The sequence below is a fragment of the Ischnura elegans genome, chromosome X, assembly GCF_921293095.1.
Source record: "Ischnura elegans chromosome X, ioIscEleg1.1, whole genome shotgun sequence".
NCBI lineage: Eukaryota > Metazoa > Arthropoda > Insecta > Odonata > Coenagrionidae > Ischnura > Ischnura elegans.
The window spans coordinates 118,336,780-118,625,137 of NC_060259.1; the positions used below are offsets into that span (position 1 = coordinate 118,336,780).

At 38.9% G+C, this 288,358-nt stretch overlaps 4 protein-coding genes and 8 long non-coding RNA genes across 28 annotated transcripts; 6 read left to right on the plus strand and 6 right to left on the minus strand.

Annotated features, from left to right (window-relative positions):
* Window positions 1-16,689: 16,689 nt before the first annotated feature.
* LOC124171288 lies at window positions 16,690-20,094 on the minus strand. Its single transcript, XM_046550433.1, has one exon. The coding sequence runs from the start codon at window positions 20,092-20,094 to the stop codon at window positions 16,690-16,692; it is 3,405 nt and encodes a 1,134-aa protein (XP_046406389.1).
* A 27,939-nt stretch (window positions 20,095-48,033) lies between these two features.
* LOC124171289 (jerky protein homolog-like) lies at window positions 48,034-48,774 on the plus strand. Its single transcript, XM_046550434.1, has one exon. It carries the CDS (start codon window positions 48,034-48,036, stop codon window positions 48,772-48,774), a length of 741 nt encoding a protein of 246 aa, XP_046406390.1.
* A 1,797-nt stretch (window positions 48,775-50,571) lies between these two features.
* LOC124170550 lies at window positions 50,572-123,033 on the minus strand. 3 transcript variants are annotated; one of them, XR_006867501.1, is made up of 8 exons: window positions 122,393-123,033; window positions 109,506-109,588; window positions 77,793-77,882; window positions 60,627-61,588; window positions 57,188-57,473; window positions 56,895-57,029; window positions 55,595-55,785; window positions 50,572-51,381 (listed from the first exon to the last, which is right to left on the minus strand). It is a non-coding gene; the product is annotated as an uncharacterized LOC124170550 (long non-coding RNA). The 3 variants fall into 3 exon arrangements; XR_006867502.1 differs by having other exon boundaries at window positions 61,290-61,588; window positions 122,393-123,017; XR_006867503.1 differs by lacking the exon at window positions 56,895-57,029 and having other exon boundaries at window positions 122,393-123,029.
* LOC124170553 lies at window positions 111,410-116,032 on the minus strand. Its single transcript, XR_006867506.1, has 3 exons — window positions 115,992-116,032; window positions 115,247-115,393; window positions 111,410-111,714 (listed from the first exon to the last, which is right to left on the minus strand). It is a non-coding gene; the product is annotated as an uncharacterized LOC124170553 (long non-coding RNA).
* Window positions 118,341-135,644, plus strand: LOC124170554. Its single transcript, XR_006867507.1, has 3 exons — window positions 118,341-118,505; window positions 119,085-119,222; window positions 135,445-135,644. It is a non-coding gene; the product is annotated as an uncharacterized LOC124170554 (long non-coding RNA).
* On the minus strand, window positions 134,849-224,238 carry LOC124170548 (Golgi reassembly-stacking protein 1-like). 15 transcript variants are annotated; one of them, XR_006867490.1, is made up of 8 exons: window positions 219,377-219,471; window positions 219,103-219,196; window positions 204,884-204,974; window positions 192,196-192,322; window positions 169,342-169,485; window positions 162,675-162,888; window positions 135,789-135,893; window positions 134,849-135,649 (listed from the first exon to the last, which is right to left on the minus strand). XR_006867490.1 is itself a non-coding variant. In XM_046549346.1 (7 exons), the coding sequence occupies exons 2-5, from the start codon at window positions 219,103-219,105 to the stop codon at window positions 169,344-169,346; spliced, it is 363 nt and encodes a 120-aa protein (XP_046405302.1). In that variant the 5' UTR covers window positions 219,106-219,196; window positions 219,377-219,471; the 3' UTR covers window positions 159,299-160,384; window positions 162,675-162,888; window positions 169,342-169,343. The 15 variants fall into 15 exon arrangements, 3 of the variants coding, with proteins under 3 accessions (XP_046405302.1, XP_046405303.1, XP_046405301.1); XR_006867493.1 differs by lacking the exons at window positions 134,849-135,649; window positions 135,789-135,893 and adding exons at window positions 159,299-159,877; window positions 160,004-160,384 and having other exon boundaries at window positions 219,377-219,472; XR_006867489.1 differs by lacking the exon at window positions 134,849-135,649 and having other exon boundaries at window positions 135,743-135,893.
* Window positions 153,325-154,165, plus strand: LOC124170547. The gene is made up of 3 exons (XM_046549344.1): window positions 153,325-153,465; window positions 153,668-153,793; window positions 153,927-154,165. Exons 1-3 carry the CDS (start codon window positions 153,420-153,422, stop codon window positions 154,160-154,162), a joined length of 408 nt encoding a protein of 135 aa, XP_046405300.1. The 5' UTR covers window positions 153,325-153,419; the 3' UTR covers window positions 154,163-154,165.
* Window positions 180,512-182,460, plus strand: LOC124170555. Its single transcript, XR_006867508.1, has 4 exons — window positions 180,512-181,144; window positions 181,357-181,537; window positions 181,790-182,126; window positions 182,412-182,460. It is a non-coding gene; the product is annotated as an uncharacterized LOC124170555 (long non-coding RNA).
* Window positions 182,458-183,220, plus strand: LOC124170552. Its single transcript, XR_006867505.1, has 2 exons — window positions 182,458-182,926; window positions 183,168-183,220. It is a non-coding gene; the product is annotated as an uncharacterized LOC124170552 (long non-coding RNA).
* On the plus strand, window positions 213,375-214,764 carry LOC124170551. The gene is made up of 2 exons (XR_006867504.1): window positions 213,375-214,219; window positions 214,531-214,764. It is a non-coding gene; the product is annotated as an uncharacterized LOC124170551 (long non-coding RNA).
* Window positions 224,239-237,022: 12,784 nt separating the features above from the next.
* LOC124171015 lies at window positions 237,023-238,936 on the minus strand. Its single transcript, XR_006867625.1, has 3 exons — window positions 238,754-238,936; window positions 238,574-238,649; window positions 237,023-237,059 (listed from the first exon to the last, which is right to left on the minus strand). It is a non-coding gene; the product is annotated as an uncharacterized LOC124171015 (long non-coding RNA).
* A 963-nt stretch (window positions 238,937-239,899) lies between these two features.
* Window positions 239,900-240,795, minus strand: LOC124171747. Its single transcript, XR_006867946.1, has 2 exons — window positions 240,440-240,795; window positions 239,900-240,008 (listed from the first exon to the last, which is right to left on the minus strand). It is a non-coding gene; the product is annotated as an uncharacterized LOC124171747 (long non-coding RNA).
* Between the last annotated feature and the right edge of the window lie 47,563 nt (window positions 240,796-288,358).

Here is a 288,358-nt window from a genome sequence, read left to right on the forward strand (position 1 = left end):
CATATTCCTTATTTGATCTTATCCTCACTTAATCAAAGGACTTTTGTTTCAAATTAGTAAAACCGGCACCATTATTGCACATAGCTTCATCAAAATTTTAAAAAGTCCTTATTTAATATGCAGAGGTGGAAATAGAATATTTTTTGGGTCGACCAAAGGCTGACAAAGGACGTTTTTGGATCCAAGGACGAGTTCTTTATGTTCCGAACAATTTTTTCTGTATAGCCAAGCTGTAATCCAAGTAACATAGAAATTACTTTAAGTGGTCAAAAGTTTCCATTTATATTTTTGGTAGTGATATTTTCTAAAAGTAACTGCATATTCTCGTAAGATTCTTTCATTTCAGTTTCACGAGTAAACATAGTATTGATGGGAGCTCATTTCCATTCTTTATGAGATTAGCCTTTAACATAACCTAGGAGGAATGGATGAACAAACGCTAATTATCTTTATTTAATTCAAAATGAAGAGTATCCATAACACAGAGAACATCATTGCAAATAGCAAATCGTTTTTTGGAGAATAAACCAAATTAAATTCGTCATGGCGAGAGCGGGACATCTAAAGTTTCGTGTTTGGATGCAACAATTTTCAACCCTTTAATCGTGTTCCTAAGATTTCACCCTGCTTTTTGGATAACATATAAATCGTGCACTAGATAATTTAAATCCTCTTACGTTATGAAATGAGGTCCAGCAGATTTACTCGGTCCAAAATTTGGGTCCTTCGAGTCTCCGAATCCTTCATTATCACGTTCTTGATTACTTTCTGAATCTTTGCTAAGATTAACATACTCCATTGGTTACGGCACTTTTAAATATTCGGAGTGAGGGAACGGTAGTATCGCTGATTCAAAGTTGTCTGGATATTTTACTGAGTGTTTTGACTTCGTTGTAATTCCTTTCATTTTTGAAATTGCAATATGATCTGCCAAATCATGGGGACGGCAAACTCCTTGTGACATTTTTTTGTCCAACCAGTAAGAAGCCCTACACTGGTGACACACAACACATGGGGAGCCCATCCTTTATCTTGGCCACCCTACAGGCAGTCAAAATAAAGCCTATAACACTGTCTGGAAAAGGGAATAATTTTCCACCTTTGAGTCATCGTATACATAACGAAAGTCATCAGGATGGTTCACGCATTATCTAAATAGCCTAGCCTGATTAAAGCTAGCCACTTATCAGCGATTAAATTGTAATACCCTGTAATTTCCTGCGATCATCAAAATTCTCCATCTTCTACTATCTTCAGAGAAAGCAAACGTCTTCACGCTCCTACACCTGGTCAAATGATGTTGTGAAGTGGCACCTAAGGCAGTATTGCTTTGAACAAAACGGTAGGATAGTACGATTTTAAACACATTTTGACAGAATAGGAAGGCATAACATCGTAGGACAACATGTTTTTTCAGGAAAGTTTTATTTTCACTTTCTAATGCTATCACGATACATAAATGAATTAATTTACTACTTTCGTAAATGAAATAAACAAACACTAAGCTGTCCTAAAGAAAGTAGATGTGATATAAAGAATCCAATCATAGATTCGGAATTAGCGTGAAAAATACGTCTAAGATCACTAAACAGCGTCTCTAGAACAAAATCTATGTTGACCGGTCATGCCTAAACAATTATCACTTTAAAAAGTTTTAGTGCGTCAATTGCGACTGAAAATTTCTTCAATGATATGCACATGATTGCTACAAATTTAATTGACGACACATATTTTTTCGAGGCAAATTACATAAATCGTAAAACAAAACTAACATTTTATTTTTTCCTATCCAGCGGCAAAAAAAATATTTTCTGCAGTTTGATACCTCACTTTTTTCAACTTATTTGAAAACAATTTTTTTAAATTAAAACAATGCATGAAATTTTGCTGCCAAATTACCTACTTTTGAAAATATTTAAGAGTTAAATAAAATATCTAAATTAATGTAGCAAAAATGAAAGACAAAAAAATATAGTCCAATGAATTCACACTTCACTTGGGACAATATCTCTCCTTTTATTACATTCGAAATCTCAGCAGCACTTCAATGTATTATAATATGTCAGCATCAACATATCCGGTTGTACACTTAGGTCCTATTCGGTCACTTCTCCGATTGTACAGTGCCTCATTACCCTCCCTGTTGCGTTTCTCCGAGTAGTGTACGGTACTTCAATTTTTATTCACCCTTCGCTATGTTTCCGCTACTATTTAGCCTGCCCCCAACAAGCTGACTAATTTTCCCTCTTTCGCCTGCTGACAAAGGTATTTTCAATCAAGATAGGAAAATATCCTTCTCGATCGAAAGGAAAACGCGTTCTGGCAATGTACACGGTAGTCCTTCCGGAAAAGCTAAAACTTTTCAAACCAACTGCATTCAAATGCGTGGCCCGTTGAATATTCTCGTTGACTGTCTTGTTTACGTTAAGAGAAAGCTTGCTATGGCCTTAGTGATTTAAGTCGTTTCGTTGAGATAGGCGAAGGAAAATTCAGAGGAGCGTTCCCAATGTGCGCACATAATGCCGTCGAATGCGTCTCTATTCTAAGGAGTTCATCGCTAGGCATGCTCTGGGTTGCGGGAGACTCAGTAGTCGGTCGCGTATTTGGACGACGAATATAGGAAATGGTTTGCCTTGTTTGAATTTCCCTCACTGACCAAAGAATAGCAACCCACTGTAAAGGAAACCCACGAACCCGCGGAGCGATAGTGGCGGCGCAAACTTTGTCGGGATACTTTTTTCCCCCATAGTACATCCAAACTTGATATTTCAGCATTAAATTACAGTTGTGTTATCCAAGACCGTCTCTGCGTGAAGTATTATCCATCAGGGGTAATAAAAATACATGTACCTTAGTGGTTTTAATACCATTTACATACTGGGTATGTTTGAAACCCTACCTTCAAATTATCTGAAAATAAAATGTTTGTAAATATTTTTCATGAAATAGTAAATACTTCCAACATTAATACCACCTCGAAATTCACTACTAAAAATTAGATTCATATGCATAAAGTTACCATATTTACCATTCAACGACTTCAATTTTTCATTCAATTATGTTTCCAAGCTTTATTTATTAATAACTATCTCTTGCTCTGCGTCGTGCTAAAGTGCTACCCCAATCATTATATGAAAAAGTCGACATTAAAGTGGATTAAAAATCAACCTCAGTGCGTTTACGCCAAGTTACGTTTTTAAGCTGTTTAATATTAGGTTATAAAGGTGAAGATAGGAATTGTATCGGGCAAAGAGAACGAGCTCCAATAAATTCATTTGTTCAGCGAGAAAAAGAAACCCGGGGAGACTAGACACCGCAACGGGGATGAAGGACGGTCGCCGACGGCGGCGGAAGCTGACGAGACGGCAGATCCAGTTGGGAAACGGTCTGCATGAACACCCTCCGTTGGGGTGGGACTGCAATAGTTATTCCCAGTCAAATAAACCCTTGATGAAGTGCCTACTCGTTTTCCACCAGCGCGGCTGTTTCCTAAGGGCAAGGCAAGATCCTTGGAAAAGATAACTCAGACGTGATATGGCACTACACCGAAGATGGGAAAAACCACCTGAAAAAAATGCACAGATATGCTGGCTCCAAGCACCCTGCCAAACCTAACTGAACAAAATATGCATCTGCGAATGCGTTCTTGCATGCAAGCAGAAATTCACACATAGAGGCGTAGACCTCAAGAAAACACCAGGAGAAAAATGTCTCCCCAAGAGTAGAGGTATAAGATATCTGGGCTAGGTGTGAGAAAATATAAGAATTTGCAACAATTAAAGCTTTGAGAAACAAGCAAAAAGAAAACTTTGAAGCTCATAAAGGGCCTTGCGAGAATGGATTACGGGAAAACCTAGATTCGAGTGTGCCCACCGACGACCCTAGAAGCATGCAAGGAGAAATGAAATGACTGATTCCCTACCAGCACACCAGGATGTCCAACGGTGGATGTAGCTCTGCTTCCCATCCCACGTCGCACTCCGTTTCACCACTGCACTAACACTTCCACTACACGGAATCAAGGGGGCGACATACCCATAAGGATAATGCGTATAGGTTTTGATACATCAGTGCCATCTATGCCAGTGGTCCAATGCTGCCGCGAAGTTTGAATGCACATCTCGGCGCGTGTTTCAATTTTTTTTTACGCGTCACGATAGAGCGTGCTATTCAGGCCTAATAATGATACTGCAATTGCGAGAAACTTAAAAGCAGTGAATATAGGAAAATCTTCCTGAAGAACTTCCCCAGGTTACTAAAGCAGTAACCATAATACAAGATTAATGTACAAAGTCAACTGGCGATCTGGTGGTTGGTAAGAATAATGATCTCGGAAACTTACTTCAGTGGACATTAGTATTTATTGATACAATAACTGGCAAAAGAAATACAACAATAACAATTTCAATATGACATACTAGAGATGAAATCTGACGAAGTTAACCATTCTACAAGCACATGAGATGCACAAGCAACAAATATCAATGACAACATGAGATGAGCAGCCTTTGCGTAATAGGAGAAAGATTCCATTGCTTAAGTAAACACTCCACAGACAAAGAGGGTGACCCAATTTTCCTTGAGGTAGATGTATCTTGCAATAGCTCTGGTACAGGGAAAATAATGCTAATCCTGAAACCATAGACCATAACAATACTTCACTAGAAATAAGCATGCAAGTTTGGATATCATTTCATGGAAGATAATTATTTAATTATGAAAGGAGGACATTACTTCGTAGGAAGTTGTTCATGATGAGTACCCATTAAGATATACAACATATCTTGGCAGAGGAGTCTTAAAATGAAAGGTTCTTATGAGTTAATATCCATCACTTAGACGAAAGAAAGTATTCCAAAAGTAGAAAACGAGAAAAGTGAAGAATATTTTATACCAATGTAGTAGAAATTTAGATCTTACTTCAAAATAAAAGAGATTAAAGTTTTAAGAAATGTAAACATCGTAGAACACTTAATGAATAATGCTCAATTAATGACAATTAAACAGTTGAAAGGACAGAGTTGAAATAGCAAATTACATACATAACCAACAAAATGATTAGCATTAAACAAACGAAAGCATAGCACTAGCGATAAATGAGTAGTTTGAACACTAGAAAAACTGCAAGTACAATGAGAAACATATTGAAATATAAGGAATACAAGACGCCATAAAATTTTGAAAACATGAGAAAAGGTTAGCTAATCACAGGTTGAAATCAAAATGGAATAATGAAGGAAACAGAATTACTCACATTTTCATCACCAAATACATTTCATACCCACGCAATTTAGCAATAACCAAGATCATTGAGACTCGTATCCTTCATCGAGCACATTCCAAAATCGTAAGGGACACGGTAAGCAATAAAAAAAAGCCTGCAGTTAACACTAATGACTATCAATAAGCCTCAATATCACGTTTGTTTACATCGAGATTCAATATGGCAGCCCCCACTTCATTTGCTCAGAAAAACAGGCTACACCAGCGCCTCTATGTTGGGTAGGCCGTTGGACCACTGGGGCTCCGGAAAAATCGAATCGAAAGAGGTTTTCTATACGATATATCGCAGTTCTGTCGCCCCCTTGACGGAATGACCACGAATAAAACAAAACACAAGCACTTATCACTTCCATCGCAGAGAACCGACCCAAGATGGTAAGTGCCATTAAAGATTCAAATGAGGATACAGGAGACGATTGTAGAAAATGTTTGTTGTTGGAGAAAGAATCACAATAGGAATTCCCAGCAATTCCAACAGTGGGAACCAATTACACTCGCTAAGCAAGAGTTCTGTCTACTTCCGATCAAAATAGGCCAACGGGTCTGCTTTCAATCTCGACAGGAACCAACTTCGAATTCCCGGAGTTGCTGAAAATATTTAGATGAAACTCCCTCTAATCTCTCTGGCGCCCACACAATTTACTTAAACGGAATTTCATTAAATAATTAAAAAAATTGATTACAATTAGACGTAAAAAGAGACAATTTTTCTGTTATCAAACTAGTCGTCAATGGCTAAGTCATAGGGTAATTCTGAGCAGCAATAATCACATTTGTGGTGGCGCTTTTAACACGCTTGCATCGTTAGACAAAGCGTTAAAACAAAAGAATAAAACTTTTTGGAAAATTGAACGTTCATCCTTACTCTTCACCAGCACATAAACACCAAAAACGAAGATTTTGACCTTACGACACTATTGTTCCAGAGCCAATGGAAATTTACCGGGAATGGCAAATGTAATATAAAGTAGCGATCGCAATCGACAATTGGGAGACCTCCAAGATCCTCTGCTTCGTACGCGCGCCTGAAGGTGACGCTGACCAGTGCGTGAGCAGTAATCCAATACGAATGAGCGCAACGTGGTGAATGCTGGCATCTACATTCCTTTTCGGTCGACTCATCAGCACGGGTGGGAGTGGTGGCGTTTGAGTCAAGCTGTCTGTGGTCTTCAGAGGCGCAGCGACCAGTGGTGGTTCCGGGGATCGAACATCACCACCACCACTAAAGGCCTTCCGCGCGTGGGCAATACTTATGTATCTCCATTTGAAAATCCTCGACCCGCTCGCTGCGCTCCATATTGTGCTCCATATATTCAAAGACCGATGACGACATATCTAGTGAGGAAGGCATAAGAGATATACTAAGGTCGTTTTGCGCCAAAGGTGGGGTATGTAAGAAGGGAAGGTGAAAAACCTGTCGTAATCTTTTTGATCTAAATATCTTAAGCAGAAATATAATCTTAGAACTTCACTGAGATAGCAACTATGAAAAACAAAAGACACGGAGACTTGTTATTTCCACAAACTTTTGAATAATAAATAATGTTCGAAAAAAATTGGCACATAAAGAATATTCATTCATGAAAATACTCGATCGCATTATAAGAACACCATTAAATGTCAAAATAACCCTATTTTTCGGAAATATCCTTTGTAATGACTGTGTGTCATATTGTGTATTTATTTTTTGTAATGGGTATCACGAAGGGTCAGATATTTTCAATGTGCATTGTATGTTTTTGTCCCAAGGTTGCGAGACAATCCTTTGAGTCGTCTCGTCACCATTTTTGTCGAAGACCAGGGTTCCCGCTCATGAATTTGGATCATCGGTCGTCGAGGCCTTTGGGGCCAGCGTCTCCTCGACCAGTCATTAACGTCTAAACTTTTTCTGGACATACGGTCATTGTCTTGCTGACGAAGATGAGTTGCTCATTTCCTAGGGTGGGTCGAGTGAAGCCACCCTTCCCCTGGTCTTGGAGGTGTTGACCTGTGCCCTGACGACACGAGCGCGGGAATTCGGGGCAGTCTGTGGGTAGACACGAGAGCGACGGGGTGTGCTGCCCGTCGCAGACATTTGTAAACTCATCACCAAACTCAGTCATTAAACTTCTCTGTGATCTGATTCGCGTGGATTTCAATTCTTTGTTGCCCTAAACCCGATTCCGGGAGACGCAGCCACTCGAGTCTCCCTCCGTGATCGTGTCGATCACGACACCTTCGTATGCATGGAATGGTTGTTCATCTCGCGTTGTGTTTACGGAACACTCTATAGTGTAAAACATCTGCCGAACTTAAAGCCTGACCCTTAGTAATGTAGATGCATATTCTTGTTTTTTTTAATCAAAATTATCAAGTTACCGCGTTAGTACCAATTGCTGCAACTTTGTCCTCATAATTCTGCATGTTCTGTATTTAGTCAAGGTCTACATACCATTGTAATGATTTCGTGGTATCACACAACTTACTTATAACAAGAGGTCATTGTGAAACTCATTCTCAACCGTTATACTCTTTCCTTTGATTAGAAATAATGATGAAGATAAACGGATCAACCTAGAAAGTAGAATAAGTACCAAGAAGATTAGGATAAAATAAAAGTCTTCTAAAACGCAAGGGAAGAGCGGGGAAAATAAGTCGGATCTATAATGATGCGTGATGAAAACAATCGCAGAAGGGCAAATGGAATGGAAGCAGGGCGAGGGACGACGGCTCCAGGAGTGTTGCTTAGGACAGGTTTTAATGCATTATAAATGCAAATATAATAAATGAGAATATAATAAATGTAAAATAGAATAAACACATTATTATGAAAAAGCTAGCGGATATGATAGCAGCGTCAGAGTTTGTGCTACCATCTCCGCTACCATCGCTTCGGAGGAGAATGTATTCCCTTTCTAACGGCATGTAATCCTTGGAATGAGACGAGGGATATTCAAATACGGTCTTTTGTCAGCCACCAAGGTCGTGACGGTGAATTTACCGGCCTCGAATCGAAGCTCGAACGTACTTCGTACTCCTCACTAGAATGTTGGCGCATTCGTTATCCTTATGAATTGTGCCTTCCTTATACCCTCTCCCTCCTACACTCTTTTCCGTTCCTTCTTCGCACCAACTCTGGCAATCGTAATAAAATTCAATAAAAGCCCATCTCCACTGCCTCATTTTCTCGTCTCTGACAAACTCCGGGATAAAAATTCCCTAGACGTAATAATCAAGGCAGCATTGGTGAGGAACGATTTTGAGCAGCAGGAATTACTGTAAATACACAGGTCAACAAAAAAAAACTTTTTTCTATCCTAGAGATGTTATTGGGTGATCCTTGATGTGCTTTTTGCCCTGGTTCCAAATCTAGGCTCAGATATTATTTATCACGTCTACTTTCTTTAGGACAACCGAACTAAATAAGGGTTCAAGGATATTTAAGCAAATAAATCGTGATTTTAAAAATGAGAAAAAAGAGGTACTTTCATAGGATATTCTCCTATATTTAGCATCTGGCAGGTCCCTATTCAGTGTCAACCAGTAATTTGTGAGTATGTTGGTGAAATTTCCTTGGTTATATTTTTCCAAATGTAAAATATCTTGGTCGAAACGCTCACTGTGTTCATCTCCAACAGCGCTGAGGTTTGGTGGAAAAAGGCAGGGTTTGAGTCGAGAAAATAGATTTTTAAATTCATGTTGCAGCCCATATTTTGGTGCGATTTGATTATATTAATGTAGCCGCAAGATCATGATAATTTTCAGCCATGATTTTTCCTTAAAAAAATGTTCAGATACATGTCTAAATGCGTTCCACGCGCTTTTCTCCGTTGACCTCACTTTCTGTTGAAATTCTGAATCCTTCAGTCCCCAATCTGTGACCCAATACATATTCCTTATTTGATATTTACCTCACTTAATGGAAGGACTTTTTGTTCCGAATAAGTAAAACCAGCACCATTTTTTCCTTGGCTTCATCAGATTTAAAAAAAGTCCTTATTAATACGAAGAGGTGAAAAAAGAATATTTTTTTGGATCGACCAAGGGCTGACAAAAGACATTTTTGGATCCAGGGACAAATTTTTTCAAGTAAAATTTTTTTCTGTCTCTGATATCCCATTCGCAGATAGAGCAACAACATTTCGTATAGCCAAGCTGTAGTCCTAGTAGCATTGCAATTACTTCAAATGGCCCAAAATTTATATTCATATTTTTGGTAGTGATTTTTTTCTAAAAGTAACTGCATATTCTCGTAAGATTCTTTCATTTCAGTTTCATGAGTTAACAGTATTGATGGGAGCTCATTTCCATTATGTAAGAAATAACCACTTAAATAACAGAGTTAGAACGCGTGCAAAGAAGAGCTGCCAGGTATATGAAAGGTCGTTACGATAGTCTTGTTAGTGTAACTGACCTCTTAGATAAACTCGGATAGGAATCTCTGTCGGACCGTAAATTGAAAAGTTGACTAAACCTTTTAAATAAACTCAAGAACAGTGTCTTTTCTAACGAAGTAAAGCATATCTTACGGATGCCAACATACTACGGAAGATCAGATAATATAAATAAAATAAGAGAGATAGACTGTAGAACAGACAGATTAAGAATGTCTTTTTTTCCAAGATCAATGAGAGATTATAACGGCAGCGATAGAACTCATAAATAAATTGCATATTGTAGAGTAGCCTACTAACCTATGTAAAACCTAATGCATGTTTCTTAATTTTATTATTATTTCTAACAGCATATGGTAGTATAATTCTTTAGTATATATGACGCTTTTTGGACCGTGTGGTGTGCATGTGGGAATCCAAATGCATGCCGGTGGTTGATCACCCCCTGCCAAACACCCTAGAGGCGGCTCGCACGGTATTATGTAGATGTATACCCCGTGAGCGGACGCTCTATCATGTCTTCGCCGTGGACACTGACGCATCCTCACTCCTGCGCCGCCGGCTGCTGACGTCGTCGACATGCTTGGGGTGCCGGGGAGGGCGGGGGGAGGGGAAAGAGGGGAGGGACCACTGGAGGGTGGGGCGGAACATTCCTCGCATTCCGACCAAGGTCGCGGCAAGAGACACACCCATTTTCGCCGCACTCATTTGCCCTGGCATTCGGCCGTTCCCTCCCCTCCGTCACTAGCACTGGGGGATGGGGAGTGGAGGGGAACAACTCCCCAGCGTTGGAAGCGAAGCCGCCGCCGGCGCGCCACCTGTGCCGGCGGGCGAACTAAAAACTTTCGAGGGGGCGACACCGCACGATGAATTAGGCCATTTTTCGCCCTGGGCGCGCGCGAACGCCGCAATCTCTATTTACGCTATGCCCAGGGGACATAATAGAAATATTTACGCATGGCCCCTGGCGTGTCGGGCGTTGAGTGGACGTCCTCAGGAGCACATGACACGGGGGCAGGGATGAGAGGGGGGTGCGGGATAAGAGGGGTGATTCATTTCCGGGAATTCACTATCCACTACAACCTCGAATCGTAGACGCCCGGAACATGGCCACCTTTAATACAGGCCGGAACATGCAATTTGGCGACAGCGCTTTACGTCCCACTCTGCACATCGCCTGGGGTCCGGTGGATCGGCCTCTCAGCTGTTCACGTTGTGTGATGTTAAGACGGATGGACCTGCGTTCACCTCAAGACGAAGTCTCCGTTCACCTTCCCTTAAGTTAAACTACGGTAGGGTTGAGTTATTCGAGGGTGTCCTGGGGTCGGGGCATCGGCGATCGCCGACCGCAGTTGACATCACCAGACCTCCCTTGGTTGTTGAATTCTACCGGGATAAATGAGAAGCTGTGTGGAAATTACAAAGTAGTTTCTTTTAGCTTATGTAGCAAAAATAGATGCATTGAAATGTCCGGTCGCAGTCCGAACTCACTAAGTTATTTACATCTACATAATGCCCTGCGAGCCACCTCTAGGGTGTTTGGCAGGGGGTGATCAATCATCAGCATGCAATTGGACTCCAACATGCACACCACAGAGTACAAAAAACGTCACGCATACTAGCAAATTATACTACTATGTATATGCTGTTAGAAATAATAACAAAATTAAGAAACATGCATCAAGTTTTACAGAGGTTAGTTGGCTACACCACGAGTCATGCAAACTATTTATCAGTTCTATCGCTGCCGTTATAATCTCTTATTGATCGTGGAAAAAATGACATTCGGAATCTATCTGTTCTTATCTTGAGTTAGAGAAGGAGATAAGAGCAAGGGCGTATGAAACAAAAAGTTGGCTGACAGATGATGATTCAGACAATGAGATCTTCCAAAAATCGTTCACTGTTTGTTGGAAAGGTAGAATTAAATGGATGGGGGCGGAGTTTTTATAGTTGTAAAGAATTCAATCGTAAGCCAAGCGATAACTGTAAGTGAGACCAGCTTTGAATCAGTGTGGTGTTTAATTAAATGTTCAAATTCAAAACTATTTTATTATGTTCGTGTTACATACCACCTAACACAGATATAACGTCAATGTTGGATTTTCAAACTCAAATAAAGAGGATAGTATCCGGGTATCCTGAAAGAAACTTAATTGTAAGTGGAGATTTCAACGTACCTTCTATACATAGATTGGGAGACTTATAGCATCATTCCTGGTGGGAGGGATAAAATGATTTGCTAGGATTTATTACACTCTTTTACATCTAACTCATTGCTTCAAATAGCACCCGCACCAAACAGAGAATAAAGCATTCTTGATTTATTAGCGACAAATATACCTCATCAGGTAATAAACGTTAGCGCCGTCGAAGGAATAAGTGACCATAGCGTAATAACTGCAAAGTTATCTCTAAATACCGCTGTAAACTTTAAAAAAGGGCGTAAAGTTTTCATTTTTAAAAGAGCTGATTTTTATGGGTTTAAGTGTCATCTGAAAAATGCTTTCCCCGTGATTCAAGAATCAATATTAAAGTTACATGTACAGTGGGCCGGCCCTCATTTTGCAGAATTGAGAAAAGTTATGTTTTCCTCGTCTCAAAATGATTCAAATGAGGTTTATATTCACGTGTTAAAATTTGTTTACTTTAAAATTACGGCAACCCGTGCCCCAAGGGCCCTAAGTACTGGGGACCCTAAATTGAGATTTTTGGGGCCGAAAAAGTGCCAGTACTATGTAGAACGTAATACATAGTAATGAAATTTAGGGCCTATTTTCTGTTTGTTTTGACCTATCTCTAAGCGTTTACGAGATATCGTCCGTCGTAATGCAATCCACCCCACAGGGCGCTACCCCGCACCGCGGCGCCGCTGAGGTACGGCCCGCACCAGTTACTAGAGATTTCCCCTCCACCCCCTCCCCTCCCTCGGCAAAGACTTTGATCCTGCTGGCAAGAAGTAGTCTTTAAAGAAATGTGCTAACGCTAGAAAGAATTTAATTGTCATGACAATACTTCCAATCAAAGTAATCAATTTACTCGTATTTTCACTTGTCCATGAATTTCAGTGCAAATTAACCAAAATAAAATGCATTTTCGTATTTCTAATCTTTCACTGGCAACCCGTATTTGGCATTTGAAGTGTATTTGCGGACGTTAGGGGTTGTGATACGATGAAAATTCACACTTATTGTTAGTAATTAATTTTGGAAGTTTGCTTCCTTCTACATGACTGTCTTAAAATCTTGAATTAGTTTCACCCCTCTCTCTGCACAATCACATACCTCTTAAAGACTCTGAATAATTTGCAAAATGTTCTTGTAATCAGGATGTTCATACCATTATTGCATGGGCACATCAAAGATAGATTCCACTCTCTCTTAATGTCGTCGCTCGTTCATCCATTTGTTGAGTAAATTTTCTAACTTTTCAGTCGCCTTATTTTCCGTAATAACAGGAATTCTCGTTTAGTTCCATGGCTGAAACGCATTTCCTTCTGTTTTTCACGCACTAAGTCGGATACATTTAAACCCATCAGGTTATAGGAAAAACACACAGTACTTCTCTCACTTTAAGTAACTTTGAGCCAAGTATTTCTTCACTTTCTTTTCCAACCAGTTCAATTTCTGAATTAAGCCTTGATTTAATACTTTTTCTTGTTGGCCTATTCTTAAAATGAACGTCACGTGTATTCATGACAAACTAGTTTATTCACCACTTTTCTCCTTAAATCCTAAAAAAAAAACTTAGCACTTCCTATCCTTTGCGCACTATACATAAGAACTAACTATCTCTCCACATTGATTTAAAAATGTAAACTGACTGCCTCGTTTCTTCTTCCATGAATATTTATATCAACTGCTATGGCCCTCGAAGCCCTGCTCATTTCCTTCATTTCTTTATAATTTGCTAACAAAATTTTATCACGTAATAAATAGTAATAACATTTTGTATGTAAAGAGCAGTTTTGAACAAAGCATGCGGTGATGATGCACGGTCGTATGGTGGCAATAAACTAAGATTTAACGGGGCTGGCGCACAGTACATAGGACGGCGTTGTAGGGTTAAAATTGACATTGTACGCTTAAAAACATTAATCATGACACAAGAGGAACAGCCTTTTCAATTCTGTACCACTAGGAGCAAAGTCATTGCCGAGGGAGGGGAAGGAGTGGAGGGGAAGTCTCTATGTAAGTGGTGCGGGCCGTAACTCAGCGGCGCCGCGGTGCGGGATAGTGCCCTGGGGGGTGGATTGCATTACGACGGACGATATCTCGTAAACGCTTAGAGATTGGTCAAAATAAACAGAATATCGGCTCTAAAGTTCTTTAAGAATACATTGTACATAGAAATAGCACTTTTTCGGCCCCACAAATCTCAATTGAGGGTCCGCAGTACTTTGGACCCTTGGGCCACTGGTTGCCGTTATTTTAAAGTAACCAAATTTTAACACGTGAATAGAAACCTCGTTTGGATCATTGTGAGACTAGGAAAACATAACTTTTCTCGATTCTGCAAAATAAGGATCGGCCTAATGTACAGGGTACTTGGAAAGGTTTTCTTTCACTCGTAACTTCGGGAATAAATAGCTACATCCATAGTAAAACAGTAAAAGAAGGCAGGGAGCCGAGATGGTATGACGCAAAAGTGTGAAAATCATTGACGCAGAGAGCGTGTCATGCTAAAATGAAAAAAAGTCAGCACGGATTTATCCGTTAATGAACGCGAGTTAATAACTAAAAAATATAGGATGACTAAAGCCGCCACGAAGGAAGCGTTCAGGAATGCGTTTACGAATTTTAAAAGAAAAACACTAGTAGAGCAGTTACAGGATAACCCAAAAGCATTTTGGTCATATGTTAGGGAAGTTCAAGGTAAACGATCTACCGTGCGTTCGCTGAGACACGACAATGGAGATGTGTTGACAAACAGTTGCGATAAAGCCAATTTATTAAATTCCTACTTCAAGAGCGTGTTCACGGAGCCTTCCGAGAACTCACCCGAGACCATTGACAATCCCTGTATACATAAGATGCCAGCTATTGACATTAGTACGCTCGGAATAGAAAATATATTGAAATCGTTCAGTCCAAATAAATCACTTAGTCCAGACGAAATCCCTTTTCGCGTATATAGAGAACTAGCCTCAGAAATTGCCCCCTACTTGCAGTTAATATTCAATAAATCCATCAAAATCAAATAATCATCCACGAAGTACCTAATGACTAGAAAATCGCTAATGTAACGCCAATATTTAAAAGTGGAGACAAGGAACAGCCATCTAATTACAGGCCGATATCCTTAACGTCCATCTCATGCAAGGTCCTTGAACACATCGTAGTCAGCTCGGTAATGAAATACCTAGACGCGCAAAACTTATTGGTCAAAACTTATTGAACGCGAGTAAAGAAGAGCCGCCAGGTATGTGAAAGGTCGTTACGATAGTCTTGTTAGTGCAGCTGACCTCTTAGATAAACTCGAAGAGGAATCTCTATTGGACCGTAGATTGAAAAATAGACTAAACTAAGACAGGTTCAGAATGTCTTTTTTCCACGATCAATAAGAGATTATAACGGCAGCCATAGAACTCATAAATAGATTTCATGACTTGTAGTGTAGCCTACCAACCCATGTAAAACTTAGTGCATGTCCTTAATTTTATTGTTATTTCTAGCGGCATATGGTAGCATAATTTGTTACTATACATGACATTTTTTGGATCGTGTGCTGTGCATGTGGGAGTCCAATTGCATGATGCATGTCGATGATTGATCACCCCCTGCCAAACACCCTAGAGGTGGCTCGCAGGGTATTGTGTAGATGTATCCAGGACCAAAACTGGGGGGAGCAAGGCGTGGTCGTGCAAGTTGTAGCATCGTAGCATTGTAAAGGTTAATGAAACCAAAATTTTAAGAAAATTACGAAAGCAAATTATTTGTTTTTCTTATCATATTCTTGGAGGTGTGATTTTTTATTTTTGTTATCTGTCACGTACTTTTACAGAAACTTTGTTCAAACATTTCGTTTTGGATTTATTTACTTCCGCCCTAATGGGGGGCAGTTGCACCCTCCTGTCCCCCGCTGGGTTCGCCCATGGATTAGAGGATATAAACTTTGCAATGGTTCAAGGCTTCTCGTAACTATGAAGGCACCAAGGGACTATATGTGTTCGCGCAATCCGGCCCGAAGGTGGCACAGAAGAAATGCGCGCGGGGACGTGTGCCCCGGGTTATGATGAAATGAAAGGCGAGGACACCTTCAATCAAATTTAGTTTATTCGCGCGCAACTCGCGGGGAAGCGCACGCTGAACACTCCGCGTCCACACGCTCCCGGCTTTGGTAAAACACTGACAAACACCCACGCCGTCGGCGAGGGCATCGATGCTAGGGTAAAAGGGTTACTGACCCTGAGTAACGGCACTCTCTCACTCCAAAAGGGTGTGAGTCGAGTCCCCTTGGCGGAGACCAAGAGAAAGGGGGCCGAAAGGGACTTCGCCCGGCCTTGGAAAATCCCGAGTGCGACGATACTCGCCGCAGGGGAGGGGGGGAAATACCCAACATTCCGCCCGCCTTGAAAAGCTGTGATTTTCAATAAAGAGCGTGGAGCGTGTGGGGGAGTGCAAAACAAACAAACACATACATCATATACACATACATGGAAGAAACACGTAAATAGACAACTGCCAAACATAGTGAGAGCCTTTTGAAATGAAGTCTCTTTGTCCGTGATGAAGGCTCACTTTCATTGCATGTGGCATGTTCCACATAAATACAAGTAATGAAAAAGGAAACTGAAATATCACTCGATATTTACACAAACGACACTTGATGAAATCACTGACACTCTCACTAATAAATTATCACTCACAATAATTCACTAGTTTACTTGATAAAAAATGTCACCTATTTACAATGATAACTGAAAATAAGTCCATTAAATCATGAAAGTTTATGATTAAACACGATTCTCTCAGTCTGCAAATAAAACTTATACAAATGGAAATTTTCAAAAATGAAATTCAACGTTCAAATTTTAGCTTTCCTCTTTAGGCAAGGGACAGAGTTTGTTGACCGCCCGCCGTATTAGCCCGGCAGTCGTTCTCACTGTCGCCACTCTCGAAACCCCATCCTCACCGGGGTGGAGCTGCACGATGCGACCGAGGCTCCACCGGAGAGGGGGTAGATTGTCCTCCTTGATAAGGACCAAGTCGCCTTGCTGCATGCTGGGTGCCTCTCTGGTCCACTTGGGTCTAACCTGGAGGCTGGACAGGTACTCCTTGTGCCAACGAGACCAGAAATGCTGTTGCATCCTGGTCACGTGCTGCCATCTGGATAGACGATTGACGGGGATATCAATCATATTTGGGTCAGGGATGGCAGTGAGTGCGTCACCAATTAAGAAATGGCCAGGAGTCAATGGATTGAGGTCATTAGGATCTGATGACATTTGGGTAATTGGTCGGGAGATAAGGCACGCCTCTATCATAGTTAAATAAGTGTATGTCTCCTCATACGTGAGGGATGCGTTCCCAACAATTCTCCTGAGATGATATTTGAGTGAACGGACAGCCGCTTCCCAAAGGCCTCCAAAGTGGGGTGAACGAGGGGGAATTAAGTGCCAATTGATGCCTTGTGAGGATGAGTAGTGATGAAGTCTTTCCTGGTGTGACTTCGATGAGAATACTTTCTTGAGATCCTTCAATTCCCGATTCGCTCCCACAAAATTTGTGCCATTGTCTGAATAAATGTCGCTGCACTTTCCTCGTCGAGATGTGAAGCGCTTTAAAGCTCCCAAAAATGCTTCTGTCGTCAAATCCCCCACTAATTCAAGATGCACTGTCTTGGTGGAGAAGCAAACAAATACAGATATATAAGCCTTGATTGGCTGAGATCCTCGACGACGACTAGTTTTTACATAAATGGGGCCGCAATAATCAACCCCGCACCTTAAAAAGGGGCGAGTTGGTTCAAGTCTCTGTCTTGGTAAATTACCCATTAACTGTGGTACAGCCTTAGGGTTACTGCGAAAGCATCTTGTGCATTGATGTACGATCTGACGGCAGAGATTTCTTCCACTTAAAGGCCAGAAACGTTGCCGTATTGACGAAAGAAGCAGTTGCGGTCCAGCGTGAAGTTGCCTGATGTGTTCTTGCATCACGCTCAATTTTGTAAGATGATGTTTCGGAGGCAAGACAATTGGATGCTTCTGACTATAGGAAATATTAGAGGAACTTATTCTTCCTCCCACCCGGATCACGTTGTTTTCATCCAGAAATGCATGCAGATTTTTCAAGCTTGTTTTCCTGCTAACTTGATTTTTCCGCTGAAGGTCATGAAGCTCATTAAAAAACACTTCTCTTTGAGCTGCTTTAATCAACTGCGTAAGAGCCGCCTCTATTTCTCGAGCCGTGAGCTCTCCCGTTTTCCTCTCAGTGCGTGACTTTGAGGCGTTGTGTCTGAATCGCAGGCAATAAGCCGTTACCCTCTGCAATTTGGATAATGACGAATAGCGCTGGATTAATTGGTTCACCTCCACTGCAATTAAAGCGGTGGCCATTGGTCGTTTCTCGGGGAGCTCTAGCATCTCAATGAATGATTCTGGCGGCCATTCATTTTCATGTCCATTCATCCAAGGCGGTCCTTGCCACCATGATGCCATCTCGTGCAATTGTTGTGGGGTAATCCCCCTGGAAATGTGATCCGCTGGATTGTCCACTCCTCTGATATGCCTCCATTTGCATTTACTTGTGAGCTCGTGGATCTCGGCAACCCTGTTGGCGACGAAAGTCTTCCAATCGGATGATGGTGCCTTCAGCCATGAGAGGACCACTGTAGAGTCTGACCACAGAGTAGGGCTTCCCGAAAATGAGAGTGATGATGAGACCTTTTGAATGAGGTTTGCGAGGAGTACTGCTGCGCAGAGTTCTAGCCTGGGAAGAGTGGTTTTCTTCAGCGGCGCCACTCGCGACTTGGAGCATAGAAGACGCATCATGAATTTTCCATCTGATTCGATGGACCTGACGTATACACATGCACCATAAGCGGATTCTGAGGCATCACAAAAGCCGTGAATCTCATAAACACTGCAATTCTTCGCAATAACGCGCCGGGGAAGTCGCAAATCATTTAGGCATCTGAATGATTCACGGAAATCAAGCCATTTTGAATGTAGCTCCGCAGGAAGTGATTCATCCCATTCCAATCTGAGTTCCCACAGTCGCTGAAGGAATATTTTTGCCTTTAGAATGATTGGTCCTATAAGACCCAGAGGATCAAATATCCTTGCAAGATCGGAAAGAACTGATCGTTTAGATACTCGGGCTTTACAATCGAAGTTCTTCGTGTCGAAATGGAAGACATCCGCGTTTGGATTCCAAAGAATTCCCAGGCTCCTGATGGTGTTGTTTCCTTCCGGACGAATCTGATAAGATGCCTCCCTGTGGTTCAATGGGATTTTCTTCAGCAATGCGGGATGATTAGAGCACCATTTTCGAAGCTTAAAACCTCCTCTTTCTAGCAATGTGATAATTCCTTCTTGAATTTTCTCAGCCTCCTCGATCGAGCTGCTGCCTGTGAGGAGATCATCTACGTAGAAATCTTTCATCACCACTGCTGCAGCGCGAGGATCACGATGCGATTCTTTCCTTGGTGGATGGTCCTCTTCCTCTACGACTAACTTTATGTGCCCAAGATCTCGATATTCCTTCATGAATAAAGAATATGCTAATTTCCTCTCCTCGTCCCTTTGAAGTCGCTTCTCAATCATCATAAAGGTGCGATTGGCGATTTGCTCAGAATCTCCAAGGTGACTGATGTCTCCTTTGATGGGTAGTCTAACGATGAAGCGCCCATCTGCCCCTCTTGTGGTGTTTTTCTTGAAATGTTCTTCACATTTCACCTTTTCTGCTGAGAGTTTTGAAGCCGGTTTGCACTCCTCTAATTTCCAGAAGTTTTTTACCTGGTCTTCCAAGTTTGTCTCCACGCTAAAATGGCATGATGATGACGATGACGCTGTTGACGCCTCCCCCTGGCATGGAAGACTTGCTGTAGTGGACTGTATTTTTGTTGAAGACGGAATGAATGGTGTTGAATTTGCTGATAGATTTATTTGCGGGAGCTTCACGGGAGCAACATCGTGGCCCTTTTCCTTTGATTTGCTTGCGGTGGGTGATTGTATTATTTGTTCGGCCTTTGAGACGGCATCAAAATACGCGTCTTCGAATTCCTCCCACTCTCCTTCGCTTCCCGCATTCAATAATTCGATCTCAGATTGCACATCTTCGAATTTCTGCCAAATATCCTTAAATTTCTCCAGGCGGAGACGCAATTCATGGATTCCATCAGGAATCTCAACTCTTTCCACAAAATTCTTAAATCTAGTGACTCTAGCCTTGATATGCCCGCGTTTTATAATTAATTCTTTAATTTTCTCTGCCATCGCTCTGAGAAACGTGCCTTAATGGGTCAATTAGCAGTGGGGAAATGACAGGAAAGGGTATGCACTCACTGCCTACCTTGTGCTGCGATGGCTGCGTAATGCTGCGCTGCTGGTGCGCCGATGCCGCTGCGGTGACTGATGTGTCCTCCGCTGGTTGGATGGCACCTCTCTGGAGATGCTGATTGATGAATGATAGTGCTGATGGTCCTCTGCTTGAAGACCCCGATTTGAGTGTTTGCCGGGAGATGCCTCGCGATGAAATAATCTTGCGCCGATGCACAAAGATTCCAATTATGATTGCCGATCACTGGTGTGATCCGGCCCGAAGGACCAAAAATGTTCGCGCAATCCGGCCCGAAGGTGGCACAGAAGAAATGCGCGCGGGGACGTGTGCCCCGGGTTATGATGAAATGAAAGGCGAGGACACCTTCAATCAAATTTAGTTTATTCGCGCGCAACTCGCGGGGAAGCGCACGCTGAAAACTCCGCGTCCACACGCTCCCGGCTTTGGTAAAACACTGACAAACACCCACGCCGTCGGCGAGGGCATCGATGCTAGGGTAAAAGGGTTACTGACCCTGAGTAACGGCACTCTCTCACTCCAAAAGGGTGTGAGTCGAGTCCCCTTGGCGGAGACCAAGAGAAAGGGGGCCGAAAGGGACTTCGCCCGGCCTTGGAAAATCCCGAGTGCGACGACACTCGCCGCAGGGGAGGGGGGGAAATACCCAACAATATGGTTTCATCGAATCCAGTCGGGTAAATGCAGTGTTCATTGCATCACGTTAGTATATATACCCTTAGTTATAATATATATGGTTAGTACCCTTACATACTTCCGCGTCGGCGGCAGTGCTTCCTGCACAAACTATTGACCTGAGCGGAGAAAAACTCGCGAGTCCTGCTCCCACCAGTTTTCAAATGCGCCCACAATCAACCGATAACGGCCTAGGCGCTCCAAGTTACCTCTCGCTTCTCTATTACATTCCGTACCATTCAGCACTGGCCGTCGTTTCTAGGAATCATCTTTCATTTTTATCTCACCACTTTTCCTTCTTTTTTGTATTTTTTCGTAATGTTTATGGTACTTTCATTTTTCTGAACTTAATTGTCTCGAAATCGAAGATTAATGTGTCACGTATGCATTCAAAACTCCTCTGAATAATAATTCTATCACATAAGTTTTTACATTTCTTTTATTCGTACATTAGCACTGTAAATGTGCAGATGCATCTCAAGGAAGCAAAAAAAATGTGAATAAATTAGTTTGGACAATTTTCATAGTTGCTTATTTTAAAAATAATAGATTTTATGTTTAGCGATGATAAGTCCCCTGAAAATGTAATTCACGCAATTGACCAAGGTTCGATGCCGCAGTTTATCTCGAGTATGATATCGAACACCATTTTGAGATGAAATATTGCACACAGGATCTTTAGTATTGACCTTGGCAGTGGAATTCAATGCCGACATTGACGGAAATGTAATACCGGGATTTCCAAGACGATCGCAATAACTTAGATGTGAAGATAATGACGGATTATGACTTGATGGATGTCACCATTCAGCCTGATAAAGAGATGGAAAGCGAGGAAGATAATGCAGGAATTCAAGAACTCGTCCGAAGAGAGTCAGGAAGTGGATGAAGAAAACGCCAATGCACCTCACCTAAATTCTTCCGAAGGCACTTAAATGACTTACGATTTATGGTACGCAGCTAAACTCGAAGTAACGGATACGCCTTTTTCTGGCCCCTCAGGACTAAAAGTAAATCTTTCCGACGAGAATCCTTACGACTATACTATACTCATTTCCAATGATGATTTATTTAGTTACTTGTGAAAAAAACGAATGCCAATAGTGATTATATGGTTCGAAATAATACTCCTCCAAATGCCGGAATAGCGTAGTGGAAAATCTTTAGTCGATGAGAATTGGAAACATTTTTTGGCTGTCTATTTCTAATGGAAATATATCTCTTAGAAGATTACAAATATTATTGAAAAAAACTGAAATGTATAATTTCCCTGTTTTTTTCCAATTACATGTCACGCGATAGGTTTTTGCAAATATTGCGCGCTATGCACTATGGTAGAAATGTGACAGAAGGCGAACACGAACCCAGTGATCCATTGCACCAAATACGCGCAGCTACGAGTGAAGGGTAATACCCAGTAAGGGCAGTGAGTCTAGACGAATTTCCATGAAACGAAGAGATTCCCAGACGAAAGTCCATAGTTCTTTGTAGAAATCGGTTACTGGTTAAAATTCATTCCTAAGAAACGTCACAAATATGGAATAAAATTGTACATGATCACTGAACCATGCGGTTTAGTTTTTGATTGCTTGATATATTGTGGCGGTGAGGATGAAGGAGTAGAGAGTTCAGGTCACGTCGAGAAAGTGACTCATGAATTGTTGGAAAATTTTTAAAATACGGTGCAATCAGTGCACATGGGCAACTATTACAACAGCCTGAACACATGCAATTGTCTGCTTAGAGAGGAAACATACGTTACAGGTGCACTGCAAATGAAGAGGAAAAATAACCCCGATATATTGAAATAAAAATTGGAGAAGGGTGATCTTGTGGCTCGCTTCGATAGAAAGGGAATGGGCGTTTTAAAATGGAGGGATAAACGAATGCAAAGATGATTTCGTCCAAGTATGGACTTTTCAGGCAAGAGGGGAGGGAAGTCCACTAAACCCGCTATGATGGACACTCACAATAAACATATGGGAGGCATAGACAAGGTTGATGAATTGTTGCTTATTATATTTGCGAAACGAAGAAGAAGTTGGTGCCTAACATTGAGAATATACTTTATTCAGATAATAATGAACAAATATTTCACATTACACCCAAGATTTAAAGGAACACCCATACATTTGTTAGAACACTGCAATGAAATGATAAAATCATTGCTAAATGTCCTACCTGAGGGGAAGCCTTCAATGAGTTCCTTTAAAAATATTCACTTCTTAAGAAATGTAAAGAAAAGGAAGAAAGAAGTGCAGCGTATGTGCCAAAAATAGAGTGAGGAAAGGTGGTAGCACTTGCCATTCAGATAGCCGGTGGAAACCGGGGTTGTGTTGCACGGGTTGCATAGCTTAGTCAATGCTGTTTGTGGCAGGCGCAACGGTTCGAACTTTTTTTTTTAAAACAAGCATAGGATTATTATTTTTCACGGTATGTATAGAGACAAATCTACTCGGCTCTGCTAAAAAACCACTGTCGATCATGGGGACATTTTTCATCAAAATGGCAAAAAGGGAGAGTATTAAATAATTAATGCATGATAAGGGTGGTAGGTGTAACCCCACGGTTTCATATGTTGGCAGAAAATGAAGTAAGCAGGTGCTGGGAGAAATAAGATGTAGAGATTACCGAGCTTAGATTTGGAGTGGTGTCAGAGGATACTCGCGAATTTTTCAAGATAGCAGAATTATCATCCAATGGTACACATATCCTTTTTCTTTGTGCATTCTCCTCAATATAGTAATCAAGCCGTTGTGTTCACCTTGGGTGGCGTAGCATACAGCAGAGTGAGACCAACCGTGGGAGTTGCATTGCGAGAAGCCAAGGAGATAACGTCAACAATCAACAAGCCCGAAAACTGCAAAAGTCGACAAAAACATGTAAACAAAATCTAATGAAACAATTTACGAGAATACCTCCTCTAGAACATACGACACTGATAATCGACTGTGAAAATTTCCTTTCATAGCAAATTTAACGTCATAGAGGCAAAAATCTGCTATATTTGCGGCTTGTATCTCCTCGGCAACAATGATATGTAAAAATGTATCCCTGTAAGTTTCACCACTTAATTTGAGCTGTTCCTGTTGGCGGAGGACTACTCACCCTTCCTCACAATGCTCTCTTTATAATTAGCTGGCATGGAATCAGCGAAAAGAGGATAAGCGCAGGGGTGCATTAGGACTAAACAACCGTTAAGGGGAGACGCGATAAGCCAGCCGCAATCGACAGCCAACAATCCCGAAAGCTGCGGAAATCGACGCAAAAACGTAAACAAAGTCTAATGATACTATCTACGAGAATACGTCATGAAATACCGTACGACACTAATAGCCGACTGTGAAAATTCCTTTTTAGAGCAACTTTGACGTCACAGACGTAAACATCTGCTAGATTTGAGTCTCCTATCTCCAGGGTGAGCATACATTATAAGAAAGTGATCTTGTTAGTTGCCCCACTTAACTTGAGGCATTTATTTTGCGGAGGAATACGCATCCTATTCCCAATGCTATGTTTGTAATTAGCTGGCGTGGTCCTCAGTGAAAATAGGGAGAGCGAAGGGAGTGCATTTAGACTAGCCAGCCGTTTAGGCGAGGACGACAAACCTGCCGTTCAATGGACAGTCAATAGGCCCAGAAGGTGACGAAAATACAAAAAAATTCTAAGGGTACCATTTTCGAGCAATCCACATCCCTTAACAAGCACCACGTAAAGATGGCGACGAAAAAGTAATTTTGAAAGCATATCTGACGTACTAGATGCAAAATCTGCGAGTTTTAAGTGTTGTGTCTCCACTTCGAGAATGGCATATAAGAAGGTAGCTGAGTGTTTCAATGGACAGTGAAGACGCCCAAAAGCAATAGAAGGCTAGAAAAAGATAAAAAATCAAATGATACCGATTACAAGAACACCTCCTGGGATGACTTACGGCACTAATACCTTGGTTCGAAAAAAATCCTTTTTAGAGCAAATCTGACGTCCACGAGACAAATATCTGAGAGATATTAGGATTGTACCTGCACGGCGAGAATAACATTAAAGAAGGTATCCCTGTAAGCTGCCCCACTTGACTTGAGCTATTGCTCTTGACGGAGGGCTACTCAACCTCCCTCTCAATGCTCTGTTTGTAAATGGCTGGCGTGGTCTTCGGAGAAGTGAGGATTTAGTGGCTTTACTGTAAGTAAAAAACAGTTAAATTATAGGAGCCACTTTTGAAACAAGTTAACTATGCAAAGGAAAAACCGTCGCCTGTATCTTAAAAATTGCATCAGAAAACCTAAACGCAGAAATTACTGCGAATCATTTCCGGTATTTTCCATGGAACTTTTAAAGTAAAAAAAAACTCCATTCAAGGCGGAACAAGCCAAATATAAAAATTGTTTATTCCCAGATTTAAGTATATGACCCCGTGAAAAAATTCTTATAATCCAAGTGAAGACTAAGGATTAGAAATGGAAACAATTTGGCATATAACATAATAAAATGTCGTGTAATATTGAAAATTGAAATTTACTTACCATTCATTCCTCAGGATCACTCTCCAGTGTTAAAGAATTCCGAGACATATCACTCGTATAACAGAAACACCACAACTTTCACATGGAATCGATACACTGAAAATAATGAAAAAGAGACACACATTAACATATAATTTTTATCATGCACCAACCGACTATTACGTTGACGGGAAATTTCAGGTAAGAAACGAAGTTGATGATAATGATAGTTAATACACTAATTTATTTGATAATCCTTCCTTTTGTGAATGCTGAGGCCATGCAAGTTAACGGCCGCGAAGAGAAAAAAGAAGAAAAAAACTTATGCATTAGCTGGTTAAATTCCGAGGAAATTCCGATATATTTGCGATAAATTTAAGCAATTACAACCTCCTGACGACTTCAACAAAGGAGAGGCGTCCTTTTTCAACTCTAAAAACGAAATATTTAGGAATATATCTTGAAGGATCCCCGAACAATATCATGCCACTGATAAACTGCAAGGTTATGCAATCAGCGGTGAAATGGCACAGCCTTACAAATATTCAAATATCTTGGTGACAAAGTCCCGAAAATTCGAGTACAAATACCTTGCGGCAAGACGTCATGAAAATACTATTATAATCCCCTCTAAACCACGATGGGAGACAAATCACTATATTATAGCTGTTCCCAGAAGCCTTAAGAAATCACTCGAGAACCACGTACGGGTTACCTTCAAGCACTTCGTTAACGTCACACAAACACTCAAAACAGATAAAATTAAACAGAGTACACCTTAGGGACTAAATTATCACAATATGGCCACTGGATCGCTGCAATGGACAATTTCAAATTTTCTCATACGTAAGAAATGTAGACAACATTACTGAAACTTGATTACTAGGCATCGTACTCAATGAATAATAATTCAGATGTATCCCGTATCACAATAGCAATCGATCGTGAAAGAGAATAACGAATAGCCCACTATCCACGAATCTTTGGCAGGAACAATGAAAGCATTCAAATTACTGGCGAAGATATCGAAAAACATTTCCCTCAAATTCCTCCTGAATTCGCGTATGCCATCCGTCAGTCTTCTATAACACCCATCTTTCCAGTAATATGTAGACACGCACGAGCCCCACTTTACTCACGGGGCCGGGTCGGTGATAACTTGCAAGGTTGGCACATGAAGCAACCTGCATCCATTGCCTTCACGACACCAACAGCTGACGAGGGCGGACGCGACTGAGCTACCGAAGCTGTAGTCAAACTCCACGAGCTAGAGGCCTATCGGATTTCATGTTAGCGGATGGAATGCACTGAGGCGACTCCCCTCCACGCAAGCGTTGGGCCGTAGGTTTGTTTACTTTCTGGCTCCGTGGCGAGGTTTTTCCTCTCTTTAGATTCATATTAGGGCTCACCATTTATGTCTCACTGACACGATGCGTGGCAGCCGATTAGTTCTATTCTGTGCGCGGTAGATGTTGTAAAGTACTGGGAGAGTTCAAGTCGGAAGTAATCATCACTTATCCATTTTTTCAAACAATAATTCTTAACATCTACACACTCCTTGCAGATGACTAAAGAAATATTTAATTCCGAATTTTCTAAACGGCTTAGTTATAAAAATGATAATTCTCTCTATGTTACCAGATTCATTTCTATACAGATTCATTTAGGGAGTGGAAATGAGCAGAAATAAATTGGTAAATAACCTCTTTACACTACTATATCCAATGACTATTAATACTAATTCATTTAATACCGAAATAATTATCACCTTTGTCTTCCAACCTTTTATTCAAACTAATCCGTGATTTAACTGTGATGTATTTTTTCTGGGTAGAATGGAAATATGACCACCTGGATCTTATGGCTATTAGCGTAACAGATTGTGAAATATTAAAACTAACGCTCAAACAGAAGATAAATCAATCAATGGCTCCTGATAATGTGTCCATGGATGAATCGAAACTAGGGAATGAAGCTATTTTTCTTTACTTCGGAATACTTTTTTCGTAACACTAATATTGGGGACTAATGATAGGATTAAACTATGGATAAGAGAATTTTTGAAAGATAGATCCCAGAGGATAAGAGTAGGTAGTTGAAGGATATGTCTAGGAGATAGCGGTAACAATAGGGGTCGCCCAAGGAAGCGTATTGGGTCCAATATTGTTTTTCATATACATTAATGACATGCATGTGGGAGTTGACTCCAAAATACTCTTTTTTTACGGATGGTTGCACAATCTACCGAAGGATTAAAATCAGAGAAGACCGGTGTAGGACCTACATTTCGAAATGACTTAGATAAAATATCTTCATGTATGATACCCTTCAAAATGGATTTTAATACCAGAGTGCAAAAAATACATTCACGAGAAGGAGAAATGAGGATAATCGGTCATATTTTTTTCGGGGGAAATATTTCCAACTTTAAGGTATTTAAAAAATTGGGGGTTAATTTCACATCCAAACTTGGTTGGGGAATGCATATTGATCAGGTGGTGGGAAAATCATTAAAAACTCTGCATTGGGTCATAAGAAAAATAAAAGAGAGTACAAAAGAAACCAAATAATTTGCCTATATTACTACGGATCGACCTGTATTAGAATATGCTGCTTCGGTGTGGCATCCGTTTTGAGAAAATGATACTTTAAAGCTTAAAAAAGTTCAAATAAAAGCAGCCAAGTATACTCTAGGAAAGTATATAAGGGGGGACAGTGTCACAGTTATGATAGGGTTTATGGAATGGAAACCTCTAAAGGTGAGAAGAACTATAATATATTATGTGGGGTCTTCAAAGCATTTACAAAAGAGTGGGGCTGGAAGATAATAGGTGTAAAACTGGACTCACCCTACGGAATAGAAAGGAAAGATCATAAATTCAAAATTAAGTTCAAGAAGCAGAAAACAGAAATGTTGTTAACATCTTTCCTACATAGAGGAATAAAGGAGTGGATCGACCAATCTGAAGATATTTTTAAGATCTTCCTCTTTAATACTGCAATTTTAAGAAGCAGTAATCATCAATTCTTGGCTGTTAACATTGCAGTTTATTAAGGAGAGTTTGAAATGGGAATATTTTTGGTCATTCGCCATATTTTATAATTAACGTATTTTTATAATATAATTGTATTTTCTGTTAATATACTAAGTTATTACGTGAGTAGACTAGTCATTCATTTTCTTAAATCTAATGCTTTATATACCACCAAAAAATAGACTACTTGCAATAGTTTGTAATAAATAAATTGTGGTTCGCACACATACCGTTAGGAATGCGTTTGTCCTCTCATTCACGTAAATTCCGATATTTTTTCGTCCTATAAATTTGAAAATTATAATTATTGGTCGAATTTTAAATAATTTCTCTTACCTTAGGGTATTCATATAATGATTCTAACCACGAATGTCTTTGGTTATTTAGTGAGAAATGTAGTTGATATGAGAAAGAATTTTTCTCAACTGAGATTGGACATTATTCAGCCGAAAGGACACGGACCCCTGCCACTTCCTCTGCTTATTTCCTCTCAATGAATAAATCTGCTTGAAAATAAATGTGTTAATAACGTAGATAGTCATTATTTTTTTAAAATTAGACGTTTGAAAAAAATCAGTATTAACCGTTTATTTAGTTAACTGTGTCTATTATGTTGTTGTGAAGAATGATTAGTTTACAAAATGAAGTAAATATAATATTACTTCGGATTCGAACCATCCCAAAAAGCTAAGCGCAACTAATTCACGCAGGGATGCCAACTTACAAAAAATATTGGGGGGGCCGAACCGGGGCTCTTGCCCCGGGAAATTTTATTAGTAGTAAGTTTTACGTTTTTTACGCATTTTAGAGGAATCACATGATCGATATTAGAACCCTGATAACTCTAATATCGATATCTGGACACTCCGGGGAAAATCGACTAGCCTGACTCATTTTTTCCTCACATCCATTAGGAATTTTTGAGGGGGCTCGGGCACCCTCATGCCCCGTAGAGTCGGCGCCACTGAATCCGCGTGAAATAAACCTACTCTACAATGGAGCCACATTTACCCAACATGTAAATGTTGAGTCCAAATAGGAATTTGAAGAGAGGAACGACCTCGCCAAGGAGCCCGAATGAAAACATTCCGACCGCCAAAACATGAGCGTGAGTTTCATCAGTGCCTGTCATCCGCTTGGGCTATTGCGCTTGGAGTTTGACTCCTGTCTCGCTAGCCCGATCGCCCCCGCGTCCGTCCTCGTCGGCTCTTGGTGGCGTGCGGTTGAGGCATGTTGTTACCCCATGTGCCAACCTTCCAAACTCTTACCGACCCGACCGCAACAGTGAAGTGGGGATCGTGGGTGTCTACGCATTATTGGAAATGATAGTACATAACGTTTTAGACTTAAAGAATTAAACACTTTAACGCATTACCTCATGCATGGGAAAAAAGCCGCTATTGTATTCGGTTTGTCGGTATAAATTAGGGATGGTTGGATCGGATACCTCGGGTCCAAATACCCTCGGGTATTGCCCTTCATCGGATACATCGGATCCAAAGTCGCGGAAGACATCGGATCTGGATCCGAAGTTACGTAGCAGAATTTCAGCCGAGGAAAGAAAAAAAGGCAAAATACGACTGGCACAAAGACTGACTCTCCCAATAGATTGAACAATCGTCGGGGGAATCTCAGCGTCGTAGGATAATAACTACGTCAAAAGTAACTACGTCGCAGATTTCGGAAAACCACCCTCGGCCGTCCATCAGCCCGTGCCTCTGTTGTTTTTTTTCGAAATCTCACGGACCATAAATCATTGTCTTCGTTACGGGGGTGGGTGCAAAACCAGGGGGGAGAATTTTTAAATAACAGGGTACAAAGTAGAGGGTTTCAAACTAATTTTAACACCCTTCATAATCTAAAAAAAACTTCATTTTTCCATGAATTCTATTGTAAATTCATGATTTTTCGATATTTTTCTTTCCTTTTATGAAGGAAAATACTTGAATAACTACTTCGTTTAATAGCAGAAATATGAAAATGCATTTGGATCCGAAAATAACCGATCCGAGAGATCCAGCTCCGAAAATCTAGGATTGGATCCGAAAAAAATCCTGGATCCGTCCATCCCAAGTATAAATATATATATGTATATAGAACACCACGCAATATTACATGATGTCGGTGGCGGTTGTAGGTTTGGGATGGAACCTCACAAAATGGATTTTTGCGCCCCCCCTTGAGTTTTCTCGCATCCACCACTGACCACAGCTCACCCAGCCAAACGGAAGTAAGGACGGGGTTATATGGGACTTTGGCACGATAGTACTCGCTGAGGGTTAATCTAAGAGAGTGAATTTATCCTTAATTAAATTTTATTTTTGAGTATTTCCCCAGTAAAATTTTCCCATTTCCAATCGTAATAATGAGGTTTCAGATCCGATGCTGATCTCTGCTTTTGGTAATCGACCTGTACCGACTAATGATTATCATAAATCGAGTTGAGTAATTTTTTTCGTTGCTGTTAACCACCCTCGAGTAGAGTTTTCAGTTCGTAGTCATGCCACGTAAAGTCAAGTTAATCACTTCTCCTGCTTGCTGTTATAACATTAGTCCACTGTCGCCAACGTTATTCGCTCATTAAAGATAATTATTAGGTATTGAGAACATTTTTCTCGGATGGACACCCGAAATTCTCAGCTACGTCAAAAAGGTTGCAAAACTCCCATCGTTATGCTAAACGACCACTGCAATTTTAACCCTTTATTGGCCCAATAGTTCAAGAGAAATGCACTCTTAACCCAGGCTCGCTTATTGGTTTTAGCTCACGTATATATTATCCGTATGAATAAGTGACGATGCTTTGGGTAATTGGACAGACTTAGTACATAAACTGAATACATTGTAAAAATATTTGTATCATATCATCTTAATCATCAATTTCATGTTTCCGAGAGAGCAAGGAGAAGTGATATTTTTCTAGAATTTCAATCTTGCTTCGAGTAAGTGGAGGCTTTAAAGTCTGACTGCCTTCACACTGCTATGTGATTGATTGTGCTTACTCATTAGTGGACTCCGAGAAATACATTTTCAGTGTAGTGATGGGCCAATTATTGCATAGTCATCGTGAATAGACATTGTGTACAGCTAAAGGGAAATACTACCGTCGAATATTCCTTAAGCTTCGCCAATGGTAAGATTAGCTAAGTTTACTACGAAAATGCGTTTCATCCCATACGCTTTATTATTTGGAAGTAAATTTTCTGGGAGAATTACCGTGACAGCATTCAAATATAATTTTATCAACTTTATTGATTTTTTAATTACTACCCCGAAATTTTTAACTATGTTTTTAACTAGGTTTTAACTAGGTTTTGTTGGAACTGATCATTTTTTACTTCTAATACTCCAGCCAAAGTAATCTATTTTCGACTGGTTTGACATAACTAGAAGTTTTGCAATACCAACCCATGATCGACTAAAGTTATTGTTTAATTCCTCTGATAAAATGTCTATCTTCCACGTTATGGATTGAGTGCCGTATCAATGGCCTACGATAAAACCTTACACACAATTCAAATGTCATTCACCATATGTATTAATTTCAATAAAGTACACCGAAAAAAGTTCAGTTAGAAATATTACATTCTAATGAAATTCAGCGAACATTTCGGTCTATGTGGAACATTAACTGTTTCGGTAACAATGGCCAAACCTAATTGATAAATTTGATTTTCATTCTATCAAAATGGTCGCAGCAGTTCTATAATAGTACCCAGTTCAAAAGGATAGTAAAACCGACGAACAGTGCATATTGGACAGATTTTCCACTCGAAAAAATTTGGGCTGATTGAAAAACCACGAAGTTAGGCGTTTAACGTAAGTTTCCACAAAATCATCATCATCACTGGTCAACAATCCCAGGATTGGTTTGACGCAGCTCTCCACTCAGTTCTCCTATCAGCTTATCTTTTCATTCCATCTACGTATTTCTTCTCTTGCGTATTTCACTCTTACGTATTTCTTCTCCTACGTATCTCTTCTCTTCCACAAAATAAAGGCGAAAAAGTGAAGAGAAAAAGACATCTTCGGGAAGCATTGAACGTTGATTTTTAATGTTAACGTTGCAATCGGTTGCTGTTACAACTAAAAGCACAGACGCTTCAGTGTATTTCTATTGTTATCACTCAACCTAAGTTTTGAAATATGAAGGAGGTGTGACTGCAGTTTCCTTTCGAAATCTTAAGACAGTGCCGGATGCAGAAAAAATTCGAGGGATGGGGCGCATAAGGTATCTCGAGCTACCTTTCATTTCATTGTAACGAAATAATCAAGTAATACGCTTTTGGTAATCGACCTTTACCGACAAATGATTATCATTGATCGGGATAAGAAAGTTATATTTAAACTGATTATACACACTCAAGACAATGGCATCTTATGTTATACGGTCCCGCAAAGAGGGGGGGGGGGTTTACGCGCCCCCCGTATGTATCCGCCACTGTCTTAGGTGAATACATGATAGTATACGAAGGTACCGAATAGCTATATCTTGTGTAGATACGAAAGAAAACTTTTTGCAGGTTCTTTTATTGATGTCATTTTGTAATAACGTGGTAGGTGAGACCCTTGGCATGAATGGTGTACTATGACGAATTTTATCACATGATTAGTCATCATGATCGAGAATAATAACACTTCAGAAATACCTCCAATTAAATTTTTAATGTGTGGAAATACATAAAAATCTCATGACAGCTTTAATGTCCATGATAATACTCAAATCATCTCTTGAGTAGCAGAGGAAAACCAATTATTACTCAAGTTATGATTCTGAAGATGCTGACAGCTAAATAACTTGGTCGGTCAATCAAACGTGATCCTCGTATGCGGAAGAAAGGATTGCCTCCGAAAATTTCATTGCTGAATGCACGATTCCTTCCTGCACGTTGACACATGAGCGCCTCCGTATAAATATCGCTTGTCATATCGCCTTCCTCCGAGGGTTTCCGCGAACTCTTTTCGACCGGTAGGGGGTACACCCACTTTCCACGCTCAGAGTGTTCGTTAGTCTTTGCATCGGGGGTGAGGTTAAGAGGCATTTCAAATTCGACTTCAGATCGAGACTTGAAAAACTTCGGCTTCTTGGTGGTAAGATATTTACGTGCGGTGCATGATATCAAAGCAATCTTTTAGTCATGGCTGTCCGCAGGAGATATACGACGGTGACTTTTGGGGGAGGAATTAATATTTTGAGGGATTTCAAATATACCCTATAATCGCGATGACTTCGAGAACCTTTGGCTGTGGATACGAGTGCCTTAGTTTAAAGTAACCTAGTGTTGCCTTTACTGCATTGGCTTTTTTCTAACATATTGTGAGATCAACCCTCGATATAGAGCACATTGTTTATATTTTTACAAATCTTTTTATCCTATTATTTTTCATCACTGAATTTTTATGGCTGGATATTTTACGATATGCATAAGTTTACTAAACATAATAATTTCTAACGGTCGCCATGCATTAAAAAAATAACCGATCAGTTTAAATGTTTCCGGAAGGGTTTTTTCCAGATGGTTTAACTAAAAGGCTATTTAGGGGGAGACTGTCATTATAGAGAAGAAAAATGTTTACCTCGAATTACGCGAGATGATTCAGGAATACGAATCTAAAAATAAACCTCTAAAATAAGCTTTTCGAGTGACCCTTTCAAAAAAGAATCAGGTTGCCTTTATTCTTCTGACTCCTTTATTTTATTTATTTTTATACGACCTATTTTCGGTGGATAAGTCATAAATAAAGCAAATTAATGAATACTTGGAATTTTACAATTACAAAATAACTTTTTATTAATTACACCTTTCATATAAGCTTCACGATAGACGCGGGCGTTGTGGGGGCCCCTGAAGCTCGGGGCCTTCGGCGATCGCCCACCAGCCGATCTGGCCTTACCGCCCCCGGTTACAATCATTTCAATCGACAATGTCAACCGATGCGATAGCTATCGAAGAGAATGGTGGGAGGAGCGTCCCCCCGTCTTTCCGCCCCCCCCCCACCTAACAATCGTCCTGGCTACGCCCCTGAATCCGAGCGTCGAGTGAGGGCCTACTCCCTATCGGTCAAAAAGAGTCTTGGAAGCCCACGGCGGCGGAAGACGTTTTGATCGGCGATTTTCATGACTGTGTGCCCCAGGATGAGATTGTGACCGGCCCCTTCGCTTATCAGTCGAAAGACAACTATTCCATCCTGTGCTGCCAGGGCCGGCCTCAGGGCGGGACGACCGGGGCGAGAGCCCCCGGCCCCGCGCTTTGGGGGGCCACGCGTTCGTGAAAAAAAATTAAAATATACGATAGTTTTGAAAATGCAATTTCAACTATTACTGTATTGTTAAGTCCGTGCTTGACAAAAAAATTAATAAATAAATGAAAATGAAAACTCATAATCTAACTTATAAAAATATGTACCTATTGAAAAAGCGCGTTTTTTGTTTATTTTACGTTATAAATTTATGAATAAATATAATTATAAATTCTATTTGTATCTCATACTATTTTGAACTCAACTGCGTGATGGTATCATAACGGCGTTATTACGAAGTCCGAATTTGGGAGGGGAACGCATACTTAGCCAGAGAGTGGTAGGGATTCAAAATGCTCGAGTTTGTAGATGGGGTATAGAGTTTAATATTTTAAGTGACGGACCCCGCACTGAAGGTTCGCCCCTAGCCCCGCACCTGCTAGGGCCGGCCCTGTGTGCTGCAAAGGAAAAGAAGTGGCTTCTGGAAGTGGGGAGGAGAGTAAGACGTTTTGACTCGCGATAATGAGGTGATCATGCGTATAGGCCCCCGTGACACAGGGAATCTGTTGAGTTGAATAGTTGAGTCACGGAATTTTCCGTGGCCATCCTTTCGTCCGCATAAGTCATTTTTCCCCAGAATACGTCAGAATACAAGAGCCATTTGTGCCTAGCTATTAGATGCGTCGTGCCAAATATTTTCAAATCCCTCAACGATCGTGGATAGCTGGGATCAGGGACGCAGCTAGGAATTAAGGATAGGGGGGGTTTCAGGCGTAGCTAATACTGGGTTGCCTGAGTGTGTGCTATACCCGCTAGGGTAAGTGGTAGGTGCGGGGGCCTTCCGCCAGAAAAAAAATTAAGGTAAATGGTTCAAAAGTTTGAGTTTTTCTGCCCTCTGAGGGATATTTTGTTAATCATCACACTATTCTGTAAGCAATATTAATCCAATTAAGTAACATAGATTTAACCCTTAACGAGTGACGTGCAATTCTTGTTACACTACCAGTGACCGCAATAAATCAAAAAGAGGGGCAGGAGGGGGCAGCGGCCCCCCCTAGAAGCAAAAATCCCCGATTTCTTTAAAGAAAATAATATTTTTTCAAGCAAATAATTAAAAAAAACTAATAAGGAACTGTTGCTTGGGCAGCGGTTTTGTTGTTTTTAAAATGCTGGCCAGATTTGGTGGTCTTTTAAAGACGAGGGAAGGGCATCGCGGGAAAAATCTGGAAGTGGTTGTATTGTCTGAGAGGATGGGGGTCCTGCATTAGATCTAATCTTGCATATTTGTCTACCTAAGCTTCCCATAAACAAACACCAATTCGAAATCGTCGGCGTACTGCCGCCTTCACGCAGACAAAATACGGCAGGTTCAGTTTTTCCGCGAGGACGCAGCGAACTGGAGACATGACGTCATCAATTCTCAAAGACAGGCTCTGATTGACTCGCTAACCGCGGCGTCAACGCAACGCGTAAGTAAGTAAGGCAGTAAAGTAAGTCAGGCAGGGCACCAGCTGTTGTTTCCGCACGCGCAAATGCTAGCGATTACTCATGAAGCTTTACCCGTTGCACTGTGCCCCTAAATAACTTACTTCTTCTTGACCTAGGATGGGCACTCAAAAAAAACTTAGTGAGGTAGTAAAAAACTAAACATAGAATGAAAATATGTATTTTACGGGGTTGCTCTAATATTCGATGAGACGTAACCCATATTTCTCAAGAGAGGAGAGGAGCCGCTAGAGAAACTTTTCATCTAGCATCTACTCGTCCGTAATATCACCACTAGTCCATAGGCAACCGCCCTCTGATCCTCCTTCTTACGGTATACAGATATATTCCATAATGTCGGCCAATTGCCAACGATGAATTTAACTTTTGGTTTTATTCAAGCGAAACATACTGCCAATTTAATGGCATTTTTTTGTTTCCCAAAGGAACCGGATTGACATGTAAAAAACAGTATATGCAAAGCGCATACCACACCGGCATCCCAAACATATTTTTGGAAAAATTTATCCGCGTTCCAGTTCGATTTGAATTTAGAGCATATTATGTTTCAACATAGTATTTTAGATGATTGAGCAATAGTCCATGCTTTTATTTTTTAAAGTATTAAGAATAGAGTTCATTATGATTCTGGAATGAAGTGATCAAGATGAGCCTCTTTTTTACTATTATCATATTTCTCCCTACATTATCAGTGCTAAATCATAATTTGTGACATAATGGATTACTCTTTCTACTCCCCTTCGTATATTTCTATTGATACTAATTTAAATTTGGATTGAGAGTTGTTAATCATCGAATTACAAGTAAATATGTATCGAATCTGTATTTTTTCATCATTGCAATCTATGGAGGAACCATGTAAAATATTAAATATTGAGGCTTTATGAAAGAGGTTCAGATCAGGGGAAAGTCCAGGATTTTTTTCTGGAGGACAGCAAGGGTATCTAATAGGTCTCCTCATATTTGAGATTAAAAAACAAAATACAACAATTACTGCAGAGAGTATTAATTCTCTTAATTTTGATATGAATGTTATTAACATTAAATTAAATGATTGAGTCTCCGCAATACACAAAAGAAAACGAACGTAATGATGACCGTATTAAAAATCTTGTATATATATTTTTTTAAGAGTTTGGGGGCGGGGTGGCATGTCCCCCTATGCCCCCTCCTAAATCCGCCTATGCCATCCGTCAGTCCTCTTCTCTAACATCCGTGTTTCCAAAAATATGTAGACGACCACGAGCCCCACTTAACTGATGGGGACGGGTAGGAATAGACTTGGAAGGTTGGCATATGAAGAACTTTTTCCTTTGCCTTCACGAAACCAACAGCCGACGAGGACGGACGCGACTGAGCTACCGAAGCCGTAGTCAAACTCCACGAGCTAAAGGCCTATCGGATTTCATATAAGCGGATGGAATGCACTGAGGCGACTCCCCTCCACGCACGCGTTGGGCCGTAGGTTTGTATACTTTCGGGCTCCGTGGCGAAGTTTTTCCTCTCTTTAGATTCATATTTGGGCTCACCAGTTATGTCTCACTGATACGAAGCAATGCAGCCGATTAGTTCTATTCTGTGCGCGGTAGATGTTGTAAAGTACTGGGAGGGTTCGAGTCCAAAGTAATCATAATTTATGCATTTTTAAATAGAAGACACCTTAACACCAACATACTCTATGCAGATGGCTAAACGAAAAGATAATATCGAATTTTCTAAAAGGCTTAATTATTAAACTGATGAATCTATCTACGTTACCATATTCATTTCTACACAGATTCATTCAAGCAGTGGAAATAAGGAGAAATAAATTGGTAAATGAACTCTTTACTCTACTTAATCCAACGACTATTCATAATAATTCATTAATTACCGAAATAATGATCACCTTTGTCTCCCAACCGTTTATTCAAGCTAGTCCGTGATTTTACTGTGATATATTTTTTCGGTGTAGAAGGCTCTTATAGCTATTAGCGTAACAGATCGTGAAATATTAAAACTAATGCGGAAAAAGTTGAGAAATTAATCAATGGGCCCTGATAATATGTCCATCTATACATTGAAACTAGGGGATGAGGTAATATATTAGAATAATTTTTTCGTCGCCCTAATAATGGGTACTTGCCCTGCGATAGGAAAATGGCTACCGTCACACCCATTTTCAAGGGGGCGATAAAACTAAATTAGAATGTTATAAACCAATCAAGACTAATGTCAGTAGTGTGGAATTCAATTGAAAAGGTTATCGCTAGGTACTAGTGCGAATTCTAGGATTAAAATGTCAGGCTATTTTTGTATCACTATTGTTTCAGGAAGGGCTTTTTTAAGTTACCCAGTTACTGGGGTTATCGCAAGACATTGCTAAAGTCCTGTATCAAGACAGTGAAATTGATGCAGTGATCATTGATTTCAAAAAAGCTTATGATAAGGTGTCAGATGGTCAATTGATATATAAAATAAATTGGATCGACAGATACACATACAGATAGACAGATAGATTAACCATGGATAAGAGAATTTTTGAAAGATAGATACCGGAGGGTAGGAGTAATTGTTGAACATTCCTTGGAGATAGCGATAATATCAGGGGTCCCGTAAGGAAGCATAGAAGTGGGAACAGAGTCACAGTTATGCCAGGGTTTTTGGGATAGAAACCTCAATGGTGAGAGCCATTAATAGGTTATGTGGTGTCTTCAAAGCCTTTATAAAAGAGCGGAGTTGGCCGGAAATAGGAAGGAACGATCATAAATTCAAAATTAAGTTCAAGAAGCGGAAAACAGATATTTTGTAAAAAAAAAACCCTAAAAAGAGGAATAAAGGAGTGGATTAACGTCCCTGAAGATATTTTAAAGATATTCCCCGTAAATACAACAATTTTAAGAATAAGTGCTCATCGATTCTTGTTTGATGACATTGCGGTTTATTATGGCGAGTTTGGAATAGGTTTATTTTTGGTCAATGTTCACATTTTAGTTATTTGATAGTAGAATTAATGTCTTTTTAAATAATATTTGTGTATTTTCTGACAATTTAATTCGTTATTTCATAGGTAAACGTTCATTCATTTGTTTAAATCTAATGCTGCCACCAGAGAAAAGCCTAATAGCAGTTATTTGTAATAAGTAAGTAAAATGTGGTCTCACACAGTTAGGAAAGCGTTTGTTCTTTAATTCACGTAAATTCACACATTTTGTTTTCGTAATTAAGTACTAGACATTTGAAAACTATAATTATCGATTGAATTACAATTAATTTTCTTAGGATACGGAATTCAAAATGATTTTACATATGAATGTCTCTGGTTATTTACTAAGAAATGTAGTTAATATGAGTAAGAATTATTCTCAACTTAGATTGGACAGTAGTTAGCCGAAAGGACACGAAGATGCAACCTCTGCCACTTCCTCTGCTTATTTATTCTCAGTGAATTAATCTGCCTCGAAGTAAATGTATTTTAACCGAGATAGTCATTATTTTAATAAATTTGGTCGTTAAAAAAAATTCGGTATTATTTACGCATTGAGTTTACTGTGTCTAATATGCTGATTTTAAGAATGATTCTTTTACAAAATGAAGAAAATATAATTACTTCGAATTCGAACCCGCCAAAAACTCAAGCGCTACTAATCCGCTTGAAATTATCCTACTCAGCTACGGAGCCACATCTATCTCACATTTAAACGTTGAGTCCAAATATGAATCTGAAATGAGGACATAGTATATCCATTTTATGAAAAGAAGGTATGGTTACCTCGAAAATTAATTTGATGCATGCGTATTTAAGCCATTCTTTAGAACCTGTTTTCATGATAAGAATAAAAATAACCTATAATAAGCTGATGTATAACTCTGAACAGATTAAATGAAAGGAAACTTTTCCAAATTAGAGAAACAAATTTGAAGAGATTAAGTATTCTGATAATGCATTCGTGAAACATGGCTTCGTTAAGAGGTAAATTTTCACGTACATTTTTGGCTCATTCATTAAACTATAATAAAATGGCAAATTCTTATATAAAATTGCACGTTGTATCAAATAAGATAGTGGGAACCGAGGGTGGAACGGGATAGCGATTTTAAAATGTGTAAAAGGTGCTCCGCAAGCGGTAATAAACTACAGCTAGTCCAGATTGGTGTTGCTCATAAGTTCATCAACAATAATCTGGACTAGATATAGTTGTTGCCGCTTGCGGAGCACATTCTTCGGCACTTATAAATCGCTGACCTCGTTCCGCACAGGGTTCCCATAATTAAAATAATATAATAATAATAAAATGTGTTTTTATGGCGTAACCAGTCCTTCCGGTAGGATCTAGAGAGTCAAGCCCCAAAAACGCAAGTTGCATAAACGACAATAATTTTTACTTTACCTTATTGCCAAAGAGTATATCTTTACTTTGCACCTAACGATCAAAACATATTGATTTAATAAGCAGAAAAAGCATGGAATAATAGTTACAAGTAAAGACCTACCTCTATTCTTCAGCAACAGACCATCCGCCTCTCACCACCAATAAAACAGCTGTGAGACTCCGACTTCACGATAACAGAATGAGGACTAAGTGGAAACACCGAAAGCGGTTGCACTGCTTCTTACTTACACCTCTTGGGGGATGAGAAATTGCTAAGAAATGTATGGGGTTCTCCTCGGCAAGAATAGTCCAATGCAGAGTAAAATGCACTGAACTGATTTTGAGTCACAGTGCACCACGAAGTCAGACGGGTGAGTTTCGGTTTACGCGTCATTGGGCTAGCAAGGCAGGGAGGGAGTCGGTGGCTAAGGGGAGGTAGTAATAGAGCGATGGCGAGACGAGGGGGGGGAGGGGAAGTGTCTCAGGGCGCCACCCTCTATGCACTAACACCATTAATTAAATTTTAACGGTGAGCTATCGCTACATTAATTTGCTGCCATGTGTTCTATTGCATGCACTCTGGCTATTTTAAAATTTCTAGGCGAATTTTATGATCAAGCTGACAAAAAAATCATACGTAAATTTACAACTTGAAATTATTTCATGTCCCTCGTTTTAAATTCAAACAAATTATATCGTATTTTTCCTTTGCGTTGTTTAGGGATCGCGATGCTAAGGTTGGTTACCTTTATAGATATTGAATCTCCCTTTTTTGCACGGAGTGCTAGCTTTACGGCACGGAGGTATCGTTTAGATTGCAACAGGTGTTCGTTGCGAAGGAAAATCAAGTTTTCATTGTTACTTATACTAAAAAAATAACAATGTTGATGCGAGTAAACGGAGAGGTGGTGAGAACTGAATCTCAGAACATTCGCAGCACTAAATTTTTGGCGCAGGGCGTATCACTATTCGAATGTATTCGTATCGACCGGCTTAACATTATGGTGTTAAACGAAGTCAAGTTAGGATGACGTTTACCGTCGTACTATGGTAGACGTGATCACGAGGAGAGAGTAAAGGAACAGACTGCAACGGAGAGACTTGAAATGCCATTTTACTCGTACTATTACGTATAGCAACGGTGTCTATGAATTAATAGAATTAATGGCGTTATTCGCTATGACAACTTATTGCATGTTTTCTCCATAGTTCTAACCTTGCAATGGATTTGCTACAGGAACTAAAAACCACTGGAAAGTTTTGTCTTTGCATGAGTGATCACCTATATTTTGCTATAATTCGTAATATTTCTATAACCGTGTGGTGTGCATGCTGGAGTCCAATTGCATGCTGCATGCTGAAAAATGATCATCCCCTGCCAAACACCCTAGTGGTGGCTTACAGGGTATCATGTAGGATAAATTTGAGCCAATTAGGGTTACATGCACGATAAAAGCTTGTGGAATCAGGATTTCCCATGCTCGGAATGACTCATTTTAGTCAGTTAGCACCTCACACTTCATTATTCCTCCCTTATCCTGGCCCAGAAAAGAAGTCGCTGGTCACCGAGTAGGGACTACTTTGGCTCAGTTTCCTCATGTACCCCAAGGAGAGGACACCGGTGGCAGAAAGGCCTGCTGAGCGCGGCTCGCGACTATCTTGGGAATTAGGAACGAATTGGCGGAAATGCGATGCAAACAATGATTTTTAAGTCGACGTTCTAGAACCAACAGAGAATTGAGAAAACTAACGTATGAGCTAAATATTCTTATATCTAACGTTCAATCTCAAGTGTCTCAGATGTCTCAAGTAAGTGTCTAAAATTCTCGATGTAAGTGAATTGAATAGTAAGTGCTTAATCATTTGACATTAGTAAATTGATAATATCGTTAGTCATTACAACCCAAGATTTATGGTAAAATAACTACTGCTTAACTCGGGGATTGTCTGAACATGCATATATCATTGTTCTATTTTATTGTACTCTTTTCAGGGGCCGTATTCTGTATTTCGTCGGTACCTCACCGGTCGGTTTCCCTTCCCAGCCCACCTACAGCAGATCATTCCGTACCGACGACGGTTTCCATACCGACGACGGCAAATTCAGCGATTCAGTATGGTCGTCGGTATCAAACCAGACGGTACGGTTCCCCCTCCTTTTAAAACAGGGAAAATCCGAATATATCCGAAATTGAGTGAAATAATAGTTGCCTATTCAGAGTGAGATAAAGTGATAACATTGCGGCATAACTCATATTTAATCAAAAATATATTTTTTATGTCAAAGGAGCAAATAAATGATGATAGAGAGAAATAAAGCCTATTACAAGCGAGTGAAAGTGGTAACATAAATGAGAGAAAGTCATTATATGTTAGCAAACCTCATTTTTATTAACCATTATCTTATATTTCTGTCAAGGTAATTAATATAGATGATGACACAGTGAATTATAGAGGCGTATTCGAAGGGGCAGAAAAAGATAACATTGCAGAAAACCTCATTATTTACTCGGTGATGAGGTAAAAACAGAATAAAACGTACAATGCGCACCCACCCGGAGTTCATGAAACCCACTGGTCGGTGGCCGTACCGACACCTTTTTGCTGTCGGTACGGCTACCGACGATCTCCCGTCCTCTCGTCGGTGCAGCACCGATCGGGTTCGTACAGAATCGCACGACTTCTTACCAGGAGTCGGTGTGACGTCGCACCCGACGAATCGGTGCCGCACCGATCGGTTTGGAGTTACAGAATACGGCCCCAGGTCAATTCGTGAAAAAATTGACGTCAGCCATGCAACTGCCTTGCTGACTGTGCGGATAGTGACAAAGGCGTTGATATCGCTAGCACCTGTCGTAATTCGATGGCCTAGGCGCCATGGAGCGCAGGTCGTTTGGGGAGGTTTTGAGGCCATCAGTGCCTTTCCTAAAGTTTTGGAAGCTATCAATGGGACACACAATCATATTCCTGCTCCAAAACATAATCCGGAAGCCTATATTAATCGGAAAAAAATATCATTCCATTCAGTTGCAGGTAATTACTAACTGAGTAATGTGACCCTGGTCAAATTTCAATTCGAATGATGCAAAGATACCAATATAACATTCATTATTTCTCACAGGGAATATGTGACCATAAAGCCCGTTTCCTAAACTGCTACGGTGGGCATGTAGGCTCACCTCATGATCAACGAGTTTTCCGTCTGTCGGAAGTGCAAGACTTTCTTGGCGATGCAACAAAATTTCCAAGTGACAGTCATTTATTACGCGATGCTGCTTACAAGCTGCACTCAAACCTCATTGTCCCCTATCGAGATAATGGACACCTGATGCGACGTCAGAATCATTTTAATTTTTGTTTATTGTCAGTTAGGATATCTATTGAGAGGGCCTTGGGCTCCTGAAAAGTCGCTTCCGCAGTTTGCTGCATTGTCTGCAAATGACTGACACTGCAGAAATACCCCAGTTTGTTCTTGCTTCTTGCGTATTACACAACATCTGCATATAGCCCGGAGATGATTGGCGCGAATCGACCACAAAATAACAATACATGCAATGGGCATGCCTCACCGGTATCCCAAAGCATATTTTTGACAAATTAATCCGCGTTCTAGTTTGATTTGAATTTAGAAGAAATTACGCTTCAATACAGTATTTTAGATAATTGCGCAATAGACCATGGTTTTATTTTTTACACAGTATGAATAATAAGCTCATTATGATTTTGGAAAAGAGTGATCAACAAGAGCCTCTATTTTATTATCATCGCATTCCTCCCTACATTATCAGTGCCAAATCATATTTTGTGACATCTGATGCTACCACATTGCAGAAAGAGATTTCAACTCATAAAAATAAAATTTTCATTGAAAATCATGGAAATAATGATGAACAGCAGCCTTTTGTAAAATGGAAGGTAGAAAAAAATTATGCCGCGGCCAAGAATCAAACATAGGATCTCCGGGTAGGAGTCAAGTACAGTAACCACCGCTCCCAGTTGTTGAGACCGTATTTCTGAGGGAATAAAACCAACCTGTAAATATCTAACCTCGTTTTTGTTAAAACTATCGGTTATATAACCCCATATGGGGGATGATTCGTGGTCAGCTCCCGATGGACTACGACACTACTAAGTTAGATCGAAATCTGAGACCCTCACTTCGCCACTTTCCTTGTTAGACAAGAGGAGGAAGTAATAGGCTTATATATTGAGGCAGGATTAACATCTGGAAAGTCGCGGTGGGTCTAACTAACCGGAGAGGTTTTTAAAATGAATAAAAGATACTGTCATACATATATTATTTAATTTTTGAGAGATTTTGCTTATTTGTAATAAACCATTGCAAGCATATTTAAACTAAGAGTGAGAAAAGTATATAAATTCTTTTCTATGTAATTTTACCAATCCATTCTTGTTTTAATCTTAACAACAAATACTTTTACGGATCATGAAAACACTTTTGATTTAAAAAAAGAAGTTCGCATCCATAAATTGACGTACAAGAACAATACTTGCAAATTAGCAGTAAATATAAGTATTAGACCACTGGATCATATGGAAAAACGATATGATAACTTCTTTTTACTATCGCCAGCTGGCTTATAACTATCACGCCTTTTTATTACTAAAACCCAGATTTTTTCCAATCATAATGCCTCTTTAGAGAGCGCTTGTCGATACCCGTAATAGATTCGAGAGCAGCGGATAAAGCTATTAATAAAGTACTCGTATTGACCATGACAAGGTGAATTATTTCAGGTAACAATGACTGGGGGGAGAGGGTGTTATATTTTATTTACGAATGAAAATCATCGCATTCTGAGAGCTGTTATTAACAGAACAACAGAAAAACTCCCTAGCGATATTTCACGTCCACAATACGATCTAAATTCTAACTGGAATTGCAGTCTTTGACTCTCAAAAAGGATAAGTTGCCATTAATCCTCTGGGCTACTAAGACTATCACTGAAAGAGAGACCGCACTCACCGGCAATCGCCTCGATGGCATGGTTCAGTTGAGTCATTCCGCGATGTAAAAGGAGTGTGTTAATCGCACAGTATGGGTGTACTCAGTTGGGGGGGTCAGGAGGGGCCAACTGCCCCCCTCCCCAGAATCGAAAATTAATGTAATTCAAAAGGAAAGTTTGGAACAAAATTTATTTTGAATAAAAATGGTTTGAGCATAAAACGTGTACTTAAAGAAATAATTTTTTCAAGCAAAATATTTAGAAAATGCACGACTACGGCTTGTCCCCTCCCCTAGTTGTGATCCAGGGTAGCCCCTAGTCTTGGTGGTCTAGGGATGACTACTTTCACTATGTCTAAACATAGGACATAATACTGAATGCGGGTGAGGTGACGTCGAGATGCTAGTAAAAGAAGAAGGTTGGGATATGGACAAGTGAACAAAAAACCAACTAACGATGTGTAATCTAGCGATTACCTTACTATTTCAAGTCGGAACATCCCGAATGAACTTTAAAATGCATATAACTTACTGCCATCTGACTCATTCACAATCCTGGATAATTAATACTCACCACTATGAATTGCAATTGCAGGCGCAATACACAGTTAAGGATTTGGCGGAAAAACGACTGATCCAGGAAAACACGCAGTTCATCCCTGTAAATTAAATTCAATTGAACTCAAAATAAGGAACAATATACGAAAGATTATGGAATTCCGTCTCCCTGAAAAAGATCGACCAATTAAAGTGACATTAATCAAGGTTATCTGTAAAATAAATCAGCATGCATGAAATTCTGCTAAAAACCCTAATCTAAATAACTCAAATCAAGTCTTTCTATCGCTTTAATAGTGTCAACTAACGTCTATGATAACATCACCCAAACCAAAACGGGTTTACTGTTAACCTTACGAAAAAATGAGCTTACCATCTTGATATTTTGAGCGTTAGCAACTACAGCAGACTCCCGATTATCCGGGTGCGGATTATCCGTGCTGTGGATTATCCGTGCATGATTTTTCACTCTTCGTTGAAATTTTTCGCGATCTTTAAAAAAAAATCGCCGGAGTTCCGTATTTAGTAGGATAAACTTAAAGCCGTTTCACATTAAATGGGTGCTCATTGTGTCATCCGTGGTAAGGAGTAGTGAATATAAATTCGTCTAAAGAGAAAAATGTCCAGTTCCGGGACGACTATTTAGCCTTAACTCTAATTTCTTCTCGCTACAGTTTTTGCGAAAATTAATTGAACGAAAGAATTCTAGCTTACGTTAAAAGTCAAATGCAAGTTTTGAAATCATCAGAAATGGATGGATTTACTAATATAATGAACAATTAGAATAACAAGAACACGCACAGTCGGAACGCGTCACAAGCGACGACATGGGGGTAGAATACGACCGGCCGCAGGGAAGGGGCTAGGCTGGGCAGCGGAAGCACGAGGAGAGGGGGGAGGAGGAGGGGGCTTGGAGGAAGAGGGGGCTTGGAGGGGAAGGAGCGCGTTTTCTTACGACTGCTACGAGGTTATACAAACGTTCGTCTCTTGACTCCTCCCTTCGAGTTAAAGAGAGGAAGGTGATCCTTGAATAAATGACTCGTGCAGGAAGTGAAAATAATTATGACGCTCATAAGAAATCAAGAAAGCAAAATATAAAGATGCATTTGTAGCGAAAACATCTTAGCGGTTTTTTCGTGCAGCCAAATACAGGAACTGGTGATTCTTGGATAAATCGATAAATGAAAGTTATGGTGCCATGCTTGACAATTTTTTAAAAAGTCAGAAATGCGTCGTGTTTGGACTCATTCTTTCTTATACTTGGTGCACGCTACTATTATCGAAGTCATATGGAGGCAAAACCGTAATTATGGAAAGTTGCTTACTGTCAGCGAAGAACACAGTGGGTGACTCATGCTGGCAGCTTGGTTCATATATTGGGGTCAAGGAAGTCAGGTTGCGTGAATAGAATTCTACTGGAGAGGAGGGGAAAGACTTCAAAAGATACATTTCCTATTGCCCTCAGGTAACTTGAAGCTTTTGCTCAAGGCTAGTGAACCTTTCTGGGAACTTAAAGTAATATGATATTTTATTTTGAGGCCAATAATGTATCACCTACGTAACATATGATCCCTGCGCGAAACATAATCTGGGGTGACTTGGGCCTGTTGGATGGTCTTAGAAAGGTGGAAGGGGTAAAAGGGGTAGGTTGAGGCCTGATGAAGAATGGAGGGATGAAGTCGTCCTAAACTTCGTAACTTAGTGATTACTTTTTGCTGACACGTGTGAGTAACTGCCGGCAGCAACATATCGATTAAGGCTTGAGTTTTGTGGGTCTCCCGCAGTCGCGGCTTATGCTTCGTGGTTCTCTGTTGCATGTGCCATCGTTAATTAGGTTGTCCGGTGAACAATTCATCCACCTGGAGGAAGTAGCATGGCTGATAAACGCAAGAAAATTGTGTTGACTGTAAAACAGAAACTGGAAGTGATTAATAAACTAGAGAAGGGGGAATCGGTGATAAAGATTTCCAGAGATTATGGCATTGGATGTCAAACAGTGCGTGATATTTAAAAAAATAAGACCAAGCTAATGGAATACGCTAGGAACTGTGACAGTGGCGCAGGACCATCAAATCGCAAGACAATGAAAAGTGCATCATACGAGGAGTTGGACGCCGCAATGCTTCAATGGTTTACCCAGAGGAGAGCGGAAGGCACACCTCTTTCTGGTCCAGTTGTCACAGATAAAGCAAAGTTTTTCTACAAGCAACTGGGCTTCGAAGGCGAGTTCAACGCATCATCTGGGTGGCTAACAAGATTTAAAAATAGACACGGCATACGTGAAATAAGTATTCAAGGAGAACGACTGAGTGCTAACAATGAGGCTGCAGTAGCGTTTCGGGAAGAATTTCAGCAGTTTGTGACTGAAGAACGGTATGACTCCAGCCAAATTTACAATGCTGACGAGACGGGGCTATACTGGAAATGTCTGCCGTCTAAAACGCTAGCGTTCGTGCAAGAGAAGCATGCACCCGGCCACAAATCCTCCAAAGAACGATTGACAGTGATGTGCTGTGGGAATGCTTCCGGGAGCCATAAACTTAGATTGTTAGTCATTGGAAAATCGAAAAGGCCTCGATCCTTTAAGGGCACTGAAGGAAGTCAGCTTCCCGTTGATTACAATCAAAAGGGAGCGTGGATGGACCGAGAGATATTTGAGTATTGGTTCCACTCAAAATTTGTTCCCCAAGTTCGTTTGTTTTTAAAAGACAAGGGATTGCCTCCGAAAGCAGTGCTACTCTTAGACAATGCCCCTTCCCATCCGAATTAGAAAATTTTAACGTCAGACGACGGATTAATAATTACTAAGTTTTTGCCCCCAAACGTCACATCAATTATACAGCCAATGGATCAAGGCGTCATTGCATCAATGAAAAGAAATTATCGCGTTGGTCTTCTGCGAACCCTATCCATTGAAGATGAAAATTTGATGAACTTCTGGAAGAAAATGACAATATTAGATGCAATTCACGGTGTATCTCAGGCTTTGCTTTCGGTGAAAGCTATCACACTAGTTCGTTCGTGGATGAAACTTTTGCTAGACCTCGAAGGTGATTTCGAGGGATTTTCAGAATCAGATGTGAGTGATCCCAACTTGGGGGAACTAGTAAAAATAATGAAAGGGTTCGAAAATGTTGATGTAGAAAACTTAAACGAGTGGTTGGAGAGAGACGAAAGTGAACCGGGATTCCGTCATATGACGGATGAGGACATTATTAACGCCGCGATCTCTACCGGAGTGGCGAGTGAGGAGGGGAGTGAGGGGAGTGAAAGTGACGAGAGCGGAGAGGAGGGGAGTAGCGACCGCATGACCAAGGCCCTTATATACTGGTTACTAATCTTTGGCTCAATGTTGTTGCCTTGACTGACGCTCCCACCCCTCAAACCCCTCCAGAGAAACTCTGGCGCGCAGTGGCGCTACCACTAGGGGAAATATGGAACTAACTGCGGTCTCGGCGGCGGTTCGAAAGCAAATCGGGACGAGATGGAGTGATAAGAGTCGGATGTGGACGAATTATAGGAGGAACGATTAGATTCATTGAATAATTTCACCATGGAAATGCGCTATGGGCTGTAAATCACTAGTTCCTTAGTTTCGGCGGGTAAATAGGACCTAGTGAAGCCAAAGTAACAATAAATTTATCTGCATTAGGGTTTTACCTAACTCTCGGAATTTTCTGATCGAAGGCGGCGGCAGTTGGAAAAAAACATATAGGTACATTAAAAGGCATTTCTCCCGTTAACAGCCATTTTACACCGTGCACATAATTGCACAAACTGATGAATTTACTAAGGCGCTGTCAAAATAACATCGTGCAAAGCGATAAAGTGCTAGAACGAATACATGCAAGATGGTGAAATAGCCCCTATTCTAATTTCATTGAAATATCCGTGCAATTGCACGCCAGATGGGGATAGAATAAGATCTCATGATGGCCACTGCTAGTCTTCTTTACAGAGTGAGTCAACACTTCCAATGGTCATTTTAACAAAACACAACAAAGAATCACTCTCTCGTCGCCTAGGGTCCGGTCTCCCAGATGCCAACGTATGGTGAGGATATGATTGATCAGTTCACCTTACACATGCTTATATAGGGTTATGTTATGCAAGCAGTTACATAACATACAGGGTGAATTCTGAAAGTGATGCAATTGAATAACCCGTGCCACCCCAATTGGTTGGAGTGGGATCAAACTACTTGGAGTAGGAGGAATGGACTCTAATCATTGTTGCAAGACCAATCTGATCGCTTTCTAAGCTATGGAAGGACGTAAGTTATTATAAACCCCCCCCTTGGCCGACCTTGTCAAGGAAAAAAAATGGAATCAACAGTCGAGCAAAGTTTAAGTTTTATGCTAAATATCTTTAGGAAACGAAATAAGTTGTGAGGCTTCTAGCGACTCTGTTCTGCCCTACTCACAAGTTTTGAGGGAGTTAAAAGCCTTTTAAATAATAATAATATGCCTTTATTCAGGCGAGGTTGAGACTATGAAGTCCCCTCTTCCACCTATTGAAGGGCTCCTTGCCACAACATGCTACGAATCCACACCCTGGTTCCCGGCCAAACACCAGATTCGTATGCTGCCTCACCTGTAGTCCGGAGGTCACCCCATCAGATATTTTTGTGCAAGTTAGGATTAAGGCAGCCCTGAAATGAACCCATTATTCATCCATAGAAGAGATACAAACAGCCATGAAAAAGACCTTACGAGAAGCCTCCGAAGAAACCTCCTTGGGCATGTACTCAGTCACAGCACAGTCGCTGGAAAAAATGTGCAGAGGCCTAAAGACAGTACTTAATCAATTTCTTATTACTCTAAATTAATGACACAATATCCAGATCACAAAGGAAATATAGTTAATTATTAACCTATGCTATTTAATGTCTCTTTAGAAGTGCACCCTATAACATTTATTGAATTAGAAATATAGAGCGGCTGTAAAATATACAAGACCATTTCAATGCACTACTCTCCAGTGTTGGGAAAAATCTGAGAGAGTAAAAAGTTCTCTCTTATCTTTTGGAAATAATCACTAGGATTACCTCTATCAGGAAAAAAAAACACCTTTTGAAGCTTACCAACATTTATTTCCGAGAAAAATTGATAAGCAAACATTTTCAGGTATACATTCTATCAAAAGGAAGTAAATTTCCACATCAATTCGTCAAACAACATCTCTCTACAATGTCATGAAACAGACAGCCATAAAAAGCATCAATTATTCTCCTGAAAACGGATTAAATAAAAGCTGACTGTAAGTTCTTCATTTGAATTCTAGTAGGAAACAGCCACCATAGGTCTTGAATATTGAAGTCCACTGATGAATCATCTTAAGGAACAGCCTTCAAGGAGTTTCACAGACATCATATTAGCTGATAGAACAAATAATAAAAAAGTATTAGTACAAGTATAAGGGCTAATAACAAAACCATGATAAGAAATTTAAAATAAAAAATGTCCAAAATTTAAGAAATTAGACCAAGGCATTTAAAACATATTAAGTCACAAATAACACAAATATTAGTAATGTGAGTGAGAGTAAATTATTGAATAAACTGAATAAGAATAGGAAAAAAATAAATATTCAGGCTTACAATTAGATAATGATCAATAAACAAAATTAGTTCACAAATTTGGCATTTAAAGTAATGATTTCTTAATGATTTTATAAATAATTAAATAGTCATCCATGAATTCCTAAAAGTCAAAATGTAAAATTCATAGCATGAGCTAAAAAAATTGAGCCATCAGCAGTAAACACTATCCCACTGAAAGCGCAAGTTTTATTAGAACACATTTCCCAAAACTACATCACATCAAATTATTTTCACAAGTTCATGGTTCACTGGTTTCATATACCAGTTTATCATGTGGAAATATGAACAATAATGAGTCCTTCTCTAGACTGTGAGAATGGAATTGAGAAGCAGGATAGATGCAGGTGAAATGTATCTCATGATCCAATATATAATAGATTTGCCAGTGATCATTTTAAAAACCTGGAATTTGCTAGAGATGAGAACATAGCCCATAAGGACATTGCCCCATCTCAATTCAATGCTAAGGTAAGCCCTCCTCTGGGGCAAATGTGCAGAAAACTCGGTTAAATAAATCAAGCCGGTGTCCCACAGTCAAATTTGCATCCAAATATTTGTCTCAATATGTTTGGAATAAAAATTTTGTTGCAAAAATTTGCATGCAATGGGACAGGGGTTCCCCACGATGGACCAAAAACAAACGAAAGACAATGTTTATGTATACAAATTTGGAAGCTTGTGGAAGTGAAGTATTCTGTCTTTTTAGCAGTTGAAATCATCTGAACAGGCCTCTTGAACATTAAAGAGAAAGAAAACAGAAGGAATGCTGAACTTGGCGTTGGCTGGAAAGCGTTGGAGTAAGCGTGCTTAACATATTGGAGAAGGAGTTGCTCACTGATGTTCCTGTATATTACTGATATTAATTGACGATAAGTGAGGATATTTTCATGTCCCTTATAAGCAAGGTTGAGGGCAGAATAAAATGCCAGGATACAAACGTGAGGCAGTTTATTCCCGCAAGGAAAATGTTATTAATAAGTGATGGACATGGTCATTGAAATGTTATGAATTAATAGTGCTTTAATACCTAAAGTAAATCTTTTATTCTTTCCAAAACACCCCCTCCTTGTATTGTGAGTCTAAAAGGAAGGTTCCTTCTCATTAAACATGAACTCATTTACACATTACAGATTTCCTAGTTGAGAGTTTCCATCGCGTATTCCATACAGTATTTATGAAAAATACTCCACCGGTTTCGACCTTTTCAGGTCTTATCAAGAGGTGAACGATAATGAACATGACCTGAAAAGGTAGAAACCGGTTGGGTTTTTGATGCATACTGTATGGAATGCAACAAATTTTATTTTTGTGTCCATTATATATATTTATTAATTAATATGCTCATGCAGACGATAAATAACCTATGTGGCCTGTGTGTCAGCGTTTGGCGCTTCTCTTTTGTCCAGTCCAGTGATTGGTTGGTTTCATCCAATTGGATGAAAATTTAGAACCTGTCCTACCCATTTGGACAAAACCGTGTTTTGTACAAACCAAAGGACCAAAAGCCAGTTGGATGAAATTTTGACCGTGTGATAGGGTGAACGTCAGTTGTATCAAATTTTGATACAAATTTGACCCTTGGACATCGGCTTCAAATAACTGTGGTGCCCTACTGTATATTCAGAGTGTATACGCTCACATTTATGAACTTTGATGGTTACTTTACTATGAACTGTGGATAGTGATGTGCTTGGTAGAGGCATCAATTCCGAATGGCTTAACAATAAATTCAAAAGGCTTCTGAGCAGGACAGTGAATAAAAAGTGATAAAAAATTGTCTTCATAGTGACAATTGGCCTAAAGAGTTAAGATTTTATGAGCTTATCCAACATGAATTGGGTGAAATTAATTAATTGCTAATAATGAGAGGGGCAAGAATAGTACATATTACCAAAAGTTCTCCAGGAGTGTAAGTCAAGTCGTCGTTCACAAAGGTCATATGGAGGTTGTTAGTATGAAGAAAATTTTAAGAACCAAGGTTTGGAGGAAAAGTATGCAAAAAGATGTTGAACAGTGGTGTAGATCCTGCCATGAATGTCAGTTAGTGGCTAGTAGTGACCCACTAGAACCAATAGTACGATCTGAATTGCCATGTCAACCATTGTAAGTTTGTATTTCCTTGGCCCCTAACCATCAGGTGGCAATTTGTTGATAGTGTTAGATTTGCACAGTCCTTATTTGTCTAAAGGCTTGTTTGCACGGTATGGTTTGCTAAAATCTATTTCATCAGATAATGGACCACCATTTAAAGATGCAGGATTTCAGAGGTTTCTGAAAGATTTAAATATTATCCATCATTTTTCTACACCATATTGGCCCCGGGCAAATGGAGCGGTAGAATGCCAAAACAGGAACATTATGAAAAGATTAAGGATTGCTGGCGCATAAAAGATAAGTTGGATAGAGGAACTTCTGATATACCTATCCTCATATTGAGTCACTCCCCACTTGGTAACAGGTTGCCCACCAGCAGCGTTGTTTTTAGGATGCAAGATTTGGTAAAAAAATTCCTGATTTACAGTTATGTATGCAGGTGAACCTGATATTAGCTGTAATAATTAGAGACAGGGAGTTAATGTTGAAAGATGATGGTAAATTGTATGCTCATTTAAACTGTCTTGCAAAGCCTAGTCTTGTGGAACCAGGGGATGTGGTGTTAATGAAACAAGCTTGGGAAAACAAACTATCCACTCCCTTTAGACAAGATCCTGTGACCATTATAGAATCTAATGGAAATTCGGAGTTCATTTATGATAATCAAGGGAAACCTCATAGAAGGAATACTTCTCATGCTAAACCATATCTTCAGAGGGAACAAGAGAATGGGAATAAGGAAGAGAACTACAATGAGCTAACACCAAGGGAGGATATAGTACAGTTGAGGACCAAAAATACGGAATCCAGAAACCCCAAAAAAAACAGAAATCTAAAATGTTTGAAAATTCTTCTGCATAGGGTTTCGACTAGACACCTCGTGGCACCGGCCTCTGAGCCTTGTTCTGGGACGAGTAGGATGTTAGCACACTCTGTAAACATACACTAACAACCTGGGCACTTAGGGATCTCAAATATCAAGCACAAGAGCCTGAACACATTTATAAATTAATTAATTAACAAAACATACCATGAAGACCAGAAATCCAGAAACCCTTTGCTCCCAAGCTTTCCGGATTTGAGGTCCTCAACTGTAGATGGAGGAAAGAATTTGCAACCTAATCCTGTGATGGCAGGAAACAATTACAGGAAAACAGGAGACTCTCCAGGAGAGATGAGGTCAATGAGAGAATGTAATAAATCTAGTTCTTTGCAGTATTATAAAATGTAGATCACTGAATAACTAGTATTTATTTATTTATTATTTATATACTGAACACTCAGTATTTAACATGCGCTGATTATTTAACATATGCCAAGCTTGTAAAAAGACTTTTGATTTATCTGGAATGAAGAATGTTATTTTGGTTTATAAGTGAATTGGTGTAGTAAGTATCAGGATTTGCATTTGTTTTTGTTCAAGACTTTACGTTTATGTAAGGGTAAGAATGTCTCTTAAAGGAGAAAAGGGATGTTGAGTCCTAAGGTTTGCCACCATGCTCAGAAGTTGGGAATGAGAGTTCCGGTGTAAGAGTGATGAACAATAAAGATGGCGAGATGTAAGGTGTGCTTACACATCGTTGATACATACTCTAATAGGTGATTGATCACCCAAGCTTGGTAGTACATATACCAACTTTTATGTTATGCTTAATGGTCTAAACTACCTAAACCTCTCACAGATGTTGGACATTGAAGATGTAAAAATCATCCATAAAATAAAACTTGGGCTCATGTCACCTTACTTAAATTAATAAACAATAATAGTGATATTCATAAATATGAGAGCAAAATTTTCATATTACTTCTATGAGTAAATCGGGACACAAATGTTCAAAAGAACAAGCTCAGATCAGACATCAATATACATTTACATATTTTCAAATTTACTCACATTGCTGGAAGGCGGCTGTATTTCTCTTGAGGACATACAGTATATTTGGATCTGAGGGTCTACATCATTCTTTGTATCTAAATGTTCGACTCCTCCAGACAGTATTATTAGGTTTCATCTCCCAAAATTACTTCACATTAAATTACTTTCACAAAGCTTCATGCTTCACTGGTTTTATATATCAGTTAATCCTGGGGAAAAATAAAGAATAATTAGTTCTCAAAGCCACTTACAGATCCAACATCAATATGCATTCATGTATTTTCAAATAGTAGCACGGTTAGACAGAAATTGTTCATGAAACATGCAGGATGTGTAAGGCTTGTCAGCAACTGGCTAGTTAGTAGGCCATTTATGACTTGGCAGGGAAAGATAGCCAATTTCTCTTGATTATCCAGATAATTTGCACTGAACCGAATCGATAAATCTCAGCAATTGTAGAAGCAGATCACATTGATAAACCTCGACATCCAATTATTTCCAGAAAATTTATTGCAAGGCATTTATTAAATAACTATTTCAATTTGTTAATTCACGCATCTAGTCTTTAAAAGCTCCCGAGTAAAACAGTCATTGGTTCCGGTCATTGATTATAATTAATTGTAATTCCCAAAATATCATATCATAGTAGAACGTAGAACACTTCGAAATGGCAGAGCAAAAATGAAGTTAATTACATTAAACGCAAAATCAACCAAAGGAAATTCTTGTGCGCGACATTGCGAGATACCTGTTACGCTTTATCTATGAATCCTACATAAAAAGTTAATGTTTGTCTGTGTCTGTCATACAAAAATCATCATATAAATGTGGTTTTTATCCGATCGAGCTAAAATAACGTAAAAGAATATTTATCGGTTGTTTAAATTGCAATGCATTTAAATTCTTCAAGACTATTAACCCTGCAAGGCACTAATATACGCTAAAAATAGAGGCCAAGATAGAGAAAAAATACACTTATTTGCGGTGTGTAGTAGGATACGATCGAGGAGTACTCCTCTCTGCTACCATGAACAAAACTTATGAACCTTGTGACGAAGAGAAATAAACAATAGCATTTTCACGCACAACGGCCGACTTCAATGCACAAAGAATTAGGCAAATTCTCTAACTCATCTCCGAGCTGCTCAAAATCAAAGGGATTCTCAGCTAGTAATGTATATAAACAGGAAACCCAAACCAAAACATCAGGTCCATTCCAGATAAAAAAACTTAAAAATAACTTTTCAAGAGTTTGATTCTACTTCCGATAGAGCAAAACAATGTTTAAAAAATATCAACTTTAAATGCGAATACTCACTGTGCCATGCGATGGACAGTAGGCGGCACACATTACTTACAAAATTAAAATTAACGTGTCCACCACATTCTGCCATCTTGGAATAAGGTCGGCTAAAAATGTTGAGCGGGATAGGAGTTTCATTTTCGACAAATGCTGTAATATGGACACGCAGTTGAAACATTTGCATTGTTATTAAACTTAATTGCTAAGATTAGTGACACTTCGGGCCTTCACCGTTATCATAACTTCGGTACCATGCACAAGAAACAACTTATTCAAAAATGCAACATGTAAACATTCAGTGTACTTACCGCCGCCTTCCACAAATGGGAGTTTATAATGCCCAGTTTGGAATTTTATTTCTTCTTAGCATTATATACCGACTTAAAACCACGCACAAAAACGATCCCTTGTCGTAAGCCATGGTGTTCACAGGTAAGTAAACGGGATCCCACTACGAGCGAGGGCACGGGATTTGTTTCAAGTCACTACTCCTGAACCATCGCTGACTTTTCTGAGCTAATAGCACTAATTTCTAGCCACTACACTCAGTTTCGTACTGTCAAAAAATGAAACCTCCAGAAGGCCTCCTTACCACTGAAAAAATGGAAAAAACACCACAAGTCAGCGTTTAGCCTATACTCGCCATGTTAATTTTCCTACAACTAGAAACCATTGGCACCCTCGCGCTGCCACTCGTTCAAAAGAGGAACTATTTGGTGTCGGAAGATTGAGGCAACAGCGCCCCCTACCGATTTCAATGAGAACCTTTTGGAAGATTAGTAACCACTATATAAGGGCCATGCGCATGACTCACAGCCAAGCGCTCACCTGCGTAGAAAATTTGCTGCGCTACATGGAACACTGTAATTACGATTATAATGACGTTATTGCAGCAAAAAAAATCCGTGTTCAGGTGAAGAAAGCTGTCAACGAGTCCTTAAAACAAACTAAATTAACGGACTATTTGCGAAAATGAATATACGTATGATAATTTTGTGCATATTACGGAAAATTTAAGAAATAAAATGGAGTTTGGATTATCCGTGTTTTTTTATTATCCGTGCACCATCTCCCCATCATTAGCCCGGATAATCGAGAGTTTGCTGTATAGTAGATCCCATTTCGACATTTTCCCGATCACTGATATGAGGAGCGAATCACACTTCGATGAATAACTGTCGGCTGACTAGTGGCTAACCCTTTAAGAGTCGCCCGAAAGTGCACCACCACAATTCTTACGACGAACCCCCTTCATTTCAATCTATATTCAATTCACGATCTATATTCAATTTCTCTACTCGAAAATGGCGTATTTTTTCCAGTCGTTACAATAAACCTTATTTACAACTCCTGATAACGTGGACTTGTGCGCCTTCTTGAAAAAAATCTGAACTCGCGTGATCGTCGCCTCAAAACCGTCATCGCCTCGCTGTTAACGAAGGAGAGGGACATAAAGAGAGAAAGAGTTTTGAATTTGATCGTTCCGCAAGCCTGAAAATATATTCTAAAGCAAAAAGGGTCGCTACGTTTAGTGTTGGCAATATTTGGTCGATTTTGTTCATAACAATTTAAATTAAGCTCAATTTAAAATTAGATATTGATAAAATAAATAAAATCTATACCCTAGTGACCACTATTAAGTTTTAATTGGGTGTCACTAAACTTGTTATTTATCTCTCATAATCCATCTCAGAAGTCGAGTTATCTTTTCATTTCAATGAATACATACCATTCCGAAAATAAACTTAAAGTAGAAACTCATTTATGCTTGTGGGAAAAAATTTAAACATTCACATTTTTCTCACGCACATCTCTTGGGCCCTCCAATATAAATACATACATGAGGGTATTAAATACAACTTTTATGCAATGAGGCTCATGAATTCAAGTTATTTATTTTCATTTTTTTGGGGGTGAAAACCTCCTCCTACTTCATGATATTTAAACCCTTAAAAATCAACCCTTATTCGGGGTTAAGGAAAATAATTATTTACCACCAAAAATATATTTTTCGTCAAAATGCCCTAATTTAAGAACGATGCCGATTTAAATATGTACAACCCTTAAAAACCACCCCTTGTAACATTTCAATTCTTACAAACTACTTAAAATAGGTAGAAATAGGAAAAAAGTAAATTTACACACTAACGTTTATTTAAACAAAATTACATTACAAATATTTACATGCTTAGAGAGATATATATATACAGATAAAAATAAATATTTTAATCATGTTCAGCATGTATAATTATCGTGGTCGTCGAAGTCATCCTTGCAGGAATAGAAGGATCAAAAACTTTGCTATTTCCAAGTAGTATTATATTAAATATACTTATCACTTATCACCCCAGCCCCATCCCACTCCATCCCCCATGCCACCCCATCCCCCATCCCACCCCATCCAACCCCATCCCACCCCATCCCCCAACCCACCCCATCCCCATCCCAACCCATCCCACCCCATCCCACCCCATCCCACCCCATCCCACCCCACCCCATCCCACCCCATCCCACCCCACCCTTTCTGCCCACACCCTCCAAGATGGCTTGCAGCTGAGTGGAGAAAGATGGTACAGAAATTGAATTTCCATCGCGGATTTATAAAAACTGTATGTGAGTGCACTGAAATTTAATAGGGTATGAGGAATCACTGCAAAAACAGCCATGGGAAAATTCAACATTAGTGGTATAAGAAGCCCGCGTCTTATCTCTGCATGAAAAGTTGAAAAGATGTTTCATTTCGATAGGGATGCATGAAAATTTCAATGAAATTTAAACAGAATTCAAGGGAATATGTTCAAAATGGTTATAAAGTTTCTAGAAAAAACTTGAAATCCTAAAGCTGAAAGTAGTTCTAATATGTGTTTAGTGCTATAATTTAGGACCTGTATAAAATTTATCAAATTTATACCAGCAAATTTTTAAGTTACTTCCTGTGATACGCTATGGACGCCAGAGAGCAAATATCTAAATGGGCAGAGTATTTTCCTAATGAATTGATAAAATGGAGGAGACTCATACAATTGGGATTCAACAAGAATTCTTTACTTAGCCAACGAGGTATTTCTTCAGAAGTGGCATTAAAAATATAATTCACTTTATAATCTATCAATAGTTAAAAATAATTCTGAAGAACATAATTTACATTCTTTCATTCTCTACTTAACATATTCACAAAAAAATGATGATTTGATTTTTTGAAAAAGAACTTTTGCAAAATGTTTTGAGAAAATATTTAGTTTATCAATTGAGAAAGAAAAAAAAACATGAATAAAAATTAAAGAAACTGATTTTCAATGCAGTGCTTGGATGAGCAATAATAAAAAAATGAAAGGTGACTGATTACATACAATGTTCATGATGCATCAGGATTATGCAAAGAGGTGAGATTAAATGAATGTATCTAAACTTGTTTGGAAGAACTGAAAGATGTTGACTTCATTTTGCATTAGTATAAATTAGGCTAAAAAAGCAAGAAATCCTTAATGGCAGAATATGCATCATGAATTAAAAAAATAAACTCATGCGGATATCGTTTTAAAAAATTGAATTGAATGTAGAAGAAATTATTTTATAAATGAAATTAATATGCAAAATTTAATTGAAAGTGGGTAATATTGATTGGTTGTCCTTAAAAGTTGATTTCATTGTAATACAAATTTTGGATTGTTATTCATATTTAAGCGGAGTTGGTTTGCGCAGAAGAAAGATAAAGGTGCTCAGGACAGTATTTGTGGAGAAATTTACCTTAGTGAATCTATCAAACGTTTCTACATCATCCTGATAATGCAATTAAATTTTAATAGGTTGACGCCTTCCTTCTTCTTTGTCTTGACATGTTTCTTCTCCTTTCAGTTGTCTGATGGTACCTCTTGCAATGCCTACATTCCTTCGGCCACCGGAATGTCTTTAGCCTAGGGAGAGAGTGGGTTAGTTCATGCAAGGTAAATAAATGATCCTTCCCCCAAGACATAGCACACTCTGCACTGCAACATATGGAAAGTCACTGTGGGAAAGGAGGAAATTAACCCTTTCTCATTCAAGTGACACAGTTTCTAACCCGAGCACTGCAATGGTATGCTGTGAATGCCAAACCTTGTTTCAACATAAAATTCTAGATAACGCTCTTTAAAATCCTAGCCTTACTCGACATAATAATTCAAAACCCAGAGGGCCCAAAAAGTAAGCTACGTGTGAAACTGGGATCCTCTTGTCTTGAGCCTATGGAGAGAGTACATGCAAGGTAAATACCTTTCCCCCAAGGAATTGCATAAGCTTCATTGCGGTATACAAGTCATTGTGGCACAAGGAGGAAGTTACTACCTTTTCATTCAAATGACAGTTTCTATTCCATAATGCTGCAATGCCCATGTCAAACCTCAGTTTGACAAAAAAGTATAATTGACTCACCTAAAATAACTTAGTCTTACTTGGCACAATGATTCATAGTCCTAAGGGCCAAATCTAAGCTAAGTCACTCGCATTCTTCTTCCTGGAGTGGTCTTCTTGTCCTGGAGTCTCTCTCTTCTCCTAAATTTGGAGGACTCGAGAATCACACCCATCCTTTTGTTTCTGAACAATCAAAAGGCTCAAAATTTTTGCTCAATCATGCAACCCATCAGATAAAGTGCATGCAAGGTTCACACACTTTTTGCTTTTTTTATTCTATCTTCAAACTCCCATCATTTTGCTTCATCCTCCACGCAATCCTGGAAGAGAGTGAATAAATGACATGAATGAAATATACCACACTGTAAGTTATCCAAATATGTATCGTAAAATCGAAGAAATTATAATACATAGTACACATAAATTTCCTCAATATGGTACCTTTATGCCAGTTCCTTATGTTAGCTTAATATATGTATACCATTTGTGAATGCATATTGTAACCGTAGAAATTTGGCAGGTTACATATATTGGTTTGAATGGATATTTTTGAGGGAAGGAGAGCTTCATTTATTTGTCTTATATAAGTTTGACCGTGTGTGTGTGTGGGTAGTTCAGTGTGAATGGACTTGTGTGTAATGCATTTCACCTCCCCCCAATTCCCCACCTCCAGATTTTGGGGTTTTCCCATCACGTGACTTTGTGTATGAGCTGGCCCCAAATAGAGAAGAGTGCACTCCTCCTCAACCACCCACACCCACCGAGGAGTGATGGTGCAAGGCTGCCTACGACCACCTGATTCTCCTTCACCTATACATTCACCCTCTCCCCCAAAATAGATTAAACATACTTTAACTCCCCCATGGTGACTTACCTCTAGAAATAGGCCTCTTTCTCATTTTCTCCCCACCCTCCTCACCCCCTGAAAACCAACCCTCTTTGAGGCATGAAACCTAAGGAGCCACCACCTGAAAGAGATACATCAACCCTGGCCTTATCATGCTGCCGGAGGCTCTGCCAGTTTGTCAGGGCAAGCGGCTCATTACATGAGTGGTCTATGGAGAGAGAGGGAGAACCTGGAGACAATGGAGTTTGGACCGGGAAGGAGGAAATGAGCGGAAACAGGAAACAGGAGAGTGAATGGTAGATTTCCATCATCAATAAGAAGAAGATCAACCCATGTCATCCTACTGAGTATTCTCTCAGCCCAGGGTGTGTAGATGGTTTAGCGATGAGATATGAAGTGAAAAACTTTGCAATTTCCACATAAAAATTTATTAAACTACAGTCGATATATTTTGTGGGAGTCTTGATAATTCTGCAGTGCAGCAAAACATGTCGACTGTAGTTTAATACATTTTTATGTGGAAAGTGCAAAGTGTTTCACTTCATATCTCATAATGGATCTCCACAAAGTATCTGCCTCATCCATTCAATTTAGGCTCGGCGATTGCCGAAAAGGAGCCATTTGAGGACGTCATCCCTCAGCCGTGAACAAGACAGGAAAACTTGATAAGCCGAACCACAATCCTGAATTGTATCCCCTAGTAAAGAAGAACCTTCACTCAAAGCCCTGATCTAGTGTTGTTAAAGAAACCCAGATTCCCCCCCCCCCCCAGAAACGAAGAAAGAAGATGCCGGAACCTTTGTTGAAGAGCCTTTGCCCATGAGTTTTTTTAATTGCATTTATGATTCTATCCTCTTTTCCCCTCCCCCCTTCCTTGAGTGATTGCGTGCACTAAAGTTTTTTAGGACAGGGTGTACTTTTCTATCTATAAGTATGCTTAAGGTTAATGTTTTCTTTTTGTTAACTAATTTTTGGGTGTTCATGTCTTGGTGAGAAACCAGGCCAAAGACTGATTGGAAGGAAACTTCCTGTTTTCTTTTTATTAAGTTTACTTTGTTTTGTTGAATTAATCATTTTGGTAATATCCACTGGCCAGTTTAATGTTCAAAGCATAGAAAGATATTGAACAATTTCACGTGTTCTATGTGTACATTTCCCTCTTTTTCTGCATTAAATATTCTGTAGAACTCAGAATCTATGTTATAAGCTCTAATTTTTTGTGTACCCCAATCATCGCAATGAGCCTCCCCACATAATAATAGGGTAGTTTTCTTCATCAAAGAAAACACAAGGCATGGATTCCAATTCGTTACCCATGATTAGTGCATTCATAATATAGAAATTATTTGGTTTTAGAAATTCCAGTTTAGACGAATGGCAATGGTTAATTTTAACCTCATTTGAAAAAGGTCAGATTGGTGCCCATGCAATGCCACTCGATGTGACGTCACCTAGTTTCTATACGAGTAGATAGGAGTTTTACATCGTCTGAAATTACCAATGCATGCATGAGGCACAGAGCTCAGGGAAACATATCTTAATAATCAACTATTTAAACTTCCTGTGGCCAGAAAGTTTCCCTTGTTTGATAGGGTATTAATAATCCTTATTTAAGCCGAGCGATACCTGCTAGCAGGATAGTCCGCTTCCTGCATCACAGCAGCGCACATACCCTCACCAAAAGGTCACCTCACACGTCGACAGCGGGAACCATAATGACGTCACACGGGGTTTTCCCAGCATTCATACTTAGCCGTCACATTTTCGCGCGCTTGAAATTTCTCACTTTTCATTTAATCGCGAAAAATATATATAGTAATTTAAAAATCTAATAGGGTATAACACATACTCCAGGAGTGATAACCTTTCGATTTAGGCAATAAAAAAATAATAGGAAACCTCCCTATTCTCCCTTCCCCTCTTTCCCTCCCTTGTCTTTCTCCCCTCTTTCCAATAAACCAACCAACCCCCACCTCCTCACGTCACAATATGTATTTAGTCCCCATATGTATGCATGCATGCTATTTTATTCCATTGATCACTGAGCAACTATGTACATAGTTCATCAGAGCTATCTTAAAAAGACCCAATTATCATTGAGTCAGTAACCCTTTCCTTTTCACCATCTCTTTAGAAGTGAGTTTACCAGGATTATCACAAAAAGACTCATTCGAGGACCATGATTTCTTATTCTTCCCTGCCAAGGAACTCATGCAGTAAGTTCATTGCTCAAGAATTATTCTCGAAGAAATTGACAATTTAACACGAAGAGATTTGCCACTTGGTGACCTTATGACACTCCTTTTTGTGTAAAAGATGACAAATAGACATATAGCATTGTTTTCCGGATAATCCTCCGATAATTTATCTTACAATATTGAATTCAAGATATATTTCCAATATGGCTAGCAGGCCACTTGGAATTGCTCGTGAAGGATAGTTACCAGAGAAGTGGGAAACTTTGAACTCGGAATTCATTGTGACAAGGAAGGAAGAAGCGATATACAAAGTGATGGTATTCATATGTAAAAGCAACCAATGGAAAGAACAATTTCCGTATACTACAGCCAGTGGCGTGCAGGGGGTCCAGACCTCCCCACTCGAAATATAAAACACTATTATTTTCCTTCATAAAAGAGAACAAAATATTGAAAAATCATGAATTTACAATAGATTTCTTTGACAAATGAAGTTTTTTCGATTATGAAAAATGTCAAAAATTAGTCAAAAACCCTCTAATTAGGACCCTGTTTTTTTTTTAATTTTCCCCTTGGTTTTGGAGCCCTTCTGAACGAAATTCCTGGCTATGCCACTGACTACAGCTTTTACCCTGCTCGACAAGATTGATCTTTATGTGTACCCTAATGTGTTTTAGACGAAAAGCATCGTGTGAATGCATACCTCAGCAAAAAGGTTTGCATGGAGAGGAGTAATAGTAAAGTGTTGAATCATATGAGCTATATTTGTCATTGAGAGTGTCAAGAGGTGTGCCTACCCGGCAGGATGTCCAACCACAGAAGTTCTATACAGTGACATAACAAAGGGTAATGAGAAAAGGATGTAAAGGACGCGTCAGGCACAAACCGAGGTGGCACTACGCACTTTGGGAGCATGAGATGCACCAACGTACAAACTTTGGTTGCAATCCGTGGAGTCGTATGGAAATGTATAGTGGATAGACAAACAGACATCCTGCCTTTTTTAAGGGGCTATTCGAAAAGGTTATTACGGAGGTATTTTTAGATTCCAGTGCAGTTTCATGGAATGGATTCACTAAATATATAATAGAGCCATAACACATTATTAAATTGCATAAGCTGTGAAATTTTCACTTTTCATAGTATTTTCTCTCACTAAATATTTATTTTGTTAACTATTATCTAGTTTTTAAGAGCCAGAAAAGCGACAAAATGCATTTCCCGGCATACAGTTTCTGAAAATTTTCCGGGGTTGGACACCCGCGTTCTCCCGTGATACGGACCCTATATCATGAGCCCCAGCCTAGCTAGGATCGAGTGCCCTAGGGCAGCCGATCACCTCAGCCCGCCCAGAACTTTTTTCTCTCCTCCTTATCACACTGCCACAAATGGGGCATCAGAATATCAAGTGAAACCTTTTAAAAATAACATAAAAAGTATTATTTATACTATAGCACCTGAAAGTATTGAATCTCCTCGTTCAAAGGGGCATATGCTTTTATCAGCATAATAATATAATATTATTTACATCAGCATAATCTATGCAGACGACTCAAGAAAAAGTTGATACTGAATTTTTTTAAACGACTAAAAGTTATTAAACCGAACGTAGTCTAGGCTACGAGTAGCTACAAGTTAAAATAATTTTGCGGAAATGCTCACATCAGAGTAAACTAAGATGCGGTGATGCTGGAAAATAAATAATGAACATTCCAAAATGCGTACTCCTCAGGGAAAAATTAAACCAAATGTAAAAAGCACTTCTAAAGTAAAAAAAATACACAAAAGCGTGTAAAAGATCAAACCGAAAGTCAATCTACAAAATATGTCACTAACTTGGTCATAGTTAATTGCAATTGCGTTAAAAATAAGAGCGCTTTAATCGAGCACATAGTTCAGGACGTAGCAGTTTTTCATTAATCGCACTCTCTTTTACTTTCTTGCCCGAAAATATTTTCGCAATGCGCTTGACGCCATAAATATTTTTATGTAACTCATGGTTACTTCTCTAGTGCCTTAGTGGTGTATTCTCTTCCCTAGTGCCTCTCTGTTTAACCCCCAAATATACCAAGAAATAATTACCCGTTTTGATTTTCCAGATGACTCTATTCCTATTTTTAAGGCTGCAAATATTACTTTGTGATCACATATACCGTCCACGATATCGATTTGATTCATCACCTTAGTACGGCTCTCTGCTTAAAAGTCTAATAGTTTATTTCCCCTCGTGAACATGTCAACTACTTGTGCAATTGAGTGATTTCCGTTTAATAAGATCTCGCAGATTTCTCTATTCCTTGAATACGGTTTTATAGAGAGCAAGAATCCAAATTTATGCGTGGGAGATAGAAATCTCGCAGAATAATTATAACACTTCTACTGTGTCTCAAATAAAATGCAGATTTTTTATTTTCTAATAGTGAAATAATATCAAATCGCTGTCTGATTGTACACCATACCCTTTCTATTTCAATGTCTGTTAATACATGGGAGGCGATGTATAAATGTGATTTGACTGCTAGAAAAACTCCGCCACCTTCCCCATCGCAATAGTAGATTTTAAATAGTGGAAAAACTTCGCTGTCTCACATATCCTTCGTAAGTCGATTCTCTGTCACTATGACCATAACCGCGTCTCGAAATTTGTACTAGATTTTAGCGCTCTTGTTTATAACGCAATAGTATGAATTGCGACAATGTTAATGTCATATTTTGATGGTTGAATTTCGGATGGTCCTTATCTACGCTAATGTGGTTAAGATGGGCAAATTACACTGGGTGTGCTCATAAAATTTCATATAATTTCCCTGGGTTAATTGTTATGGATTTTTCCTTAGTTTCCGGCATTACTACTCTTAAATTTACTTCACATGACGTGAAGAATTGCCCAATGCGGATTACCTCTGAGGATAACCTTACTCATAACTAATATTTAGTGTAGAATTTTTCTCCCCGAATATCCCGCATAGATTATGTTGATGGTAAGAGTGCGTCTTTTAAAAAATTAGAAAAAGTATGATTATTGTGGACTAGATCCCTCCCATGAATCTACCGCCACTACCGCGCACAGTATAAACCTACTCACCCATGAAGGCACGCACTAGGAAAAGGTATACGGTGAGTTCAAATATAACTCTAAAGATAGGAAAAAAACCTCGTCCCGGAGCCCGAAAGTAAACACTCCAACGGCCCGACGCCTGAGGGGACGTGAATTACCTTAGTGCATTCCACCCGCTAATATTAATTTCGATGGGATATTTGCTCCTGGAGTTAGACTCCAGCAGGATTATTCCTCTAATCGTATGGCCGGGCAATAAGTCAAAATCGACCATAACTACGGCCTCGGGACATACGTATGTCTTCGAGCGATTAGTACGTAGAATTTTCATTTTTAGAAGAGCTGATTTTGATGGGTTTAAGGGTCATCTGAAAAACGCTCCTGGAGTTTGACTCAAGGTCCGGTAACTCGGTCGCGTCCGCGTTCGTCGTCGTCGGCTCTTGGTGCCGTGAAGGAAAAGGATGCAGGCTGCTTCCTGTGCCAACCTTCAAATTTCTTCACCGACCCGAGCCCATCAATAAAGGGTGTATCGTGAGTGTCTACATATTATTTAAAACGATAGAACATTTATGTAATACGAAAAAGGACTTGATGGAGAAGAATACCTGACTGAAATATTTTCCTATTTCCCTCCGACAAAATTCCCTCCCACAGATACCATAGAAAGTGCTGAAACTAGTTTCCAAACTGCGGTGAAAGTGGCATCGCTTCATTCTTTGTAATAATTAATCCCACTGTACCTTCTATAGATTGGGAGACGCATAGATTCATTCCTGGTGGGAGGGATAAAGTGATTTCCGAGGCGTTTGTACACACTTTTACATCAGATTCATTGTTTCAAATAGCATCCGCACCAAATAGAGGAGAAAGTATTCTTGGAATAATATCGACAAATATACCTCATCAGGTAATAAACATGAGCACCGTCGAATGAATTAGTGACCATAGGTTAGTAACTGCAAAATCTTCTTTGAATACCGCTGAAATTTTTAAAGAGCCTAAACTTTTAATTTTTAAAAGAGCTGATTTTGATGGGTTTAAGAGTCATCTGAAAAATGCTTCACCTGCGTTTCAAGAATCATTATCAAAGTTAAATGTAGGTGGTACTTGGAAAGCTCTTCTTTCGCTCGTATCCTCGGAAGTGAATAGCTACATCCCTAGTGAACCAAAAAAAAGAAGATAGCGACCGAGATGGTATGACGCGGAAATGAGAAAATCATTGAGGCGAAAAAGAGCGTGACATACTAAAATGAACTGCCACCACGCTAATGAACGCGTGGTATAATTAAAAAATAGTTTTTTTTTTAATTCCGCCACGAAGGAAGCGTTCAGGAATGCATTCAGCAATTTTCAAAGGAAAAACACAAGTAGATCAGTTAAGGGATATCCCAAAAGGATTATGGTCTCATTTTAAGGAAGTTCAAGGTAAAAGATCTACCGTATGTTCGTTGAGAAACGATAATGGAGATAAGTTGACAAGTTCCGATAAAGAAAATTCATTATATTCCTACTTCAAGAGCGTGGTCACCGAAACTTCTGATAACTCATCCTAGAAAGTGGTCAATCTCTGCATAGGAAAGATGCCGCCTATTGGCATTAGTACGCACGGAATAGAAAATATATTGAAATCGCTCAGTCTAAATAAATCACCTGAACCCGACGAAATCCCTTCTCGCGTGTACAAAGAACTTTCCTCAGATGTCGTTCCATATTTGCAGTTAATATTCAGTAAATCCATCGAGCAACACAAAGTACTTAATGACTGGAAAATTTCTAATGTAACGCCAATATTCAAAAGTGGAGGCAAGGAAGAGCCATCTAAATTCGGACCGATATCTTTAACGTCCATCTCATGCCAAGTCCTTCGAAATATCGTAGACACCTCAGCAATGAAACACCTAGATGCGCAAAACTGTTAATGAGAACTCAACATGGATTCAGGAAAAGTAGACCATGCGAAACCCAGTGAGTGCTTTTCGCCCTGATACTTTAGTCTCCGAAGAGGACAACATTCAATTAGAAGCGATCGATCTCGATTTCAAAAAAGGTATTGACAATGAACCCCACGGAAAAATGATAATGAAACTGAAGCCTTACGGCCTAGATGAAGATGTCATTTCCTGGATAAGAGAACTTTTGAGCGACCGCTTGCAGAGAGTAAGTAGTATTGGACGGTGAAGTCTCCAACGAGGTTGGAGTCACTTCTGGCGTCCCTCACGGTAGTGCCATAGGCCCACTCCTATTCCTTCTCTATGTGAAAGACACTGGTGATATAGTCCACAGTAAGCTACGATTATTTGCAGAGGAGGCTGTAGTTTACAGAGAAATCCGTTCCAGCAAAGACATAGATGAACTAACGAATGACCTAGCTGCTATCCAAGCATGATACGATGCATGGCAGTTTGAATTAAATTTGAAAAATCGTAGATTCGTAGTAGTTTGGGAGGACCAAGATCCAGCCAGGTATACTGGACCCAAACAATGGTCGAGCGCGACCCTTTTGCGAACCCTTTCCTCGGTCACCCAGAGGTTATCCGGGACCTCTGGAGACTGCCATAACAGCACGAGCTCACCCCTACAGATATCACCTGTTGTAGTAAATTTTTTGCTTTTTTAATTCCAATACTTAGCGGTAAATAAAGGCGCTAATCATATTCCTCGCGGTTGAGCGATTAAATTCGTCTTTTGATCGAGATTCTACGATGAAAAATAAGTATTTCATGAAAAGTGATAAAATTAACGCCGATTGCCTCCAGAGATTTGCAACGCCGAAATTTTGTGATGGGAGGGGAAAAGTAAAATAATCCTTTCTCTTCCCCCACTCCACTTTTTAGCTTGACCACGTGTATGAGCGTATCCGAAATTCTGGTGGAGACCGCAAATGTATTTGGCAGAGTGAGAGTTTTAACCCTCGTACACTATTTTCTTTAATATTGTAAAAAACCCTAGGTTGGGAAGAATCATAGAACACACTAAAAAAAAGGATAAAAAACACTCACAGTTAGTACTAAATTTTCGGTGGCGTATTAACACCTTCCTCAGAGTTAGGTAAGAGACTGTAGGTAAAGGATAGCTGAGGGAAGGGGAAATAGTGGGGAGGTAGGGTCCAAAGAGGGGGGAAAGAGTGTGTTGAGGCAATTAAGGGATTATCGATTGATATTTAAGCCAGGAGGAAGAAATGCTTTGAATAGCCATATGTGCGTCAATTCAATGGAATTAAGTTTGAGTGGGTGGTCTGTGGGGGGAAGGGAGGCCAAAACTGATAGGTACATTGTAGCAATCATTGAATTGACGCCGATGAGTGGCCGCATGTTTCGCCACTGGGAGGGACGCAAAGTGAGAGGAAGTGCACGATGCCCTGTGGTTATTGATTTTTAGGTTAAGGGGGGTTGAGGATTTGCCTATATAAAAGGAGGGACAGTGTTGGCATTGAATGAGGTAAACTCCATTCTTGGAAGTACAGGAGGCCGCAAAGGGGTGGTGGTAGACAGGTGACAAGATGACTAGGGATAGAAGGAGGGGCAAAAATTTGGGAGGTTTTGCATCTAGGATGACCACAGGGCGAAGTAGTGGGTGACTTCTGTAAGAGGTTAGTTGAGCGGAATAAATTTGAAAGGTTAGCAGGTCGTCTGAATGTGACAGTAGGGGGTTTGGGAAAAAGATTGGCTGTCGACTTATTATTTTTTAGAATAGGGAAGAGGTCTTTGAGGATAGATTGCAGGGATTGTATTCCAGGAAAGTAAGTGGTGCAGAGGGTAAGGTCACGTGGTTTGCTTCTATTGCATGGTTCAGCGGGGCAGTTTGCTGGGGGGAGGGGGGGTGTTTGAGAATTTTTTTATACAGGAGGGACTCTGGGTAGCCTCTATGGATGAGGGAACGGTGAAGGCTGTGAAGAAAATTATTCAGGGCATCAGGATTATTACAAATACGGTGGCCTCGAATGGAAAGGGAATAGGGAAGGGAGCGTTTAGTGTGGGAAGGATGACAACTGCTAAAATGAAGGTACTGCTGCTTATTCGTGGGTTTTACATGGACAGAGGTGAGGAATTTGTTGTTGACGAGAGAGATATTGACATCAAGGAAGGTAATCTGCGAAGTAGAAATGGTTGATTTTAATTAAATAGTTTTATTTTTTATTAGATAGTTTTATTTAATATTGTACTTGCGGATCTGCATCTACATAACTCAGTGAGGGAAATTCAAACAAGGCAAACCATTTCCTTTCTCCGCCGTCCAAATACGCACCGATCACCGAGTCTCCCCAAGCCAGAGCATGACTCGCGATGAACTCCGTAGCATGGAGGCGCATTCGACGGCATCATGTGCGCACATTGGGAACGCTACTCTGAATTTTCCTTCGCCTATCTCAACGAAACGGCAAAAATCACTACGGGCTATAGCAAGGTTTCTTTTAAGGTATACAAGACAGTAAAGAGATGATTCGAAGGGCCACTTATTTGAATGCAGTTGATTTTGAAGACGTTTTTCCGGAATGACTGACGAGCACATTGCCAGAACGCGTTTTTCTTTCGATCGAGAATGATATGTTCCTATCTTGATTTAAGATGCCTTTGTCAGCAGGCGAAAGGGGGAAAAGAAGTCAGCTTGTTGGAGGCAGGCTTATTCATAGCGGAAACGTAGCTAAGGATGAATAAAAATTGAAGCACCGTGTACTACTCTGAGAAACGCAACAGAGGCATTGAAAAATCGTAGAAGACATCCACCTGAGAAGTGACCGATTAGGACCTAGGTGTAAACCTGAGATGTTTTTGCTTGCAGATAATAAATCGAAATGCTGCTGAGATTTCAAATTTAATAAAAGGAGAGATATTGTCCCAAGTGAAGTGTGAATTCAATGGAGTATATTTTTCGTTCTTCATTTTTTTCCGCATTAACTGAGATATTTTATTTGACCCTTAAATACTGTAAAAAATAATTTGACATCAATATGTCGAGCATTGATTTAATATTACGAAATTGGTTTTCAAAAAATAGAAGGAAAGTGAGTTATATAATTGCAGAAAATAAAATTTTTTTTTGCCACTAGTTAGGAATAAATAAAATGTTAATTTTGTTTTGCGAGTTATGGAATTTACCTCGAAAAATTGTGTCGTCAATCAAAGGCTATAGCGGGTTAAGATGGTAAAATCTGCACTGGGCTGAAATCTTATTTAGGATTATGCACTCGAAAGTAAATATTTAGAAACCCCTTCAGCGAAATTTTTAGATGCCTAGGTGGTCCCACGGTCCTTTTATGGTAAAAAACGTGTTTTTTCGAAAAACATTTTTCCTGAGCGATTCTTTGCTTTAAAAAATCTGAAAAAATTCATGAAAGTATATTTTTATGCCCAAATACACCCTGATTTTTTTCATACTTTTTGGGTCAAAATTGAGTTTATGAAAATTATTTTAATTTTTTCATGAATTTTTAGGTTATGTTAGTAATATTTGGCAAACTTTTAAAAAATCATTTTTTGTGTATTTTTTATTGTTCTTTTGAATGGCCGTGTTAGATTTGCCATTTTTACTCCGGAAAATCTTCAAAATTTGAAAAAACCCAATTTTTGGTGTTTTCCCCATACTTTTTAGCAGATAAACTCTACCGCATGTCAATTAATAACGATTTTTAAATTATATTTTCGTTTTTTTAAGTGGTGGGATCAGATTTGCCGTTTGAGCTTTAAAGAATCTATAGCCCAGCGTATTAGTGAGCTCCCTGAATACATTCTGCACGGTATACAACTGCTACGTAAAATCTCTAATATGATAAAAGGGAAAACAATAAAAATTAAATATAAACTACGCTTAATTACCATCATTTTATTCAATTTTGAAATTTTATCGAATTCGAATTACAATTGTGGTAGAAGCCGCATACTTTAACAGCTAGTCAATGAGTATTTTCGCATTTTAAAGGGAGACTTGGAGTCTTTGTGAAGATTATTTTGTTAAGATTATTTGAATGTGTTTGGGAGGATAATACAGAACTATTGGTGAATTGATGAGATATATTGTTGTAATGGCACGCTGGGGATATTGTTTAATTATGTGTGCGGGACTGTTGCGAGGAGTGTGCAGTTTGGCTGAGGGAAATATATTGTTGACAGTCGGTCGTCGCTCGAGAAATGAACTGATCGGTGGTATTTTCGGTGCGCGACATTTATTTGAAATAAATCAACATTCCGCCCTGATGATGAGTGCCGAGACGGTACTTGAAACGTTGGCCGTTATAAAAACATTAACCCGGTGGGAATCCCGAGAAGAGTTTACCCACATTATTCGCCGAGAAAGTGTAAAATCATATTTCACAATGAACATTTTGGTTATAGCATTTATAAATAATGAGCGGCGGAACCGATTTGAATCATTTTTGACTTATTATAATACCGTAAGGAAAACATTTAATAAAACTACAACAATTAGTATTACAATTGCTTGTCAGAAAGGCATTTTCTCTATCTACATAGGGTTGACCAGGGCATGTTACGCAGAATTTCTTTCTGTGAATTTTCTAATTTTTATGTTTTAACTTATCAAAATTTAGACATTGTGGTTTTATGAAGCAGTTAATAAAGTCCAAATTGTGGCGAGCCATTTATAACTCGGTTTGGTAAAAGTGCACTCCGTAAACGTGCCCCGTAAGTAAACGAACCCGAGTGTACACTACACATTTGGGTTTATTCTGCACTAGCACCTTCTGATATACAACAGTTTTTGCTTTGTTATTAGACGCACGAACAAATGAAGCGAATAGTTTACCAACACTGAACATGACACATATAATTGTTCATGAGAAAAACATGGATTTCCTAAATTCAGACTACAAACACTCAACGGTTGACATAGGAATTAGCTAATCATCATCGCGAATGAAACACGAAGCCGAAATTTGAATTTATTTGAACTCTTAGGGCATATCAGATGGGATCATGGGAATCCTTGGAATGAGAATATCCTCATCTTCGAATTTTCCTTTGAATATAACCGCGTGAATCACATTGATTATCGTTTTTTATCACCTAATATGTTCCATTGCATATTTTAGGTTTCAAAGGTTCATGACCACCGAGTCAACCTTCTGCTGTACATTTTGCGTTGGTCACACCTAAGAAGTTTAAAAATGCAGATGGATAGTTGGTGACTTCATCTATTTTTGTAACACAGTCAATAGATTTGAGTGAATGCAGAATACCGATTATTTGCAAATTTCGAACTTTCGAAGAAGTAATCCACATCTTTGTCCTGAGCCGCCAAAATTGCTTGCTCGCTCTAAAATTTGTGATTATTGTGCTCATCAGTCATGTTCGAGAGCACTTTGTTGAGGAGTTCATCTTTCGATGAAACGAAATTGCAAAAATGCCGAGGATATGAAATAAATCCGCTCGATTCGTCGACAAGAACACGGCCTTTACCGATAGTCAAACATTTTTATGAGGCTCACTTATTAAATTGGTAAAAACAAAACAGATCATTTAGTAAGTAGAATGACCGACTTGAACTTTCCTAAAAATGTCCCCTAGCATCCATATTAATTTCTTCCATGAACTGATATTATTTTTAAATGTTAATTCTGCTATTCGAGGTTGATACGAATCCAAAAAATTCTATTCATCTAGAAAATCGTTCAAACATATGTAGCCGTTCTCGAGTTACAAATAGTGTAACTAACACGATTTACGACTTTTTTATGAATATAAATATACTTCGATTAAATAAATAAATATCATAGAAACACTGAAAAAGGGACACTCACAAAATGTTTTTCAGACGTTTCTCTGGGGTTACCCACCATTCTCAATGCGTGAGACAGGATTGCTGATGTCTTCTGTGGAGTTTAGGGGGGGGGGGAGGTTGAAGGGGTAGATGGAGGTGGGGAGGGATAGGCTGGTGGCTACTGAGCGACGTTTAGCCCTGGCGGTTTGAACGCTGTTTCCACCCAGGTGTGCTGGGTAAATTTTCTGGTAGTATTTCGATTTAGGAAAGGGAAAAGCACTGCTCGAAGGAACTATTTTGTGTTGGAGTACTGGTTCAACGAATGAGGGGGACTTGGTGGAGAGGCGATGGTTGTTCATTCGAATCGAGAATGCCGTGGTGCATTCTCCAATGTAGTAGGCAGGGCAGAAATTGTAGGATAGTCGGCAGATGGAATTAAAGGAAGTATTTAAAGGAAAAAGGAGAAGAGGAAGATTTGTTGATGACTGGTGGGGAGGTGGAGCGAAACAAGAAGCAGCACTTGCATCTTTGGCGGTTGCATGTTGAGGAGGGAGAAGATAGGGGGGCAGTGCGGGGGAGAGAGGGGCGGATGGATCGGAATATTTGCGCACGTTGGGCGCCTTTCTGTAGGTGATAGAAGGGCGGGAAGGGAGGAGATTGGAAGTACTTTGGTTTGCGCTGATGATGGGGTAGAGGTCTCTCAAGATATTTTTTATTTCTTCGGGTTGTTTAGGCCTTCTTCTAATTCATTGGATAAAATTCTAGATTGTGCATTCGCAATAGGGTACAACATCAACAGGTTTCCACTATCAGCTCGCCGATTACTTGGATGAATCCGTTCTGACAAATTAGTTGGATCTTTGCATTGATTGAAAACTAGAAAAGACATTCAACGCAAAACCCAAATGAAGTAGTATGTGATGATTATAAAGGCTATTTGCTGTATGTAAGTCAAGTTGGACGTCATATAATGACACACATATCACCCGTCTCAAGGGACGGGTGAAAAAGTGTGGAGCTCATTGCAGAAAATCATAATAATCAACAGCTTTCTAAACTAATTAATGCAATAATCAACTGCTATGTATGACCCTTCATCGCCAATCTAAAATCACTAAGTGAATATCAACGCTGGGTTTGAATGCATCCCTTACCGTCGGGTTACGGATACCCCTTTTGCAAATCCCTAACGTTCAAAATGTGTACTAGCAATCCATAAAAAGGATACGTCAACCCTTGCCCAACTCTTAACTTGTATATTACCAGTTACCATTTAAAAAAAGTATCTAACGGTTACAGCGAATTTAAATTATTTGAAACCCATTATTTATTACAAAAGGAGTAGCCAAGGAAAAAAAAAGTTGAGATCTTAATTCCGATCAGGGGAATCGATCCAGCAACATTTACTATGACGACGTTGCATCAACTCCACTACGCCACCACGACTTTTGACGTTGAGGTCTTTATAATACATAATATCGGAACAGCAGTGAAAACCGGAGCAAGGGCACAGAGTATGCACACGAAATTAATCATTAAATCCATCAAAGATCAAAACAAAACGAAAAATTTAGTAAGTAACTTCTCCCTCTTTGTTCATATATCTTCACATGGAAGCGAAATATTTGCAGTGCGTGAGCAAGGAAAACAAATGGAGTAAGGGAAACTAAATTTTCTTGAGAAGCAGAAGTGGCGCCACAAACTTTGTCCTAAAACTTTTGAAAGTGACTGTACCTAAACAAACCCGTCTTTCGAACTGCCAAAGCATTTTCAGAGGACTAAATAACCACGTCAATAACTCTGATGGACAAGTTATCTCTTCCGCAAAATTCAGGAATCAAACGTGTGTGCTAGCAAGTTACAATTATTTAATCCTATTTTCAATAAAAAATTTCAGAAAAAAAAACAGTTTAAATATCTTTGGAAAAAAATGAAGTGCTATAATTTAAAAAGTGCGTTTAAACGCAATACGAAGTGTTTTAAACTTCAAAAACAGGCGGTTATATTATTTAGCTGTAACACGCAAATACCTATAGCAAGGATCGCTTAAATATAAAGAATTCTCAACTGATTTCAATCTAGATGCATTCGGAAGAATTGAATGATTAAGTTAGGTGCCATAGCCATAAGTTTAACCATAGTGTAGATACTAACGCGAGGAAATATCAAAAACCTGTTGGCGTTGCAAAGAATGGAGCTCATTTCAGTATATTTTCCGTCAGTTTCTACTAGACAACACTATCAATATTCTATTATTACATTTAAATGTTGTCGAAAACCAATAAGAAGTAGCATCGGGGCATAAACGTCTTAATGTTCCAAGAGAACCCATCTTCTAATTCACCCAGTGCCAACATACTCAAAGAATCACTCGTCAAGCGTATTCAGAAGGCGTTGATATCCATAACAAATATACAAGTGTAGTTAAATTTTAGTCGTCGCCTATATATTAAGAAATTAAGAACACCAAGAAACCTAAACGCACAAATTTCCACGCATCTTTTACGGTATTTTTTCTGGAATTTGAAATTTTTAAAATCTCCATGCTGGGCGGAGGAAGCCAAAAAAAATGTTTATATCTACACTTAAGTATATGACGAAGTGAAAAATCTCTTATTTCAAGTATAGGCGAAGTATTAACAATTGCAACAATTTGGCGCATAACATAATAAAATGTTGTGTTATAATGAAAATTGAAATTAGCTTACCATTTATTCCTCAGGCTCGCTCTCCGAAGAATTCCAAGAAATATCATTCGTGTAACTGACACACCACAAATTTCACATGGAATGGATGCACTGAAAATAACCAAAGAAAGACACACATTAACATAATGCTGATAGTTTACACGAACAGAGAGTACGAAAAGCATAAAATTTGAATTCTTAAATATTATCGCAGCACCATACGACTATTACGATGATGGAAAATTTTAGGTAATAAACGAAGTTGGTGAATAATGATAGTTAATACACTAATTTATTCGATAATCCTCCCTTTCCCAGTCAACACAGTATTCGTAATGAGGTCTTATATGAACTCATACGTTGGACTCCTTTAAGATTCCACATTAAGAGACATGAAAGGGCCTTTAAGACCTCACACTTCATGAGGTCACATGAATGATGTCTTAAAGACCGCATACTTCATGAAGTCTTGAAGACCTCACACTTCATGGGGTCTTCAAGATCACACACACACGAGGCCTGAAAAATCAAGTCATGTATATGTTAATGAATTATAATTTCAATCGTAATTATATATTTCTGCGTGTATAATATTTTTTCTTCCTTCAATTAACTCTTTATATTAAGAGATGGTTTCGTAAACTTCTCCCTCCGATTCTATTAAATAAGCTGACACTTCCACTTTCCGCTAGGTCCGCCATTGTGTTGTCGTGTTATTCTACTGCCTTGAGCTCAGACGTCTAGTTTATGATTAATATCGTGTGTACTCCATGGCCTAGTTCTTGCTCGTGTTTTTCCTTGTGTCTACGAACGTGAATCAGGATTCCATCGGATCTGAGATTGGCACGAACCTTGTGGACATCATGATGTGTTACGTGCACGGAGACTTGGAAGGTAAGTTTCAATGATTTTATGTGTCCGATTCTTTATCCACTTGTTAATGAGAAAATCCATTAATAATACTATTTTCAAAGCTGGTTAAGTTCATGCTTATCATTGATTATCGGTAAATATATCCATGTAAAATATTTAGGTGGAACACGTTCTGTAACGTGCCTTTGTTGTTGTTCACGTTTCATCTCAGGGAAAAATTTTTGCTTTGTAACTGCTTTGGAAGCCTTTTGAAACTGCTTTGGAACACCAAAATCTGCATTGGAACTGCTGTGAAACTCATTTTCACTCATTTGTACCAAAAATTAGAAATATGAAGACGTTTGTAACTCATTTGTGATCCCCTTTGGAACTCCTTTGTACAGAGTGTGTTCGTTTGGATTTGCTTTCTACTCATTTGGAACTACGTTTGAACGATTCGGCAGGATTTCCAGACGTCATCATTCGTATTGTAACTGCTGTGTACGGTGAAAATTCATTTGGAACTCCCTTTGAACGAGATGACAGGATTTCCGGGCGTCATCATTCGTATTGTAACTGTTGTGTACTGAGAAGATTAATGTATAACGGCTTTCCATACGTTTGTAATTCTTTGTGAACAAATCCATGCGATTTATATACGTCATCATTTGTTTTGGAACAGTCTTCTACGCGCCAACATACCATGGCCAGGTTCAGTCTGATACGTTTGGTCGAGAAAACGAAAATTCTTTAATATATGCAATAAAAATGCATACGTGGTTTAATAAGAAATAATCGCAAGTCAGTTAATAGAAACGGAACTACCAAATAATCACTCGAATTAGTTTAAAAATTATTCTATTTTCCTTGTGGCTTAATCGTATTATTGGGTCCGATTTGAAATGCGACGAGATTATCTTCACTACGTACCGAGAATTTTGGTTGCGTATAATAAAGGTATTCAATAACAAATTCATAGCGCTCGCGTTTTTTTTGCGTTTCCAACTATATTATTATCGTAAAAATTCAATGTCTATACTTTCAAAGTATACTTCGCAATTATAAATATTGAGAATTTTACGGCATATTTGCAACCTTTTCTTTCATTGCTTTCGTTCTTTGATATTACCGGAAAAGTAGTATTTTGCATAGATTAATATACATAAAACCATAGAGTAAGTATATAATATACTTACTCTATGATAAAACATACCGATGTATTGTCTTCGCGATCCCTAGGAAATGGTTTATGTCCATATTTGGATCCGTATTTTAGGGCTGAATTTATTTCAATGTCGAGGTTGACAAGTTCGATTACCCGGAAAGGCCTTTTTTCGCATTTCCCATTGCATTTTCAGATATTTAACATGACGGTTTTCAAGAAAAAATATCCAGAAACGAAGGCATTTCACTCAAAAATGGACACTGAATGATCCACATCAACCACGTAAGATCGGAATTAAGCTCTCGATAAGGACTTTCTTGACCACCAAAGTGACTTACCCCTCACTCCCCTATAAGAAAACATGAAACTGATGAAACACTTGTGAAGCTTGTCGAGCTTGAAGGTCTTTCGTTTATGACTATTGCTTTGCAAAGCAATGGAGCTATAGTGAAATGGCGGCACTGCCGCACTTCCATTCGTAATAGTCATTTTGCCTAAATATCCGAAACAGACTAAAATTAACTTCAAGAAAATTGAATACGCCATCTTGAACTGCAACAAAGCAGGTGGCATAGTGTACAAATAAGTTCCAAATGGGTGTCCAACTGGTACAAATCAGTTTCAAAACGGATGAACGAGTGGTACATACGAGTTCCAAATTCAAATCCAAATGAGTCCCATAGCAGTTTCCAATGGAAATCCAAGGCAGTTCAAAATATGTTACAAATGAGTTGATGACATGGTAGGATGCTAAGACGTCATGAACTGCTGTGTACCGTGTTTCAATTCCACAGTAGTTCAAAAGCACATACAAATCAGTAGTACAAAGCAGATAGATGACAGTTCCAAATGACTTACACAGCAGAAATTTTTCCCCGAGATTTCATTCATTCATCGTATCCTTATAAATTTGCTGTTATCGCATTTTAAATTATCTCCGCTAATATACACTATCTCGATCATGTCTAGTACGTGTTCAAGCAATGTTTTTATTATCTCGGGTTCACAAAACAGTTTTCCCTAAGATAATTGAAGTTTATAAACTTCTCAGTTCTCAAAATCATGACGTAAACAAACAAAAGTGCTAACCGATTTATAATTTGCTTGATTTTACTTCGTAATGTAACTTATGGAACGATAAAGCATAGAAATAACGTTCACCATGTATTTAAGTTAACTTCTAAGAGCATTCTAATGCAATAGGAATGTAATTAAGTGTAAGAGTTAATCAAAAGTAGTTCACTAATTCGGTTACTCCTAAAATTAACCAAGTTAAAACGGTCATCTTCGGTGCTAAAACCGGCCCTGGGAGTATTTAGGGACTGCTAATGAGATAAATAGTCTTAATCTGGTTTATTTGATGTTATCATGTTATCAATCATAACTCTCAACAAACTTAAGTTCAATGTTTTTTTGGCAGCCTCTCTTATGAAATGGAACCCGACATCAGCAAGAGGTGTCGCCTTGGAGAGAGCGGAGAGGCAGCGGCTGTATCAAGCGGAGACCGCGTAAAGTATGCAGAGAGAAAGAATTCAAAAACTCGCGATGTTTGTTTATTGACTTTATATTATGAAGAATAAATTTATAAATATCATGAAGTTGTCTATTCCATTTTGTTTTTCTGCCGTATTTCCACCTATGGTTCTCATTAAATGTATTATTTTGCTTTATTTTAATTGGATACGTCGGGTACTTATGTCATCGGAGAATTTTCTTAAATAAAGGTGCGTAAAGTATTTTGAAATCTTAATTAATGGGCTAGTAGGGGCCCCGGCGTTTTATTAGGCTATTTCAAAGCCATCTATCAGAATTATTACGAAGTGGGTAATTTTTCTGGTTCTCCAGGTAGTTCCATTATCACACACGTGGAGGCGCCACATTTGCGCCTATATCATATTGGAACTGTTATAGGAGTCCTTTAAGACCTCTTGACTGAGCTCCTTCAGAGTCGTGTGAGACCGCGAAAAGAATTCCTATACGAGTGCATATGACCTCACGGAGACATCATTATGAGGCCATTTGGGACTCTTTTGTAGGAGTCCTACAAATTCGTCAGACTTTTTTATGACCTCATGCATGAGTCATACGTGTTTACTGGGTTATGATTGCTAAGGTGGTGTAAGTCAACAGTCGGTGAGAGAGAATTTAAGAAAAAAACCGAAAGGTCTTGGCTGGTAAAATTCCGAGTGAATTCCCGAGCATTTGCGGTGAAGTTAAACAATCACCAGCACTTGCTGACTTCATCAAAGGAGAGGCGTATATTTCAACTTTAAAAACGAAATATTAAGGAATATATCTTGAAGGATCTCCGATGAATACCATGCCACTGATAACTGCAAGGTTAGGCAATCTGCGGTTAAATTGCACAGTCATACAAATATTCTACTATTCTCCCGAAAATTCTTTTACAATGTTCTTGCGGCAAGTGCTAAGACGACGTGAAAACTCGATCACTATCTCCTCTTGCCAACGATGGGAGACAAATCATATTTTTAGCTGTTCTCAAAACCCACTCACCCACCCACTCACAAACCCACTTAAAAATCACTCAAGAAACACGTACGGATGACCTTCAAGCACTTCGTCGACGATACACAAATACAGGCATCCCCCGAGTAACGTGCTCAGGACAAACTCTCCCTTTCATAGTGTATATATTATTCTCTTTTAAGTTGGATATAGCAAACTGCAGAATCGCCGTATTCTTCTCTGGCAGCGCTGAAATAGTTATCAACCCTTAGACCCTTAGCACACGCCGATTTTGGACGGCCGTCCACATTCCAATAGTGAACAATGGAAGGGCATGGAAGCTTGCACAATGACCGACCGCGCACCGGCACCGGTAAAAAGTCGGTTAGCTACTGATCATTGCCACTACGGATCTCGGGCGCCGGCTCAACAACCAAGTAACTTATCTTTTGACCTGTAAAAATCCGGCGTGTGTGCAAGCAGCGCTTCACCGGTAAAATATCGGCCGGTATACTACTGGCTATCCAAAATCGGTGCGTGTGCAAGAGGTCTTTCAGTAATCTTCGCAAGAATAAATACTGGCAACAATTCGCAATTCTATGTTACGATGAAGACGAATCTGAGGCGAACAAAATTGATTATTTTACGATATTAGTTCCCCTTAGTCACCATAGGCTAGAAATGATCAAAAGCCTTTAAAACTTGAAAAAAAACGAGCGTTGTGTGACAGGGATTGTTAATATAATATGAAATGCATACCTCTAGGACCACTTCAGCGTTTAACAGGGGATAATTCGAATAAAAACGGAAGCCAGCCAAGGCCGGGTAAATCGTAACAAAAGTAAGTATTTGATACAAAATACACTCATAAGTACGATTAACATATTTAACAGTGCTATCATAATTAATATGCATTGACTCCTAACTTGCCCGCTTGACTCCTTGAATTTCCGGAGCGCTAAAAATGTCATTGCTGCGTATTTAGATATTTTTCTTGCCTTGCCCTCTATTTATTAATGATGAAAAATGAGCACCAGAGCACTCATATTAGGCACAGAATTAGCCCTCACAAAATCACAATCCGAAGGCATTTCTCACCACGGCATCCACAAATTCAAGCACGGCTCGGAATACGGCGTTCACCGAAAGCGTGTAGTCAGCGAGGTAGCTGTGTGTGACGTCACAGCCATTCGATCCTGACTTCCCGCCGAAACAGGCCGTTTCAAAGGCGCACAAATTTCAACGGAGCACTAAAGAAAATGTAATGCACCTATTGCAGAATTTTTTTCACCAATGTGAATTATTAGCCAAAACTCACCGTTATCATCTACTTAAATGGGTATTTTCGTTTGAGGTTAACACCCCTATTGGCTTGAAAATACAAAGGTAGATCAAATTTGTTATGCTTCGGAAAAATTATTAAATTTTTTAAGTAATTTGAAACAAGATATAAAGTTATGTGGATAGTAGAAGAAACTCTTGTCTTACTGATTTGGAATTGGTTTCTCCAAGCTGCAATTTGATTTTAATTTTGATGATGGTGATAAAAATGTCTCTGATAGCTAACTTAAATATTCCAAAGAGCAAATCAATGACGTACATTGGATCTTTAGGTATTCCTAAGTACCTCTTGCGGTAACTTCATTATTAAGTCAATTATATTATTGTTTCCACCAACTCCAAAACTGCCAGCTGAGTATGTGCTCGAGAATATTTCATCAACAAAAATTATGTTTGGCGACTGTATGGCAATCTCTGGTGTACTAAATCTAAGACTAAGTTGGCATCAATTAACTTCGGTGATCATTGAATAGTAGTATAAACATTATTCTTAATCTTTCGTAAATTATTTTCCTTCAAATGATTCAATAAAAATTGTTTTCGATCGAAATCCGTTCGACTTATTTAGGAAGACCGCAAGTAAAACAGTATATCACATTAACTGACGTTCTAATATATAAAAATGGAATTTAACATACATATAAAACTAACATTAAAATGATATGCACAGCAATAATACGATGTTTTTCCGCTGATTTTTGGTCATCTCGCCTTGCTGCAGTAAACAATTTCCTTCGCACACGAGAATTAAGGGGCATTGCATTAAAACGTTCTCCCGGATTTCTCATTGTGGTCGATTTACAAAGCGGTAAAAAGCAATATATATATACGCCTTCTTCCTAATTCCCTCCATTTTCACCCTCGTTATTTTTTCGCAGACGAAGGATCACAGGTTTGTTGACGGGATTAACGGGTTCCGCGAGAAGTTCGCTGTGTGTGACGTCAGCATGCCTTCGGCAACCATCGTGCCCTCTCGGAGCGTTTGAGCCGACCCTCGTATTCCACACTTTTTGCTTAGCCTTTTAAGGGTTAAATTTTTTAATAAAAAAGCGCTGAAACTGCCGCCAGTATCCCCTCGGTGTGTACTTTCATTTACGACAGTAAAAAAAATTGGTGAACAACCCTATCATTAGCCGCGTCCGGCTTTCCATACTATCAGGGGCTGCGGCGGACTGCGCGCGCGGCAAAACATCGATTTTTATTTTGCGTGATACTAACGGTAGTTGTTGATTTTTTTGGATGGACACTCTAAAACGTTTGATGTAATTTTAACTTAAATATCTCGAGGTAACTCGGAGATCCTTTCTTTTATAATCGTACGTGAACACAAAATTTCGACGAAAAACAGAGTCCTCCAATTTGTCAATTTGTATCGAATCAACTATAAATATCGCAAGACAGCGAAGAAATTAGGTTATAAGAAATGTAAAATAAATGTGACCCTAAATAAATTATATCTTATACACAATTCACTTGCTAAAAGATTCACTTCCCAACGTCCGCCGCAGAAATATCGCCGCACGTTAGAAATATCGATCTTTATTTCGGCGTCGCAGGTGGTCGCAATTCCCCTTTGGTATCATACTCTATAGGTTTTGTTGTATATGTGGTGTAAATATCTCACGGTAACTCGGTGATCCTTTTTTTATAATTGCACATGAACACCAAATTTCGACAGAAAACAGGGTCCACCATTTTGTATCATATCGACGATAAATATCGCAAGAAAGTGAAGAAATAAGGTTGTATGAAATGGAAATTAAATGTGGTACCAATATAATATAGCTTGTATACAATTAATCTAATTTAAAAGATTAAAGGTCCAACATCTGTCGATCACGATATTCCCCGTGGCCAACAGCGAGCTGCGAACTGTGCCGAACGTTCGAAAAACCAATTTTAATTTCAGCGTCGCAGGTGGTCGCAATTCTACTTTTGTTATTATACTCTATAGGTTTTTTTGTATATGTGGTGTAAATATCTCACGGTAACTCGGTGATCCTTTTTTTTATAATCCTAAACGAACACAAAATTTCGACAAAAGACAGGGTCCAATATTTTGTATCGTATCGGCCACAAATAATACAACTGAGTCGTGAAATTTGCCAAGAATTAACAACAATAAATCGCATAATAAAATTATAAGTTTTTGTTTGTATTGAATCACTACAGAAGGTGTAGCATTAGTTTTAACATTCTGAATTTCGAAAAATATTTCAATGATGGCAATTTTTGCGAAAATTGTTCAAATTTGAGGCCAACTAATTTGTTTGAAAATTTATCCAAATGTCTAGTTTGTTTAAATTTAAATTTATCTAGCTTGCGTCAAAAAATGCACTTATGTGTTGACAACAACTGTGTAAAGTTTCAAATTCCGCACTCAAAAAAATCGATTTTAAGGTTTTGACCAGCTTTTTTTCGATTTCAGCCCACTGCGTGATCGTCTTCAAGGATTCCTGAGCTGAGATTCCCTTTCAGAATAAAATGTGCTCTGCGTTAACTTTTCCGCCTCTGTACTAAGAAGTACCCCAACAAAGTTCGCGCCACCACTATAGCTCAACGGGAGAGTCTGTTTCCTTTCCAATGGGTTGTTATTCTCTGGTCAGTGAAGGAAATTCAAACAAGGCAAATCATTTCCTTTCTTCGTCGTCCAAATACGCGACCGACCACTGAGTCTCCCGCAACCCACAGCATGACTCGCGATGAACTCCGTAGAATTGAGGCGCATTCCACGGCATCACGCGCGCACGTACGGAAAGCTACTCTGAATTTTCCTTCGCATATCTCAACGAAACGACAAAAATCACTACAGGCCATAGCAAGCTCTCACTTGAGATAAGCAAGACAGTCAACTCGCAGATTAGATGGGCCACGCATTTGAATGCAGTTGACTTTGAAGAAGTTTTAGCTTTTCTGGAAGAACTGACGAGCACATCTCCAGAACGCATTTTTCTTTGGATCAAGAAGGATATGCTTCCTATCTTCCTTTGAGATACCTTTGTAAACAGGCGAGAAGAGAAAAGTAGTCGGTATGTTGGAGGCAGTAGCGATAGCTAGCTTAACGTTAGCGGAAACATAGCGAAAGATGAATAGAAGTACTGCGTACTACTGGAAGAAACGCAGCAAGGAGTGTAATGAAGCATTACAAATCGAAGAAGAGTTGTATTATGTACACCTGGGTGTACAGCCGGAGATGTTGACGCTAATATATAATACATCGAAATGCTGTCAAGATTTCGAATTTAATTAAAGGAAGAGATATAGTCCCAAGTGAAGTGTGAATTCATTGGAGTATGTTTTTCGTGCTTCGATTTTTTTGTCCACGTTAATTTAGATATTTTCTTTGGCTCTTAAATATTGCCTAAAGTAATTTGACAGCAATAAACGTCATGAATTGTTTCAATAAAAAAATTGGTTTGCAGAGGAATTTAAAAGAAAGCGATGTATCAAACCAAAGAAAAATAAAGTCCTTTTTGTTTGTTTTGGCCACTCCCTAAGAAAAAATAAAATTTTATTTTTTACGATTTATGAAATTTACTTCGGAAAATTGTGTTTCGTCATTTAAATTTGTAGCAAATGTGAGTAGGAAACATTTTAAGTCGCAAGTAACGTAAGTTACTAAAACATTTTAAAGTGATGATTTATTTAGGTATTTAGAGAAATTCATGATGCTCAAAATCGCCCCTCACCATTGCTGCCTTGCAGATTACGTCTAGCGAATATTCATGCAGTAAATTATAAGAGACGAGGAAATGAGGAGGTGGAGGTGGGCATTCAGAGAATTCGAGGACGAAAGCCAGAGTAGCTTCGAAGAGGAAAAGGAAAGGAGGTTTAGAGGGAGATAGAGGAAAAAGGAAGGCACAACAGATAAGGATATCGAATGAGCTAACATTCTGGTGAGCCGTACGAAATACGTTCGAGCCTCGGCTCGAGGCAGGCAAATTAACCGTCACGACCTTGGTGGCTTAAATAAGACCGTAATTGAATTTCCCTCGTATCTTTCCAAAGATTATACACCGTTAGAGAGGGAAACTTCATGGATTACGTGGACATTTCATGTATTTGTAAGTGCAAGGAGCCCTTGGAAAAATTAAATCGCGTTAAGAATTCGTTTGATCGTGGAGTCACTTTGAAAAATGATGATTATTTAATCGCCTTTCGCCTCATTATTCATCCATTCTCCCACAAAGCGATGGTGGCGGCACAGACTCTGCTGGGATACTTTTTTATGCCACTGTACGTCCACAGAAAAAATTAAAATTTTCACGAGAGGATTTCCCATTCGGTCCATTAATGTGTTTTTGCCCACCGCGCATTTCATTGGGCTTACACAAGTCGCCGCTCGCGTCACTAACGGGCAAAGCGAGCCGAAAGTCACGAAGGAGTGAGGCTGCGGCTGTTGACATAAATTCATATTCGTAAAGATACCTCCGTGCAGTCCCAATGATTTCGGCACTATCGCTAAAAGTGGAATTTGCCCTCTCAACAACATTGACTGTGATGATGTCCATGTGGGCGCACAAGGAAATGAATATAAGCAATGTGATAATATATGAATATTTTAAAGCTATTTAAGAACGCTGGCCAAAAAAAGGAACAGAGTTTGCCAAACTTATAAAAAGCAATTACAATGACAGTGATTTTAGGTGAAAATGTCATGTATTTTTAAGTGCAAAGAGCTGAACCCCTTGGAAAAAGAAAATCATTTATAGAACTCGGTTTATCCTGAAGTCACTTTGACAAATGATGATATAATTGTCTTTCGCCTCTTCACAGTTGCTGGATTCCGTCGGTAGGACCAACTGAACTCAGTTTGGAGTGTATGGTGGATATGTCTTCTTTGAAATTAAACATTAAGAGGAATCCTGAAGCGCAGCATTCGATAACGGATAATTAATAGTACCATAGATAGTGAAAATTGAAAGTTAACCTCTTCCCTACGCAGGGCGTTATTTCACGGCCTGTATTTTTTGAAGCAAATGGCCAAAGACCGTGTTTTCACGGTTTCGCGGTCAAGAATGCCAAGTGGGTCCCAACCGTCATTAGGGTCCCTCGGCGCGAGTGGTCCGACCCTTTCCTATTGTCCGCGTGGGGATTACCTCGGCCCATTCCGGCTCTCAGTGTCCCACTCTAGGAAGGTGCTCATGGTCACTTATTTGTTTATAAGGTGGAATAACTAAAAACGTTCATGTTGCATTTATTGAAAATCAATGCGAGGAATTACATTCTGTATGTTCTGCTGATTGGTTCCAAATTTTAAACGGAATTCTAGCGTTCATATTAACGGAGTTGATCATCACCTAGAACAATTTTTGGAGACGCTAAGGTTAGATGTTTAATTGTTATTTTTATAACTTACTAGCAAGTTTATAGGAGCGATATTGTAATGATTTACATCTAAAAATATACGTTACTCTGTAATTACATTCTAAGTGTACATTTGCGGTGAAATTCGACAGAATATCCGATTTAACTCCTATGAAAAAAAGCCCTCGTAATGTAATAAAATTTGATTCTCTCAGTTCTTTGTCGTGAACCAAAATTACAGCGGCTATTTTTAATAACCTCTTACCAACCTTTAAATACAAAGGTATTATAAACGAATTTTGCTATTAATACTGATTAATGCATATCCTAAAAATTCGTAAATTTAATGTACCAATAGGGAATGTTTTACGTAGACACATGTTGTGAGAAGCATTCCATACCAATGCAGGAATAAGAACTGCTCTACCCAGGTAATTACTCTCATATTGTAAGTACTCTCATTGGTGTAAGTATTGTCCTACTGAAATATGTACGTGGAAGATGATAACCTCACTCTTCTCGGAAAAGCTCATTTGGCAATGATATAAGTAGTGCCGTTTTGCTGAAAACCCTAAAAATAACCGTAGAACTTCGTTTAAAAGTTCTACAGGCATTGCAAAATGAAAGGAATACATTGATGAACTGACATTTAATGCAACAGTAACAATTAAAAAAATTAAAATTGCACTGGCAATAATAAACTGACCGCAAAAGTACGCCGGGATTAGCTGCCTTCGGGGGAAAGGGTCGAGGATTATATTTGCCCAGTTGCCGAGGAAAGGGTACCTGGTCAGTCCCAAGCCGAAAAAAAAACTCCGTACAGGGCGAAAGCAACTTCCCGCGAAAGAGCTCGGCGCGAAAAGGTTAACAGGGATAGGAGACGGAATAGAATCAATAGGATTGCAATATAAACCTGAAATAAACAGATGAATGAACGCAAACAAAATTAAAACGTATTCGCCATCACACTTAATGAAAATAAAGTCATTTCTACCAACCTTTCTTTTATGCAAGGCCGGATTAAGAATCTTTCAACTGCAAATGTGTATTGGTATAAACAAAAGAGGAACGACAGACCGTTCAATAGATTACGAAACTTCTATCGAACCAAATTTGCATAACAAATTAGAGTCTGATAATTTTTACCAAACACGCAGCAAAATCCGTAAAATTAATCATAACTTCGATAAAAGTTACCTATCTCTGAATTGTATTGAATTAATTAAGTTATTTTTACCAAACTCTCTCGTGCAACTGACCAAATTATGAAATATCAAAATGTTTGATGAAATATATCAAGAGCGTTTGGTAAAATAAATCAAGAGCTTAATAATTTACACCAAAGTTTAAGTATATTTAACAAAAATACTCCCTATCAAACCTGTTTGATATTCTTAATCAATTTTTTTCCGTGTGCACAGCGCTCAATAACCAAGAAAGCAATGCGAAATGAAATTCAAAATTTCAAGAAAAAAGTACCTAGGGGAGACTGGGGCACAGTGGGACAGTTCTAGCATTTCATTTTTATATCCCACATAATTATTGGAAAATGGAAGATTTTGGTGCCATTGCTTAAAGAGTATATTCCTCGACTTATTAAAAAATTCGCAAGTAATGCAACTAACTTAAAGTAGTTGAAATAGTCAAGTTTCTTCTTAGTTGAAAAGTGTCCCACTCTGCCCCAGGCTGGGGCAGAGTGGGACAGTGTACGGGGCAGAGTAGGACAGGCTTGCATTACTCAATAAAATACAAAGTTTAAATTAATTGAGGGTACAAATGAATTAATTAACATTAATGGGTGAAATATACATGCAAGCGAACATTTTAATCAAGAAATTTTTATTCAAGATACATGTGCTGATAAAAAATATTATTGAGTCATGTAATTATAAACTTTAAAACACTGCATGCAATGTTTTTCATCAACATTTAATTACGCTAATGGCTGAAGTTCTGCCAACTGTCCTTGGTGGTAAATTTAGTCACTTTATTCTGAAACTGTAGCTATATCTTCCATTTCCAATCTTTTTTTTAGTTCTTTAATGTGAAAATCTTGATTTTCTTGACATTTTATCGCTCATTTTTCAACATTTTCTTATGACCAGGCTTTTTTTTCTCTCTTTCCTTTGATGATATTATTTTATTTATTATTGATGATATTTTCCAGTCTCTTTTTAACTGGTGTGTCCGTAGGTATCTCCTATCTTTTCTTTTGTCTAGCATGTTTAGATATTAGCCTGCTAGATTTTGGACGTTATTCCTCATGGGGGAAAACTATGCTCTCTAAAACGAAGTTTCAACCCGGGTTGTCCTGGGCTTTCGAGATTTTACTCGGTTTCTAAGTGAAATTCTAAAGGTCCAACAAACTGATCTTTGACAGTTTCTTGGGCAAGGTCTTTGTCATTAAAAATACTTGGGTTAACAGGGTTGAACCGAAAGTAAAAATAATATGTATTATTAGATGTAAATGCTTTTTTATATGCAGGGTTTTCTTTAAAAAATTTTGCGTGATCGATGAAATATTTTAAAACCAGTAAAAATAAATTGATAGCCATCCGTTCAGAAGGACATGCGGCACCTACTGATCCTATGGGACACTTCAACAGTATTTTTTGGAGGAATTTCACTCTAGACAACACAAGAAATGGAGGAATTGTATTAACCTGAACCTTTATAATATAGCACAATGACATCGAGGAGCCTCTTTCAGAGGAGGTAACTTCACCTACTTGTTTTCACCTTTGAGGGCTATCACTTTTCCCTGGAGTTGAACGGTAGTGGAACCACTTTCATCATGATTACACCTCCAGCGGAAAATACATGTTGACATAAAGAGCTGATAGATCGGAAAAAAATGCACTCACAACCGTCCTATAGAAGCCCACGTCTCTGGCCAGTGAGGTTGCTTCTGGTTTTCGAAGGCTAATCGAAGGATTCCGCTTCAAAAAAACGTAAAATAAACCAACATCAGCGATGTCTTTCTGATCGCAAGATGGCGGGTATTTCTTTCTATTTCTCTGAGCTAACTCATATACTAATTTTTTCGTGCGCAGAGGAGACAGTCTGTGGTGCAGTCGTGCTGCAGTTTTAAGTCACAGTTTACTATGGTGGTAATTTATTTTATAAGCTATGAATCTCAAAAATTCAATTTATAAATAATTTGATTTAAATAGATAATACGTAATAAACAATCTTGCCTCAAAATTCTCTTTAAAAATCAAGTTTTATTGCCTGTTTTTCTTCCTTTCACGCAAATCACTGAATGTTCCCAGAGCAGGCTTGTAGAAAGGAGGAATGTGGCAGCAACTATTGTTTATGAGACTCTCTCCTCTCACTACCTCAAGCTCGCTTCTGACCAAGACTGAACTGTTCCTTACAAAGAGCACATCTATATTGTGGCATTTTTTAAGTGTTGCCCCCCCCCAAAAATTTCTGGTACCCCTCCCCCCCCCAGAAATTCCTCGAACTTCCTCCGAACTTATCCGCAGAACTTCTCCCGCCAAGAACTTTTCGCGCTAAGGTTTTTTCGCGCAAAGGATTTTTTGCGCAAAGGGTCCCTGTAGCAAAGTGCCCTGTCTCGCAAAATCCTGTCTCTGGAAAATCCTGTCTCTGGAAACAGTCTCTGAAACAGCCTCCGAAGCAGCCTCCGAACCAGCCTCCGAACCAGCCTACCTGCAATGCAAGACTTATATAGGACTACTGCGGAGAAATACTTCTCCTTGGCAAGCAAGGGGAAATCGGTGCTAAGGCCTTAGTATTGCACTTGGAGTGAGAAGTTTTACCATTGTCCTATCACAAACTCTCTCTCCCTCCAACACCTCACCCCAGTATCTCCTTCCCCTCCATGTGTTCCAATGAACGATTCCTCTGATGTCTCCAACCCAGAAGTTGAGGGGAAAATTCTGGGTGCTGGCTGTTGTCTCAAAACCAGTGAATGGTGTTTTGTGGAGCGGCCGTTTCTGCAGGGGCAGTGACGCATCAGTGGGCGGTTGTTGAATTCGCCTGGCTACCCCTCCACTCCCTGGAAGAAGCCCTCCCCTCAAATGCTGTCTCGCCTTGCATAGGCAAGCCCTCTTTTCTGGTCGAGACCTGCTGGGAGTCACATGTCTTGTGAGCCATGAGATTTTTAGAGCAATTTTCTGCTGGTAATGTTTCCTTTGGGATCATGAATTTACTATCATTGTTTTCTGTAATACTTCTGATTTTTTGAATACTCTACTTTGAATAGATATCGTATGGTAATAACTCGTAAATTATTTTTGGCTACCTTTTTCTTGTGAGCTGTTTTTCTTGTTTGTGGAGTCTTTTCCCTGATCCAGCATGTGACCGACGGTTGGAGTATTTGCCCTGTCTGGACTTACGTGAAAAATCAAGCAGATTTTCGACGTAACGTCACATTTTGGTAGCAGAGCGTGGTTTGATTTCCTGTCCTTTCGTCGAGGTCTCCCGAGTGCTGGACAATGGTGACATTTCTCCACTATTTCTCCACTTTTTGCAGTTTCTGGTTGTTTCTCCTCTTAAAAGTGAGTTATTTTATGTTCCATTAAGTGCTTTTTGGTTCGTGTGGGATTACGTGACTAGTGTTGCCGACTTTTCCTCGTGGTCATATGCCATTTGACATTAATGTTCGTAATGCTCGTAATGTTCTTGATAGTTTGGATAGCAGCTAGTTATTCTCGCACCCCTCTTTTCCTATTGGATTCTTCCAGTAATTAGAGATAGTTTTATTTCTCGCTTTTTCTCTCTCTTTTTCTCGTTGTCGTCACTTCACTTTTCAAAATGCCTGGAGGTACTGAAAACCCGTACGAAAAAACTTATTTAACCACGGGCGAGGATCGTAAGGCCAGGGGTACGGCTAATTTGTCCGTAGGAAGTGAAGTTTCTAATAATGAACGGGAATCTTCTTTAGAAGTTGTTCCACCTCGCCCAACGCACGAGGAAAGCTGTGATGTTCACGTCTCTCACGAAATGTCTGCTTCTCAGACATTGCCAGTTTCTGAAGGGTTAGTGATTGTCAAACAATTACTCAGTGATTTTCCGCCATTTGAAGTGTCAAACAGTGAGAATTGGTTTAATTTCATGTTAAAAGTTAATGAAATCGTTTCTTTGTCCTTGGTTCCTCTGTCAACGTTATTGTACCTTGTAGTATCTAAACTACCTGCCAGCTCTCGTCATTTTTGGTTGTCTATGTTAAACTTGAATCTCGCATGGTCTCAAATCACAGAAAAAGTTTGGGCTAGAATTGTTAGTGACAGAGAGTTTGATCGTTTGATCACTACGAAAGTTAAAAGATTTCAGTTCCCTCGCGAAACGCCCCACGATTTCGTGTGTTCTGTGCGTAATGCCACTCAGGTGCTGGGTTTGCAGTATTCCGAGTCTTCTATTGTGCGACTCATTATTCAAGGGTTAAATCCTTTAACAAAATCTGCAATTATGTTCTCAAATCAGCCTAACACATTTGTAGAATTGGACTCTGTTATCACGCAGGCTTCTAAACATTTAATGGACTGTGCTGAATATTCCAACACTTTCCATCGTATATCTAGGAATCCGTCTTCTGTTGCCTCTTCCAGTGCGCCTAGGGAAGTTTCTTTTCCTATTAATTGTTCTTACTGTCATAAACCTGGCCACAAAGTGAACGAGTGTCGCAAAAGACGACGATTTACTCAGCCTGCCGTGAGTTTGATGAGTGTCCGTGACAAGTGTTCGACTCGATTGCCAATATTATCTATTAATCTTCATTCTATGCCATGCCAGGCTCTAATTGACACTGGGTGTTCAGTTTCACTGTGTGATGAAGATTTCTTTGCTTCTCTGAAATGTTGCCGGAGAAAAATTATTCGTCAAAATGTTGACGTCGATTTAATCACGGTGTCGGGGCAGCCTTTTCATATTAATTCCTCTGTCTCACTCAAGGTTCAAATAGGCAAGTTTTCTTGGAACCACGTGTTTTATCTAGCTAAAATCCCATTTCCCGTGTTACTGGGTGTGGATTTCATTTGTAATTCAAAGATGATTATTCGTCCGGCGAACGTCAGTTTTGAAATTGCCCCGAATTCTCTTTTTTCTTTTACGGACAATTGCGAAGCGTTTAAATCGGCGCCAGTTAGTAACTCGTCCGAATCACATGTTCTGTCGTCCACTGAAATCACGTTGTGTGATAAGTTGAAGGGTTTATTGTCAAAGTATCCTGATGTGATTTCTCAAGAATTGGGGGTCACATCTGTTATGACCTACGAAATTGAACTGCTAGATTCTACTCCGATTCGATCCCATCCTTATTCATTGTCACCTCCAAAGGCAAATTTAATGAAGAAGCACATCCAATCTTTACTTGATAAGAAAGTGATTGAGGTTTCCAATTCAAACTGGTGTTCGCCAGCTTTTCTAGTGCCTAAAAAGGATGGATCTGAAAGATTAGTGGTTGATTACCGTAAGTTGAACAAAGTTGTTAAATCGGACGGTTATCCTACACCTTCTGTTGAACATGCATTCCAATATCTTGCTGATGCAAAATATTTTACTGTTCTTGATCTCAATTCTGCCTTTCATCAAATACCATTATCTGAGAATTCTAAGAAATTAACTGCTTTTGTGACGCCGTTCGGAGTGTACCAGTATAATAGATTGCCATTTGGTTTTGTAAATTCTCCTCAAATATTCACTCGTCTCATTAATGAAGTATTGGGCGATTTGAAATATTCATGTGTCTATCCATATATTGATGACTTGTGTATCTATTCCAAGTCTGCTGAAGACCATGTATCTCATGTTAATGCTGTCCTCAACAAACTACGCAGTGCCGGTTTGACGGTGTGCGAGGACAAGGTTAAGCTTGGTGTGGAATCACTCACTTTTCTGGGCCATCTCATCACAAATGGAACCTTGCAAGTTGATCCTGAGAGAGTGAGACCAATTGAACAATTCCCAGTTCCCAGAAATGTGAAGGAAGTGGCCAGATTCATTGGACTTTGTGGGTTTTACTGCAAGTTTATTCCAAGGTATTCTGAAATTTCTATGCCACTGAATCGCTTGAAACGTAAAAATGTTCCTTTTCAATGGACAGCCGTTGAAAATGAGGCTTTCTGCCAGTTGAAGAAAGCTCTCACCAATCCACCAGTATTATCTTTCCCTCGATTTGACGAGGAATTTCATTTATTTGTCGATGCCAGTAATTTGGCGGTTGGTGCCGTTTTGAATCACAAAGTAAATGGTGATTTTGTCCCTGTGGCTTTCGCTAGTAAGGCACTCTTGGAACATGAACGTAAATTTTCTTCTTATGAATTGGAGTGTCACGCAATTCATTTTGGAATTCAAAAATTCAGTGTTTACTTACAAGTAAAACCATTTCACTTGTACACTGATAATGGTGCCTTGACATGGCTTTTCTCTCATCCTAAGCAGTTGGGCAAATTAGGCAGGATGGTTCTTAAATTATCCTCTTATAAATTCATTGTGCATCATGTTCGAGGATCAGCTAATTCTGTCGCAGATTGTCTTTCTCGCATTGAGCCATTCTCATCTACAAATAGTCAATCAGATGTGGAATCTAACACTCATAAGGAGTCAGCTGTTCCTTATTCTTGTGTGTTACATAAATTGCCTTTGTCATTTGTCGACATTCGAAAACACCAAGAAACTGATCTCGTTCTAAAGGATATTTTCAATCTGATTAATAATAATTCCTTGAACGACAAAAACTATTTTCTGAAGGGACAGCTATTATGTTATGGGAATTCTAAAATTAAGCGAGGAAGAGCTGTTTTGCCTACGGTCTTGAGGCCTATGATTTTTCAATATTTTCACTGCTCTAGTATGTCTGCTCACTTGGGCATGGCTAAAACTTATGATAAGATTAGCAGACACTTTTGGTGGAAGGATATGAAAAAAGAGGTTTATGACATGGTCAGAAAATGCCATCTGTGTCAAACTTGTAAACCCAGAAATGCTCCACCTCCTGGCATGCTATCGTCGCACAATCCTTCTGATGTTTGGGAAAGACTTTATATTGACTTTGTGGGTCCTTTACCTCTGACTAAAGGTGGACACCAATATGTACTTTCTCTTATTGATGGATTTTCTAAGTTTTGTTTTCTTGAGCCAGTTCGCAAGGCTACGGCCGGTTCGGTTGTTTCAATACTCACTCAAAGAGTGTTTCCAAAATTCGGTTTTCCAAAATATTTGGTTTCTGATAATGCACAAGTTTTCAAATCTCATGCCGTTAAGGAGATGTGTTTGCAACTGGGGGTTAAGCAAATTTTTGTTTCTCCATACTATCCCTGTTCTAATCAGGTAGAGAGATTGCATAGAAATCTAAAATCTGCACTTGCTATTTTGTGCAATAATGCTCACCATATGTGGGACTCTATGCTTGCTGACTTAAATTTTGCCTTGAACACTGCCTCTCATGAGAGCAGTGGTTATTCTCCTGCCAAAATAATTTTCGGCAGAGAACTAAAGCATCCTTTAATTAATCAGTGGGACATTCCAAAATCTTTATTCGAGAATGATCTCAGCGATAGTGACAGACAAGTCTTCCTGAATCATGTTATTGCTAATTTAAAAAAGGCCAGAAATAGGTATAAAGAATCCTATAATAAATCTCACTCCCAAATCACTTTCTGTGTGGGAGATCTTGTTCTCTGCAAAAACCATCCTATCAGTTCTAAAGGTGAACAGAAAATGGCAAAACTGGAACCTCTGTGGAATGGACCTTTCGTCCTTAAAAAGTATCTCTCTCCTGTAACAGTTATTCTGGAAGTTTCTCCTGGGAAAGAGAAAATTTGTCATGTTTCTCATTTAAAGGCATATCATGATGGCATTGGTAATTCCAGTAATTAAAAGGAGAGAAATATCATTGATTTTTTTTTATTATTTTTTTTTATTTTTCTCAATGAATGCTAATGTTTGCTTTCTCAAATACTATTTGATGCTTGATTTCGGTGTTGAATTTCTCTTGATTCCTAATAATATTGTTTTGAATAATGAATAATAAGTCTATTTCTATGCTTGTAATTGAAATTGTTCTGAAATATTGTATTGTACTTGCTTATTCTCATCTGCTTAATTCACTCATGTAATTTAGTGTTGGTCTACTGTGATTGTGAGATGGGGTAAGGTGGAGGAATTATGGGTGCTTGGAGGGAGAGGACGGGAGATTAACTTGGGGGGAAATCCCCGAGATGGCTCGTTTCCAGATAAGCTGTGGAGGTGGCCCCAGTTATTAAGATTCAATTGTGTTTTGTGTCACCTTTCCTCCACCAAGACTTTATGGACATTCTCACAATTCTGGACAGTGATAAGTGTCGTGATTTTGCAGTGTTCAATATTCTATCGATGGCTGAGTGATTGAATTGATCAGCTGATCTTAAGACTGCCTACTGTGTTTTAGTGTGGCTTTTGGCGTTGAGTTGCGACCTTCATCGCCCGACAAGTATGAACTTTCATCTTGTCGCAACCAGCATGTAGCTCTCATTTCTATTGTTAATTGAAGAGTGAAATTTAGAGTGATTTCTTTTGTTGATGCAATATGCAGTTCTCATTTTGTTAGCATCGCCTATGATTCTTTTTTGACTTGTTTAATTAATACTGACAGATATATATATACACATCTTGATTAAATTTAGTCAGTACTTGTTCAATAGCTGACATGAATACCATATGCCTTGTAAATATTAATAATTATTGGAAAATCGAGGAATTTAGTGCAATCTATTGTCATTTATGTAAATCTTGTTGAATTTTGGAGGATTCTTTATTGATAATTAATTATGGACTGATAATATTTACAAACATGGAGGGTTTAAACGGAGAAATACTAATGCCAATGTATATTAATTAAGTGAGACACATATTATGCTGAATATTTTTGCTGGTATTTGATAACTAATAATTATTTAGTGAATAACCGTATTTTTGAATAAACTTGTACTTAATGATTATATAATATGGGGTATATATTTTGTTGGTCGACCCTAACTTTCTCTTGGGTTGCAATATGAATTTTGGGTAGAAGTTAAAACCCATTTTTGTGAATCGTTGTTTTTTGATAAGGTGGTTGAACCCAACTAATGGGACAACCCAGGGTTCCCATGAACCCAACTGCTTCACCAACCCAATCTTGCCCATTTACTAAGTGGTTGGTTATTGTATTGCTTTACTTGGTTTAAAAAAAAAAAAACCCACAAAATATCTCTGATGAGAGAAGGAACATTTGAGTTTGGTAAAGATATCCTGGTGTTATACCAATAAAAATCTTCCCAGTTCCTTCTAGTTGCTGATGGTAATTATTTGTAATTTTGATTCACTGTTCACCGAAACAAGCATCACTTTATGACATATTGATTATTAATTTTATTTTCTTGCTATGTAATACTAAATAATTTACTCTATATCTATCAGCAATATTTCTTGTCTCACTCTTGTAATTATGCCATGTTACTCACTTATGAATTCTGTTGAATTCCAAACATCACTCTTGAAATTATTTTTTTTACTGAGTGATAAAAATGTATTTTTCTTCTCAAAATTATTTTTGAGTGATATTTCTTGAAAACTGTTACCTCAATCAATAAACTTTTCAATATTCAGTTCAATTCTAACCACTGAATAATGGTTTTTTGTAAATTCCATGGGGGGTTAAACAGTGGGGGTTCATCCAGTGAAAACCAGTGGACCTGTGATGCCTCGATAAGTTTTCTAGGCATTAATCAGTTCTTGGTGGATGTGTCTTGGTCCCCAAGTTCAAGCAATTTTTGTGGTCATTTTCCCACAGAGGATGTGGCATTTTTTAAGTGTTGCCCCCCCCCCAAAAATTTCTGGTACCCCTCCCCCCCCAGAAATTCCTCGAACTTCCTCCGAACTTATCCGCAGAACTTCTCCCGCCAAGAACTTTTCGCGCTAAGGTTTTTTCGCGCAAAGGATTTTTTGCGCAAAGGGTCCCTGTAGCAAAGTGCCCTGTCTCGCAAAATCCTGTCTCTGGAAAATCCTGTCTCTGGAAACAGTCTCTGAAACAGCCTCCGAAGCAGCCTCCGAACCAGCCTCCGAACCAGCCTACCTGCAATGCAAGACTTATATAGGACTACTGCGGAGAAATACTTCTCCTTGGCAAGCAAGGGGAAATCGGTGCTAAGGCCTTAGTATTGCACTTGGAGTGAGAAGTTTTACCATTGTCCTATCACAAACTCTCTCTCCCTCCAACACCTCACCCCAGTATCTCCTTCCCCTCCATGTGTTCCAATGAACGATTCCTCTGATGTCTCCAACCCAGAAGTTGAGGGGAAAATTCTGGGTGCTGGCTGTTGTCTCAAAACCAGTGAATGGTGTTTTGTGGAGCGGCCGTTTCTGCAGGGGCAGTGACGCATCAGTGGGCGGTTGTTGAATTCGCCTGGCTACCCCTCCACTCCCTGGAAGAAGCCCTCCCCTCAAATGCTGTCTCGCCTTGCATAGGCAAGCCCTCTTTTCTGGTCGAGACCTGCTGGGAGTCACATGTCTTGTGAGCCATGAGATTTTTAGAGCAATTTTCTGCTGGTAATGTTTCCTTTGGGATCATGAATTTACTATCATTGTTTTCTGTAATACTTCTGATTTTTTGAATACTCTACTTTGAATAGATATCGTACGGTAATAACTCGTAAATTATTTTTGGCTACCTTTTTCTTGTGAGCTGTTTTTCTTGTTTGTGGAGTCTTTTCCCTGATCCAGCATGTGACCGACGGTTGGAGTATTTGCCCTGTCTGGACTTACGTGAAAAATCAAGCAGATTTTCGACGTAACGTCACAATATAACAGATGTGGGATTCCGGAAATGTAGACAAATTGTCCATACGATCGGGGTTCACACTAATTATTTACTTCGGCATTACTTTTCTCATGTTCATTGCTGTTGCCATTCTTTAGTTTTGTCCTCACATTCACTAACTGAAATGTACTGCTTCAAATGCTAAAGCATCAATATGGAGCCAAAACATTATAAAGTAAGCATGATATGAAATTTGAGAGCGTTTAGGTAACGGATATTGATAGTACGAAGCTCCTGGGCTGTAATTCGGCATCAAACTGTGCCCCAATTCGAGTTGTCCCACTGTGCCCCAATCCATGTTGTCCCACTGTGCCCCAATTTCAGCTGTCCCAATGTGCCCCGCATGTCCTGAAGTCTTGTATTTGTCAGCAAAAATTTTAAACATGTTACTTTCGAAAAATATGTTTAGAAAAATATTACTAAGTCTCTAAATAATGTATTCACCAAGTCATTCCTTATGAAACTTGCTATAATTAAGAGAATTGCATAAATATTCATAACATGAAAGTTACGAAAATTATAGCAAAAAACATATTTTATAACATTTACGCGAAGCTACATAAGATTAGGAAATAAGATTTTTGTGCATTATTCCTCGTGATATGACTTCCTTAATTTTAATGCATTTGCCCTTTGACCGAGTAAATTGTTTAAATAAATCAATTGTCCCACTGTGCCCCGTGTCCCACTGTGCCCCAGTCTCCCCTACTCGATGAATTACTAGAAGAAAACGCGAAATCCTTTTGGTCGTATGCGAAAGAGCTTCCGTGAAAATCTTCAACCGTAGATTCGTTATTTGATAAAGATGATAAACTTGTCACCGAAAATATTGAAAATGCTAAAACGTTAAATTCCCACTTCGAAAGATATAAAGTACAGAAGATACCAAATTCAATTTATACGTCCCATGTACTGAGGAATCGATGAAAGAAATCTCTATACCACGTGATGGGTAACTAAATAACTAAGATCAATAAAGAATGGTATATCTCCGAGTACGGAGAGAATACCCGCGCGTGTCGTCAAGGAGTTTGCTCCACAAATCGCACCTTAATTAGATATAATATATTCAAGAAGTCTCTGAAGTGTGAAATCTGAAGGAAAGTTATCGCTAAACTGGAAAATTGCAAGCGTAACAACGATATCCAAAAATGGAAACAAACATGACCCAGACAACTATCAACCATTTTCATTAACAACGATTATAGGATAGATACTTGAGCATATCGTCGTTAGCAACATCATGACTTGCTTGGGCAGTCGGAACTTCCTCCACGGCTGTCAGCACGGATCCCGAAAAGGTAGATCATGTGAAACACAGCTCAGGCTCTTTATACACGAAGTTCTTAAATCTGGTGAATCGAAAACATAAGTTGATGCATTGATTTTAAGAAAGCTTTCGACATGGTCCATCACAACAAACTTTAATGCAAATCACAGTCATGCGGATTAAACAAAACAGTGGTAAACTGGATACGCATCAGCTTTCGACGCGACATCTTCCTGAATGATCGTAAACAAAAAGTAGTTTCTGACGGAATTAGCTCTGATGTAATAATAGTGATATCAGGTGTTTCACAAGGAAGAGTAATCGGCCCTCTTTTGTACATTTTATACATTAATGACCCCTGCTCCCGAATTAGCAAAAAACTACGTTTCAAAAAAGGCTATTCGGGCTTCCAATCTGGCAGAATGAAGGGAGTTGAATCTTTTTTGAATATATTCGCCGGGAAAGCATCGAATTTTATTTCAAAAACGTTTATTTGCTGACGGAGCTGTCTTCTATCGCAAAATTAGTGATTTAGCAAAAGATTTAGATATCGCAAATTACTCTATGAAATTCTATCATCGGATTTAAACAGCGTTAATTTATGGAGCCAAGAGAGGGGACTCGAACTTAATCTGAGCAAATGCATGTCGGTGCATTTTTTGCAGAGTTCATCCAACTATAACCATGCTTATGCTGTGAATGGTATTAACAAAAAGGCAACAGAGGAAGTGAAGTACCTGGGAGTTACGATAACCTCGAACCTTACATGGGGAACACATATAAAGAATATTTGCGGCATAGCCCCGAAGAAATTAGTATTCGTCCAGCGTATTGTGTAAATATTTACGGATGAGAAAGTAAAAGAAAGGTGATATTTCGCGCTCGTCCGACCGCACCTTGAATATACAGCGAGCATATGGGATCAGCTACAGAAAGACAATACGCGAACTGAATAAAATTCAAAGGAAGGCTGCGCGTTTCGTCAAAAACTGCTACGGGCGTACAGACAGCGTTACCTAGATGTTAAGCGAATTAGGGTTGAAGCCGCTGGTGACTCGGAGGCTGCGCGCTATGCTTAGATTGCTTGAACAATTCAGAATGGATATCTTTAAGAGCAACACGGAGAACATAATATTAGAGCTCCACTATATTTCCAGGTCCGACAAAAGCGATAAATTGGGAGAGATATTTTACCGAACAGAAGGATATGAGAATTCGTTTTTCCCCCAAACCATAAAGAACTTTAATAAATGATAGTCGTAATTTCGTTAGAGCATTTCGTTTTTATGCGCAAATGGCTGGTGCCCTAAACTCCTGCCACACGCCTTTTAGACGGCTTGCGTGGTAGTATGTAGATGTAGACTTAGAAATAGATGTCTTAATCTTAATATAAGTTAAAAACCATCTATCTGCGACATTTGGTTGCGGATATCTAGTGAATTGCTTGATTCTGATTCCCTTAATCTTATTTCCGCCTTTGTCCAAGACAATTTTTCACTAATTATAAAAATCCCTGGTGCATCCCCAAAGCATCGCCCATAACTCCCTTAACCAATTTCTTTTCTTCCCTCTCCTTTGACAATGAATATATATTTGAGAGAGCTACGCTGCCGAGCACCAGTACATAATATACTATTATACTGTATAATATGTACTATGAAGTCCAGCTCTTGCATAAATTTCTTCAAAATGATTTATTAATAATGGAATTAACAATAAATGGTGTCGTTGATAGTATTTAATTGAAGATTTTGGCCATATTACCGAGGTCTGAAGCAATCAATAAATTCATCCACTAGTATTTTAAAAGTCTTCTGTATGTGTTTGCAATGGAGAGAGTACAAAGCAAGAAAGATGAGAATGTTAAAATATTATCCAAAATGCATTCATGAGTTTACGTTGAAAATTTTCTTCAAGAAGGCGTGGTGGGTATTCCTTAATCATCATGAAAAGTCGAACTCCGAGATTTAGTATCCGAGATACGTTATAAGATTCGGGAAAATTAAATAAAGAAATGTGATTGGGAATGGAACCAAACACATTAAATTGATATCGAATGTCTACATAAAGGCTTAAATACAAATTCAGCTAAGAACCATCTCCCTGACCGGAATGTCCAAAATGCATATGAAAAACTTCCTGCAGAAAAAGCTAGCAATGGTCAGGATAGAGACAAAAACGTTAGATATCGTATCGGTACAAGTTAACACACCAACTTCAGTCAGTGAAAATGAAGTGGTAGAAGACGTAAGCGGGAAAATCAAGCAGTTTTGAACGTAATAAAATCTTATTGTTTCATGGATTTGGAATTGTGGAAGAATGTTAGATTAACGGGAAATTACGGATCAATAAAACGAAATTAATGACGATAAATGCTCCTAGAATTCTGAACAGAACACAAGTAAGTGGTTGCCTACCCACTGTTTAAGAATCGCATGCAAAAAATATATTCTTCGAAAATACGTAAGCAATATTTAGTTCAGAAATAATATTTCATGCATTGCGCACTTTTGCGAAGCATAAGTTCAAAAATTAGAAGGTCTACAAAAGCTGACGTAGCGCAGAAGTCGACCGTGAACATAATGGAATGAGGATGAAAATCCATCTAATTTTATGATAAAAACAAAAGGGAGAAAAAAATCGAGGCTCAGAGGGAAAGAAATGTAGTCGAGAAAATTAATGGTTCTCAGATGAAGACTTGGACTTCAAGGGAGACGGAAGATAACTCAGGAGTGTGAAAACGGAAGGGCAAAAGTACTACTCCAGGAGAATAATGAACGAGAATTGTCGAAAACCGAGGAAAGGTACATAAACATGGATGAAGAACCATTGCGATGAAAATGAAAATATCCTCTTCCACGGAAAAGTGGGAGCTGCCTACAGAATTCTGAGGAACCATTTCAAGGTAAAATGCAAGTTTGTAAGTGGCACGAAATAATGTGTGCTGATTGTAATGGAAGACCGAACTTTGAGATGGAAAGAATACCTGGAAGAGTGATACAAAGGAAGAGAAATAATGATCGAAGAGGAATGCGATACAGAAAAGAATGAAATGAGAGCTAGCATCTTATGATAGGAATTTGAAACTGTAATGTCAGACCTGAGAAAGAATAATGCTTCATAAATGGACGATATGTCTACAGAGCTAATTGAAAATCCAAAAAAATTAGACTTTAAACAAGCTCTATAAACCATATGCAAAATATATACATCAGGGGATATACAAAGTGACATCAGGGAGAACATCATTATTCCTCTTCCGAAAAACAAGGGAGTAGAGTAGTGTGAGGATCAAAGTAATGAAATATTCGTTAAAGATATCGAAGAGAATCATTTACAGGAGAATAGAACGAAGACCAGAATAATTCCTGGAAGTGGACCAAGTCAAATTCAGAAATTATAAGGTCCCAGGAAAGGGTAGCGAGTCGGTACCCGAAACGTCGGCGCTCTTAAATAATCTAACCCGCGCGCAATCCCGAGAAGATTTTTCTATAAAATCAATGTTGTTAACTAGACTGAAAATAAACAAAAGAATTAAAAGAACAGACCAAAGTTCATGGCATTTGTCAGCTTGGAGAGGCCTTTTGACTGCGTGAATTTGAATTTAATTGTCATAGTTCTCAATGTAATGTTTTTTTTCGTACAATGATCGAAGAATTCCCCACAGTCTATTTAAAAGCCGTGATGAAATGTGAACCAAACCGTGCAGAACATAAATATCGAAAGGAACGGGACAATTTGTGAACCTTTTCTCGAAATATTTCATGTGAAATCGAGAAAACAGTCAAATAAATCACAGAGAGGGCTACAGAAGACGACATCCGTGACGAGAGAATTAGCATGAATTAACGATTTGCTGGCGAAAAACGACACATAGAAGAGAAGAACCTCATAAATATGAAAAGGGTAATACGCAGCCGAACATCCACGAAAAAATCTCAAATGTTAGCATCAAAAGAGAGGAGACTCGGAAAAATGTTTAACCAAAAAAAACAAAAGCTTTAAGATGAGAAGAATTTCACTGCCCAGGAAATCAGAGAAAGCAGCGAAGGACGAAGACAAACAAGAAACAGTCAGTACAGTAACTTAAGGAAAGGAGGTATTCCGCGCAAAAAATAATCTACGCACAGTTTAGAATGCAAGCTTAATCAAGGAAATACGTTTTCACATGCTACGTATGGAGTACGTTTCTTAATGAGAGTTAAGCATGGACAACGAAAGCGGCAGAAAAGTCATGAGTCAAAGGATTCGTATAGTGGTGTTGACGAAAACTAATGAAAATAAATAGGTTCGCTTCAATAAGTCATAAATAAGGGGTAATAAGAGTAGAAGCAAAAAGAAGTTCAAAAACCATTAGAAGAAGGCGGAGCAACTTTAATTTGCCACATCTCAAGAATGATGGACCGATGAAAAAAATCGAAAATTTACTGTAGTCTTATTAACTCCGTTATTTTTACTCTTAAAGTTAAAGTAAATTATAATTTCATTTTATAAAAATGCTACACAGTTTATAGCGTTCTTCAAAGACATTTAATAAATATCAATATTCAGATATTCCTTGTATGAACAGTCAATTTTTGGGTAAGATTGAGTTCTTCGTGAAATCCCTAAGGTGAAGAAAGCGGAAAAAACTCTCACGCTTTGTAATAATGAAAAATGAAAACATCAGATTCAATAATCTGCGATAAAGGTTTACGAAGATTTTTTAAAATCGTAGGATCCTCCAATGGAAGATCATTAAGCAATGTGTAGCTCACCATATTGCTTCCAAGGCCATCGCATACCAAAGGCAACAGGCACACAGCAAGAAATATTTATTGTTATCATGCCAAGAGGGCCATTACCTCATTTGCCCTCAATCAAATATTGTTTCATAGAATGAACGAATTGTTTTTTCACTCCGTGTGGAATTTATCAGTTTTAAGTTTTGAGAAAGATAATATAAATTTAGAGCCATTTATTTCTTTATAGCATTTCCCCCCCTCGACCCTTGATAATCAAACCATAGGTTACGCGAAGGGCGTGAAGTAGCGAACGAATAAGGCTATTCGATTATTGAACGGGAGGACATTATTTATCATCAGCAATAAAATTCCATCCATTTTTTAACGCCCCGTTTAAATAAACTTTGAGAATATACCTTGAGAACTTTTGAAAATGCCAAAAAACATCACTATTCAGTATTCGATTTAAAGGGAGAGATGCACTGAGGGATGATAAAAAATTATATTCTGAGGTCAAAAAAGTATAGCGTTAGCTAATTAAATCGTTCAATTTAAGAGGGCTCGCATTAAATATCAGTTTAAGTATTGAGACTAGGCAGAAATTGCTTAAACTTTTTGAATGTAGTGCGCCGACACATGAATGTGAGATATGAACACTAAGGAAGAAGGTGACCAAACTTGAGAAAAGCTGACATGAGGTTAGGAGGAGGAGTATAAGAACTATGCGGACACAATTCTAATAGGGTAGTTTCCTTCATCAAAGAAAACGATAGGCATTGATTGCGATTCGTTACCCACCATTAGTGTATTCATAACACACAAATTATTTGGTTTTTGAAACACCGGTTTAGACGAATGGCAAGGGTCAAATTTTATCCTCATTTGAAAAAGGCCAGATTGGCGCCCATGCGATTCCTCTCCGTGTGACGTCACAGGACCTAGTTTCTACACGAGTAGATAGGAGTTATACATCGTCTGAGGTTACCAATGCAAGCATGAGGCACAGAGCTCAGGGAAACATGTCTTAATAATCACCTATTAAAACTGGCTAAGGTCGGAAAGTTTTCTTCGCTTGATAAGGTATTAATAAACCTTTTTTAAGCCATGCGCTACCAGACAGGAAGGTACTCAGCTATCCGCTAGCATCCTGCGTCCTATCAGCGCTCAGAGCCTCGATCAAGGTCACTTCACAAGGAGAGAGGGGGAACCAGAAATGCGTCGCACGGACTTTCCTACTTACGCGTCGCGTTTTTGCGCGCTTGAAATTTTTCACTTTTCATTTAATCGCGAAAAATAGATGTTGTCATTTAAAAATCTAAAAGCGCGAAATACTTACTCCAGGAGTAATAATCTTTCGATTTAGGCAATAAAAAAGTAATAGGAAACCACCCTATTGGGCACGCACCCAATGAAGTCCATCCAGAAAAAGAACAAATGGTAAAAAGAAGGAAAATAAGAAACTTGAGATCATCGGACAGTTACCCAAGCAACACAACTTCAAACGGAATCTCATAAAAGGAAATATTCTTTAGAAAATAAAGAAAGGACGACCGAGACCTTGATGCATTCAAGTTTTGGCGTTGGAAATGGGATGCAACTACAACAACGACATGTAAAGGATGGCCGAAGATAGAGATTGTTGAAGTCATCACCGCAGAAGTGAGGGCAACTTTTAAAAAAGGAAGGAACTTAAGAAAAAATGTATTCGGAACAGTCAAAGATTTGCGAAAGACTAAAATTAATTTCAACTACTCTAATGATAAACGCCTCCCATCCGCAAAATTCGGCAAGCAGAGTTCAGGAGTAAGCAAATATGTTACAATTATTCGATCGTATTTTCAACCGTATGTTTCATAAAATTTTGTTTTCTTGTTTTATTGCGGAGTCAAATACTCCAATGGAAATGTGCGACTGAAAAATATCCACATAAACAACGTTGGAAAACAATAAAAGGACTGTGATAGGTGTCCCTAAGAGTAAAAAAACAGCAGGATAGGTTATTCAAGCGTTACACGGGAGTATCTATAGCGAGGAATTCGTAATTGCACAGAATCCTTAACTGGCTTTATAACTAAATGCGTTTGGAAGAAGTGAACGATTAAGTTGGGAGCCTTTGCTAAACGCTTTACCAAATTTAGATACCAGCGCAAGAATTCATCAAAAACTGCTGCCGTTGCAAAGAAAAGAGAGTGCATTGAAGGCGAATAGATTTTCAGAAAATTTCTATGGTAGAAGATTATTTTATCTAGTTAAAATACTATCGAATAACAGCAGGAAAATCGATAGAAAATAATAATGAGACGTAAACGTGTAAATATTACATGAGAACCAATCTAGTGCCCCAAAAAAATGACAGCTGCGAAATGAATCAGGTCAACTATACACCAAGTGTCAATGTAATAAGAAGATAAATTGTCAAGTGTATTCAGAAGACGCTAATATTCATATCGAAGTGCAGGTAATATTTTAGATACCTCTGATTCTAAGAGGTCTAATTATAGGTTTAGCCAAACAGGTAAACTATGAATGGGATCATAAATACAAGAATCCGTCAACTTATGTCGAGAAAAGCTTAAAAAAAACTCGAACCCAAAAATCACCTCGTATCTTATCTGGTATTTGAAAGTTTTTAAGAAATCACGGAGGAAGAAGCCAAACAAAAATGAAATTGTTTGTAATTGCGCTTAAGTATATCACACCCGTCATAAAAAAACTCCTATTTCTAGTAAACAATGAAGATTAGCATACCAATGGCAACGTTTTGGCATATAACATAATACAATGTTGAAAGAAGAAAATTGCTTACCTTTCATTCCTCACGATGTGGAAGGATTCCAAGAAATATCACTTGTAAAATAGCACACCAATACTTTCACACGGCTCGATTTTCTGAAAATAATAAGAAAAAAGACATATATTAACAAAGCGCTGTTATCATGCACGAATCGGGAGTAGAAAATGAATAAAATCTGAATATATTGTACTATTGCAGCAAAATCAGGCTACCAAGGCGACGGAAAATTTTCAACGAGAAATTAAATTAGCGAGAAATGATAGTAAATCCACTTACTTATTCAATCGTCTTTACTTATTGATTGCTCAGGCCATGTAAGTCGACGGACAAGGAGAGAAAATAAAAGACGAGAACTGAAAGTTCTTGGTTGTATTCGTAGGAAACTCCCGAATAATTGAGATAAATTTAAGGAATGACAACCACTAGGCGAGTACACTAAAGAGAGGCGTCTATTCCAACTCAGAACACGAAATATTAAGAACTCAGTCCCGTAGGCTCCGCATAATACTACGTGACTGATAACATCAATGCAAGGCAGTCTGCTGTCAAATAGGACAGTCCTACACAACTCAATGACCTCTTGATGACAAGCCACCGGTATATCTTCCAAAATTTTCTTGCGGCGATTAGGTGAAAACTCGATCACAATAGTTTTTAGCCAACGATGGGAGACAAATCATAACATTTTGAGTGTTCTCAAGTCCTTAAGAAATCAACCAAGTAGCACACACGAATGACCTTGGGTAAAGCACTTCGTCAACGATCCAAAAAAACAAAAATCAGGTAAAATTAATCAGAGTCCACCGAAGTGACAACCCAGATAACACAAAACATGTAATACACCTGTAATACAGCTGTATTACATGCATTATACATGGTGTATAGCAGATGTATACATCTGTAATACAGCTGTATTACACGTGTAAAAGTAGCTCAAAAGTCCTGCCATACAGCTGTAATACACATGTATTACAGCTGTATTTTTCTGGAAAATACAACTGTAATACTCGTGTATTACAGCTGTATATGTACATGTACAGCAAATATACATGTGTATTACAGCTGTATATGTACATGTACAGCAAATATACATGTGTATTACAGCTGTATATGTACATATACACGTGTATTACAGCTGTACATGTACATATACACATGTATGTAGCTGTATATCCTATGTATGGATACATCTAAATTATGTTTCTTGCTCAATAGTATTCATTAGCTGACCTCATTATCTTAAACATGCTGATTCCTCTAATATTAGCTGCTCTGGGAATTAATAGAAGAATTTTCTCTGACATAAATGCAATCAATGGAAAAATTACTTATCTGCCTAAACCTTACTTATGCTCTGTATTTCTAATTTCACTTGATCACACATCATCTTACCATAGCTACTCTAAGCAGCAGCTGCACTAGTTCAAATGCAGAGGCCCTTCATCTTCCTTGAGAAAACGTGATGGCCCTCATAACCTGAAGATCGAACATCATTGACAATATAATATGAACAGACAGAAACAATACATTTTACAGAGTAGTAAAAATGGAGGACCATATAGGATACCAGAGAGGAATAAAATGGATTGGACAAACCCTGAGTGCATGAAGAGCAAGATTGAAGGGAAAATGGAACAGTTCTCGATGGAAAACATTTTATGAAGTTCACGGATAAAAGAAAGGGAAGTACGTAGGATGTGTTATCAAGCAGTGAGGACTAGCACAGGGAAGAGTGGAGGTTAGGACAATGAAGTAGTCAATCCTAGCAATTCCTGACCAATGACAAAGTGAATGTCATGCTGGGAATCCTGAATTCCATGAGAAAGGAATGCATCCAATAACCATTTGTAATGCAAATTAAGAATATAGTGAAGACAAAAAATTCCTTCAGTTAAAAATTATCATTTAATGCACAATATGTACATCATTAAATATAACAGGAACTATACAAATTCTTTCATATAAAATTATCATTTAATGTAAAATGTATACATTATTAAATATTTATCACACAAATCACATATCACACAAATTGTGCATATTCTGTCATTCAAAAATTTTCAATTAATTTAAAGTTCATTATATACTGAAGTAGGTATATCATAAGAGCCTTGGCTTCCGGGCATTCCTCCGCATTGAGTTGTCCATAGGTGTCGACAGTTTCTCCAGCCATCCTGCTGGCAGCTTCAGGTCAGAAGTAGTGATGCATAAAATTGGGAATCTGTATGCACAGCAGCAACAACATGCAAGTGATCATGCAAATCAAATTTATTAATGTATACCAATGGTAAACATAACTAATCACTAGAATATAGGATCAGTGCAAAATGAAATGGCAGAAATTCCCCCTAAAAGGAAGGATAAACACCAAATGGATTTAGGAGTACAATATCCAAGGTTTATCACAACATGTCGCTAAGAAATGCCTTAACACTAGAATGCCGAAGGGTGTCATTTTGACACCCTACGCGTACATTTTTTACGGAGCTGGCCCTTAGAGAGTGTTGTAGAAAAAAATCTTTCGTGGCTTTTATTCATTTTTAGATCTTAACAAAACGACAGTAAAAGGGATACCCCCCCTAATTTTTTTCGTCTCAAAAATTCAAATTTACCTTGAATGCCGGAGGGTGTCATTTTGACACCCAGTATATTATATCATTTCTTTCTTTGGTTTAGGTGTCTCGTGGGATGTGGCTTGATAATTATTTGTCAAATTAGTATAGTGTAGTACATTATCTTCATGTGTAGTACCTTTATGTATAGTATAGTATATTTTAGTATAGTATATTACCTTCATGAATGTTTGTTTTACATAATTTCAATGAGCATCGGCTGTACGTATGCTACTTTTTTCAAAAGTTTAGCAGCTCGTTAGGTAAGTATATTCCGCTGCCTTTTGCAAATGATTCGCCTTGAAACCAGCTAATTTTTTTTACCGAGGTGACACTTATATGCCCTGAAACATTGCAGTAAAGTGACGCGGCGACAATGCAGTTAGCTGCTGCCGAGCCTGTGTTCGGCTGCCTGGCTCGCGCGCGTGTTTGGCAGACTGGGTCGCTATGGTCGCGACCTGCTGCTTGACTTGCCTCGGCAGTTCTGTCTTGATAATGGCACTGCATAGACGTGTTACGATGGAGCAATGTATTGAAATACTGAACGATATTTCTGGAGACGTGTCGGAGAAGGCGTCTGATGCAGATGTTGAGTCGGACAACGATTGGGTTGCGCAGGAGGTGCAATTTAGATCATCCAAAAATGATGAAAATAGTGAGCACGGTCAGTTTCAGTGTTTTGTATATTTCAGTTTAGTAATTTAATCACAAAAGATACACATATTTATTTTACAATACGCATATACACATAATTGAGATACTGGATCTGCACTGGTTATCGGGCAGAAAAGAAATTGTGCGTGGTCGTGACATGGTGTGCCGACGTGTAACGCTAGGTAGACGCTGGGTAGACTTCAAGGCGACGTCAACTCCTTGTTCAAGATCGTAAGAAGGAGATGGCCATGCTGAGGAATCATAACCTGGGCCAAACATAACCATTGACGAACAGCTGTTTCCAAGCAAAGCTAGATGTCCATTCAAGCAATTCATGGCACCAAATCCTGATAAGTATGGGCATAAATACTGGTTTGCAGTATATAAAGACAGTATGTATTTGGTAAACTGATTCCATTAAATTCCAGATTGACCAGAGGCGTCAAGGACGGCTCTCGTCAAGGTGGCGATCGCGTTTCAGATCATGTTGTAATGAAACGTATGCAACCCTACATGAGCAAGGGCAGGAATGTAACCACTAGCATTTGTTTCGCATCACTTTTGCTAGCTCTACTCGAAACAAAAGGGTTCTTGCCTTTCAGGAACCGTAAATAAGGGAAGAATGGAAATACCTGGTGAAATAAAAGCTTCTCGGGAAGAGTTGTATTCAAATAAATTGAACAAAAATGGTGAATCTCGACTTACTGTTCATAAGGGCAAACAGAAAAAAATGTGTTCTTGTTCTATGATCTCTTCGCCCTCATATTGAAATTAGTAACAACTCTAACAAATCGCCCGAAACAGTAAGGTATTGTAATGAGATAAACTTTGAAGTAAATATTATTGATCATATGGGGCGGAAATACTAGGCATAGGCGCCGACTCCATGGGGCTTAAGGGGGCCCGAGCCCCCTCAAAAATCCGTAATGGGTGTGAGGAAAAAATGTGTCAGGCTTGTCGATTTTATACGGAGTGTCCAGATATCGAGAGATTCGAGTGATCAGGGTTCTAATGTTGATCATATGACTCTCCTAAAATGCTTAAAAAACTTAAAACTCACTACTTAGAAAATTTCCCGGGGCATGGTCCCCGGTTTGGGCCCCCCCAATATTTTTTGTAAGTCGGCGTCCTTGATACTAGGTCAGAACTAGAATCAGGTGATTGCCTGTTTTTTTCTTTCCAGAATACTTTTGACTTGGTGACTATATATTCCTGAATACTATATATAAGGAAATAACTTCACAAAAGATGTCCCGAATTATTTTTACAAAATTTATCGGAATAGCTTGCTTTCCGTTACATTGAGTCAACGAATATCTTGCAACTAAATCCAGAACTGACAAGGGATTGTTAAGTATAGATAAAATGCAACGAAAACAGAACTGTTGATTTTTGTAAGCTCAGTGAAAAGTCAGTAAACCTACGGCCAAAACAGACCAAAAGTGCCAGAATGTAGAGAATCTACTATTTTGATGAAGCTTTTCGTAAGTCTGTATGAAAAAGCATTCGATTTCTTTTTGGGTTCATACGAGGTTTTTGCATATTATTTTTAAAAATGTCGTAGTTTTGTGACCGCAATGGTTTTATTTTAATTTTCGTCTTTTGAAGCACACTTCTACAGTCTGTGACGAAAAATTAATGAAAAAAGTTAACAATAATAATAAGAAGAAAAACAATGTCTTATTCATTTTATTCTATCTATTCATTCCTGTCATATTCATTTTATTTTTTTATGCACATAAAATTTAACCAATTGCAGTGAAATAAAAAAGTATTCAATGATTATATATAGGTATTATTACAACCTTCATGCGTCCTCCGACGTTTCAGCGCAATCTTTTCGATGGATGCCGCATTCCAGGAGAGTATTTTTTTGTAAATTTTTTTCTTCAGTGATACTCTATTAAAACATTAAGTTTTTTAATGTTAGGGCAAAAAATCAGTATTAAACAAAAGTTGACACTATTTACTCCAAAATAAAACTAATCTGCAACGTAAAATGCATATTAAAGCATGGGTGTCAAAATGACACCCTCCCGGCATTCTAGTGTTAAGAAGTTTTAATTGCACATGAAATCTCCAAAATATCATTAAAACCATAATACTTTCACACAACAACACATCAGGTCTTGAATAAGTTATATCTAACCATTAACAATAAGCTTCCACAATCAGTATTTACATGGCATTTATAAAAGCACACTTAAACTCATAGGCTTAGTAAAAGGAAATCTATAAGTAAAACAATAAGTCCTAGAAAAATGTATATGAATAATATACACTGACAATAACGTTTTGAAATTGAAATTATGTACGAAGAAATAATGAAAAACTCCTAGTTTTCCAAAGCCATATTTTTTCAATGATTCTAAATTTTTAGGCATGAATGGCACCGTCCTCTTTGATAATCACTGAAACCATTAAAAAAAACCTAATTAATTGTAAATTTTCAAATCTTACAATTTGCTATTAAGCTCGAATACGTACCACAAGTAATTATTCGGCCAAAGATGTTGAAATTTCAAGTACACAGGAGCAGACAACAGCATCAGCCCTGGGCCACGACAAAATTTCGGTGTTGATGTATTTTTTCGTTTTAACCAGCCGAAGGAATGTAATCCTATTATTACAAAACTGGAATTAAAAAATTCGAAATGAATCAAGGAAAAGATTCGTCGCAAAAGCGACTCGTCGAGATTTTAATTGCATCTTAAAATTTAGCATTCATACTACGAAATATCACAGTCAATCTTCTCATGAACAACACACAAATAAAGCAATGAAAAGCGAAGTTTCATCCATTATTATGTATCGGAATATGCAGATTCTAGTCAAAAAACGTAATTGTCTTTATTTGTTGTAAACGACCGTAAGATTACTTCATACCGGCATTGACACAAACAAATATTTTTATTGAATACAAAAGTAGCATCATTAAAAAGTTATTGTTACACTTTCTGGTACTTAGTAAACACTACGACAATCATCTCAGTAACCCAGATTAAATATTGTATTTTAATCACAAAATTTCACACATTCCATTGATGAATAGAAAACAAAGAAGCATTAAAACACTCGTCACGAACCTCGCCGGATTATCTGAACCGGAATAAATTTTTAAAAATTACTACTTGTGCACAGTTCAAACCAAATGATTGAAATACGTGGATCAACACTATTAAAAATTTAAGGTAATTGTATTCCAGGAACCATTATGTGTAGAAAAACTTACCTCACGCAAGCGGGAAGACGTTGTCGGGTGCCACTTGTCCCTTCGGCATATTTGAAGCCATTTCGCTCTTCTCTCAGTATTTTGAGGGAAACTAAAATTTTTAAACACGTCCTTGGTGCTAATGGAGCAATTAGGAGCCGAGCTACAACATATTGTGCCGTATTTCTTCTACAATTAACGGAAAATCTTGCCGAGCAACAGCTGGCCACATTAACTTTCACAACATAAACAACGAGTGCGGAGAAAAAAAAGAGGACTGTCTAATAATATGGCGAGTGAGCGCAGGAGGCCATGGCGCAGCGTAGTACGTTAAGCATATTAATTAACAACAAAACATTACCATCAGCGTTCATATTTAAATATGGGTTCCAAAAAGGGTACCGGCATTATAAATACAATTATAGATCGAAAATAAATCCTATTATGAAATGATTACTACCTGAATATTTGTTCAAGAATATTAGAGGCGATGATGCCTTCATACTCGTGTATTTCAGCTGTATTTGTACATATGTAAAAATACACATGTAATACCACTGTAATACAGCTGTATAAATACATATGTATAATTGGTGTATACGTACAGCTGTATTACATACGCTTATTATTTCCACATGTAGAAATACACGAAAAATACAGGTGTAATACAGCTGTATAGATACATATGTATAACTGGTGTATTCTTACAGCTGTATTACATGTGCATCATTTCCACATGTAAAAATACGCGAGTAATACATGTGTAATACAGCTGTATAGATACATATGTATAACTGGTGTATTCTTACAGCTGTATTACAGAAGTGTGTGTTATCTGGGAAGATGTACACGATAGCATCAATGGAAAATCTACCGCCATCTGAAACGTGTGACACGAAATTGACATTTCCGAACCTACATTACGAGGCATCGCACTTAATGATGAACAATCCAGACGAATCGCGTCTCACCCGTGAAAAAGAACAAGCGGCAATAACAATGGACGGATTGGAAAAATATTCTCGCTGTTCTCGTATTGGCAGGAACGATGCAAGAATACAAATCACCTACTGAAACAACGATGAAAATTATATCACCTACCAAGTATTATAGCACACTCCCTTCAAGCCTTGTCGTACTTTGCAAACGGTAAAATATTATCGTAGGCGAAATATAGCAGTGTAATCGAAAATAATTATCGGCATTAATCGCACCAAATATAATGATATCATAAACTCTAACACGAAACAGTAATGGCACACATATAAAAAGGAACCGATAACTTTAAGATGGCTTGCTTACTTACCTCTTCACTCCAAGCCGGCTAACATCAAACTGATGAATCGAAGCGCTTCAGAATGAATAGCGCCAGAGGATAGTTACCTGATTGGACAACGAATGTGACGTCACGAGAAAGTCAGATATATTTTCGCAAAAAAAAATATAAAATGGATTGTTATAATATATTAATGAATAGGATTTATTTGAATTAAATATTAAAATGTAATACTTCATATCAATTCGTGTAAAATAGTTAATTTTTCCGAAATCTAGTTTTTACGGAGAGTAAATATTGGTACGTCACATGCTGTTCGCCTTTGGCGAAAATTGATTGTCTTTTGTTTTCTTGTGACGTCTTTCCCAATAATTTCGCTAGTCTCGGTGCCCGGCCGCTTTTGACTCTCCGACGGTCTCAATGCCCTATTCATTCATGTCCCACTATATTCCATTGTTGACCTCCACACCCACTAACTTTCGCGGTATATCTCCTCCCCCACCCTATATTAACGATCTTATTTTACCTTCGACAGACTATGACTCATTCTCACGTGCCATTCAAACTACTTCCGCACTCTCAGCGCAACAGTGTCCACTCCGACATACCACCGTCAGTTACACCATTTACATCGATGTGACGCCCAACGGATTCACGGATGCAGCGACGTGACTGTTTATTGCACACATACCACGCTGGAGAAATTAAAAAGGAGTGAAAATTGTGTGCAAGTGAAGCTTCAGTTAGAAGATAACCTGGCGCAAACAGCGGCTTATTTGGACGAAATTCACGTTATCGATCGTGATTAAGCGAGCGAGTACAAAATTGTTGTGTAGTTTTATTGCCATTATAATTTTCATTCCATCACTTAGTGCGCGGCTTCTCGACAAATTACCATCAAAATTCAAAGATAATGTCGATTTTTTTAATTAAATGATACTATACCAATATATAGCAAACTCTAAATAGCTCCTTAAGAGCTGATAAAAGGTAAGAACTGATATTACTTCGAACTTTGGTATTCTCCGATAATCTCTCGGGAATGCAATGAAAACTTCTTAGTGTCTGTCTTTTACGTGCGTTTTTCAGCATCCTTCTTCATCGCCGTGTGTTTTGACAACGATCCTATGGTCTAGCATTGTATCTGCTTCTCTGTTTACGGGGAATGTGATTTACTGATTGTTACGGAGTGAAAGGAGAAGGTTTGGTACGGAGGTGCTCGCGGAGTCAAAATCCAATTGAGTGATCGTGATTATTACGTGAGTGTTGAAGTCCTATCTATTAAGTGCCGTCATCTTAGATCGGAAATTCGGAAAACCGTTTCACGCAGCACTCAATACTATTCTCCTTTCAGCTATCACTTCCATGTTTGCGTGCATACAAACCAACACTTAGTTTGAGGAAATGAGTGAGCGATGAAATTGGTTAGATTTTTATGATCCCACTCAATTAAACTTCTACGCCCCAACCCAAATTTTCAGTCGTGCACTTAGTACCGTCACTTCAATTGGCACCCATGATTAATATTCCCGAAACTTATCGCGTGGATTTTAATGTATTATCGGCATTGTTTCTCAATTTTCAGTCCCATAAAAGTTAAATGTTTCAATTCCTCAAGTTACATTCCTGTTTCTTAGCAAGATTTAATTAGCATACAAATCTGTGGTTAATCATTTACATTTTCTGGTGCCATTGGTTCATTTAATCATTTTATCTATACATTCCCAAGAAGTACTGCAGATGAAGATAATACTTAGCATTTATTCAAAGCATTCATTTATGATGATTATCAACTGTCCCGACTTCCAGTTATATTTCTAGCGTGTGCAATTTTGCAGTTGCTGAACTACGAGTCGTCCTGCCAAATGATCCCGGTGTTCGTCGGGACAGTTGTCACGCCTATGAAGTGAGAAGAAAATCTGGTGGGGGACACCGTTACGTGCATGTTTGCGGAACGGAAACACACCGGAATAATCGTAAGTGAAAAAGTTAATTTTCATGTACATGCAAGTGATATTGCAATCTATACAGGGGTACCAACTCCCTCCACGGCTCACCATCACAAACCTGAAGATTAAATATTGCAAAACAGATGACTCGCCTCCTACTCCCATAACCATTAATTTGTATATTCCAATAAGCCTACTTTTTCTCACAAGCGCCCCTCATCCCCATCCTAAGTGATATTCACATTTTTTGGTGATGACCCTTAAATTGGTCTGGACCGCTGGATAGCTCAGTGAATGTTAGGACGGGGTAAAAGAGTAATTTTATACGAACATGCATTCAGAGAGTTCCCTCTTGGGGAGGGAATTTATCTTCGAAAAAATTCCACTTGTGACGACGAGTATTTTCCTTGCTATTGCGCGTCTCCAGTGTATAATGGAAGAAAAAGATCGAAATTTAAATTAAATTCATTTCGAAATATACCCTCCGCTAATGCAATCCATGGAATTAACAAGCGACTATTGGACCGATTTGCTACCTCCCACGACCTTCAGATTTTCGCACATTTTTGAGGAACCGTTTGAGCCCCCACCTCCAAACTCCTTCCTCACACTTACCCTACCCACTTCGAATAGTACCTAATTTATTATTTCTTGGAGTGTGGGTCTGACTTAGGTTACTATAAGGGTGTTTACGGATATCAGCTACTCCATACACGAAATGTCCTTGCGCGCGAACACAATAGGCATCAATTTCCAAAAATTTATCACGAAGTGTTTCCAACAGACATAACATTATGTTGATGTAAGTAAATTATATTCACCTCGACTTGTTTTGCGCTAAATATGAATCCGAATTTTCGACGCCCGTAACTGTACAGCTATGCCAAAGCCTTGTTCACAAATAAATTCATCACTTGATTAATGGTGGATCAGAACAATAAACCACTTAATCTTTCAATCACAGAACAAATCGCGAATCAATCCTGAAATGAATATCAGAAGTTTAATTTCATTACGATTGTTTTCCTTGGTAGATACAACTATCTGACTTGATACCGGATAATATCAATAGAAATTTTAGCCAGCATCAGCTGATGATCATCCTTAGCAGAGTTATAGAATTTTTGAGTGGTGTGATCCAACACAAAACCCTCTTGTAGAATTTCATTCCATGGCTTGTTCAATTTGGGAAGGGGAATACGCAAAATACACAAAACGCCGGGATGGTGCACAAAATATTCCATGTGAACCAATTTTAGCCGGTAGAGTAGCTCTACCTATAATACATCTGGGAAAAGTGTTTTTTTAACTTCCGGACGTCTTATGAACACTTTGTATGCGTGGATGTCGTAGTGATGACTGCTTATTCCATGTATTAATAAAAATTTCCGGTACATACCAATAGAGCTCATAGTAATAATTGTTAATGGACGGGTGACGTCACTACTTTGGTCCCAACATGCCTCAGAGCGTCAATGGTAATGTGGTATTTCATCACGTGACATATGTACGCACGATTAACAAATTGATGCGCATTTGAGTGACAAGAGAAATCATTCGAGGGAAGCCTAGTGGCCTTATATTGGTTATTAAGTTTTAAAGTATTTTATTTTAAAGTATTTAAGTTTTAATATATTGTATTTCATTTTGATATGTACCTAATTTTCCTCCATCCCCGGGTTCATTAATGTCTGAATTTCCCACGTCACGTGATACATATGATGGACATACGTGTTTACCGAATAGGATGTTAGGCAGTTTATTTAAATCGGCATTTCACCAATCACAAAACTCCAGAATTGTAGGATCTATGAAACAGACTGGAGTTAGTAATTGAAAAACTCTTTCCTCACACTTGCCCTACCCACTTCGAGTAGTACCTAATTTATTATTACTTGGAGGCATTGGAATTGGGGCATGGATCAACTTCAAGAAGGTACGTCAGTAGATTTTACATTAATTGTGTATATATTTGTCGCTATAAATTTGAAAAATGTTATTATATGTTCATTATAATGCGATTTAATTTATAAAATCAGCCTTCATAAGTGCAAACTTATATTACTCAGATACCAACGTGTTAATAAGAACGATATTAAGGAATATTTTCCCAAAGGAAAATATTAAATTTCTACTTTAAACGTTGAAAATTCTGAGCTGAATCTTTAACACGCATGTATGACCTCAATATAAGTCATTGCCAAGGGGGGGGGGGGTCGCTTTTGCCAAAATTTAATGTTGTGAAAGGCGTCACGTAGCAGTCAGACATCCCACATAACCACGATCACGATGGCATTTCCATTTATCAAATGCGACATATTCTATGGATGCGACATTTTGCATTTTCAATTGTATTCTCACACATCCTTCCCAGCAAAGCGCACTATAATTATTGAAATTATAGCCGCGGAGGAAATGAGAACTTTAGTCTACTTCGTAAGTCAACGCGGCGAGGAATTCGCGCTAGGTGGGAGACCATAAGATGAACCACGCCTCCTCGTGGGAGCACAACAAACCTACAAGCGCTGCAATGGGAGAGACTTTTCTTAGGTGGGGTCCAAATGGAGTGATTAGTTATTGAGGAAGGGAATTTGAGTAGCAGAGTGATTTTTGTGATTGGGTGCGCTCGAGTCCGAACAATTGACCCTCCCTTCAAACTCACGAGGGTTTTTTTGTTCTGCGAAGTCGAAAGGTTGGTTTAGCGTCGTCGCCAATTCGACGTTTATTCTCGAGAAAAATTTCGGCTCCTGGGTGGTAAGGTTTTTGTCTCCGAGACTATACTAATGCTGCGCCTTTAAGGCAAAGAATTCTAACTAAACTAAGAGTAAGTAATTATTACAAATTTCACAATTATAAATTTTCCGACATAATAATTTTCTCACATGCGTGGAATTGAATTTACGAGGAAATAATACGTGTCATTGGAAAATTTGGAATAATTACTTCACAAGGCGGAACAGGCACACCACAGAGAAATAAAATCAACACCCGTCAAACGGTTATCCAACAATTGAACTATATTCTGAGTGCCAATTTCAAATGAAAGAGGCTATAATATTATCAAATATAGGATTCTCCATTCAGCTGCCACTCGCTATGCATTTTAACTGGTTTACAAACGAGGGTGATCCGAACTTCATGGGGATATTATTAGATAAAGTTAATAATTAGTTTAAAAATGTTAAAATCATTCTTACTTGCTTGTTTCCTTGGATTTGTAGCCCCGACTCTTTCAACAGGAATGAAGTTTAATCCTAAGGTCCGAGTATCGTTTGATGTCTTATTCCTCTTCTGTAACTCTCATTGTATCACAAAATGCTAAACACAATGTAATACAATCACCACATGTGCTTACACACACACACACACACACCATCGAACACAATTATCACTATGCCATGGACTGACTCAGTGATTTCCAAATTCCGATTTTATCCCACTTCTTATAGACCAATGCACTTGTTCACAATGCGCAACGAACAGTAAACGTTTTAAGATGCATAAATCACTTCCTTAAATTTATTGAAAAATGGAACAATTACTTCACAAGACGGAAAAGGCACGCCTTTCGGAAAAACTCGACATTCTCATCACACGGCCATCCAGAAACTGGACTATGGTCTGAGTGGCTTCGCACCGATCGGAAATTTTCTCCACCCTCAAATCAATATTGAGTCATGCCGAAGGCCTAAAGCCACGATCAACTCAACCAGTCAGTACATGACCCCACAAATTGTTAGTCCCTAAAAAATTGCATAGGTACGTCCGGTTAAACGGCAGTGATGCGCCTTGTCTACCGCACGCGCAAATTTTAGTTATTACTCACTTCGGTGGATTCGAATGGGCATTCTTAGCTCCGAGTGCATTGCCTGATTCATTATGAAGCGAGGGATAAAAGACCAACTCTCACCGCGGTATACAATAGATTCGACAGTAAAGTAAAAGCGTAAGGTGAGGTGGGGAATCATAAATCCATAAGTATAATATTATAACGATCGTCATATTTCTCCATCGGCTCATTTCAGCATAGATGTCCCCCACGAGACGTACCACGGGGACTGTGCACTACACTTGGGCAGGACCTCGGCACATTTATTTTGAACAGGAAAGATTCGGCAAACGCTAATTCAAGAGACACCAATGTTACAAAATAAAGAATTTTATAATCAGCGAATTTTTCTCACCGCGAATTTAAACGGCTTTGCAAAAGAGACAAAGCGATCAGAATAGGGTGGTTTCCTATTATTTTTTATTGCCTAAATCGAAAGATTATTACTCCTGGAGTACGTATTTCACACTTTTAGATTTTTAAATGACGATTTCTATTTTTCGCGATTGAATGAAAAGTGAAAATTTTCGAGCGCCCGAAAACGCGACGGCTAAGTTTGAATGCTGGGTAAACTCCGTGTGACGTCGTTCTGGTTCCCGCTGCCGCAAGTAAGGTGACCTTAGGGGCGAGGCTTTGAGCGCTGATACGACGCAGAATGCTAGCAGGTACCAGAGTACCCTGCTAGCTGGTGGCGCTTGGCTTAAATAAGGATTGTTGATACTTAAAAAACTTAACTGTGGAACTTAAAAATCTTTACTTAAAAAATCTTCAGCTCCACAGCATTTCCCTTACTTGATTTTTTTCAAAAAAAAGTACCCGTTTTTGCGTTTATTTCGCCGTAATTTTCGTTCCAGTAGTTAGCAATTTTGACGTAAGAAACACAAAACTTGTATTAACAGTTTGCAAAAACATATTGTCTATACAATTAAAATTGATGGATTTGTTGCAAACAACGTAAATCTCTGCTAACTTCGAAACCAATGGGTCAATTGATTGCTATTGAACCTCGTGTGCTCCTTCCAAAATTCCGTGGTCCTTTATTATGCCTCCCTATCGGTTTCGGTGAATAAGAATAATCAATATATGGTATTTTCCTTCATCAAAGAAAACGAAAGGCATTGATTGCGATTCGTTACCCACCATTAGTGTATTCGTAATATACAAATTATTTGGTTTTAGAAATATTGGTTTAGACGAATGGCAATGGTCAATTTTATCCTCATTTGAAAAAGGCCAGATTGGCGCCCATGCTATGCCACTCCACGTGACGTCACAGGGACCTAGTTTCTATAGGAGTAGATGAGTTGCCGGAGGGTACCGTTTACCGAGGCAGACACGATAAAATTTATCGATGAATATCAAAGGCATGAATGCCTTTGGAACATTCAAGCACCGGAGTATCGGAGGCTTGGCTTGAAAAATCGAGCATATTTGAACCTGGCCGAGACTTTTAACTTGTCGGTGGAAGCGGTCAAAAAAAATAAATAATATACGGTCCACGTATCTGCAGGAGAAGAAGAAAGTGAAGGCAAGCGGTAGGACTGGGTCAGCGCCCGAAGATATCTATGTGCCATCGTTGGTGTGGTACCACCAATGCGCGTTTTTGGATGACGTGGTGGTACCAAGGAAGACGACGTCCAGCTTGGAGGTAGGTTTTTCTGCTTGTGAATGCATAGTGAATAATTGGGAATAAAAATATTGATATCAAATAAATTTCTTTAAAATAATTAATTAGCTTCGTTTCAAGTTAGCATTCTACGGAATCGGCGAATTTCATAAATCCACAGTATCACTGTAAGTTATCAATTGATGCTTCCTATCAAGCACAAGTTGCCTAAATTTTGAGCTAATCTTGGATTTTGCTAGCTTCAATTGATATGACGTTATTTTACCAATTTTAAAACCTAAGTTAATTAAATTCTAAATAATATCTTTCATTGTCTCTTTCAATAACATTCATTTTTGTTATGGAGAGTTTTCATCGAAATTTGACCAGAAGCCACAAGGCCGTTAATTGGACAATAGTTTAGTAATGAAGTTGTTCTTAATGGCGTTAGCTGTCAAGGAGCTGTCTGGAATTTAGTATTTGAATAGTACATGTGCACTGAGGTTTCCATGTACATTAATTGCTCCGTCAGCTGCACTCCTAGGCACAGCGATGTTGTATTTCCTAAGCAGTTGTTATACATTGATTGGGCTATCGTATTTCCCCAGCATTTATTTGCGCTGTGAGTTAACTGGAGGTGTTACTGTACTTTTCAGCATCAATCAGTTTCAATAGGTCTATTTTTAAATTTCTCATACCATCCCCCACCTGAGGCCATTACATATTCTCCTTGCTTTCAATTCGCTTTCCTCCATCTTACAATAATGTCTGTAGTAGGTTTATGGTCCTCAACATTCATGTACATTTATACCGTTCACGCCGCCTTCACATTTTCTGCCTTGGTTCTCAAAGTCATTCTGTGTGCAGTGTACATGATAAATTGAATAGGTCTCTGGACAAAATTTTAATATCCCTTCAAATACTAACTAAAAATCGTAAAATATAGTAAAATTGTCATATAGGCCACTTTAATGCACTCATTTCACATATTTTCTTAAGAACTTTGAAAATAAATGACCGAAACAGCTCCAAAAACACACCCACTTCAAAACGCAATTCCATTGGCCAGCCGGAAAGTGACGTCAGCTCATGCAATCGTGTGGGAAATCCAGTGGCGTTGCGCATTGTCACCAAATTTCTCGGTTTAATTAACGACTTTGACGTGAGATTTTATTTCTTATACATCTTGCGGAGGTTTTATCGTAAAAAACAAACGCCACGGAACCTGGTTTCACCAAGGCTGACACCGGAAACTTGCCGAAAATTACAACGGCAGCAATGTTTACTTACGTAAGCAACAGAAATTGCTAAATGCAGGTTGAAAGCCGGGGAGTGAAGATGCATAGCCATGGAAATATAATATCACCGGCTCTTGTAAAATAAATATTAAATGTGTTTATGAAATTTAACAATGAAATTCCATTCATTAGGGTCGGACGGGAAGATTACGCTGACGACGCCATTGGCACAATCTAAACATATGTTCAGATTGCCATTGGTTGCGTGCAAATTATGCACAATGAAAACGAATGTATAGTTCGAGCTCGTGTGTGCCCCGAGCACAACCTATTATGTGGAGGCACGAGTTTTTGAGGAGGACGGTGAGGTGGAAGTTAACAGCCTTTCTTGCAATGATTGCATAGCTAGTTCTGAGAGCAGTTCAAGTATTGTGTAAGTAGGGCTGGGCAAAATTGAAATGCGCAAAACCTTTGACTTGGGAGTTTGAAATCTAAAACAGTATTTGAAATACTTTTTGAAATAAAAAAAATAACATTTGTAAGCCGGCTGGTCGACGGCCGACAGACGGCTTCGGTAATATTTTTACAACACCTTCCATAGGTATTTCGCTGGAATCCTCATTCCATGGACAGGTGAAACTTATTTCAGTTCCAAAAAAGTCCTCAAAAATCAAACCACGGCATCACCTTATTCATTAATCTCCAGAATTTTCCCTGCAGAGTGAGCATCTGACTTTTTGCTGCTGAACCTAGCCAGAATCCAATCCCCACTTTGAATGTTAGTCACCGAATTTGTTAAGCTTTTTCGGCTCATGCTATCTTGTTTCAGGCATTAATGCCATGTCGTCTACATCCTCCTCGTCAGAAGACATGATATCCAATGCCCTATCATAATCAATCAACAAACTGAAGTAAGCTATCTTTATCAGATAAACCTTCGAAATAAGAGTTAATGAGAGGACTCTAATTAAAAGACATAGTTTTATAAACGTCGGTGTTTTGCAACATTTATTTAAGAAATTTTAACGCAAGAACTGCCAGACAGAAACTAAAAGTTTAACGCAAACACTGTTACACAGAAGCTAAAAATTCAATCCATACCTACTTCAACCTCGTATCCTGGGGTAAGTGCGGCAGGGGGTCGCATTAACCCCGGGCAACGGGGTCGCACTTACCCCAGGCAACGGGGTCGCACTTGCCCCGGAAGGTAGGAATGAATGGTTACGACGGGGAAAGTGCGACCCCCCATCTAAACTAAATATAATGACCCGAGTTCCTAAATTTAAAGTAAAGCAAGGAAAACCAATCCATGAAGAAGAGAAAACAAGATATAGTTCTTACCTAACACCTCCGATGCGTTGATTCAGAGGGAACTGCGGTGTAGCCTCTCCTCACAACCAACTAAGTCTACGAGATGAACGGACGGGTATATTTCCTAAGCATGGGGAACGAGAAATTAAGGGATAAGTATTACAAAGTCGTTCGCTCTGGTTTCATAACAATGTGTGGAATATGTTGCACGACCGCCACCTGCTTCGAGAACGGAAATACGATTTACCTGAAGGGGGGTCGCACTTACCCCGCAGTCGCACTTACCCCACCTCACCTTATGGAAACTAAGAGATCTTAAAAAATATTTAACCTGTTTTTGCTCGTAAGGATAGTTACAACTAGTACACGAGAAAGGTATGTTTTAAAAATATATATTTTATTTTTTAAAGTAAAACTTCTCAAATGTTGCTCTATATGGTTGCATTAGTCTCCCTGAGGAATATAAATTTTTAAAAAAGTGTCGGACAGAGATCCCCTCGAAATGGATAAAGCCAGCAAGTGAAAAAACTTTCCACTGGTGAAGATGAGTAGGTATAGGATTGTGTCAAATCTGATAAACAATGCGTTAATATTAGAATTCAATTTTTTCATTCATTCACATTCGTCGGCACTTTCTCATCTGAACCAATCTTCATTCTACGTCTTTGGTGACCGTATGAAAATATTTATTTGGAGCATTTCTAGCCGTATTTCTGCACTTAGGCACAATGCAGTACTTGAAGCTATACGCTGCGATATATCGAGGAATAACTACGACACGAAAAATACGGCGTAATAACCACAATATCTCCACTGTAAACTTCAATAATGCACACGGTCAAGGTGGTTAAGAACAACACTATTGCATGAGCTGACGTCATTGAAGATGGCGGCGGTGCGATTTACGTTTTTCCTTGATGGCTTGTAAGACGTATTTTAAATGCTCATAATAAAAAAATAGATGACTTTACAGCCATATTGTTATAACTTTGAGCTTAATAATTACACCTACTTTTCAGAAACGTCTTTATCTACATAGGTGTTCAGAGACCTATTGGCGGCAACCTATCCCATAATAATAAACTTGTCCAGGGGCACGACCAATAGGTTAGTTTCCTTCGTCTAAGAAAACGTAATGCATTGATTGCGATTTGTTACCCACCATTGGTGTATTCATAATATACTAATTATTCGGTTTTAATAATCCCAGTTAGTCCCAAGACGAATGGCAATGGTCATTTTTTATCCTCATTTGAAAAAGGCCAGATTGGCGCCCATACGATGCCACTCCACGTGACGTCACAGGGACCTAGTTTCTATACGAGTTCTACATTGTCTAAGACTACTAATGCATGCATGAGGCACAGAGCTCAGGGAAACATCTCTTGATAATCACCCATTAAAATTGCCTATGGTTAAAAAGTTTCCTTCGTTTGATAGGGTAATAATTATCCTTATTTAAGCCAAGCACTACCTGCTAGCATGGTACTCTGCCACCTGCTAGCATCCTGCGTCGTATCAGCGCTCAAAGTCTCTTCCCAAGGTCACCTCACAACAATATCGCGGTTCTTCGGCGTGGCGCCGGGTTTCCTCTCCTCTGTCTCTCTTCTGGTCTGGAGACGTGGCAAAGTGGTGTAACGCATGGTTGAGGCAAGCCATTGGAAGTCAATTCCCATATCTATGCGTTCTGCTGAAAATATCTCCTAATTCATAAAAAGGGTGGTTTCCTATTATTTTTTATTGCCTAAATCAAAAGATAATTACTCCTGGAGTACGTATTTCACGCTTTTATATTTTTAAATGACGATATCTATTTTTTGCGATTAAATGAAAAGTGAAAATTTTCAAGCGCGCGAAAACGCGACGCCTAAGTATGTATGCTGGGTAAAGCCCGTGCGACGTCATTCTGGTTCCCGCTGTCGCGGTGTGAGCTGTTCTTGGGGCAAGGCTCTGGGCGCTGATACGACGCAGGATGCTAGCAGGTAGCCGAGTACCCTGCTAGCTAATAGCGCTAGGCTTACATAAGGATTATTAATACCTTATCAAACGAAGAAAACTTTCCGACCTTAGCCAGTTTTAATAAGTGATTATTAAGACATGTTTCCCTTAGCTCTGTGCCTCATGCATGCATTGGTAATCTCAGACAATGTATAACTCCTATCTACTCGTATAGAAACTAGGTCCCTGTGACGTCACGAGGAGTGGCATCGCATGGGCGCCAATCTGGCCTTTTTCAAATGAGGATAAAATTGACCGTTGCCATTCGTCTCAACTCGGATTTCTAAAACCGCACATATTGGTGAAGAAAGTAAATAATAATACGTCACTTTAATGATTTTTTTCTCAATTCTGATTCATATTTTTCTTTTATGAAAAATTCAATAATCAAGACACGCCAGTGCTATAAATGACTCCGCGCACCATAAAATTAGCCGTTTTGTCAACTTCGCAGCTCAACCTAGGTATAACAAATACGTCTACAACATTCGTCTTCCACAATAAGTTGCAAACATTAATACAGATTGATAAAATGGCTATTGCGTATTTTTAGAACGCATACTTTGTTGTAAAATTATTTTTTCATTGGCATATATGCTATATTTGAGCAATTTTTTTCTTAATTTCTTGTGTGGAAAAGGTCATGAAACTTTTCACATGAATTTGTTTAGTTACATTTCACACATTGAATTGCTTTTAAAGTTTCAACACTTGATAGTGATTTTTTCTGATGCACACACTTCATTGGTTGATTGGTTATGGTGCGTTCTTGGCATTACTATTTATTAATGGTTATTATCGAAATACAATGTACACTCACGTTCTTTAGACGCAGAAGGATCGCTCAACATGTTCCCCCACGGAACCCCAGAATCCATTTTCCGAAGAAGTCTGTTAATTTTTAATTCTAAAATTGTGTTTAAAAACTGCTTACGCACAGAAAAAGCCGAAGAATTCATTTCAAAGAAGAAAAAATAGTACTATTCATCGAAATTTATCATTGAAAAAAACTATCGACTATTTAACCACATAGCAACGGATTCCTGCAGTGAAGATGATCATAAATGAGTTGAAGGGTTGGGTTTAACTGTCGAAGAATGGCCCTAAAGGACTCGCTAAGCTGAGTGTCTCAGGCTGGGCCTGAATGCATCCGACATTGCTACCACGATCTTAGAAAAAGAGATTTTTCTACCTCAGCGGTCGCTTCCCTTCCCTCTCGACAGCAAGACACAACCTCCGATCGTTTACATCTAAAAAATCCGCGACAACTATACCCAACGTCATTGGTCTTCCGCGTATGAAAACGTCCGTCGGCTTAACCCGAAGTTCGGTGCGAAAATGCTACGACCTAAGCCTTCGACGCCTGGAACAGAAGATGCATAGAAGACGCTAGAATAAACAGTCACACACACTAAAGTATTTTCTTTTTAAATCTCACAAACACAAAGGTCTTATAGGGAGCTCGTTCATTGGAATCGGGAAAAATACATAGCAAGAATAGCATCGCCACAAATCACGGCTGACTTTTAAAAGTGATTCTCCTATCGGTGATCGCAATCACAGGTAAGAATCGCAGTTACCATGGGCGCAGCTAGCAATTAAGGCTGGGGGGGGAAAGAGGTTTGCGTGCAACTAATACCGCGGGGTGTGTGGGGGTATGGAATACCCTCCAGGATACGGGGTAGGTGCGAGATTAATAAATTGCGGAATTTTAAAGATAAATAAACGATTTCAGTTTTTCCTGGTGAATACTTCTGACAAATATTTATCGGGTTTGCATCCAGGTTAAAGCTTTTATGCAAGCCGACGTTTCGGAGGATGGAAGACAAGTCGTCTTCCAAAACGTCAGGCTTGCATTAAAGCTTTAACCTGGATGCAAACCCAAGAAATATTTGTTAAAGATAAATGGTTCAAAATGGTGAGTTTTATGGCTTTCTGAGGGAAACTTTATTAATCCTTACACTATTCTATATTATTAGTAATATCGATCTAATTAAGTGAGATGGATTAAACTTTAAAAAATTTATGAGCTCTGGGGGGGGGGGGGGAGGGGTTTATCCCCCTAAATCCCCCTGTGCGCTGTGCCACTAAAAAACACAACGGTCTGATAGGGGAGGGTCGTAAAGGGGTTGAATTATTCGCAGCTTGGCGGATCTTGGCCAAAAAGCGTGAACGCAAGGTAATATAAGTCCAGAGGCCTTTATTTATTTCTTTGTGAAACTCTTCTCTGCTTCTTATACTAAAACCAAACACGCACAATAGGTTCTGCAAGTATAATTGTAACAGCCAGCGGTGGATGCAGAATAAGGGCCAAAGCAGGGGGTATCTATTACCTCTCTGCATTAGTGGGTGTTCGAACAAAATCACCACTCTATCTAGTGTGTATACACACATTGGACACCCAAGGGGAGGGCTGTGGCCCTTTAAAGAACTTATACCACTCAATTGCAACATAATAAAAGAGCACGTAAAATAGGGCATATGTTTAGAGCTAGTTTGTATATCAATTCGTTAGAGTAGGTATATATATGTAACGGAAAGTATATCTATAAATACTAGTATACAAGGGGGCAAACCCTTAACCAAAGCATTCATGAACGGGAAAGAGTTTCTGAGAGGATCATCACATGAGAGTTTCAACCTTTCCGTGACTGTGCTGTGTGAATAACTTAGTCACCCCAAATTACGTTAATCTTGTTCACTTTTTAATTATTTTGTCCCTTTGACAATTTTTGTATTTGAGCTCTACCACTTGGTCATTATTTAGGTGATGGATGATTTTTTAAACATTAAATTGTTTTTGAAAACTTCAATTTTTATTTCGAAAACTTTGAATTTTACCCCACAGCTGTTGGTGGGAAGAAAAAAACTTGTTTATTCATATGAGTGCAGGAATAAAAGTTGAATTCAATAAATTTTATTAACTTACAACTTCAACAATGTCTACATTCTACATGATGGCACCTTTAGTAGTTGTTTTTCCATTCCATGATAGTCAATGCACAGTTACATGCAATAGCAATTAATATGAAATATTCGACTGCCATTTCGGAGAAAATAAATGTAAAAACCTAAATGTAGCCTCCTATGTATTTATGAATTATGCATAACAAGATATTATATAATTAAAAAAGAAAGACATGGTGTTGAATTACAGGAAATACTAAAACAGTGCATATAATTTATGAATTGTAAATGGGGTACCCTCGAGATACCCAACAATGTCCTTCACAAAAGTTTTCTACGCACAGTACAGGAGGGCAAAAGAAAAGGTTGGAGAAAGGTTTATTTACTGGTGTGTAGAGTATTACGGTGCAATTATATTTGCTATTTACTAAGAGGACAATTTCCAACACAATGGGGAGTGATTTTTGAAGAGTAAGGATAGGAACGTAGAATTCCAGAGAACAATATAGAGTCAGAAATCAATGTTACCGTATTTGCATGAATCTAAGACGAACACGATTCTAAGACGACCCCCCCTTTTTTGGAACTCCACTATGGGGAAAAAATTTTTCTAAGGGAAAACGTTCAATGTGGGGATGTTTGGCTAGGTTGTCTATGTCCCAGGAAACGAGGGATTTTTGGTGCGTAATGACAGGAATAGTAGTACTTTATTGAGACACTTAGGTCTTATTATTGATTCGACTAATAATTTCTTTGGAGGGGCCATGGTCCGAAGACCAATAAAATTAAACTAGTGAAAATGAAGCCTGACTTTATTAAACCCACACGGAAAACACTCGGTGGTATGAAGGCAAGACACCCTGGAAAGTAGGGAACCAATCGTACGAGCTATGCTATTGCGTTCGGCGTACGCAGAGTATACTGCTGAGGGTGAAGCATGGCCATTTGACTGCGCCATGAAATTTTTTGTCCCAAAGATACCCATTCTTTTCTAATTAGCGTAGCGCCAGATGGGCGGATGAATTCGGATTACCAGTAGGGAGGAACAAAATATCCTGAGAAGATATCCCTTCGTCAGTAACTCTGACAAGTGAGACTTATGGTATAACTCGTAAATTGACAACTGATAATAACCTGATATCCTGTTTTCAGAAAAAAATTGCGGCATTAACTGCCGAGAAGCTCAGCTACTAGGATATAGAGTTTCCCCAAAAATCATTATCGTATTTTTCCAATTAGTTCCTTGCAAATACTTAAATAACGTTAGAAATACGTCATGCTTGGTCTCATTCTTTTTTGAATTACGAGCACATTGCAAATATTTCAGCCTAATACCAATATATATAATATAATAATAATAATACCAATTGCCGAAATTCATTGTTAGACACCTTTTGAGCTAATAGGTGATTCATGCAGCGGTTGACCTCCAGAAACTGGGAACTTTGAAGCAAGTAGGCTGAAAAAGGTTAGCGGGTGAGAAAATGGGGGGTGTGAAACGCATTTCTATTGTTCTCGTGTAACGTGATATTTATTTATTTCGTCTCATTTTCGTCAAAAGATGGATGCAGGAAAAATTATACATCGGGACCACGATCTTCAAACAATCAATGCGGGGAAAGCGATACTTCGGAGATGCAGGAAAAAATTACATTGTCTATATGGAACTTTATTTGGGACCAGAAATGGCTAACGATGAATGCAGGAAAATGTTCAATACAGGTATGATAGATCGGGGTTCCACTGAATAACTTTTCTTTTGAAAGCGGCAGTGGCAGCGGCAACTTAATAACTTCTTTTCTCTGCCATCGTAATACTCTGAAAGGCACGGAATTACAACTGAATCGATCTCTCTAATCAGAGGCAAATCATGTTGCCTTCTTACCGTTGCTCTGAGAAAAATGCAACGACTTTGTAGCAGTTTATTCCGCGACGGCATTGAGGCTTTAACATTACAATTTAGGTAAATTGTAACCAATCACACGAACATTTTGTGAGTTGATCGAGCTTTAACTTGAATGGAGCCAAACCCAGGGTAAAGCAGGCAATCTCGCAGACACGGCAAAAGTGCACCCGGCGGCTGATCGGCACGCGCCGAATTTTTGCCTGCTGCCCAAAAATGGAAAATGTTTTTTTTTCTACTTGAACACAAAATTAAATATGCTAAATTACTGTTAAGATATTTTTGACGTTGATTTTTCGTTGAATAGTTATCAGGTGGCAAACTCAGGTGTCCATAATTTTTCTGACGTAAATTATGCAACCCGATTGACGTCGAGAATTTTGCATCCGATTGTAAGACGAACTCTCTTTTCTGCAGGAGTTAGGAGGAAAAAAAACCTCGTCTTAGATTCGTGCAAATACGGTATATGGAGAGAAATGATTCAGATTTAATCTGGTGGAACTCTAACATATTGTAACTTATAACTTATTAATAAAATCAACCCAAATTATTTATTAAGTTGATTCAATTCCATGATGTCACGCCTGAGACAAGTAATTATGGTAAAAATAATCATCCATTTCAGATAGATTCTAAATAAAAAATTGAATACATATATCCTCTGTTGAAAGGGAAGTAGTAAGCATATGTAATCTTTTTCCCTGATTATTAGCAGTCAAAATAACTTGCAATATAGCAGATGACCATATACATATATATGCCCACCTAACATACTGTGTTTACATTGCTCATGTGTACATACATACATGGAATGACGTGCTGAAAAAACACACTATTTGTTTAATTTTTTGGCTTGAAAAAAGCAAATATTGTTAAAAATACTAGCATGCCACCCTCGCATTGATAGGGAAGGAGAGGACCCATACAAGTGGGAAACTTGGAATTTATGGTAAAATATCGAGAACAAGAACGACAGTCCCACCCCGATCGTATTCCCCATGTCACTGCCACCCAACGCAGACCAAAGGCCGACCTGAGAGACCATTGTATGTGTCCTGGAATCCTGGGTAATGTTTCTCTGAACATACTGATGATTCTTGTAATACCAAATCAATAAAAAATAACACTTACTTATTCCACGCCGTCATGAAAGCAGGTTCAGGAAAAACCAGGGCTTATATTTTTGAAGTAGGCAACTGACATCTGATTACATACATTTACAGGGATAAGTTAATGTAAATTGTTTCATTGCAGGTAAGTGAAGGTGTTGCATTACTTGAGAATTGCTAACCTTAATTATAGCAGGAGCTAAGTGAAAGCGTGGTTAATTGAGTGATTGTGATCTCCATTTAAACCTGACTGAGTATTCTCCTATTAAAAATTACTCTGGTTAAGGAACCATCTTGTACCTGGCAAGACATTTTTTAATGAATACCTAAAAATTTGTTTTTCCACAGAATTTTTTATTAAATCACCACCATGATGATGTTGTCGGGACACAAGTCACTCTCGGCTGAATCGCCGCCTGATGTAGGGCAGCCTAAAGATAAACTGATATGAGGGACGTAAACTGTTGCATCGGAGACAGATCTCTCTTGGGGGATAACTGGCATCAACAATAAGGGAATATAAACGCCGCAAATCCTCCAGTAAAGCCCCACTCTTGAAAAAAAATATATAAAATCTTATAAAAAGAATTCTATAAAAAACCAGAAATGAGGCAAAACGATGTATATGAATTGACTGTATAGAAACTTCCAGAACAGTAATTATTCACTTTATTAACTAAAAAATCCTGTACCAGAGCCCAGATGGCTAATGGCACCTTCTCTCCGCCTAATATGTATTAGGGCATTTTCTCATCTTCTTTGGCATCAGTTGGACTAAACACTCAACTGCAATTCACCTGGAATGAAAAGAAAATTTTGATCATCTAACAGTCCAAGAAGATTATCATGAGTGCGTGAAATATATTTGGCAATAAAAATTGTAATCAGTAACTAGAACCCATTATTATTTTATAAATTAATTGGTTACCATTACAAGTATATTGAAAATAACTATCCTGAGCATTTTAAAAATTTAACAATAGGTTTGTGGACCATAGTGAGTTTAGTTCATTTTAACCACAATTTAAGACTATTTACTATGTATCCGCAAAATGTATAATGCTTATAATTTAGAGTATTCAAACAAGAGTAGAAGAAAATATCAGATATCTGACATTCAACTTAAATGATTTTGATCAGCTAATAGTTCATGAATATCATCAGCCATGCGTAAAGTATTTATATATACAGTGGAACTTGTTTAGTACGTTTCTGAAGGGACCACAAAAAATGAACGTACTAACCAGGAAAACGTGCTAACGAGGAAAGTAAAAAATAGCAGTCGGGGTTATTGCAATCAGTGAAAAAGTCGTCATAATTACAATTACTATCGGTAGTTCTCGTAGGATCGCCTTCCTGAACTCTTTTCACCTTTAAAATAAAGAAAATGGGCACTACATTGAAAACTGATAAGCACCATCGAAGATACCGTTAGTAAGTACATGAATTTGAATTTTAGTTATGTTCAATTGTATTTGACAAAATATATTTTTCACTAATGATGTTTCATTGAGTTTTTTTTATGTACTTTCATTCGTGTGGTTTCATGCAATATTTTTTGCACAATTCAGCATAATGAAATTTCTGTTTAACAAACCTATAAGAAAATTCACCACAAAATTCAGCTTCCAAAAAGGCAAAATGTAGTCATACCACACACAGCCATATATTTTAAACGGCATACACTAAATTTGTTATTCATTCTCACCCATTGTTAAACCATAGAACTCTTTTGGTAAATTTAAAACTTTGTTAAAATAATCGTGAAAATTATATACATCATTATTTACACTGTTCAACATAGATTATGTCCTAGAGACATAGTTGGTCGATCTTAGATATATTTTTCATTCTTATTCCAAATCTGTGCTTATATTCTTTTTATGACGTCTATTTCCTTAGGACAGCTTAATGAATATTTTTCCATTTACAGAGGTAGTCATTTAATTCATTCATATCTCGTTATAGCATCATTGGCATAGCCAGGGGGGTGTCCAGGGGATCCGGACCCCCCCCCCCCCCCAGAATATAAAAACAAAATTATTTTCCTTCATAAAAGAAAATGAAACATTGAAAAATCATGAATTTAAAAATTATTTCTTTAATAAATAAAGTTTTGTCGATTATTAAAATTAGTTGAAAAACCATTACTTTTTATCCTGTTTTTCAAACATTTTCCCCCATGGCTTCGGACCTCCCCCCCGAACGAAATTCCTCGCTACACCACTGGATAGCAAGTGAGCAAGTGAAAATGAAACTTTCCTGCCTGCACATGAACATATTTCATAACCACAGCCCATCTCACACGGTGCAAGAACGGCCGCATTGAGGTACGTTACACTCCCAATTACATATATCCTAGTGGGCTGAGATGACAGGGAGAAGAGACGGCACGAACAATCGGAATACACGGATAAACCAAACTTCGACTTTTAATTTTTTTTAAATATTTGTAAGGGTGTCTCGATTGCCGTCTCATGCCACCTCGGTTTCGCTCTCAGGGTAACGGAAGAATCGCAGAGTCGCGTTCGAGTGATGGGTCCAGTATCTGAAACTCATAACACGTTGCAACCTCTTGCGTGGGATCCATCCTCGTGCATGACTCTGACACCCTACTCCAATTAACAACTTGCAACATGCTCTCGCGTGGGAATTGGTCTTTGCGTATTCCTCCAACACTTTATGCCGTAACACGTTGCAGTATCTTGGCGTGGGAAGGCGTATGATGTGCATAATCATGCGACCTCTTCCGGCCAATAGGAAGATGCCGAGAGGGTCACGAGACGGACGCGACACGGGAGGAAGCCTCTTGGAGGGAATAGTCTTACGCTGTATCTCGGAGGGGGAGTTTGTACCTGCGCTCTGACAATTAAACGTGTGGAACCAGACTTGTCATCGCATTCTGCCTTCTACGAACCTGGCCCTTCCTGTAAGCTTAGTGCTTACATATTTATAATGAAGGTAAAGCAAACAATTTATTTTTATTTACGTACATTTTCTCTTATTTAAGATTGCTTTCTGGGTTCACTAAGAGCTTTCTTCACCCAATCTTTTTAGAGATGATAGCACGAGTGTACTTGTATCCCTACTGGTCCATATAAGACCTGGAAATATGAGACGCTTGGAAAAAGGAACACGGAGCTCCCATGAATGCAGCTAACACACGATCGCATCCATTTTACGATTGGAATAATAAGCCCTGTGTTTTCTAACATTAAAATGCAGTCATTCTGGTGATTTTGCATACAATTTTATTTATAATGAAGATTGCGGAAAACATCAAATGAGAGTTAAAATCATGCATTGATAATCTGCGACACTGATATGCCACAGCTGGATAATTTGGAGTATTTGAAAAGGGATTATACGCAAAAAAGTAGAAAATTCACCACAAAATTCAGCTTCCAAAAAGGCAAAATGTAAAGTCATACCACACTCAGCCAAACATTTTAAACAGCATGTGGGAGGCATATGACCAATATTTGTTACTAGTTCTCACCAATTTTTAAACCATAAAACTCTTTTGATGAACTTTAAACTGTCAAAATAACCTTTAACGCTTTATATATATTGATCATTTATAATTAATGCCGCAGCTGGATAATTTGGAGTATTTGAAAAGGGATTACAGTAAACTCTTGATTTTACGAAGTTTTCAATTATACGAAGTGATATTGTGGTCCTGGCGAAAAGCCTATGCTAAATACATGGCACTATTGGATTATACAAAGTTTCGATTATATGAAATGATTTGAATTTACGAACCTCGGCTTGGTCCCTAGGAGCAAATGGCATTCGTTTATACGAACTACGGCGAAAAATTTGTCAACCAAACTAGTTACGCCGGCATAAAAAGCTAAAAAATCAGCGCTTCCAACTGTGGTCCATCAAAAGTGCGAAATCGTAAATGATAATGCAACTTTGGAGAGAAATGGATCGCCAAAAACCTCACTGTGGGAATTTAGGGGAAGTAGGAGTTCAGTAAAAATATCGCGGCTGACATTATGCCCCTATTTACGTGCCTGTTCGTAAACATATCATCGACAATAATTCGTAGTTTAACATGTCAGGAAGGTCACTCAGGGTATTTCTTACACTCCTACTTAAACCCTGCGTAATTGAATCATACCACGAAAATGTCACAAGTCCATAAAAATACTCAAATTTCAACATTCTTGCAGGTTAATAATCTATAATAATAACCTCGTGACAACACTTTTCTCATTAACAGTTGGAAATATGAGGAAGGAAGAGAATTAATGCACTCGGTGATAGAGGAAATATATTTCATTTTAGACGCCAACGTTATATTTTGGAGGGGGGGAAGGTCGGGGAAAATACTGCGGTTGCCAGCGACAAGAGATGGGGAGAAGTAGTAAGGATATCACTGATGATATCATATTTTATACACGAGCCTATATTGAGGGAGAAATGGCTCCTCTATTGCTAATTTGAATGGGGATTTGATGATTCTGTGCATTAAGTTTTCGCCCAAGCACATTGGTATCTATCCACAAGGCTGTCTGGCTGTCTTTCGTCCTGAAAGCGCTGAATCGTACCGGATGGGCTTGTGCTTAATTCACGAGGGTGCGAAGGGCTTCAGTCTGTGCCTTGCGAGTGCGTAAGCAACAACCAGTGCTTCTCTGGATCTACAATAGTAACATTTTCTTAGCGAGTGTGTTTGAAGTTTGGGAATATGGAGCCTTCACAGCTAAAACAAAAAAGAAGAGTATAACCTTTAGAAATAAAAATGAAAATTATTGAAGAGGAGAAGGCAAAGAGATTAACTAAAAGTGAGATAGCGGAAAAGTTTGGAATCCCACTGTCGACTTTGCCGACAATTCTAGCAAACAGCGGCAAACTACAAGAAAAAGTGGGGTCGGGTGTTTCGCTGAAAAGGAAATATCTGAGCTGCGCCAAGTTCGCGGAGGTTGAAGAGGAGCTATACACTTTCTTTTGTAAGTGCCGTGAGCAAAATCTTCCAATTAGTGGACCAATATTACAAGAAAAGGCCGAATACATAGCCTTGCAACAGAAAAATTGACGATTTTAAATGTTCTGGTGGGTGGTTGACTAATTTTAAATCAAGATTCAACATTGTATCGCTGAAGATAAGTGGGGAAGAAGGCTCTGTTAGTACTGAAATTATTGATAAATGGCACATCGATAACGATGATATACTTCAAGAATATAGTCCCAGAGATCGCTACAATTTTGATGAAACTGGGCTATTTTCTAATACATTACCTGACGCAACCTTGGGTTTCAAAGGGCAGGGGTGCCATGAGGGGAAAAAGAGTAAAGTGCATGTTACTGTGGGGCTGTGCGTCAACCAAACAGGCACGGACAAAATCAAGCCCGTTGTCATTGGGAAATTTGAAAAGCCACGGTGCTTAAAACATGTAAAATTGGAAGCCATCCCAGTTTTTTACCATGCAAATAAAAACAGCTGGATGACCCGAGAAATTTTCCAGCAAACAGTTATACTACAGAGAAAAATTGCTGGAGAGAACCGCAAAACTTTTTTAATAATGGATAATGCCACCGTTCATAAATACGTGGAAGATCTAAAATTGGCTAATGTTCGAGTCCTCTTTTTACCCCCGAACTCGACTAGCAAGTCCCAGCCCTTGGACCAAGGCATTATCCAGGATTTTTAAGTCCTATACCAGAAGGAGCTTGAGCGGTATTACTTGCGATGGATCGGTATGTATACATTCATCTATTTTGCTCATGTGCGTTTGGATATCGATTTAGATATTTTTATTCATGATTATCATTCTTTCAAATCTATTTGCTACTTTTAGAAATGGGAACAGAAATGAATAACATCCCGAAATGGACGTTGATACATGCAATCCACGCCATAGCCGAGTCCTGGAGAGAGATTTCCTCCACTACCATCGCAAATTGCTGGAAATCGGCCGGATTCCCTCCGATAGCGCATCATGAGGATGTTCTCGAGGTAAGTAATTGATACAACTAACCTAATAGTAATTTTACTGCTTTAATATCACGGCTCTGGTTGAATCGTTATGTTGTACCTTCAGGAAGCCGCGGCAGATGAAATCGCGGAGGAGATTAGTGGCTTAAAAGAAGATTTTAAAAAATATTTGGAAAAAGCAGGAGCACAGCGCGCAACAGCTAGTGATTATATTGTGCTAGATGATGATCTCCAGGCTTGCGATGATTCGACGCCGGTGCCTGTGTCCGAAGAAGCAGCGGCCGGGACTAGTCAGAATAGCAGTGACGACGATGATGAAAGTGAGGAAGTAATTCCACCTAATAAAAAAGAAGTATACGCTGCCTTCCAAACATTCAAGACATTTTGATCTGGCTAACGATTTGGACCCCCAATTTAATTACCACATATGCAAGTTAGAAACCATGGTGGAAGCGGCAATGGAGAAGGGAAAAAGCAAAAAAATAACAGATTTTTTTGGGTAATATCTTTTCGTGTATATATCTAGGCCTTTGTGAATAAACAACTTAAATATCTCAAGTATCAGGCTCTATTTACCGCCAATTTATTTTTCAGGCTTCTTGTAATGAAGACGCACTTCCAAGTCTAACCATCAACTTTCTTCTCATGCGCTTCCCCATTTTCCCATGCTGAGAATTCTTTCTTTCCCAATTCTTTGTTTACTCCCTCCTGCTGCCTTTGGCTGATCTTGCTGACACCCACCTTACGCATCCCAAACCCCTCCTTCCCCAGCATATCCCATTCACTCCCTTCCTAAGGTCACGGAGCTTGCTTGCGTCGCAACAAAATACGGCCCCCAAACGTAGTCTGAGGCAGAGCTGAAGGACCTTTCCCCACCCTTCTTTCTCCTGCCCCCTTCACCTCTCCTTATGCTGACCACACTTATTTCCTAGGGCAATCCCCATCCCACTCCTATTCACCCCATCCACTGGGAATGTTCTCCGACTGTAGAGAAGGACATGGTTCATATTTACTGGCAAGGGGGGGTAAGTTTTTAACCGGAGAGAGGCTGGAGAAGTATCTTCCATTGTCAGGGAAATGGTGCCGTGCTTATAAAATTGTCGCTCTTCTTCTCTGCTGACTTAAAAATTGAAATTTAATTATTTTCTTTGCGCTTTCCACTCTATATGTATTTACGATTATGACACGCCTATTTTTTAGTGCTAAAACTAAGAAAATCTTTTCTCTATGTCAATGATCCTTTGCATAACTTTCAATACGGCGGAAAAAGAAACACGAAAACTAAATGAGGTGAAGGTACAGGTTTTTGCGTATCATTTTTGGGAATCCACGCAAGTGAACCAATATTTCACCACGTTGAGAAATGTTAAAACGTCTCTTGTAGGAAAACAATCAATGTGGATAATAACGTTTCTCTCCCTATTTCTCCGAAACTGTAAGATGTTTCTCCTGTCGTTTTTCCGGTTGGAACCTTGCTCCTGTCGGCATAAAAGGAGAAAAACATACTATATGAACAGGTCACCTCACACCCAGTATGAAAAATATGGTCCTGATGAAAAATTAAGTCTTTTATGGCAACGTCTGCAAAGATGATGGAGCACAGTAGTCGGACGGATAACGCAAACAGAATTTACTTCAAATATTCGCCAGAAGATAATCACATCCTACCTTATTTATGATCGTAATTGAATCTCAGTGAAAATAGAGCACATTCTGCTGAAAATACGAAGTAACTCGAAATATTAACTTACGAAGGTTATTTTGGTAACGGGCTAAGGCCCTTGTTTTTCTTTTTTTCTCGTCACTTTGCGATAGAGGGCGACATAAATGGCGGTTAGGCTGGCTGCCGCTATAATTCCGTGGGTGTCAGAAACAAATATCTATACTTAGCATACTTAATAGTTGCTATTCGCTCCTAACCACAAACTTATAACATTAAATTCTCATAATAAACATTGCAATTCATTATTTGATTACGTTTCCTAAACTGGTCAGGAATTTCTTTAGCGATCGTTGATGTTGAAGTATGAACAAGAAATGGGAATTTTATGGTGGTATAATTATTTAACGATTTTTCACATCATAAATCGATAACAAAAAGCCTTTTCTATGAATTATACCGAGAATAACCACCAAAAACATTTAAATAAGGCCAATGAAGACAAAAAATGGCGGAAGAAACAAAAGCGAGCATTTTCTCGTGACTTATGAAAAAGGTTTGAATTTACGAAACTCGATTTTACGAAGTGCCAATTTTCCGGTCCCACTGACTTCGTAAAATCAAGAGTTTACTGTATATGCAAAAAAAAAGTAGAAAATTCACCACAAAATTCAGCTTCCAAAAAGGCAAAATGTAAAGTCATACCACACTCACAATCAGCCAAACATTTTAAACAGCACGTGAGAGGCACATGATCTAAATTTGTTATTCATTGTCACGAATTGCTAAACCATAAAACTCCTTTGATAAACTTTTAACTTTGTCAAAATAACCTTGAATGCTATATATATTGATCATTAATTACACTGGGAAACAGCCACTTTGCAGTCTTAGATCTGTAACTTTTTTCTGACTAACTTTTGGTCTCTGAAAGATTCTCCTGGTTCATTTTCGGGGTATTACTCTAAAGAATCTCGTAAGACCCTCATTGCAATTCTCTCTCCTGCATGTTCCATTCATCGTGAAATAAAAATGCTGGAAGATGCTCATGTAAAAGTTTTCGGCAAAAGCAAATTTATGAAAATAATATTTGCGAGACAAAAATGAAAATTTGTTCCAGTGCAAACAACTAAGATTAATCGAGGAAATTAATTATGAATTGTTAACATGATCAGGTAGTTTGGGAGAAGATATTTTGTGAGAACAGAAATTTTTAAGTTGTCGTCATCTCCTAGCAAAGGAGACGGAATACATTTTCCGTCTTCCATGAATGATATAACGTAGTATCGCCAGAAATGGTTCATCAACTATATCACCTGTTAAACATTTTCACTATGCAATACATGATCGATTTTAACCCTTTTACTGCAGCAGCCTATTTCAGGTGGGATGCACGAAGACTGCCAAGGCTATTTTCCGGAATTAGCAACATTTCAGGTTTAAAAATTTCTCAGCTACTTAATAATATTTAATACTTCTAGATTTTTTCCCAATTCCTAAGATATATTTATATCTAGGGACATGCAAAAGGTGGGGTTATTTTATAGCCAAAAGTGGTGTTATTTTTTTACTAAAGTGGTATTATTTTACACGGAAATCGGTGTTATTTTAACGGCTAAATAATTGATGCTAATTGAGTACCATGCTTCTAGTGGGCCCATCCATTGCCCTGAATTTTGAATGCTCTTGACTAGGGATGTTTTAAGCAATAATAATCATTCAGTATTGATTGAATTCACATAATATATATTTTTAATCTTCATATATTCATACAAACTTGCATTAATAGAGTAATTACTTTTAAATATCTGTATTTTCAAATGAAAAAATTGCCATTGTGGCCAAATTGTCTTCTTTAAGATTTGTTCTCCTATCTGTTAACACAGTGTTGTAACTGGAAAGAAATCTCTCCGAGTCCACATTTGCACAGGGGGTCCAAATTCCTTTCAGGCACTTCAATGCAAACGATGTCTCAGACAATTTGAGCACCTGCATTGCCTTCATTAAATCCACTGGGCCCTGGGAATTTTGCTTTTTTAGTAATCGCTGTAATTCTCCAAACCCCAACATTAACTTCTCTGTCTCCATTGACTCAAGGCCATGAACTTTTTTCAATTTTAAAATAAAATCAGGGTTCACCTCCGTAGTAAGGACTTCTTGGGGATCAAATACTGAAATATTTTCAAATACTTTTCTGCTAGGGTCTTCTAACATGAGAGAACTAAGTTTTGTAGATGCTTTTGAAGCCATCTGCATTAGTATTGACTTTACTGCTGCTGCTTTAGAAGTTGTCATTTTTTGCAAGTAATTAGAGGTTTTATCGAAAAAAATACCCTTTTGAATATTTTCGAGACTCATTTTCAACTTCCCTAGCTCTCTATGTAATATATGGGCATTAGGATAGTTTGAACCCTCCAATAATTTTATTAAGTTAACCAGATGTTTCCCATGCTCCATAACAAATGTTGCCTGGCACTGGATTGAATCAATTGTGTCATTATTTAAAGTGCAAAAATATCCAATACCAGAATTGCGAATCACTTCCATGTCTTCAGTGTTGCAAAAGTCAACAATGTGTCGAAAATAATCTGCTAAATAAAAAACGCTATGAAACCAGGAGTTCCATCTGGTGACAACAGGAATAGGGAATAATATCAAATTCTTTTCATTTCTGTCTTGAAGAAATTTCAAGAACAAATGTTTTCTTTTGCTAGTGTGGAGGAATAAACTTTTGGTCATCAGGACAGCTCTATTAAGGTCAGTCATTTGTTGAATCCAAATATTACCCACAAGATTTAATTTGTGAGCCCAGCATTGTACGTGGATTAACTCCTCACCAACAATCAGTTTTAACCCTGCAACACACTTTGTCATATATTTGGCTGAGTCTGTTACAACACTTTTAACATCCGAGTACTGCACATTATAAACCCTCAAGGACTCAAGTATTGCCCTAATACATTGGGTTGCATTAGCACTTTCTAAAAAGTGGACACCACCAACATAAAGCAATGGCTGCTCATTAAAATCTTTAAATGTCCTAAACAGTACCACAAATACACATCTGCCTTGTTTATCTGTAGTTTCATCACAAAAAACATCGATGGGCTTGCCTTGAATAGCAACTTTAACTTCTTCGATTCGGTCCTTGGCCAGATCACTAACATATTTCTCTCGAAGTGTTCGAGCATGCGGTAGGTCACCAGCCCCTGGGTTTAATTGTGGAAATAGAATAAAAGGAGAATGAATCCTAATACATAAAACAAAGAAATTGCAGGATTCATAAAATTTTATCAATATTAATGGGAACTTAAGTTTTTATACTAAGTAATTATTATGTTCACTTGCAAACATGATTATGGAATAACTATGTGTATGAATCACATAAAATTTTCACTTATTAATGTTCTAGAACAGCGGCCGAAGTACATAAATCAATACTAACCTTCTACATATTTGTTTAACCATCTTCTAATGCTTGGATCGTCCACCTTCTCAAGTGGAATGTTGGCTTTTATGAAGGTCTCTGTTGTGTCTTTTGCAAATTCATAGGAGGCATCTTTCTTCTTGGTCGCTTTAAGCAATGTTGTAATCGATGCCTGCCGAATAGTTCCACTTCCACTTGCAGAATTTTTCTCTATGCTAGACTTGTGTTTTTCACTCACAATATGCTTTGTGCAGCTGTCCTTCCTTTCCCACGAAACAGTTGTATTGCAAAAACGACAAAATATGGTTTTGTCATCAGCACAATATAATCCGTGGTTCCGAAATTCTGCTTCACGTTGTTTTGCGGTAACTGGCCACTTCGGCATTATACTTTTTTTTAATACGACAAAACGAAATGAAGTCACGATGCCAATCTCTCAAACGACGGTAAGTACTAAGCTGCTTTTAACCAACTGTAGTTTTCGAGCCTTCTCTGGATTAAGACAGGAGTGCCGGTGTCGCGATTAGAAGTACCTATAATTGTAAGACCCTTGGAGTGATCATTGAGTTTTTCCCTCACGAAATCCCTACCAACTTGTTGGTTTGACCCCATATCAGTACATGGGGCTTGCATAAATGCATTTTGGCCACTTTGTAAACATCTCCTGACAAAAAAGTTGTTTTATTTCCTCAAATGTGTTACTTTGTGAACATGATTTTTTTCATCGTAATTGAATCTTAGGCCGTTTTTCAGACGAGGCGACTTTAGGCCGGCCACCTTTCACGGCTCGGCGCCGTAAAATTCAGACAGTCGCCTCTTTTGAAAGCCGCCTCAATGTAGCAGGGATGCACTCGATGCCCTGTATTTCATGCCGTAGACGCGTAGAAGGCACTCTGCGGGGCCGGATTGAAATGGGAACCGTAGTGACCACTGCGGCTGTCGACGGCGCCGTGGACAGCCGTCAAAGGCACGATTCAACTCGTTTGAAGACATCCAAAGAGGCCTATGGTTATTTGAAAGCACGGCGCCGGTCCATGGACGGGAGCCGGCAGAAAGTCTGCTCGACTGAAAGCGGCCTGTTATAAACTTTCGACAATAAAGGCATTTTTCAAAAGCACTCGTGCGCGTATTATTGTCGTTTGTCATCATTAATATATCAGATGAGTTACTAGTTTTCGTTCGTTATAAATCGTCCATCTTATCCGGGAATATTTTTAATGCAATGGATGAGAGCCGTGTAAATTTTTTAAACTAATGGTGAAAACATTATTCCATGTTTTCTCGCTGACGACTCATAAACGATCGTCGATTCTTATAGCGTAGTACTGTTACTCGACCGCATAATATCGAAAATTTGCTAAGAAAGCTATCCAAATCCTCAGTTTGTCGGAATAATGCAGTATAAACATAAGCCTCGAAAAAAATTTTTGCGGAAGAAGCACGAAGGGAAGAAAAATTACGAAAATCGCATTTGAATCGATGAAAATCGCGATTAGCACAAAATTCGCGTTATCGCGGGAAAACCTCGGAATTCGCGTTAAAATTCGCGTTATCGCATTTGCGACTTTTGCATGTCCCTATTTATATCTTATAACCATAGATAGATTAAGGGGGTTTACTTAAATTACAGCCGATAAAAAGGCCACAATCACAAAAAAAGTGAAAAAATTTCGCTCAACCAGCAAGGACTGATATATCAGCCCGTTGGCAGTAAAAGGGTTATATCAATTTTTCAAATTGTTTTCTAGGAAATGTTTAAATGTTTGTTCAGAAATACCCCCCCCCACCACCTTACCATCTTCCCCCTACCCCCCCACCTTATCAAACATCTATTTACGCTAGGTCTTTTTGTATCACCCCTTGCAAAATATGGAATCAATAGGGTAGTTACCTTCATCTAAGGAAACGAAAGGCATTGATTGCGATTCCTTACCCACCATTAGTGTATTCATAATATACAAATTATTTGGTTTGAGAAATTCCAGTTTAGACGAATGGCAATGGTCCATTTTAACCTCATTTGAAAAAGGCCAGATTGGTGCCCATACGATTCCACTCCACGTGACGTCACAGGGACCTAGTTTCTATACGAGTAGATAGGAGTTTTACATCGTCCGAGATTACCAATGCATGCATGAGGAACAGAGCTCAGGGAAACGTCTCTCAATAATCACCTATTTAAACTGCCTTTGGTCGGAAAGTTTCCTTCGTTTGATAGGGTATTAATAATACTTATTTCAGCCAAGCGCTACCTGCTAGCAGGGTACTCTGCTACCTGCTAGCAGAGTACCCTGCATCGTATCAGCACACATACCCTTGCCCCAAGGTAACCTCACACGGCAACAGTGGGAACCTGAATGAGGTCACACTGGCTTTTCCTGACATTCATACCTAGCAGTCACATTTTTGCACGCTTGAGAATTTTCACTTTTCATTTAAATTTAGGTATTCCTCATATGGAAACGTAACCACGTCTTATCAGATCCCTCTGAGTACCACGCCGAGAAACTCGAGCCTAAATTCAAAGGTCTGTACTGTGTCATGAGGAAAGTGTCCCCAACAATTTACCGGCTCGAATCTCTACGTGAAAAGAAGGAATGCACCGTGTACATCGAAGACCTCCGACCCGTTTCGCTAAAGTATTGGTTTTTTTCAGAGGGGATGTAACGGGTAAAGTGCGCCTTTCATGGCCCCACTAGATTCGGGGCTGGCGCACAACGCAATGCAAGACCCGGAGGAGGAGTGGGAGCTGGTCAGCGACGTGTAGGCAGTCTGTCACGAGGAGCCGCGGGCAGTGGGTCGTGCTGAGCTGGAGAGCGTGGTCGAGGCCTGGCCGCGTGTGCTTTTGTGATAGAAATTGAAATTGTGATAGTGTACCTTAGGCAATTAAACCTTTTTTTGTTACAAATTCAAAAGGAAATACTATGAAACATTGCTACACATATGACGAACGGTTGTGTGATGCCTTTTCTCATTGGGCTAAACTTCAGGGTGTTTATAATACGTATGTTTACCTTGTAATCTCTAGTTTTTTTTCGGAGTGGAATCCATCATGATTGCATGAATCGTTAGAAATTTACTCTGTAATTAAAGGATCCACATTTGAGATTTTAAGAGTTGTGACTAAAAATCGTGAACATGAAGACGAGAAGCTCGTAGTTTGGTAAGGATGAGCCTGTAAAAGAGAGGCGCTAACTTCTTTACCAGAGCATGTTGTCAGCAGCAATACCGATAGTCCCTCAATCATAATGAAACTTGGGTCAACGGAGATCATCTCGGACAAAGAAGGGGGACGGAACGACACCTCTATGGGTCATTCCATGTCAGTTCACCCAGGCATGGTACCCACCGACTCGGATTTCAATGAAATTTTTGTCACTAGCTGCTATCACCTATTTAATGACTCATGCAAAATAGTTCCTCTCTCACTCTCATAGTTTGCAAGATATGAGGAGTCGAAGTTTGAGATGTTTGCTCAGAAGTGGCGCTAGTGGGAGTCAAATTCCAGAGTGCAGGGCACAGGGTAAAAATTCATAACTCAGAAACCACTTAATATGTTTGAATGAAATTTTGACCCCTTGTCTATCCAAGTACATTGCTTCCATAGTAATGTCTTTTATTCCCCTTGCGTTGTTATGTTAGCCAAAATGATGTCAACAGTTGTTAATTAACCGATTTCTTAAGCTCAAAAACATTACTTCATATTTTCAGAATTATCACCAAAAGGCAGAGCAGTTAACTCATCCAATTTTTTTTTAAATTGAAGGTTAATATGTGCTCCAATAAACTGTGAAATAAAAATGGTGGTGTTTTGACTGCCACCATGAGTATTTCAGGTTTTACTTTTTTTCTGCCCCCGTGAGAGGGATTTTGGACACGTACTGTAAGATAATAAGTATAAGTGTATCCATACCTTCATGAGGATATATTTGAAATATTGGTCAGTAAATCTAAGACCAAACATGTAGTCTAGTGAATGTGGCTCTTGTTCATACAATTGTTTTTAATAGCAATACTTGGCTTGTGGCAGATGAGGGGAAAAGAGTCCAAATGGCTCAGAAATGTGAAATGATGCTTTTTTCCTGGAATTTACCCATTTTTCAAGTGTTTTGTTTATGGAAAAATTGGTATCAACATACATTAGACTCTTACTGTGCATTAGAGGATAAATGGAAATACTAATTTAATTAAAATTATTTAAATAATACACTTCAGTGTGTTTAAGGCATCTCCTGAACATCTCTGGAGGCTCTGATGGGCAACTAAACGCTTAACAGTACCACCAATTCCATCACATGGGGATTTTCCATATAGGTGCATAAATTTCACTTTCACATCATTTCTTCCTCGTGTTTAGAAATCACTAATCCAAAAAACCAGTGGTCATCATAAGCAAATGCAATGTACAAGTTTGTTAAGATCTGTGAAAAAGTGATTAAATGAGTCCCGCTGAACTGGAGTAGTACAAAGTTAGCCTCACTTTCACAAAAGAAGTACGGTCTTCCAGACCCTTGGTGATGGAAGAGCTGGCAGAACAAATGGTATTACTTAAAGATATGCAGCAGGTTGTCACCAATATCCAAATTCCTTGATGGCAACTGGAGTATTAAATTTCTATTTCACTGGGAGAGATAATGCTGACATTATGTTCCCTTCTCCCCTGCCTCACATATGATTGTATAACATGACAAACTTGAGAAGGTAATACAATCCCCCCTATTCAGCCTAACTTTCCAGTGTTATTCCATCTCCCCAAGGAATAAGAGAATTAAGTGCAACCTCTACATTAGGAAGAATAAAATGTTTCAATTATCACAGTGAGGGCATGAAAAATCAAAATAGATTCTAGGGTACCACTTTTAGTCTTCTGCCAAGTCTTCTTGTGTGAAGATGCTCCATGGGTGTCCAAGTTTATTCTGTGTGTACGATCAGTGTATATTTACCAGTACATTAATTGTGTGTGCTATGAGTTAGGCAAAGCTGCTCATCGTGAACTTCGACATTAAAAAAGGTTAGTGTCTCCACTATGCTTCAAAATGAGCAAATTGTTGAACTGTGCAGCATTGGAAAAGTAACTGCATCTGATTGCAACACCAGTGGTGCAACTGAACAAAATTGAGATCATGAGTATACTTCAAAAACAGCTGTTACCTCTCAGAAGTGGTGTACCCGGGGAAGTCCTATCCAATGTCTGCAAACATCACAGAATATACTATTTGAAAAAGTATTAAACCTACCAAATATATTGTCTTGATCCTTTTAAGAGCCACAAGAAGAAAATATCAAAATCACAGAGAAATGCAAGTCTTGAATTTGCAGGAAAGGCCTGTAAAATCCCAACTCTTCGGAAATTAGTGCCAGGAATGAAAATATGCCAGCCATGTAGGGAGGAGGTAAAGAAACACTCCAGGTTTGGAAATGAGCTTTCTGATGTTGAAGCAGTAGATAAAGACAGCAATGATAGTATTTTGAATTTTCAAACAACAGTATCCCAAGAAAAATCAACTGAGCTACTTAACAGAACGCTGCAAGATATAGAGGAGTCACCTTTAAAATTTCATGGCATATCATCTCACAGAAGGTCAACCTACGCTAAAAGGAAAGTAGAGTCAGCATGCAGTAATTTTAAAAGGAAAGTTAAAAGAGTTCTTGATAAAGAATTATCTCCAGAAAAGGATGACCCAAAACTCCCAAAAGGACTACTTCAGAAAGTTCATGATATGGATGTGCTCATAGACTTAATCAAACAAAAAGTTCACACATCAAGCACTCATCAAGGAAAGGTACATCTGTTATCATTGGTACCAACTTCATGGAGCAGGAAGAAAGTAATGGAAGAGTTTCATGTGAGTGAGTACACTGCCTGCCAAGCAAGAGAACTTTTCAGAGAAAATTTTGTTGAATTCCCTCTCTCCAAAATACAATGCACGGAGCGTTCCGAAGAAAAACTCTGTTGAGGGCACACAGAAATGCTTGGTCTGCGAAAGGACGTGATTTCCAGTGGCCCGAGTCTTGAAATTTTCGTTACTCACCGAACACAAATCGACTTTTTCGTTATCATCGGTAACTTCGTTAGCCTCATAGCGAATTTCGGCATCAACGAATCGCGGAGCAAGTCCTTAATTTTTTCGTTAACAGTACAGCGAGTAATCTTCGTTTCGTTATTCCCGCTGGTGCTGCAGCGATGTCTGTGGCTTTGTACCAAACTAACACAAATGACTGCTCTAACGCAATCGTACCCCAACCCACCGTTACTGATGGTTACTATGGATTCTTACAGTGTTTATTTTTCCTTTGGAGCGACTAGTGCAGCTTAGGAGCAGATTTTTGTAATCATACATTGTAATAAAAATATAATGGAGAGTGTAGGTAAGAAAAGAATGACCAAAGTCTCCGAGAAGCAGCAGGAGCTAATGCTTGAACTTTATACGAGGCATAAAACTATTTTAACCGGAAAGCTTGGCCCTAATGTAACAAGCAAATCTAAACAGAAATGCTGGGAAACTATCGCACAGCAATTAAATGCAGCAGGCCAGGGTCCAGCGAAGGACGTGGAGAAGTGGAAGAAGGTAATGTTTTGCTGATTATGACTGAACTAAATCTTGGAAAATGTAAACATTATTGAAAAACTTCAGTCCAGAAGTAAGTAATGCCGTTGAAGTGAAATAACTTGAACTGTAATCATTTAGATGAAATTAATTGGATGTCTTTGGGAAAAGGTGTTTATTTATTCGGTTCCTCTCTTCGTAATTCATGCTCCTTGTTCTAACGTTCTCATCAAGTCTGTTAACTGCTTTTGAATTCGGAATAGTTTTGCACGTTATAATTCATGTATCAATGGTTAGCTAAAAGTGCTTGCAACATTGATTTTGAGACAGACATGGGCAGACTGGAGAAGCTCAGTTAAAGCAAAAGTGTTGCGTCTCCAGAAATATCATAAAGAGACAGGTGGGGGAGGCATGTCAAATGAAAATTTAAGCCCATTGGAGGAAAGACTTTTAGAAACTGTTGGAAAAGTTTGTACCTACGGAGATCCAGGTTGTAAGGAATCGCTTGTGGAGGTATTTTTGATAAACTTCAGTGTATTTGAGCAAAGTATGTATGATTATTTTGATTCCTTAGTATTTGTTAACATTACGGAATTTCCATTTTAAAAGGAGGAGATTTCAGTTGATAACGAGGAGGTCTTGTCAGCCATAGGTTTGTAAAAAGCTGTCACCTATTCATAGTTTGTAGCATATTTGGATATAGGGCCTCATTAATATATTTTGTTACTGGTAGGGCAAGTGCTCATGGACTTTGGATGTAGTAGTAGCTTTGAAGATAATACCAATGCAGGTGTGTACTGGAAAATGACAATTTTCCAAACTCAAATACATACAATATGATTCTTGGTTTTCTTATAAACAAGCAGTGAGAAAAGGTGCAATGCACACTTAAGGAATGATAAAAGAGTTTTAAATAAATAACTTGTACTAAGAGATATGCTCTGGTGTGATCAATGCCAATTGATGGAAATTACAATGATTGTATTACACAGTAAGAGAACCCTCCTCGCCCTTGGAAGAGATAGTGCCTCCACCCTCTCCATTTTTGTCAAGGCAGATATCTCCTCATTCTTCCCCAATTAATAGGAATTTTGTGAAAGAGAAGAGAAAACTCAAAGGTATAAAACTAAGAGTGTTTCATAGGTATAATTGAAGTACCTGGTGAACCATGGTGAATTGATAACTACCACATTAATGCTTATATTAATTACTTTAATTTCATTTGTTGAATCTTTCCTTCCTGATTAACAGGCAAGAACATTTCTCCTTATGAAAGAACGAAGGAAAGGCTTTCTCAGATAGAGGAAGAGAAATTGAAATTTAAAAAAGAGATTGAAGGAAAAATGTTAAACGTTCTTAATCAAATTTTAAAATCTTTAAATGACCTCCAACAAACTGAAAGTAGAAAAGCAGCTGCAGCTGAGAAGCAAGCTGATGCTTTTGAAAAGATTTCAGAATGCCTACAAAATTATTTAATAAAAAAGTAATTTGAACCTATGTTACATCTATGGCATCAGATTTGTTTGAAATATTTTAAATAATAACAATAAATATCAATATTTAATTGCCAAAGGATCAGAAAGCAATGAGTGCATTGATTCAGATGTATGGTTTTTAGAAAATAGTAAAAGCATCACCAGCAATATCATTATGTTTACGATGGGTAAAAATGGGAATGGTCAATTCTGCCATCAGCATTTTAGTAGAGGTGCTAAAGAAATGCACTACCATTAGTCATTGAAGTCATTGATTTAGATGCATGTAGAGGTAGAAGTACATACATGGTACACTTAGGGGCAATGTTTGGATGAATACAAAAAGACTTAAGAATTTACAAGTTCTCATAGTAATACTATTTTGAGAGGAGAAATACATACCTTCACTTTATCCATGAAAGCCTTATCAGTTGGGAAATCTTTATTTGTAAGGGAATTTTATAGTAAAGTTGCAGCCCCATACGTTGAGGCCCTATAGGTGATTTCCTAGTTCATACAAATGGTTGGTGCAGATCATTTTGTTTTCAGTTGGAGTACTGGTGAACATCTGAGTTGAAGTAATATTCGTTCATGTTGTTTTGTGTAAAGAATGTTTAAATTATGCTCACTCAAGAAAGGGTAAAATTTTTAACTTCTTGAATGGTAATGTCTGCATGGGCTGTTGTTATTGGCATGAGGTATAATTCAAACAACCTTCTTTTGAATACTGAACAATTTCAAGACAGAGGAAGTTCACCAAAAGATTATATGCACTATATGATGCATGGGAGTGGAACAAGCCTTCGTAAATGTTATAGAGAATGTCAGTTGACTCCGTTTAGCGGATGGATCTAATGAGGAAGCAGATGAAGCTAAATTTGTTGACCAAAAACAAATATGGGTATCCCATGAAACATTTGAGTCTATGTGCATCCTTAAATATTTGGCTGAATTATCTTGAGGAATATGCGTGCCATTAATTATTATAATTACACATTGCTGCAGGTAGACTATTGCCTGGTGGCAGCATTAGATGTACATGAATAACAAATGTGTACATCCAAAGTTTCTATCTTTCTAATACAAAGTTTAGAAACAGAATGGACACCCATGATAAAAATAATCCACTAATTCTAATCTCACACTACTAAGAATAACATTGTAACGTTGTGCCAATGAACCTATTTCAAACAATCCATTAAATACATAATTTCTAATATAATAGGTACCACTAAAAAATGAGCATTAACCCAATTTCACACTCTCCCTTTTAAACAACTATGTAATTAGTCAATAAGTGATGACACTTCTTCCTAAAAAATGTATGGGGATAGGGAAATGCCCCTCTTAGGCTTTTGTATATTTCTGAAATACATTGTGTGACTTCACAATGTTCAGTTTAAGGGAGTTCTTAAGCCATCAGCGATTCACTGACAGTTAAACCATCGGTGATGAGAGATTGAAGACTGAAGAAAAAACAATGAATTTAGTGTCATCTGCATGCAGAGTTGGATAAATACCAGCTATTTTAGGGATAGTATGTGGTATTATAATCAGGTAAGTCATTTAAACCTAAAGGTTGATTAAATCGTAGCTAAGCCGGCGAAACATCGTCAAAGAGATGGAAAAGAGGCTGAGTTTGGAGCAAACACTGTTTCTGACTCAAAACCTTCGGCAAAAAAGGAAAAAACGACCCATGTTGATCAAACCAGCTGCGGAATAGTGCGCCTAAACCATGAACAATCACGAAGAGAATCAGACGATGACGGCTATACCCGAGTGCAACACAGAAGAAAGAAACGAAACTTCTTTGGTATCGGAAAAGGTGCGACTGAAAACAACGGTGCAGGTCTCCGAGCTGCGAAAATGATAACGTACGTATATGTGGGCCGCTTGGCCAGCGATACCACTGAAGATGAAGTGGTAAAATATGTAAAAAATAAGTTTGACGTCACGTGTGATTCTTGTGAAAAAATAGATGGTAAAAGTGTACATGGTGCATTCAAACTCGGCGTTGAATACAGTGATTTTAAACAGGTGATTAATCCGCTTCACTGGCCTTCTGGCGTGATTATCAACAAATTTACAAGACCAAGACAACAGTCAACTGACATGAGAGTCGAACCTAAGGGTAAGTCTTCCTGACTAGCTTTCTGTGACTCAAATCAGCAAAAGACACACTCAGGGTTTAAATTACTGGTTTTAAACATTCAGTGCCTGAGTAACAAAATAGCAGAGCTTGAAGCACTAGCAGAGGCAGAGAAACCAGAATTTATATGCTTAAGTGAACATTGGATGAGAGATATAATTATATCAATACCAGGCTATGTGATTGGTGACTTTTATTGTCGGAAAGATCATCGTAATGGAGGTGTTGTTATTTTTATAAAAAGTACATTAGTTTTTTCTAATATGTCGCATTTGGTGCATAATCTAAATGCTGAACTTATATTTGAATGTGCAGCAGTGAGGTACACTGTAGCAAGTAATGATTTTATTGTATTATCTGTATATAGATCCCCTGTTAGTAGCTTTAATAGTTTCCTAGAAATTTTAGATAATCTGTTGTACACCTTGACAAGTCAATTGTCAAGACCAAATGTTATATTGGCAGGAGACTTCAACTGTAACCTTTTTAAGGACGGACAAGATAAAAGAAGATTTTTGCAAATTTTACAGTCCTATCAAATGAAACCACTGGTAAATACTCCAACAAGGATTACTAATGGCACAGGGACACTACTGGATAACGTTTTCACTGATTACAATGAATCTAATGTTAATACTTCAGTATTTGACCCAGCAATATCTGATCATTCAGCTATTGTATCCATCTTTCATATACATGAGGAGCATCCTCAATCAAAAACCCTAAATCAATGTAGGTTCTTTAATGAGCATAATATGAATTATTTTTGTGTATTGTTGAATCAAGAAGATTGGAAAGACATATATGGTGGAAGACCTCTGAATGTTAACTTTGATGAATATCTTTGTAGATTTAAGTATTACTTCAACTTAGCTTTTCCGCTACAGTCCGTGGAACACAGGAGTGTCAGCACAAAAAAATGGGTTACAAAAGAAGTTCAAAACTTATCCAGAGTTCTAAAACAAACATTTTTGCAAATACGGTACTCAAATGATGATGGGTTGCGACAGAAGTACTCTCAACTTAGGAAAGAATATAAGATATTTATAAGAAAAGCAAAAAGGGAGTATAATGACCAAAGGTTTAGGAATGCCTCTAATTATTCTAAAGTAGCCTGGGACATCATAAAAAGTAATGTCAATGCCAACCCAACAGTTCTGCCAGATCAAGTTACAAATGAACAAGGGGAAATTACTACAAACCCCATTGAAATCTCCAATGCCCTAAACCACTCATTCTTGCATCTTCCTAAGAGGGTGATTACCACCCAAAGTGGAGCTACTCTCGAAAACCATAAAATAAGTAGCTCATTGTATCTTAAGCCTTGCTCAGAAAGAGAGTTGTCTCTCTATATAGCCAAGATAGGAAAGAAAAAGTCTGCTGACATTGAGGGAATAACGGGAAAAGTAATTAAAGACTGTGAGTCCCTCATACGAAGACCCTTACTCTCGTTAGTCAACCAGTCCTTGTCAGAAGGTGTATATCCTGATTCCTTGAAGGTATCCAAGGTGGTCCCAGTGTATAAGAACAAAGACAATAGAAATAATCTGCAAAACTACAGGCCAGTATCTATAGTGCCACAATTTGGTAAATTATTTGAGTATGTATTCTGTAAAAGGCTCATTGACTATCTTGATAAGCAAAACATAATATCACTCCATCAATATGGCTTTCAGCAGGGAAAATCGACAGAATTGGCTCTATTTAATGCAATTGATAATATTACACAGGAAATAAATAGTAAAAATAAGGTAATGGGGATATTTTTTGACATGAGCCGAGCCTTTGATGCTGTGGATCATGACAAATTGCTAAAAAAATGTGAATCAATAGGTATTAGGGGCATTCCTCTAAATTGGCTTAAGACATATCTTCATGGAAGAAAACAGAAAGTAGCATACAGGAAAGATGGGACAGTCTATTTCTCCTCCACGTTAGAAGTCAAAAAGGGTGTACCACAGGGGTCAGTATTGGGACCTCTTCTCTTTCTAATATTCATCAATGACCTACCTAATAAAATTGTAACCCAAGATAATAAGTGTGTATTATATGCAGATGATGTAACCATCTTATCAAAAAGAAAAAATCTGACCGCGTTAATTGATTCCAGTCAATATATAATAAAATGCATGCAAACCTGGTGTGATGTCAATGAACTAAGGCTAAATGATGATAAAACCCAAGTGATATTGTTTTCTGCTGGGCACAGCCCAAAGGACAATGATCTACTGCAATGTAAAAATAATTATCTTAATGATATGGAATGTGTAAAGTTTCTAGGAATTTATGTGGATAGAAATATGAAGTGGGATGCACATATAGAGCACCTATGTAAAAAACTGAATACAGTGTTTTATCTTATATCTGTATTAAAGCATAGTGTAAGCCAGTATGTTCTGAAAACCCTTTACTATGGATTATTCTACTCAAGAATTTCATATGGAATTATAATATGGGGATCTTCGCCCCAACTTCATGATGTGTTTGTTATACAAAAGAAATTTGTGAGAAGTATGTGCAAACTAAAGTGTCGAGCTCATTGTCGCCCTTTTTTTAAAAGCCTTAAATTACTCACTGTACCTTGCGTATATATATATCAGAGTGTCATATATGTAAAAAGGTATAAAGGTTGTTTTACTATGAATAATAGGATACATTCCTATGAAACCAGGAGATGCAATGACGTTCATGTCAAACAATCGAACCTAGCTCTGGTATCTAGAGGGCCTGAGCTCATGTGTACAAAATTGTATAATAACCTACCTGTATATATTAAAAGTATAGAAAATATTGATGTTTTTAAAAAGAGTGTCTTAGCTTACTTAATAGAGAAGTGTTTTTATAGTATAAAAGAATATCTTCAATCTGAAATGTAACATTTTCTTATGTGAATTTGTTAATTTTGACGTGCCCTATATACTTGTTTTATGATTGTATCATGACATATAGTATCCTTTGGGCAAATAAATATTATTATTATTATTATTATCATACACTCATTTTTGGTGCCACTTGCTCCGAAGGAGAAATTGTTTATTCACAACTGGATGTTTTACTGCATCAACAGTACAGAATTCATCGATTTTCATACAGGAGATTAATTACAAAATAACAGATGAATTATAAAACGAGTGATGATGTAGATCGGCATGGTTGACTATTTTCTAAGGATAATAAATACCATTCAGTTTATCTAAATTAGGAAAACCGAGCTCTAATAATTTGGCGACGAATTCTTAGGGCTTCATTATGAGCATGATGCTCAATATCTTCCCTTGCATAACCTGCAGCTCTATTTGCTGGAGGAAGCTGTATATTATCATCTTCCAAGTTATACCTCTTGCACATGTTGTGTATAACAACACAAGTGTTAACGATTAATGAAGCTCTCTCAGGGGAATAATGTAGTCCTCTCTCAGATAGCAAGCATCAAAACCTACTCTTGAGGACACCGTTGCATCTTTCAATGCAGTTTCTTGCAGCAGCATGTGCCTCTGTATACCTGTTCTCTGGGGTTCCTGGTATTGCATTTAATACTGGTGTCATCAGCCAAGGCTGAAGAGGGTAACCACTATCCCCTGGGATGAAAACAAAGTATTTCATTTTGGTATTTAGCACTTCTTTATAAAACCGACAGAATGGGTGCTTACTCAATTTGATGATTAATACATTCTTGTCAACTTGAAAAGTAAACTGTAGCATACCTATAAGCCATCCATCTAGGGTTCCTACAGAATGAGCATTTTCCAATGCCCTGTATATGTTTGAGCTCCTCCAAATGAAGGAATCATGTGTTCCCCCAGGGTATCTTGCGTTAACATTTAAAATGTTTAAATCATAGTCACATATCTGATTTTAAAGGGAAACAAGCAAGAAATAGTAGGTTATTATCTACATAGGCTCTTTAACCAATATTCATGCTACATATGTATATTACCAGCTGAACATTTATGGAATGATAACCATGCCTATTAACGTAAAGGTGTTCAGGATATACTTCATCATTTACATGCGGAGCCTTGATCTTCACGTGCGTGCAATCAATTGCACCGAGAATACCGGGGAAATTCTTTTCCTCCAAAAATCTGAAATTTAGACTTAGTTAGATTTAGTTAGGAATATCATCAATAATTATGTCCAACGTTGAATACTCATTCAACCTGGAATATATCTTAATGAAATAATTTGTTTACCGTGCTTTTATCCTTCTCTGCTTATCAATATTAATTGGGAATGCAACCCATTTGTGAAGTAAATGTTCATTCACCGTATCAGTTATCTCCTTAATTATTCGACTTACAGTCTTTTGGCTTACATTCAAAAATAAATTTAATCCAACTGGCCTTTGATAGCTGCCACAGGCAAAAAAATGCAATGCTGTAACAACCTGCATTCAAGAAAATAGGTTTTTTTTATCGTAGTTTCCATAGTAAGAGAAACGTAGTAATCGTTGACAAGAAAAGGTTAAATATACGGCTAACAATTTTGCAATAATAACAAGTTCACTTTCTTTAGTAGGACTCATTTTACTGATGGTAAAAAAATGAAATTAGTCCATGCCTACAGGTAAATACCTTTATTTCAATAGGAATGCATGATCTTCGTGAAGAATGCATGTAAAGCCTTAGCTCTTCCACTAAACCCTAAGTTGCCTCTTGATTAAGGCGAAATATTTGAACAAAATAATCTTCGGGAAGATCGTATGGATTTTGCCGGTCCCTTAGATATCTATCTTGCCTATACAAACGCCTTTCCTCTTCATAAGCTCCCCTCATCAAAATAACACGTCTCAAGGCCGCCATACTGGTGTAAACAAACAATATGATTTAACTTCGTTAGGCTATGAACGAATGCTCTTCGTTTTTCGTTGCGTAAACGAAGGAATACATTCGATGAAAAACTTTCGTTGGCAACGAAAGTGTTCAAAACTTGCGCGTTTGGGATAACGAACAAATGACAACGAATGAGTTCGTCATAACGACGGATTTTATTCGTTGAGGCGTAACGAAGGATTCAAGACTCAGGCCACAGGTGAGAATGCTGGGCGAACTACTTCAGAATGTGGCGGTGACGGTAAAAAATTTCAATGCCCTACCGCGTATCAGCTAATTAGCTGCCTCCTTCACCTAACACTGCCGCGCATGGATTGATGTTTGTTCAGTATTGCTAGAAATTGACGTCCCGGACTCCCGATGGAATAGCCAGATTTCGCAGCATAAATACGCAGGCAAGACATATGACTGTCGCTAAGCGCAATAAATTTTAAACTACGATCATTCACGAAAGCATCGAAAAAATTACCAAGGTGGTAGCAAGAAAGTGCTACACCAGGAAATATGGGAATAAAATAATAGCGAAAATTGTGTATTTGATTTATTTCAAGCCGCGGAAAATTCTTGAAATATTTTAATTTTAGAAGCGGAAGTAGCATGCGGTTGAGTAATTCTGTCTCCATGGATGGGAGTGAAGTTAGTTGAAATATTTCCGTCAGCAAGTGATTATAGGCTGCGCTGGTCGCCTCTTTTATTAACTGAACATAGTGTGTAGGCACTTACAAGAAAATAAAGCCATCAGTAAAAGAAAGCTAGTGCTATCGAGCGATTTTGACCATGATTCAAGAGAAAACGATGTGTTCTGTCTTCATTTACCGTCACTTAATATTATTAGGATAGTTGGATGCCCTAACTAATGGTTAACGTGAACATTATTAAAGGTGTTTAAGAAAAAAATAAGCGTGAAACATTTATCGCTGAAAATGTCATTCCATGTAGGTAATCGCGGCTGCATTAATGGTCTCTAGTTGTCTCAGTACGATTTGCGGAGGTAGTTAGGCCGTCTCGGGGCTGTCTTGTTGGTACGATATATGGAGGTTTTACGAGATAAAGAGGTTCACTATATAGAGGTTTGCCTATAAATTTACATGTAAATCTGACGGGACCAGAGGATTGGTACGAAGTATGGAGGTTTACGATGTAAAGAGGTTCACTACATAGAGGTTTTACTGTATATGAGAGCGGAGGGGTTGGAGAACAAGGTGATGTCTTTGCCAAATTCGACCCAGAAATATGAATGCGAAATATCAAACCAAGTCATCGCACAAATTCAATAAAGCTGAATAGGTTTTGCAGATTGCTACGTGGAACAAAAGCAGACTTTTTTCAGGCGTTTCATCATCAAATTCACAGAGTATTCTGGAAAGACAAAAAGGCCCACATGATTCCACGACATCACAGCTTCACAGGTAAACAGACATCCTCAGCGGAGGGAAAGATCTAAGAAACACTCACGAATTGGACGAGAGAAAATTTACAATTCCTTCCACCTCCAATTCGAAGTTTTTTTCCACAAGAGGAGAATTTCAGTCCATGACTTTACCTGTGCGGTTTGACGGCACTGTGGCTCTTTGCGTGCTGGGTCAGGTCACTTGCCTTGACGTACCGTCGTCCGCAATTGCCACACGCAAAGGGGAGCTCCCCCGAGTGGTGCGTCCTTACGTGGCACAACAGCTGATTGCTCTTGCCAAATCCCTTGCCGGAGTGCGAGCACACGCAATGTCTGCCACTATCCCCATCCGCCAAATCCCCGAGCCCTGTTCTCAGAAGACAATGAACGCACATCAAAGAAGAGTGAAGAAACAGGCCAAACTCCAATACAAGCATACCAACATAGTATGTATAAATGTAACATACACTAACTCAAAGTACATCTTTCAAAGTGTACAACCAAATCAGAACATGTACACGCACAAACAAAGCACATGCAAGTCAAAGAAATTTTACAACAATCCCGGTTGATGCCACGTTGTTACTGCGATGGATTAGAATTTTAACACACCGAAAATTACTCATATACTCTTAAATAATATTATATTTATGTATTTACAAGGACAAGGAAGAGGTTAGCTAGCCCCTTTTCATGCAATTAGCCTTCATGCTCCAATTGATTCCACAGGATGTTCAACCAATCGAAGTAGAAAAATTCATGCATAGTTCCCAGTTTTCCAAGAAAAACTGAAAAAATTCCAGGCTAATCTTACGTTATTACTGTGATGGCTAAGAATGTTAAGACACTCCAAATCATTTCAATACTTCTAAATAATATTATATTTATGTGCATAAAAGGACAAGGATAGATTACTTAGCACACAATGCATTTAAAATTTAAATATATTCAATTCGAGACGCTATTTTGATCTAATAAGCCGATTTTGTTGTCACATGGAATTCTATTCCTTGTGTTTTTGAATGTTACATAAAGTCAAAGGGTGATAGACATTTCGAATCTGTTGCCTTGTCCGTCATACCACATTTCGCTGCGGCAGTAGAAATTATACTTAGATGGTGCACTTAAAATTGAAACAAACATTTTCAGCCAGAAAAATTGAACAGGAAAAATTATATGTGAAATGAATTTGAAAAAAAATTTAATATTCCCGGTTAGAGCAAAAATTCATGAATACCGTATAAGCACGTGTAAGAGGCGCACCTTTTTTCCCCAGCAATTGCAGACGAAAATGGGGGTGCGCCTCTTACACAAACTTTGTATCTTCCCCTCCTCCCTTTCCCCGGTTGCTAGCCAAAGAGGAACTCAGTGGCCTTGGTTTCCAGCGTGAGTCAGTCATCTAAAAACCAAGGTCAAAAACAAGCGGGAGGCAGGGGAGTTTCTTCCTTAGTGACGTATTTTTACAATGCTCCTGTTTGCATTTTTTACTCGAAAGCGTCACATCGGTAGGTACCCCAGATGTGAACATGGAAAAGATCCCGTGGGGTTTTCCGCTCCGGAGGGCGCACTAAATTTACTGCTACGGGTGGGCATACCGCAGCATTTAGGGCCGTATTCTTAGTCGACCCTACAAATCCGTCCCTACATAACAAAAGGCCCCTACATGCGTTTCTCAGTCGACCCTACATAAGTGGTGGGGAGTAATTCTATCGTAAAATTCTCTGAGATGATGTAGATGATGGCGCAGTGGCAATTTTCCATTCTGGTGGCAAAATGGGAACTATCTATGAAACTGAAAAGACGTCTGATAATTTTCGGGCGTATTGTTAGGGCAACGGCTCAAGGTAAATAAACAATCGGTGTCGTGTCGGTACCTTAATTATCGCTACAAATACTCTCATATCGAGCCAAAAGTAGAACCTAATTGTCTTTAAATTACTTCAAAAGTGGTCTACGTACAAGATAGTAATAAGTATGGAGCAAATATGAGCATTGAAGTGGGAACTTACGTTGCATCATCAAGGTTCGTCATTCACTTTCACCTTACGTAGTTAAGTTTATTATGTGTCAAATAATGGCACGAAAATACATTCTCTATGGTTATATGTAAACGAAGTATTAGTTTCCCAAAAGTATACCAAGTGCCGAAAGTGAAAAATATTATATATTCGTAGAAACAAGATGATTTATACCGCTATATTGTTCTTTTTAGTTCAGTCAATTTTATAATTTATTTTACTTGGTGGTTATAAAGTGGTAGTATTATTACATTTCCGCTGTGTTACTGTACATTTTAAAATGGCTTGTGTGAGGTCGTCCCCCTTAATATCCATTGCAACGTAGATTCTTTAATCGAAGTGATCAGCAGACGATATTTGGCCGCCACGTTTTCGTAGGGTGTAGTGTTGGTTCGGGTGCCCTACATCAAGTAGGGCCCGTTTAGTTCCAAAAACGGCCATATGTAGGGCTTGACTTGGCGTATGTAGGGCGAGATCGGTTTATGTAGGGGCTGATGACGTATCCAGGGTTGGTTGACCCTACAGGGTCGACTAAGAATACGGCCCTTATACTGCAAATAGTACTCGCTTGTCAAACGTGGAGAAAAGTGCAGTTTTGAAGGACAATACTTGGACAATAGTCAACATCTGTCTTGCCGAGTAATTACCATTACGCTAGGGGCCTGCTTTCTCAAAAATCATCTTCATACAATATTATAAGGGTTATTGCGATTGAAAATTATATTGGAGTCAAAACCTGCTGTTTAAAAAATTCAAACGAGTGTGTACATTGTTTGACTGAATGGCGGATAGAAGAAATCTGAAATGTTTACAAGTGAAGAGCGTTGAAGGAGAGGTAGAGGGGAAGGAGCTCGCTCCCTCCGTCTTTCCTCCGCAACGAGGCTGAGGGCAAAGGAGAAAGGGAAGAACACGTCCGATCTTGCACGTGACGTCATTGTCTTCAAAGCGAAGGGGCAGCAATGTGATAAATGCAGTTTGAGTTGCCAGAAGTTTCCAGTCCGTCTTGTCTTGTTTGAATGCGCTCATGCTACGCTTGTTCCTTCCGAAATTTAGCTGTTTGGACTATTTTGAATATTAGTAGCCTTGTGGTAACTATAAATCTTTGTGTCAATCAATTAGAGCTTAAAAAACTTAAATTCTGTCAGATATGCGTCGCGTTAGATCTTTCTTTTTTTGAACTTTGTGTGTGCCTTACAATTATTGAAAGCTATTGAGATATCTTCGGGCTCACGAGGTGACTCACCTAGCATTTGGCCTCCAGAAACTGAGAGATCGATGAAGGTCAGTTGGTGAGATGGGGAAGGGTTGAAGCAAGTTTCCATTGTTCCCACGTTACTTGATATTTTCCTTTGAGGCAAGTGATTTATGGTCCATGGGGTCTCGGAAAGGAAAAAAACATGATAGGCAGGGGCTGGTGGAGGGCCAGGGGTATTTTGTTAAATCTATGCCGTGGTTATTTTTTAACGGCGCTGAGATTCCCCCGATTGTTGTCCAATCTCTAGGGAAGATTCACACCATGTGCCTGTCGTGTTTTGATTTACAAATTTCCACGGCTGAAATTCTATTGCAATACTCCTACATGAGCTCTAAAGAAATTGCACCTGAGTAGGACAAATATCGTGGTGCAACGGCGTATATGAAGAGAGGATCGGAACTCTTTCTACTTCCTCTCAAGGGTCGTTGCATTCACGAAAGCAATGATTGAAAATTTAGGATTCAGATTCAATTTCTTTGACGAATTTGGATCCGAAGTACATTAAGGTGAAGGGCATTATTCGTGGATATTTGCATCTGAGTTATCTGATCCGACCATTCCTAGTAAGCATCAGAAGGTTAAGGCTACAAGTGAACACCTACTAATCTCCGAGCGCCATACATACCATGTAAATTTATCTGAAAAACGCCGCGTGTATTATTACTATTGAAAGTGGAAAATTTGATAACTGTCGAAAGTCCAGGCTTAAGTCTGCTACACCGCACGATAGGATAAAAAAAATGCCAAAAAGTTTTTTTTTTCTTTAGCTCCGATGCTCAAAATAGGAGTGCACCTCTTACACACCCTTATACAGTAATTCACGCATAATTCCAGGGACTTATAATTCAAGCATGATTCCTGATTTTCCTGTGGACACCCTGTTATCCCACGTCGTGGTGAAGGATATGCTAAAAATTCATGGACTAATATGGTGATTCTTATATACCACATCATGAGATAATATTTCAGTGTTACCTACTTAAGAATCATTACATCTCTAGGGAATGTTGTAGGATTTGATGGATAATGAAACAAGGCAATAAAGAGCTTCAATTATGGCATAGCACATTATGTTGAACACGTAATTATTGTAGAGAAAAATAAATACCACTAGAGGCTATCATAACTTGAATGTCGAATCACTATTTCAAATCATCAGCTGGTCGTGAACATACATGCATGAAATTTGACCATAACATCAAATAAGTTTCCCATTTGCTACATTTAATCATGATTGTAACATGTTTAAATACCATTTCTAATCTAGGAGTGTAGCTTACATTGATAGAATAGAATTTTAAGAACAAATTCTATTCTATCAATCTGTGTGATTTTTATGGACTTCCGGATCTAAAAGAGCTTCCTACTGATTCAAGTATTGAGCTTTTCAATTTTATTTAGTCTATTTACTCAGAAGCAAAACAACAACAATGAACATGTTATTTAAAGGAACAGTTGAAGCAATTTCATCTCCAAAGTGTACAACCAAATCAGAGCATAACTACACACACAACCAAAGCGCCTGTAAGTCGAAGAAATTTCACAACATTATCAGTTCTGATTGCGGCTAGTAAACGCTGGCCCACTCTCAAAATCACTGGCCCCTGATCCTGGATCTGACTAGGCTACTCGCTGGCAATATCAAAATTGCATCGTCTAGTTAGAAGCAGCTGCCGAACAGTGATTTCGTCTAATAGTGCACTTGGTTGTGCCTCCAAAGTGGACTGGAGCTCGTCTTCACCCACAGGTGACAAAAGCGACGAATTAGTGTGTGTGGTGTGTTTATCCTTTGATTATATGTCACGCAAAACATACGGGAGAATACTCAGCCTACACTGCAGGATGTGTGCGATATTTAACACTCATTAAAATCGAAGCGCAGAGACATTGTTTTTTTTTGTTATTTTTGTGAAAGCAGGACTTTCACGCTTTGAAGAATAATACAGTGAAACCTCTTTACATCGTAATGGAGGGGACCAAAATTTGGGCAATTTGATGAATGGAGGTTATCTATAGAGAAATTTTAGTGATAGGCACAATTTTTTCATATTCTTTGGAAATGAAAGGCATTACTATCTTTTAAACCATTACATTTATGTGTTTAAATAAACATGCACGCATTAGTAAACATGCACTTATTATTTCATAATTACAGAAAGCGAGCGCTATCGCATGATTTGTACCATGACCAGAGAGAAAATGATGTGATCCCTTTAATTCAACAGTCACTTAAAATGATTTGGATCGTTGGATACCTTTTTTATTATTTACTGTCATGTATGCTCTCATATTGAACAAATTGGCCATAACTAATGGTTAATGTGAAAATTACAACATATTAAGGGTGTACATATAAAAAAAGGTGAAACATTTATTGCTGAAAATTTCATTCCATACACGTAATCACGGCTGCATTAATGGTCTCTAGTTTTCTCGGTATGATTTGCGGAGGTAGTTAGGCCATCTCGGGGGTGTCTCCTTGGTATGAGAAGTGGAGGTGTTATGAGAAAAAGAGTTTCACTACAAAGAGGTTTGCCTATAAATTTACATGTAAATCAGACGGGACTGTGGGGGTGGTATGAAGTATGGAGGTTTATGATGCAAAGAGGTTCACTACATAGAGGTTTTACTGTATTAATATTAAGTTAATTACATGGGCATAAACCATAAATCAAAATAATTACAACATCAGAATATGGTGATAATGAAAACAAATGATTCATTTTCCATTGTTGTACATATAATGCCATAGTATATTCACACATTTACTACAAACTAATGTGGTATCTGATAAAATTAAAATAGTATATTTTTAACGTGAATAGATAATCAAGTTAAAGTTATTAACGTACGCAAAATCTGACTTCATAATTCTCAATATTCTTGTTGCTACAGGGCTTCAAAGTTCGCCAAAATTACTTAATTCTTTAGCACTATAAGAATACTCTGTGACTTTAATTTTAAGATTTCTTGGTGTGGAGTTGAGAATCCAAAAAATTGAAATGGAACATAAATTAAATCAAGGTTCTCGTTTGCTAGTAATCTAGAGCTTGGATAATAAATTGTACTGAGAAAAAGATACTAAGTGATACATAGGTTTTTCTAAAACTGGGACGAATAGTCTACAGGCACCACGTAAACGTTTTGTTTATTGGACTCTGACGTCACGCTTATTAGTTCCAACAACGCTTAGGCAACCCAACATATTCACAATCTCCAGTCTGACATTAAAACGGCAATATTTTCACCAAATTTGCATTTAAGACCCAGCATAGACCAATTTTCTATCCACTTCCTCAGTGTGTCATCAGTGGATACCGTGCCGTGACGTCATGCACAAGCACTCATGATGAAATTGTGTTTTCAGGCAGCTGATGAAGAGTTATTTCGAAAGACTCTTACCTCAGTTAAAAAACGTCATTCATCCACAAAATTTCCATTGAATACATAGAGTTATTTCTCTAGTACTTTAACAAAATCATGCATGTTCCCGATTGCAAGATTCTACCGGTCATTGGACCCCCTGTTCCCTGACAAATGCACTCACCGCTAACTCCTACGCTCCCGTCGTCTGCAAGACCACACTCCACTGAGAGGTAACCTGCAGGGGCATCGCCAAGGAACTCCCGTCTTCACTCCACTGCCGCTGTTTGGTTGAAGCAACGACTTCTCAACCTGCAGCCATGACAACCTAGAAAACAATGAGGAAATTCTTATTTTAGAGAAACTAGGCCAAAAACATCGCCACCAGCCAAAAATGCTTATTTTCTGATTTTATGTCTTTAAGAGATATCGTAAATATAGTACAGTGAGTCCTCGTTTAACGCCATCCAGTTTAACGTTGTCCAAAAATTGAAACCCTTCATCATTTAACGACGTTGTTGCTTCGCGATAACGTTGTTCAAATTATGCACGGGGAAAAAAAATTGAATGGCAATTAGGACAAAAGCGCATCTGATGCATAGTAAATATTACTATATTAATGAAATTGATAATTTTCGTTTGACAGAAAAGGTTGGCGTGGGTAGCACATGTTGAATATGCATCTGGGCGAATAATTTTTGCCTCATTTACCCATTATCCGAACATTTTTCTGATTCCAATCGAAAAAAATGTCCACGAAGATGAGTGGCTATCCTGGAGGTTCTTCAGACGTGAAGAAAAAACGGTGACATTAGAACAAAAACTTGATATTATTAAAAGAATTGAAGAATTTAGCCTGAGGGAGGTTTATGTGAAACTAATACCGGGGGTCTGTGGGGGTTATAGAATTCCCACCAGGATAAGCGGTAGGTGCGATATTAATAAATTGCGGATTTATGTTCATTTTGTGGTGCTCAGGGGGGGTCAGGAAGGCTGTCAATTTATATAATTTATTTGGACGGCATCTACATCCAAAACTAGTGAAAAGGCCTGGTTACACGGTACATTAGAATGTACAAGAAAATGTGAGAATGTCTGCATCCCAGGATGAACGCAAAAATGCACCGTGTAACCACTCAAAATGTAAGATGTATGAATTTCTGAATGCCTGTTCTAATTTCGTTCAGACAATCGTACAATTTGGACTCATAACAGAGTCACCTGCAGCTCGATTCTGTAAATGTCATACGGCCGTCTCAAGCGGATTTCGTCAATGTATTCACGGCTTTGACGCTGGAGTGATTCTGAAACTTTTTAGTGACATCACTCTCACAGCCGCGTCCGTGAAAGTATTCACGCCCAAGAGGGCCCGTGGTAGCTTCGTCGCGGCAATGCGCTCTAATTTTTCATTATGAATTTACGCTGTGATTGATAATTAATAGCACATTATTCATTAATTACGATGGTGGCTATTTCATATTGTCACTTGCCATAAGTAATATGTGTTGAAAACAAATAAAAGAAATGCGTAAAGTTAAATTTACATTCGCGTCCTATTTAAATTGATTGGCCTTCATTGCGATTGAAGTTGGTGGGAAGTTAAACCTTGCGCTGAGGGTTTGACAATTATCTTATATTTGTGCATCTTCTAGAATGTACAAGTAAAATACTCACACTTAATATTCATAATAATTTGGAGTAGAACCAACGGTAAAAGTATTGTGCAGTATTGAATGTTAACAGATTTAATTAATATTTGTTTCGTAAGTTCAAGCCTTCAATTTGTTTTTATTAGTGAGAATGGAGGCTCTTTACATACCTCCGCTACTGTTGCATGAGCACCAATGTCGACAGAGGCAATAGATGCACATACTTCGACGGCAGATACGCGATATCAATCCCTTCAAGACGCAAGATTGGCGATGGATCACTGAGTTCACACCACGATTAATTCGTAGACGTTTAGATGGCTTGCCGGGGCATACTTTAGTACGTTAAGATAAACATTGATCATCTATTCCATCTCTTGCATGCATTATTGCTGCTGTTCAGCAACACGACCAACATGATTCGTTTTTCTGTTGACATAATAGAAATACTAAAACATGTAAACATCTCGCCCTCTAGCAGAAACTGTTAATAATCTACTCGTATTCACGCCGGAAAAATTTTCATCAGTATAAATCGTGAATAGTGGCATGTGCTTGCACAATCAGACACATATGTATACGCACCACAGCGCATTTAAAATTATGTACTGAAATGATGAGAACAGCTCAAACGCATACGAGAATGAACCATTATTAAATAATAAAATAACACTTGCTCTCATTCCGCGTAAGCATTAGCTCCATATTATGAGGAAATTAGAGCTAATTGTGCAATTACGAGCCCGCCACGTGATAACTGACTTTGATATGCAGCACTTGACAACATATAAAAGAGGTAATATACAGTTAATAGCTATAAACTAATTAAGCAACCGTAACTTATCATTAATAGGTACTTTTAAAAGAAAAGACCTCACTCAAAATTGAGTAAAGAAGTATTATTTACTTTGGGAGTGAATATTCCACGGCATTGTATATGTTTCTCTATGGTAATTGAAGTTGCAGTTGGCCGCCGAATTAACTTTGTGTCGGAGATTCTGATTCGTTCCTCGCATCCGCACAGCTACCAACATAAGAAACTAAAGTGATAGTTTGCAATTCGTCAAACATCTCACGACACAGGCTTGCAGGATCGCTTGAACGTCTTTCACGGAGAGAGGCGTGAGAACTCCACTGTGGTTCGAAGCACGCGAAGCACAGGTATCACATTTATAGAATCGAGCAGCTGGTGGCAGACTACAAAAATGACACATTCAGTTCATCTGGCTTGTATGGGCACTTCTTTGTTTATGTATGGCTCCGATAGTTATTTTGATTTTGACGTCTTGATTGTTTAGGATTTATCACTCTTTGGTTGCGAAAAGGTGGAACAAAAGAAAAGGGATGGGTAAAAGGAATGATCAGATGGAAAGGCGCTGAATGTTTGAACCGCGAGAATTGTCCAAGATTGAGATCCAAATGATCGTTAAAAGGTCATAAATAAGCATTTGATAGACAAGGAAATAAGTTTCAAGTACTATTTACGCTGTATTTACTCAAGTTCCTGTTTTTGAATCGAGACCGACTGCAAAACGAGTCGAACTTTTAGGTGTTGCGTAGACATGCAGCAAACGTTATGGGCAACGCAGTAATAAGTACTGAATTTACCTTGCCAAAAGTCTTACATTTCTCGTATATTCCTGTAGCATGCACCGATTCACAGGAGAAGGATGGAGAGAAATCATGACACACTCGCTTTCAAGTCTAAAATTCAACTGCCTTTATTATGTCCTGTTTATTATATCACAAGGCTTAAAGGCAAGAGAAAATTTTAAAATGTGCCTTTATTATGGAACACTACTATCCAACAAAATTTGAACGATATCAGCGAAAGACACTTCCAGGGTTCCCACTCTACCTGAATAATGAAATTCACGGCTTTTTCCAGGTTTTCACGGTTATTTTTCACGTTTTCACGGTTTTTTTTCAGGTTTTCACGGTCACAATTTCGCTAAATTCACGGTCCGTTAATAAGCCAACAGTAAGAAAATCACTGGCCGTATATCAACAGAAAATTAATGTACGCGGCAAACGCCGTGAATGTTAACGCCGCAATGAAAAGTGATATCTGTTATGACGTGATCTATCGTTTGCAAAATTCAGGGCCGACTAAAGGACCAGCCCAACCGCGCTCTTGCCTCGACGCCGAATACCCTTCGGACCTTCTTCTGTCCTGACACCCGAGGTCCTTTTTAATTCCTCGCCGAGAGATTGTTTTTTACACACAGTATAACTGCACAGTAACCAAATTTCCCCCACCCCAATCATTCTTATTTAACGGAAAATATTTTATTTAAATTGTTTATAGAATATAATAAATTGATTCTTTCTTATTTAAAGAAAAATATTTTATGAAAATTGTTTATAGAACATAATAAATCGAAAAACAATTTCATACACCGTATTAGCTCAAATCTAAGACTACCCTCCTTTTTTGGAACTCCACTAGGGGAAAAAATTTTTTTCCTAATAACGTTACGATTATAAAATGAATGCGGAAAAAAGATCAATGCTTTATTTTTTGCTAGGTTGCCTATGTCCCAGGAAACGCAAGATTTTGGCGAGTAATTAAAGGTTTCAAAAAATATTTAAGATAATAACAGGAATAGTAGTACTTTATCAAGAAACCTACGTCATATTGTTGATTCGACCCATATCTCTTTCAAAATTCTGAAGGAAAACACCAACTCACTAAAAAAATGTTTGCTCTCCACTCGGAATTTACACTGCTATCATGGATTTCAGTCTGATGTAAAAATTCTTATCCATCAAACACCATTTCCAGTACACGTATTCACGAGAGCAATGTGCATGTTGTGCCTAAAACAACCGCATTCGCCGGCACAGTGACTGGTTGTGAGATGGATGACGAAGGCCAAAAATAGTCTATTACTTGAATTGTTCCTGTCTAATGAATGTATTTTAAATATAATTGAGGTAGTGTGTAAAGCGTGAACTATGTTGCGTTAATCGTCAGGGGCACGCTCATCTGGATCTTCGCCTTCATATCTTTACTTGTTTTCTCCGGGTAGCTCACTCTACCCCCACCCCTACCGTCATGTGCTAGCGGACAACCCAAGGCGCTCTGCAATATTCACACGCATCTAGCCCGGATTCTTTTCTTCGTGTTCAATTATTTTCAGTCCATCTCTTAAAGTTCTCAATAGTTTCTTCGGAGTGGCCAAGGTCCGAAGACGAATAAAATTGAACTAGTGAAAATGAAACCTGACTTTATTAAACCCACATGGAAAACACTCGGTGGTTCGAAGTCCAGCCACCCTGGAAAGTAGGGAACCACTCGTACGAGGTTAAGTTCGGAACTGATGCTATCGCGTAGGGGGGTACGCAGAGCATACTGCAGAGGGAGAAGCGTGACCATATGACTGCGCCATCAAATTTTTTACCCTAAAGATACCCATTCTTTTCTAACTATCGTAGCCCCAGATGAGCAGATGAATTCGGATTGTTAGTAGGGAGAAACAAAAATCCTAAGAAGATATCCCTTCGTCAGTAGCTCTGACAAGTGAGACTTATAGTAAAGCTCGTATATTGATAACTGATAACAACCTGATATCATGTTTCCGGGACAAAATGCCGAATTAACTGCCGAGAAGCTAAGCTACGACGATATCGCGTCTCGCCAAAAATCACCATCGTATTTTTTCATCTATTTCCTTGCTTAAAATACATCGCGTTTGGTCTCGTTTTTCTTTTAATTACGTGCAAATGGCTAACATTTCAATCTAATAAAAGCATAATAGCAATTGCTGAATATCATTGTTAGATACCTTTTTGGCTAATAGGGGACTCGTGCAGCAGTTGACCTCCAGGAACTGGAAACTTTGAAGGAATTAGGCTGAAAAAGGTCAGTGGGTGAGAAGAGGGTGGAGCGCGAAACACGTTTCTATTGTTCTCGCGTACCTCGATATTTTTTCGAAGCTAAGGTCTTCGTAATACAATCCCTGCGCGAGCTGGGGCCTTTTTTTATTTTGAAGAAGAGGAAAACGTCAGAAGGGGGGAGGCGAATGCTGAATGGAGGAGGATAACGGATCTTGGGAAATGCGCTAATGTTACTTTACCACGGCACTAAGCTTCTCCCAATGGTAGTTCCATCTCTTGGGGAAGATTCCAACTATGTACTTTTCGTTATTAGCCAAAAATTACACATTGTATTTATTTCGTCTCATTTACGTCTAACGATGGATGCGGGAAAATTATGCGTCGGAACCACGATCTTCAAACGATCAATGCGAGAAACGATACTTCGGGGAACGATGGATGCGGGAAAATATTACATTGCCTATAAGGAGCTTTATTTTGGATCAGAAACGGCGAACGATCAATGCTGAAACGATAGATCGAGGTTCCACCGTATAACTTTTCTTTTGAAAGCGGCAGTGTAATGACATCTTTTCTCTGCTATCGTAATACTCAGAAACCAAAACTGAATCGATCTCTCTAATCAGAGGCAAATCATGTTCCCTTCATACTGTTGTTCTGGGAAAAATGGAACGACTTTGTAGCAGTTTATATCGTGACGGCATGGAGGCTTTAACGTTACGATCCTAGGCGGATCTAGGGAGGGTAACGGGTGCACATACCCCCCAGACACTTAAAAAATATGCAAAATTTTGAATATAGTCACATTATCATTGCGCTCGTTTTGTATCATGAGTTATCCTTGTGCCCCCCCAGAACAAAATCCTGGATACGGCTTTGGTTGTGCTCCCCACTCCCCAGAAAGAAATCCTGGATCCGCCCCTGGTTAAAATTTAGGTAAATTGTAATCAATCACACAAAAATTTTGTAAGTTGATCAAGCTCTAACTTCAACGGAGCCGAACCCAGGGGGAAAGCAGGCGATCTCGCGGACACGGCAGAAGTGCACCCGGCAATTGATTGGTACGCACGCTTCACCTGCTGCCTAAAATGGCAATAGTTTTTCACTTAAACACAAAATTAAATAAGCTAAATTACTATTCAGGTATTTTTGACGTTGTTTTTTCGTTGCATAGCTATAAATATTAGGTTGCAACCTCAGGTATCCATAATTTTTTCCGACGAAAATTATGCAACCCGATTGACGTCGAGAATTTTGCATTCGACTGTAAGACTGTTTTCTTCAGGAGTTAGGGAAAAAAAACCTTATCTTAGATAGGTGCAAATGGGTAAATTATAATTCACTCGGTTTGAAATATATAAAGACATAATAAATACCTGATGAAACATGTTATTTTAACTTTCACCATTTTAACGCAAAACTGGCAAGGCCCAGGTCGACGCATGCGAAGATCGTGTAATGCTGTGTTGCCATAAGCGGAAATCTTCTCTCGTTTTCAGGCCGCAAGGCGCGAGAATTAGTAACGTCGCGCTGAAAGCTCGCTGTCTCCCGGTTCAAACGCAAGGAGCGTAGTGTCCACAGCGCATAGCAGGTTGTCCAGGTTAGCGGTCTTCCAATCACAGGTTTGAGGGTGTTGAATAAACGTTCAAATTTTTCGAAACAAATGCCATCTAGATTTAGTTTCGAAAGTGGTCGCCGCAGTCAGTGGGAAGCCTAATTGGGTAGAAGGGGGACTATCCAGTGACCGAGGGAGGGGAAACCAAGCCAGTCGAGGAAAGTAAACAAGCTGATGAGAAGTGGTGTCATATTTCAGGAGGGGAGGAGAGAAAAGGCCTGCGCTGGGAAAAGATGTTTTTTTTTCTTCAGGCAACATTCGTTCCCACGCTTTTCTGACCCATGCGACGATGCTCGCTACAATGAATAGAAGTGCGCTCGCCACGAACGAAGTTGAAAATTTCTGGGAAGGTATTATTATCAAGATTGAGATATTTTTAAGGTTTTAGGACGAAATTCACGGCTTTTTCCAGGTTTTTTCACAGTAGACGAAATTCTCGGCTAATTCACGGTTTTAAGGTTTTCACGGTTGAGTGGGAACCCTGCACTTCATGAATATTCCTTGTTAGGGGCTCCTTTCGACGAGAGGCCGGCCGCCAATTACATTCCTTATTTTTCTCCGTGGTTTGAACGTTATCAGTATTTACCTATTCTCGTAAATAGCCACTTTCCTTATAATTTGATCCTACAATGGGTAGAATGATAGGTACATTTATAGAGACATTTACAAAGTGAAATAAGTTACTTGATAAAATCCCACGGTAACCCTGATTTAAGAGTGTACTTACCTTGAGGATATCCCATTGACAATATAGATAATGTATTTGACTCCATTCTGTGGATCGACCACCACTTATTCCTTTTATTTTTGTCCTATCGAACACATGCAAAAAACTTCTTCGGCAAGTAAATAGAGGCACTAGACGACGGAGCACTTTATACGGTTTTATGGGATACACGATTTATATGGTTTTCACACGTTTTTCTATTGAAGGTCCACGCTGCAATACACTTTCCACATTACGCAAATAATGTAGGTGTGTCACATAGATCACAATCTGCGATCAACCTATTTTAATTTAATCTTTCCAAACAATCCTCAAACAATCCAAAGCTCCCCCAACAATCGCCTTTATTTATTTCAACAACGCCTTGGCAACCCAACCCTATCCCAGGTTTGACGCTAAAACAGCAATTATATTCGCCAAATTTGCTTTTGAGTGCCTACATATACAGTTTTTCTATCCACTTCCTCCGTCTGTCATCAGTGGGTACCGTGCCGTGATGTAACGCGCGCACGCTCCATCACGTGTTGTCAAAGAGTCGATGAAGATTATTTTTAAAGACTCATATCTCACCTATAAAACATTATTCATCCGCGGAATTTTCGGCAAGTACATTTGAGGCAAGGATCTTATTATTTTAGTACTTTTAAAAAAGTTTGCATGTTCCCCATTGGTTTATATTTGAAGTTGAAATAATTTGTTGCACAATTAAAAATGTACGAAAAAATGTCCGAAAAAATGTACCGTGTAACCACCTAGCCGTGGATCTTGTCCATGTGAATGTACAAGAATCTGTTCAGCAAACCATTCAGAAAAATGTACAGAATCTTGTACATTCTAATGTACCGTGTAACCAGGCCTTAAGAGTGGTAGAGATATGTGCAATAAATTTCTCTTTTATCATGTCTATATGGAACTTACTTTCTGAACATACATCGCCGGGGCGCAGCTAGGAATTAAGGCTGGTGGGGGGGAGGGGTTTAGGTGTAACTTATACCGGGGTGTGTGGGGGTATGGAATACCCACCAGGATAAGCTTTAGGTGAGAGAATAATAAATTGCAGAATTTCAAGAGAAATGGTTCAAAATGGTGAGTTTTACGGCTTTCTGAGGGATATTATATTTTATTGATCCTTATACTATGTATTCTATTAGTAACATAGAATATCTTGTTTATATATAGTAATATATTTCCCTTGGGCTACATCCTTGCTGCCGTGGAAAGGCTTGCGTGTTTCTATAACCTCTAGAGCTGCACTGGTGGGATTAATTCTAAATTTTTCCCAGTAGAGCCAGCCATACCAGACAGGTCGAAGGGTAGGAGCCAGACAAATAGTCCACGAGATGGTGTCACGTGAAAAACACTGTTGGAATGGAAGTGGGAAACCCTACCAACTATCTCTTCCCTGAAAAAAGGAGTACAACCAATTGAGCATTGGTGACTCTGAAGGGGAGTTGGAAGCACTGAAGGGGAATATGAGGAGAGAATATCAGGAACTAGTGGACATTAGTGTAAGGGAGATTGAAAGTATGAAGACTGTTAAGGAAAGAAGGGATAATATTAAAATGGGAATAGTTAAAGCGGCTGAGAAGTCAATTGGTTATGTTGACAGTAGAAGATAAAGAAGCCGTGGATAACGGAGAACATGGTAAAAGAAATGCAGGAGAGGAGGAAGTGGAAGAACATGGACACAGAACAGGGCAAAAGAATGTATAGGGAACTAAATAATCGATTACGACGTGAAACTAAGAGGGCAAGGGAGGCTTGGTGGGAAAGATAGCGTGAGGAAATGGAAAAGTTTCAGAAGGAAGGAGAGGAAGGCGTGTTATATGGCAAAGTTAAGTCGTTATCGGGTGGCAAAAGAGGGCAAACCATGCTTAAAATTCAGACACTTTACTGATTAGAATCAGAGGTTCCACGGATCAAGTCCCAGTGACGGATGACTTGATGCTGCACACACATACTTTAAACATTTTTCTGATCTTAAAACTTCGCAATGCCTATCACAAGGTCCATGGGATGCTGCATGGCTATTGATTCTTACGCGCTTACTTATTTGTTGAAATTGGACTACTATATTGCATAACCAATTGGGCAGTTGACTGAGGAGTGAATTTTGACTAGCATTTCCGCGTCGTCCAACCCAGCTTCAAGGCCCCTAACATTAGCTGCATGTGCAATGTGTCACGGCCTACGCTTCTTCTACCCTTCAAGGGAAAACTCCTATAGAGTTCCTCACAGCAGAATGAAAGCACTTTTTTGTGCCACCTACGAGAAATCAGTTGCCTGTTTTCAGTTCCGTATTGAAATGCTTTGCTTTGTATTCTACGCCCAATAATAGTTTCCCGAGGATTGTATTGAAATCAATTTTACTTACAGTTTAGAAATGGTATTTAAGAGGCAATAAGAGAAGACAACAGACTGACTGACTAGTGGAATAAATGGAAACTCCTTAACAAACTCATTGTAAATGACGAATTATGATGTAGTATTTCATCAATAATAATAATTATTATTAGTTTCACAGAGGACACATTACGTCATGATTAGAGGTCCGTGAAAGCAATTTAATTTTTTGCTAAAATTCTTTTTAAAACCACATAATTTAGGTGTTATAGAAAATCTTGACGGTGTTATTATAATGCTACAATTTTCCCATGTTTATAGGCATTTTATTATTTTGTGATACACATTTCATGTATACTTATTCTTTTATTATTCATTTTATGTAACATTCAGCACAATTTCGATTGTACAAAATTTCTGATAAAACTAAATGAAGGAAATGGTTCAAGTTGTATTGGTTCAATGTAGTCTTGGCGAATACAATCGGCAAATGACAAATCCCCACCTTGTGCATATATGTATGCTTTGTGAGCCATTTCAGAATGTTTGGATTGTCAAGTTCATTCTACACTAAATAAAGCCCTTAAAAATTCTTCTGTAGTGGCAACAACAAGCTCCTCCTTTGCTTTCTTTGACTGAGTGACTGTGTGTTCAAATGATAGCCGTTGTTTTGCGGGTCCCCTTTCTTTCGCACGTTTATGTGTATCACTACTGATGAGCTTTAACAAAGTGTCAAATCTTTCAAATTAAAATATTTTATCCACTTTGCACAGTAATACTCTGTCTTTCACATAAAATCCTTCTCAGCTGAATTCACTTGCCCTGGTATGAACAGTATCACTAGCTTTTGACATTTTAAAATTCCTATCCTTCGTTCGAAATTTAAAGCTGGAACTACGATAAAAAAAACAGTCCAACCGCAAAGCATAACCTGTCACGATGGTGTTTTCAAACTGAGTGCTGGGTGGCTATGGTATAACCATAGTACTGTATAACTGATAACTTGGCCGAAATGTTTCATGTCGTGGGTTCCCTTTCGGTACCCCTCCCAGGTGTTGAGGGAAGGTAGGACAGCAGCCAGATATGTACAACAAAATCGCATAGATTTGCCAATCAGGCAAGAAAGGCAGTGAAAGAATCACACATAACAAAACATAATCGGATTCAAAGAAACTTGAAAAATTATTTCCCATTTATTGATCCTGAAACATCTAGATTGACTTATTGATTGATTGAATTATTTCAATGTTCTATACAGGGTAGTTATTATCAACAACTATTTACGCAAATTTATCGACATAATAAGAAAATAATGCATGTTGTTCAACATTGTCGCCCCAATGCTTCATAAAAATTCTGAAGTTGACCGTAACATTGCATATATTAAGAATTACCGATTTTCCTCAAATGCAAAGATATAGAATAAGTTCTTCTGTTAGGTTTTGGGTAAATAGGTGGAAATAAATACTAATAAAATATACAGAATAAGATTCTATCACATAATGTCTGCATACAAACTCATTAAAATTGAAATTAATTTTGCGTTACCTAATCACACATTAATTATGGCATACTTTTTGATTTTACACTGTAAGAGTCACTTGAAAACAGCATGAGTCGCCAAAAGGCACGTGTTTCACATGAGCAGAGGGAAATTTTGATTCAATACATGCGGGAGCACCCAGGCTCGGCACGCAACCGCATCAAAGGCAGCAATGCTGCCAGCACAGTGCAATGCCTGTGGGCCAATTTAAGTGACCAATTAAATGCCTGCCCAACTGGAGCAACGAGATCAGCAGTTTAGTGGGCGAAGGTATTTGTAATTTATATTTCTCATTCATGAAGGCCTAGAGTTAGTCACTGCTTAAAGCAGTAATAAAAAAAAATTGCCAATGCTTTCAATCTAAATCAGTTAAAAGTTTCAAGAACCAGAGCATTTTATGCCTTCCTAAGCATTCCAAATAATCTCAATGCAGAATTCTAATCTATTATAAAGCTAATATTTGAATTATTTATTTTTGTTAGACATGGCAAGACTGGCATCTAGATACAAAAAAAGGCATTCAAAATAAGGACCCATGCCAGTGGAACTGGTGGAGGTGGCCGCCTTAAAATCACCCCCCTCACTGAGTTAGAGCAACAAGTGCTAAGCTTGGTGGGGGAAAAGGCAGCGGATGGGGAGGATGGCCTTGCAGACCCTTTGATAGTAAGTTTAAATTGTTGTTGAATGACCAATGACTTAAATGGCCAATTTGTGGCTGTGACCACTCTTTAAAAAGATTCGTGGTTTTATGATAAACTTAATGAATAAAAATTTAAAGAGTAAAAGCTTAATTTGATATTTTAGTCAATAGGCTATAAAAACACATTAGCCTTCAAAATTCATGAATGATTGAGGGATGGCAGATGTACTGCATTTCATGGTTTTATGTCTAACAATTTTTTAAACTTTTTTCAGCACCGCATAAGCCAAGAATCACATCCCATACCTGCATCTGATTCGCCTTCTCCTCCTTCATCACCAGATAAAAACCCCATTCATTGCTTGACATCATATTCCCCTACAACAGAAATTACATCCCACCAATAGCCATTTCAAATCCCACTAAATTTTGAACTAATACAAAATCGCATATAAGCCACAGAAAATGCGATTACAAAGCCATCTCCAATGCCATCCACCTCACAAACATTCCCCACAGAAGAAAATCATTACCCTCCAGTCCTCCCTCCCTCAAATCCTGTATGTGACACAGTACCAAGGACCAGAAAAAGGAAGCGACCATCTCCACCAAGTAAGAAATAATATGTAACTACAGATATGGTAGTTATATGGAGGACTAAAAATATCCCTAAATGCTCAGCTGCTATTGCGATAGAACTATTTTCATGTTGCCTTACATATTCCTGAACAACCGTCAGTCAATGTTATTATTCTAATATTACTAGTACATAATCCAAGCACAAACCTTGATTGAGATTATAGAAAATAAATGACGTTGCAATAATTTATTAAGCTACTAGGACGTAATTATAAAATGAAACGCTTCAGAGTCATATAAAACAAGTCTAACTATTAGTTTTTCAGATGATGATTCCGATTGCACGTTGGCTCTGGTAGCAAAAGAGAGGACTCAGCACAGTGAGGCAAAGGCCATTGCGTTAAGTAGTTTGGCCGAGAGCATGAAAGAGACAATTGCATCCATTAAGATGGCCTGCCAAGCAATAAAGGGTGCTCGCGATGAGTACGGGGATTTAATTCAATATTGAATGTAATGTATCCAATTTTATGAAAAATTAAATTAAATCCCTCCTGCACATTTTGTTCCCAAAAATCACTTCTTTCAAGGTAAAACATTGTGCTGGTAACAGGGTTGAATGCAGTATATCTGGGGTGTAAAAATATCATCATGGGAGAGGTTGAGGGGGCAGTGAAACAATTAACTGAGGCCTTGGTGTGGGAGGTTGAACATGAAATCTATAGGCCACCATGTTTCCAGTCCTAGTGGGAAGGTGGAAAGGGACCATCTTTCTTCACTTGTGCAGGGACAGATACTTCTCTATAAACAAATAAAGTGAAGCCCATATTAAGCCGGTAAGTAATATCGAAGTACGCATCATTCATTATAAATTGCTCCTAGCTTCGGCCTCTAAAGAAGTGCACTGCTCCTCTAAGGGGCCCTCAACCTTAATTGATGAGGATAACTGAGTCAGCAGTAAAGAATCTACCCACAAATAAGTTAAATTAATATAGAAAATTGTTTAAAGTGTACCATAGCATTGAAATTTATATTCAACTTTTAATCATGCAAGACTAAATTACTGATTTTTTTCAGAACTCTGGCTCAACCCTAAATTGCTGTCACTACCAGCTGATTTTCGACAGCAGCCTTGGCCAAAAAAAAGGAGCGCAGAGTACCTACCTCATTAAAGAAAATTGATTTGAGTAAATTAATAAACATAATTGCATCAGAAATTTAAAAAAATTTCAGTCAATTTTGGCAACCATACTACCTTTGATTCAGGGGACACAGATGATCCCCTGGTGGCAACAGGTAGATAAGGTCGCAACTCGTTTATTAAATTCATAGTTAATTCCTCAGATATCCTGTATAGCCCCATAAAGGTTTCATTTGGCATTTTGAAAGGTACTGATGTGGACCTCAAATTTTTTAATCGTCTTCTATTCCTCATTATTTCTCCTCTTCTCATTAAATTTCTTCTCCTCCTTAACCAAATCAAGGCGATATCATCATCCATAATTAGCTCCAGAGGATAATGAAGGATGGTACAAAGATTTTAATTAGCTTTGAATGTATCATTCATTACTTTCAGCCTTATCATAAGTTTACAATGAACAGTTGTCTAAGAAAATTATCAATATGCTTGTCATGTTAGAATACCATGTATTATAATTCCTAATTGAGTATCAATTTGTTAGCTAAGCATAAAAAATACTTTCAATAAAATCATCAACTATATTAAATTATGTCACCCAAGCAATATTCTTAATTTCCCACTCACAATTAGTGCTACAACACCTTTGTTTTTTCCTTGTGCTAATTCTAAGGTCATCTACTATTCAAGACAAAGCTCAGAATTATGTGTTATATGAACCTAGTGCATTGATTTCACTTTTAACAAATAAAGTATCCAATAAAAACCTGTGATAACAATCATACTGAGAAATGCTTTCTTTTTCATTATTTAAAAGTGTGGTACCTACTTAACACTTTCGCTGCGGCGGACGCACTGGTGCGTCCTACGCAAACTGTTGTGCTGAGCGGAGGACGCACCCGTGCGTCCTGCTCCGACCCGTTTTCAAATGGCCATAGAATCAGCCGAGAACGTCTTGGCCGCTCCAAATTACCTCTCGCTGCTCTATTACATTTCGTACTATTCAGTGTTGGCCGTCGTTTCTAGGAATTACCTCTCATTTTTCAGCTAACTACTTTTTCATTTTTTCCATTTTTTCGTAATTTTTATGATATTTTACTTTTTTCTGAACTTAATCGTCTCGGAAGCGGAGATAAATTGGTATCATATGCATTCAAAACTCTTCTAAATATTATTTATGTCATATAAAGTGTTATATTTAGTTTATTCAAATATGTGGAAATGTGTAGATATATCTGAAGATAGCAAAAATATGTGAGCACATTGGTTTCGACAATTGTCATGGTTGCTGCATTTGAACATAATAGATACTACGTTTAGCGACGATAAATCCCTTGAAAAAATAATACGCGTAGTTGACCCAGGTTCGAAGCCAGAATTTTCCATAATAATAAAGTATGTACCTTTATCGTGCATAACGCGGAAAAAGTTAGCTCTAAGAAGTTATTACCATAAGGCATATCGAGGGGCATTAGGTAATCCCCCTCAATAATAATGAATTATAATCCATTGCACTCTTCTTTTATTCTTCCATATGGCCTATTGATTATATAAACATGCCGTAATGTTGCCGAATTTTGTTTAAATATAATGTTGCTGAACATTCAATCACTTGTTCCACAAAACCCAGAGTCAAAATATGCTAGACAAGTGTCTCGTTATATTATGGTTCAATTGCAAAGGGTTATATACTTTGTTAAACTGACTGATAGGAATATATTTACCTCTCTGCGTATACATTACACACGGAACTGAAATAGACCTCCATTTCAAGATAAAATATTTGACACAGGATCCATTAGTATTGACCTTGAGAATGAAATTCAATGCCGATGTGACGGAAATTTAATACCGGGAATTCCAAGACGATCACAATAATGTGTGAAATAAAAGGGTAATATTTCGTCTCATTTCATGCGGATATCATTTCGTATGGCCTATAAAAACAGTGTCGTCGAGGCATTCCTTTCACTCTCATCACTCCACGCCCTCTGGCTACAATATCATTGCTAGTATGACGCTGCCACAAGAAGGTACTAGGTGCTCGGAGCCTTCGGAATAGATTGATATGCTCGATTTTCGGAGATATCTATCCTCTGAAGCATCATCGGAGGTGTCACCTGTTACCTGACCACTCTGTGACCTGACTATCTTGATTTTTTCCCATCACATTAGGTAGCTAAGGAGTCAGTGGCATCAACATCTGGTTCAGCGGGAACGTGATGAAAAAAAGAGATGAATAACCTAAGAGAAATTTGAAGAAAAAGACTAATTTAGAGTTGATGGATATCCTTATGCGGTTTGATGAGGAGATGGATAGCAAGGAAGATAATGCACTCCAGAAAGGAATTCCAAAGGAGTCTTCCGAAGTGAGTCAGGAAGAAAACGCCCATGAACCTTCATCAAAACTTTTCCGAAAGCACTCAAATAACTTCGATTTATGGTACTAAGCTGAACTCCAAGTAACAGATATCCCTTTTTCTGGCACCTCAGGACTAAAATAAAACGTTCCCAGCGAGAATCCTTACTACTATTTAGTACTCATTGCTAGGGACATGCATAAGGTGGGGTTATTTTATAGCCAAAAGTAGTGTTATTTTTCTACAAAAGCGATGTTATTTTGCCCTGAAATCGGTGTTATTTTAACGGCAAAATAATTTATGCTGATTGAGAGCCATCCTTCCTGTGGCCCACACATTGCCCTAAATTTAGGATATTATTGACCGGGAATAATTTAAGCAATAATATACATGGAGCATTGACTGAATTCACCTATTTTACATATTTATCCTTCGCGTATACATGTATCTAGCTTATATAGAGAGAAGTTACTTTTAAATGCTTGTAATTTCAAATGAAATATTGCTATTGTGATCAAGTTCTCATCTTTTACATTTGTTCTCTTATCTGTTAACACAGTGATATAGCAGGAAAGAAATCTTTCTCAGTCCATGTTTGCCGAAAGGATCCAAATTGCTTAAAGGCACTTAGATGCGAACGATGTCTCAGACATTTGAGCTCCTGGATTGCTTTAATTACATCCACTGAACCCCGGGAATTTTGCTTTTGTAGTAATTTCTGTAATTCTCCCAACCCCAGCATCAACTTCTCTGTCTCCATTGATTCAAGGCCATGAATTTTTTGTTTTTAAGGCAGGGTTCATGTCTGTAGACGGAACTTCTTGGGGATCAAAAACTAGATCTTTTCAAATACCTGTTTTTTTGCTTAGGTCTTCTACCATAAGAGAACTAAGTTTGGGTGATGCCTATTTAGCCATCTGCATAGGTATTGACTTTACAGCAGCTGCGTTAGAGGTTTTCATGTTTCGCAGATGTAATAAGTGGTTTTATCTAAAAAAAAAAGTACTCTTATGAATATTCTCGAGGCTCATTTTTAACTTTTAACTCTTTCAAAATGGTGGAGTTCTCTCCTTAGCATGAATGCAGGACTGCGCTCCATGAGACTCTTCGGTCCCCTCTGTATGGAGCATTTATGCTGGACATCTGTTAAGAAAGGTCTTGCAGATAATAAAACACTCTCAACACCAACCTTTTCTGATCCTTCCTAGTGGGCATTTTGCATTATCTTGGACTCTGAGGGTAGTTGGTCTCTCTCCTTTCGTGGTTTATAACCCTACCAGTGGCATTGGTTCACTGTCAACTCATGCTTTGTTTATGTGAATTTATATCTAAATCTATATAGATGATTGTTGATTGCACGTAAATTGCAGTCTTCCAATTGAATTCCTTGATTTATTCTGAGAATATTAAAATTTTGAATGAAGCTCTACTGTCAGCATTAATGAATTTACTGCAGTAACAATTTCCATGTTGATTTTATACTGAAAGCGAGATATAAGTTAACATTTATGGTAGAATTTCGTTTAAAAATTGTAAACGCTGCCAAAAGACAAAGAATTCAGTTCTTAGTTTATATTTTTTGAGAAAGAACCATATATTTATTTCGCAATCTAACTGAATGAACAATTGCATGACTGCGGTCCCTTGCAACAAAGAGGGGTAATAAGAGACAAGGGTCTAGGTAAATGCTTGCGGATTTCGGCAGTTTTTGCACAGATTTTGCCAGTCCATGGTGTTGGCCTGTGTTGGGTCCCGAAACTAAGACTTTGCGAACCCACGAATGTCATAAAAGGAGGAGACCAAGGAAACGTATTTTCGGCATTAGGCCTGCGTAGGAAAATCTCAGACGAAGATTTTCGTCTCCCGGGTCAAGAAACATCCTGCCGTACATTTCCGTCATTAGCAGCGAAAGGGTTAACTCTTTATAGAATATGAGCATTTGGATAGTTTGTTGGAAATAGTAATCTTGATTTAAACTCGCGCCAAGTTCTTTTTGCACAGTGTGTTTCAGCTGTTTCTATTTTATTTGTGTGCTTCTTTTGTTTGTCTGTATAAGTTCCCACTTCCGGTTTTTCTAATGAAGATTTCACACCTATACAGCCATGTGTTAATTAATTAATTATCCTACCCAATCCTAACATAGTTTGAATCCTCCAGTAATTTTATTAAGTCAACCATCAGATTCCCATGGCATTTTGGCTACTTTTTAGACATCGTGAATACGGTTTAGACATCCTCTGGACAAACAAGTCGCCTTATTTCCTCGAGTGTGTTTCTTTGTGGAAATCATGAATTTTCTCCAATTCATGGGCGATTTTCACCAACTCAGACGCGATTTTCATTTTTTTTCCTTCTGCTCTGCATGAAATTGTTTTTCGAGGCGTATATTTAAGCCGTAATTTTTTCACGGCATTGGCCGCTCACCGACGCGACTAATTTCCGCGGGCCGCCGTTCCCTCTACAGCGCCGTGAAATCCAGAGATTCGTCTTGTCAGAAAGTGGCCTGAATTTTACGGCGCTGAGCCGGGAACGGCAGCTGGCGATAAGTCGTTTCGGCTGAAAGCTGCCACAATGTAGCTCCGTGTGTATTTCACGGAATAGAAAGCGCACAGCCATTTTTTGCCGCTTTCAGACTTTTGCTTTGCTCCGGCCGTCGTCAACGGCACGGCACTGTGCTTTCAAATAACCATTGATCTCAATGCATGTCTTCAAGCGAGTAGAATCGCGCAGTTGACGCATGGCGTTGTTGACAGTCAGCAAGGCAAGGTTCAATCCGGCCCGGCAGTGCGCCGTTTATGGCGTGAAATACACTCAGTGCTACCTTAAGACAACTTCCAAATGCGAGGACTTTTCGCCGGCCGCTGTTCACGGCACGGTTCCGTGAAATTCAGGCCACTTTCGAACAAGACATCTCTCTCACTTTCAAACGAGACATCTCACGGCACTGTGCCGTGAACGGCGGCCTATGGAAATTCGTCGCGTCAGAAAGCGGCCAATGCAGTGAAAAAATTACGGCTTAAATGTACGCCTCGAAAAACAATTTCGTGGGAGAAGCATGAGCAGAAGAAAAATATGGTGAAAATCGCGTCTGAGTTAGTGAAAATCGCCCATGAATTGGAGAAAATCGCAATTACCACGAAATTCGCGCATTCGCGGGAAAACTGCGGAAATCGCATTTTTCGCGGGAAAACCCCGGAATTTGCGTTAAAATTCGCGTTATCGCATTTGCGACTTTTGCATGTCCCTACTCATTGCCAATGACGTTTTTTTGAGTTGTAACAGAAACGAAAATGAATGCTGAAAATGTAGTTCGAAATAATACTTCTCCAAATGTTAGAATAGCGTCATGGAATAAGTCTTGAGTCCAAGATAATTGGAAATTTTTTGGACTTCAATTTCCGAAATGGGAAATATTTCTCTTATAGTAGATTATAATATAATTGGAAAAAATCTGAAATATATAATCTCCCTGTTTTTTCCAAATGCATATATCGAGATAGCTTCTGCACATATTGCGCACTATGCACTTAGAAATGTGGTTGAAGGCGAACACTTACCCAGTTATCCATTTTACAAAATACGACCCTTGCATGATACATTCTATGCAAGTATGAGTGAAGTGTGCTACGCGGAAAGGGCTGTGAGTCTAGACGAATCCGTGGTTCTATGTAGTTGACGTTATCCACGGTTACTATTAAAACAATTCATTCCTAACAAACATCACAAATACAAAATAAAATTATACGTGATCACTAATCAATGCGGTTTGGTTTTGGATTGCTTGATACATTTTGGCACCGAGAGTAAAGAAGTGGAGGGAGCAGGGAACGCTGAGAAAGTGACTCACAAATTCTTGGCAAATTTTAAAAATAAGGGGTACACTGTGTACATGGATAACTTTTACGACAGCGTGAACCTTTCCCAATGTCTGCAAAAACATACTGTACAGATAGAGCATACTGTAGAGTCATTCTGCTAATGAAGAAATAAATAACCCTGATATTTTATTGAAAAATTAGAGAAGGGTGAATGTGTGGCTCGCTACAATATAATGGGAGGGGTGCGTTTTGAAATGGAGGGATAAAAGAGATGTGAAGATGATTTCGTCCGAGTATGGACACGATTTTGCGAGCAGGCAGGGAAGGGTTTCAACTAAGCCCAGTATGGTGGACGCCTACAATAAACATATTGGAGGCAAAGACAAGACCGATCAGTTGTTGTCATATTGTCTTTGCATAACAAAAAACTCTCCATTGGTACCTTAAGTTGAGAATATACTTTATTCAGATAATAATTATTCATTCTTTCATTCTATACCAAAGATTTAGTGGGAAACGTAAAAAATTGTTAGAATACCGTGATGAACTAATAAAATCATTGCCAAATGTCTATCCTGAGGCAATACCTTCAATGAGTTCCCCTGAACATATTCACTCGCCACATAATTTGGAAATGAAAAGAAAGGGAAGAAAAAAGTGCAGTGAAAAATGTGCCAAAAATAGAGTGAGTGTATAGAGTGAGATCCTGATTGCCCGTAAAAAAAACGACTTTATGCTTTGGGATATTTTCGTAAGTCTAAAATATATCACTGACTTGGTGATGGTTTTCCGGGTTTACACCGCGTTACACAGGGTTTACACCCCGGAAAACCATCACCAATCAAGTAACCACGAAAGCCTCCGAAATAATATCACTGACTTAAATAGCACTCTTCATTCTAGTGTTTTTTTCAGTTTGATTCTTGAAAGTTATCCCAAAACATTGAGTAAATTATGAGTTTGTAATTATTTTACGAGAAAAATATTATTTCATTAAAAATAAAAAAATATTTCATTAAAAATAAAATTTTATCATTTTCGAATGCTCCAAATTTTTAAATATATCTATTTGTTTGCAAAATAAGTCGAAATACATGAACGTTAGAAAAGAATTAAGGGAGATAAAATTTTGTCGTGGAGCGGGTTGCATAACTCATGTGACACGGGTTGCATAGCTTTGCCAATGCTGTGAGCGGAGGACACACCCGTGCGTCCTTCAAATTATTTGTTTAAAACAATCATAGGATCATTATTATCATTTTTTACGGTATCCATAGAGACATATCTACTTAGTTATGCACAAAAACCACTGCCGCTCACGGTGATATTTTTCATCAAAATGGCCAGCAGTGAAAGTGTTAAGCAACTTGATCTTTCATTAATACCTCTTAATTTCTAATTTAAAAAAAGATCTTTAATTAAGTGCGGGATAGGTACTCTCATTCATAGCACTCCACCGGAGTTCATATAAAGCCTTTACAATTCCTACGAGAGACGTTAATTTATCTCACAACTACGTCCCTTTATAGTTCTATTAAGGAATGATAACTTACCATGCTCATGGGAAAGAATCAGTAGCACTAAAACAGTAGTACTTATGATATGGCAACGGTCATGAAGAAGCATAAAAATCAGGAAATTGCTACACGATGAAAACCATAATTCATATTCAACACGTTATAACAAGAAAGTACCAATGATGCATGTGATGTTTGGCTCCAAAATATTATGAATCAATGCACAATATGTAAACGTATTTATCTCATGCTATCCACACATAAGTACAATGCATTTAGAGAACTAGGTATTCCATAAATTATCAAGTTCAAAGAGAACCACCACCTACTACAGTTCAAAACAAGCACACTCATTTATCTCTACAGCTGTAAGTTGTTTCCATGCTGGCGAGCTATAGTCTAGGTATAAAAAACAACCCTCAATAAAGTTACCATTTTCTCGATATTACTACAGAGATTTTCCTCCTTTCCAACATTGCTACATCAATCACCTACAGCAGAAAACACAGCCATATAACATGCATCGGACAGATGAACACAACCCATGATAATCACGAAATCAACACGAACCTTGACACAACCCTAAATCAGTCAGTGGGAGTTCATGAGTTTTGCCCAACTCCACAAATTTAGGGGCAGTAAAATCCGCTACATAAATATTGTTCTAATGAGACTGAGATTCGTGTTGGCGAATATTTAATAACGATTCTTCACAGAAAATAACACAGGTGATAGCTTATGAAACAACCTCATGAAACTTCGGTTTTTGGAATTATGATATTATTAAATTATACAACCATACATGTATCATTATACCTATTTTGCCTTCTTAAATATATGAAATAAGACCGTGATCACCATCATACGTACGTCAGCTACTGAACTGTAAGGTTCTAAATACGTCAGCTGCTATCCTTGTAAATAGAGTATAAACAAGACTCGAAATAATTGTCGAGGCCTACGTCGCCTCGATATTTATTCTGCCTAGGGTGGCCTCAAAACAGCGACAATAAGCTTTGTGGAATTGCAACTTACGGAAACGTAGAGGCTTGAACGTCGCCCCCTCGACATTGTCGAGGATACGACAAAATCGAGGCCTTCATGAATAAGGCTCGGGGCAGGGATTATAGATTTAGTAACAACTTAAATTTCTTAATGACGTTTCTTTAACTATAGATTGGATTGGCTCCTACACTGGGACAAACGATTTGCTTCGTAAAAGCCAGACCTCTGTGATAAGGCTGTTAGCAAGAGTGCTGAATATTCACTTACCTCCCCTCTCCTCCCCACCCCGAGTTGGGCGTGATTGTCACCTCACAGCAAGCGTCCTCCTGAGTATTGTACACGTACAGCTTCAACGCACGCCCCTCGTGGGCCTCAATCAGCGAGAACAAGTCCTCTGCAACAAAGACAAACACATGTAACACAATCAGCAACAGACGCAACCACTTTCCTAAGTATCTTGAGAAATAAGGCCATTTTATGATATTTATACTGAGTCAATCTGTTACAACACATGTTTAATCCAGTGATTTATTCCAATTCTAAAGGCCGTTTTACAAGGAGCACGTAATTGTGCAATCTTACGTACACACCGAGGCATAATCAATATTTCGTCGTGTATAGAGGAGTATTGCTAGAATAAATGTGAGGATGCGTGGATGCGAGACGGCAAAATAACCTCTGTTCTAATCCCGAGCATGCATTCTTGCAATTTCAACAAACATTTTCAGTGCTAACCTGCAAAAATGAAGTGCCCCATGTGATATGACCTTTAAGAGAAAATGCCATCTCTTAACTTGAATATCTCACTTTCAGAAAGCTTTTTGAACAGGCATCTACGATTTTTGTGCTCAGAGAGGTCAAAATAAGGGCTGTTGACTGATTGCAAAACAAAATACCTCTCGACATAAAACAGAGGGGCTTGAGCGACCAGCCCAAACCGCCCCTGGTGATTACCACTGACTAGGTCAGCAGTAATCACCACGTCAGCCGATATGCAACGAACAAATGCTGACTAGGTCAGCTGATCAGCAATTGCCTTGGGCCCAGAGCTTAGGGGCCCCCACAATGCGCTTGTCTATCGTGAAGCCTATGTGAAAGATGTAGTAAAAAATACAGTAAAACCTCACATTAACGAACTCCCGCTGAACGAAGAACTCCGTTCAACGAACAAATGCTATTGGTCCGGCCAATTGTCTATGTAAACACGGTACACCCATGTCTCGTATAGCGCAAGGGATGCGTTCCTTGGGATCTTTGCGCTATACAAATTTGCGTTATATGAGAGCGTTTTAACACTGGGAAGATAGGGATGCATTCCTGGTAGCATAGGTCTTGGGCATTGAATTTCCTCTAAAACATCTATATTCCCATAAAAAGCCTTAGAAAACATTATTTATATAAATGTTTATAGTTTAAACACCTTTAAAGATAGTATGCTTGCATTCAAAGACTTTTATTCACGTTAAAAAAAAATTCTTACGTGCTTTCGAAATTCCCTCTTGTCGTGTGGGTGGGCCAACATCTGCTATCTCAGGGGATCATAATGCGTTGCCGACAGTTGACGATATTTCAAACCAGTGTAAAAACAACTATCGTGTCACCCAGGCCCTTTTGTTGCTCATTGAAATGACAGGAAAATGCTTCTTTGAATGCCATTTCATAGCCAGCGGAGTTAATGAATGATAAATCATTTTAATTTGAAGTCCTCCAAGTCATTAGCAGCTACGTGAAACAGTCTTTAAATGCCTCGAAACCTGACCCAGGTTTTCATTCCCTGAAAATGAATGAACGAGAATGCATTCTTTTCCAAAAGAATATCGTCTCATCAACACTAAAAACTAGTCGAGGGGAAAGGAGCCACTTTCAATCACAGCTTGGAGCTCATCAGAAAATGTTGTGGTGACTGCGCTATCAACACTTGCAGATTCACCTGATATCGCCGCACTGAAAATACCTGCTTACCGTTTAAATTCTGGAACCAACCGGAGCTTTCACTGAATGTCTCGGAGCGATTACCACCCTCGTCTTTTTGTACTGATTCACTATGAACTTTCCGTATGTGTAGACCGCTTGGTTGAAGCTGGTGCGGCTGAGGTCACTGATGTTTTAACTTCGTCTTTATTAAGAATAAGGCATCGTGCGTTCAAACTTCCAAGCAATATCGCTTTGACGCTCTCCATTTTCAAAGCAATTGACTTCTTCTAGGTTTAAGGTGTTTCTTGATAAATTCTTGATTTTTCTACACGCATTCCTATTTTTTGCCATATTCTTTTGGTTTTTACTCTGTATGGCTCTATCTAAATCACCTTCTACCTTTGAACTGTATTCCTGAGACGCAGAAGGCCTACGACTGCGGGGAGGGAGCGAAGCCATTGTGTTTGAGGCTCTATAGCGGACCCTTTTATGTGTTGATGCTATTGATTCATATGCAACTCGGCCACCGCTCCATTTCTCCCCCGTGAATACTGATGACCTTGAAGGCTATAGCGTAGACCCTCCACCTGGAAGTCAATCGCCCGATATCCTATGACGGCAAAAATACATCTCAAACTGTATTGCTTAAAAAGAAACTCATTTCCACCAGCCTCACGCTTGATTAATGATCTAAATTATTTATTACCATTCTGTTAAGGAGACGAGATAAATTACTTCGGTAGGCCGGCTATCTGGACCCAATGACGAGTAATACTTTTGGCCATTGCACAGCAATGGATTTCGATTAATATATAAACAAAAAAGAAGATTTGAGGCGAGCAATAATGTTAATATGCGTAAAAGATTGCAATTTTGTGTGCACTTAGCGCAAGTTCACATTTTATCATGAGAGCGTTTAAGATTTTGATTAGGCTACACTGCATTGCAATGTTTCCCTGAAGAACGAATTTGCGCTATATCAAAATTGCGCTATACGAGACATGGGTGTAGTGAAAAACCCCAATGAATGAACTCCTCTTCTACGAAACCAATTTTTGAAAACCGATTAACCCGGCGGTAGTCGCGCCCATTTTCCGAACATAAATGGTCGCGTGGGGTGTCTTTGACACCCCAAAAGATTTTCTTCAATTTCTGTCGAACAGTATATATTATTTAAAAATTTCACATCGCTACGCATCCTTTGTTTATTTAGAAATGGATACACTATATATTTCAAACCATAAATTCAACTTTTATTTTTTTAAGAAAATGTTTTTGAATACCCTATTTTCCAGTAGGCAGTCCCAGTTCCTCCGGAAAAAAATTGCCATTTTTTTGTTTCAGCCAAAGAGCACAGTTGAAATATTGAGTTATAAATACGTGGCATATACTTTTATAAACATCTATCACTGTATCTCATCATATTTTCAGCTTTGACCTCTATTTGCCTTACGTAAATACTAATAAATGTACTAAATTAATCTACTTATCGATATTGCATCGATTTCCCAAAATGTATTCTTGAGGAAAAATTTACGATGATATTACGGTCACTTATAACTATTGAAATGCTCCTTTTACAAATTATGTATATACAGCATTGGAAAGGTAAACTAACAAATATGTAGTCCTCAACAGAAGTTCACTTTCATGCTATTGAAAAGTTTTATTGAATCTAAAGAATATAGAAAATAAATCATGTAAACTATTTATTTGCTTCTAATCACTTTTCAAAATTTTCAGGAAATGTGTACCACGCATTAGTTTCTAACAAAGTTCACAGTATATTTTTGTTTGTATATCAGTTGGAAAAAAAAACACATCTTCCAACTTTTTTCTTTATTTCTCCTCATCCTTTTCTCAGGCTCATTTTACGCATACTTCCCTATTTTTTCGAGTCTCTAGAGATCGTGTTCAATATCGATCTAATTTTACTGTATGGAAAAGTTAACGATCGAGTTATCTCACGAAGAAAACTTTTTTGCAATTCCTTTTATGAATTGGAATACCTAGGTATAACAAATGCACTGATATCAGCAGTGTTTGGCAAATGAAAGAAAATGGCCATGGACCCTCTCCCGATGTTCTTGTTCGTATGATAGGTGCTGCCTATTTTGTCTAATGTGGCTAGACCTCCTTCAGTGCAGTTATAAAAGGTCAATATTTCCGGTATTCTTTTACTATCTGTTCGTCTTGGATTCATTGATAGAAATAGCTGAGAATTGTTGGCGAAAGAATTACATTCTTTGACCATTTTACGACGCAGGAAACTAGTGCTTTTTTCTTCCTAAACCTAAATAAGCTGCTATTTTCTTCTTTCTCTTACATATACGACATTCAACTGCTAAATCTCTTTTATTTTTTGCGCACTGTTCACGCAACCATCAAATTATTGCTTGGAATTTCATCTGCTTGCGGAATATTATTGAACCAGTAGTTCAAATTATATTCCTCCCGTTTCTGTTTACAAAAGAAAACATTCGCTTTAACTCCTCTTTTGGACTGTTATCTACAAAAACTGGACACTCTGGTTGCCATCCTGAGTAGGTACATCTTCAAATACAATCAAATTTGCCAATGCAAAAATGTTGATGCTACTTTTTGCGGAGTTGGAAGGTAAATATTGCCCATATGAACATCTTCTTTGAGAAGGAATCAATTGCTCATCAGCTTTTTCTCATGGCCCATTTCTAAAATGTTGCCGTGATTTGCGAGCAAATATCTCAAATACATCTCCACTTGGTGCTAATTTACCGCTTTTCATTTCTCTACTCTAGCAGTCACGTTTCCGAAACGAAAAGATAAAGGGGAAAAGAGAAATATGTTATGGCTCATGGAGGAATAACATATTTCCACTCCTAATCCATCGTGGTTCCAAAACAATAAATCATTCAGTTACTCAGCTTTATTTACCCTGATTAGCAGTAAAATTCTATTCAGGAATTTTTAGTTTTTCCTGTCTGTTTCACTGTCTCTTTTACGAGAATAATTTTCAGTGACTTTCTCTACCTGAATATTAGTGCAATTTACAATTTTCTCTGCCATTCTATCAATGAACATCATACGAAAACAAACCATTCGTGTTTTGAATCAAATTTTTTTTTGCTAACATGTCCACACCTCTCAGTAACACTGCTACAATTTTATGTTCTTACGCTTGGTCTTGATCCCTGCGTATTGCATGTTGCAACTCCATACTTTACAACGTACATAAGCTCCCTTCCCTTTTACAAAAGTTCATCATCTCTGCACTGTTGTTCAGTGTAAGTGTCATGCGCAGCTATACGACACCCATCTTATTTTTCATCAGAATCAATCTTCCTCCCTCAAAGATTCATTCAAAAGACAAAGACTCTTTCTTTTACTCTAGAGGTAGCTGACATGTAGTATGAATTGAAAACGATGAATGTAAGTGTTATAGGGCCAACCTTCAATGGTAAATTCACAGAGACATGTAAATAATGATTTTTTTGAATAACTACAGCACTAACGTAATTGAACGAAGTCTTAAAAAAATCACTTCTAAAAAATCGCATTTTCTACAACAGTTGACGTCAGAAACAAATAATTCCTCCTCCTAATTTTCAATCAAAAGTCAAAATATATTAGCTTTTTCCTTTTTTCAGAAAGACTGCATGAATCCATAGTGTACTGAATGAACGTGCTGTAAGTATCACATGATCGATTTTTCGTGGCTCACTTCGAGAAAAATCACTGTAACATTATTAGAAATTACTTTCTATTTCTTTACATAAATTGAGGCAATAAATATACCAATACATAAATATTTATTTATGTAAACATAAAAAGACAACATTCATGGCCAGTTTCAGAAAAAGTAGCTATAATATCTGATGAGAATGGATGAAAAACATTCAAGGCGACTATAAATACTAAGCAGTAAACCGTAGCGAGAACGGTCGCGTGGGGTGTCTGGCGCACCCCACTCTGCAGAGCTTTGACAAAAGTAACTTTTCTTAAAAACTTGCATTGATTTTATAATAATCTTTTACATTTATCCTCAAAAAGCTTAAAAAATCAGCTAGACGAGGTTACAGATCATTGCAGTAACAATTGCAAGAAAAAATGGCGCTTATATAAGGCTGGGGTGTCCGGGACACCCCACGCGACCACTGCCGGGTTAAAAAGCACGCAAAGTGATTGAATAATACGCACTTAGGCTTCCTAATTGTGGTCTCTGGCCCGCAATTTGCATTGCAGCTGAAGAAATCAGCACTGTTTCGAAGTGTGCGAAGGTAGAATGAAGATAACTCAAGCAGACTTGCTTCAATTTCCATGCCCCCAGGATGATGCAACGTGCGTATCATACCCGGGGAACAAACTCCCGATCAACGAAATGGCAAAATTTCGGTCCCTTGACTTTCGTTAAAGAGAGGTTTCACTGTACTCAGATTACTAGAACCAAATTTATTTTGCAATCATAACATTCTACGCACTCATTTCTTGTTTTATTTATAACATACTCAGGGTATCAATATCATATAAAAATAAATTAAATAAAGTGTTAAGAAGATAGAAGAGACCCTGATGCTTTTCTGAAACGACTACTCACAACGGTTACGTAGGTATTTTTAGCGATGAGTCGGTTCCGCTACATGGCTCTCGGTACTGCCCCTTCTTGGTTCAAATTTCTACCGCATCAAATACAGTAAAACTTTGATTTTACGCAGTTGGAGGGACTGAAATATGGGCACTGTGTAAAATCAAAGTGTGTAAAATCAAGAGTTGGTATTGAGTTGGAGTATAGTTTCCAGGATAACACTTGCTCATTATTTTTAGAACGCTTAGTAATACACTTTAGTACAGTTCTGATTTAGGCCAGAAACAGAACCAGAAAGTCTCACACGTGAGGTTTCATAGTAAAGGAGCATGAAATCCTTTTCAATCGCGTCACATGTTTCCCCGATTCAATTACTCATTTGGAGGCAAGAAAATGAAGCCTAATAATCTTATTTACTCACAAGCAACACCACAGATGACATGTTACCTTAAGAGAAACAATGTTGCATTCCTGAACAATGTTTCCCATTGTTGAATTGCTAACATTTCTGGCACTAAGATTACTTCTGTTACCCAGGAGAAATTTTGGAATGGTGATACTAGATGCTCGCAGAGAAGCTAATTTTCGAAAATAATCTCACTAAAAGCAGTTTTCAGGAAATCCATTTAACCACATCCGGTGTTTAGATCACTTTTTTTTAAAAAGTGATCTAAACACCGGAAAAAAGCATTTTCCCATGAAATTTTAGCACCAGTAGATAGGATCTACCGGGTATAGCTTCTCTGTCGGCATTCTTCCGCAGATTCAGCGCCGGGACCTTCGACTCACAAGCTGTGTGACTCATCTTCACGTAATATTTTGCTTCCCCATATCTGAAAACAACACCGGACTCTTTTTGTAATTCGATTTAATGGTGCTAAGCCATTCCTCAGTTAAAGGGACTGCCTTAACACTCACGTCTTGAGTTTGACTTCTCTGGGTTACTTCAATGATTACATGACGATTGACGACGCGAGTTATTCTCCGAGGGATTAACTCCCGTTCCGTTAAAAATAAACGCTTGCCACCTGGCGGGGTGTAAGTTTCAACCATCTTTCATTTAAACCCACTGACAATGCGATACAAGTTGAGTCAGCTTTGATAAGCGCGCCGCGCAATTAACTTTCCCTCACCTCCATTCTCTAAGACTCGTCCCCGCAGATGTGGGGTTAGCCCGCGGAATGAGGGAACGCATGCTGCTTTTATCATCGTTTTGAATCACCATCGACTTACGTCCATACCAGAAGTACGACTTTTTTTGGATCACCTTGGAAGCCAAAATTTTGGCACGGGAGGATTTTTAATGGATCATCTCACCGTTATATTTCGCCGGGGCGACGGAAAACATAGCATTGGCAAAATTCTAGAAAACTTTCCGTTAGGGCTAGATATTCCGTAGTTCATAATTCTGGATAAACGATCATCTACTGTAATTACAATCAATTGGTTATAAACAGCTCCCAACAATAAGTCGAATAATAAACGAAAGGTGATAATGTTAATATCTCCGGCGATCATCTGCCTTAATCAAAAGTAGTTACGCATACACGGCGATTGCCGTATGTTTTAGGTTTCGATATCCTTCAACGGCAAATTTGAACTAAGAGAGATATTTGCGTTCGTAAAGGAGACTGAAATATTACTGAGAAGACGCAGGAAGAAACAATAATTAGATTCGCGATGTTTTTAGTTTCTCGTTCAACAGCGCAACGTCATTTCAACCGTTCCTGTATTCATTTTTGCTACTCATTGAGACGAATGAATAACCTAACTTCATATTGCTCCAATCGGGATTTTCAAAAAAAGTCGAAAGAAAGCTGCGTAAAATCAAGAAAAGATGTAAAATCGAAGTTTCACCATTGCAATTCCCTATACTTTCCGGCCGGACTTGAGTGTCGCTGCGTAAAAACGAGACTTGATGTAAAATCAAAGTGCGTAAAATCGAAGTTTAACTGTACAGACAATGCTACATTGAGGCCGCTTTCAGACGAAACGACTTCTTGCCAGCTGCCGTTCACGTGATATTCAGGCGGTGCTCAGAAAATACGACTCTCAGCAACGCAGTGTGGACTGCAATATACGGCGACCAGCGGAAAATCGTTTCAAGTGAAAGTGGTGTTACGATTGAATCACGTACACATACAGTAAATCTTCGACATACAAGCAAGATATGTTCCCAGAAATTGTTCGAAAGTTGATAAACCTATGCAAGGCAAAGAAAAGTGTTGTTATCCTGCAGAATGCAACACTGCATTGCAACTATGCTTTAATTCACGTCTGCTCAGTTTATCCATGGTGTCGCTGTAGCGGCGTATCGGGCAGTTTATTGTTGAGGTTGTAGGAACTGTGACAGTGAAGCATGCAAGTGAGTTGTCAATTAAAGTAACAATTTAAGCTACATCGCAGAATACAGAACATATTTTGAACTGACTCACTAGTTACAACAAATTAACGGATGATGTCATCAGATGTTGGGGGAGTTTCACTATAGATCCTGATGCTATGAAGTGTGTAAACTGTGCTCTGAGCATATTTCGCGTGGCCAATCAAATTCAACCACTACTTTTCGTATGAAGATTTTCACAGATTCTTTTATCAATGTTGGTGGTGGTTTTCGGGAATTGCTGCGTACGTAACATTTTCACATTCAACGTTTCACTCCTCCCACTGGGAATGTTATCAATGGGAGGGAAACCGTTCTCGTCCTGAGCTTATACATGTTTCGTTACCCATCGTTGACCCTATTTTGAATTTTAGGCGATAGCCGTCGGTCATTAGATTGGGCCAGGAACCCTCTCCCTGTGTGGCTGAGGTTATATATCCATCCTCCCTATTAAAGTTATTAGGCCTTTTCGCTATCTCGATGGATTCACGCATAAGACGCTGATGATATTCTACCGTCTCCGCCAATACCCATGTAACGTTAAACATTATTCTATGCCCAGGGCTGGAGGCCTAATGTTCAGCGACAGCTGATGCGTCCCACTGATGTAATTTTAACGCTCTTTCGTGCTCTTTAAGCCTTTGGGTGATTGAACGCTGGCTCTGTCCCATGTAGCTTCTGGCGCAGCAGCAGGGAACCTCATACACTCCCATGGATTGAAGGGGAGGATGGCTATCCTTCGGTGAAGGTAGGATATTTTGAATTTTCTTCACCGTGCGGAAGTGAGTCTTCATGTAGCCTTTTTGAAGGATCCTAGCGATTCTATCAGTGACCCCGGAGATGTATGGAAGTTTATCATATGTTAATTCTTCCCCTTGTGGTCGTCATCTTGAGGCGGGTGTCTTTCTTTCATCGCTCTTTTTATGAATGAGACACTGTAACCATTACCTTTCAGTGCCCACATAAGGTGTAGCATTTCACCACTGATATGCTCCGCATCAAACACGATTTTGGCTCGGCGGGTTAGAGTTTCGAAAAGGCCTGCATCATTAGCATATGGAGAGGGTTCCTGGCCCAATATACAGGCATCCCCCGAGTTATGTAAGAGATGCGTTCCGGCAGACTCTGCGTAAGTCGAAATTTACGTAAGTCGAACCTTTGAGTTAGTGCTTCAGAGATTTCGATCGGCGCGGTGAAATTCTCAGCGAAGAAATGCGCGGTAAATTCTCGGTGAAGTTTCATTCAATTCACTGCCATATTCATGAATTCTACTGCGTATTCTTACGTTATTAGATACAAAATTGATAAACATTAATATAGTCTGAGAGTTGCATCTCGAGCATTGCCAATCAAAATGCATAATATTATTCCCAGAGTTGACCAATCGCGTGGATTCAGGAAAGTACGTATCTCAACGCTACATTACTAAACTGAATACTTAAATTGATTCATTATGTTATAAGAAATATTCAAAATCTTAGAACAGAAGAGTAAGAATATAGGGCTCAGAATAAATGAGAGAAAAACCAAATACATGAGAATGTCGACCACGGAAGACAGAAGATGGACTCAAAACGTTACATTTGGGCAGTACAACTTTGAAAATGTAAAATATTTCAGCTACCTTGGTACTAATTTAAACTGTAAGAACTCAATGACAGAAGAGATCAACAAGAGGATAATGGCTAGAAATAGGGCTTACTTTGCTAATATTAAGCTCCTGAAGTCAACTCTTCTATCTAAGGAGATGAAATTCAAGATCTATAAGACACTTATCAGACCGGTCGTGACATATGGAGCAGAAACGTGGAGCATCTCCACTGGAAACGAGCAAGCTCTGCGGATATTTGAATGGAAGCTTTTGTGAAAGATATATGGTCCCGTGACAGATGGGGTAACTTGGAGGATAAGAACAAACAAGGAAATAGAAAATATTATCCGAGGCGAAGACATAGTGAGGTTTGTGAAGACCCAACGGCTAGCTTGGCTAGGTCATGTAAAAAGAATGAGTGAAGAAAGGGTGCCTAAGAAGATTCTACATGGAAATATGGATGGAAAGAGAAAAAGAGGAAGACCGAGGAAAAGATGGATGCAGGATGTGGAAGATGACATAAAGGCAATGAGGATTGTCAGATGGTGGGAGAAAGTGCAGAACAGGAGAGAATGGACAGGCGTCTTGAGGGAGGCCAAAGCCCATACCGGGCTGTAGTGCCAAGGAAGTAGTAGTATTATGTTATACTGCGATCTAAGGGCCCAAAGAATGCATTGTCTACCTACCTATAATCATTATATCTTCTGCCTTTTATATATTACGTTGATCGATGAATCTGGTGGTTTCACTGCCACAGTAAATACACGTAGTAGGAGTGTCTAGGATTACGAGCAAATAACACACAAAAAATACCAGTGAATAACTATATTCTTAGATACATTCACACACACATACACTCAATCTTTCACGCACGGAAACATACTTTCACTGTCTCATATCACAATAAAATAACGTGAAAATATCATCATTTCAATATTTACTTCGCTGGAAACATCGAAGAGTATTTCCAAAGCACGAAGCTAATTAAAAGTGAGCTTTTATTCAGCCAACTCCACCATTAAAGTGCAACAAAGTTAGTGGGGAAAAGCTTTCAATGACGCAATATTCATTTACAGATGCACACAATATGAGAGAACGAGAAAATGCAGCTTAATAAAATCTTCCGCCAGAAACATGTAAACAATTACACAATTAATATCGTGTGTCAACTTTTTCTAAACTTTTTCGTGGCGTTCATTGCCACCACTCAAAATTTCAATGCCGTTACGTGGGTACTAAACAATTCTTTTACACAATAAAGATTTCTGCTTGAACTTCATTTTCTTTTAATGCCACAGATGGAAATGTCCAAACTTAAGGATACAAATTTTAAATAGTAGAAAGTCGGAGTTCGGGTGAGCATCCTGTATAACAAGTTGTATCATACAGGAATGAGCGCAACCACATCCATCGTTAGAACTGCAAATTTTCCTGTTGATTGCTGACTTGGGATTTATAAGCGATTTTTCTGCAGAAATTAATGAAAATTCCTTCGAGGAATGACAAATATGGGTCACTTTGTTATTTTTAGCACGTAAAAAAACTCGATAACCAATCGATATTTTTTCTACCATAGGTTGTACGAGCGAATATCTATTTCTTCGCGCTCGCATTCGAAAATTAACGTAATCATTTGAAATACGGTTATCACTTACATAAGTACAGATTTACGTACGTCAAGACAAACGTAACTCGGGGGATGCCTGCAATGACCAACAGCTATCGCCTAAAATTCAAAATCGGGTCAACAATGGGTAACGAAACATTTATAAGCTCAGGACGACAACGGCTTCCCTCCCATTCTCTTGATAACGCTCCCAGTAGGAGGAGTGAAACGTTGAATGTGAAAATGTTACATACGCAGCAATTCCCGAAAACCACCACCAACATTCAACCCCTACTGTTTTCAGTGAATGCCTGTTTGGTACTGCACGCAATATTTCTACCAGAAAAGAATAAATAGGGTAAAAATGTTGAATTTTTAAAGTCAAAACCTGGAGAAAGAAAGTGTGGCTGCCTGATGTAATGTGACACATTGGTCGATCATGCATTCTTTAACAACGTGTTATTTAAACTTTTTTTTACTAGGAAAATAAAATTATGGAGACAATCTTAAGATTTTTTCTACAGAGCTTTCCTGCTGATTTAATTCTTAAGTGAAATTATTGTCATTGACTTCTTGTTGTTGTTCATCAAAATTTGCCATTAATTCAGATAATAATAGTTTATCCTTGGAGCCGAGTATCGAGAACCAATGGGAGAGAATCGGACCAGTACCGAGAACCAAAAAAATTTAGGAACCGACTCATGTCCTTTGTTATTTTAGAGGCTTTTTATATTTCAGTGGAGTTTCAAGGAAAAAATTCAAAAAATGGATACTAGAACCAGGATAAATTAGAAAATTTTACAAGCTATGCATTCTCACAACATTTTTTCTTGAGAAATCACTACTTTTTATTAACTTTTATCTCGACTGGGGCCCCCAATCACCCCACAAAATGTTTACCGCTCTTGTGAAGAACCGAGTCAGCTCCGATAATGTAATCCTCGAAAGCTCGAAGTCCGGCCTCCTCGGCTGGCGACGATGGGTTCACCTCCTGGTGGCAGTCAAAGGAAACACAAACGGTATCATCTAGACTCAACAATTAGAAACAACACTGTATTTTTCATTGTCTTGCAATTTGGAGTAGGCACCCTCCAAGATTGACTTCATCTCATTCGAGTGCAAATGACAATACCTTTTCCAACAAATAACCTATCCTCAAAGGTACTTTTTATTCAAGATCGACCGACTAATACCCTTTTAGACTTGCGAAGATTTTTAAAGACTTTAAAGTACATTATATTAAAAAATAGTAATAAAAAAGCAAGAAGTATCATTCAACTTTAAATTGAGTCCATAATTTAGTTTAAAGTTGAATAAAGGAATTAGATTTCATATTTCATTCAGGAATGGCAACAGTAAATAATTATAAATGGCTCTCTTAAAGGCTGATAATGTATTTTCAGCACGAACATTCACTGGTAATTAATTCTACTTACAGGAGAATGAGACTTGCAAATTCATAAAGAAGTCTGCTCAGCCAAATCTCATGAATACATGAGAGAGTATTAAAGCGTTCGTGCACTAAATACATCACATACATACTTCAGGATTACGAATTAAACCAAGTCTTATTTTCTTAAAATAATCATTATCGTTTTTAACGTTAGGAGATACAATCGAAGGAAAATACAAAGATAGTGCTAAATTTGAGCAATTGTGATCATAAAAGCTCACTGGTGTACAACTTATGTCTGCTAAGACTTTTAACACTTTGAGTGCTAACCGCTTAATATTATGCGGCGCGAGGTGTTGCAGAATTTGCGGGAGGCGTAATATTACGACGGGCATTTTGTTTACATTGTGGCGGCTCCCGCCTCAAAGTTACGCAGCTGGTATTACTCGGATTCATGCATTTGCTCTTATAGGTGAAGTTAATGCCACAAAGTCATATATTTCATCATATTTTTTCTCCTTCAAGACAAAATTTGTCTGAAGGTTTGGAAATCCCTACCTCGTTTGTCATTCGTGCGTTCTTTCGCCAGTGATCATGGAGCGAAATCTCGCCGACGAAGACATTGCCAATGCGTTGAATTGTTTCGACAGCGATGATAGTGAAAGTGATTTTGATGACTCAGATTGCGATGATGATTACATGCCCAGCAAAGATAGTTCAAGAGGTAATTTCCATTTCTAGCGTATAGTAACGCAACCCGCGTGACCTTTTTTTGACTTCTTTTATATATCTTTTGCGCAACATTTATTCGTACGATTACTGTTTTTCATTGTTCATATGATATTTAATATTAGACTCTGAAGGTATGAACGAACCAGAAATGGTGCAACAGCTAAGTAAGCGAGGAGAAGCTCAAAAAACAATGTGAAATCGTAGGGGTGCACCTAGAGGAAGACGGTCAACTAACAGAGGAGCGGGCCCGGGAGATATTTGGAGTGATATTGATGCAGTTCCCAAGGTTTTTATTTAGGATATTGTAACCCACCTTTCCGTCATCCGTCCGGGTTCACTTTCTGAGGGGTGGGGGAGGATGGTTTGGAGGGATTGCTCAAGGTGAGCGAGCCGGGGTTCGATGGCTAGGGGAAATGGAGGGATGGGAAAAGAAAGGGAAAGATAATTTGGGGTAGGTTCACTTGCTGAATGGAGGCTGGCGCGTACGAAATAATGAAAGCTTACGTAACCGTTTACAATTCCAACACGTTTAATGAGCACTTCAATTAGAAAATGTCTCACAAAATACATAAATGAATTAATCTTTTGAATAACACAAATTAAATTACTGCTACTGGCCAGTTATGAACCTAATAACATTAATTAACAAATGACAGAAAATAAAATAAACCCTGATTACAATTGTTGGCGTGAAATATAATAAAAATGCTTGAAAAATTATAAACGCCAATTTCAAATAAATTCTTATTGTCCTACAAACTACCATTAATCATTCACACACACACGAGGACACGGGGGAACTCAAAAAAAAAATATAAAAAAAAATGTATGGGAAAGTATCACTGTTCTTCTTCTCTTGAACGGAAGAAAGAGGGGAATGGGGAGTGGGACTCTTCTGATTTTGTTGAAAATTTGGGGATATTGGTGGCTAGAGTACTTATCACTCGCTGATTTGTTGGTGGAGAAGATTTCCTCGGCTGGCTCGATGCTGCGACAAGTATTGCTGTAGGATGAGAGAACTCCTGTGTTGGCGCCGTGGATTGACGTCTTCTGCTGCGCGTGCTCGGAAGATACCGTCTTATCTCCTCTTTCCAAAGTCACCGCCGTTTAATACTCGCGTCTTTTTCCACGCTGGGCTGCCTCTCTCTTTCTCTCTCCTGACAGAATGGGATGGTTGGTTGTGCAGAGCCTCCGGCCGATATCTTCAGTAGAATGATCCTTGCACGTTGTCCGCAATTCGCTTATATAGCCACTTTCTGGGAGTGGGATGGGTGAGCGGAAAAAAACCCGGACATCGGGTTTTCTCGGCTATTCTTCCGTAGGGGAGGAGGGGTGGTTTCTGTGGAGGGTGGGGGTTGGAGGATTTCATCATCTCCGTACGCAGGTGTTCTGGCTTCACAGTGGGATGGGGAGAAACCTGCTACGCATCACGTACGCACCGGAACTTTCCACTTCGTAGACGGGAGAATTTTGGGAGGGATTGTGGGGGACGGGAAAATACAAAATCTGGTCATTCATTCGTCATTTTGCATTCACACATACATTCACACAAAATAACATAATCATTTACATAACATAAAAAAACACTTTACATTATTTATTAGACCCTTCATAATTTACGCAAGCCTTCCCTACCTCGTAAATGCCTCTTTACTTCACCATGTACCTAGCCAAACGGCAACGGCTACATGTGCCCCCCTCTTCAGAAGAGGAAATACGGAAAGTATTTACGCACAATAAGGAAGAAGAGAAAAAAAAAACATCGCGACTCGCGAACAAACGTTCCAAAATAGGAACAAAATTATAAATCGGAGGGTATGGATGGGAGGGAAGGAAAAAAAATAACATTGGGAAAGTTTATGAGGAATTATACAATCTTTATCGCTCCCCTCTTCAAATTCTTGCACCACGATTTTATCGTCTGGGAATTTTAATACAATGGAATTACGTGGCAAATCAATGACGGCTCTAAATTGCCTTAAAAAATCAATTCCAAGTATGATGGGGCTGATTAACTTTTTTACCACTAAACATACAACATCACATTCTCGATTTCCCAAGGTAATACTTAACAAAACTTGTTTTGTTATTGGTGATGACCTGTGTCGGTCCGCCCCTATAATACGGGTACGATTAATGGGTAGGGTTGGTACTTCTACACCTTGACTCGTCATATGCATTAATTCTTCCTCAGAAATCGCGGATACTTGGCTCCCCGTATCAACTAGCGCGATAACTGCATGTCCAAAACATGACAAACATACTTCGGGACAATTCCTACACTCACTCTCGCCAGCAAGGTATGGTTCTGACGTCAATGGGTCGTTCACCTCACGGAAAGATAGAATGGGTACCTCCATCGTTGAACTTGGTTGGTTTGGGCAGAGGAGGCTCTTCAGCCCAAACTCCACGCGTTTCCCGATGGGGGTGGGGTTGGAAGTGAGGGAGGTGGGGTTGGAAATAAGGGAGGCGGGGTTGTTTGTTGAGTTGACCCACTGACTGAGTTTACTCCCCTAATGGTTTCGTTTCTCTCCCTCAGAGCGTCCTCTCTAATTTGATGCCACCCTCTGTTATCGCTTTTACTGTGCCCCATTGAATAGGGTCGGCGGCGTTCACTCACTTGCATGCTGTTTACCTTCGGCGACCCACTTTCTGGCTTGCCTCCGTCACCTTGAGATTGGTCGAACCGTCCCAGCATAAAAACAAGCCTCTCGAATGTCGAGACGTCGGTTCCCCTCAACAAGTCTTGGGCATAGGGAGGGAATTGGCGAATTAAAAGGGCTACCGTCTCCTCCTCATCTACGGGTGGTTCACAAAGTCTTATTGCGGCAATTTTTCTCGTTGCATACTCCTGCATACTGTTGCCGGGCGCACGCCTATAACTTCCCGTCATCACTCTCAATTTGTAATTGACTTGATGTTCCTTACCCCAAAATCTGTCATAGAACATCTTTCTTAACTCCTCCATTTCCTGTGGGAAGGGAAATATGGCATCGGCCCATTCTTTGGCCGCATCCTCTAACATCTGGTAAAATAAACGGGTTCTCAACCGCTGAGGAATGGCATAAATAGAATAATGATTCTCTACCCCTCTCATGAATGCCACTGGGTGCTCGTAAGATCTCCCTCGGAATTTGAGATTTGACGGAGGGTTGGGGAAAGCTGAACTAGTGGTGGGGTTAGTTCCTCCTACGTGTAGGTTAGAAATCTCATTGATGACATCCTCTAATTTCTTACCCTGTTGCGCTGTACTTTTCGTTACCCCCACTATTCTTTCATCGACTACATCAGTGATTTCCCTCTTCACCTCCTCAATCTTATCCTCGATGTTTTCTACCAACTCTTTCTTTACTTCTTCAACACGGACTCTCATCACCCCCTTTACATCATCAATCTTTCTATCCATGCTGTTTTCTAATTTCTCACGGGTTCTCTCACCTTCCTCCCTGACTTCATTAATCTCCTCTTTAATTTTAGCCCAATTATTCTCAAACTTTTCTGCCTGTGTATTAAATTTCTCATTGATTTCTTCTCTCAATCCCGCGAAATTATTCCTACTCTCTTCAGCCTGCTTATCAAGTTTTTCGGCTTGTTTGGCAATTTCAGTCTTCATCTCCGCTAAGCTACTTCGGGTCTCATCTGCCTGTCTGTCAAGTTTCTCGGCTTGCTTCCTACTCTCTTCCGTTTGCTTAGTCATTTCACTCTTCATTTCTGCTAAATTACTCCTGCTCTCTTCTGCCTGTTTAGTAATTTCACCCTTCACCCCTGCGAGCAAATCAAATAATTTCTGCATATCACTCGGGTTTTCTGCACCTCCTGAAGCTTCACCTTCCGGCCTACTCTCTGATTCACCACCTCCTACGATAGGGTCACCTTCATCACTGGAAATATCAACTACCCCTACCGACTTCTCTCCCTCCGACTCGTCTTCATTATAGGTACTTGGCTCCCTATAAATCTGAAAACTCTTGCCCTTGTGATCCATTACGTTCTAAATTACTTAGGCAAATCACTGAAAAAAATTGGGAGGACACTACAATAAACTGGGATTCGCGGACAAAATATCGTAATGGACAATGAATTCGGGATCTCAGATTCAGATTTGAACTACGCGGACAGAGAAAAATCACACAACCTGTTGGAAAAATAAAACACTTCAAAGCAAAATAGCTCGGGAACGAATCGGAACTGTGACGCAACCTAACAGTGAAATCGTAGCAACCGCCTTCCCATCTAACAATGCCCCGCGTTCGGTCGCCAATTATGTGTAACCCACCTTTCCGTCGTCCGTCCGGGTTCACTTTCTGAGGGGTGGGGGAGGATGGTTTGGAGGGATTGCTCAAGGTGAGCGAGCCGGGGTTCGATGGCTAGGGGAAATGGAGGGATGGGAAAAGAAAGGGAAAGATAATTTGGGGTAGGTTCACTTGCTGAATGGAGGCTGGCGCGTACGAAATAATGAAAGCTTACGTAACCGTTTACAATTCCAACACGTTTAATGAGCACTCCAATTAGAAAATGTCTCACAAAATACATAAATGAATTAATCTTTTGAATAACACAAATTAAATTACTGCTACTGGCCAGTTATGAACCTAATAACATTAATTAACAAATGACAGAAAATAAAATAAACCCTGATTACAATTGTTGGCGTGAAATATAATAAAAATGCTTGAAAAATTACAAACGCCAATTTCAAATAAATTCTTATTGTCCTACAAACTACCATTAATCATTCACACACACACGGGGACACGGGGGAACTAAAAAAAAAATATAAAAAAAAATGTATGGGAAAGTATCACTGTTCTTCTTCTCTTGAACGGAAGAAAGAGGGGAATGGGGAGTGGGACTCTTCTGATTTTGTTGAAAATTTGGGGATATTGGTGGCTAGAGTACTTATCACTCGCTGATTTGTTGGTGGAGAAGATTTCCTCGGCTGGCTCGATGCTGCGACAAGTATTGCTGTAGGATGAGAGAACTCCTGTGTTGGCGCCGTGGATTGACGTCTTCTGCTGCGCGTGCTCGGAAGATACCGTCTTATCTCCTCTTTCCAAAGTCACCGCCGTTTAATACTCGCGTCTTTTTCCACGCTGGGCTGCCTCTCTCTCTTTCTCTCTCCTGACAGAATGGGATGGTTGGTTGTGCAGAGCCTCCGGCCGATATCTTCAGTAGAATGATCCTTGCACGTTGTCCGCAATTCGCTTATATAGCCACTTTCTGGGAGTGGGATGGGTGAGCGGAAAAAACCCCGGACATCGGGTTTTCTCGGCTATTCTTCCGTAGGGGAGGAGGGGTGGTTTCTGTGGAGGGTGGGGGTTGGAGGATTTCATCATCTCCGTACGCAGGTGTTCTGGCTTCACAGTGGGATGAGGAGAAACCCGCTACGCATCACGTACGCACCGGAACTTTCCACTTCGTAGACGGGAGAATTTTGGGAGGGATTGTGGGGGACGGGAAAATACAAAATCTGGTCATTCATTCGTCATTTTGCATTCACACACACATTCACACAAAATTACATAATCATTTACATAACATAAAAAAAACACTTTACATTATTTATTAGACCCTTCATAATTTACGCAAGCCTTCCCTACCTCGTAAATGCCTCTTTACTTCACCATGTACCTAGCCAAACGGCAACGGCTACAATATGGAACTTAGCTTCTTTTCGAGCCTCTATTCTAACGATAATCTTTCCATCTTTGAAGTATGTAATCTTCACTGGTGACTATGGTGTGAAATCAAATATGTACTGGGCTAAATAGTTCAAGTGAGATGATGATTTTTTGAACATTTTTCGACATTGATTTGATAAATTGTATCAAGGAACACACGAACTTATATGCAAGGCAAAGAATTGCAAAACTGAGGAGAGGGAACTTACTATCCGCAAAAAGCAGATTGCAATCCTGGAAAACAGTGACTCAAGGTGACGTAAAAAAGTTTCTTGCCGTTATAATGCACATGAGCTTTAGCAAACGTCCTCGTATCCATGATCATTGGAGTACTGATCCCGTCTTGGCGTGTGGCTTCTGTCCTGGTGTTTTTTCTAGAGATAGATTACTTGCAATCTTAGGAAATTTCCATCTTGCGGACAACCAATTATTCATTGAAAAACGCGTAGACCGTCACGACCCCCTATTCAAAGTGCGTCCATTGCTCGAGGATTTTCGAAATAAATTTCAAAAATCCTACCAACCTGCGGAGGATATAACTGTAGATGAGGGAATTTGTCCCTTTCGTGGTAGGTTTTGCTACAAAGTGTACATGCCTCAGAAGCCAAGCAAATATGGCATAAAACTCTACATGCTCCCAGAAGCAAGCAGTGGTTTTGTTTGGAATGTGGATGTGTTTCATGGCCAGGAAAACTCTGGATTGGCTATAGTCAAGAGACTTTTGGCTACGCTTGCTAAAAAGGGTCACACATTATATACAGACCGATTTTACACAAGCCCTGGCCCGTGAATTGGAAAGCCTTCAAACGGGATTAGTAGGTACTATCATGAAAAATAGGGCGGGGATTCCATTGGCAATAAAAAATGCTCGCCTATCACATGGATAGCATGTTTTCGCGCGACATGAAAATATATTAGTCCAGCGTTGGAAAGACAAACGTGATGTGTTTCTGCTCTCCACTCGACATACAAGTGACATGATCACTTTCAAAGATCGCAGAGGAAGGGAGAAAACTAAACCTGCGATAGTAATACACTATAACAAGAAAAAATTTGGTGTAGATCTAATTGATCAACTAATGAGTTACGGTGCCCTGGATCATCGATCAGTGAAGTGGTGGCGTAAGCTGGTATTCCACCTAATAGTTATGGCAGCCCCATGTGGAAAAATTTTCTGGTCCAGTACTGGATATATGCTGGTCAAGTACTGGATTTATACTGGGTCAGTATTAATCCAGTACTGGACCAGAACCGGCCAATACTGGGCCAGAACCGGCCAGTACTGGGCCAGTATTAATTCATTACTGGACCAGAACCGGCCAGTACTGGGCCAGAACCGACCAGTATTGATTCAGTACTGTAACAGAACCGGCCGGTACTGGGCCAGAACCGGCCGGTGATAAACCAGTACTGGACCAGAACCGGCCGGTGATAAACCAGTACTGGATCAGAACCGGCCAGTACTTGACAAGAACCGGCCAGTACTTGACAAGAACCGGCCAGTACTGGGCCAGAACCGGCCGGTATCAAACCAGTAATGGACTAGAACCGGCCAGTACTGGACCAGAACCGGCCAGTACTGGACTATAACCGGCCAGTACTGGCCCAGAACCGGCCAGTACTGGACCAGAAACGGCCAGTGCTGGACCAGAACCGACCGGTACTGGATGGCCGACCGGTACTGGGCCAGAAACGCCAAAACTGGGCCAGTATCTCCAGTCCAGATTGGGAAATTAATGCATGTACAGATATTAAACCTTCAATTTTTGCCATATAATTTTAAAAACATGCTTCAACGAAAAGTTATAAATATACATTTTTAATGTATTTATTGCGTTTTCACAGAATAAAAATTATCAACAATTTTAACTGAGATCTTACAGTGAATAATACTATTTTACATGTTTATTTCATGGAAGTTTGGTCTAGTGAGGAAGTTAAAGGTTGATGAATAGTGCATTATACGTCATCTGAATCATTCTTTCATTTCCATGCGCGTAGCGCATTGTCTTTTGTCATTGACCTCAGCGCCATCTTGGATTCTCTGGACTTCGAAAAATTTCACTCCCGTACGCTCTCTAGAATAACCATAGAGCTTACGGGAAAATCACTTTTTTCAATTTTAGAGTAAATGCCATATGGTAACGTCAGTTTTCGGTCCTTATCCCACTCCCACTTTCGAGCCAGCGTCGCGTCGCTACTTCCGGTGTAGATAGATCGTTCAGTCTGGTTCAGTCTCGCTTGTGGTGTGCGTGTGTCAACATGGCTAGGTATCGTCCTCAAAGAAGAAAGGCTCCTCGGAGACCCGTGGAGAAAATCATCAAGGATTACTCTCCCGTAAATATACCAGTTTGCCTTGTGAACAAATTCTTCCAGCTGGAGCTGTAAATGTGTGGGTTGCTGACACCATTGGACCAAACTTCCTTAGAAGTAAGTTCTTTAAAACAACTATAATCCTATTAATAGCTGGGCCGTATGCCATCACTGGTGCTTCGATGAATCACCTTAAAGGCCTTAGTCTAAAAAACTGCCTTTAATAAGCTATTACGTAATTTTATTGGGGCCGATTAAGCTTTGGGCTGAGTATAATTACAGGTTAGTTTATGTTTCGTTGGTTATTGCATACACAGTAATCTCAACACTAATGAAACCATGAAAGTCAAAACAATAGTGATAGTAAATTAATGGAGAGGATAAAGATATTTCAATGCTTTTATTCTTTCTCCATCCTTCATTTTCAGACTATATGCAGAACACGACGCGAGAGCAGGAAATATAAAGGTGGAAGATCACAGTTATGTCAAGAAGTAATTGTGCACGAGATTGTGCGAAATTCGAAAAGCTGCAAAGGCAAACGTAAATACGTCTATTAAATGAAATATTAATTCTTAATTACTATCTTTTTTTGCCCATAAATCTTTCTATGTAACCGAATTATATGACTTTAAATAAATCTTTAAAATGTTTTTTTCCAATTGAGATTATTTTATTCAAATTTTATTATAGCACTAGGCCGGAACCAGCCCAGTACCGCTTGGAGCTGGCCCAGTAATGGCCCAGAATCGGCCCGGAACCGGCCCAGTACTGGGATACTTCCACGTGGGAGTGACAAATGCCACAATCAGTTAAGCCAAACATCCGTTGCAGTCACCTATTTTACGCAAAAAATTTGTTCGGAGTTAGTTACATTGGAAGACGAATCGCCCCTTGAAAACGCCAGAGCCGAGATAACTAGAATATCTGAAAAGCATTTCACTGAAAAAATTCCCGCACCATCAGGACAAAAGAAGGCTCGAAAGAGGTGTAGGGTGTGCTCCGAGAAAGGGCGAAAAACGACTGGGAAAGCTGCCAGAAAATGTACTATCGTTTTCAAAAGTATGTAGACACCCACGAGTCCCACTTAACTTATGTGGTAGGGTCGATAAAAACTTAGAAGGTTGGCACATAAGTTAGCCTGCATCTCTCACCGGTACGCCAGCAATAGCCAACGAGGACTGACGTGGGGTCGACCGGGCTAGCGAGAAAGGAGTGAAACTACAGGCTGAAATGCCCTAGCGGATAGAATTCGCTGAGGAAACTCACGTCCACGCTCATGTTGGGCCTTCGAAGTGTTTTCTTGCGAGCTCCGTGGCGAGGATTTCCTCTCTTCAGATTCATATTTGGACTCACCGTGAACACGGAATGTTTATGTGATTCCGTAGCTGAGTAGGATTACTTCACGCGCATATGATACACTGAAGTTATCGGGAGGTATTCGAATCCGAACCAAATGATTTTTTTATTTTGTGAAAGGTCGATTAATATCAAATTATTTTTAACAATTATAAAATTCTAAGCTTAGATTATTTTTATCTACAGCTTTATTTACAGCTTAATCGGCATGCAAAGTTTGTAAAAAAATAATGAAATAAAGGTTTTAGAAGATAAAAGAGAACCTTATGCTTTTTGAAAGGGTTATTCGAAAGTTATTCTGGAGGATTTTTATATTTCAGTGCGGTTTTTAGGTACAAATATTCTAAATAGATAATAGAACCATCACACCTATCTAAATTTTTAAGCTATGTAATTTTCATTTTTCTTAGTATTTTTATTTACAAAATTGATACTTTTTATTAACTTGAATCTAAATTTTAAGAGCCAGAATAGCGTCAAAATCCATTTGTAGGCGTGCGATTTCCCAAAATCTTCCGGTGGAGGACCCCCTATCATGGGCCCTAGCCGAGGTCACACAATTACCCTTTCGTCCTTTTTTAAGGGTGAAAGATTTCATGTATCAATTTACTTCAACTTAATCCTTGGATATATTTGTATTTCGCACTCCTATTGGAAGAAAAGCATTGTTGCTTTTAATTACATAACTTCCCACACTGGTGAACAAAGATTTTGTCCTGGAGACGTCGCGACGTCTCCAGGACGCGTCGTTGGATGGTCTTAGACGTATTTTTTGGCTGATTTGGAATCTGGGCAGGGATTATTTCCATCACGTCTAGTTTCATTGGGACAGCTGAATGTATGTTTTTTCTTTTACAAAAGTAGTAATTTATTTCATATATATATCATAATAGCATGAACAGGTAAAAATAATAATTTCCTGTCATAACATGTTGTCCTACGAGAGCATGCCTTCCTGTCCCAACAAAATATATAATTAAACTTGCAGTAACCTATCATTTTTTTTTATGCAATGCATAATCAGCTTCCACTCCAAATAAGTATGTGACTGTCGGCGCGTAAAGACGTGTGTTTTTCATCTGCAGACGGTTTTAGAAATTTGTTGCTCGCAGGAAATGTCAGCTTATTACATTGTAATCGTTATGAAATGTCTTAGCTTTCATCATGGGGTCAGTCCGTTTCAAATCACCGAGGCCATGTTGTTCAGCATTTTTAATTATCCTGAATTTTTTTCATTGGTTCCCTACAAGTAGACAATCACAAAACACCATTTGAAAAAATTTACAAGCCATACTTTTTTGGCAGACATTTTTAAAAGGGGGAATGGGCCTAAACAGTGCGTGAACTACCACGATTACTTTTACTACGTGTGCGGTGAAATTACTTTGAAGGCTAAAAGGAGGAATATTACCTTTTTGAGACAGTGTTTTAGACTTTATTATGACTGTCCGTTGGGTGACCTGGATACAGGATCGGAGTCTTCTGCGATATGTAGCAGGTGTGAAAGGCTTCTCACTGGTTGGACTGATGGAAAATGTCATATGAATTTTTCCGTCCTCATGATTCGACGGGAAGCTAAGGATCATATTTCTGAAATCTATTTTTGTGAAACAGAAATTAAAGGAATAACACCACAGTCAAAACGCACTGTAAAAGATCCAAACAACCTAGAATCAACCCCACACTTGAAAAATTTACCAGTGGTGGAACCACACAAAATGTTGATCTTAGCGAATATTCAGAAAGTATCTGAGAATTATGGATTCGAAAACTCGAAAGACCCAATTTTTGGACCAAACATTTCTGATACACCTCATTTTATGACAAAAGAGTATTTAAGTGATCTATTGCGCAACTTAAATTTGTCTAAAAAGCAGAGAGAAATCTTAAGATCACAATTGATGGGTTGGAATTTGCTGGATCCAAATACAAAACTTTCTATGCATCCACCTCTCAATGACGAATTCAAATAATTTTTTCTCATGATAACAAAAGTTAAGTTTTGCAATGATGTTCTCTCTGTTATGGGTACTCTTAGTTTTGAATATAACACAGATGATCATTCAGTTCATTGATTCCTTTAACGTCATTTAAAGGCTGTTTTTTAACATAATGGAATTGAACTTCCCTCCAAAGCATTAGCTCATGGAACCGACATAAAAGAATCTTACTAGAATAGGCAGTAAATTTTTCAGTACCCAAAATTTGTGGAAAATTAGAAGTAGCTGCATTTTACTAGGCATACAGTTTCACTGCACCAAAATATTATTGCTTCTTCCACGATTGGGATAGCAGAGACAGAAAAAATCATTGCTTGAAAAAAGATTGGCTATAACTTAAGCACTCGTCACTGGATTCAAAAATGTCCTTTTCATCTTTTTACGATCCTAAAAACATTATTTTGCTACCTCTAAGTATTAAATTAGGGATTTTTAAAAATTTAGTAAAAGATATGTGTAAAAATGGTGCAGGTTTTACATATTTGAAACAAATGTCCAAAAAATCAGTGAAAAACAGATAATAGAAGGATTTTTTATTGGGCCACAGATTTTTTTTTTTGAATAAGTGCTGAAGAATTCGGAATTTTGACAAAAAGAGTTCAACAAAAAAAATTCGTGGAAGTCATTCAAAAATGCATTTGAAGGTTTTCTAGGAGAGAGAATGGCTAAATATCACCACAATGGCTAAACATCCTACATACCTTGGCGCCGTTAGTGCTCAACACGATATGTTTCCACCAGAATATTTCACTGATGCACGAACAGCACCATGAAAAGTTCAGAAACATATTATCAGATTAGCGGTGGACACTGAAAAGGGATTCGTCAGAAGCTAAATATGCGAGAAAATTACGAGTGAGTACCCATTTTTCACATTATTTTATTTATTTACTTAAACTCCTTTGAATCCGATTGCCCTAAAAAAACTCAATGCGATAGAAAACATCTGGGCCCAGTTTCGGAATCAGCCCGAAAAATACCAGAGGATTAGCAAAACATATGGCTAGAATAGGAAAAATTATTTTTTGGTTGATCAGTGTTATCGATAGAGTTTCAAACATCATGATCTACGGCTATCATTCTGATTTCACACGAGTGTATCTGGCTATTTATTGAGTATTGTCCACAATATGAGTACAGATTTTTATCAATGGAAATTCGACAGTAGCAAGGACAAATTACAACCTCTGCCACTTCCCCTGCTTATTTCCACTCTTTGAATAAGTTTGTTTAGAAATAAATGTATTAAGGCAGATTGAGTCATTATTTTAAAAAAAATTAGTCGCTTAAAAAATTTGGTGGTAATTTTTTTATTGAGTAAACTATTGTGTTGATGTTATCAATTGACCTTTCACAAAATAAAAAAAATACAATTGGCTCAGGTTCGAATCCCCCCCATAACTTCAGTGCATCAAATTTGCGTGAAGTAATCCTACTCAGCTACGGAGCCACATAAACATTAAGTGTATACGGTGACTCCAAGTGGTGTAAGGAACCATAATGCCGTCGTAGTCTTATCATTAGAGTATTTTTTTAGTATAACAATCGGATAGATGATTAAATACTGCCAAGTTTAACTAGAGATTAAAAAAGTTACCACCAGAGATGAAAAGATGTCTTTCGATTTAAGTACGTACTTACCATGTGCCTAATAAGGGAATTCAGAGGATAGCTGCAATTTCAGCAATATTTTTCTTGGAAAACCACTGATTTAAAAATTGAATCGACACCACGGCTGTATGACAGAAAAAAGAAACGTTTACCATCAAAATTAAACAGACACTACTATATCACATTATTTCAACACCATATTTGAATCATTCGAATATACCCACTGCAATTTAGAACTCATTTAACAGTTATAAGATTTAAACCATTGCAAAAAATAAACTGGCATAGTGAAAATAAACCTTACGTGAATATTCAGCATTCCTCTCGTTGACAACAAATGCTTTCACTGCCTTCCCGCCTTCACGGAATAATAATGCGCAGCACTCGATGCTGTTGTTTCTGTGAAGGCGCAATTATCGACGGCTTTTAAACCATAGTATCAATTAAAAATGCCAGTATTACTAATGTTTTTGATCGAAATCCATCAACTCTTCATCACAAATGTGATCAATTAATTGAGGAGTCTTCTCATTTCAACAGGGTAATTAATATTTATTATTTACGCCACATATGATCTTCTGCAATTATTTACGCTTTGTTTTCTTTATGAAATATTATTTTACGTTTTACCAATTGGGTAATGGATCAGGTGAATACAAAAGGATCAAACCTGCGGCTGGTAAGAAGCCATTAAAATCGCAGTTCTAATTCCAAATTATAAATAGCCGTAACACCATACGCTATAGGGTCATTCCATGTCAACTCAACCAATTTTTGGGGGGTCCCACACTCACCATCTCAGATTTTGATAATTTTTCCCCTGTTGTTAGTTTCAACCTTAGTTAAGAAAAATCCAAAATATTAAAGACCCATTGCAAGTATTTTCCAAGATATGAGTGTTTGACGTCAATGAGGCACACACAAATTCTGCACACCAGTCAAATTATTCAAAACTACCATATTTGTGCACCTGTACAACCTAAACCAAATGAGTGAAGCTAGTAAAAATTTTAGAGGATATAAACATGCTGCTATAGTTTTAAAAAATCCTATCACAACGATTTTCACTTGAAAACTTTTTTTCTATAAATGTTCAAAAATTGCACTTTTGACAAATTTCGTCAAAAAAGTGACATTTTCAAATACTTGTAAAAATCACATATATCAAATGAAAGCCATAAAAATCTCTGTAAGCATGGTAAAGACCACCAACTTTAATATAGAGTGAGGTTTTGGGTAATTTTGGATTTATTTGTTAATAAATCTTATGAAAATCATCATTCCGCTAATGTTTTTTGTTGAAAAATGCCACTTTTTCAACTTCTAATAACAAAAAAGGACACCAATTAGGTGACTGAGTTTTTTAATATAACTTGCACTATACTCCCTCTTTCAGGAAAATTAAACCTGAAGTTGCTCCCATGATGGATAGTGCTTCTATGATTTATTTTAATGATGGTTGTAAAATGGCGGGCTACAGCACTTATGTTTCAGGGCATCCCCCAAAAGGGGAGTTGTATTTGAGTATCAAAGTTCCTGTAAACCCCTACCATTCTTTAAATTTAGCTGGTAATCTATTTTTAATTTCCAAATAGTATAAAATGGAAACATTTTAGCAAATATATGGATTTACTAGATATTTGCAATTAGGCAAAAACTGGTTGAATATGTACCTATTTGAAGGATAAGTACATACCTCTAACCTCTTAAGCCTGATGGTAAGCATCCTCAACTGTTTGAATTACACAGCCAATGTACCATCTGCTTTTATATACCGTGGTGACATAAGTTCCACGGTTTTTAATAATGTTCTTGGCACATGCTTTTATTTATCTTTTTATTAAATCAACTTTTCTTGGCACTCTGAACTTGGGCAGAGAACGTCCACTGAATTGTTACTCATTTTCACTGATTGAAATGTTTTAGTGAGGAGGTCTTGTCCCTTAATTGTTTTAGAGTTTTAAAACTGCATGTTCAATTTTTGTTTCCAAATCTCTACATCATCACTGGAAACATATGATGTTTTTATGCCTTCAACATTTTTATCAACTCACTCAAGTCACACACTGATAAAATGTTTCGTCCACTGGGTTGTTGTAAACAGGCTCTTGTAGGTAAACATTTTACCGTTCCCCCGATTCATCACATACACTTTTTTTATGACTTGTGGCAAAAAATGCCATTCTGCTGACAAATCAAAGCCTGATTAATGCAAGCATATATTTTTTATATTTTTGAATTTTTATGCTGGCTTGCAGTTCTGTCACTAAAATATTTGCATTTTGCAATGCCAAAAAATATCTCCTTAATAAACTTAATTACTTATCTGATAAAGGCATCTCCTATGAAAAAAATTTGTAAAACTGTTTCAAAATTTTATACATTCTTATACATTGGCATGGCTCATTCATAGGGGATATACTGCTACTGCATCGTGATCCAAGCAGTCACTGATGATGCACAAGGTCATGTAGGACACATTTTCATCAACTTTATGATAGATAACAAGTGGATGATCTGTTGCCTATCGGTTGTCCCAGAAAAATCCCTGAACGGCATCTTGCACAATGAAAGAGAAATTCTCACCAAAGTCAAGTAAAATTATGACCTTATCAATATTCAATTCTTCTAAAAAATTTGGCCTGAAATACAGCAGTAAAATGATTAATTTTAACATCTTTCACCATAAAGCCGGTCTATAAAATCATTTACATTTACTTGTACATTCTCAGTTATTGTATGATCTGTATGTGTCCTCTGAAAATCAGTAAGAGTTAAATCATCTGATAACTACTTAGCTAAATGGTTGCATAGCAATTCACGCAGCTGCTTTTTACCTGGGCACTGCTCACACCTGTGCACCATACTCCGATTGTAACCAATGTCACAAACTATGCATTTCATTGCATCTTTGTATTCCATTTTAACTGAAGGAAGTACATCTAGCATAAGCGTAATATTCTGGTGTTCCATACAAACACATACTGAATTTAAAATTTAATTACACCTATTTTGATATTATCAGCTAGCTGTTTTCCTTCTTTCCAGGACACATCTGGAAGTATACCTTTCCTTTTCCTCAGATCTCGAGCTTGCTTTACTTGCTATTTAGTTACATTGCACACTTCAGCTATTTTTGATATTGTTAGATCTTTTGAAAATGACATGAGACTCGGCTTTACACATTTATTTGCACAGGTACAACACGACCATGCGTGTGCTCAGGCCAGGGCTCGCATCCAATATGCCGCCTCCGGACAGGCTTGGACAGGCTTCGCTTCGTCATCCGTCTCCTTCCCCTCCATTCCCCTAGCGCGCCCTAGCGGTGCTCCCTCCGCCACATCCGTCGTCAGCCCGATGCGACGGAGTATCCCTCCGCCGTGATATCAGTGAGAATTCGAACGCTGCTAACACGGCCATCCTAATGCAGTTACGCTCTCGGAACTGCCGCTGCGCGAGGTCTGAAATTGCAAGAACTCAACTTAGAACAAGTGAAAACAACAAAGAGCCGAATACAAACTCGCGATCCCACTGTCATTAGCAGCGACATCTAATTATCAAGTTGTAAGGTACACTGATAGCACTCAGCCATCAAAATAGGCACATTATGGACCCAGGCTGGCTCCAGAGTTCAACTCGTGTCGATCTGAAATCTAAATAAATTAGTTTGTCACACACCTCAAGACCCCTAAGGCCTTGGAAAACAAAACGCATAATGGGAGCAATCATGCGTGAAGGTGCATAACCTTCGGAAAACCAGAACAAATCATGAGTTCTTTAAAACCCATGCTTCAAGGTCCAAAGACCCCGGAAAACAAAACAAACCATGGGTGCATTCAAACCCATGCTTCAAGGTGCTCAGACCTCGGAAGCCAAAACATATCATGAGTTCATTCAAACCCATGCTTCAAGGTACTCCGACCTCGGAAGCCAACACAAATCATGAGTTCATTCAAACCCATGCTTCAAGGTCCGAAGACCCCGGAAAGCCAAAACAAATCACGGGTACAGGCTTACCTCGTACCTCACCCCTCCCCCTCATGGAGAGAGATAAGGTCTTACATGTCAGTCGCAGCCGACCAATCCTTCGGCCACGGTCGCAGCTGTTCCTTGGCAGCCTTGACGATCCTTTGTCTCGTAGCGCCGACCCGTTTGAGCTCGTAGCGTCCCTCTGGTGTCACCTCTCGAACTTCGTAAGGACCAAGGAATTCGAAATCCGCCTTGCTCGCGTGAAGCTTGCTCGCCCGGTGAAGCAGCACGAAGTCTCCAATGCTGTACTGCTGGGTGTCACGCCCTCTGGAGTTGAGAGCTGCTCTAGATGATTCATCTGATCGAAGTCGCTCGATGACACGCCTCCTGTCAACATTCATATTTCTCACAGGAGTTAGATCACTTGAAAGGTCATTTAAGGCGGCTTGAATGAATGGGGTGGTGACTTCAATACCAATGAGCAATTGAGCAGACTGACCCCTGTCGCTTTTTGCATGGTAGTGTTCAAAACTAACTTAATTCTCCACAAAACGCTCGGCCATTCTGCCCTGAACCTTGTCTCAATTCTTATTAAGTTCATGATGGTGCGCATATAACGCTCCACTTGTCTGTTTGCTCTGTGAATATCGGGTGTTATGAAGTGATAACGAACGTTCCATTCATTTAGGCACTTAGCCACTGCCAAGTTATGAAAATTGGTGCCACTGTCCATAATGATTAATTCAGGAGCTCCGAAGCAGGAAATAAAAAATTGCAGGGCTCGCAGAGTCTCATCAGATCTTACAGATTTTAAGGCAACCATGTTGCAATGCTTAGTGAAAGAATCAATTAGTACAAGCGCATATCTGTGTCCATCAATAGACACCGGCAAGGGTCCCAGACAATCGATGTGTATCGTGTGCATTGGGACTGGAACCTTATTGGGTAATTGAACGAGTCCCTGTAGAGAACCTGTTTGCGTCTTCTTAACAACACAAACAAGGCAGTGTTTCACATAGTTTTTGACAGACTGTCTTAGCCGCGGAAACCAGAATGCAAACTTATTGACTTAATTGTTTTCTCTGCTCCAATATGGCACTGCTCGTCATGAAATAATCGCAGAAGTCCAAGCCTACTTTGTCGGGGGACATAGTAGCGCAGCAATTTCCTCCTATTTTTTTAAAATCTCTTGATGACATAGTAAGCCATCCTTCTCAAAGCCATCCTTCTCAACGTATTGATTCGAGTCTACTATTCCCTCACGCAACTCGGAAAGCATTTGCCGAACTTCGGCATTGCCCTTTGGCTCGATGTGTAACCACGAATCGTGCTGAGAGACTCGCAAGACTGAGACAGGATTACGGCTAAGATAATCAACGTGGCTCAGGGTAGAGCCTTTACGGTAAATTATCTCAAAATTGAAATCCTGCATGTATGTCCACCATCGGGCTATTCGAGGAACAATATCGCGTTTGTTCATAGTCGATTTGACTGAATTACAATCAGTGACAATAACAAATTTAATCCCGATAAGATACACTCGGAAATGCTTTAGAGAGTTGACGATGGCTAGGGTCTCCAATTCATAGGAGTGATATTTCGCCTCAGTAGAAGAGGTACGTTTGCTGTAATACGCAACCACTCTGCTTTCCCCGTCATATTTTTGAATGAGGATTCCTCCGTAGCCTACCGCACTCGCATTGTATGCAACTCCGTGGGCATATCGGGGTTGAATACCACCAAGAGTGGTTCGGCGGTCAAACAGTCAATTATGTACTTTCTAGCTTCCTCATGTTCTGTCGTCCAAACGAAACTTACATTCTTTTTTGTAAGGTCATTTATGCATGCGGTACGACTAGCAAACTCGGGAATAAATTTTCGGAAGTATCCGGCTAACCCCATAAATTGTCGGACCTGCTTAACGTCGGTAGGGCGAGATAAATTTTTCAATGCTTTGATTTTACTCTGGCTTGGACGGATGCCCTCCTCGGAAATCAACACACATACGGTACGTCCCATTTTTTTTTCACTAAAAGGACGGGACAAGCGTACGGGGAGGGGCTCCCTCTAATAACGCAATTGGATACTAGGTCATCCGCAATTTTGCGAACTTCCGCACGCTCACTCGACGATAGACGGTAAGGCCGTCGGTTGACAATAAAGTTGTCAATCAAATTTATTTCCATTGAAGCATTATTTACTGTGGAAACTTCTGTCCCAGAGGTTATCATTTCGGCGTAATTTTTTAGCACTACACTTGTCTGAGAATAGTAGTCCTTTTGCACGCTGAGGGCGTTCATCGTATCCTCCGAAACTCAAATCACGGCGAGTCGATTGAGGGTGAGAGGGGTCGGACAGAGGGGAAAAGCGGGGTGGGTAACTCTCGCCGGCAACGCATTGCCGATTGTCACTACTAGCTCTTGTCGCTAGCTCGCTAGCCTATGGGAAGGCAGTATTACAGTAAACACAGATTGTTTTTGAGTGAATCGAAGTGGGACCTTGTTTATAATCTAAAACTCGGATATTTCGAGCCGTGTTTAATTTATTGACATCTTGACACGTTGAAGATGTCTACAATTAGAAAGTGCAGTGCTATCAACTGTGATAGTAGACGTACACCGGAAAATCCGGTGAAATTGCATGCATTTCCTCGGAATGAAAACTTGTGAGTATTTTAAAGGATATTGTTACCCTCTTATTCCATAACATGTTGTTCTACAATTTGTATCGTAATTGCTTTCAACCGTTACTTCTTATTGTTACTGACATTTGATATAACGCTGTTCATAAAATTATGATAGACTAAAATCTGTCAACCGTGAATAATAGATAATGTCTACCGTGTATTATCATTGTGTACTGACTTAATCTTTTTTGTGTCCATCCTGTAGAGAGGGATCCAATGTGATACCATTGTGACATCGGAGTATTTTCTCCATTTAGATCAGTTTCAGGGTTAAGGAGTTTTGGGACGGTGAATGAAAGTAATTCCTGTTCGTCTGGCATTGTGCCTTGATAAATAATTTCATTCATATCTTACAGGTGGATCGCGTCTCCTGGATTTTGGTGTGGTAATCATATCTAGAATTGCGATTGAATGTGGTAGTTCCTTTAATAAAGTCCATAAAATATCGCAATTTACTTATAACACCTTTTATAAAATAAGTATGGTAGCTGGTATGGTGTATGCATGTGCATGAAATATCGTTGTTATCGGCCTTTGGGCATATAACAGTCGTATGCACTTGACGTATTTTAAATTATTAAGGATTTTTGTATGACATATAATTTTCGAATGCCTTTTTCCATTGTCAATGTTTATGGCAAGCTGTAATGGCAGCTTCAAGTAAGTACATGCAAGTGATTTTGAATACTATTGGATAAGTGAATGAATTTATTAAGTGCCGTTTAATCTTAATTGCGTTAACGTTTAATATTAGCCAATGCAAGCTGTAATTTTGGCAAGCTTCACCGGATGCATGATATTGATTTTGAATTAATTGGGCACATCATGCAATTTCTTCGAGAATGTACTTTGACGCATTCGCTCAGTAAATCTTCACTTCATGTAGTCGTGGGTGTGTGTGCACCATTGCTGTCATAACTAGCATGTAATTGGAATGTAAATAAATAATTACTTTCAAATCTCTTTCACTGGTGATGAACTTTTAGTGAAGTATTTGAAGCAGCATCAAAAAGGTAGTGCATTTGATGGTATATCTTGTTTGCGAAGTAAGGAGAAGGAGCACTCATCATTATTTTTATCTTATTGTGGAAATATTCTATTGTAAGGTGAAGTACTTCACTTTTCATAAGGATATTTTAATATGTGCTAAGTATTCATATTTTTAGCATTGACAATATTTTTAAAAAGTAACAAAAGCAGGTTTTCATAGTTTCGTGATGAACATTTTTCAGATGCTTGGAATGGGTGAGAAGGGCTAACAACCCCAATTTACTTGGGAGACCTCTGGATAAGGTATCAAAGTCTGCATACCTCTGTGAAAAGCATTTCACAGCAGCACAGTATATGTGCCCAATCGCCAAAAAGCTGCATCGAGGAGCTATTCCAGAGATATTCAGTGTCCCTGACAGTGATCCTGGGCCTTCAGTATCATCCCATCCACCTGCAAGCAGCCATAGTTCATCTACAACACATACTTCTCCTTCCACAAGCATCTTATCTACTCTCCAAATACAACCCTCTACTTTGCCTTCACCTCCATTACATGCAGAAGATAGCATTCCTGCAGTCAGCCCTCACTCAGTTACTTTGTCATCGCCTGAACCTATGGCTCATTCATCTGCTACATTCACTATCACCTGCGGTCCACCAGCTTCAGTGTCAGACATCAATCTATCCACACCCACTTCCACCACCAGTTACCAAAATTTTAAAGATGGCATCATGAGCAATGCAGATAACTTGCCTCCTCCATCAAGAATATCACATGATGGGGAAGGTTCATCCAGTACCTACTCCTGCACCCCCAAAAAGGTGAAATCTGGCACCCTCTTTCCCAGGGGTTATAGCTGCCGGCGACTCGTAGGATCCACTCCCCGTAAGAAGTACCTGTATGAAAGATTAAGAGAGTGCTCCAAGAAGGTTTCTTACTTGAAGCAAAAACAGCAGGAGGCTCAAAAGAAAGTTTCATCCCTATTAAAAGGGGAATCTGATGTTAGCAAATTGCTCTTTGCTCAAGCACCGAAGGAATCTTCCACTATAATTTCTTCCTTATTGAGGAACAGTAATGTTCCTAGGAATGCAAGGCGATGGAGCACACAGGAAAAGCTAATTTTCCTGTCTTTTTATAAAAGGAGTCCCCGAGCCTATGTATACCTTTCAACCATTTTAAATGTCCCCGCTGTGTCCACCCTTAAATCCTTGCTTCTTTGCATTCCATTCTATCCAGGAATCAACCACTTCATCATGAAGTATTTACAGAAGCAGGTCAGCAGAATGGAGGAGAAAGACAAACTCTGCGTCTTGCTCTTTGATGAGATGGCAATCATGCCATCTTTAACATATAATACACGGTTAGATATGGTTGAAGGGTTTCAGGACCATGGAGGAAACAGACGAAGTAATGCCATTGCCTCGGAGGCATTAGTTTTTATGATTAGGGGAATAAATAAGCAATGGAAGCAGCCGGTTGCTTACTACTTCTCTGCAGGTAGCACTCCTGGCCCCCATATGGCTGTTTTAATAAAGGAGGTGCTTTCAGCCTTGAATAATGCTGGGCTGAAGGTAGCTGCCATAGTCTGTGACATGGGTAGCAACAATACGTCTGCATTAAAAATACTTGGGTCCACAAAAACCCACCCTTACATCAGGTAAGCCAGGTGAATTATTTTTATTCCAGACTTATATTTAGGGCACAAGATTAAGTGTTCTCCTACTAAATGTATTTGTTGCCAAAGAAGGGAATTTCTAACACAACTGAATGCCACTTACTTTCAGCCTTAATGGAGAAGAAGTATACACACTTCATGATCCTCCTCACCTCATGAAATGCACGAGGAATATGTTTATAAAGTATTGCATCGAGGGCAAGGTGTGTAGCCCATTGGAAGTCTCCATCTATGTATAATTGTTGCTAGTAGGCATTTGATCTTTGATGTAATGCAAATGTTTTCTTCTCAAACATTATTGACTAGGTTGACATTGCTGGGGCACAGGTTTCAGGCATTGGAAAATGGCAGCTTATTGAGGAGGCTGTTACTATAAGTAGAGGATGCAGTGGAAATGTTATCGCCTTCCCAAAGATTACCCCGGCATGTTTACAACCTAGGTGGAAGGAGAAGATGAGTGTTTCAATGGCTGCCAACATTTTTAGCCAGGCTCTAGCTTCTCAAATGGATGTCTTTGTTGGGCTTGGTATGTTTTTTAAAAAAATTATAGTCATGCTTTGGAGTCCATTCTGTTCAATAACTGATCTCATGCTATTTCCAATAAATTTATTTTGACAGGGCTTATGGATCCTGGTGCTGCGGTGACAGCAGAATTCCTGGTATTCATCAAGAAGCTCTTTCAAAGCTTCAACAGCTTTAATCAGGGGCAAGATGTTGATGATTTATTGTCTCCGTTGTGTGACACCAGTCCACATATTGCCTTCTGGAATGAAGCACTGAAGAAGCTGAAGATCCTGACGTTCTTATTACTTAAGAAAACTTCAACAGGAGAGATACTTTTACATCCTTCTGGCAAGCCAAAAATAATAAAATCAATAAGACCTAGGTCCCAGGATGGATGGATGTCCACTATTAGGGCTGTTAAATTTCTGTGGTGTAGGCTAAAGAAGGAGGGGTTGAAAAAACTGGAAACGAGGAGGCTTAATCAAGACCCGCTGGAGAATTTGTTTGGGAGCATAAGGTTCCACATTGGATGTAACAGTAACCCTACCACTCAGCAATTTGCATCCTCCATCAAGACATCCATGCTGCATGGAACTCCCAAGGTCGGAAGAAAAGGTGGAAATTGTCAAGTAGATGATGACACTTTTTTATCGGATTTAGAGGAGCTCATGCAGCAAATTCCTGATGAAGTTCCTCAGGATGAGGAGTTTAGCATAGAAAACCTGGAAGCAACTGACACCCCTGATGATGTCAACCCAATTTCTGGCGAAATGCAGAGGTTGGAATTGTGTAATACAGTCCTCAAGTCTGTGATGAAATCATTGACTTGCAGTGACTGTATTAATGTAATATACACGGAAGAATCGCTATTTGGAGAGAACTTTGGCAAGCATTCTGCCCTGAATAGAGATGGCAAGACATTTTTTCCATCAGCATTGCTAAAGGATGCCATATATAGTGTAACAGAAAATTTAACAAAAGAAATACCTAATGTTGCCCACAAAATAGGATTAAAAAAAAGCCTTTCTAAAAGTCTAAATGCAAAAGAGCGTTTTTCCTGGGTTAAATGCTCAGCGCATGATCTTCCGCAAGATATATATGATGCAGTTATAGAAAACAGCATAAGAATGTACTGCAGAGGAAAGAAGTAAGTTTTGATTTATATTTATGCCTATATGTATATATTTCATTTTTTCTTTATTTGCATAAGATATTTCATTGTGTTATTCATATGGTGGTGGTTTTGAATTAATATGGGGGTTGTCAAAGGGTGCTCTATATTGTGTCTCCTGTCCTTGTGGCATAAACTAATTGCTCCTTACCAGGAAAAGGGCACTTGCTACTTAGGATATTTGTGCTTTCTCTGCTTTCAGAGTATTTTTATTGCTTTTTATTTTTGGCTTTGGTGTGACTTTTTCGCCTGTTTCTTGTGTGGTGTGGGTGGTGAACTGTGCTCTATATTGTGTCTCCTGTCCTAGTGGCATAAACTAATTGCTCCTTACCAGGAAAAGGGCACTTCCTATTTAATATATTTGGCTAGTATTGTGTCGATTGAAAATAATTTTATGCTATTTTGATTAATTGCCTGCAAATGCACTTTGAGCTTGTGTATCTCCTGTGGTGGGCTTATGCAATTGTCTAATTGATGTGAGTCCAAACCTAGAGGCGTAAATAATTGCATCTTACCAGAAAAGTGGTATTTGCTCTTTAGGATGTTTGTCAGGTCCACTTCCATTGATTATAATTTATTGCTGATTTGATTTGATTCTGTTCTTGAGATTGTATTTTTTCTTGTGTGCCTGTAGTGGTGGGGGTTGTGTATTGTCATTTTCCTTCTGTGTCCATACGTAATGGCTTTGACTAATTGCTCCTTACCTGGAAAGGGGCACTTCCTATTTAGGATGTTTGTCTAGGCCTGTTTCCATTGAAACTGAGTTTTTGCTTTGGTGATTCCTTTCGTTTGATAGCATTTTACTCTAGTACATCTCTAGTGGCGGGCTTATCTACTTGGCCAATAAATGTGAATACAAACCTACTCGAAAAACATAATAGCTTCTTAACAGGACCGGGGAACTTGCTACATAGTATATATATGCTATCTCTGCTTCCCCTGAAAATATTTTATAGCTTCCTTGTTTCCTTGCTGTGGGTAACTTTTGTTCTTGAGTTTCTCTTGTGGTGGGCTTATAAATTTTGCTGATTAATGTGAGTCCTAACCTAAAGGCATTAGCTAATTGTTTCTTACCAGGAAAGGGTTACTTCCTATTTAGAATTTTTTCAAGTCTGTTGCCAATGAAAATGATGTATTGCTTTTTCGTTTCCTTGCTTGCTTCCTTGATGAGCGTGCTTGACGAATTTTGTTCATGTGTTTTTCATGTGTTGGTGATTATGTTTTAGCTGATTAATGTGAGCGCTAACCTAGTGGCAAACACTATTTGTTTCTTACCAGAAAAGGGGCACTTGCTGTTTAGGATTTTTTGTGGAATCATTTTCCACTAAAAATGATTTATTTGATTTTTATAACCTAGTAGCACACAATAATTGCTTCTTTTCGTGGGAGATGCATTCTCTAGAATGTTTGATGATGAGTCTGCTTTCAGTTAAAATTATTTATTTGTTTTTGATTAATTTACGTTACATGAATGATAATTCGAGTGTACAATTATGTGGGCGAATAGCAGTTTAAATTTTATAAGGGAAAAGTCAACTCATGATGACATATTAGTAATGAGGTGCCTTATTGAATGGAAACTACCATGGAAATTTGTTGTGTATCCCGGTTCCTTAGATTTTATACAGGTTTTCCATCCATTTCATTGGCTAATCCTCGTTGGGAATAGTGATAGGTTGGAGGAACAGGCGACTGATCCTTGATATTTCTTTGAATTGGACTGTGTTGGTGGGATTAGCTTATGTAGAATCTAGGTTGGCATCTGCTGTTCAAGGTGTGAGGCATGGCAGTCCAATTTCATCATTGCTGTTTAACATGTACAGAGATTAAATTGTAAGGGCGGTATGGAAATAGTTAAATGTGGTAAATGAAGTGTGGTGAGAATGTTAATTAAATTGGTTACGTTTGTGAAGTTTGATCATTTTGGATGAAGAATGGAGGAACCATGATAGTAGGTTTAATGATCCAAAAGAGAGTTAGGGGGAAGGAAAGAATTCATGGGTAACATGAACGGGAAAGTGCCTTAATACGAATTAATGGAAAAAGTTCAAAGAGGGAAGGGGTGATAGGCATAAACATATGCACCATGTAAATTTACCTATACCAGCATAATACGTTAATATTACCTTCTTACTTCATTCTTCTTGACCCCAATGAATTGGTTTCAGTTGTCATAGTTTTCAATTGCCTCGTTCTTCTCATTGGAGACTAATAGGGTAGTTTCCTTCATCAAAGAAAACGAAAGGTATTGATTGCGATTCGTTACCCACCATTAGTGTATTCATAATACACAAATTATTTGGTTTTTGAAATACCGGTTTAGACGAATGGCAAGGGCCAAATTTTATCCTCATTTGAAAAAGGCCAGATTGGCGCCCATGCGATTCCACTCTGCATGACGTCACAGGGACCTAGTTTCTATACGAGTAGATAGGAGTTATACATCGTCTGAGGTTACCAATGCATGCATGAGGCACAGAGCTCAGGGAAACATGTCTTAATAATCACCTATTAAAACTGGCTAAGGTCGGAAAGTTTTCTTCGTTTTATAAGGTATTAATAAACCTTTTTTAAGCCATGCGCTACCATTCAGCAAGGTACTCAGCTATCCGCTAGCATCCTGCGATGTATCAGAGCTAAGCCTCGCCTCAAGGTCACCTCACCGGGTGGGAGGGGGAACCAGAAATACGACGTACGGAGATATTTCCCGGCATGCATACTTAAGCGTCGCGTTTTCGCGCGCTTGAAAATTTTCACTTTTCATTTAATCGCGAAAAATAGATGTTGTCATTTAAAAATCTAAAAGCGTGAAATACGTATCCAGGAGTAATAATCTTTCGATTAAGGCAATAAAAAAATAATAGGAAACCACCCTATTCCTGTTGGCAAACCTCTTGGGTTCTGAATTTTATAGAGGAGATTATTTGCATAGAATATTTTTTTTTCATTTAATAAAAATATTTCTGATAGTATGTTTTTGACAATACTCTAATGACATGATTCAATTTTTACCATGCCCGAGTCTTTTCATTGGTTTTAAATAGGTAGTGTTTGCTTTTGTATTTGTGATGGGTTTTTGTAGAAGGTAACTATGTTGTTGAATCTTTTTGGTAATGGGTATTCCTACTGTTGGAATATTATTTCCGTTTACCTGTATCTACTGTTGTGTTACTTTCGTTTATTTATTCAGCTTTGATACTTTACCTTTTTATAAACATGTCAACATATGTATTAGTGAAGAAGTGAAATAAATGTTTTAAAATATTTTTGGATTATTTATTTATGTACTATCCCTTCCACTGTGGCGGCAGTTGCTATTCCTTAGTCTTTCTGCATTAGTGTTCAACGAAGAGATGGAAATAGTGGAGTATGAATTTAAGAAAAACGACCAGAAGCGTACGCTATTCGAACAGGCGCGGTTTTGAATCTCCCACGCTACGGTGGCGACATTCGGCAATGCGTTGCCGGCGAGAGTTACCCACCCCGCTTTTCCCCTCTGTCCGACCCCTCTCACCCTCAATCGACTCGCCGTGCTCAAATGACGCCAGGCAGCTGTCGCCCAGGGCTTAGGCACAAGGCGGGCGAACTGTTGACAGCGTGCGACACAACAGCTTGACGGGCGTTTTCTTGAACTAACGCTATCGTTTAACAAGATAGTTTTGATTAATAAATATTATTGCGTAAAAAATTATTTCATAACTTGTGTAATGTAACTCAGTTGGTATCTTTAATAATAAATAGGAAATATGAAATATGTGTGCTTCCTCTGTCTCACCCATCGACCAATCATGAATCGGCCAATGAAATTTCGTCTCCTCATTTCGAAAGTTTTGATCGTGAGGAAAACATCTACTTACTGTGGACCGGTTAGATCTTGTGTTATCGCGATGTACGGTTTTAGGCGTTGTTTGTATGTAGTTGTTGATTCTATTTTAACTTAATTCTCTCTACATCAAGTTTTCAAGCCTGCGTGTGGTGTGTGAAGTGGTTGACAACGTTATATTTTCGAAAAGTCACGTATATTCAGCCCATTAACGCTTGTATAGTGATCTTGATTTTGCTTACCAATTTCTGTTTTTCAACAATCTCATATTCAGTGCAGTGAAGTGGCCACTGGTAAAGGAATTTTCTTTGTGGTGTTCTTATCCCGTAATTTGTGATGACACTGAGGAATTATAGTTCGCTGTGTGTGTGGGTACGAGGACTTATGCGTACACAAGTGAGGCATGGAGAGATTCTTGTCAGGCTTTCGCCATCCTGTGTATAGTGTTTATTTATTTACTAATTCAAATCATTGTATTTGGCAGGTGAGTGACTTTTTATGTGAACTTTTATAAAATAAATGGGCATTTGCTTTGCACATGTTGTGATTTTATTTAAATGATATCCCGCATAGTATCCCTACCGTATGCAACACGCAAAGCAAGAATAAAAGTGGAATGGGGACTGGAGGGGAGGGGGTACGGTAGGGGAGGGTGCTAGTTTACGGAAAACGCCCGCAGAATGCGCTGTAGTGGCTCCAGCCGCGTCGTCCGCTACGCTACGCTGTCTACACTTTTTAACATTGTGTGTCACGACTGTGCTGTCGCCGAATCACGCGAGTACCGTCGCAGTCCGTGACAGCGGCTAACATTATGTCTTCAAATAGGTTGCACCCTACAATGACATCGTAATCGAGGCATGCAGAAGGTACCATCACGAAAGTGAGCTTCGAATTTTGACCAGTAATCTCAACGGTTGCGTCAAAACGGAACTTCGATATAAGTCTCCCAGGTAAAATTCACATGATGGGAAGTTCGTTTCGTATTAATTTACCAGAGAAAGTAGCCAAAAATTTATCACACATCAAAGATACGTCCGCTCCAGTATCAATTAAGCCCATAAACACCCGCCGAACTGATTCGACGTTATCTCCTTCGACTACTTCCCCACGTGCCACCTTCTGAAGGGAGCTCAAATAAGAAATTAGATCAGAGACGGATGTAAAGTCGCGCATTTTCGCTGACTCCTGGATTTTCCCGTCACTTATGCCGTGAACAATTAATTCAATTAAATCTTCAGGTCCCCATTGGGCTCCCAATCTTTTAAGAAGGGTCAATTTCTTAAGCATATGCAGTAAAAGTATTGAAATCTGAAGTTTTGCAAGCAGCAGCTTCAACAAGCAATCGGCCAAGAATTTTCCGCGAGGGGAAAACTTCTAAAAATATCGTTTTTGAAAGCACACCAGCTGGAGACCAGCTCTCGGACCATACCTTGGATTCGTCAGTCAAATAACGCCTCACTCTTACAAGCGTCTGGACATCCGACCAGTAGAACTCCTCCATAATTATCTCGGCATGTTGAATCCAGCGTTGAGCATCGTCAATGTCTGGGCGGAAAAGGGGCAGGTCAATCTGGTCTATGGCTCCTTGGCTGCTCTTCACCTTCTTCAGCACATCGAGGAGTATCTCCTCCATTCCGTCAGCAGCTAGAAAAAATATTTCTTCCCAGCGTCGGCGTCGTCTTGAGCGCAGAGAAGAATCCCACTTCTGATGTTAGATCTTTTGAAAATGACATGAGACTCTCGGCTTTACACATTTATTTGCACAGGTACAACACGACCATGCGTGTGCTCAGGCCAGGGCTCGCATCCAATATGCCGCCTCCGGACAGGCTTGGACAGGCTTCGCTTCGTCATCCGTCTCCTTCCCCTCCATTCCCCTAGCGCGCCCCTAGCGGCGCTCCCTCCGCCACATCCGTCGTCAGCCCGATGCGACGGAGTATCCCTCCGCCGTGATATCAGTGAGAATTCGAACGCTGCTAACAATATAGTCCATCTTGTTGGCACCATAGAGGTAACTGGAGGGGGCGCGCCCTATCCTTTCCAATAGCGGGAAGTGAAGCCAGGGGGGCGTGGCCAAATTGCGCATTTAGCCATGATGCGCTGCCCTGCTATAACACAGAGTCTTACGGGGCAACGACAATTTTTTGCTTTCAACTCATTAAATAATACCTTTAGGCATTTTTCGCGAAAGGTACGATGAAAATAAATAGTAATACATGCCCAAAGAATAAATTTATGCTGGATCAGAGCCCTTGTGACCTGCAGGAAGACAATAATCAACGGACAATGAGGTGTTTAGTCAAGCATAATTGACTCAATATTACTAGCTAAACAATGGCTGGCAATTCGAAAATTGCATTAATTTTAACTTAATGAATCTTAATCCGGAAATTAAAGATCGATTGAATATGTTGCTATGCACCGTCGTTACTTCTACGAACATAGTAATCACCATTGAACTCGTCATGAACTGCTCCTGTACGATAGAAATATTGACCAAACCCGAAGTTAAAATAAGTTTTACGACATTACGCAGAAAGAACTTACGACTTTGTTCCACATAATTCCATTTTCACTGTCAAAGCCCCCGAAAAAAAACGGTGCTACCTCTCGTAATGCAAGTTAATGCACTACGAGTGCGTACGTCCGCAGTTGACCATGCTCAAGTAAGATTGACGGACGAAAGATTGCGAAACCACTACGTTTTCGATACAAATTATTTTATTTTTACAACCCAAGCCCCTGGAAAATATCCATACTACAGCAAGTAATGCCCCTTTGCACGCGAGTGAACTCGTCTGAGTGCGTGCCTCTGAATTTAACTTGACGAAAAGGTCGACATATTATGATTTTTCAAAGAAAAACAAAATCAAGCATAAAAATTCATTTAATGGGCAAATTACAGAAAGATTAATTCACGACACAAAAAATTTTCACATTGTTCAAGTACAAGATTCAACTTTGGCAGATCAACAGCAAATGTAAACATACACAATGCATGGGTGAGGCCAAAAATGCAAAACCGAAATGCAAACAGCTAAGGCGATTGCAATTCATAATTTTTCCAGTGAGCAACTGCCACTCTTCATGATTCATCACAGGAAAGTAAATGGTGAAAGGTTTTCGGAAATGGCTTAATAAAAGGACCAGCAAACTTCCAAGGATATCCTGAAAAAAGTAGAAAGGCTGCGAAAGTGAATATGTATAGGTGGAAAGAAATTTCCTCTACAATAACCATTATTTTTATAAATACACCAATTCCAAAAAATATTACTATAGATAATGTATTTAAATTACAATTACTCGGCAATTGAAATAGCAGATCAAATACCAATGCACTCAATGTGGTCACCACAGAATTTCATAGATGCATACCTTAGAATGTGACTGACTTCATTTATATTTAATTCATCATATCCTTGTCATGCTCAAACAATAAATAAGAACACACACCCATCAAGTGTAAAATGAATCCAGAAATAAGTTATTTATACAAGGGCCATTCATGAAAACTTGACATTATGGATCCTCTAACATAGTTTCCTGCGGTGGGAAAGTAATAGGTCATAATCCCTCCCACCTCTTATAATACAAGAGTTGCTTTAAGATAACATAGCGGCCATGTACCAATGCCATCGAGAGGAAGTCAAAAATACCTCCAGTCGTTACTCTTACCATAATGTAACATACCCGCTAACACAGCAGTACATAGAAAAGTTAAACTAGCGGGATTAATTATCTCAATGTTAGTGTGCATCCCTCTGTAATCGAAAGTATGTTATGTGAACTTAACGTGATTTCAACATTTCCACCCCTGATTGTGTATGCACAGTATACTTTCCTTTACTTCTTTGATTTAATGAATAAAACTTTAAAATCCTACTTTAGCATCTAAGGGAACAGATAGTTTAAAAATAAAATTGACTAATTCACTTCATTAATTACACGTCATAACTATACGGGATAACATTGAAGGCAACGCGAGAAGTAATGAATATACACTCACTAAAGCTACTATTGCCTACTTCATAACGAAATACAAGGGTCGGTTTAACGATCAAATGATCAGCTACAGTTGAAATTTAAATTGCTAAATAATCACACTTCCCTGCAAATATTTCTTCACCAATACCTTTATTCACAAACTTAGTAACAAATCCCTAGGTATCATACTTTCTTTCTCTACGTTTTAAACATTGAGTACCGATGAACACAGCATAAAGCACGCTAAGGCCACTTTTTCACTAGTTCTTTCCGTCATTGAAATAATTAATATTACACACTTCCAAGGCATCATAACTGCTATGTCTTCTCCAATATTTTAACTGAAAAATTACAGAACACCACATAACTCCGCATAATACCTTACAAGCCATCTTAAAGGTGTGTGTGACACGTGTTTCAGTCGCATTATTTCCCATCGTTACTATTATACTCGCAACAAAATAGTTAACATGACACTTAAAATATTATACTCGCAACAAAATAGTTAACATGACACTTAAAATACAAATAAAATACTTAATTACTACCGTTGACTAATGACATTATCAACTATTCACATTAAAAGGCACCCCAAACACGAGCACGTTGTAGGTAACAAATTCAATATGTATCAGGTGTAGCGAACATCTCACGCTATATTGCATTTTTTTGACTATTTTATTCTATATTTTACTCACCGGTGTAAGTAGTAGTAAGGCCTGTTTTCTTCCTTTCCGTGCGATTATTGCACCCGTAAGCCGAGCAGCAAACCATCTGCGAATGCAAAGTTTAAATAGCATATATCTGCCTAACGGAATGTTTCCGGATGTAGATAATAATATCCATGAAAATAAACACACTAATAAATATTTACGTACCTTTATATGACTTCTGTAGCCACTGGTTTCAGAAAAAAACAGTATTTTCTTAACATGCAAGCTTACGGCAAATCGACGAAGCAGGACATCGTAAGATGGCTAAATGCGCAAAAGTACCGTTATGCCTGGCTCGCCTGGCTTCACCTCAGAGCGCTTATGCCCCCTCCAGAGAGCTCTATGGTTGGCACCAGTGTAAGAACTTACGACTGCTTTTCCCAGTTTGATTCTTCACATTTTTTTTTGAGATCATCTATCATTGCATTGAAATCAGAACAATTATCAAATTTAAAAACTCTGTTTTAATTATGAAAACTATCCCAGGTAAAAATATTTGGTCTGTAACTGAGCTGGAACAGGTCTGGAACGGGGGTGGAGCTAAAGGTCTGCAGCTGGTCTGGAACTGGGAAGAAATTGAAACATTGCTCCAGACCAGTTTGGTCTGCAACTGGTCTGGACAACGGGTGGGTGAACTGGTCTGTAACTGGTCTGTACTGCTCTGGAACTGGTCTGTTCTCAGGGGGACTATGTGGTCTGGAACTAATCTGTTCTAGTGACTAGTTGGTTTATACTACTTAACCTGAGACTCAGGATAACTAAAAGATCAGTCAATCTCATTGATCTGACTGGTTCAGTTCAGCTAGTAAGGAAAAGGGAACAGCCTAAACAAATAAATCTGAGAAGCATACTGAAGGCATTTCCCAGCCAGCCAAATATGACAGAGATAAAGGCATACTCTCAAAGCAGTAGTCTTCAATTGTTACAATAGCATTCTTACATAATCAATTTAATAAATTGTTAATTTTGAAAAGCGATGATACATCTCTATGGATGTCTTCAGCTGTAAGGGGCAAGAAAGTTGAGTAATTCTTACAACAATCAAAAGCTCAGAGTTGATGTATCTCCCGATTATGCCAGTATGAGTGCAAATGGAATTCAGAATTTAACAAATGTCAATCCGATCGTAAGATATTCATTGTACTCACACATGGCAACTGCATTTCAGCTGTGTACTCCCATCAAAGTTCTAAGTTGATAAAACATGTTAGCATATGACTTTTGACAAACCATCATTAACATATCCCCTGCAACAGGAAATTTTGGATTCGTATGGAGGTGGATGATTTTCTATGCAATAAAATAAATCTATACAGGCAATTTAACATTTATTGATGTACTCAAAACATTCTCTAGTTCTAGTAACACAGTTAACATGTATTGTAGTAGAGAAAACGTCTAGTGTCCATCGCCATCAATCCTGGAAAATGAGAATTGTAACATTTAATAACCAGCTAAGTAATAAGTACTCAAAGTAACTTAAAATTGTTCCACATATTCTCTAATATGGTTATTCAATTTCAAGAAAAACCTTTCATGCACGAATGAATTTATAGTGTGGCTAATACTTTATTATGCCATGAAAAACTGCTAACAATGTGGTTTATAACGGGAGAAAAGTAACTTGAAATATTTCAACATAATCGATCTGAATGAATTGTATTTTTAATATACAAGTTAAGCCAAAGATCAACCTAAATTGTAATCACAGTGAGAACGTAGTAATAAATAATCTTTTATAACTATTGGGTTGAAAGAAGTAGTTCATTAATTGCATTAGTCCTAAAAAATTGTTGATACTCAAGTTCGTTGATTTACTATGGATTGTAAAAATATGTTCCATGTACTTACATTAAAATAGTCAGCGCAGCAGAGATGGGTTGATGCTGACCAATGCATCTTCTTTAAATCTCTACGTGCTGCAAGGAGCCACTTTTTCCGCAAACCCGGTAAATAAAAACTTTATCCGGCGTTGATTTCATTGTGATAGTATGCAATTGCATGAAACAGTATTTTTTTCGATTCCTTTTTGGAAGTTTTCACTTTGAAAAACGTTATATTTTCCTCATCCATACGTTCTTAAACATACAGTTGCCTGTAAAATACGGTTTTAAGGCACAGATTAATTCACAAAGTCGGAAACTACTGTATCTACGAGTGTAAACAAAATTCCAGTGCCAATGGCTGTTAGGTCACGTGGTATAGAAGATGGCCGCTGGTTGTTTTGGCGCAAGTTTCAAAATACGATTTTTAATACGTTATATAATGGGGAAAAAATTGTAACTCAAATTTTTAATCCGCAAAATATGTATCTACCGCAGTTACTACATTCTTTTACAGAACTAAATTTCTCTGGAGCAGGTGCACCTGCTTCTTATAGGTGCGAGGTGTACCTTTTTGAAGGTACCCGGGGACTTTTCAGATATTTTCCTCTTCAACAAATGCTTTAATTTTAATGGGTTACTGAAATGATGCATTACGTTCACCTTATTACCATTATATACACTGTGTTCTGAATTGAGATCCATTTGCATTTGAGGGGGCAAATAGATACTTAAGTATATTATTTTATGCTTCCATAGCCCAAATAAAGTGTGTAAGCGCTACTTACTAGCTGGAAGATATTAAATTTTTCTTACAATCAGCTCATTAACTGCACCCCTTCCCTACAGAAATGCAATGCAATTTTTTGAAAGAAGTAGGTATGTTAGTATGTAACCAGGGGCGGATCCAGGATTTTTTTCTGGGAGGGGCACAAGCAAGGCCGTATCCAGGATTTTGTTCTGGGTGGGGCACAAGGATACCTCGTAATACAAAACGAACGCAATGATATTGGGGCCGTATTAAAAATCTTGCATATTTTTGAGGGTCTGGGGGGGGGGGGGGGGGGGCACGTGCCCCCGTGCCCCCCCCCCCCCTGGATCCGCCTATGTATGTAACATGTAAGTGTAGATGTTTGGTGAGTGAAGGAGATCTTAGGAAAGGTAGTGCCATGGAAGAATCCTTCTTCCATGGTAGTGCTACCCTTGCCTTACCCTCCCTGGAATGTAGAGCATGGGTTGATGGAGGGTTAACTACACACCATGGAGGGTACTACCCTTCATTTACCCTATGTCTACCCACCATGGAGGAGTTCATTTTTATTACAGTGGAAGTTGCGGGCAAAAAGTTTTGCCTGAAATTGGTAAATACATTGGAATTAGAATAAACCATTGCAAATTATTTTATTGACTGCTAACGACTTTCCAAAACCCTATTTGATATTTCAACCTTCATTGCTTGTGCAATCATTTAGAAGTGATATTTTTACTATTTTACCAAGCTAGCTTAAGTGCTTAAAGTTTGCATCATAAATTGAGACTATAATATCAGACGTACTTTTGATATTAGTCTCAATTTATGATGCAGCCCTTTCTAATGCCATCCAAATAACGCAACTCTCCACAAGCCATGATTGTGGGCAGTGGGTACCTTTGAACCCATGTGAAATTCATCTATGAAATAACAAATATAAAATTGTAACCCTTCTTGAAAAAAAAATTAATGGGCATTAAAAATTGACCACTCCATAGCCCAGGATTCCTAATTCCATTAAGTAGCAATACCTGATATACATTATAATAATTTCACTGTTACAAATAAATTTAAGAGCAATTGCAGATGACCAAATAAAATATCAGATCTCATGTCACATCAGAATCCAGACCAGTTGACTCACTTGGAATTTTTCCAGAATAGTTCCAGAGCAGTTGAAACTCATAGAATATTTCAGCATAGTTACAGAATAGATCCAGACTAGATGCAGACCATCGAAAATTACAGTACAGTTACAGATAGTTGATCCAGATCAGTTACACACCATCGAATATTACAGCACAGTTACAGACCAGAATTCCAGACTAGTTACAGACCATTTTCCTTTACCTCTCTGAAATCCAGACCAGTCCAGTTCTGTTACAGACCAGTTACAGAACAAAATTTAGCCTTTCAGACCAGTTACAGACCAGATCCAGATTAGTTACAGACCAAATATTTTTACCTGGGTATGCCCTGGTACATCAAAGCATGTGCTCACTCTTTCTTCCAGGAGTGAATTGACTACTTGACAAGAGTGAATTTTGTTCCTGCTATAACTTCATCTGTTAGTCTGACTCAAATTTGAAATTTTGATTGGTGAACAGCTAAGACTTTCAAAACTTGTATTAACATGCTTCAATGTATCTTCATGCTTGATACAATGAGGTGGGCAGAATGCATCTTCAACCTGAATGTCCTCAAAACTTGAAACCAAAGCTAAACATCAAGGGTATAACTTTTGACCAGGTTTAACAGATTTTCCGCTGTGCATTTCAATTTTTCTTGCTGTCTGCACACTAATTTCCCATAAGCTTTTTCTGAGTGGTCTAGAATGTGCCCCAAATGGAATGCAGCATCATTGTAAGAATGCATATTTTTCCAAATATACACACTTGTGGAGGAGACAAATCTAAAAATCTGGTGAGACCGTTCCTGCAGAGGAGATATGACGAAACCCCCTTCTCCATACTAAGTTACCTTTCAACTCCAATCGAAGATCATTTATGTACCCAGTAAACACCCCACACAGAACACTCAAAATTTATACCGTATAAAAGTTGCATAAATGGATAGGTATAATATGCAAATAATATTCCGTCGATTATGCACATATTATGCGAATAATATGCACATAATATTTAAATATTATGCCGCCGTAAACTATTACTATAATATTGACATAATATGTATATTTTTACATTGTAAGTAACATTTCATCGTTAATTATGATTCATATAAGAATCATAAATCTGCAGCCACCCAGCAAACTCAAAAATCCTATTCAGTATAAAAGTTGCATAAATGGATAGGCATAATATGCAAATAATATTCCGTCGATTATGCACATAATATGCAAATAATATGCACATTATATTTAAATATTATGCCGCCGTAAACTATTAATAATATTGACATTGTATGCATATTATTTCGTTGTTAGTAACATTTTATCATTAATTATGATTCTTATAAGAATCATAAATCAGCAGCCACGCAGCAAGCTCAAAAATCCTATTCAGTATGAAAGTTGCATAAATGGATAGGCATAATATGCAAATAATATTCCGTCGATTATGCACATAATATGCGAATAATATGCACATTATATTTAAATATTATGCCGCCGTAAACTATTAATAATATTGACATTGTATGCATATTATTTCGTTGTTAGTAACATTTTATCATTAATTATGATTCTTATAAGAATCATAAATCAGCAGCCACTCAGCAAACTCAAAAATCCTATTCAGTATGAAAGTTGCATAAATGGATAGGCATAATATGCAAATAATATTCCGTCGATTATGCACATAATATGCGAATAATATGCACATTATATTTAAATATTATGCCGCCGTAAACTTGATTGTATCCGTAAAAATCGATGATCATACATCCTCTGTATCAAAAAATGTGAAAACTTATGTTTTAATATATCACTAACAATTTCGTATCGTTCGCAGAATACTCCACTATTATTATTATTATTTTTTTATTTTACACACCGGCATATTCCGGTCTAGCGAGGTAGGCAGCTTGGTAGCCATATTGCCGTTGTGTTGTTGTTCATTGTTGTTAGTTGTTCCCGTAGCCAGCCGTAGCCATATTGCCGTAGTAGTAGAACGTCTATTGAAAAATCTAATATTAATGAGGAAAAGATGGGTCTACGGAACTATTTTATGTCACAGTACTATTCTGGTAACGCATATACGATAAGGAATAATAAGCTTCATGGTATGAAGAACAGGACTTTATTTAAAATCAAAGTAAGTACACGTACGTGAGTCGTTGTCGTTTGTCATAGGGTTTGAAAGCAAATCTGAAATTATCAGCTCCTAATTTTGAGTGTTATTCCCAGTACTTTGATTAATTTTTTTAATTACCTAAATGTATATCTTATGACGGTACTTTTTCAGTCAGAGTCCCAGCTTGAAAAGTGAAGGAAGGCTATTCCAAGGAAAGACGAAGTTTTGGCACTTAGGTACTGATCCAGGTTGTGAGCTGCACTTTCGCCCTGAAGATATCACATACTTGATCATATATGCATATTATTATTTTAATTTGTGATTATTAATGACAATATTATCTTTATTGTTTCGGAGTGCATTTTCAAGAACGGCTTGCTTATATCGTTTGCGTGATTGCTCGCCACAACTCTATGACTAACACAGAGATAATTATGCGATTAGAAGACCTCTTTGTGGCTTAGAATCACATTTTGGACCATTTTTAATACATTCGCTAAGAAAAGATCGTAGATGTTCAACCATGCGGATGTCATGGAAGGAATCATCGCGTGTGTTGTGATTGTGAATTCGTGTGACATACTTTGTACTTTCTAATCGCAATTTCATGAGTAACGATTATGGAAGGGTTAATGTTTGTCTTTAGATGTCATTCACATGATATTTAAACCAAATTTGCGATGATATAGGACTCCTAACTGAATATTTGTGGTACAACGCTGAAGGATTGTGCCTTGTTTTAGTGCAATGTACCTATGCTGTGTCTAGATGAATGATTCATTAAATTTCTCCTCGTTTCCAGAAATCAATTTTTATTCATGTAATTTTCGAATATTATGCAACTGCATATTATCACATATCAACGGTATAAAATATGCATAAAAGGTTCGTAGATATGGTATAAAATGTGCATAACATGTACCTAAAGGTGCATACTAATGGTATATATGGGTATAATATGTGCGTATATTTAGCCACATCAATGGTATAAATCGTGCCAGAAGGAGCATATAAATGGTATAATATGCGCATATATTTTAGGCCACATCCATGGTATAAATTGTGCATAATATGTACATAAAAGGTGCATATATATGGGTATAATATGTGCATATATATAGCCACATCAATGGTATAAATTGTGCATAATATGTACATAAAAGGAGCATATAAATGGTATAATGTCCTCATATATTCCGTATATATGCAAACATTATGCCATTCCATCACTGCATATATTCCGCATATTATGCGCATAATATCGCAATTTATGAGGACATTATACCATTTATATGCACATATTATGTACATAATATGCGCGTTTTATACCATTGTGGTGGCATAATATTCGCATAATATTTGAATATTATGTGCATATTATGCCATTCCATCACTGCATATATTCCGCATATTATGCGCATAATATCGCAATTTATGAGGACATTATACCATTTATATGTACATATTATGTACATAATATGCGCGTTTTATACCATTGTGGTGGCATAATATTCGCATAATATTTGAATATTATGTGCATATTATTCACTTTGTGCTGTGTGGGACGTATGACTCATGCATGAGGTCATAAAGAAGTCTGACGAATTTGTAGGACTCCTACAAAAGAGTCCCAAATGGCCTCATAATGATGTCTCCGTGAGGTCATATGCACTCGTATAGGAATTCTTTTCGCGGTCTCACACGACTCTGAAGGAGCTCAGTCAAGAGGTCTTAAAGGACTCCTATAACAGTTCCAATATGATATAGGCGCAAATGTGGCGCCTCCACGTGTGTGATAATGGAACTACCTGGAGAACCAGAAAAATTACCCACTTCGTAATAATTCTGATAGATGGCTTTGAAATAGCCTAATAAAACGCCGGGGCCCCTACTAGCCCATTAATTAAGATTTCAAAATACTTTACGCACCTTTATTTAAGAAAATTCTCCGATGACATAAGTACCCGACGTATCCAATTAAAATAAAGCAAAATAATACATTTAATGAGAACCATAGGTGGAAATACGGCAGAAAAACAAAATGGAATAGACAACTTCATGATATTTATAAATTTATTCTTCATAATATAAAGTCAATAAACAAACATCGCGAGTTTTTGAATTCTTTCTCTCTGCATACTTTACGCGGTCTCCGCTTGATACAGCCGCTGCCTCTCCGCTCTCTCCAAGGCGACACCTCTTGCTGATGTCGGGTTCCATTTCATAAGAGAGGCTGCCAAAAAAACATTGAACTTAAGTTTGTTGAGAGTTATGATTGATAACATGATAACATCAAATAAACCAGATTAAGACTATTTATCTCATTAGCAGTCCCTAAATACTCCCAGGGCCGGTTTTAGCACCGAAGATGACCGTTTTAACTTGGTTAATTTTAGGAGTAACCGAATTAGTGAACTACTTTTGATTAACTCTTACACTTAATTACATTCCTCTTGCATTAGAATGCACTTAGAAGTTAACTTAAATACATGGTGAAAGTTATTTCCATGCTTTATCGTTCCATAAGTTACATTACGAAGTGAAATCAAGCAAATTATAAATCGGTTAGCACTTTTGTTTGTTTACGTCATGATTTTGAGAACTGAGAAGTTTATAAACTTCAATGATCTTAGGGAAAACTGTTTTGTGAACCCGAGATAATAAAAACACTGCTTGAACACGTACTAGATATGATCGAGATAGTGTATATTAGCGGAGATAATTTAAAATGCAATAACAGCAAATTTATAAGGACACGATGAATGAATGAAATGAAACATGAACAACAACAAAGGCACGTCACATAACGTGCTCCACCTAAAAATTTTACATGAATATTTACCGATACTCAATGATAAGCAAGAACTTAACCAGCTTGGAAAATAGCATAATTAATGGATTTTCTCATTAACAAGTGGATAAAGAATCGTACACATAAAATCATTGAAACTTACCTTCCAAGTCTCCGTGCACGTAACACATCATGATGTCCACAAGGTTCGTGCCGATCTCAGATCCGATGGAATCCTGATTCACGTTCGTAGACACAAGGAAAAACACGAGCAAGAACTAGGCCATGGAGTACACACGATATTAATCATAAACTAGACGTCTGAGCTCAAGGCAGTAGAATAACACGACAACACAATGGCGGACCTAGCGGAAAGTGGAAGTGTCAGCTTATTTAATAGAATCGGAGGGAGAAGTTTACGAACCCATCTCTTAATATAAAGAGTTAATTGAAGGAAGAAAAAATATTATACACGCAGAAATATATAATTACGATTGAAATTATAATTCATTAACATATACATGACTTGATTTTTCAGGCCTCATGTGTGTGAGATCTTGAAGACCCTATGAAGTGTGAGGTCTTCAAGACTTTATGAAGTATGCGGTCTTTAAGACATCATTCACGTGACCTCATGAAGTGTGAGGTCTTAAAGGCCCTTTCATGTCTCTTAATGTGGAATCTTAAAGGAGTCCAACGTATGAGTTCATATAAGACCTCATTACGAATACTGTGTTGACTGGGTAGCACAATCCTTGTTCTTGAGTTTAAGTGGTCTAGTGACATTTGTCTTCCAAAAGTTTTCAAGTAAAGCAGATATCAAAACCCTCCATTACATATCACATGGAAATTCAAACTAAAAAGTTCCACAACCTCCAGGGATGTCCAAATTCATAAAATTAGTAGTTGACACACCAGAACTCTAATCTTCAATTTCAAACACTCATGGTCTAAATGATATCTACTCTGTGTTGAGAGCTAAAGCATAGCAACATGAAACTTGGGATTCCAATGAGAGTAACTAACATATTGAAAGTGCTCAAACTCAAAAGCAGACTTGAACTACCCCAACTAGCACAGATTCTGCCTTATCCCTAAATACGAGGATATTATACATATATGCCGTGACGAAACCTATCTGAAAGCAGAGATAAAGTATGAATAATCCACGCCGTTTTTTGGGATAAATCGGAGATGCACTTCCGCATTTTTTGAGATATGCCTATCCTTACGCCGTATAATTGCCGCTAGGTGGCAGCTGTTTCGCGTACGATCGCTGCGCTGCCACGCGAGATTCATGAGAACTACGTGAAAATAATGTAATAACCGTAATAACATAAATTGCCTTTCGATGAGGAAAGATTCAATGCATTATTTTTCATCATTGTATTTTATTATATTATGGTATCCCATATAGCATCAAATATGCCAGAGACATCTCACGAGGCATATATGACCACTCTGTCTATGAGGTCTGTATGCCTATGAGATCATATCTCGTGAGATGCCTCTGAGATATTTGATGCTACATGGGATACTGCAATACAATACTGTATAATAACATACATGATGAAATATAATGCACTGAATCATTCACCATCGAAAGCCAATACCGCACTAGTCTCCACAATGAGGTTTTTTTCACTATGTTACACATTCACGCAAGTTTAGGAACATCCCAAAAAATCCGTTAGAAGAAGGTGGAAAATAAACAAAATTATTGCTCTAAAAACGATATATTTAATGAATGATTCATCTTGAAACGATATACAATACACTAGAACACGGAGCAGTCTTTATACCTTCATCGGTAAACCATAAATCTTACTGTTCAATTCCTTACATCAAATTATAGAGGAGACTGGTGAATTACCTTACGTATGGTTTCTAAACGCACAAATTCAAAATCCATTACAGTTATACCCTAGAATTTGGCAATTGCAATCACTAATACCTCGCATTTGTTAACAAATCACAGCACTGTCGATGATTCCTTCATTAATATCCACGACAATCCGGGATGTTTTGATGTGTCGCCACAACTGTACGTACCGGCGTAGCCCACATCGAACTCAGGCACACAAAAACGATGCTTAGGTCGCATTATCACTTTAACTATCATTGTATACACAAAATAATCAACGATTTTTACTCACAAACACCACTATACACAACACCAAAAATGTAAACACGAAGCCACTATAATGGCTTTAACGGTAATGGAGGACTTCAGCGCTACTATGCGGCCAATTTTGGCAATATGGTACCATGACATCCCCACCCCAAACGCTTGAAATCGTGGAAAAAAGGGATATTACACATGGAGGATAAGCTTATCCCCACAATATCTGATTTCTCCAAGGATAAGTTCAAATCTGTGCTGGCTGGGACAAGTGTCTAAACGTCTCCACTTCCCATATATTTTCATCATGCACCTGGCTATTATGTCGGTGCTGTGTATGAAAACAGATGGTACATTGGCTGTGTTGTTCAAACAGTTGAGGATGGTGAAATTCTTGTGAATTTCATGACACCAGATGGTAAGGCTAGGTCAAACATTTTGCCAAAACATTTGGATTAGTGCTGGATAATGTTGACTGATGTGTTAATGCATCTACCAGAGCGTAAGACCATCACAGGAAGGCAGTGTACCTTGCCAGATTCCACAGTCACTGCAATTGAGAAGGCCTGGGATGCTTACCTTCAGGCTTAAGAGGTCAGAGGTATGTACTTATCCTTCAAATAGGTACATATTCAACCAGTTTTTGCCTAATTGCAAATATCTAGTAAATCCATATATTTGCTAAAATGTTTCCATTTTATACTATTTGGAAATTAAAAATAGATTACCAGCTAAATTTAAAGAATGGTAGGGGTTTACAGGAACTTTGATACTCAAATATACAACTCTCCTTTTGGGGGATGCCCTGAAACATAAGTGCTGTAGCCCGCCGTTTTACAACCATCATTAAAATAAATCATAGAAGCACTATCCATCATGGAAGCAACTTCAGGTTTAATTTTACTGAAAGAGAGAGTATAGTGCAAGTTATATTAAAAAACTCAGTCACCTAATTGGTGTCCCTTTTTTGTTATTAGAAGTTGAAAAAGTGGCATTTTTCAACAAAAAACATTAGCGGAACGATGATTTTCATAAGATTTATTAACAAATAAATCCAAAATTGCCCAAAACCTCACTCTTTATTAAAGTTGGTGGTCTTTACCATGCTTACAGAGATTTTTATGGCTTTCATTTGACATATGTGATTTTTACAAGTATTTGAAAATGTCACTTTTTTGACGAAATTTGTCAAAAGTGCAATTTTTGAACATTTATAGAAAAAAAAGTTTTCAAGAGAAAATCGTTTTGATAGGATTTTTGAAAACTATAGCAGCATGTTTATAGCCTCTAAAATTTTTACTAGCTTCACTCATTTTGTTTAGGTTGTACAGGTGCACAAATATGGTAGTTTTGAATAATTTGACTGGTGTGCAGAATTTGTGTGTGCCTCATTGACTTCAAACACTCATATCTTGGAAAATACTTGCAATGGGTCTTTAATATTTTGGATTTTTGTTAACTAAGGTTGAAACTAACAACAGGGAAAAAATTATCAAAATCTGAGATGGTGGGCGTGGGACCCTGGTTGAGTTGACATGGAATGACCCTATAAGTTATACTACTAATATGGCGGCTGAATAACTTGGCGTTAAAAAGGCACCGATCCACAGTGGGCGGAATGCCCAATCTAGGCGGAAAAAAATATTTTTTTCTAAATTTGGGCAAAATATGAACTATCTCCATATTTTTGTTAATTTATTAGTGAAAATTATTAGCCAATGATATTTTTAAGTATAAATTCGCTTTAAACTCAATTTTAGCCATTCAATGCCATTTAACGGTAGTTAGGGTCTAGTCCTAAACTAGCGGTTTGACAATGGTAACCTTGCATGTACATTCGATAATGGTACTTCCTTTTACTTGCCCAGGAATTGTGATTGTCTCCAAAACTATATCTTCCAAATCGTAGAAAATATTGGCACTTTTGTTTGCGGGGGGAGGCGGTTTATGGCAGTACATGCGACAGCGTACTTGCGGCTAACAAAGAAACCGTGATCACCCGCCTCCACGAATTCGATTCCGCACAAATTTTGTTGATTTTGACTGAGGCAGAAGTAAAAATGTAGAAAAGAGATATAAATGATTTTATTGTATACGATCAGGTATTCAAATCATTCCTCAAGACAAAACAAAAACAAATATGAGCAGAGCAAGGCTACAAACATTCAAATGAATAAAATATCTATTTCATTAATTCACTCAGTACAAGCGAAGAAGAGCAAAATAATAGTTTTATACAAATGGTAAAGGTAGCTAAAAGTTTAATTAATATTAATATACGAGTCAAAATTAATATACGAGTCAAAAAAATGCATCTAATTTTCCCTGCGGCAAAATTATAATATTCACAATAATGTTATCATATTATTAGTCACTCTCTGACGTTTCGATTTCACTGCTATAATGTACCTCACTTTCTCCTGGTTTCATATGGCTCTTTTAATAATTACAAAACTTCAGCAGAAATACCATTACTTTTCTTTGTACTTTGTTGACGCTTGGATGAAATGAGAGGATCTGAATAAATTAGCAACCTAATGAAGGCATCCTCAATATTTGCGGAACGAGAAATCTTCATAGCATGCCTACTCCTAATTTTTTAACATCCTTTTCTCTTGCCTCCTGTGCCTCTTCTGACAACTGTCCAATAGGAAGAATGGCTGATTCTATTATGGAAGCATCATGTATTACTTTTATTGGCCGGCAGACGACGTTTGACAGGCCAGTGGACGACGGTTGTGGATTTTTCCACTGTATCGTTCAATTCCCCACTAGTCCCTGCATTTCATATAATTCTAGAGGTACGAGAGAGATGACAAACATAGATGAATCATTCTGAGCACCCTCGTTAAGTTTCATAGCGCTGTTTATATACGCTTTGACCACTGCTACCGTCACACTTCCATTTCAGTATTAAATGCATTCTCTCTCAATAGTGCACTGCATGAGAACATCCTTTTGCACTAGTACAATGCGTTCGATTGTGTGGTCCAAAAGAGCTAGTAATTTATTTCTGCACACCTTTCTGCTACTTTTAAAGTTTCCTTAGGAGGATAGCACTGCAATTTTGACTATTTTAACACATCATAGGACGGGTAAATGTTGCTTCATCTGTCATTCGCTCCTGTCCTGATTCTCGTGTACTGCGCCTTTGTCAATCCAGTTTCAATCAGAAGCGCTAGCGCCTCCTCTCCAGGTATTGTGTGGTATGGGGGCGAATTGTAGGCTTTCTTTAGTTTATTAGCCCTACTAAGTAGTTTGGGTAACTGCTCTCACCATAGCTGCGGCGTCTCGTTTCCCAGAAGAAAGGAGAGAATACTGGGCCGCGAACACGATTTCATCCTCTGTGCGCGACTTAATCAACGGCTGCACTCTCGTCCATTTCGCTCTATCCGTGCAGTGTTCGAACACTTTTCTAGGTCATCCCTTGGAAGTTGATGGCTTAGCTTCGGCACTAAAGTTAATTCTGAGACGTTTTTCTGTCTCTTTTTTGGGCAGGAGCAATGGGTTTTGAAGCCACGTATTATATTTTTTTTAAACGCCACTTTTTTTAAACGCCTGGCGTAATTGTTTAAAAAATTCCTAATAGCTACACTGTTACACTTCTTAGCATTAATTTCACTGTGACTCAACTCAAATTTCTTCATTAAATAATCTGGTAATGAGTCTTTTGTCTCGATTTTGTCGTGAAGTAGGCTACTCAGCTCTCCGTGCGTCACGACAGCGCTCTCCATGTCGCCAGAAAAAAACACAAAAACTATATTTCCGCACTTTTCCGCACCAAATCCTTTCGGGGCCTGATTTTTAAATACATTCTCTAGACATTATTACTTAAATTAGCTTGACATCCCTAGAACATTTTTTTATAAGTCAAACCAAACATTTGGTATCACAAAAAATCAAGTATTTTTGAAATGTTTATTTCAAAAAACAGTAAAAAATTTGAAATGGCAAATGTAACACTAAATATCATGAAAAACGGTGGAACATACCTTAGAAATAGTAATCCAAATTCTACATATATGCCTTTTGGACTGGTCACCTTACTGCAAGCTCTTCACTTCACTGTCAAAACACAATTGAGCCTGGTCGTAAATTGGTCACCGTAGAAAGGGTGCCTTTAAATGGCCATAGCGGTGCTATTTTGCCGAGGGTAGTGACCTCAAGGGTGAAAAAGGGTGCTCCAACTATCCCAGGATGAGGCTAACGGCAAAAATTGTCCCAACTGTAAAGTCGGTTTTTGGACTTTTTTCCGCCTAGTTCCTGGATTCCGCCCACTGTGCGATCGTTGCGACTTTGGAAAGTCTCTCATCGCCGAAGGACTGACAGAAGACATTCCGAAAATGGTCGAATTTTTCCACACGCACTGCTATTGGGAATGGAACTTTTTACGGGCAACGGAAAGGAGTAGCCATGGGTTCATTTTTATCGCCAATCATTGCAATGCCTACATTATTATGGAAAAACTCGAGAAAAAGGCCCTGCAGACATGTGAAACACCTCCAAAAATGTTCCTGAGTTAGGACGAGAATACCTTTGTCGTGTGGCCGCACGAAAAGTCCGAACTGACCAATTTCTTACGGCACCTGACCAACCTAAACACCTCCATCAACTTCACCATGCAGATCGCGGAAAACAAACAGTTACCCTTCCGGGATGTACTCTTCTCTAAGAAACAGAACGTAAATCTTGGCCTCTCTGTGTACCGTATGCCAATGATCACAGATCATTACCAGAATGTCATTAACTCCCACCATCACCCACAGCAGTAGATAGCCATCTTAAGCACTCTTTCCCAACGTGCTTTTTCGATTTGCAACGGAGACTCCATTGAGAACAAAAAATGCCACATCATCCACGCCTTCAGGAAAAATGACTTCTATGTCCATACTATTTATGACATTATCAAAATTAGGAAGAGACGATGCACAAACAATTGGCCCCAAAAAAAGAGGACCGTCGGGGAAACGGAGTGGTACATAGAAGAGAAGAATATCTCCAACTATGCCCTAATTCCCTATGTAGCTGGGACATCGGAAAAAACAGCAACAACTCTTGGGAAACATAATGTAGGGTGGCATGTTTCAACCGTGTTATGAAGACATCCATCCCCCAATGCAAGGCCAAGGATCGCATGCCAATGAATATCCAAAGTGGAGCATACAATTAAGTTGAGTGCTCTTGCGGTGACTCATACATATTGACCAAACATCAAGAGCCATATGATATACAGAATGCAAGAGCACACATGGCCGACCAAAAATAGACAATAGGGAAATTGAATACTTTTTAGAAACAGTATGCTGATATACTACAGTAAACACTTAGTACCGCAATATACTTTTTTCGCTTAAAATTCATATTATATACTAGAAAATGACTCCCAAAAGTCTCCCGAGTTTCGCGGGCTAAAAAATACCGCCCCCACTAATCTTTGGCTGTGACGTCATAGTTCAGTACGAGTCCAAGATCCAAGCCCAGTAACTGCAGATTTGGAAGAGCCACGTTGCGTTTAAAGGATAACATGGGTGAAATAAGGAAAAATTACAAGTGGTGCATTGTTCCTCTGTGCAATAATACCCCAGAAAAAATTTTCGTCTGCATTCCCACGGAGGAAATTAGAAGAAAAGCCTCGATGCATGCCGTCTGTCGGGATGAGCGATACGGAAAAATAAGAGTATAATAAACTGAATGATAAACCCGTGTGCTATGTGAGCGAAGATAACTTTAACATAAATAATATTTCCATATTTCATCGACTAAATAACTTGAAACTGAGATTTTTCGATAATTCGGCCGCCGCGAGCGCGGCGTAGAATAAAAACTCAACTTCTCAACAAAAATCGAGATGGGTGTTTCTCGATGGTTACGATGGACTCAAATTATTTATGGCACTTGTTCAATTTCAGTTACGGAAGGACACTGAAAATTCCATGATGTTTAAAATCAAGGGAGAAAATATGAAAATATAGAGCAACGTTGATCCTCATGCATTCGAGTGCCAGCCAAGAAGACAGCGTTTTCTTCTACTCTCGGCGTCAAAATGATGAGCCGCTGTACTTTAGAAATTTATATTATGGCTTCACTGCATTCTATAATGATGAACTATACGTCATTTTAAAGGAAATTTTATCCTTAATTCTCATTTATTTTATTACAAAAAAAATCGAAAATGTAGACACGGCCAGTGCAATAAATGACTCCGCGCACCGAAAAATTAGCCGTTTTGTCAACTTCATGAACTTTGCAACTCAACCTAGGGAAAACTACTACTTGTACAGCATTCATCTTCCACATTAATTTACTCTCATCATTGCGGATTAATAAAATGGCTTTTTTGAATTTTAAAATTTTGAATCATAGCTTCAGTGAATGCAACGCGCAATAAGGGTGGAAAGAGTTCCGATTCTATCTTCGAATGAGCCATCGCAAGCGATTCTTGTCCTACTCATGAACCGTTTTGCTTGAAAGCTCTCGCAGAGGTTACGTAGAAGAAGTTCAGCCGTGGAATGTAAAAATAGCAAAATACGACTGGCACACAGTGTGACTCTTCCCAAGAGATTGAACAATCATCGGGGGAATCTCAGCGACAGGAATTTGAAAATGCATTTGGATCCGAAAATATCCGATCCGAAAGATCCGGCTCCGAAAATCAAGGATCCGATCCGAATCCAGATCCGATAAAAATCCTGGATCCGTCCATCCCTAGTACTTTCATAGGATTTTCTTGTTTATTTAGCATCTGGTAAGTCCCTATTCAGAATCAATAAGTAATCATCTAACGTGTTGCTGAAATTTACTTGGTTCTATTTTTACAAGTGTAAAATATTTCGGCCAAAACGCTCACTGTGTTCATCTCTAGCAGCACTGAGCCGCATCTCATTTTGAGCCGCAGATACCATGCAACCAATTTCGACTTCAACAGTCCTCTTGCAAGATTTACCCGTTGTCCCGGAAATCAAGTTGCGTCCGAATGCGACCTCTTTTTTGACAGCCTCCATAAAATCCGCAGACGGGCCTCCATTCTCCTGGTTCCTTGACATGTCGTTCTCTTGTTCTTGTTTCTCTAGTTAACTTTACTTTGTCTAACCTTCTTCGTTGTCACACTCCCCTCTGATATTTTACAAACTTTATACCACCTTACATTTCATATACCACTGAAAATTATCACTGTAAATTATTACTGTATATTATTCTGTATATTACCACTGTGTATTATTACTGTACATTATTGTAAATAATCGTATTATTTATCGTAAATTATTGTATAAGTATTGTAAATTGGCTGCTGCCGTTGAAAAATAAATAAATAAATCATAACATATCAGCTGAAAATAAATATGACGTCGCCCTGTCTCAAACTTGCGTCCATCGGTTCCACGCGCATCACAGTATCCTTCAAAGAAAGAGGCGTTCTCAGGCATTAATCTACGATTACCTCGACGTACCTTCTTAAATGGTGTATTATGGCTTGAGCAACAGCGTGCCCAGGATCGAAAATAGAAGCGGGCAAGCCGAGGTCGTTCAAGTTGTAACACAGTCAAGGTTATGGGAACAACATTTTCATTTTCACCAGGAGTACGTATTTCACGCATTTAGATTTTTAAATGACGATATCTATTTTTCGCAATTAAATGAAAAGTGAAAAATTTCAAGCGCGCGAAAACGCGACGCGTAAGTATGAATGCCGGGAAATCTCTCTGTGAGACTTATTTCTGGTTCCCGCTGCCCCCCTGAGGTGACCTTGAGGCGAGGCTTAGCGCTGATACGACGCAGGCTGCTAGCGGGTAGCTGAGTACCATGCTGGCTGGTAGCGCTTGTCTTAAATAAGGATTATTAATACCTTATCAAATGAAGAAAACTTTCCGACCTTAGCCACTTTTAATAAGTGATTATTAAGACTTGTTACCCTGAGCTCTATGCGTCATGCATGCATTGGTAACCTCAGACGATGTATAACTCCTATCTTCTCGTATAGAAACAAGGTCCCTGTGACGTCACGTGGTTTGGCATCGCATGGGCGCCAATCTGGCCCTTTTCAAATGAGGATAAAAATGGACCATTGCCATTCGTCTAAACCGCTATTTCTAAAACGAAATAATTTGTATATTTTGAATACACTAATGGTGGGTAACGAATCGCAATCAATGCTTTTCGTTTTCTTTGATGAAGGAAACTACCCTTTCCTATATTTTTCATAAAGTGCGTTGCAGGGTTTCTTAGTGTGGACCCAAGCTTCACTTCCATATAGTGAGACGGGTTTTGTATTTCTTTCATACAATCGTATTTTGTAACATGGTGATAGGGCGATAATAACATGTGTGATACTTACGATGGGCTTCAAAGCCTGCATTGGCATTTTCTAATTTTTTATCTCAAAATTTTCAATATTTAACCTATTTGTTGTTACCCCTAGATACACAGAACTCTCTGCACATTCAATGCAATAGTTTTCAATATCTTCAACACTCCTGTTATTAGCAATTTGTTCAAAGTTAAGTGTTGGGTTTTCCTTCATTTGCCTCTATTCCTACTGCCTTGCATTCTCACAAACTTTTCAGCTAGTGGAGGGTATCCAATTTTACTGCTGAAATCACGCTGTCAAATGCTATAAAATATTGAGGTCGGCTGGGTATTTGATGCCTTTTTGGATACTCCTTGCCTTATTCAAGGGTTCTTCCGTTGCAATATTAAAAAGTAAAGGTGAAATCATATCTCCCTTCTCTTACTCAAGTGTTTAAGAGGGAACTTTCCTATGTTTATTCATCCACCCTACCTTTTGCTTTTAAATCGTTAATGTGCACTTGAATCAGGGGCGGCTCCAGCCAGGGGGCGCGGGGGGCGCGCGCCCCCCCCTGGGCGGTGACTGACGGAAATTTTTTGCTGCTTGCAATCTCCTCTTACCTATGCCAGGAAAGGCGAGAATGAAATGATGGCTCGTCACCCATTGTGCTATCAAGTATCAATTTGTGGAGCGAAACGCGTGTGGCCGAAGTCACCCGATTCTACGGTACATAGTACATTCCTACAGCCAGACAGAGTTTTTCTCGAAGTTGAGATGTTCCGAATAATTTGTTTCACTGTCGGCAGGCGAGTTTATTTTCTTTGCAGAGATTTTTTTTACTACTATATATTCCTTGCTTGAGATGAGCTTGCCAGATCTATGATTCGAATTTGAAAGTCTGCAACTCCGACAACAGATTCATCGGTCGTTTCCACTCGTGCGCACGGTCAAGCAGCACAAAGCGCAGGTATCTGTTTTGCTGGCCTGCTGTTTGAAGTTGGAAGTCTGTACAATTACGAGCAAAAATTATTGTTTCCGTTATTTTGTGGGGTATATCTCATTTTTCATGTATCAGTATCTTTCTCCTTCTTTGTTTTAAGATTAAATGATTTGTTGAATCAATGCCTTATTATGCACATTTATAGTTCCATTTTCAAATTATGCATAAATATTACTATTATATGTATTACTGTATTAATTGGTTGTGAAATGTGTTGTGCCGTTTCTTGTGAAATTATCTGTAAAAATACAATTGTACTGTTAAGATTTCATATTCATGAATGATTTAAAACTTTGTCATGTTAACTGTCAATCACTGATACAGCACATTGATGAATTTTGACTCTATTTTACTGAGCATCAATATGATATTATATGTACTTCTGAAACGTGGTTGAACCCCAATATTAACGATACTATGGTAAATCTTGATAAATACCTATTTCTAAGGTGTGATAGGGTAGGAAAAGTTGGTGGAGGTGTAGGTGTTTATGTACGTCATGACATTAAGGCAAGCATTGTGGCCACCTCCCAAGATGGGCGCCTATCTCAAGTATTCTCAACCCGAGTGTATCTTAGTCGAGGTCTCAGGAGAAAATTCCTCAAAAATTTTACTGTGTGTTATATACCGCCCACCAAAATCCAGTCTCTTGTTCAACTTTGAAACAGAGCTTTCCGAATTTAGTACTGCATATAAGAATATTATTATTACGGGGGATCTCAATATTGATTTAACTAGAGAGTCCACTAGCAGTAATTATCTAAAAGGTTTTATTCATAGCAATAACATGTATATGGTTCCTTTTCAACCAACCCACCACACGTTTCATGGTGATACCTGGCTTGATCACTTCATCGTAGATGACGAGGATAAAGTTATCTGCGCATCACAATGTCCTGTTCCATTTCTCTCGTCCCATGACTTAATTCATATCACCTATAAGTTTAAATTCTCTAGAGTTACCCTTTCCCCATTTATTTATCGAGATTTAAAAAATGTTAATCTTGATGATTTTATAAACGACCTAGCTGAAAAAGATTGGTGTACTGTATTCACCTCGAACAATATTGATGAGAATGTTAAATTATTTAATGAAAATATTCTCAACTGTATATCCAATCACACTACATTACGCACAATCATCCCACGTCGCCATGCTGCTCCATGGTTAACTAAAGAGCTGAAACAGCAAATGAAAGAAAGAGACAGGATTCATCGAGCCTATGTTAGGTCTAGAAACATTGAAGTGTATGCTAGGTATAAAGTTCTTAGAAATGCAGTCAATCATCTTGTAAAGGCCGCAAAGCGCTCTTATTACGCTACAAAACTTGAAGGCCTGCCAAAGCCACATTTAATTTGGCGTGAACTAAGGCACATTGGTCTACTTCGACAAAAAGATAACTCTATTATTCCGAACATCACGTTGAACCAATTTAATGATTACTTGACGCTGCCTCCACCCTCTCATTTAACATTCACTGATAGTCACCAGTCTATTGATCCTTTAGTACCATTTGATGAAAGCAATTTTTACTTTCGTCACGTTACTCCAGGAGATATACAAAGGTTCTTGCTCGAATCGAAATCAAAAGCGACTGGAAGTGACAATATTTCGCCATCATACATAAGAATGTCAATGCCAGTAATTCTGCCTGCCCTAACTGAGATTATGAACTTTTCCTTATCAATGGCCATATTCCCGATCGAATGGAAATATAGCTTGGTTCGTCCCATAAAAAAGATCAAAAATCCTTCAGATGTATCCCATTATCGACCTATTTCTATTTTATGCTATCTCTCAAAATGTTTAGAAAAAATAGTTCACAATCAATTAAGTGAACACCTTGAAAATCGGAATCTATTTGACCCTTATCAGTCTGGTTTTCGTAAGTGTTTCAGTACCCAAACTGCACTGCTTAAAGTAACTGATGATATAAGACTAGCAATTGAAAACAAAATGGTCACTATTATTGTTTTGTTTGACTTCAGTAAGGCCTTCGACCGTGTCGATCATACTAAGTTTCTTTTAAAACTTAAGTCACTGAAATTATCTTGTAGCGTGCTGAACTGGTTTCTGTCTTACCTTCATGGTAGGAAACAAGCAGTTAAGGGACATGACGGGAAATTGTCAGAATGGAATTCTGTCACACTTGGAGTTCCCCAGGGTTCGGTACTTGGGCCACTTCTTTTCTCAATTTACATTCTGGATCTGCCTCAGCAACTGAAATATTGTAGATATATGCTTTATGCAGACGACTTACAGATTTACTACCACTGTAAACCCCAAGAAATTGCAGAGGCCGTAAGCAAAGTGAATTCTGACGTACTAAAACTGCATTCTTGGGCTGCATCAAATAATTTCATTTTAAATGGTGCCAAAACTAAAGCCCTAATTATGGGAGGCACACGTATGCTTCAGCGTATGGATTTGGACCAAATACCAAAAATAAAGGTTGATAATCATGAAATTATTTATTCCCAGAACGCTCGTAATCTTGGTGTTACTATTAGTAATAATATTTCCTGGAGAGATAACGTATCCCAAATTTCAAACAGAATAAATTCCACACTATATCAGTTGAAAATATATAAACATTTACTTCCTATGGACACCAGAAAGAAACTTATTTCCACGTTAATATTTCCTCATCTAGAGTATTGCTGCTTAGTTTATTATGACCTTACTGAGGAACTAAACCTTAAGCTCCAACGGCTAATGCATTCATGTGCCAGATTTATTTATGGTAAACGGAAGTTTGAACACATCAGTCCCCACCTTCGGGAACTTGGATGGCTACCAGTTTCTCTTAGGAGAAAATATCTCCTGGGATTGTTCATTTTTAAATTAATACGTAATCATATGCCAGCTTATCTGTATGATATGTTTCCCATAAGACAGACTACTGAATCCTCATTGAAAATTAGACGACAAGTTCATTTTTACTTTCCACCACACAAAAGTTATGTATATGGAAAATCTTTTGTTGTAAGTGCAATAAAATTATGGCATTCTCTGCCAACGAACTTAACCCAAGTGAAATCATTAGAATCTTTTAAATATAAATACTGGAAATATCTTTATAAAACTTTTTCTTTGTAAAAGTCTTTCCCACCTTTGTATATTCTTGAACACTATTAAATAATATCATATGTAATGTAAATGTGCACATCTATAATATTATTATTTGTATTCACTAGTGCAGACTGATATATTATAATGTAAATGTATTGTTTTTATAAGGTGGCTTTGCCACAGAAAATAAATAAATATATTATTATTATTATTATTAAAATTGTCGAAGATTTCTTCTGACGACACATTCTAAAGTTGAAGACTTTCTCTCTGAAACGGTTGGAGTAATTCATCAATCCCACGTGAGCTTGGACAGTTGCCTTCGTTTTGGGGTTGTATTCTTTTTTTATGTTATCAAATTGATTTCTCTTTCTTTGTGTACGTGTAGATGTAAATTGATTTGCATAGATATGCAAAATGGTTAGGTGGCTAACAAGGAAGAAGCCTCGGCTAGAAAATGATTCAAAGGAACGAGACTCGACATCTCTTCCCGCGACTTTTTAAAGCATCAAGTAAACGTAATAAAGCCATTATTGATATCTTAGTTCATCAAATGACAAGTAACTGTGAGACTAGATGGGTAGAAAGGCATAAAGCTAATCTAACTTTTAGAAACGACTCACATATGATATTGCCAAAGCTCTCGAAAAAGTGTCAAAGTGGGATGATTATAAACGGCAACTAAAGGAAGATGTTTATTGCTATCAATTTGTAATTATGAATTAATTTGAACTGTATATAGTCTAAGTGATGTTTTGAGTGCAATTTATATTTCAAGCAGATATTTGCAAAATGGGACTGTAGATGTTTTTCAAGCTAAAAAAAAGTTGACCTAACTTTTGAAGTACTAAAGTATAAGCGGATGAACTCTTATAAAATTTTCTTAAAACTTATGGAATTTTTGCAAAGGCTAAGAAAATTATGGAGGAAATGGACATTCAAATCCGCATTCCACGTGCAGCCAATCGGCAAAAGATTCGAGCAAATTACCCGGCTACAATGATGAAGACGATATAATCGCGTATTGGGAAAAAATAATCATTATTCCCATCTTAGATTACGTAAATTAGGATATCAAGGACAGATTTGTTGGAGAGTCAGTAGAGTGCTTCAAGTTGAATACACTAATCCCAGCTGTTTTCATGGAAATAAAAAATTCGTTAGAAAGCATGCTTGAAAAAATATGTGATAAATGCACACCGTCATTGAAAAAATAAAAGTACAATGTTAACGGAATTAGATTATAACTTTTTTTAAAGAAAATTCCGGAATTTAATGACATGAAACCAATGACAACTGCCATAGAACTTTGAATGTGCACATGATTGTATTTATAAATACTTGATAATAACCTCTATAGTGACTTCTCAAAAATATTTTCGAAGATATTCAAATGAAATGCGGCAAATGATTTTACTGTCGACTTCAGTTGTATTTTCTCGATCAATCATCCAAAAGTTAAACACTTATGGGTAAAACTGGAATTTTATACATTGAAGAGAAAACTTCATTTCGCCCGATAAACACTTTGCCAAGGGGTATGAAATGCGAACTCGCATCAATTACCGTAGACTACCCTTTATTTATAAATGTTACGCTTATGTCTGCTTTTTCTCTCTCAATTTTTGGTCTACAGGGATGGGGTTTGCTGTATTTGGTGTGGATTCTCTGTTTTCATGATTTGATCATAATTGAAAGTGCATAAATAATACATGAGTCGTAAATTATACTCACAATTTTCCCATAAGATTGCACAGCGTTTTTTTTTTATTTTCTCGCCCTATTTCCCTCAACTCTCCATCGAAAACTACGATTAGAACGTCTATTCAAAGCTTGTGTCTCCCGTTTGGAACGAAAAATTTACAGATCGTTTGAAATTCCACACTAAAATCGGAAATGGCTTTTACAACTTTTTCCAGAAAATAACAGGGGCTTTTGCAAGTTTCTCGGTGTATTCGGTGTAATTCGCTCATTAAAACCATACAATTTGTACCAATTCCTTCATTCTTTCTCAACTATAATGCCGAAACTCTTATCTTATTTTGACGCTTGTATGTCACATCATGAGAGAGAGAGGGAGGGAGAGAGAGGGAGGGAGAGAGAGAGGGGGGGAGAAAGGGAGGGAGTGGGGGCAGTGGGGAGGGGTAAGCAGCCCGTCGCGCCCCCCCCTCAAGGAAATCCTGGAGCCGCCCCTGACTTGAATCAAACTTCCTAATCTCACGAGAAATGTTTTTTTCCCATTCTCTTAAACAAGCTAATAACAGAATTAGGTTAATGGTGTACAGCTTGCTGAATTTTTCAATCTGAAAACTAATATGGCACGTCAGTGTTAAAGTGACAAAATATACATCGGTGCAGGGACCATGTCTGAGCTTGCAGTACTGAGGTCTGTGTGTAATGGCAGGTGCTGCTCAAGGAAGGGGAGACTGTGTGTCATCATAGTGAAATAATCAATCCCCTCAATGCGTAAAAGGAAGGCCTTGGTATATTTCTGAAAATCAATAGTCCTGAGATAGGTTTGGTGCAGTTTTTCTATCCCTTTCTTTAATCAGCAGGCCTTTTCACGCTTCTGCATTTCTTCCCTTGCACCCTAAATAGCTTTTCCTTCGTGACTCTTTTGCCGTTCTCTCAATAAATCTGTCCCTCTGAGGTTATCTTCATCAGGCCATCAGTAATGTGGCAATCTTATTGGTCTGTTATTTTCCTCAGGGGTTTTAGAAGGCTTCTTCTTTTCTCGCACTCATCCTAGCACTTCCTCATTACTTATTCGGTTGAACCATTTGATCTTGTTTCTTGGAGAGGAGCACATTTTCACCGCTTACACTCTTCCCCCCTCTGTACCTCTTCTCCTGCATACTGCTTTGCTGTAATATCATCTATTCTTACACCCCTATTATTTTGCACATCTCTATTTTCAGAGCCATATTCAGTTGTTTAAACAACTTGCCAACAACATATTTGTAGTATGTTTCCGAACGTTTTGAAACGTATTTGAATGGTATCGGATGACATTTACACTTTCTAAATTGACTTTTGGAGGATAAATTGCCGATCTCATCCATGGCATTTATTCATCCATGCTTGTTTTCCTTATTCTCTTGCGGCAAGCCTTTCCTGGGTTATTCTTCGCATTCTTCTACTTTCTAATGCATTCGATGAAGAACTGAGAAGGTTTTACTATGCATGCAAACGTATCACTTCAATGGTCCTTGGCTTTTTCATAATAAATTTTCTTATGGTCCGGCTGTCACGTTGGGGTCCGGGGTTCGATGCTATGTCACAGCAGTATATTTTGTAGTTTTCATTTTGATCATATGGCGATAAGTTTTTCAACAATGTTAATTGCAGCAAGCAAAGGCAACAGAAAATTTTTAAAAATACATAGATAGATAGAAATTTTTATAAGATATAACGAACGAGATGTACTGACCTGTATTTTTATAGCGTGTACTCCCTTCTGCACGTTCATGCACGAGCTCTTTATATTTAATGAACTTATAAAATATACTTTATAGATTTTTATTTTCAATTTTAATATTTTTAGAACAAAAAGACTTTAAAAGTCTATATATTAACAATATATTAACAACGTTTATTTACTACACCTAGTCAGCCTGCATAGTTGAAATATCCATTGTAAAATTTTTTAAATTGTTTATGAGATCGAGAAAAATATTCCTCCTCGGCGGGGAATCGAACCCCGGTCTACCGCATGACAGGCGGGGATACCGACCACTACACTACCGAGGATATGATACTAGGAGACGAATTTTAAGACGGAAATGTACATCTCGCTGTAGCGATCGCGGTGTCGGGTCGGTCACTCTCACGCGAATTCTATACTTTTTCCCCATCCCGCAAAAGTGCTTAACGCCGCTTAAGATGTTTTCACTTCATAAATACGCGCTTTTTGCGCGTAAAATCAATTTGCCCACCTTTGAGCGCTTCGTAGTCTCGAATTTTTCGTTCCAATAACTTTGAATTTTGATGTATGAAAGCCAGATCTATTATTAACAGTTTATAGAAAACAAATTGTTTATACCACAAAAATTGGCAGATTTTTTAAACAACGTAAATCTCTTCTAACTTCGACACCAATGGGTCAATTGAAATTTGAGCTTGAACTAATTTCAAAGGAAAAAAACTAGACTTACGGAAAGTCTACCGTGTCGTAGCCCTACTAGGATTCATTCTTATTTATGTGTGGACTGACTCCGACAGACGGGTTTATGGTGGCATTAGCGAAATTATGTGGGCGGGTGGAAATGTCAAGAATCTACACGTAAGTCCAAAATACAGTGATTTTTACGTGAAAACCTTGCCCTGACCAAACCCAAACCCACCTAGGCATATTCGCATTTCGCGGTGTACGCGAGGAATCGCTGCGCGCGGTGCAGTACCAAAAAAGTAGTTCCAGTTTGTAATACGTGTTAATGAGCTTATTTTACATTTAATTTAAAAACTATTTGCATGACTGTATTCGCCATAATATAAAAAAATATTTTGAGTACCCAAATGACCACTTTTCATGGAATTTTTTTCACCCGATTTTTTTCGCATTTTAGGTAATTTGCCGGCTTTTCCGCCACAAAAAATATCATTTTCGTAATCAAGACACTGTTATGAGCAGATCCGACGAAAAAAATAGCAAAACGACGCGTGTCCGGAAAGTGCATAATTACCTGTATCCATTCTCAGTTGTTCAAGCGATTTAAGTCTCCAAGTCTCCAGCTGCTCCCAGCCTAATTCGCTTAACATCTGCGTAACGCTGTCTGTACGCCCGTAGCAGTTTTTGACGAAACGCGCAGCCTTCCTTTGTATTTTATTCAATTCGCGGATTAAGTTTTTTTTGCACCGGATCACATTTGATATAACATGGTATTTCCTGGAGTATAGGTCATTTATACAAAAGTAATATAAGTATACACAAATATAGTATAAATAAGTTTAATATTTTTTTATGTGTCAAAATTTTTTGTATATTCCATCTGTTCATATATATATATGTTTATATATACATGTTTATTTAAATTATATTTTATTAAAAGAACCCAATTGTTCCTTTTTATGTATAAATATTGTGTTTCGTCTTATTCTCTGTATTTGATATTGTTTCACATTTTTTCTAACATAGCCCTGAAGATGATTTAAGAAAATTAATCGAAACGTTGGCTGCTAACTTTTGTATGAATGACCTATACTCCAAGAAATACCATATTTTATATTAAATTACCTTTCCCTTTGGCTACAACCTTGTCGCGGTGGAAAGGCTTGCGCGCTCCTATGACCCCTAGAGCTGCACTGGCGGGATTAATTCTAAATTATTCCCGGTAGGGCCACCCATGCCAGATAGGTCGAAGGGTAGGAGCCAGACGAAAGGTAGTCCACGTGATGGTGTCACGTGAAAAACACTGTTGGAATGGAAGTGGGAAACCCTACCAACTATCTCTTCCCTGAACACATGGAGTACAACCAAATGAGCCTCGGAATCTCATCGCCCGGGACCCGTCCGCAAAGGGCGGGGGTCGGGCACGGCAGCGAGGTCGGCAAGGTCCTCGGGGTCGTCAACATGCGAAATCCTTGCAGAGACTTATCATCATCATCATCGACAGCAGCAATAAAGAAGGAAGAAAAGAAGACCAAGAAGATGGAGAAGAAGAAGTCAGCTTTAAATGTAGGGACGTGGAATGCGAGGACTATGATGAGGGTGGGGAAATTAGAAAATATCAAAAGGGAAATGGATAAAGGGAGGATAGACGTCTTAGGATTATGCGAGGTGAGGTGGAGGGAGGTGGGGGACTATTGGAGTGATGGGTATAGGGTTATATATAGTGGAGGGGAACAAAGCCAGCGAGGTGTAGCTTTAGTATTAAACGGGAAGATGGGTAAGCGTGTGGTAGGTATAGACCAGGTAAGCGATAGGATTCTGGTGGTAGAAATTGAGGCGCGGCCCACCAACCTTGTGGTGGTCCAGGTTTACATGCCCACTAGCAATCATAGGGAGGAAGAAGTAGACGAGGTGCATGAACAGCTCGAGGAAATAATTAGAGACACACCGGGTAAGAAAAATCTGGTAGTGATGGGGGACTGGAACGCCTCAGTCGGGGAAGGGAGGGATGGAAACGAAATAGGAGATTTTGGTCTAGGAATACGGAACGACAGGGGAGAGAAAGCAGCAGAATTTTGTAGGAGAAACAAATTATTCATCACAAACACGTGGTTCAATCATCATAAAGGGCGAAGGTACACGTGGAAAAGTCCAGGGGATGCGGGGAGATATCAGATAGACTACATTATAGTAAGACAGAGGTTTAGGAACAGTGTGAAAAACTCGCGCAGCTTCCCTGCAGCGGATGCGGATTCGGACCACAATCTAGTGCTCATGAAATGCAACGTAAGATTCAAAAGACTTATGAAAGTTAGGAAGGCGAAGAAATGGAACGTAGAAGCCCTGAAGGGGAGTATGAGGAGAGAATATCAGGAGCTAGTGGACATTAGTATACGGGAGATTGAAAGTACCAAGACGGTAGAGGAAAGATGGGATAATATAAAAACGGGAATAGTCAAAGCGGCGGAGAAGTCAATTGGTTACGTTCACAGTAGAAGGATAAAGAAGCCGTGGATAACGGAGGCAATGGTAAATGAAATGGAGGAGAGGAGGAAGTGGAAGAACGTGGACACAGAACAGGGCAAAAGAATGTATAGGGAATTGAATAATCGATTACGACGTGAATGTAAGAGGGCAAGGGAGGAAAAGACTCGCACTGTCTTTTCCGAGGAGGCTTGGTGGAAAAGACAGTGCGAGGAAATGGAAAAATTCCAGAAGGACGGAGAAGTAGGCGCGTTGTACGCCAAAGTTAAGTCGCTATCGGGCGGCAAAAGAGGACAAGCCATGTCTAAAATCAAGGCTAAAGATGGGAGGATGCTAACCCAACGAGAAGAGGTACAGGGTAGGTGGAATGAATACGTGGAGGACCTGTATGACGGAACGAACAGACCAGAGAGATTGACTCTAGAGGAGGAAAGTGCAGTGGAGGAGGATAATCTTGGGCCGGAGATATTAGATTCAGAAATAGAGAGAGCACTCCGTGATATGAAGGCTAGGAAAGCAGTAGGCGTGGACAACATCCCGTGTGAGCTTCTGAAGAATCTAGGGAAGGAAGGTAAGAAAAGGTTTTTCGAACTAGTGCGCAAGATCTATGAAGAGGGATGTTGGCCGGAGGATTTCGTGAAGGCGGTTTTAATTCCGCTTCCGAAAAAGAAGAAAGCTGTGGATTGCGGAGATTATAGGACTATCAGCCTAATATCCCATGCGGCTAAAGTAGTGCTGAGGATATTGAACAGACGAATGGAGGCAAACGAGTATTTGGGCGAAGATCAGTTTGGTTTCAGAAAAGGGAAGTAAACTCGTGATGCAATAGCAATAATGAGGGCCCTCGTGGAGAGGAACCTAGAATATGAGCAGGACGTATATGTGTGTTTCGTGGATTTTGAAAAAGCGTTTGATAGGGTGAACTGGGTAAAGTTAATGGATATTCTCAAGAGAATAGGTGTAGACTGGAGGGATAGACGACTGATTTGTAATCTGTATATGGCCCAGACTGCGCAAGTGAGGACAGCGGACGGAGAATCTGGGTGGGCAAGCATTGGCCGAGGTGTGAGGCAAGGCTGTCCTCTATCGCCACTGCTCTTTAACGTGTATGCTGAAGAGATGGTAAGGAAGCGTGGGATGAGTTAGAAGCTGGGATAAAAGTGGGAGGAATGATGTTCAAATCAGTGAGATTCGCGGATGACCAGGCGTTGATCAGCCAGTCAGCAAGGGGGCTTCACGCCCTAGTGGATGCGTTATACGAACGTTGCGAGGAGTTTGGGATGAGGATTAATCACAAGAAAACTAAGGTAATGCGGTTTTGTAAAGCATCACGAGCGAGGAAAATGAGACTCAAGATAAAGGTGGGTGTTGAAAAACTTGAGCAGGTTGAGCAATTCAACTATTTAGGCAGTACGTTAGAGGAAAACGGATACAGTAGTAAGGACATCAGGAAGAGAATAGCATTAGCGAAGGAGGCGTTCATGAGCAGGAAGGAGCTTCTGAGAGGATCGTTGTGTAAGAGTTTAAAGAAAAGGTTAGTGAAGAGTTTGGTTTGGAGTGTAGCTCTCTACGGTGCGGAAACGTGGACTCTGAGGAAAGAAGACGAGAGAAGATTGGAGGCGTTCGAGATGTGGGTATGGAGAAGAATGGAGAGGGTGAAATGGACGGAGAGGAAAAGGAACGACGAAGTACTGGATATGGTTGGCGAGGAGAGGCAGCTTTTAGATGAGATACGCAGGAGACAGAAGGTTTGGATGGAGTTAGTGCTCAGCGGTGAGGGGATGTTGAAAATGGTGTTGGAGGGTAGAATGTTGGGGAAACGAGGGAGGGGAAGGAAAAGAATAGGATTTTTAGATAGATTGAAAGAGAGTAGGCCTTACAGTGAATTAAAGAAGGCAGTGCTGGAAGGAAAGGGAGGCTCCCAGATCACCTCTTTAGTACTCCATGGAAACCTACCTTAATTGGTAGAATACTATAATAATAATAATAATAATATTAAATAAGGTCAAGAGAAGGAAAAAAATAATAATTTGATATAACTTCATATTCTAGGTTTAGCTGGACGAGTGGGAAATACCTCCTTTCTTATTATTATTATTATTGGAATTATAGTGCGGCTCTAATATTATGTTCTCCGTGTCGCTCTTAAAGATGTCCATTCTCAATTGTTAAAATAATCTAAGCCTAGCGCGCAGCCTCCGAGTCTCCAGCGGCTCCCAGCCTAATTCGCTCAACTTAATCTTGGTAACGCTGTCTGTACGCCCGTAGCAGTTTTTGACGAAACGGACAGCCTTCCTTTGTATTTTATTCAGTTTTCGGATTAAGTCTTTCGGCACTGGATCCTACATGATATCGTTGCATATTCAAGGTGCGGTCATTGAAACCATAGCTACCACACACAGTCTTTCGGCCAAACAGAATGCACGTCCGCTAACAGCGGTCGTAACGTCAAGGTTTGCTTTCATTGAATCGCGGTTGTATCTACGGTAAGTGACTTATTACGAGATGGTAAAAGCGACGGTGGGAATGACACTGATTCGGAAATTCATAGGTCGAGTAATAACTATTTCAGTTGCTTAGAATCTACCGCCGGAGTTATTACCCTGAGATGCGGAAAATGTGATCAAATAATTTAGGATAAAAAACTATGACACTTATGCCGCAGTATCGTAGCCAGGGGGAGGTCGGGACCCCTCCTCCTCGAAATCAGGGGTGCAGACTTAGAAAAAATATTTGGGGGGGGCCAAACCAGGGATTATGCCCTGGGAAATTTTATAAGTATTGAGTTTTAAGTTTTTTAATCATTTTAGGAGAGTCATATGATCCACATTAGCACCCTGATAACTTTAATCTCGATATCTGTACACTCCTGGGAAAATCGACAAGCCTGACACATTTTTTCCTCACACCCATAACGAATTTAAGAGGGGGCTCGGGCCCCCTCACACCCCATGGCCACTGCTCGAAATGTAATACAACGAAATAATACTTTGCATCAAACAAAAAAATTATTGATCGTGAATTTACAAAAAAATTCTTTAACTGAAGTATTTTGAAAATAAAAAGTGTTAAGAGTAGTTTATATCTCTCTACTGAATACCCCATTTTTCAAAAATTGCCCCCATCTAATTTTAGGACCCCCCCTTCCTCCCGAACAAAATTTCTGGCTACCCCACTGCTTTGCCGATTACGTTATGAAAGGGCATCCTTAAAAAATTGGGGGAAAAACTCACCGAAATCTTTATTTTCGACGTTGTGCAGAGACTTCTTTTTATCGGCCGAGGCAATTTCGCAGCTACGATGAATGCCTCGGCCAAACTCTGGTTCAGTCAAATCTCGCGGTAACCGCTATCAGCCACTTGAAATCGTGGAGTAGCTACGATGTCAGCGGAATAATCTTTCCAGGGGCCGTATTCTGTAACTCCAAACCGATCGGTGCGGCACCGATTCGTCGGGTGCGACGTCACACCGACTCCCGGTAAGAAGTCGTGCGATTCTGTACGAACCCGGTCGGTGCGGCACCGACGAGAGGACGGGAGATCGTCGGTAGCCGTACCGACAGCAAAGAGGTGTCGGTACGGCCACCGACTAGTGGGTTTCATGAATTCCCCGGTGCGCATTGTACGTTTTATTTTGTTTTTACCTCATCACCGAGTAAATAATGAGGTTTTCTCCAATGTTATCTTTTTCTGCCCCTTCGAATACGCCTCTATAATTCACTGTGTCATCATCTATATTAATTACCTTGACAGAAATATAAGATAATGGTTAATAAAAATGAGGTTTGCTAACATATAATGACTTTCTCTCATTTATGTTACCGCACTTTCACTCGCTTGTAATAGGCTTTATTTCTCTCTATCATCATTTACTTGCTCCTTTGACATAAAAAAGATATTTTTGATTAAATATGAGTTTTGCCGCAATGTTATCACTTTATATCACTCTGAATAGGCGACTGTTATTTCACTCAATCATCAATTTGGCGTTTCTCTCGGCATAGAAATAAGATCTTTTTATTTAAGTATGAAGTTTGCCACAGCGGTATCAGTTTCTTTCATTTGTAACGGGCAACTATATTTCATTTCATCGTCAGCCATTGATTCCCTTGACGATAAAAGAAGATATTTGTTAATAAGTATGAGGTTTACCGCAATATTATCATTTTCTCTCACTTGGAATGCGCAACTTATACATATGTATTTCACCCAATCACAATTTATTTACTTCCTCGTCATTACACTTCTTTTAATTGCACCCAGCTCCATATTTTTATAACAATTTCCTAACTTGTTCCTCTAATATTACATTTGCATTTGAATCCTACGTTCACGTTCCATAGTATGCTATTTTCGTCTGCTACGGTGCCAATGGCATAACATTCCGTTGATAACATTTATACGGAACTTACTTAATGACAACTATATTACCAAATCATGAATAAATGGCATTATACGGAACCAATATTTAAAAAAAGAAACTACGATCTCAAGGATAGTTTCAATAATTCATTCCAGCAACAACAATCTCCATCACATACAAACTTTATTGTGATGTTGTAATATTGTTTCCTTCGATTCTGTAGGTACAGCATTACTACCACACATTATATAAGCATTGTCAACAACTTATCCAATATCGTTTATCTTAATCTAGCAAAAAGTCGTAATTTCCGCAAATAAAAAGATTGAGAATGACGACAACAAACTGTGCCAATGAGTCTTCACTTGTTTTTACCCTTCTTTCATTGGTGGAGACACGTCAAACTTCGGATATATTCGGATTTTCCCTGTTTGGGAAGGAAGGGGAACCGTACCGACTGGTTTGAAACCGACGACCTTACAGAATCGCTGAAAGTGTCGTCGTCGGTGCGGAATCCGTTGTCGGTACGGTTTGATGTCCAGTCGGTGGGCTTGAAAGGGAAACCGACCGGTGCGGCACCGACGAAATACAGAATACGGCCCCAGGAACTTCTCCCGGCCAACGGAAAGGTCCCACGTGATAATTCACGCAACCAAGCTGCTCCCAGTAACCTCATCGCGGTGATAATATAATTGTTACGTTAATTGGGGTCTGAAAATGTAAAAAAAGGATAACGTTAGCACAGAAAATAATAAATAGAAGAAATAATTGCCAAAGTACCTATTTAAAAAATTACTACGAATCTAGAAAATTAAATTAAAAAATGGCATGCAACTCATTAATCATCAACATAATTTTGAAATACTTACCCTACTACGACACCTTTTGGGCCACACCGTAACGAAGGCACGTCTCGTGAAAAAGCGAAAGATTAAGAGTGCTTAAATCCGGAATTCAAATTAGATTACTCTTCATTAACAGCGTTAAATGAACTATGCAAGTCAGCTACACGAACGCTGCGGCATCCTCAATGTACTTCGACTGAATATAGTTTCTATAAATGAGAGAAATCACGTCTGAGAAAGAAAGCGAACAAAAGTCGGCCAGTGCACTGCAGTTAGTAGGAGCTCCCGACTGAAGACCTATATTGTCAGTGGGACTCGCATTGAAGAACGCCGGGCAAAAGGACGTGGGCCACGCGAAGCAGCTCAATTTACTCTGAGGTTCAGTGGCGATAGGGGAGGGTTGAGAGGGGAACGGGGGGTGGCCACCACCCCTTCCCCGCCTCCTCCCCCTTCCCTGATTCGCAGTGCAGTGAGCGACAGGAACAGTCCCTCACGGGCGACGTCATGCCACCTTCCGCCGTCAGATTGCGCCCCCACGCGGGAGATTACAACGACCGACTCGCGCGTAAAATAGGAGATATTGCTCTACGGAGCGGAGAGTGGATACAGGAATTTGTTCTTGGGGGGATTTGGGGCACAAGGATACCTCGTAATACAAAACGATCCCAATGATAATGGGACCGTATTAAAAATCCCGCATATTTATAAAGGGTCCGGGGTAGGCACGTCCCCCCGTACCCCCCTTTAGATCCACCTATGTACCTACGTATACATAATACCCTGAAAGCCGCCAAAAGGCTTGTGGCAGGGGGTGTTAGGACACCAGCCGTTTACAGCTTAAAAAAATGAAGTGCTCTAACGAAGTTGGGACTAGCGTTAATCAAAGTCCTTTATGGTTCGGGGGAAAAACGAATTCCCATATCTATCCATTCGGCAAAACATCTCTCTTAATTTATCGCTTCTATCGGACCTGGAAATATTGTGTGGCTCTAATATTATGTTCTCTGTGTCGCTCTTCAAGATATCCATTCTCAATGTTCAAGCAATCTAAGCCTAGCGCGCAGCCTCCGCGTTTCCAGCGGCTCCAAGCCTAATTCGCTTAACATATGGGTAAAACTGTCTGTACGTCCGTAGCAGTTTTTGACGAAACGCGCAGCCTTCCTTTGTATTTTATTCAGTTCGCGGATTAAGTCTTTCTGCACCAGATCTCATACGCTCGCTGCATATTCAAGGTGCGGTCGGATGAGAGCAAAATAACACCTTTCTTTTGCTTTCTCATCCGAAAATCTTCCCACAATACGCTTGACGAGTCCTAATTTCTTCAGGGCTATACCGAAAATATTCTTTATATGTGTTCCCCACGTGAGGTTCTAGGTCATCGTAAATCCCAGGTACTTCACTTCGTCTGTTGCCTTTATGTTAATACCATCCATTGCATAAACATGGTTAGAGTTGAACGAATTCCGCAAGAAATGTACAGATCCTTGGTCAAACCAATTTTAACGCAGACTCCGCTCTCATTCATGGCCCTGATGAGAGTTTCATATAAACTGAAACGTTAGCTACAACTTTTTTGCATCATATACATTTGACCTATACTCCAAGAATTATTTTACCACTAATTATTCGAGGTCAAGAAAAGAAGAAAAAAATTAAGTGTCCAGGATTTTTTTCTGGGGGGGGGGGGGCACAAGGATAATAAACGAACGCAATGATAATGGGACCGTATTGAAAATCTCGCATATTCTTAAAAGGTCCGGGGGAGGAGGCACGTGCCCCCGTGCCCCCCTTTGGATCCGCCTATGTACAGAACCATGGTCAAACCAATATCAACGTAGGCTCCACCCGTAAATCACACTAGTAGAAAAGAGAATCTAATGTAAAGTCCCTCATTGGAAAGCTGATGGTTGCAACGCCATGGTTAATATGAAATAAAGATGTACGTAAACAGTTGTGAGGGGGGAGGTCCAAGGGGTCCGGACCCTCCCGAAATAAAAAAAAACCTATTCCGTTCCTTAATAAAAGGAAACAAAATATTGAAAAATCATGAAGCGACAAAATATTTCTTCGAAAAATTAAGTTTCATCGTTTATGAAAGTGTTACAATTAGTCTACAGTTAGTACCATGTTTTTCAAAGAATGTCCACTCTGGTTTTGGACTCCCTCCAAACCAAATTCCTGGCTACCCTACCATTCGTAAAGAACTCCAAAACATTCCAATACTTAAGGAAATGAAAGAAAATTTCCTCGTCTTCAAAAAAATCTTTAAGATCAAGAACCGTCAGAAATTGCCACCCACCGAACCTCACAATCCGACTTACTATCAACTTTATCCCCTCCCTTTAACTATCCAGAGGCGTTACCCTTCCTTCATTGCGATCGACTAAACTGAAACGACCCTTATCGATATTAACCGCAGACGGCCTTTGCCCTCGACTGGTTAAAAGGATAAACATGAGTGATATTCCGGCATGGAATGGCTGGACACGCTATATATATATATATATATATATATATATATATATATATATATATATATATATATATATATTCGATAAATACGGGAAAGACGCTCCGAGCATTCTTTCGACAATTATCTTCGAATTCAAACCATTTCTTTCGGGTGAAAATTTCAGAATTATAGACCATTACTACTGTCTGTAAAAAAGACAACATACCCGAGTCTGAGGAGCTTTAGCCTCTAAACAAAGCAATCAATTTAAATGCAAAAAATAACATTCTAAAGAGAATTTATTTCTTCGTTGTATCATTTACTTTAAAAAACTTTGGCTCAATAGTGTTTCCCGTACTTAATTTTTCGTGAAAAAAGTACCCGATTGTTGCGCGTAAAATCCAGTCGTCCAAATTTAAGCGCTTGGCATTCCCTTAGTTTTTGAATCAATGACTTGCAATTTTATTATAAAGAAGCCATATCTATTGTTAGCAGTTTGCCGAAGACAAATTGTTTATACCACTAAAATTAAAGGAATTGTCGTAAACAACGCAAACCTCTGCTAACTTTAAAAACCAGTGGGTCAACTGAAAATTGATTGGTCCTGCTGTCTTCCGTGGAATGTTAGTAATGCAAGTACATATAGAATGTATATAAAATATCAGTAATTACGTCAATATCACTTATTATTTATCTAGATGTTTCTATGCGCGCACCGGCAGCTCCGTCGTGGGAGGGGGAGGCGAAAAGAGTTTGAAAAAAATTAGACATGATTAATTGTTCTATAAATCAAGCTCAAATATAACGGATTCGCCTCAGAAATTTTTCATACTACTCATCGGAGCCAGTTTTCTCCCATCCGGTCGGGAGAAACAGTTCTCTCTACCGAGTTACAGACTTGGGTCGGGAGACAATTTTGGGCGAGAACTCTTTCTCCCAAACGAGGCGCCCAAAGTTACAGACTTGCCCTCCTGGTTCCCGCTGCCGCAAGTGAAGAGACCTTGGGGCGAGACTCTGAACGCTGATACGACGCAGGATGCTAGCAGCTAGCAGAGTGCCATGCTAACTGGTAGCGCTTGGCTTAAATAAGGATTATTAATGCCTTATCAGCGAAGAAAATTTTCCGACTTTAGCCAGTTTTAATAGGTGATTATTAAGACACGCTTCCCTGAAGTCTGTGCCTCATGCATGCATTGGTTATCTCAGACGATGTAAAAAACCTATCTAGTGGGATTTAAACTTGGAATTCTAAAAGCAAATTATTGGTATATTATGAACACACTAATGGTGGGTAACGAATCGCAATCAATGCCTTTCGTTTTCTTTGATGAAGGAAACTACCCCATTGTGGGTAAGCCCAGGACAGGAGCCCATCGAATTCAGGGCAACTCAAGTTGAATGGATTTATGACGGCAGTGGAAGATTTGAAGCGGAAGAATCGTGAGGTGGATAGGTGATACCGGCGTGATGCATGGCTGCTCTCCTTATCGTACCGTTATTCAGGAAATGCTGAGAACTCTGAAGGCGAATGTCCAAGAACCGAAGAAGGAATCAAAGTCAGGTAGAATAATCGAAGCAATCAAAATACATGATGGTCTTTTGACCAATTTTGAATTATAAACCTTCTCCAACGAAGAGGTTGAACTTTCGCGAACTGAATTCAAAATTAAAGGACGGTATCGGAAGGGACGATCCCAAAATATCATAATAACATTGGCATTTTTGTGCAAACTTTGATGTGGAAATTCTGATCTAAGATACTAATCGATTGAAACGAAAAAAAATGCCTCGTAATATCAATGCGAGTTGAAACCATTAGCAAGGTACTTCCATTAGCTACGAGGAAAAAAATGTGACACTAAGAGAGTACGCCTAACTAGCATCATGGCTGGTTTCACGTTTTTTTTAAAATATATACCGGCGAATTAATTCCGCCAAATAAGATTGTGGATTCAGTTACAAAAAAAACAAGAAAACAAACAAGAGCATTGACAAACATATAAGACCCTGGTCTTAATATTGCATTAGGACACTTGCTTATTCTAAGTGAAAATTTGGGGGGGGGGGTCGGTGAATGGGGGCCTCGGCTGGGGTTCATGCGGGGGCACCCTGAGATAAAAATTTTGGAAATTGCATCCCACGAAATGGATTTTGACGCTTTTTTTGCTCTATTAAGCAGTGGCGGCTTGCATATTAAAGGACTCTCGGACGCCGACCTTCCCAAAGATTCGAAAAAGGAACAAAAATTAAATACCCATTCAATTACAATTATACATCTAATTAACCAAAGGGTTTTTCTTCAATCGCATAAATCGTAAATGTAGGAAAAACACTAAAAAATTGAGCGAGAAGTTTTAATTTGTAGCCGTGGGGCGCTGGCCAGAACGTCCCAATCCATATTAACATGAAGTTATATGGAGAGTGGTAGTGGTGGCGGCTGCTGGTGCAATGACGCGTCTAAGCTTGTGCCTTGTGGAAGTCTTGGGACGCCGTCCGAGCATGCGCAGAACGACCATAGACATTTCTCTGGTGGGTTGACATCGCCGCGCCGGCCGTATAATCTTGTTCTACATCTACATCTACATAATACCCCGCAAGCCGCCTAAAAGGCGTATGGCAGGGGGTGTAAGGACACCAGCCGTTTACAGCTAAAAAAAAACTTAAGCGCTCAAAGGAAGTTGGGACAAGCGTTTATTAAAGTCCTTTATGGTTCGGGGGAAAAACGAATTCGCATATCTATCCGTTCGGCAAAATATCTCTCTTAATTTATCACTTCTATCGGACCTGGAAATATAGTGTGGCTCTAATATTATGTTCTCTGTGTCGTTCTTAAAGATATCCATTCTCAATTGTTCAAATAATCTAAGCCTAGCGCGCAGCTTCCGAGTCTCCAACGGCTCCCAGCCTAATTCGCTTAATATCTGGGTAACACTGTCTGTACGCCCGTAGCAGTTTTTGACGAAACGCGCAGCCTTCCTTTGAATTTTATTCAGTTTGCGGATTAAGTCTTTCTGCACCGGATCCCATATGCTCGCTGCATATTCAAGGTGCGTTCGGACGAGAGCAAAATAGCACCTTTCTTTTACTATCTCATCCGAAAATCTTCCCACAATACTCTTGACGAATCCTAATTTCTTCAGGGCTATGCCGCAAATATTCTTTATATGTGTTCCCCACGTGAGGTTCGAGGTTATCGTAACTCCCAGGTACTTCACTTCGTCTGTTGCCTTTATGTTAATACCATCCATTGCATAAGCATGGTTAGAGCTGGACGAATTCCGCAAGAAATCTACCGCCATGCATTTGCTCAGATTAAGTTGGAGTCCCCACTCTTGGGTCCACAAATGAACGTTGTTTAAGTCAGATGATAAAATTTCATAGTCAGAGTGATCACTAATTTCGCGATAGATGACAGCGTCGTCAGCAAATAAACGTATTTTACTGCGAATGCGGGAGCAGAGATCGTTGCAGATTGTTGCAGACTTTACATTACAGAACAGTTTTTGCAGAATACCTTGTTTTGGTGACCAGTTGACTTATTATATGTAAACTGTTTTATATAATGAGTGATTGGTATGTGAATAGGCCCAGTTTTAGTTGAGTTAATCGAGTTAGTGATTGTTAATGCTATAGTGTTAGTGATTGCTTTGTGTATTAGTGAGTCATAATGGTCTCGTCTCTTTCCAGCGATGTGGGTTTTATTGTTAGTAATGGAATTAAGAAACTGCAATATAGGATTGAGCTCAAGAATTTAGGCCCCCCTACGTCTATACTAAATGAAATTCAACAACAAAAGGCCTCCAAAGCACGAAAGTTTCGTTCGGAAATTTTCAAATAATTTGTACAACTATGTGCTTATTGGTTGTGTGGGTGCATGGTCAATCATTCTTTTTTTCTATCCTTTTTTGTAATAAGAGTTACAGACCCGGCATGGGGGGTTGATGGTGTCTCGGATTTAAAACATTTAAATGATTAAGTCAAAAAACATAAATTGAAAAATATTAATGCTTATTGTTGAGTATGCTGTGTTAGGCAAAGTTGACATTAGTCCAATTAGATAGTGCGTGCGGATTAAGAATTCAAAAACTAAATGAAGAAGTGTCTAAAACCCTTTACGTAATAAGTAAATTGATAGCTGCCAATAGTATATTTAAGCCTTAGTGTATCTAATAGAATATATTTTAATCTTCTATATTATTTCTACTGTATAGATTTCTCAAATTATACGCAACCAAACTTGACAAATGAGGTACCAAAATGCACAGAATTAATGAGAAAACATGCGATGGCATATCTTGCTTCCTAAATATTGCTATTGTTTCCTAAAATTGATTTTTAAATAATAAAAAAACCGGTAATTATTCCTGATGTTAAAGGCGCACATACTGATACATTTGTTCATTTGCAACAATATCTCGCATTCCTTAAATAACTTTTATCAAAATGTGGCTGATTCCACATTCAAGTTTCCTGTTGATTCGTATGTATGAGTCATCATGTGCGTCTAACAAAAGATAGTGTAATTACTTCCAATGTTGTGTTTAAAGAGGTCCTCTGACCTCAATTAGTACATGAGAATTCCAATTAAATTTATACATAAGACCCTGTCTTTTTTTCCACATTTTAAAATTAGAAACGCGCCTATCCCACTGTGGACCTGCATTGAAAAGAGCGGGGGAAGCCCGCTGGGAGCGGGCGCATCACGATCGTCAAGTTTTAATTGGATAACTAGGTATTTTTGTTGAAAAAAAACGGAACATATGGCATCACAAATTTAAGACCTAGACTGCCTTAAAAACTAACTAAGATACACAAAATATTCAAAACTTTGGCCCCTCGATGTAGTTTGCCCCACCCCCAAGCATTTGACTCACAAGCCGCCACTTCTTATAAGAGGATAAAAGTTTTTTGTGATATCAATTTCGTCAGAGACTGTAAAATTGAAACACATATTAAATTGTATTTTTTTTCGTTTTTTATAAAATCTTTGTGGTGAGTCCGGTTTCCATCCTGAGATTCCGGATTTCCCCGGTTTTGCTGTGATGGCGAGCTTTCACGTAACAGAGGTATGGTGGTGGAGATTGCAAAGGTTTTCGTTGGGAAGGGAAAGTAAAATTTCATTTAACATTTTAGGATTTCCCGGCGTATAGATTGATGAACAATTTCTCAGGATTCAAAACTTCGAGAGTGTACAGCGCCCCGTGTGAGTGCGGTCACGTTTACATCGGCGAAACTGGCCGCACGATCGAAAAACGTCTAACGGAGCATGAAAGATGCATACGCACATTTTATCCACTAAAGTCGGCGGTAGCGGCACTCACTTTCGCGTGCCAACTCTTGGCAAGCAGTATGCGTGGCGCGGTGCCGACGGTTCCCAACCGGCCGCGCAGAGACCTGCACTCAAGAAGGATGGATGTCTCCTTTCCGCTGCGGCCAACACCCGCTCCGGCACCGCCCGCTGGAACAGCGGAATCAATCAAGATTCCGCTGTCAAAGCGGGAAAAGAAGCAGCGCTTGCAAGCCGCCGCTCCCTCTAAGTCTGCCGGCTTCTTTGTCTTCTCTGTCGATCCACAATTTCATGGAGGCCATAAGTACACTTGCTGCCTATCTCCAGGTAACTCTACAACTCCTGGCGTCCACCGTGGCGCAATTACCTGCTATCATTCAGTACATCAACAATGGCCAGTAAATTACAACGAAAGCAACACACAGTCGTCTCGTGGAACGCGGCCGGCGCCGTGGCGCGGAAAACTGCAGAGCTCATCGCATTTTTGGCTCGGCAAAAATGAGATGTGGCCCTCATTCAAGAGACACAGCTGAAGCCGACAAGCCACTGGACTATTCCAAAATTTAAGGAGTTCCGCGATGATCGCAATGCCGGCGCCAACGGCGGCGGAACGGCGATCATCGTCGCGGACCACATCAATGCACAGAGATTATGTTTAGATACTTTGCCATGATCGATCGAGACCACTGCCATCGCCCTGGAGATGGAAGACGGCCCGCTGCGACTCATCAGCGTTTACTGTCCGCCGCGTAATACCTTGCGCGCGGAGGACATAAATGCATTGTTTACATCTGACGATCCGACGGTCGCAGCGGGCGATTACAACGCCAAACACCCCGCTTGGCACTCCAGGGTCGAGAATCAGAAAGGACATCGCCTTTTGAAGAACATCACGCAGCGAGGGATTACCGTCAGCGGGCCGCGGACGCCGTCTCGTTACAACACGCAAGGGGAAGGCGATGTGCTCCATATCGCATTGTATAATCTCCCGTCGGCGATGTCTGCGAAATTTATACACGCGCTGGACAGCGACCACGTACCGGTTCTATTCCATCTAAACCGGCGCCCAGCCGCGCTGCCTCAACGGATCATCAAAGATTGTCGAAATGCCGATTGGGAGATATATCGTGCCGAGGTGACGACGGGTATCGAGCATCGCCTGCCACTCACCCCTCTCATCACACCGAAGGACATCGACCGGCAAGTGGCTACGCTGACGGAAATCGTCACAGAGGCGATCGAGAAATCGGTGCCGACTCCGATCCGCTCGAAGCTGGAATCATCTCGCTCTTCCTTTCCACATTCGATGCCTTATCGGGACCAAAAACTATCTTCGTCACACATTCCATCGCTCCAGAGGCAACGCAGATAAGGCCCGGATGAACGACGCGAGACATCGTGTGCGCGACGCCATCAAAGACTTCGGGCAATCATCACGGGATTCAAAGATCAGCTCTTATATTGAAAGGCAATTGTGGTTGGCCTCAATGATTTCAACTCTGGAATTTACACGATCACGTTCTGTTTACTACTGAAAATGATCAACGGAAAGGTAATAATTATATTGCTTGCCTTTTTTTCCTAATTTTTTTATGTTAATTAATTCGTGTCCATGGGTCAGAGCTGTCGCATGGAAAGACCGATATTGACTCCTGGTCAAATCATCAATGACAGTGCCTCTTCCACTGTCACTTCTGAGTGGACCTTTTCACTCGTCCTCCACTTTGAAAGAACTCTCTTAGCCCGAGTAGGGGTCGTAGTTGTTATTTCTGCAATTAGCTGAGCTGCTGCAGTATTTCCCTTCTCTCCCAAACTCACAGATGCCAGGAGAGCAAGCTCAGCAGTAGTAGTAGTAGTTTTAAAGTTTGAATTTTTCTTCTAAGTGATCTCACGCATAAGGTGCGAAATGTTTTTTTTGGCCGCCAGGGAGTGCCTGGCAAATAAAATATGAATTTTGTAGCATAAATCTGAAGGGGAAATTTTATTTGATCGATCAATTTGAGAGGAATAGATTTTTACAAAAGTACAATACCAACCGGCTGTCGTTGAAGCATCGGCAAAGTGATGCATAGCAAATTCTGGAAATGTTACGGATACAACGATTCAATTTTTTTTATCGACACAAAAATCGTTCATTGTTTCGAGAACTATCTGCCCTTTTCTTAAGGTATGGCCATAAGATGAGTATTTTAAGGAAGGAAGTATAGCGAGGAAGTCATTGAGAAATTTCAGAGCATCAGGGTCTTGTCTTAAGTTCAGCCCCCGCGATAAATAATGTAGAATATTTTATTTCTGAGTGAATTATTTTTATATTGAAAAATAAACAATTAATTTGTAGAACACATGGTTCGCCAATGTCCTAATGAGTACACGTGGTAAATGTGTAACAGACACGAGTAATTTATAAGTCAAAGTATAACTGAGGGTATGATACACATTTTAAAAAGCTAGAAGTTCCCGTGGAAATACCCCGTTAAGACGGTCAAAGGCTCCGCTCCGCAGTGTCATAAAACGACCGTTTTCGCAGTAGAATCCTGGGGGTCAGGGGTCGGAGAGTAAAGAAGTTATAAGAGTCTCATCTGGGGTCTTTCTGGTACGTTTTTTTGTATGAGTCCCAGGAAAACAACTCACTTTTTCGAGATTTGAACGCTTTTAATAGAAGCATGGTCTTCGATCGTATCCAAAGAAAACGAAATGCATTTCAATGAAACGTGCACTTGCCTCGGCTGAAAAACCTCCAACGTTCACCATAGACCATTTGAGAATCGGTGTCTTGAAGTAAAATATAAAAACGGTGAATTCTGAGCGATAAAACCCATAAAGCTTCAATAACCTTACCGCGTCGCGGCTAATCCAACTCCAGACGCGCGGAAACGAACCCCGCCGCGCCATTGAAAAATCGATGTAATTTCCGGCGACGCAAACTTATTTCAAAGATAACTGCATAAGCACCTCAAGAAATCTTCAAAGAATGCTCTCATATAAGTTACTCCGACTGACTTTGCCAAAAACCCATTTGAAACTCTACCTTAATGTAAAACTTTGTGAAAAAACAGTGTCCGCCATTTTGTAACTGCACGGTAACAATTTATCGATGATATTCTTAAAGATTACGGAAAATTAAAGAAAAAACACTATACCAACAGATTATGAGGTTTTTTATTCTGCAAGAACCCACTCATAACTTCACCATCTACTTACTTCGGAAGATTTTCAGAGAAAATTGAAGACGGGCGTTTTTATGGAAATTTGTTCATGTTTAAGCCTCTGTATCTCAGTAACGAGTAGGATCTATGTCAAATGAAGTACATATCCATAAATTTCAATCATTTTTGAGGATAATTGCAGAGTTTCAAGTTTATAACTCAAAAAAAGCCATTTTGTAATTTTGTCCGGCTTTTTCCGATTTCCGCCCACTGTGCGACGGCTCACTTTGGCGCATGGCGAAAGCTTTGCGCGATGCATCGGCGGAATAAGCACCACTTCGAACGGAAATCGGCCCGATCTACTCGCATCAATCAAAGGCGGACGCAATAGCAGAGTAAGTATCCGGAGAGAATCTTCTCCCTCCACCCTTCCAACAAAGGCTGGTATTCTATGCCCACTGTAACAACCTGTCTCTTTCCCCACGCATTGCAGCGAGAGGTGGGGGCATTATGGACAACCAGCGGCAGAGGAGGTGGGGGACTCGGGGGGGGGGGGGAACCGGAGCTCCCCGCCCCCACTCAGGCAGCGGCGGAGCCGGTAGCAGAGGAGGAGGGGGGGAGAACACAAGCCACCGAAGCTCCCCCTTCCCTTCCCAGCCGGCTGCGGGCGGCCTACCGGCCGTTCACCCGCAGCAGACAACAACAACAACAGCACAACGCCACGTGCGCCCAGGCCTTTGAATAAATAAGTACCGTAAAAAAGTACTATAAAGAGTAAGCCCCTGAAGATGATGGCAGACTCAGACATTGAAACGTTGGGAGAATTAACCCAATACCACACCCAAATAAATGGGAATGCCGAGAAATGTTTCATAAATTAAAATGTCAATGTTGCTCAAAGTGCAAAACCAATTTAGATGCGTAGACCAGGTGGAGGCGATAAATACACCTCAGAATGTTCACAGCACTAAATTAGTTTCATGAGGCGTCTCCCTATCCGAATGTATACGAGACGATGGTATCAACATTATGGTGTCTGACGAAGTCAAATGTCTGGGAGTCGGGATAAATTTAACCATCTGGTGAGATGAAGCAGCTTTTAATTTCTCGCTACATCCTATCCGAGGCTATGAAGTGCGTCTTAGTAATGTTTATAAACAAATTATGTATTTTCGTTCCACCGAGAGGGATTTTACTGCGTCAAGTTCAGCGGTTACTCGGATGAGCATTTTCTGACTCGTAGTGCCGCTTATTGTGCTATTTACGCGCAAAGGTTGATTCGGGAACGGAAAAATATAAAGTCAGTTATGAACACGTTTCCCATTTGTACCAACTACGTACCTTCCGAGGAGAGGACCTAATTCACAAGTCTCCCAACGCGCACTTGAGAAATTGGCTGCGCATGTAATCCGTCGAAAATGGCTCTCTTTCTTGTGGAAAAAGGTTGGTGAACAGGGTGGTTTCCTATTATTTTTTATTTGCCTAAATCGAAAGATTATTACTCCTGGAGTATGCATTTCACCCTTTTAGATTTTTAAATGACGATATCTATTTTTCGCGATTAAATTAAAAGTGTACATTATCAATTAGAATAATAACATATATTCCTGTTCCCGTACAATTCTCTTGCAACAATCGATTTGAATCATTATTTCGGTTGTTAAAGTCTACTGTAGTTACGCGAGGGTCCTTTGTTCAATAGCTCATAAAGGCATATTTTTTATCTCCACTTTTTTTCAATTTCCTTAGTGAGAACTTACCTTAAACACCAACATTGTGTAAAGATTTTTAATCAGAACAATGTTATTTTGGGTGAAAAATCTTTCATGTTCTTACTTTACGTCGGTTTTATTGTCTATTTCATCTTGGTTTGGTTTTGATCTAACTAGAACGGCCATTTTGATAGTGTTCATCAAACTGCATTCAGGAAACTGATTGTGTAATTGTTGCTAAATTGATGATTCGTTGAATTTCATCTGAAATCTTTTTTTAACTAAACTTTTATTTCAGTGTGGTATGTATTTTGAGTGTTTTTCGGATATACCGAACAATGATGCCACTCTCGGATTTTTCCATCATTCTAATGATATATTAAAAGTAAACGTTATACATTTTTAACATATCAACTCAAATGTCTTTCATTTCTCTCAGTTTGGTTCCTTGGATATCCACGCGCCCTCTCGCGCCAAAGCTCGCATTTATTATGTTCGTGCCGCGAGTCGAATTTTGTGTTTTATTTTATTAGTATTTAAGAGCAAGGACAGATGGACCCAACTAATGGAGGGCCATCGCAAAAGCAATCACACTGTGTTCGGGAAAGCGATCAAGACATACCCGCTGGGGCTTCTAATTTCGTTTGTATAATGAAATTTACAGACATTGTTGATTTCTATAGCACGTATGATCACGATAACTATTTGACACCCGAATATTTTCTATTTTCACCCCTACATATACCTATATATAACTTAAAAAAGTAGCTCAATTATTAAAAACCTCTCAAATATATATTTTCGATAATATCCAATTCCCCTATTTTATACTGCATTTCAAACCAATTTTTCTAAAGTTATACTTATGTATTCTCCGGCAAGGGCGCAGCTAAGAATTAGGGCTAGGGGGGTTTAGGGTGTTTAACTGATACCAAGGGGGTCTGGGAGGTATGGAATGCCCGCTAAGGTAAGCAGGAGGTGTGGGGGGCCCTCCCCCAGAAATTTTCGAAGATAAATGATTCAAAATGGTGAGTTTAATGTCTATCTGCGGGAGAATTTTCATCCTTTCACTATTCTGTAAATAATTACATAGAGTAAGTACTTACTATATAGTAATAATAATCAAATTAAGTCGAATGGATTAAAGTTAAAAGTTTCTGAGAGCTCTGGGGGGGTTTTATCCCCCCCCCACAAACCCCTCCTCGCTGTTCACCAGTATTTTTAATATTTATTGGCTTTCATTCCATTTCACAAGGTCGCTTTTACGATTTTTAACCAGAGTCATACTTTACCTAAATTTATTTATAAACTAATTTAATAATATTCTTAATTCTAAAAATCTATTACATTTACAACGGCCGCGGTTGCCTGGTGATACTATTGCAATAGGGTAGTTTCCTTCATCAAAGAAAACGAAAGGCATTGATTGCGATTCGTTACCCACCATTAGTGTATTCATAATACACAAATTATTTGGTTTTTGAAATACCGGTTTAGACGAATGGCAATGGTCAAATTTTATCCTCATTTGAAAAAGGCCAGATTGGCGCCCATGCGATTCCACTCCGCATGACGTCACAGGGACCTAGTTTCTACACGAGAGGATAGGAGTTATACATCGTCTGAGGTTACCAATGCATGCATGAGGCGCAGAGCTCAGGGAAACATGTCTTAATAATCACCTATTAAAACTGGCTAAGGTCGGAAAGTTTTCTTCGTTTGATAAGGTATTAATAAACCTTTTTTAAGCCAAGCGCTACCATCCAGCAAGGCACTCAGCTATCCGCTAGCATCCTGCAACGTATCAGCGCTAAGCCTCGCCTCAAAGTCACCTCACCGGGCGGGAGGGGGAACCAGAAATACGACGTAAGGAGATATTTCCCGGCATTCATACTTAAGCTTCGCGTTTTCGCGCGCTTGAAAATTTTCACTTTTCATTTAATCGCGAAAAATAGGTGTTGTCATTCTAAAATCTAAAAGCGTGAAATACGTACTCCAGGAGTAATAATCTTTCCATTAAAGCAACAAAAAAATAATAGGAAACCACCCTATTGTTGGACGGAGAATTGAGTTATTCAATTGGCCGTCCTCATGCCTCGACTATGACAACTACAAAGTGAACTGATATTGAAAACTGCTCGCTAAATACTGAAGCTCATGTGTGCTAATATCTGATTCAAGTGACTTAAACTCTGTAATAGATCCGTTGCACAGGTGAAGAAGGGGCCGGAATTACTCTGGGTCAGGTAAAATAAATCCTAAAGTCATGTCAAGTCCAT

Coding starts and splice junctions, on each gene's coding strand:
- LOC124171288 (XM_046550433.1), bottom strand. CDS start 20,094: ATGGCAGAGAAAATTAAAGAATTAATTATAAAACGCGGGCATATCAAG.
- LOC124171289 (XM_046550434.1), top strand. CDS start 48,034: ATGGAATACGCTAGGAACTGTGACAGTGGCGCAGGACCATCAAATCGC.
- LOC124170547 (XM_046549344.1), top strand. CDS start 153,420: ATGGACTTTGGATGTAGTAGTAGCTTTGAAGATAATACCAATGCAG. Junction 153,466..153,667: donor TGAAGATAATACCAATGCAG/GTGTGTACTGGA, acceptor TGTATTACACAG/TAAGAGAACCCTCCTCGCCC. Junction 153,794..153,926: donor AGAGAAGAGAAAACTCAAAG/GTATAAAACTAA, acceptor CCTGATTAACAG/GCAAGAACATTTCTCCTTAT.
- LOC124170548 (XM_046549345.1), bottom strand. Junction 192,323..204,883: donor CTCGGTTCTTCACAAGAGCG/GTAAACATTTTG, acceptor TCTTTGTTGCAG/AGGACTTGTTCTCGCTGATT. Junction 169,486..192,195: donor GGGTGGGGAGGAGAGGGGAG/GTAAGTGAATAT, acceptor ATTGTTTTCTAG/GTTGTCATGGCTGCAGGTTG.